Source organism: Aythya marila (assembly GCF_965140915.1).
Source record: "Aythya marila genome assembly, chromosome: 26".
Taxonomy (NCBI): domain Eukaryota; kingdom Metazoa; phylum Chordata; class Aves; order Anseriformes; family Anatidae; genus Aythya; species Aythya marila.
Genome location: NC_139067.1, coordinates 1,862,519 through 2,126,523, shown reverse-complemented (window position 1 = coordinate 2,126,523; position 264,005 = coordinate 1,862,519). Strand labels below are relative to the sequence as shown.

Sequence of the window (264,005 nt, the reverse complement as noted above, 5' to 3'; positions counted from 1 at the left end):
CGCGCCCCATCGCCGCATGACTCAGGGTCGGCCTCTCATGGGGAGGGGGCTGCGTAACCCCACGTTAAAAACCATCACAAAATCAAAGAGGAAGGAGCCTGTTTCTAAGCAACTGTCTCCAGTAGGGATGGAGCCCATCGGAAGAGGAAAAAGCAACGGGTAGGAAGCGTTGGGGAAAACTTCTGGGGTCCCAAAGACACCCGGTGGGACTGCAGAAGGTGGTGGCACCTAACCCTAACCCTACTCCTACCCCTAACCCTATTCTTAAACCTAATCCTAACCTTAACCCTAAACCCAACCTCAACCCCAAATCCGACCCTAAACTGAAACCTAACCCTAACCTTACCCCTAAACCTAACCCTAACCTTGACCCCAACCCTAACCTTGACCCCAACCCAAACCCACCCCCATGGCGCAAACCACCCCCGCTCCCCGCAGCCCTCTCCAACCCTTTTACATCCTCCCCAAGAAAAAAAAAAAAAACCCTCGGCCTGGCCAAACCCCGTTGCTGCTACGGGATCAGGCCCTGGCAAAAGCTTAGGGAAGGCAGGACGGACGGACAGAGGGACGGACAGACGCACGGACGGCGGTTACCTGCGGGCGGGCGGGCGCTGGTGGCTGTGCCCCGGCTCTCCCTGGCTGCTAGCTGGCCCGGTGCAGGTAGGGACCATTTTTATACTCTCGCCCATGTGATCCGAACAAATGCCCTAGGGATGAGTTTTTGCACTGACACAACTGCGAGGGGCCGGGACTAAGAAACCTGTTGAGCCACAATCCCGCTCCGCCGGCAGGAATTTTCCACTCTGGGGCCGCCGCTCCGGGCGCGCCCGGCGCACGGCACACGCCGGGACCTGTGCTCACCCCGCTGCCTGAGAGCGAACCAGAGAGAAAAGTGCAACGTTTCCCGTTTTCCCCCACATTTTCCAGAGAGAAAAAGTGCAATTTTTCACATTTTCCCCAACATTTTTCCATAATCTTTCAGGTTCCTTCCTATATTTCCACATCGGAGCTGGAGCACGCAGGTGGAGAGGCGCACGGAGGGACGTTAAGACCAATTAATTAGACCTAAATTCTGCAAACCACATGCTATTTCCCCAAAGAAAACCCACCCAGGGGGAGAAAGGTGGGGAAATCCCCCTAAAATCTCCCCGCAGCCTTAGGAATGGCACACGCATGCAAGTGGATATTTGGGATCATTGAGGGCTGCAGCGGGATGCTCTCCGAGCACATCAGCGGTGCTGGTGGCACGGTGCTGGCCAGAAGGAAGGTGGATACCGGGCTGGGATGAGGCCGAGGGACTGGGATGGGAATGGAAAGGAGAGGATGAGCTTTGGAGAAGCGCCCGTGAGTCAATGGGAACCCAGGGGCCAGGGAAACGGCCACGGGCCACGGAAAGGAGAGGCGGCGGAGAGGTGAGTCAGTGCGCCCAGGCGGTGAGTCAATGGGAAAGCAGGGAGCTGCTGGGCAGCAGGAGGGCTCCAAAAAGGGGCAGGAGGCACCGGGGGGGGCTTGGGAGAGACCCAGAAGCACTCAGCTTGATCCCCTTCATGGGATCAGAGCTCCTTGCGTGGAGACTGCTGCGTGCAGGCGTCGATTTAGGGGCAGCGTGGGGAGCGCGCTGCTGCTCCTGGTGCGCACGGTGGTTTTTTCTTTTTTTGGCTCTGCAGGTGTTGCCTCACCTCCTGCTCGAGATGCTGCTGTGCCCCAGGCGCCTCTGCTGCTGTCACCCGGGGCTGGCTCATGCCAGCGCTATGTTCTCACGGGAGGCTCGCTCTAGAAAGGGAAGCAGCGGGGGTTTCGTGCCCGATTTCGTGCCCAAAACTCCGTGACATTGCCGGGTCACTGAGCCCAGAGCACTGCTGCTGCCCCTGTGCGGCTCAGGTGCTCTGCAGGCTGTGGGATTAACTCGTACCCCAGCTGGGAGGCTCGTCCCGGGGGGGGTGTAAAGCTTTGCAGGGTTTTGGGGTCAGCCCTGCCAAGGGGCTGGGCAGCGGGGCTGGGGCTCTGCCAGGCTCTGGCCGCTCTGGGAACGGGGACACGGTGGCGTGAGGAGGGGTAGGTGGGGACAAAAAGGGGGGTTTGAAGGGTGCTGGGGGTGCTGGGCTACTTTTCCTCTTGCCTAGCAGCCTGTGGGGGGGTAGCTGTAGGGGCTCTGTTGCCCCTATTAGCATGGGGGGAGCAGGAAATTGGGGTCACCTGGAGGTACCCTGCAAAATAAGGGGGCTGAGTGCCTGGGGGGAGCTGGGAATGGCCTGGGGGGTTCCCATCATGTCCCCAAACTGGGTTTGGGGACATCCTGGAGCTGTGACGGGGGCTCGGGGCTCCCCAAGAAAGCTCTGTTTGATTAAATCTGCCCGAGCCCCCCGGGGTAGAGCAGCTAAACCCATCTGGGGAAGGGTTAAGCCAGTTCAGTGTCACTCGATCGCCTGTTGATGCCCAGGTTAATCTGCTCTCAGTGCGTCCATGCCGGGGATTTGGGCCCGTTTAAGCAGTTCGTGTCCCCCTGCGTCTGCACAACCTTAAAATTTAAAGTCTGGGCTGCGCTCCCCTTCGTTTTGGGCTGCAGAGATTGGAGAAAAAGGAGGAAAAAAAAAGCAAAAGGGAGAGCCACGTGTGGCTGAATCTGACACGGGGATATTTATAGATGCCCTGCCCAGCTGGCCTCAATCCCACGCAGGTCTCTGGGCACGGGGGGGGCGGCTGGGTCCCCCCCCAAGCCCTGGCTCGCTTGTGGGGTTGGGATCAACCTGCCCTGAGTCAGAGCAGAGCCTGCACCTCCCCGCAGCCCCAGCTCCTCATTAAGCTGCTGCCCCAGGGCTTTCCCACGAGCATCACCCGGCTCAGGAGCTCAGGGCAGGGTTTGTTTTGTGGCCGGCATCCCTAAAGGGCTGTAATCACAATTAGGGTGTCCTGTGAGGCGTGGGGCATCCACGCGCCTTCCTGCCAGGCTGTGCGGTGCCCAGGGGAAGGAGGACAGCAAGGGGAGGACACCCGGCTGCTGGTGACACCTCCGTGGCCCTGGTTCCCACGCAAAGTCCCCGGGGAGCGTGGGTGGCAGCTCCAGGAGAGGCCACACCTGAGGGTTTCTCAACGCTTTTGCTGCTGCCGGCGTTTAAAAAGTGATGCTCAGCAGCATCCCCCAGCTCCGGGAGATGGGAAGGGTCCCCAACCTGGGGAGCTGAGCCTGAAATTTAAGGATTTGTCCTTAAAATGGAGCCTGGAATTAGAGGAATGAGCAGCCCCCAGCTGGACCGCAGCACCCCGTGGATGTGGGTGCAGGGGGCTGGGGCTCCGCTGGGTTTTTGTCGGCACCCCAGGGCCCCGCGGAGCTGCTGGAGCTGCTGCACGGCTCCGCGCCTGCCTTGTGACTGCTCAATGTAGGTCAAATGCAAAACTCGGCTCCCAAAATAGCCGAGCTGCTCCGGGGAGGGCTGCGGCTCGGGTGCAGTCACAAGGTGCCCGCCGTGGCCGGCGGGGCTGTGCCAGGTGGGTGCGCGGTGCTGCGAGCACGCACGGGGCCGCACGGCTCCAAGGTCACCCCCCCCCCGAGAGCTGGGTGTGCCACAGCCACCCCGCCACCCTCCCCAAAAACCAGGTTTTGGAAATTTCATTTTATTTTGTTTTATTTTATTTTGGTGAGGTGGGTGCCCAGGTGCTGGGGATGGGGTGCAGAGGGGGGTGGCCCTGTCCCCAAGCTTTGCAAAACCCATGGTGAGGGTGCTGCTGGCTCACGTTCCGGGGGAAAAAAATCAATTTTGGGGGTTGGTGCAGGGATGGGGATGTGGTTGTGCTCCCTGCAAGGGGCCACGGGTTGGCCACGCATGGGGAAAGCGAGTGGGCAGCACCTACGAGGGGAGATAAGAGGCACAGCAAGGGGAGATAAGAGGCACGATGTGGTTAGGGCACGGCAGGAGGCTGCAAACGGGGAGAGGATGTGGGTTGGTTTCCTTTTATTTTGCGTGCCATGGAGGGAAATATCTGGAAAACGGGCTTCCTGCACCACCGGCCTGAGGGAATTCCCCTGGCCACCGGGTCTGCCAAGCCCTCTGTGTCCTACTGCACCAAACATCGGGTTTTGGTCAGGATTTGACTGCAGAAATGCTTTTTTTTAATGCAAATCTCAGGTGCTCGGGGGGTCTTGGTGGGTGTGCAACGAGCCCCTTACTGCACAGAAAAGCCTTTGCCTGTGCAGCGCAAAAATCTGTGCGTGAGCATTAGGGCAAAGCTCTCGGGAACACTTCTCTGGTGAGAGACGTGGTTAATTAATGAGAAATAAACGTGGTTAATTAATGAAAAATGCTACAGGTAAAGCGAGGCTGAGAGATCCCCCAGCTCTGCGTGGGGCTGGGCGAAGCGGGCAGGCCGTGGGTGGCACGGGTTAATGTTAAACCAGCACCTCCAGGAAGCCCACAGCCCGCACGGGGAACTCCGGAGCTCGCAAACAATTCCTGGTCCTAGCAGAATTCATCCTGAGCGGGGGCACTTGGGGGGGAAATCCTGGTTTGGAGATGCTTTTTGTGCTAAAAACGCAAAGTTAGGGGAGCCCTGCTGGGCTGGGGACTCAGCACCATCCGTGCTGGGGGCAGAAAATTGCTTTATTTTCTCCAAAACCCTTCGTTTTGTGGCCCTGTGGGGCACCCCATGTGTCACTTGGCTCCCAACACAGGGGCTTTGGCTTTCCAAGTGCTTCCCTGCAGTTTTTGCAGCCTTCCTTCTCGCCCTAAGCCATTTTCCTTTCAATAAAAGCCTTTTTATCATTAATATTAAATAGCAGAGGATGATTTCCTACCTGCGTCTTAGCTTTGTCAAGCACGAAAGGCTTTGGGGAGACAAATGGACTGGGTCTGCTGGAAATATTTGTATTATTTGTCATCTCCCCCCCCTGCGTAACCAAAGTGGCTGCAGCAAGTTCAGGCAGCACTCGGCCTCCTTGGGCTTCCCAGGGCAAAAAAATAAATAATAAAAGTCACTGGTTGGACCTGCTGCCTGCCTTAAATGTTGTTTTTTGGCTTTTTTTTTTTTTTTTTTAACATGATTTCCTGCTGGAAGTTGTTGTGCACGAGGCAGTTCTGCAAAACGAAAGCAGCCGGCGCTGCTGCGAGCCTCTTCTGAGCAGCCACCGAAGAGGAAACCTCTGCTGCTGCTGGAGGGGGGAGGTCGTGGCCGCTCAGAGGACCGGGCGAAGGTTCTGCTGTGGTCCTTTTTAATGAGGGCTTTGCAAGAAAAAAAAAAAGTGAAAAGCCTCTTAAAGAGGAAGGAATGTCTCGTGGGTGCCAGCCCTGGGCAGAAAGGCTTGCTGCAGCAGCTGGAAGGACGGGATTCCTGCAGCCCTGCTCTGCTTGGGCAGGAAAGAGGACGTGCAAAGCCCTTCGAGGGGATGTCCAAGCCCTTCTAGGGGATGTAAAAGCTCTTCGAGGGGATGTACAAGCTCTTTGAGGGGACGTGCAAGCCCTTCAGGCTGCAGGGACCGAGCCCTGCTGGGTGCCTGACCTGGCACTGCTGCGTTTTCCCAGGCAGGCTCTGAGAAAATCGGTGCCGGTGGATGCCAACCCATCCCCGGTGTGGGTTTAGGGGTGCTGTGCCCCCAACCTGGCAGTGGAACGAGTGGGATCAGCCTCTCCTGTGCATGTCCATAGAAAATCCAGCAGCCCAGGGGTTGTTTCCCCTTGCAGGAGCAGCAGGTGGGAGCTGTGGGCTCTGCGCCTCCGATTTTCCCCCGTGGGTTTTATTCCCCCGTGGGTTTTATTCCCCCGGTGCTGGGGTTTGTTCCACGGGGCTGGGCACGGGATCTCTGCTCTGCAAACAGCTTTTAGAGAGAAAGCCGTGCTCGTTTGATGTGGGATGCTACCCGAGGCTGCTGCTCCCCTGGGGTTTTCTCCCCGGGGAGCTCTCCGCTCCTCGTCTATCAGCGAACCCTCCCGTGCCGATCCCGTTTGGTGACGATCCTCTCTCGGGAGATCTCCAGCTGCAAGAGGCTGATATTGCCTCTGTGAAAGGCTTCTCCCTGCCCCCAGGCTAAAAAAAAATAATGTATGATACCCTTGTTTGGCCTCTGCAAGGCTCATCCCATTGCTGCCCTTTTCTATTATTGGGGTTTCCCAAAGAAACGCCACCAAAGTGACCAAATTTAGTGGACGGCTGCAAAGCTCTGCTGCTCCCCGTGCCCTGAGAGCTGGGTGCGAGCCTCCTGCCAGCTCCGTGCTTAAATAAAAAGGTGAAAAATCTGATGGGGGAGTCTCCTGTACATCCCCTTCCCGTGTCTGCAGCTCTCCAGGTGACCCCCTGTGCCCGTCCACATCAGAATTGCACAGGACAAAAATTTTCTGCTTCCTTCCTGACAACTTGCAGCCGAGCTGGTGGCTTTCTAGGGAAGCCCTGCTTTCCTAAGAAATTAATTTGTGGCAGATTTTTTTTGGTAATGATTAACAGGCCCCGTGCACGCATCGCCAGGCTGCCCCTGGGTGAGCCCGGGGTCCTCAGCACCGCTGGAGACGTGCACCTTTGGGTGCTGCCCACCCATTTTTTTTTGGGTAGGGAACAAGGACAGCTTTATGAACCAAGATCAGAGCTGGCCGAGCTGGGATCGGGACTCTGGTGACCCTCCCGGGGGTTTTGGGAGCGTGTGTGAGGATGTAAACCCCACTTCTGGCACCCTGACTCATGCAAAGCAGCGCTGCTGGGAGAGGAGCGGCTCACGTGAGCCTGTTTGCAGGCTGCGGGCTGTAATTATGGGGTTTGCCCATCTTGTAGCGTGGGAACGGGGAGCCGCTCGCCCCTAAACCTCCAGACCATTCCCAATATGTTAATGCTCCTAATTAGTTAAGCCCAGTGCTTTTTTCCTCTCCGTAATGACAGCGGTGCTGGCGCTTCCCCGTGTTTGCTCTGCGTGCTGGTGCTTCATTATATAATGACACGGCGCGGTGTTAATACCTATTCCCAGCTGACAGGGGATTTTTTTTTTTTTGGTGTGTGCCTCATCCAGAAGCGATTAGGCAATGGAGAAAATCGGCTGCTGCAAGTGCTTGGGTCGCATCCCCTCTGGTCAGCCGGGGAGCCACCAGGGTGCGGGGTCTGGGCCAGGCGAGGACCCAAACCCATGGGGGACCTGGAAATGGTTATGGGATCAGTGGGGTGAAACCCCACTGCCTGCTTCTGTGCTCCTCGGGGGAGTGGGATCCCCATTTCTGGGCTGTTTCACCCCGATTCCAGTCCCTGCTTCCCCTCCTCCCATCTCCGTGGCAACCCCAGCCCTGGCTCCGGGGAGGCGCATCCAGCACCCAGGGGTGGGCACCTGCCTGCAGCACCCATTGGGAAGGGGTGCGGGTGTATGAACCTCATCTCCCCGACCCCAGGGCTTGGTTTGACCGTGGCCAAGCCTTTTTCTGGCTTTTCCTCTTTTCCATCGTGTTACAGCACCCGAGGGAGAGCAGCAGGGCTGGCGCTGGGGGCTTGGTGCGGTGCCATAAGCGCTGTGGGGGTGGCTTCTGTGCGTGGGGTCCCTCTGAGTTGGGGTCTTGCTGGGGGCTCCGTGCTCCCTGGCACAAAAGCAGGAAACTGCGTCAGATATAATTGGGATTAACGACATGGAACTGGTAGAACTGGGAAAAATAACCTGTAAACTGGGCGTGCTTCACCTGGAGAGGGAGGGACGAACCGGAGCGTGGCGGTGGGGACCCTGCGGTGGTGCTGGGTGCCCGTGGGACTGATCCTGTCCCTCCCTCGGTCCCCACAGGGCAGGATGGAGCTGCTGGGTGCTGTGCTGCTGGCTGCCAGCCTGCTGGGCACCACTGCCTGGGGGGCACAGGCACCGTGGCCGGATGAGCCCTCGCACACTTGCTTCTTCCAGACCCTCAGCAGCCCGGACAGCGAGTTCTGCAGGTGAGCGCTTGTGCCCAAAGTGTCCCCAGCCCTGTGCAGCCGGTCACACGTCAGCCCCCGGGACAGGGGACAGTTAATTCCAGTATCCCCCTCGCCAGGGCTATAAATACTGGCTGAGCTCTTCCTTTTGCTGGGAAACTGGGCCAGAGCAGAGCGGTGCCTGATGTTTGATGCAAGCTGAGATCTCAGTGCCCCCGGTCACCCTTCTGCCTGCAGTGCCTTACACAACTGGGATGAAAAACGGCTTCTGCAGGGAGCTTCGGAGGAACGGGGCTGCTTTTGGGGAGGGAAAGAGCTGGAACGGGACACCCCACGGACCTCAAACCCGGCCTGCAGGGTGTAAAGGGTCGCAGAGGCTGGGTGAGGGAAAAGGAGGTTCTCGCTCCTGGGGTCGGTGGTGCTGCTCCAGCTGGGCTGGTGTGAGCTGAAAACGCACCTCGTGTGCCCCTTTTTGGGTGTTTTGGTACCAAATGTCCCTCGGAGGTGCCTGTGGGCTGCAGGAGGTGGTGGCTTACCGGGACCTCCTGCCTTACACACACCCCTCCTGCTGCTTCCCAGGTACCCTAAATGCTCCCAAAATGTCATGCAGTTTAGGTAAACTTCTAGATTAACACAGGTGGAATAAAAGAACCTTAATTTGAACCATCAACCTCTTGGGCCAGCCCTGTGCAGGTGCTTGGCAGCCTCTGGGTGTGCAGGATTTAATGCCCCCTCCTGCCTGTACCGTGTCAAGGCACCTCGTTATTGTGATATCTGTGCCCAAAACCCACTGGAGGCTCTTCCCTGCTCATGATGTAAGTGGGAGAAGGTTTTTGGAGTCCAAATGGCTCGTGCCAGCTGATGGGGAGCCCAGGCTTCAGGGATCTTTGTTCTCCTGCTCTGCCTTCAAGCCTTGGGTTGAGATAAACGGGCCATGACTTTAAACACTGGGAACCTGCTGAGCTGTGCTGAGCCCTCACAGGCGTTTTGAGTTGTTTTATTGCTGCTGGGGGGAGTTGGGAGAAGAGGCAGCCCCCCGGTCAGAGCAGGTTTTGTGCACCCATGGCAGCAGCAGGTTGGATCCAGCACCTCCTGCCCCTCGCTGCACCCCCAGCCCGGCTGGGGAGCGGCACTAATCCTGATCCCCTCTCCTTTTCTCTCCCCAGGGGTGATTTAGAAGTCGCCTACCCACAGCTGGGTGACGTGGGCTGCTCCTACGTCCCCCAGTGCCACCAGTACCGCTGGCGCATCAGCAGGGAGTGGGGCAGCCCCCGGGTGCGCTACCCACGGGCTGACAAGGTGAGTGCTGGGCTGGGGGTCCTGGTGCTGCTCTCAGGGCTTGCATTTTGCTCTCCAAATCCCTTCCCAAAATTAGAGGAGACTTCAAGCTTTTTTCCTATGCTTCCCCATTGCTTCAGGGTTTGGGGCTGGGGCTGAGGTGTGGGTGAAATTTAACTCTATTTTACTGTTTTTGCATAGTTTTTGCTACTATATAGTGCTTTGTGAGCTTTTTAAACACAAACTGGCGTGCTGTGGATCGGTGTTTCCGCTCCCAGCTGCTCTCCGCATGTCCTTGTGCGTTCCTGGAGGAGCTCAGCCAGGTTAATTAATTATTATTTATTAATTAACTATCCGGCCGGTGCAGGATTTACCCCGTGTCCGGGCAGGGTTAATGCGATGGTGCTGAGCGCTTCTGGTGCGCTGCCGTGCGCGCACGGGGCCACGAGATGGCACCATTGAACTTCCCGAGCTCGGCACGGCCGGGACTGGGAGCACTGGGAGCACTGGGGAGGGGGATGCCGGGCACCCTTGGGTGCTGTACCCCGAGATCCTCCCTGGGTAAGGGCACAGGACCCTCCGGATGAATGTACGCAGGGCTCCATGCGTCGCGGTGCTACCTGCATCCCTTGGGGACCACGGGCTCGTGGGGGCACACGGTGGCATCGTGCCATGGTTTGGGGCTGGGGGCATCGTCCTGCAGGGACCTGTGCCCAAATCCATCCCTGCTGGGGTCCCCCCTAGCACCCTGATCCCTGCTACAGCTCCAGCAGCCGCAGCGAGACGGGAGGAACTCGGCTCTCACGCGGCTTGGATTTCCTCGAAGTGTTCAGGATCCGTTTCTCTGGCTGCTTCAGCGCGGGCTGGAAAGCCTCTTCCCCCTGTCGATCACATGGCTCGAAGCAGAACTTTCCCTTAAAGATGTCTGATTATTCAAAATATGGGGAGAAAAAAAAAAAAAAAAAGCCTGGCAGAGGATGCCGCACAGAAACCATCCGTCACTCGGGCGCCGCTTCCCAGCAGTTGGGAGCTTCGCAGGGATGGAGCCAGTCCTCCTTTTAGTTTTTATTTATTTATTTTTACTTTCCCCCCCCCCCGGGAGAGCAAACGAGCAATGGGGACCGGCCGTGGGGCTCGGGCTCCTCGTGGGTGCTTATTTTGGGCTGGCCCCAGGTGGTGGGTGGGTGCCCGCTGCAGGGGCTGGCGGCTTGGCTCAGCGGCGCCTTTGGCACGGGTTCCTTCCGAGACAGCTCGGTGCATCGCGCGTTCAGGTGGCATCTGAGGACACGGGCCCTGCTGCTTCCTTCGGTTTTACGTTTATTTTCCCCTCCCCTGGCCCTAACCCAGTCCCAGCTCCGCATGCTTGGGCTGTGCCTGGTTTCTGCAACGTGCACGCCGGGGGGGTGAGCAGCGTTTTCTGTGAGCTGCGCTGGATTGCTTTGGGTTTTCTCTAGGAATATGCATATATCGAATACACGCATCTCTGCCTTTCTCCTGAATCTGTGAGGATGATTTTTATAGCTCGAGGTGCTTTGGGGGTAATTCCCACTGCCCCCCAAATCGCCCTGAAGTGGGCAGGACCGAGATGTGTCTCCCAGCAGGGCATGCACGGGTGATGGGGTTGTGATAGGGATCCCGAGGTCAGGAAGCTCTTCCCATTCCTGGGTGCGAACGGGAAACCTTTGTTCAAGTGACTGAGGATCCCCTGGGGGAGCTGGTGAGGACTGGGCAAGCACCAAGGGCTGCCTGAGCTCCTTCCCTCAAAACCGGTGGCGGAAAACTCGGGTTCAGGGTATGAAAACTCGTGTAGGAAGTGTCTGCTTTCTTTAGAACACTTTGTCTCTTCGAGGAAAAAAACAACCACAAAAAAAAGCCGAATGCGGAGTGTTTTTCCTCTCTGGAAATACTTGTGTTTCCCAAACTGGTGGGGGGGAGAACGGGACATTTCCTATCCTTGTCCTGGGTCTGGTGGGACCACGTCTCGCTGCGCCTGCGCTCAAAGCCTCCGCTCGCAGCCAGGGTACCCAGCTGTGCCTTGGAGCTCCCTGGTGGAGGGTGGAAACCTCGAAAATGGGGTGGAACGGGGCATCTGTCCTGCCACCATGTGCTTGTGCTGGGGCACAGCGACCTGTTGGTCCTTCCCCATGCTGCAGGGGTCTGGATGCGTGCGAGATGCTGCCTGGCGGTGCCAGGGATGCTCCTGGGGAACTCCCTGAGCATCAGTTGTGGTGTTAACCCCACGCAGCTTTTATCTGCCACTGCAGGGAGACGATGGGGAGCAAATGCTGACCGTGGTGACAAAAGCATCTGGTGGCTGGGGGTGGCATCTTCCCAAAAACCCAGTGGAGGAGCTGCTGTCAGCCCCTTCCCCGGGAGCGCGCAACATCTGGAGAGACGGGAAATGCGCCCTCCTTGTCCTGCCTCAATATTGCTTCGCTCAACCAAAAATAAATTGGAAAAGAAAATTGGACATTGCATCAATTTGGGGGCAGGTTTATAAATTCTGCAGCTAAGCAATCCCAATAGAAAATGATAGATCGCCGGCGAGCACGCAGCCCCTGCCGTGATGTATGGTCGCATTAGCCGAAATGCCGTATTACATGATTCTGTTTTATTACCACTGTTGGTGGCAGACAGAAAAACAGATTATGCTTGAGATCAAATCGATAGGAACTTTATTTACTGGCCTTTTAAAAACATATTTCTGCACTTTATAAAAACATACGGTAGATGCTATTGATAGAAGTTGTCTGCTTGTTAAAAAGCAATTTGCCCGCAGCAGTGTTCCCAAGCCGCGGTGTGCGGCGCTACCTTTTACCTGCTCGTCACAGCATTTGACAACTTCCTCAGGTTTCTTTTGGGGCTAGGTGTGAGGAATTGCAGGGCTTCCTCTCTGGATTAAGGGGAATGAGGGCTTGGCTTGCTCTGGAGGTGGGTGAGCAGTGATGGAGGTGAAGCTTGCACAGAGCTGGGCAAAGTTTTGGAGCTTTGAAGCTCTCGGTTTGGTTAACTCTTTGCCTTACCCAGCAGTCTGAGGTCAAACAAATCCTTGTTGTGGATTCAGGATGGGCTGTGAAGCTGGTTCAGCAAGCATCTCCTGGACAGCTCGGAAATAAAGCGCTTTTCTCACCGTTCCTACTCAAACCAGAACTTTTTAAGCTGGAGCTGTTTTTGCAAGAGCCCTCTCCTGCCCATGCCTACCTGGTGACATCTGCCAGCCAATTTTCTGCAGCCAAATGATCACCACCTCTTCCTTTTCTCTCTAAAGAACTGTACACTTCGTAGTATTTTATTTCTTTAAAACTATTTCCACGGCAGAAGGAGTTGAAAAAGAAGCAGGAGAAGCTGCGTGAGCCGTGGGGTGATGTGCTGTGCAGCAGCACCTCCTGCTCTTTGCCCAAACCTACAAGCAGCACCCATGGGGTGCTCTGGGACCGGGACCGTGGTGATGTCCTGCACCCTGGTGGCACTGGGGATGGTGGTGGCGGTGTTTAGGGTGAGGGGCAAGAAGCACAGAGCCTCCCCCAAGAGCCTGGGGCCCGTGGCAAAGTCCTCGTTCTGCTTCTGAGACTCTCCCTCTTTTGTGAACATCTGGTGGCCTGTTGGGGGCCGGTCCTGATTTATAAAGGTTTCTGCGCTCTAGGGTCCGGGGCCCATTATTTGGAGAATTAGTGGTACGAGTAAATTCATTAGCCTTTAACAAAAGGAGGAGAACGTCTGCTTAATCTCCTAATTGGGATGTGCTCTAGTTGTGTCAAGCCGTGATTTGCAGCTGGCTGCAAGAGGGGGCTTTTGAGCGGTGCTCAGGTTAAATTCAAGTCTCATTAAAGGAGACGGTTTTAAGCAGAATATTCTTGACAGTTTGTGCATCCTCGCTGGCTCGTGGAACCAGCTGGGGTTAAGGAGCCACCAGCGTTTTGTTTCTTTTTTCTTTTTTTCCTTTTTTTTTTCTTTTTTTTCCTCTCGATCCTGTCCGGGCTACTTAAACAATGGGCTAACATTCCTTCCCCATGCTGTCAGCCAGATATTCTGGGGATTAGCCCAAGCCCCCGGTGGCGAACCCCTCCCTGCTGTGGCTGCTTTGGGTTCCCAGGCCCTGGGATGGCGCCTGGCCCCTACCAGCACCCGACTTCAGAGCTCCGCAGCGGTGGGGCGAAGCCCCCCCAAGCTACCCGGGTGCCCTTTGAGGGCTGGAGTGCGAGGGGAGCAAAACCAGAGATGTTTTTCCACCCTGCGTGAGCCCCATCCCCTGCCCACCCAAGGAGCAGGGGGCTGGCACGCTGCGGAGGCTTCTGCCTCCGTGGGATTTGGTGGAGAAGAGCTGGGTGAGGGTGCAGCCCCCGCCGTGCACCTCTGAGCGAGCCGCTGCTCCGTTTCTTTGCGTTTTAAGGAGCAGGAGCCGCTCCAGCAGAGCATCCCCCGTGGGATGTGTGGGGTGTTAGCGCTGCCCCACCGCAGGGGGACCGCTGGGACAGCCGGTGCCACGCGGGATGAGAGCATCGGCGCGTGAGCGAGCCTGGCAGAGCTGTCGCTTCGCATCTGGTTCCTTACCTCCACCTCTGCTGGACGTTTAAGCACCCCGGACAAATAGCGCTGCCCTTCAGGCAGAGGGATGGCTGGAGAGATGGCTCGAACCCACAGGTCACCAAGTCTGCTCTCCTCCTTGCTTATGTATTGGCATCCGAGCGCGTCTAGGACAGACACTCGTGCCTGTTTCCGCTGCAAAATGTTTGAAGCAGCTGATGGTTTTACTTTGATCCCCGTAAACACTATACAGTAATCAAAGTTTAAGCCGCTTTGGATGAAATAATTGCTTAACAATCATATAAGACAAAGTGATTCAACAAATGACAATTAGGACTTGTGATATACAGAACAGATGCATTCAGTGTACCATATTATAATGTGCTAATACGAGATTGACAGCACAATAATAGGAGAGAACAGCCACTCAGCCTATAATTCGAAACCAAATGTGAGGCTGTCCACAGAGCTCAAATCCTAGCAGGCTGTAAAATTAGAGGTAAGAAGGCACAAGGTTCACAAAGACTCATTAGCAGGTTGGCTGCGAATTTCCGAGGTGGGGGGGTGGGGGGTGGGAAGGGGGAAATATTCCTGCTGGAGCTCACTTTGCGGGCTGAAAGGTGGAAAGGGAAAAAAGGGGGATGCAAAGTGATGGTGCCAAGGGGTTGGGGAGCTCCGGGCTGCGTCCCCGTGTCCCCAAGGGGGTCGCATCCTGGTGGCAGGGGACCAGGCGATGTTAGGGCACGGTGCCGGCACGTTAACGAGACAACGGTGTTGGGGCCGGGATGAAATGAAGGCTGATATGAGCACGGAGGCCTGCCTGGCGTTCCCCATGGGAGTTGGGCGCATCCCAAGCCCTAAATGATGCTGATGGGTGACAGGGGCACCCTTTGGCCCTGTCCGTGGCAATTAAGGCAGCCGGCTTGCGCTCGCTTTCGGGGTAAATCGAGAGAAGGGGACGTGTGTGGAAAGAGGGGGGGGCTGTCAATCTGCAAGGGGAAGAAATGCCACCCTGCCCAAAGCCCCCAGCTCCTCGCAGAGATCACAGGAGCTCGCATCTTCAGCGCCGGTGACAAACCAGACTTCATCTCATCTCGTGCTTTTACACACACCGAGCTCTTATTCCACTAACATATAATTTGATCATATTTTATTATTATTAAATAAACATGCCAGAAAATATACTTTTTTTTTTTTTTTTTTTTTTTTTTTTGGCGTGCGTGGGGGAGGATGAAAAGGTTTGGTAATTAAAACTTCTATCCGTCAACGCTTAACTCCGGGAGATAATTGTGTTGCTCCTGCAGATGTATACTTGGTGTTGAATCACCCGGGTCTGTCTTAGGATCGGAGCCCGTGCACGGAGCCGGGACATGCCGGGGGCTGTGTGGGATCGTCCCAAGCAGCGTCGGATCGTGCACTGGCCAAGGAGTCAGGAATTTGCCTTTTTGTCTCCGTGATGCACGGGCAAGTCCCTGCTGTTGCAGGGCACCGCGGGTTTTTTAACCCGGTAATCCGAAATTTGCAGTGATGCACCCGGCGGGTGGGTTTGTCATAAAGTGGAGAGGTTTTGGGGTTTGCAAAGCTGGGCTGCATCATGGAAGCGGATGAATTTAGCTAAAATAACATTTATTTTTTTTTCTCCCCACACGGTGATTGGGCTTTTCCCAGCGTGCGCCGTCCTGCAGCGCGTGGGCAGCGGGGTGACAGGAGCAAAAGGGGCAGCCAAGCCCTTCCCTCCCCTCCTTTCGACCTCCCACCCATTTAATTTTTTTTGAGGAGCCCCCTGGGAAGCGCTGCCCCCACAAAACGGGTGCCAAAGCTCATCTGGGGCTCCTCCGAGTCCGCGCCACCAGCACGGTCGATGGCAGATCAATGAGCCCCGAGGAGCCGTGTCACTTTTATTGAGCCTCTTGCTCCCCCAAGGACCTGGCTTGACTTTTTCAGAAGACATTAGCGGTGCTTTGGGTGGGCAGGAGGGTTTATCGCATGAGGCAGGCTCCTGCGGACACTCGTGGGTTGAAAAAGGAGTTTTTTTGGGGGGAGGGAGTCTCGGATAATAATTAATCGGGGGCTGATCTCTGCTCTGACCGTGCTGGGGTAGCTGTGGGCGCAGCTGTGCGCACCAGTCCACGTGCTGCGCCTGCTCTTGGTGAGATTTAGGGCACCAGGGGTTCTTGGTGCCTTTATGAGGGCTAAGAAACGGCCACCAGCGTGCCCAATTTCGCAGGAAAACCTGCTCCTTGCTGCTCTCCAGCTCCGGCTGCGCCTCCCCAGCATCATCTTGGGCACGGGACGGCATCCTGGGGAGCTTTCCGTGGAGCTCCGAGTGTGAGCATCTTCCCCGGAGCATCCTCCCCCTTCCCCGGAGCATCCTCCCCTGCAGCATCTTCCCCGGTGCCTCCCCACCAGCACAGGAGCCTTCCGCACACGGATGAGTAATTTTTCCCAATTTGGGGGCTCTTCCTGCGCTCCCCCGCCCCGCAGCAGCCCCGAGCCCGCCTGCCTCTTTCCAGCTGCCAATCTGCGGCAGAAAAGTCCCCACCATCTCGTTCCCCCCACGGAGGGAGGGGACGGGGGATCTGGGTTATACAAGCCGGGGCTGGGGAGCCTATTTTGGATCGCTCCTTCCTGCCTCCAAAATTGCAGCTTCGAATGTGACAAGTTACAAAACACTTGAGTCATTTCTCTTCTCTCTCTCTTTCTCTCTCTCTCTCGCGTTGCCGTTCCCCCACAAGGAGAAGCTGTTCGGTTTGGAGGAGAAGGGAGGGGGGGAAGAAAAAAAAAAAAAAAAGGGGGAAAAAAATAAAAAATAAAAAGGAGGGAGGGGGATGCCGGCTCCCTGCTCCCCCCTCGGTGAGCAGCCCACACGCAGGGTAACTCTGAAGCGCTGTTTATGTAAGCTGCTCATGTTCTGCTGAGCTGCAGCGAGAGCTGTTGTCGATTCAGAGGAAAGCCCACGTCTGCCCACGTAGGATCTCCCGAGCAGGGTTGTGTAACAGCAGCCAGCGCCGTGCCGGGGGCTTGCCGGTGATGCCGGGGGGCTCGGGACCCTCCTCGTCCTGGGGGAGGTGGAGGGGGAAAGATTTGGAGTGTGGTGGGAAGTTGGGGTGGTTTCACGTGGAGAGGGGACGCGGCTTGGACCTGCTGCTGGTCCCCTTTCCGGGGGCTTGCTGGTGATGCCGGGGGGCTCGGGACCCTCATCCTGGGGGAGAGGGAAGGGGAAAGGTTTGTGGTGTGATGGGAAGTTGGGATGGTTTCATGTGGAGAGGGGTCGCAGCTTGGACTTGCTGCTAACCCCGTGCCCACTGCGCCATGCGCAGGGACCGCAGGATGGGTGCCCAAGTGCACCCCGCTCGCATAAACGGCACATTTTGGGTAATTTTGGGTGGCTTCACACATCCCTGCTTCACTTTGAGGGCACTTTGCTGGGAGGAGAGGCTCGTGCTGGGCTCGAGGCGGCGAGATCTGCGCAGGTCAGGGAGGGAAGGCATCGGCACCATCCTGAGCTCCATCCTGCAGCGATGCCAGCGTGCGCAAATCCCTTTTCGCAAGGGCTCCCTTGTCCCAGCTATGATCTTCGTGCTCTTCTTGCCTAATTTCACGCTCTTCTTGCCCCAAAATGATCACACTCACACCACCAAGCCAAAACCCTCCCAGGGCGCAACGTTTTCTCCAGCACACGTCCCCACGTGCACCCTGCTGCCGTCCCCCGGTGCCACCAAAGCCGGGGCTGCACCGGCGGCGCCGAAACCCAAATTCCTTGCAGCCCCCGCTGCAAAAAGGCCCCGAACACTCCTGCACCACGCCGCATTATCATCTCAATGCTTCTTTACATAAATACTGAAGAATAAGAAAAGCCGGTGGCTGGTGTTGCTCCCAGCCTCTGAGGAACGCTATCGCAGTTATCGGATTTTAGTCCTTTTGCAGCGTTACATTTTTATACATATTTATTCATGCAGAACAGAGACGCCGAGCGAGTCGCCCTGCCACGGGGCTGATGGATGCACTGCTATACATAAGAATGCACCTTCATTTCCATCCTCCCCACTTCCCCACAATTGAACTGTGTGCAACCGGGTTATTTTTATGCCTCGTGTGTATTTTTTTTTTTAAAGGTGGGGGAAGAAGAGAGGAAAAAACCCTCTAAATTCAGATTTTTTTTAAAAAAAAACTTCTATTAAAATTTCCCTCCTGAATTTTTATAAGCCGTAGAAATGAGGCACATCAGCGAGCTCCACTGGAGGGGAGAGAGGATGAGGGGGAGGAATGCGTTTTGGGGCAAAGAGTAAGTTTATAACTATTTTTCTCTTAACCTGAGCAGTTAGCTGTACTGCAAGCCATTCATCTTCTGATTTAATAACTCATTCTCCCGGCGCAGAGATGGGGTATTATATTCCTGGATATTGCTTTTCTTGGTATCAAGTATCAAAGATGAATCCGCGTTTTCTAATAAAATACATTTTCATTGTAATTGAAATAATAATTTTCCGCTCCTTTTCCCTTTTATTTTGGGTTCTAGAGCTCTCCTTCCCCCTGTTCCTGCCCTGACATTTATTTATTTCCCTTCCCAAGCGAAGGATTTGGTGCTGGCAATACAAACTCACGGATTTTCTGCCATCCCAGGGGGCCTTTTTTGGGAAGTGATGCCGTTTCCCTGGGCTGCCTCTTTAAACAAATTCTGTATCGGCTGTTCCGTAGACCGTACTTCGCCGGGGTTAATATTATTAAACAAAATTTCTCCCTTTCATGTTCTCCCGCACCTGCCTGTCTCTTAACTAACCATTTGATCTCGGCAGCTCCGCGCGAGGGTTCAGAGCCCGACGGGGAATTAATGGGAAGGAGAAATCGGCAGCGGATCAAAGTGGCCGCGCTGCAGGCGGCGATGCTCGCGCCTCGTGCTGGCGCAGGGGGGGACGTGGGGACACCTGGGGACAGCCCCGGTGCCAACCCCACCGTCAGGCCTGGCTCCCAGCCGTCTCCAGGGGCTTCCCCACGCTTGTGGGTGCCACCAGGAGCAGTGGGAATCCCCTCATTGAACAAATATTTGGCGAGCAGCGGGGAGGGCAGAGCGCAATGAACCCGGCGCCGAGGTTGGTGCAAGCAGCAGGTTTGCAAAAAGCAGGTTTTTCTCGGTGAAAATTTGCATTTTCCACCATCCCCTCCATGCACCCGGCTGCTTTTTTGGCCCCCCTATGGGTGGTGGGCACCCAGGGCAGCGTCAGCACTGTGGATCAGGTTTTTGGGTGCTGTTCATGGCTCTGCTGGGCTCTGTCTCGATGCTCTCTGCACAGGACTGAGTCACACGGAACGGATGGATTTGCAGGGTTTCTCCCAGCTGGAGGGAAAAAACGGGGAATTTGGGTGTAAATCTGGCTGTGGGAAGACACAGGTGACTTTTGTCACCTTTTTGTCCTCTCTTGTTGCAACGAGGCCACTTGCTGCTTGCAGGGCAGTGGCAGGGACCTGCGGGGCTGAGGACCAGAAGCTGCTGGAGCGCATCAGGAGGCATCTTGCGCAGCCCATCCGCCCGCCAAAAACCTCTGCATGGCTTTAATTTTCCCAGCAAAGGTCCAGTTTGGGGGCAGAGTGGTGCTGGGCGAGCTGCTGGTGCTGAGCCTTCGTGGGATGCGCCCAGCTTGAGTGCACCGGGAGGGATCCGTGCAATTAAAACCCCACCGCACGCGCGAAAAGTGGCAGCCTCCAAACGGCGAGCGAAATCGGGATGAAAGGCAAACGCCAGCCCTGGCAGAACCCTAGGAAAGGATCCATCAACAATCCGCATCGTCCTGGGATTTCAAGGCACGCCAATGAAATTTGGCCGCCTCATTTCATTCACTGTCAATCAGCCGCGCTGCTGCTGATGCTTCCTCCTCGTTTTTAGATCCCTCGTTTCTTTTGGCGATGCCCAGAGCTCGCTTGTATCCCAGCCAGGCAGCCCTCATCACCGCGCGATTAAATCATCGTAAAAAAAAAAAAAAAAGAAAAAAAAAAAGGAGAGACGGCGCTTCTCAGACATAATAAAAAAAAAAAAAAAAAAAAAAAAAGAAAAGGGGGTGGTGGTGGGGGACGGCTCTGGGTCTGCTTCTGCTCTGAGCTCTGCCAGCTCCAGCCGTGCGCATTCCTGAGCCGTTCCCAGCTTCTCCTGCTGGTGCCACCGGGCTTTGTCCCAGTGGAGATGTTGGGGTTTGGGTCCCTTGCAACCACTGCCCCCAAGCATCCCTGCTGGTAAAATGTAGTGTTTTAATTATGGAGCTGGCTGCAGAGAGATGGGGGGGGTCAACATGCACCCTGCTTGCAGCCCCGGATTTGGCCCTTCCCGGATTAAAAGTGTCCCAGCAGCGGTGCCCAGCTCTGCCCCGAGGAGCCCTGGTGGCCAAATCGGGCTCAGATCCCGGCTTTTCTGGCACGGAAGCGATTCAGGGTGTGGATGCAAACCCTACCATCCCCAAGCGGGGCTGGGGACGGGGTTTGTTTGCCTGGGAAAACGGCATTATAAAGAAGTCGTGGAGCTCTGGCGCGGCGGCCAAGTGGGGCAGCAAAGGGCTGGGCGAGCGAATGCTTTTTAATTTCAGAAATGTCACTGAGTCACGAATGAGTCATAATTATAATGGGAGACATTTCCAACCCGGTGCATGACTCGGAGACGTCTTCCAGGGATATTAGAGCTGTTTGTAAAAGCCAGGCCTTGCCCCAGCGACGTGCGTCCCCCCTCCCCGGGGTGACAGCCCCATCGTGCGCCCGTGTCCGGCGGGAGCAGGGGGACGCATTAACGTCCCCATCAGGTGGCAGGTGTCTATTAACGTGACTCCTGTCCCCGCTGTGCCTGGCCTGCCCTTGTCTCGGGGCCACAATAGGGCCGTTTGGGGCAGCGTTTCCATCGCTGAGCGTCGTTGGGGCTGGCAGGATCCGTCCCTTCAACCTTTGTCCTCTGCGGGAGCCCCGAGCATCGCCGGGCTCCTCCTTCTCCAAGCGCATTTCTGCAGCTTGGGTTAACAGGCAGCCCATCTCTGTGCCTCCAGCCCCAATTAATTAAGCAGGATTGGCATCAGCTAAATTAAAGAGTGGCTTTTGAGCCAGCCCGACCAGTTTGGGGCTTCTATCTATGGGTTCGTGCCAGCCGGGTCCCCGGCACAGCGCTGCAGGCACCGGGGAGCCGGGCTCCCTCCTCGCGAGAAATCCACCCTCACCAAACAGCATTAAATATTCCTGAGCTACGAACGTCTTGGACTGATTTTATTTTCCATAAATAAACTTGTTGGGAGATATTTGGAGATGGGCCTAAGCTGCGGATCTTGGACCGGTTCCCAAAAACTCGCTGCTGTTTGGGCTCGAGGGGCTGCTTTGGGATTGCTTCTCGCTCGATTTCGGATCGAAGGGTTCGAGCCCAGAGATCTGCCCTCCGAAAAACCCCTCCGGTGCTCCCCGAAACCCCCAGCCCTCCTGTATAAATATAGGGTCAGGCACAGCCTCCCCGCTGGGGCACAGGCTATAGGGTCGTATAGGGGATGATACAGGGGTGCTTTCAGAAGCAGCCACAGCTGTTGGGTATTTTTAATGGTCTCCAAAAGGCCCTGAGCACCTCTCACTGGGGCTGGCACCGTGGGTGCTCGGTGTTTTAGGCAGCTGCTGCGTGTTTGCAAACACCGAGTGAGCAGAAGTGGAGCGGATCCTTACAGCTGTGGCACGTGCACGGTGCCCCCTCGCCGAATTGTTCCAAGCTGGAGACGTCTCTGCTCTGCCCCAAAGCATTTTGCTTTCCAGTTCGGGCAAAGGAAGGGGAAAATCAATTAAAATAAAAGCTTTTTTCCTTTCTAAATGAGGACGTGAAGCCGGAGAGCTGCTAGGCTCTGTTTGAGACCCGCTGCCTGCTCGGCTCCGTGGCGAGGTGAGGCTTTCCTTCCCCTCTCCCACCGGAGGGACCGAGGGCGCCGCGCTCGTCCGCCGAGCTCCTGATGGGTTGTGACAAGTACAGGATTGCTCTTTTGGTGAGCGCACACGCTCCCGAAAACCCTCGCGGTCCCTCGCCCCGCGCTTCCCCTTCTTCTCTGTCAATTTTCAGCCTCGCGCCGAGCGGAGCCATGGGAGAGGAGTCTAATCTGACCCGTAAACTCTGTCACATCCTCATTAATTTGGCCATGTCTCCCGCTGTAGCCTAAGGGGACCGTCACATTTGTAACACGGCTCCCGGGCGGCCGTCAGGGCGACGGCTTCATTTTGACAGCTGCGGGAAAGGTGCAGCGTCAGGCCGGGCGGAACAAAGGGCTGCACCGATCCTGTATTGATCCTGCATTGATCCTGAATTGATCCTGAACCAATCCGGCACCGATCCGGCACCTCCACAGCCCCCTGACCCATTGGCTTCAGGCTTGGTGACCTTGGGGACACCGGGGATCTGAATGCCCTGGGGAGAGCATCGTGTTTTGGCACTGCTGGTGGGCAGTGGTGGATAATTCTGCTCTTTTTTTTTTTTTTTTTCCTTTTTTTTTGCTGAATTTGCGTGTTTTGTAGCTCCAACTCCCAGGGTGGATCTCGCTCCATCCCAGGAGCTCTGCTGTCCTATTCTAATGCAAATGCGCGTGAGCTGATAATCTAATGTTGAGTGGATTATTTCACCCCCAGATGAGCTGCTGGAAGGCAAAATTTTGCTTTCAGTATATTGAACTAAAAGGGAAAAAAAAAAAAATAGAAAAGCACCACAAAGAAACCCACCTTGGAACGAGGTTTTATCACCAGAAATCTGCGCAGGAAACGCTCTTCTCTCTTTCCCTCACGTGCCCTAAAAGAAATGAAGAAATTAGACCTAATGACACCCTCCACCAGCTTCAATTCATGTGCACGATGGTTGCATGAGCGAATATTTGTGTTGTAATTAAAGCAAGGGGGGCAATAAAGCAAGGGAAATTAATTAAAGGAGGGTCCTGGCTGTGGGGGGAGCGCTCTCCATCCCACCCAACACCGGTGACCCCCCAAAATTGATGGCTTTAATGTTTTGGGTGCTCATTGATCCCATCCTGGTGCACCTCATCCTTTGTGTTTCGCTCTCACCTGCAGCACCCAAACCTCCCCTTCCCATCTACCCAGCCAAAAAGCAATAAAAACCCCAAACTGCTTCATCCTAACCCCATTTTTCCTACAAATTTCCCCACTGGCTTGCATCATCGCTGCCAGCTTCCCGGCCATGTCACCCCTGCCCTGTGTCGAAACCCGCATCCTCTGCTGGCCGGGCATCGCCCTGGGTGCTACCAGGAAAGGGAGCAGCACCGGCACGATGCCAGAATTTGGGGTTGTTTTGGGGCTTTGGGCTGGGCCACGTTGGCCATCAGCGGTTGCTCAAAGGCAGCAGGGCATGGATGGATCCACGCAGGAAACGTGCATTGTTACTGGCAGCAGGATTTGGCCCCGGGGAGCAAGGGGATGGCCACAAGGTGCCCGCACCCATCTCCAAACCCTGCCCGGGCGCTTGGGGATGAATCCTCACCCTTGTGCCACACGTTTTTTTTTTTTTTAAACTAATGCAACCCCACCAAAACAAACCTTTCCTCTGCACGTGCAGCTTCTTTCCCCTGGGAGAGCCTGGAAGAGAGAAGGAGGCGCACGTGACAGGCGTTAATCGCTTCGTTTAATGCGCTCCTGCAAGGCGCTGCCGTGCGGGGCTGGGCACGCACCCGCGTGGAGCAGAGCAGGCTTTTGTCTCCGGCTGCCGACCCCATGGGGCAGCCTGGGGTTTGGGTGGGTGTGTAAAGCCCTGCTCCTAAACCGGGGGTGCACAGGGGTGGCTATGCCCCCCCCAAATCTTAAAAATGCGTTTTATTTGAAAAAAAAATAGGAAAGGAGAACAGGGAGAAGCCCCCATTCCTCCTGGAATAGGAATGGGGTGAAAAAATCCCCCTCCCTGAAGCGTTTCCATGCAGGACAAGGTGGGATAAGGGCGAACTGTGCTGGGGGGATTGCGCCCTGTTCCGGCACGAGCATCGCCGCGCCCTCCTCAGAAATGATGCAAAACCACCAGATATTCGTTCAGGCTTCAGAAAAGTGCTATTTGCCACGCGGGGCCGCAGGTGAGAGGGGATTATTGGCGAGCATCCCGGCCCGCTGATTGCATGCCCCTCGGTGACCTGGGCACGCAGCAGCGGGGATCAGGCTCCCCATCCGTCCCCCCACCCGGGCAGAGCCGAGGCGAGCCGGCTGCGGCCCCCGAAAAGTAGCAAACTTATTGCCTAATAGATTTCTCAGTCATGAAGTCCCCGCGCTCCATATGTAGCGAAATCAAAGCAATTACGGATTTAAATGAAGCTGGAATCTGCGGTGCAGAAAATGCTTGTTTTAGCGTAAGATTGGACAGAGGTGAACGACCTGCAGAACCCCTGGTAATGAAAGCTCTTCACAGCTTGCAGTGTTTCACCGGCCGGTAATTGCTGCAGTCTGTGATACGGATCTGGCTGCGTTAATGATGCACTGTTCCTTTTCATAGGATTCATTTAAGCTCCCCATTTTTCAGGGGTTTCAAAGAAACAAGGCAGCGTGGAAATTAACACGTTAACGTGGACGCTTTCCTCGCTCGGCGGATTTAAAATGTTATTTAAAGTATTTTTTTTTTTTGAGGGGGGATTGATTAGGAAGAGTGATCGGGGCTGGGAGAGCGGCTTGGGTCCGTGTGCTGGAGAGAAATGCCTTCCAACACGGGTGTGCATCACTCCCAGTTGGGCTGTGGCTGTAGGATTTGTGTTTTATTTAGCATGACAAGATGGATATATTAGAACAAAACATACATTAGCGAGAGAAAAAAAAAAAAAAAAAAAAAAAAGGGATTTGGATGGGAATAAAAATCCTATTAACTTCCAAATGAAAACCACATCCAAGGGAGACAGTTGGCTTCTCTTCTGAGTTTATTATTAAATATTTTACTAGGGAGGGAAGTTCTGAGCTGAGCATCTTCTCCCTCCTGTTCCTGGCAAGAGCGGTGTGCGTAGTGGGGAGGGTTATTATTTCGCCAAAGCGGTGTCTTGGTTTTGCTCAACAGGTGGTGATGGTGCACCGGGGTGGGAGGAAGGCCCTGGCTGGGTTTTCGGATCCTTGCAGTCCATTAAAAATGCCCAGGGTGGATTCCCAAAGGCGAAGGGGCACGCTGGAGGCTCTGCACCCGCAGCTCCCGACGTGCTTTCATCCTTCGGCGTTCGGCGAGCGAGCATGCAATCTGCCGCCGCTCCCAAGGGGCTCCAGGATTAATTTCCTTCCTTGACCCCGGGGCCGGCGGGGAGGCGAGGTCAGGCAGCAGGGAGCAGAGGGGACGGCAGCAAATGATAAGGAGCTGCGGGCATCCTCGGAGCCGGGGACGAGTCGGAAATGGCATTTCCAGTTCGCTTAATGGCGAGGCAGGCTCCGGCCGCGTGGAAGCGCTGAGATTCAATTATCGGCCCCCGCAGCCCCCCGGGACCCCCCGGCCTCCCTACACAGCCCCGGGGGCGGCGGGGGTCCCCACGGGCACGCCGGTGGTGGCAGCGAGCGGGGTCAGGATGAGCTGCGAGGGGTCGAGGTGCGTCGGGGAATAATAAGAGAGGAGCCGGCGGAGCGCGGGGCGCTCTATTTTTATAGCAAAAAAAAAAAAAAAAATCAATCCGGAAAATAACGCGGCGCTCATTATTTAATTTCCCCCAGTATTTTGTGCACTCGTGGGATTTTACTATTAATTATTGTTGAATTTGTGCTTTTTTTTTTGCCTTTTTTCCCCATTCCTTCGCAGTTGTGGTGTTATTTTATTGGGAACGACAGCGGCGCTCAGCCCGCTTTGCATCCTGATCCACCCCATTAACCTCCATCCTCTCCACGGGTACCCCATCGACCTCCCCAGCCCATCCTCCTCCTCCTCCATCCCTTCTTCGATATTTTTTTCCTTCAAAAGCTCCGAGCCCTGCTCCGTTGCATGTGTTTGTGTCCAGGGGAAGAGGCGAGCAAAGGGCTGTGCGCCTCGTCGCCTCCGAGCCACCGATCCACGCCGCGGGGATGCTCGCGCCCGTGCCAGCGCCCGCGCATCCCCCAGCCCTGCTTCGGCAGATAATGAGAGCGAGTTTAAAAAACTTAAAGCCTCTTCCTTGCACGCCGGTGACTGACACAAATGGAGTTCATATTTAATCATCTGTTAACTCGTTGTCTATTATAGCTCTTTAATAGCACCATAGATATTCTTAATGAAGCATGATTTAAGGTATTTACAGCTCTAGGACCGACAGACATCACTCACAGTGTGCAGGTAATGAGGCGTAAAACAGCTCTGGAAACCGTAAAAATGGGAGAGAGAGAGGGAGCGATCGAGAGAAAGCAGGCAGGAGTTAGGAGCTGAATTGTTCCAGGGTTTGTTTTAAAATGTTTAGGCATTTAAAGTCATTTCAGCTTTCCCAGGTGTCTGGTGGCACCAGGTTCAGCAGTTCCCAGCGCCGTAACCCCTGCCTCGCCGGGCAGCCCCGTGGTGCTCAGGCTGGGACTGGTGATGCTGTGGCTCCATCCTGGCCTTGAACCCTTTCAAAAATGCAGGGAAAAGGGGAAAAATGCTCTTATGGGGTCTCCTGGGATGGGGATAGGGCTGGTTGCTTTGGCCAACTGTTGGCATGAGCTCTTTGCTCGTGCACGGAGGTGATGGAGCTCATCTGCAAGAGTCACCCCATGCCATCCTGCTTTTCTTTCACCTCCTCAGCAAAATAAACCACACACAAAAAAAAAGATAAAAAAACAAACCGCCACCAACAAAAAAAATAACAAGCCACAACCCAAAACCAACCAAACAAACAAAAAAAAAATCACACCGAAGCCCAAGCCAAGATTGGGAAAATAATTTGTGACGGAGGTGCCATTTTGCATCAAAATATTTTGCAGCAAATGTCAAACGCCACCAGCCCATGTGTCCCCGTGCGTGACGGTAATTGGGCTGGACGGCTGCGCTCCGCCGCCTCCTCCTCGCACTGGCCACGCTTCCCAGTTAAACCCAGCGTGGTCCCGGTGTGATGGCCGATGTCCCGGCTCCGGCCTGGGGCCGGCAGCGTGATGCTCGTTAGCACGGTGCTCATTAGCTCGCCTCCAGAGCTGTCCCCATCTCCAAGAGGAATAAATAGCTATGGGAAAGGCGGGGACGGAGCACAAGCTCTAGGGCGCACGGAGGGAATGCGTGGCACAGCCTGCTTTGGTTCTTGGGGGGGGGTCTTTGCTTTTTTAATTCTCTTTTTGCAGGGAATTAAAATTTCCCTTTTTTTTTTGTTTATTGTATCCATTCCTGGATGGAGAATGGGCAGCAGTGGGCTTGCCATGCCCCCTTCCCTGGGTGTCAGCAAGGGGTCCCCGCTTTGGGGTCATCCCCCTGATCCCATGTGGGTGGTGGCAGTGATTTGGGAGGACCTCGGTTTTGGGAAACCCCTGCAATGGGGTCTCGGAGCGAGGAGGGACAGCCTGCTGCTCCCATCCCACCCCAAAACGTGCCAGGGATGCAGCCTCCACCATGGGCGCATCCTGCCCGCCTATATTTACCCCTTGGGAGGTCACCCTGCTTTTTGCTTCCTTACACCAAGAGCCTAAAACCCCTTTTGTGGGTCTATTCCACCACGTGGGAAAACAAAATGTTCTCCTTTCGTAGCAAATAACGCCGTTTCTTACACCATCCCAAGGCCTCAGTTTGGGAATAAACCTAACAGATCGACCGGGCTCGCCGTAACGATCCCGGATTAATCCATTATTATTCGGACATCAGGCTGCATAAATATTTGGCTGGCTTAGCCCCCGGGGAGCTGGGGGAGAGCAGCCTGGCTGCACGGCTCGTTGCAGGGGGGGGCAGCCTGTTAGAAAGTCAATGAAGTTCCCTTGGGCAGTGCAGGGGGGGGACGAGATGCTTGGGTCAAGTGTTCAGATTGTGCCGCTTGTCCCCTTGGGCAAGTCCTGCTGAGCAGGGTTAATATTGCTGACCTATTTTGTAGGAGGAGATGAGGGGAAGGGGGGGGGTGAAAGCTTCGAGGCTCTGGTTTAAAATAGGAAGGTGAAAACCACCTCGAAAATTGCGGCTCCGTTTCCCGAAGTCACAACAACCGACTTGGTTGCAAACAATTTTATTTTATTTTATTTTATTTTTTGCCTGCCTCACCCCTCCCGGTGCCGTTAGCCACAGAAGAAGGAGCTAGAATTTCTCTTTGGCGAAGCCTCAGCAGCAGAATTGCTAACTACGTGCCCGTTATAGAAACTTTTTAGTACTGGGGACGAGCCAAGAAAAAAGCCCAGATTGACTCTGAGATCTCAGCTGGTGCTTGCAGCACTTCCACCTAGCAGGAGGAGCGGCAGCGCCCCGGCTCTTGCGCTCAGCACAGGCGGTCTCCATCCCGTGCAGGAGAGCCAGGACGATGTTTTTGGGGACGCCGGGCACCCCGTCCCGCTCCCTGCCCACCCGTGAGCCTCTCTCCTTGGGTATATTTGCATTTGGTGTCCTGTAGTTGTGTAAAATGAGCTCACACCGAGCTCTCCCCTGCTCATCGTGCCATGGGGTGAGGTCTCAGCCAGGCGCTGCGTGCTCAGGACCGCGTCCCGTGCGCTGGGGGCTGCTCAAAGGCAGCCCCAAATCCTTCCTAGGAGGGTGGCAGCAAGAAAAAACGGGGTTAATGCAGTGCAGGGGAGGTTTTAAGGTGTCGGTGCTGGGGTTTGTGTCTGCAGTGGCAGCTCCGTGCCCCCATGGGTTGGTTGCAGAGGTGAGGGCGCAGCGAAATGTCCCCTACAGCCTGGTGTGGCTGGGTGCTGGAAGCCTGCCCTGGGGTGGATGTGGCCCAGGAGGGATGGAGGAGCTGGGAAGGATGCAGGGGGTGGTTTCCAAGCCAAGGAGGGGGGTTTCCGATTCAAGAGGGGTTTCCAAACCCTTTCCTTGTGCCGAAAAACGTGCGCCGGGCGAGGAGCAGGGCTGGGGCTTTGCCCATCCTTGCCTCCTTCCTTTTGGGACTGAATTTCGAAGACGATCTGGGCCAGCCGAGCTGGGCACCTCCAGCTTCCCCATCACAGTGGGGACAAAGCCCACCTTGTGCCCTCGTCCCACGGCCCCGTACCCCAAATCCCCGCGGCCCCGCTTCGGCTGCCGGGGAGAGGCTGCCGCCCGCCCGGGTCTGCATGTGTGCCGCTTCCATGTGCGCTCGTTTCCAAGGAAACTGCTCGCTCTACATGTGTGTCGCTTTAACACCCTGTTTGCTCTCGTTTGGATAAGTCTTTAATTCCCGTGCAGCCCCGGCTCCCCGCGATCTCGGCGCACAAATCCCCTCTGGCCCACCTGCTTCCCTCTCCCTGCCTCTTGCAGCAGCCCTGCCCGCTCCGAGCAAGTTTCCCAACCTGTGGATAAGCAGAACTGCAGCAATAACCGTGTGCGTCGCTGCTTTTCCCCTCTAGAAGTGGTTAGCAGGGGGAAGGTGATGCGTGGAGACGCGATTTGGGCTCCTTTTGGGGTTTGGGGGTGGCCCCGTGCAGCTGGGGTGCACCCAAGGGTGCGAGAGGCAGCCTGGGCTGGGAGGGGAAGGGCGAGCAGGGGGGTGAGGGCACTTTGGGGGAGCTCTGTGCAGGTGTGAGGACCCCCAAATGGCTTTTTCTTTCATTAGAAAAATAAGAAAAATGCGTTTTTCCTGCTGCTGGATGAGCGAGGGATTTTCGGACGAGGACCCACTTCCCTCCTCCCCAAAAGTCCTTGGAGCGGGGACGCCAAGCAGCTCCGGTGTCACCTTGGGCCAGCTCCTGCCCGGAGCCCTGGCAGCAGCTAATGCTGTTAGCCCGTGTCGGGGAGGGATTGAGGAATTAAAGCTCAACCCTCCGGCACCCTGCGAGCACAGCCGAGAAGCAGAGCAAGCAACAGCCCCGCACAAACCCCTCCAATTTTTCGGTGGCACAGCACCACGCACGGCGCGTCACGGGGGAGCTTCGCTGCCTCCATCCCGCAGGTGATCCAAAAAAAGAAAATCCCCCAAATCCTCGGGGTCTCGGCTCACCCGGAGGGAGCCGGGCTCGGGACCGACCCGGTGCCCGTCCCCACGGGGGTCTGCCCCACGCCGCGTGCGCTGCCACCTTTCTAGGCCACAATCTGTACCAAATTGCGAGCCTGCTGTTAACTTCGCTTGCACTCTATTCTCGTGTTTGCTGTTATTTTTTAACACTTTTTTTTTTCTCCTTTTTTTTTTTTTTTTTTTTTTTGCATAAAAGCACTATCCTCTCCCAAGAGCCTGCCTGTAGCGAAGGCATGGTCTGTACAACTGCAATTATTTCGAAGAACAGATGGAGTGAGGAGCAGAAAGTCTGTTAATAGTAATAGAAATGCTACATGTTAACCTGGACAGCACACGATGACAGTCCCATGACTACACGTTCTGTTCCCACCAGCTGGGCTCCGAAGGAGAAACGAGAGATTCATAAGCGCCATGCTCGGCGCTGTACCCTCCCTAAAGTTAGAGCTCAAATTCCTTCACACTTGCGGCGCGGGGTTTTTGGGTTGTCGGGCTTCTTCCCCCCCCCTCCTTCTCCCTCCCCGTTCCCTCCTCCTTCCCATTTTCGGCACCGGCGCTGAAAGATTTCCGCTTCTCCGCGATGCTCTGGGCGGTGCAGCTGCAAGAGCACATGCAGGGAGGTGGCAGCCCTGCCATTATGTCCCCAGCCCCGTCCCCCTTAGGGTGGCCCCTTTTTTTGGGTGCACATCTGCATGCTCGATGCAAACCCACTGGGAATGAAATGGTTTGAGCCGGGCTGGGAGCAAGGCACGGCGCCGTCGGCACCTCGCTCTCGGGCAGGGTGCTTGCATCAGCCTGGGATTTTCTCTGCAACTGTTGCAAGCTCTTTGCTAAATGGGTTGAAATCCACGGATTTCTGGTAAAACAGCTCTTGGTGCACAAGTGTTGCTTGGTGTTTGTAGCAGGGGCTGAGCCATGCAGGGCTCCGGGGGCTGCAAAGAGGCTTTGGGGGCTCTGCGGGCATGGGGAGACCCATGGCACCAAGAGCAGGGCTCATGAAATGGAGTAAGAGCACTTGTCTCTGGCCCAGCAATCCCGCTGTGAAAATCCCTGCCCGGTTTCACAAGCGACACGGGGATTTAGCCACAGAGCTCCGGTTAATTTGGATGGGAACCGCATGGCTCAATCCCCCGGTGGCTCCTGAAATCGCAGCCCCGGGGCACTCTGGAGCCGAGCATGGCACCGCTGGCGAGCTGACAGATGCACCTGGAGGTCTCATTAGGATAGAGATCCCTTAATCTGGGTGCTTGCAGGATAATCTGGTGCCTGAGGTCCTGCCAAATCCCCGGGGATCAGCAGGTTTTCCACCCACAGCCTCCAGAGGTCACTTCAAACCCAGCTCCATCCTGCAGGGACCCAAATCCCATCCCTGTGTCCTCGTGCTGCTGGCACCCTTGGGTGCTGGGCACCCTCGGGGCGGCCAGGGCGTCCATGAGTGGAGCTGGGAATTCATTTCAGGAAATATCCTGGCATCTCCTCCTGGTGCACAGGGGGGATCTTCCTTGGTGCCCTTTTGGTGGGACACCATAAAGCTGTTCTTCCTCCACAAGCACCTTGGAGAGATTTAGGTCACGGGGAGGAAGATGTCCCGAGAATGTCTGCATGCCTTGCATTCCCCCTATGATGCACAATGCTTATTTCTTGTATTATCCAAGATTTTGCATGAATACAAGCATGTATGCATGGGAAAGAGTGAAAACCTAGATGATTTTGGGGTTGTTCCATGCTTTATGCGCCACGGGTGCCCCGTGGTCCCAGGCGCCGTGCCCAAAAGCTCTCCCTTCTCTTGCAGAGCAAGAAGTACGTGCTGGTGCTGGTGGACCCCGATGTGCCCAGCAGAGCCAACCCCAAGAACCGCTTCTGGAGGCACTGGCTGCTCGCCGACATCCGCGTGAGTGTCCCCGGCCGCGTCCCCAAGCGGGAGGTGGCGTTTGGTGGCGCTGTCCCAGCGGGCGCGATTCCCGGCGGGGCGCGCGCGCCTGCGGGTGAAATCCCAAAGGAGGAGCGTTTGCAAGGGAAATGTAAATCGTGCTCGGCGTGTAGGTAGGGGAGCGCTTCCTGAGACTATATAGAGCGAAGCTGGGCCAAAAATATTGCTGCTGCTTATTTTTTTATTTTTTTTTTTACCCTTTTCTAAGGAAATGCTGGGAAAAAAAAAAAATCGCCTCGCAAACTCCCCACTGACAGTTCTATCTGCATAGACAGCGAGCTGCTTCAGAGAGCTTGCTGTCATTCTTTTAGGGGAGTAAAACAACCATTTTGGTGAAAATGTCATGGGTTTATCCCTTGGGTTTCACAAACATGTGTTGGGAGGAAAGTGCGATGGGTCGGGGACGGGCAGGTCGTGACCGTGAGCTCCCCGTGTGCCGCTGCTGCGCCTCCGGAGAGGTTTTGGAAAATCAGTTTGTTCCTCTCCTGCTTGCTTTTGTCTTTTAAAAGATGAGGTGTTTCAGCTCTGAATCAATCTAACTAATAATCTTAGTACTAAAGTCTAATTAAGATATCAATTAATTTGCAGCATGCATTTAACAAGAAATATCTAGTCATTCTCTGCTATTATTCTCTGAAATTACTGCTAAGGGCTTTTTGTACAGATACCTTAATTAGACTTTTTATTGTTAATGGGAATATTGAGCAAATTAAAATTAGATATTAATACTTTCCATGAATTTCATAATTGGCTGAAAAATATAAAGCATTCAGAATAATTGCAGAGATTTGTGTAGAGGGTTTTTTTTTTTTTTTTAATCCTTCACAGAAGCCCTTCTGCATTTCTAACAACAGGGTCCTGAAAGTCTCTCATTAATTTTAATATTTACTAAACGCAAAAAAAGCCCAAGCTCTTGTTTTCCCTTCTGTACACAGATCCTTCCGAGGCGTTCGCTATTGCTAATTATTGTGGTTTTCTTTTCTTTTTTTTTTTTTCTTTTTTTTTTTCTTTTTGGAGCATAAGATCTTTTAAGCAAAGATGCGGGATTAAGACCAACACAAATGGAAGGAAGGTGGCTTTTTCCCCAGCGCTTGGGTAGCGAGGACAGAAAGCTCCTTGCCAGGCCACAAGGAGGGAGCCCTTCCTGCAGAAGGGTGGATTTTGGGGGAGAAAAGAGATTTTGGGGAATGGGAACGGCTCTCCCATCACCAGGTGTCACATCTTTGTTGGCCCCAAGCCCCAGTGTTCAATCATTTTCCTCCTCGTGCCCTGGGTACCGAAGCATCCCTCCGCATCCCCTGCGTATCTGCCCCCCTTGCGCCATGCGGTGCCACCAGGGACCTCGCCACCCACACCGTGTCCCCATAAAGCCACCCCTGAGCGTCCCCACAAAGCCACCAGCTCCTTTGGTGTTTGGCCACGTGGCTCCTCGTGGCGAACTGCGGTGCCTTTAGTGCTTCAAAGCGCTTCAAAGAGCCTTCCTCGTGGGCAGGGCGCAGGGCACCGAGCCAAAATTGACCCTTGAGAAAACCCCAATTTAATATCATGAGCAAAGGCGAGCGGGAACACCACGTGCCGTGCACGCTGCCCTACCCGGCCGTGCCACCAAGGGTGGGGACCAGCTTGGGATTTGTGTCCCTAAAGTGGATTTAGGGCCGGAGCTTCCCATCCCCGCCGGGTACCGCTCGCCGCTCCTTATCGGCGACCGCGGCGCTGCTCTGCCGATTGTCAGCCGCCAGAGATGCCTTCACTCCCATTCAAAATAATTTAAATAAAAATGTTGCTACAAAGTGGAATAATATCTTTTGATGAATGTTTTTAAAGCCCTTTAGGTTTTCATGGTAATTTGCAGTGTAAAATTATTTAGAGATAAGAGCCAAATTAGCTCTTATAGGCGGAGGTCGATATGTCCCGTTATCCATGCAAGCAGTGTTTAAATATAATCAGCCTTTACTCTAATGCAGCATAATTGTTCATTTGAAATAGCTTTTTTTTTTTTTTTTTTTTTTTTTTTACTCCATTCAATGAGTCATTAAAATATTCAAAGGATAATGCAGTGAATTGGAAATGAATTTATCACATTATCCTGTATATACTGTAGAGCATCAGGTAGCTAGGCAGAGTGGGAGCCGGCGCACAGAGAAATCCAGTAAACAAGGCTTTCCATTTTGTCTTCGGTGGCGAAAACGAGGGAAGGGAAGAAAACCCTGCCCTTGGGAAAGGAAAGCTTCCCGGCCTTATTCCCCCTCCGTGGGGAGCGGGGAGGGGGAGAGCGAGCAGCAAATTTGTACTCCGGCACAGCCTCGCCGCTTTAACTTTATTTTTATCAAAATATGTTTGTAGCAGAAAGTCGTTATGGAAACCAGCTCTGCCAGCCGGGAGGGATCCTGCGCCAGGCTGGAGCCGAGCGGGACCTGTGGGGAGCCTCTGCCACCCCTTGCGCCCGCGTCCTCCTGGGGATGTTTTGGGGAAACTGAGGCAGGGAGCAGTTTGGAGAGGGCTGTAGGGTCAGAGGGAAGAGACGTGTGCCAATGGTTTGAGAGCAAACCGCTCGCAGCCCAACATTTTGCATCGCTTTTCCTCCCTGCCACGTGGCACTGTGATGGGCAGGATCCAGCCCTACGGCTGCATGTGCTTGGGTTGGCTTTGCATGGAGGGGAAAATGATGCTGGGTGTGGATCACGGGGTCAGTTGTGGGGTCACCGCTGCGCCCTTGGTCCTGGATGTCCCATCATTGTCACCAGCCCTGTGCGGGGCTCGATGCCTGCTCCTGCGCCTGCGTTTGTCACCGTTCCTCCTTGCTGGCTGATAAACAGGTTCTGGGTTGCAAGTGTCACCATAGAAACAGGTGCTATCTTAAGCAAACAAGGGCTTTATTAACCTTAAAAGTTGAGGGATTTGTGCATGACGAGAGGCTGGGAAGGAGTGGGGGGACGGGCAGGCTGGGTGCCCGCGTCCTGGCGAGGTTCCCATCCCTGTCCCCAGCCCTGTCCCCAACCCAAAGGGACGGCGATGCAAGAGCTCAGATGCAAACTTTTCTCACCAAGCCGTGTTCATACAGCGCCTGGCATGCAGGGCCGAGCTCATTTACCCCAAATATTTGGGGTTTGCCATGCCACGGAGAGCTTTCCCCGGACGGGCCCACCAGGGGACACTTCTGCAGCCATCAGGGCGCACTGAGCGGCACAGAGAGAGGAGGCAAATTTAGTAAGGGAAGGTGAAGCTTTCTGCTTGGGTTGTAGCGGGGGAAAAAAATAAAAAAAAATAAAAAAAAATCAGCTTTTGGGTATGCGAGTCCTGCCTGCAGGCAGTGGTGGGTGTGGGAAACCTGCCCCAGGGAGCTGCCAGCGGGAGGGATGCTCATTTCGGGAGAAGCCAGAGCACCGGCGTGCCTGGGAGCTGCGGGAACGGGGAGAATTAAATCTCCACCTCGACACGAGGAGGGCCTGATCCCGGCTCCTCCGCCGGCCCTGAGCATCCCGGTGCCCATCCCGGAGGCTTGGCAGGAGCCGTTTGCTCGCCGGTCCCCGCTGCGCCGGTGGGAACCGCTGCCGCTTTGTAGCAGCGCCGCAGATGTAATAGTTAGTGACTCGGCATTGTTCCCTCTTGCTGGGGCTCTTTATAGTCTACTTTTTGGTGATTAAACCGAGCGTTTGAAAGGGAAAAGAACAGAGAGAAATGTTGTTTTAATTGATGACTTGGCTCCTTGGAATATTCGGTTCCCCCCGGTGTGAGTTTCTGTCGCTGCCTTTTAATGAAAGCTTTATTAATAAAAAAAAAAAAAAGAGAGAGAGAGAGGAAAAAAAAAAGGAGAAAAAAAAAAAAAAAAAAGAAGGGAAAAGAAAACAAGCAAAGGAGCTGGCTGTTAGGGTGTCATTTTTCTCCGCACTTCAGGCTTCTGGGGGCTCTATGGGCATGCAGCAAGGGCAAACCCCAGCCAAAATCATCACAGAGGGCGGCGATCCCTTGAGCCCCCCCCGTGCAAACACAGAGGGCAGGATCCGTCCCGACCCTGCCCCGTGTCTCGGTGACGAGGTCGGGTGTTTACCAGGCTTCCCGTGTGCGGTACCCGAAGTTGAGTGTCAACTGCTATTATTCATGCTCTGCAAACAGATGGGGTTTAATTGCCGCTACTGTCAGGCTCTCGGCAAATATCACACGAAAAGGGCTTTTTGGCTAATTGTTGTAAAATAAAAGTTCGGGAACTATGTCTGGAAATTATAGATCAAACGTATTTTGCGGATCAAACTGTTTGCATTACCTTTAAACACAGGCTGTAGGCAATGGCATTAGGATCAGTGAGTGGCTGGAAGGCACAATGCCGCCCTAGGGCCCGCCACGCCGGAACAATATGACAGCAGTAACTTAGTGCTGATGGAAAAACACCCCCAAAACGTGATTGGCCTGAAACGCCGAAGAATGGAGCTGCTAATCTTGGTAATTTCTCGGGCACCATTAGGGCAAAGTGCTGCCTTCCCGTCGCGCCGGGGAAAATCGCGGCACAGGGCGCGGGCCAGAGCCCTGCAGGGCTGCCCGCGGGGGCAATGCGTGTTTGCACAAGTGCTTGTGTTTGCACAGATGTGTGTGTTTGCACAAGTGTGAATCTCTGCATAAACGTGCTTACACGAGCATTATTTTTTGCACAAGCATGAATATTTGCACAAGAGCACGCGTTTGCACAAGCGTGCATCGTTGCACAAATGTGCTCGCACGAATGCCTGTTTGCACAAGTGTGACTATTTGCACAAGAGCTCACCTTTGCCCAAGCATGGCTTTGCAGAAATGTGTTTGCACAAGTGTGTCTTTGCACAAGCACGTGTGTCTGCACAAGCATTTCTCTTTGCACAGATGTGTTTGCACGAGTGTGCATTTTTGGTGTGCATCTTCGCAGCCTCCAGGTTTCTCCCCTGAGCAAGTGGCCAGACTCTCCCATTGCTGCTGCTGGGGCTAATTCTCTCCTTCCTTGTAATTAGTGCCCCCAAATAATTACACGCCCAGCCCCCCTAAAAACCTGCCACCAAGCTGGGAAGCAGCAGGAGGGGAAGAACAAAGGGGGACATGAAGCCTCTGCGGCACCTCGGGGAGCTCCAACCCCATCACCCCGCTGCTGCGCCAGGATGGGACATTTTTAGGGAAACATCTTAATTTGTGGCAATCATTTGGGGCTGGGGGGGAAGGCGAAAGCAGGGGTACCCCAGAACTTCTAGTTCCCGGCCTGTCCTTGCCCTCACCCCATCCCCAAGCCCCCGCTGCAATAAAGCACGGCGGTGACGGGCTCTGTGCAGACGTGCGCTAGGTGATTATTCTCATTATATTGCCAAGGATCCACGAGGGGAGAGGTGGCTGTGACGGCGACAGCGAGGTTCTTGTCACCGCCGCTGCAGGCAGCCAGCTGCTTGCAGGGATTCTGATTTTGGCACTTGGGAAGGCTCCTGCCTTCCATGGGCGAAGCAAAAATGGGATGGCGAATAGAGAAAACTTCATGCGCGCCCGCCGGGGCGCTGAGCCTGATGTGCTTTGGTCTCCGTGCCTTTTTTGCTGCTGCAAAAATGTCCCAAAACGGGGTTTTGGGGGTTATTGGTGGGATATGTATATGCCAGGTGCTCCCGATAGAGGTGCCCTGCCCAGGAGCTGCTCATCAGCCTCCGTTTTCACAGCAGGTATCATCTCCTTGCAGGCGGGATTTAAGGATTTCCTGGATGCTTCTATTTCATTTAACATGCAAAGGCTAATAATTTGTCACAACTCAATAAAGCCGAGGTTACAAACACTCGTGCTGCTGTTTATTTAAACGATGGTTTGTTAATTAGCTCCTCTTAACGAGGAGAGAATAAATCAGATAAAACGTACCAAAACGGCACGGAGATAGTTTGCGGATTGATCTCATTTCCCAACCAAGATGCTCCCTGCATCCTGGTGCTCACAAAAGGGACAAAATCGTGTCCTTTTGGGACATTTGTGCTTTGCACCGTGATGATTTTCCTCCCAGAGCAGCACCAGTCAAGCTCAAAGTGCAGATACCTGCGCCGCCAGGCATCCGCGCTCTGCCGTGTTGCAACTCGCTTGCCAAAAAGCACCAAAAAAGGACTTTTCCGCCTCTTTTCCGTTGCTGCTTGTTTTGTCTAAGGCAGTGGGAGGGGGAAGAAAAAAAAAAAAAAAAAAATCAGGTCAAAAATAAAGCTGTGCCAAGGCTGTCGCAAAGGAAAAGTTCAAGGCACTCGGAGCCAGCCGGGGCCAAGCTCCAGCTTCACCCGCGTGGGAATTCCCGCGGGGCACCGCGCGTCCTGCCGCCCGCCCGGGGCACGGCGAGCACAGGGTGGGAAGGGGCACGGGGACACCGCGTGTGGGCTGTGCACGGGGTGTGGGGACACCCTATATAGGCTGTGAACGGGGTGTGGAGGCGCTGGGTAGAGGCTGTGGTGGATGGATGGATGGAGGCTTCCCATATAGCCCCTGAGATGCACGTGGAGGCACTTCCCATATGGCTTATTAGATGTATATGGAAATTTCCTATATAGCCCATGATGTATAAGGTGGCACTTCCTCTGCCTCCTATGAGATGCATGTGGAGAAGCTTCCCATATAGCTCATTAGGTGTATGTGGAGACATTTCCTATGTATCTCATGAGATGTATAGGGAGGCACTTCCCATATATCCCATGAGATTCACAAGGAGACACTTCCCATATAGTTGATCAGATGTATATGGAGGCCCTTCCCATACATCCCATGAGGTGCATATGGATGCACTTCCCATATAGCTCATTAAACGTATATGGAGGCCCTTCCCATCCATCCCATTAGACACATATGGAGGCCCTTCCCATACATCCCATGAGATGTATATGGAGGTGCTTCCCATATATCCCACTAGACATATACGGAGGCACTTCCCATATAGCTCATTAGACGTATATAGAGGCACATCATATACATCCCATGAGATGTATATGGTGGCACTTATTATGTCCCATGAGATGCACATGGGCGCACTTCCCCTATATCCCATGAGACACACATGGAGGCACTTCCCATATAGCTCATCAGACGTATATGGAGGCTTCCTATATATCCTGTGAGACACACGTGGAGGCACTTCCTATATAATACATGAGATGCACATGGAGAAACTTCCCATATATCCCATCAGACGTATATGGAGGCACTTCCCATGCATCCCACGAGACGCACATGGATGCACTTCCCATATATCCCATCAGACGTATATGGAGGCACTTCCCATGCATCCCACGAGACGCACATGGATGCACTTCCCATATATCCCATTAGACGTATACGGAGGCGCTTCCCATATATCCCACAAGATGCACATGGATCTTCCCATCCATCCCATGAGCTGCATGTGGAGGCCCTTCCCCTCCACCCCACGGGATGTCCCCAGATTTGGGGACCCTCGCAGACTTCTCATCCGCATCCCCCGAGCAGCCGGGGCGGAGGGGAGGGTCGCATCCTGCCTCTCGCCGGGCGTACCTGGCGGAAGGGGCTGTGATCAGTGATTAATCGGGCATGTGTGGCTGTGTGGGAGCGCGTTGTGTTGGAGGAGGGAACTCCTACAGCACCCCGGTCATGAATCATTTGAAAGGCAAATTTGCGCAGTTACCAAGGGAACGGAAGAAAGGAAGGGACTTCCCTTGCCGAAATGACTCGCGCTCTGATGCGGCTGAGAAAATCGCTCCAAAAGAGAAAAAAAAAAAGAAAAAAAAAAAAGAAAAAAAAAAAAAAGAGCCGAAGCTGTGACTAAGCAGCAGAAGTTATGTAAAGAGCTCGCTGGGAAGTGCAGGGGAGGGACAGCGCATCCTGCCGCTGCCCACGGCCGGGCCCCCTCCCCACCTCCCCGGGGAGCGGGGGCGAAGCCGCTGATCCGCGCCTCCCGCCCGCTGCCCCAGTGTTTGGGGGGCTCGGGAAGGTCGGATCCGTGCCTGGGGGCTTGTAAAGGAGAGGGGGGCATCGTCCCCTGGGTGGCACATCAGGCATCCTTCCGTGGTGCTCTCGGCCGTGGCACCCTTGGGAGAAGGCACAGGCGGTGGTGGCAGCACGGGGGAGATGTCCTCGTTGGGGTGCGGGGCCATTTTTGGGGAGCTCCGTGGGAATCAAGAGGAGAAAAAACTCTGTGGGGCTCCCAGTGGGGCCAGATCCAGCTCTCCATCGTGTTTGGGACCAGGCAGAGGGCCGAGCACGAGATGCTTCCCATGGGAGCTCTGGCACACTGCAGGGGAGCAGATTTTGGGAGAGGGGCTTGGCGCCCACGTTCAGTGACACCAGTCCAGATTCAGGGATGCTCGGCCAAGTTTAGGGATGCCCATCCAAGTTTAGGGATGCCTGGCCAAGTTTAGGGACACTTGGCCAAATTTAGGGATGTCTGGCCAAGTTTAGGGATGCCCGGCCAAGTTTAGGGATGCTCAGCCAACTTTAGGGACTCTTGGCCAAGTTTAGGGATGCCCGGCCAAGTTTAGGGATGCTCGGCAAAATGTAGGGACGCTCGGCCAAGTTTAAGGGATGCTCACCCAAATTTAAGAACGCTCACCCAGATTTAAGGATGCTCACCCAAACTGAAGGATGCTCACCCAAATTTAAGGATGCTCACCCAAAGGGTGTAAAGGCAAGTCCAGGGTGGAGACACCAAACACTGCTCCGTGGCAAGGGGAGCCCGGCGCCACCCGAGGCACCCCGGTGCAAACAAGCATCCCCAAACCTCCTAAATCCAATTTCTCCCTGAAAAAAAAATAAAAAAAAGAAGCAACCGGTCGCGGGAAGAGCTCGCTGCAGCCCCAGCCGCGCCGGGGAGATGCTTGGGCTGGTTCCAGCTTCCGCCTGGAAGCCCCGCAGCCCGGCGGGGAGCCGCACATCTCCCGAAAAGGGAATGCAGAGGCAGCTGCACGGTGGAGGAAAACCCTCTCCCTGCCCTCCCCTGGTGCCACAGACGAGCGGTGTCTGAGCGATTAGTCACCGCGCGAGCGCCGAGGCTTCCCTCCTCCACAGCAAAGCCTGTCCCCCCACACAGGCAAGCCAGCTGAATGCTTAATTGGAGTTCCTCACACCTACAGGGGTATAGCCTTAAACGAAGTGACAGCGCGATCACAGCGCTGGAGTCAGACCCTGGGAGCCGCGGGTTGCTATGGAGTTTCTGGCTTCGGATTTTAAAGGAAAGAAAGGGAGGAAAAAAAAGAAAAAAAGACAACAATATGTGTATGTAAAATCGATCCCGAACCCGCAGGTGCTGCCAGGGGAACATCGGGAGTGGGGCTGCATCGGCATCTTTGGGTCCGAACGTGGAGATGGGGATGCTCGAGCCCCAAAGAGGTGGTTTCTGCCCCCCAGAGCTTGCAGGGCATCAGTAAAACCAGGGGAAATTTGCTACCTGAAAGCATCCCGAAAAGCAGAAGGGGTCACCCTGTGCGCCCCAGCGGAGAGGGGGTGGTGGGCAGGGAGCGTCCCCTCGGGACCGGGGGCTGAGGCTCTGCTCACGGATTTGTTTTGGGGCTGACACATCAGCAAAGTCCCCGGCCGTCCCTGGAGGTGGCACGGCAGGAGTTGGCAGAAAGGATTAAATTTTTCACCTGGAATTTACAGGGAGGATTTGGAGCTGATTAAAGGCGGTTTCTTGCCAGTGCCCAGCCTCCGACCCTGCTCCGAGTGGTGCCCATCACCCGGGGCAGCCAGAGGCTGCTTTCGTTGGGGAGAGTTTTTTATTCCCATTACGGCTTTATTCCCATTACGAACAACTTTACTTCCACAAAATACAGGCACTGCGCATGAGGGAAACAGGATATCATTTGCGGTTTCGTGAAAAAGTCAGGTTTTTTTTTTAAATTATGGTTGCTTCAGGTTCTATTTAAAATTTGGAAAAAAAAAACCCGGAAAGTTATTTCACAACGGCAGAAACGCACCGAGCTCCAAAACCAGTGACGAAACCCGTGGCTCCTCCTGTGCTGGCTTTGTATTTTTGGTTGGAAACATCCCCAAAACCACCCCAGAGGGGTGTTTTGACCAGAAAAGTGCGTGCACCCGGAGGGGTTTAGCCCAGGGCGCTTCGCTGCTGTGCCAAGGGAAAGGGGGTGGTGGGGGCACCCAGCCCGTCCCCAAATCACCCCCCGGAGATCCTTTAAGCCCCATTGATCCGCTCCCTGAATGCCAAAAGGGCCTTTAATCAATAAAGCTTGAACTTTTTGCCGGCCGGCTTCAAAAGATCATCAGCTTTGGGTGGCAGCCGATTAATTAGCGCGCGGCGAGCGGCTGGGGAAGGAGGTGGCCGGTAAATGCGAGCGCAATTAAATCTGTCAGCCTGGCTGCCCCCTGACCCCTCTTCCCGTGCATCGATCGCTGCTTGGGAGCCACGGGGCCAGGATTGCGCTCCCAGGAATGGTTTTTTTCTCCCCGTTTTGGCCTCTTCTCCTGCTTGTTTGGCTGGAAAAAGGCAACCCAAAGGGCTCCCCGTGGCCGCTCGCTCTCCCCGCTGCGCCTGAGCGAGAGCCGGAACAAGGTAGGAGAGCGAGGAAAACCCTCCGCTGGCTTCCCTTGATGAACTGAGCTAATTTCTCTCTTAATGGTTAGCTACGGAGCTGAACGCAAGGCTTTCCTCCTGCACAGCAAACCCTCTCCCACACACAGACAAATAGGCTGAATATTTAATTGGAATTCCTCACACCTACAGGGTAAAGCCTTGTCAGTAGAAATAGAGCCCATCGCCAGCTGGCATCCCCGCACGCCACCCACCTTAGCTCTTAAAAAGAAATCCCTCCCCGGCCTTCCCCCCCCTCCCCGGCCCCTCTCTCCGCACCCACGGGCCCCCCCGTGCCTTCCCCACGCCCATGGGTGCTGCTGCCCCCGCTCCGTGGGCACCCATGGGTGCCGCCGAGGAGCCTGCCTGTGCCCGGCGCGTGCCAAGGGGAGGTTCCCTTGGGGGTTTGCACGGCTCCAGGGGTGTTTGCCTGTGATGCTTGGGGTTTTGCAAGCTCGGGGCTTGATGTTGTCACCCTCGCCACCCCCTCGGTGACCCCTCGGAGATGCCGGTGGCACGGCCAGGGTTGGCAGCAGGGACAACAACCTTTGCCAAATCCCAAGGGAGCCATAGGGTGGCTCGGATCAGAGCCACCTGTAAAGGCCACGGAGCTGTAGGATGATCCCTGAGGACCCTGAGGTGTCCCCTGGGGTGTCCCCAGGCCAGTGGCAGGGGACAGGAGCAGCAGAGGGCACTGCTGGTACGCCCCGGTGATGAAACGGGCACCACGCGTTGCCCAACGCCCTGCTGGCTGCGCAGAAAGGATCTCGGGGTGGGGGTGAGCCTGGAAACCACTCTCCCACCCTCCCCGTGACATCCTGGGTGCTGTGGCACCCATCCCTGTGGCACAAGGTGGGGGGTGAGACCCCCAAATTCCCCAGTGCTGCCCCTGCCGGACCCTCTCCTGGTGCCAGGATGGACACAGGGGACGTGGCCGTGCGCTCCTGGGGGCACCACGAGGTGCCAAACGCTGCTTGGGGTCTTGGGCAGCTTGGATGGGATTGAAATGTGATGGCAGGGCAGGAACACCTGCAGGAAAGGGGTGAGGGGTCCTGTTTTGGGGCCCCAGCTCAGCCCCAGTGAAATGCCACCAAGGCAGGAGCAGGGAGCACCAATCCCAGCACCGTCTCACCCAGCTCCAGCCCCTCAAACCCCCTGATCCCTTTTTATTTCCTGGCACAAGCCCATCTTGTCTCATTCCTCCCTTCCTCTCTCTGCCTTTCCCTTTTTTTGCTCCCTTTCCAGCCCTGCGTGACAGTTCCCCTCTCATCGCAGGGTTCAAAGCCCCTCTCCATCCCCTGCAGGGCCCTGCAGCTACCTGGGGTTTTCTTCCACTTTCTTGGTTGTTGTTTTTTTTTTTTTATTATTATTATTATTTTTTAAAGTTTCCCCATGTCTTTGTCTTAACGAGCCAGGTTAAATATTCTGTAATCAGTGTAATAATACACCTGGACTTGTTCGCGAGATATCTGCCTTTTGTACTGCGACAGGACATTAATAGTAATTATTCTGCTTTGTAATTGGAGCTTTAAATACTAATTCAAACAGCCAGAGGAAAACCAATTAGTGCTAATTTATCTCTATGTGTTTTGGAGAGCCTGTGTCTGTCATACTGTGAAGAAATAGGTTGGTAATTAGTACAGTTGGGTGGTAGATAGAAGTAATTATCAGATTCTTTCATGTTCTTTAAAGGGAGAAAAAAAAATCTAAAGGCTGCCTGACTCTTCCTTTCCAAGGAAGTTTGCACCTCGAAGGAGGCAGCGCGGGGTCCCAGCTCTCCGCCGTGCGCCTGCCCTGCGCGGGGTGCTCAGCCCGGGGGCTGTAGGGGATGCTGAGCGCTGTGGGGTCGGGGTGCTGAGCATGCAGAGGGTTGGGGTCTTCATTGCGTGGTGTGGGTCTGGGAGTTGTGGTGTGGGTCTGAGCCATGCGTCGTGGGTCTGAGCCTCACTCCATGCCCTCAAATCCCACTCTACTTGCTTCATCCATACCCGAAGGGTTTGATCCCAAACCTATGCACTCTACGTATTTAAGCCCTCCTCTATACCTCTGTGTTTGAGCCCAAACCTGCAAACTCTGTGCGTTGGAGCCATACCCCATGCACCCTGAGCCATACCTGCTGTGCTTGGTCCAAAACCCACAGTTTTAAGTCATATCCCCTGTGTTTGAGCCCAAACCTATAGGTTTAAGCCATACCCTTATGTTTGAGCCAAAACCTACAGTTTTAAGTCATACTCCTTGTGTTTGAGCCCAAACCTATAGGTTTAAGCCATACCCCTGTGTTTGAACCCTTCTTATGCATTTGAGCTATAGGCCCTGCATTTGAGATGCAGCCTAGATATTCTGGGCTTGAGGCATACCCTATAAATCTGAGAGGGACCCTATAAGTCTGAGCGGGACCCTACGCATCTGAACTGGACCCTATAAATCCAAGCTGGACCCTACGCATCTGAATGGGACCCTATAAATCTGAACTGGACCTTATGCATCTGAGCTGGACCCTACAAATCTGAGCTGGACCCTATTAATCTGAGCTGGACCCTATTAATCTGAACTGGGCCCTATGCATTGAAGCCATTCTCCATGCTCAAGCATCCTACCCTATCCTATGCATCTGAGCCAGACCCTATATATTTGAGCCATATTTTGCACGTATGATCCACACCAGTGTGTAAATCCCATGCTGTGCCCTGAGGATGGCAGACCTGTCCCCATCCCTGTCCCCATAACCCCTACCATCCCCTCCTGGTGCTCTGGCTGTGCTGTTCCCATGCGGGGCCCTGCCTCTCGCTGCTCTTTTTTGCTCTTATAGGATGAGGTCTCGGGGTTTTCTGTGCAGAGGGGGCTTGGGTTGTGACCCCCACACCCCTCGCTGTGCTATTAGGACATTAATAATGCATGGAGCCTGGTTGTTCACCCCGTAAGGACCAGCCGGACCAGGAGTGCAGCAGGATCTGCAGGAATTCATTAATGGCCCATTCTGTGTTTCCTTCTCCCTTTAAAAACCCAGCGGAGTTACCTTGGTAATAATAAAGTGCACGATTCCAGGAGGGAGGGAACAGATTCCTATTTTGATTAAACGGATTTCTCCTCCTCCCCTCCTTGCCCCTTTTATTCCTGCCAATTTAAAATTTTTGTTTGGGGGAAAAAAAAAAAAAAAAAAAAAAAAAGAAATATTATAAGCAAATGCTAATGATGGAAAAAAGCACATTTTTTTCGAGGGAGGGGAGAAAATGCCATTGGAAGCCTTCTATGCGAAGAGATGCCGGGGGGCACAATATATCAAAGAAAATATAATACACCCAGGTTAAAACTAATGATTGCTGTATAATTAGATGTGAACCATTGTGCTATAAATGTGTATTCTTCAGCGTGCTGTGATTTTACAGTAAAAGAGAGAGAGAGAGAGAGTGAGCGCGAGAGAGAGCGCACAAGAGAAAGAAAGACAGAAAAACACAGAACCCAGCAACATACTATAAAAAGCACTCTGTTGACTTTTCTGCTGTTTAGTATTCCTTGCCCGTACTCCCCCGGGAGTATGTAATTAGTGCTTTATGAAGAGTGCATTTAAAGCAGTTTAATATTCACCTCATTCAGTCTGAAACAATGTGATCAGTGCTTAGACAAATCACTGCTCCTTACTGACATCCTCTGTCAGTACATTACCTCTGAAAAGACCTTTCAAGAGGCTTGGATGTTAATTAGTTGTCTATCATGTATAAACAGAGCAGTGAGCAGAAGGGCTGCACCAGGCCAAAGACACAGAGGGAAATACTGGAAATACTTTTCCTTTTTTTTTTTTTTTAATTTTTTTTAAAATTTTTCTCTCCCCTCCCCTTTTAATGAAAATTCCTGGCTTTGTCGGGCCCCCGCTCCCCGGTTTGCTGGCTCCCTCGCGGAGTTTTGCGTGGCCTGGAGGGGAGCCCGGGTGTCCCCACCGCTGGGTGCCCTCCTGGGGATCTCACCCAGCCTGGCCCCAAGCCCTTTGGGCACTGCCCAAATTCGGCTGGTCCGTGGGGGCTGGCACTTGCTGGGCTTGTCCTCTGCTCCGCCAGGGTGAGCATCCCACCCTGCATCCCATCCTGCATCCCTGTGCTGCATCCCAGCCAACATCCCATCCTACATCCCTGTGATGCATCCCATCCAACATCCCAATCCCCCATCCCAGCCAGCATCCCATCCCGCATCCCAGCCCTACATCCCATCCAGCATCCCATCCCGCATCCCAATCCCGCATCCCAACCCCACACCCCATCCATGCATCCCAGCCCTGCACCCTGACCTTACATCCTCACCCTACTCCTTAATCCTCCTGCACCCCAGCCCTACATATCAGTGCTCCATTCCAACCCTAAATCCTGTCCCTACATCCCCATGCTACATCCTAACCTCACATCCTGCCCTCGCCTCCCATCCTGCACCCCAGTGCTCCATCCCATCCCCATGTCCTGGCCCTGCATCCCACAGGTGCCATCCCAAGCAGAATTCCCCTTTTCTGCCAAGCCCTCTGGTGTTGATCCCTTTGTAAGCCCCCCTATTTCATCAAATGCCCCAAAACAGCAGCAGAAAGTGCCCCTGGCTAAGCACAGCCCCCTGATCCATCACAGCAGCCACCTCACTACATTTAGGGACGGTGACACCGGGACGTGGGCACGGCGATGGGGTTGGGACCGGGCACCCAGCGGCACGGGGAGGTGCTTCGGTGGCAGCCCTGACACCAGTTTAGTGACTGAGCACGCTGAGCGAGCGCTTCTGCACCTATAAAATGTGGTTACTGACACCCACCCACTTCTCTAGCATGCTTCGGGATGAATGGATGGAAAATACTATAGGAGAACCAAGGGCTGCTATTTACGACGGAGTTTCGCTTGGCACAGCGGCTTCGCCCGGTGCAAATACATCTGGGTGGAAGGGATGCTCAGGCCAACACAGCCATCCTCTGTAGGATTGAGCTCCAGGCTCCCCATCGTGCCCCGTTTAGGGTGCCAAGGGTGCCCCCATCAAAGGGATGTGCCAAGGGTCCCCCACAAAGGGTCGTGCCGAGGGTCCCCCCAGGACACCTCCCCAAACCTCCCCAGCCGCCTCGCCGCCGAGTCCACGCCCTCCGGCTCGGGGTTTTTCCCCCTTTCTCTCCCTTTTCCAACAGCTTCCCCGGCTCTCTTAGTCACGAAGGTGAGGCGCTGACGGAGACACAGACATCAAAAACAAGAGGTGATGAAACGCCGGGAATAATTAAGTTGCACTAAATCACCGGGCCCAGGTGGCACGCTGCCAGCGCGCTGGGGAAACTGGAGCACGAACAGCAGAGTTATTATTAATAATCACCAGCCCCGTCGTGAACAACAACCTATTTTGTACCTCCCGGTACCAAAGGAGTGGGAAGCACGCAGCCAGGACGGGGGAGGACAGTCACCAGCTGGGGGCAGAGCAGGGGACAGGACCCCCTGATCTCGTTCCTGCTCGGTTCCAGTGGCACCGGGCTTCCTAAAGCTTTGCACGGGGGGAAAGGGGCTTGGTTTGGGGCTGGAAGCAGCATTGGGGCTCCTTGAGGATGCTCCATCCCGCAGCAGCATCCTTCTACTGTAATGAGGTCCCCAGGATCAGATTTGGGGAGGGGATGAGCTCGGACATGCTCCCAACACCTTATCCAGGTGCTTTCTGATTGCTGGGACCCGGCTGCTGCCCTGGGTGGGTGCTGACCCATTGGGTCCCAACTCCTCACTGCTTCAGTTGGGTTGGCATCACCTCGGGGTGGCCACATTTTGGGGGAGAAGTCGTCGTTTTCCTCATTTTGCGCACCGGGCGCGGGCATGAATTCAGCAGAGATCGAGACCACGGGAACCCCGCTGCGGGTAGACACAGAGGGGCCGGCACCCGGCTCCATCCTCTATCCATCGTGAGCATCCCCCACGGAGCTTTTGGGTCCATCCCTGGGCCTCCATCCATCCCCGTGCCGCCGGCAGCCCCGAGCCCGAGCAAGTCCGCTCCCGCCGCGCATCCCCACGCCTTGCGCAAGGGCGGCTTTATCCATCCTGCCATCGGGGCCCGTCCTCGCTGCAAGAGGAGCTGCCTGTTCCCGTTGCGTGGGTGGGTGAGCCCGCTCGCCCCGGGCCGGGCGTTGCACAGCCCCTGCTCCTCCGCCTGGCCCTGCTCGCTGCCTGTTTGCAGGCTGCAATTCCTCGCCGTGCGCCGTCCCGATCCGAGCTGATAGCGGGGCAGAGCGCAGCCCTGGCTTTGCAGGGGGTTGGGGTGGGTTTGTCCTGCATCCTGCTGGGATTTCACCCTTCAAATCCCTTGGGGAAGCATGCTTTGGTGCTCTGCAACCTCTGCTCCCCTCTGGGTCTGCCCTGGTTTTGTGAGACCCCCGGCACCATCAGTGCAAGGGATGCTGAATCTCCCGGTACCACCACGGAGAGAAAAGGGACCTGAGCGCAAAACCCCTGCTGAGTGTTACGAGGCAGGGAAAACTCGATTTAGGGTCGGCTTGTGCTCCTTTTGAGCCCTGGCAGGCTCCTCGTAGGGTTGAGATTTGGTTGGAAACACGGTGGGACCCAGCTCTCGCCGCCGTTCCCACCTGCCCGTGTTTCGTCAGGGCGCCCAGCCCCTGGCCAAAATCCTCCCTGCCGGGGGGAAACCGACCCGTGTCGAAATTTCTCTGAGCTGTAAATCTCCGGCGGTTGTAAAACCTCTAAGCCTCCGTCTGCAAGGCGGCAGGTAAACCTTTAATTCCCTGACAATGCCGAGCTAACTCCCAGTTAAATCCTTAATTCCTGCACACCGGAGCCCCGCGAATTCGGCGCTCGGCGGCCCGGGAGCGAGCAGCTTGTGCCGTGACCGTGCACGTGGGGTGCAGCATCCCTGCATTTTGTGGGGCACGGCCACGTGCCGTGGTCCTGAGCTCCCTGAGACACCCGTGGGTGAAGCAGAACGAGGCCAAGGTCCCCGCAAACCTGGGTCAGATTCGGGTGCTTTTATTCAGCCGCCGAGGGGCAGAGAGCGGCCGCGGGGCCGCCGGGTTTCGGGGCTCAGCAGCACGATGATGACAGAGCTGGAGATTGCTCCACGCGTTGTACAACGCGGGTCCCAGCCGCTGGGAGAACGCTTTCCCAACCCGGCGAAACCTGTACGGAAAGACCACCCTTTCTTGGGCAACTTTCCTGACTCAAGATCCCACCCTGAGCCTCCTGGAGACGGAGCCCTGCTGCCTCTTACAACACATCCCCATCCAAACTGGTTTCCCCACAAATCCCTCTTCCAGGGATTTATTTATTTTATTTATTTTTTTTTTCTCGGGTGCTCAGGATGGGGTGCACCACCCTGTTTTTTCCTTGGCATCACGCAGAGATTAACCAAAATCGTGTGTTTTGTAGGAAAGACTTTCCTTGAGCAGCTTCTCAGGGCTGGGGAATGGGGACAAAGCCCTGCTGAGATGCCACAACACCAAGGGATGCCCAACTTTCCCCTACACCAACAACCCAAATCCTTCCCAACGGGACCAGCACCACATCCAGGCTGGTGGAAGGGGCCAGCCAGAGCTTTCCCCGTGCCGGCAGCTGTAGGGTTACGGGCGCCTTCCCCGCGGGCTGCAGCCCCATCTGCACGGCTGCCGTTTCACAACGCGGGGCTGGGGTTTTACTACGAGTTTCAGACAATGAAGGTGTGTCTGCGCTCGGTGCCTGGCTTGCCCATGGTGTAGGCGTCGGGTTCAGCGCCGTCTTGTCAACACTTGAATATGTTGAGCATCACTCACGGGGCATTCTGTAAGAAAGCTATTAAGTTAATTACCCAGGCTCGCTCGGTGTGTGTGCGTGCGCACCTCGGCTGTAAAAAAAAAAATTTGGCTTTCTTCGTTGCAAGACGCTTCTGATGCAAGGCACGGGGTGATGACATCTCGTCTGTGCTGTAACTGATACAGCTGCGAGCGCGGGGGCTCGCAGCCAGCGGCGGGGATCCGACCCAGGCTGCTCACCCCAAACACCCGGCCCCAATTCAACGCCCCTCGTATGGCCCGGGGGCCAGCCCCCCACCCTCTCCTCTCCCTCGGTCCCTCTCGACAAACAGCCACGGGGAAACTCGCCCCCGATTTCCCCCAGCTCGCCGCTGTGGGTTTTGGGGAGGAGCAGGGGGTTTTGCCCAAACGGTCCCCGGCGCTCGCACGTGCCCCAGGTGGGGCGGCCGGGCCCCCTCCTTCCGCGCCCTGCGTGCGCCCCGAGCGCCCCGTGGGATCCAGGATCCGGGATCCGGTGGACTTTTATGGAAAAAAGGGAAGTCCGTGGCACCGGAGCAGCTTGGCAGCCTTGCTGCAGCCGGATAACCGCAGCACGTTTAACCCCTCATCCTCGGGATGGGGCAGCCCTAATGATGCCAGCGGGGGTCCCACAGCCCCAGATCCCAAAATCCCGACCCCATAGACCATGGGATGCTTGGCAACAGAAATCACTGGAAAAAAAAATAAATAAATAAGTGTGCCTGGCTTTTTCTCATCACCTAAATCAACCCGGAGAGCTCACGGCCACCCCAAAGCTCTCCTCCTTCAAGGATCCCCCCCTCCCTGCAAAAAAATATAAAAAAGCAGGGGGGGAAACGCTCCAATTGGAGACGTTTCCTGTCCAAATTCACCACGTCCCTGGGGGGGGGACCGTGCCGGACTCTCCTCCTGCAGGCTGCCAAGTCTCTGCTGTCAGGAAGCGGCTGCGAGGCCGAGCCCGAGGCACCCGGATGCGCCGCCAGGGGCCAAAGCCGCTCGCTCCTGGCTTTTCGTCACCAGCTGCGAAGGGGGAGACTTTTTGACCAGCGGAAGGGGAAGGGAAAAAAAAGAAAAAAAAAAAAAAAGAAAGAAAGAAAAAGTAAAACCCCAGCCCCACGCTCCTTCCCCCGCGCTCCCATCAGATTAGGGATGCCGAAATAGCCAAGTTGGCCCAGAGCGGTTGCAGGGCTGGCACGCGCGGGCTTTGATCCACCCCCGCGCACGGGGAAGGTGCCGGGCTGGGGATCAGACGGCCGGGGCAGGAGGAATTTGCAGGGGAGGTTTTTTGGGGCACGCGGGGCCACGTTCGTGCCCCCTGCCCCGGGGGCAGCACCCCCTGGAGCGTCGCGCCTCCAAAGGCAGCGCCAAGCGTTGCGGTCGTGCCAGCGTCACCCCCAAAATTCGGGCCCCCTTGTGCCAAAAAGGAAATTTTGTGCCTCCCGAGTGCCTGTGCAGGTGGAGGAGCGTGACACGTGCCCGTAGAGGTGCTCAGTGCTGTTTGGTGCTCGTTGGGTGGCTGGGAACGTGCTGGCGCTTTGCAAACCCCGATGCAAAAACCTCCCCGGCCCCACAGGCTGCGGTGACCCCGCGGGCGCATCCTCCATCCCTCCCGCCCCAGGGCAGGGTGTCGGTGCAGGCTCAGCTCTGCTCCGCTCAGAACCAGGCTCCCGGTCCTTTAAATGCCTGAATTAGGCAAAATTTGGTGTTTCTCCAAGAATCCTCCGGAAATCTGCTGCTGGAAAAGCAAGCTAATCTTAAAGCTACACGCACGCAAGGAGCACCAAGTTTTCCACTCTTGAGAACAGCACAGGCTTGGGATGGAAAGGACCTTTCCAGCTCTTCCCAGCCCTTTTTTTTTCTTTTCTGGCCGGTTTGAGGTTTTTCCCTGCTTTGAAATCTTGGGGGCTTTGCTTTTGGCTCTTGCATCTCTCCGTCCTCCCCGCAGCGCACCTTCCCCTGGAGTTTGGCAGCGCTTTGATGATGCCCCAGCCCTCCCAAGAGCCCTGGGGAGCGTCGCAGGTGTGCAGCCCCCAGAAAATGGGTGTTGCAGGCGGAGTGGGGGCAAAACCCACCCAAATCCGCCCCCCCTTGGTCACCCTGCACCCTAAGGGGCAGCCGGGTCGGTGTGTCAGGGTGCCAGCTCCACCGGGAGCTCGCTGGTAATTGCAACACCCCGAGACAAAGCCCGGGCAGATGCGAGCTGGGGTTGCTACCAACATGTTCTTGTTATTGGTGATCGCTTCCATCATTTCTTATCCTGCTTTACACCCGGCTCGGGGGGGTTGCGACAGCGCTCGGGGTCCTTTGGGTGCCAGGTCCCGGCGTGCGCAGCCGCTGCCCGTGGGGAAAAGCCGGAGCAGGCTGCAATCGGAGCATCGGAGAGCCTTCCTTAAGCTGATTTAAATCATCCTTTTTATTCAACTGGGGCAATTTTCTTGCTTAAGCCAACCCTGACACTTATCCGCCGGGGTCCCAGGGGTGAAGGCGCAGCGGGGAGGCTCTCGTGGCAGCCTCCAGTCCCCAGCCCATCATCGCTCGCGGCACCCACCCCACCTCTGCAGCAGCCCGGTGCTCTCCCCCCCTTTTCCTTTTTCGCCAGAAATGTTTTGGCTGAAGTTTCAAAACCACCCGGGTGTCATCATTGCCTCCGCCCCGCTGGCGTGGACCCCTAACCTAGATAGCTAACGAAAGAGGCAGATAGGCAAATCGCGGGTGCCAGCAACGCCTAAGCCAGGCAGGTGTCGTCGCCGGCTGGAAATCCACCCAGCAGAGCCTCCCTCAATTGGAACGGTGCTGGGAATCCTGTCCTGGCGCTGGGAATCCTGTCCCGGTACTGGGATTTTGGTCCCCATGCTGGGATTTTTGTCCCTTGTCCTCCAGGAGGGAGGCCTCCAGGCGGGTTGTTCGGCGCAGCGCTTCGTCTCGGCTGCTTTCCTGCTCCTAGATTAAAAAAAAAAAATGTTGCAAAGGGCCAAACGCCGAGGTGATTTATGTTTATTTTGCTTACTTAATAACCCTATAGCATGTCCTTCCCTGGGGCATTAGGGTGTAGCAGGCGAGCATTAATTTAAATTACAGCCGTGCCTGATATTTATTTTTCAATATATTTTTATGGTGGCCTTCCCCATTTATAGCGATCGAGAAGAAAATAAAGCAGGGCCACACCGAGCAGGAATCACTGCCTAATCATCCCCAAAGCTATTGGGGTAAATTCTTGGGGGTGCTGACCCCACAAAGCTGTGGGGATGCTGCCTGGTGATGTGTCCCCTCGAGCTGTCCCTCTAAGAAAATGGTGTCATGGCACGGTGTTGGGGTAAAAATGGATGGTTTTGGGGCTTGTACAGCATCAAGGAGGTGCTCATGGTGGTTGTGGAGCACCAAACTGCGCAGATTTGGGATTTCCTCACCGTTCTTGTCTTTGTGCAGTGAGGAGAAGCAGATCCATCTCCTGCCCTCTGTATGTGCGTAAAGAGAAACAGAAGGTGGTTAGGAGAGGGGGTTATGGTGGGATTCATGTGAAAACAACCCAAAACGTGGACGGGAGCTGGGCTGGGGAACGCTGAGGTCTGGGGGTGCTGGGGGCTCGCTGGGCTCTGCCCTTCTCCCTCTTGGGCATCCTGATGGATGAGGGTTTCTCTTCCATGCCCTCCGTCATAAAGCTCGGAGCAGGATGAGCCCGAGCATTTCTGGTTGGGATGAGAGCGATCCCACCCTGCTGGTGTCGGGGTCAGCAGGGATCGTGCACCGGGAAAAAACCCAAAAGGGGCAGGTTTCTGTGCAGGGACGTGGTGAGCTCCATCCACACCAAGTTTTGGTTATCGTGCATTTTCCACCGCTGCTCCCAAGCCTCTGGTCCGCTCGCAGGAGGCTGGATTCACCACCCGGGTGGCTCTGCCCTCCCCTCGCTGCTCCCCCCGTGATGCTGAGAGCCGATTCATCAATCCCGACCTCATTACAAAGATCACAGGAAGGCAGAAGAACAAATCTGGGCTCCTGGCTGTGCCGGCTTTGAAGCCGCCGTGGCCCCCGCAAGTGAGCAGCACAGGAGGCGCCCTGCTCGTTTGGGGATTAACTTCCCCACTTGGCTAATTAGCGGTTAATGAGAGCAGCGCAGCCGGCACCCCCGTGGGACGTGGCCCCCCTGGCACCCAGCCGAGCCCCTCACCCTCACCCCGGTGTCCCCAAGGTCCCCAAAGTCCCCCGGGGTGCGCTCCGGGGCAGCCGGGAGCGCCCCAACCCTGCTCTGCTGCTCAGCCCTGGGTCCCATCCGTCCCATCCCAGCCCCGCTCTGCTGCTCAGCCCCGGGTCCCATCCGTCATCTGTTTGTGCTGGTTCCCTGCCAGCGATTGTGCCGATTCCCACACCCACTTTCCATAACCCTCCGTCCTCGCCCGGGCGAATCGCTTGGCGCGCTCGCCACCCAGCCCTTTCCCCTCCTCTCCGATGGGATCAGACACGTTCGGGAGAGGGGGAAGAAAGGGAATTAAGAAAAAAAAAAAAAAAAAAAAAAAAGATCAAGAGGAAAACAAAATGTGACTCACTGCCTCCTTAATTTGTATTTATTTATCCCCTCCGCCCTGCGCTTCGGCGTGCAGCAGGCAGCACCGAGGGCCGGCCCGGGGAGGCTCAGTGCCTCGCCTCCAAGGGTGCTGGGAATGGGGGGAAGCGTTTTCGCCACCCTATTGAGCAAGGAAAAAAGGGGCCAGAGGGGAATTTCTGGCACAGAAAATTCCGTGGCACCGATTTTTGAGGCTGTTTGCGCGGGGCAGGCTGCCCAGAGCAGCTCGGCACCGCGCGGACGGGAGAGTTGGAAATCTCTCTGTCCTCGGCGGGGGGAAAAGAGGGAAAGAAAAAAGCTCAAATGGTGTCATTAGGGACTGCTAATGCTCTCATAAAAGGGCATTAATAAAGCCGGCAGCTCAGCAGCATCCATTAGCTCGGCTCGTGGCGGGGATCTTCGGCGGGGAGGCTTCGCGCCGACCCCACCAGCCTCTCCCGCGGCTCAGGGCAGCCCCTTGCCAACGCGCCCCTTTTGCCTTTAAAAGAGCTGTTTACTGTACATAAATATATATATATTAAAATAAAATAAAAAAAAAAATAGGCAGGGTTTACAGTGCTTGTCCCTACTTTCTCCCGCCCGCCCTCTTCCTGTTCTCTCCTCTTAAAAGGAGCTTTATCCTTTGACTCTCCCACCCCCGGGGCTAGCGCGAACCCACTGCGGCTCGGGGCGAGCAGGAACCCACATTAGCAGGCAGGGAAACAGGGAGGAGGCCCGGCCTCTCCCGATAAGCCCTGGGCAAAGCCAGGAATAGCAGCGAGGTCCCCGCACGGGAGCAGCCCTACCCGGCACAGAACAACCCTCAGCCCCTGCCTTTGAAGGAGAGGAGGGAGCTGGCGACGTGCCCAGCTCGCTTTTGGGGCGAGCTGCTTGGGTTTTGGGTCTCTTTGCGCATCTGGGAAGGGAGAGTGTCCGGAGAAGCCCCCGGGTGCTTCTCTCCCGGCACCCAAGGGACCCAACACTGCCCAAAAATGTGGTCGGCATCGCTGCCGTGGGGATATTTTCGGCTCTGGCTGCCGAGGGCTGGGGACCCGGCGGGTTTGGCTTCCAGGTGAACCCTTTGCCGTGCCACACGCAGCCGTGACTCAGTGAAAAGCAGCCGTGGAGAAGGGCAGAGCTTTGATCCCCAAAACGCCGGGGAGCCAGCCATGTTCCCCACGTGCACTTGGGCTCGCAGTTATCTGATGCATCTTTAAATTTTTTTTATATATATATATTATTATTATTTATTTTTATTTTTATTTTTTTCTTCTGGGTAATAACTCCCAGGGCAGGTTGGGACGGAGGAGCCCTGGCAGCGGCGTGTGTGTGGGCAGGACTGGAATAACGGGTGCAGTCAGACGAGGATTTACGAGCGCTGGAAGCAGCGCTGGGAGGTGGGGGCCAGCTGGGAAGAGCAGTGGGTGCAGCAGGTCAGGGGTGAGGCGGCTCAGCAGGGGCAGGATGCGGCCGACGGGGCCCCCTTCCCATTTATCCAGACCCCTCGGCCACGTCGCATCACCCCCTCCCCAAAAACCTTCCCCTCGCGCCCCCGTTGGGGATGCTCGGCAGGAGATGTTGGCTTGCTGGTGGGTTTTGTGAGCAAAAGGCTTGAAATTTCCCCAAATAAAGCCCTGGGATGAGGCGGGTGCTGCTGGGGGGGGTGCAGGAGGGCTTCGTGCCCCCACATCCTCATCCTCCTTGGGGGTCGGCAGCACCTCACCTCCCTCCTCCTGTCGTTCCAGGGCACGGACCTGAGGACGGGGGACCTCAAAGGGCGCGTGCTGACGGGTGAGTGGGATGGGGGCTGCGCTCACCTGGGGTGGGCACAGCCAGGGGGACACGCCAGTGCCATCCCCGCTCTCCTGGGGATGTTTTTGGATAAGCCGAGGAGCTGCAGGGGCTGGGTACCACACGCCATGGGACTTGGGGCAGTGATGGAGAGACCCAGAGGTTGGAGAACGTCTCGTGGTGGTGATGGGGGAGAGCTTCACCTCCTCACCAAGCCACAGGAGGTGGTGGCATTGTCCCCAGCGGGGACAGAGCTGGACACGAGGCACGGGCACCAGGGTCCTGCAGAGCGCAGCCGAGCTGTGGTTAGCTGGGGGCTGGCTGAAACAGGAGCCACCTCTTCAGGCTTTGGGGTTTTTTTTTAGAGGCAAAAGTGGTTAAAAAACTCCCCAGCTGCTGGAAGAGCTCCAAACCAGAGCAAAAAATAAAAAAAAATAATAATAATAATTTAAAAAAAAGGGGGTGGAGGGACAATCAAAAAGAAAAACCCCAGATAAAAGCAGGTGAATCCCAACAACGCCTGTGATGTTGCACGAACAAAGATTTTGGGTTCAACACGGGCCAGATGAGGCGATGCAGCTCACACCCCGACAGGCTGTATCCCTTTTGGGGTGTGGGGAGAGAGGACATCACGTCCTCTGTGCCCGCAGCCTCCGATCCAACGGAGAGGACAGTGGCTGGTGACAACACGCCGACGTGCCCCCTCCACATCTGGCTCCCTTTTGGGATGTGTTAGGGGTTGTGAAGGGGACCTGCCCCTCTGCAAAGCGAGCCCATAACCCCAAACTCCCTCACCCCAACCCCAAAAGAATCCACCTGCAGCCAAAACTTGCTGCAAGAGGACTTCAAGAGCTGGCTGTGCCCCGTTGAGCCGACATGGGGCTGGCCACCACCTGGGTCCCCCAGCCTTATGGGGCAAAACTGAGCTCTGCCCCCAGGATGGGACACCTGGGATGGGTTTGGGGGGCTCCCAGCCTTGAGGGGGGTGGTGATCCAGCTCAGCACCAAGCTCATCCATTTGCTTTTGCATCCCCAGACTACGTGCGCCCCACGCCTCCGCCTCGCAGCGGGTACCACCGCTACCAGCTCCGCCTGTACGAGCAGCCGGCCGGCCAGCACATCGCCCTGGGCCCCGAGGAGATGCTCTCGCTGGGTAAGGAGCAAACCGTGCCCCCGGGAGCCCTGCTTCGGGTGCTGCCTTTGGGATTTGCAGCCCTAAAACCGTGCGCCCGGGGTGCTGGGGATGCTCGTGTTGTCGGTGCGCTCTTAGAGGGATGAGGCTGGGGTGGGATGTCCTGGTGGGGTGGCAGGAATGCTTGGCAAGGCAGCTGGAAATCACCTGGCTAGCGGGATCGGAAGCAGGGGGAGGTCTTGGCAGCTGTGAAATCGGGGCGCGTCCTCCCCGGCACATCCCCGAGCTGCTGGAGTTTCGTCAGCGCCGGAGCGCAGAGATAGGGATCAGAACCGGAGAGGTTTAGCAAGGGATTGCTCAAAGGGCCCTGACACAACGCCTGCCAACTCCCAGCTGTTGCGGAGCAAGGACACGTCCCGAAATGGTGCACGGATGGGGACAAGGGGGCAAAAGAGGCCATTCCTGGGTCCTGGGACACCCTACAGCTTGGGGTGCCCAACACGGGCACAGAGCCGTGCTGCAAACCACAAACCAGCAGCTCCTTCCCCAAAATGCACGAGCAGAGCCATCGCTCGAGCACGGGGCACTGCGGCTCACAAGGGTCCCACAAGGGAAATGTCAAAACTTTCCCACCCGGGACCCCTCCGGCAGCTCCATAGGCAGGGCAGGCTGGTGCGCACCCCTGCGCTGCCTTAAGCAGCTCCTGGAGGAGACCCCAAAAAAAATACCTGGTGTGGGGGCTGCATCTAGTGCAGGCTGCTGCTTCCTAGGGTTATTTCTGCCCCTCGGTTCATTTTCCTGACTCATTAATTGCTCCTTAATGACACGCGCTGAAGGCACCCCCTTGCCAGCGGAGCGGTCGGAGGAGCCCCATTCACCGGGGCCACGCAGCCACATCCCCACCACAGGGTGCTGGGGCTGGGACACCCATGAATGCACCAGAGGAGATTTGAGCTGCAGCTCCTGATGCGTGAGCGTCGCAGTTTGTCAGCCAGCTGTGGCTCTCTGCAGCCTGTTAGCTCGGCAGCTGGATGAAGGTTATCCTCATCCTCGTCACTGCTGTGCCACCAGCTTGGCCAGTCCAGACCCCAACACCCTCTGGCAGCCCATCCTAGAGCCCCGGCACCCAAAGAGCAGGGCTGGAGTCCTAAAAGAGCCAGCACAGGACTGGGTTTTGGTGTCTCGAGGGTTTTAACCACATCCATCCCCAGGGATGCGGAGGAATGAACACTGATTTAGCCACCCGCACATTGGATCTTGTGTGGTGGCGTGGAGGCAGCACCTCGAGGAGAAGTGAGAGCACCTTTGGGTGCACGTAAAAATAAGGAAGGAGGGCCTGATCCTGTGGCCAAGATGCTCAGCAAGCTCCTGTGCTGCTCTGCTGTGGTCCTCTCCTTTGGTACCCGTGGTGTGGGATGCCCGGGTTCTCCTGGTGGGTGACACTGCTGGCACAACTCGCAGCCCGGCTCTGGGCTTTCCATCTCGCTCAGCCTTAGGGCAGCCCCTTTTTGTCACTTCATTTGGGTGCAGAATCCCCTTTTTGTTGCTTTATTTGGGTCCTGAGTCAGGTGGCAGTGCCACCTCCAGCATAGACGGTGGCACCCAGGGTCACTGCGGCACCACCCCAGGGACAGAGAGGTGTCCAAAACCCTGCAGAGGACTGGGTGCCCTTTGCTGGAGGCAGCAGCCAGGAGGGTGCTGGAGGCGCTCAGCGGAGGCACGGAGAGGCCACAGCCTCCAGAAGAGGGCACTAAACCCTGACCTCCACGTGCAGCCTCCTGCTCCAGCCCAGCTCCGCGCTCTCCCGAGCCGTGGGAAATGAAGAAGCCAAGGGGGGGGGGGGGGGGGAATAGGGAGCACTAAAAATAACCCCCTGCTCCTCCAGCCCTCCGGATGGCTTCCAAGCCGAGCGAGGAGAAGCGGGTGAGGCTCCACAGCCCAAGGGCGCAAAGGGTGTGAGCACGCGTGGCTGTGCAGACGCCGGGATGGTCGGACAGACGGACGGGATAAAGCAGCTTGTTTCATCGGGAGGAGCACCCGGACCCTTCCCAAGCCTTCCCGATCGATCCTTTTTGCTCTGCAACCCCAGGCAAAGGGCTGAACCCTCCTGGAGCCTCATTTTCCCCCTTCCAGAGCCTGATCCCTTCCCGGGGAAGCCACTTTCCAGCCGTGCAACCACCGGGCACCAGCTCTGCTCCTGCTTGGGGGCACCAAAAGCGGCCCCGGTGCCGTGCCAGCAGCACGAAGGTTTTTCCTCCCCGCGCAGCGAGGAGCTCGCTCCACTTCCCCCCCCCTCTGTCTTCCTCCCCCCTCCAAGCCCAAAGGTTTGCAGCCGCCTTTGTATTTTCACGCGATGGGAGATAATAGCTTGTGGTCTGCAAAATGTCAGAGCCACTCATCAGATCCCGAGGCGGCGGCGCTCGCTTCGAGCTCTCGATCCGGCAGCTCAGCCCCGGCTGCCCGCTGCACCCCGCCAGGGGAAACTCCCTCCTGCGGGGGGGAATTCAGCGTCCAGCGAGACCGAGCAAAGAAACACAGCTGCAGAAAGAGGTTCCAGAGCTGGTTTTTGGCCTTTTTCCTGATTTTCCTGCTCCCTCCATCCTCGGCCACCAGCAGAGCACGCGCTGAGCCGTGGGGCACATTTTAGGGATTGTTTTTGCCCATGCGCATCCCGCAGGAGGATGGAGACCCCTTCGTTTTCCACCCCTTTTCCTTCCCTTCTGGGACACGCTTAATTAGAGCGAGATCTCGAGGTTTAATTGCACCTGCTGGCCGGTGCTGTGGCTCCCTCTGCTTCCACCACCCTCTGCCGAGAGGTGCGCAGGCGGCCGGCCCCTTGCGGCTTCCCGCTTCCCTGCCGGGCCGCTGCAGCGTGCCAGCTTTTATTTGGGGTTTCTTGGCATTTCCAGGCCCTGCAGCAGTTCTCAGGCCCTCATTAGCAACCCGGTGCTGTCATCAGAGAAACACCTGAAGCACCAGAGCCGGCTTTGCCTGGGGCACAAACTCCCTTTGCCGTTCCGTGCCACGGTGCCAGCTGCCCACCGGTCCCAAAGCGCACGGGGCGAAGCTCCCCAGCACCCCAAAACCTCCTCCTGCCCCAGAAGGGCCTTTGGCAAGGCAGGTGCACCAAAGACGGGTGTTTGAAGGGTGATTTGTCACCTCCACTGTGTCCCTGCTGAGTTATTTGGGGACAGGGAGCAGGGGGGAGCCCATCTGGCCACCCCCCCGTGCTTCATTTCGGGGCCACGGCTTCGTTTTGGGGCCACGGCACTGACTCATGAGCCGACCTCGTGCACCTCCGATCCACCCGGCTGGAAAATCGGGTCGGGCCGGGCGCTGGCGGGGAGAAGGAGCCGTCGGGCACGTCCCCGGTGAGGAAAGCAAGAGGCCGCGCCGTGCGCCGGGATGCCGGCACCACGGGGAGCTCGGAAATCAGCGGGGTTTGGGGCTGGGGCTGGAAAACGAGGAGGGAGCAACCTGAGGAGGAGGAGGAGGAGGATGAAGATGAGTGTCTGGCCCTGGCTGAAGTCGCCGGGTGTTGGTTAATGGTGAAGAAGCAGCCGGCAGCCTCCCGCCCACCTCCGCTGGGCCATCATTAATCTCGGCAGCGTTAATCTCCCGGGGAGAGCGGCCCCGCTGACGAGGCTGAGAAATTACGGCCCCAAAGTGCCCGAGGCTGAGCACCCAGCACTTTTTGGGGTGCAGGGGAGCAGGGATGCCACAGAAATGCCCCAAGCATCCATCACCCATGGGGCCGGAGGGTCGCCGTGCCTCAGTTTCCCCACTCCAAGCACGGGGGTGTCAGCCGGGCGCTCCGCACTCCTCCTCCGGCGAGCGCTGCGATAAGGGCAAAGCCCGATGAGATAATCCTCCAGGAAATGAGCTTGAAAGTGGACCAAGCCGCAGATGAAATGTCTTATTGTTTGGGCGGGGAGGGGACGGTGGCCCCGCGACCTCGGCCCCGCGCTCGCCCCGCTGACTCACGGCTCCCAGTGCCGCCCGGACACTGGGACCAGTTGGAGAAGCGGTGCCCTTTTGGGACGGGGACATCGCTCCCCGTCAGGGTGGGACGGGGTGCCTGGTTTGGGGATGCTGGCTTTGGGGAGGGGGATGCGGGGCCGGGAGCCACCTGGGGAAGCCCCCAACACCTCTGCCCCTGGCTGGGCGGCTGCGTTTTGGGGATTTCCTTCAGGACACCCCGGGAGGGATGGGCACCACCGGTGCGAGCGCAGGTAGGAAAGTAGGTCAGGAAAAACCCTTGTCCCGCGCGCCTCCCCGCCTGCAGCCCCACAGTAACTCTGCCTGGTCCCAGCTGCTTTCATCCACACCCCTCGGGGGGCTCGTAAGCATTAATTAAAGCCGCCAGCCCCCCTGGGAAGGGGGGAGCAGCCGTGCCTCGCTCTCGCCCCCGTCCCACGGGGCACCGACCGCGCTCCCGCTTGGGCTTTCCGAGGGCTTTGAAATCCCGCGGATGAAAGGCACCCGCTGGAGGTGGGGGCAGTGGGATCACCGCAGGGACCCCCCCAGAGACCCCATCCCCTCGCCCCGTGCTCACCGGGACCCCAGAGGTGGTTTAGGGGGGGGATTCAGGCAGCGAAGTGAGAGTTTTCCCTCCTCTGAAGGGTGCTGTTTGGGCACCCAGGCCTGGTGGCCGTGCCGGAGGGCATCTGGGACCCCCACCCCGATGTGTCCCCAGCATCTCCTCCTCAGCAACCTGCCAGGGTGCAAGATCGGGCCCGAGCACCCCGTGACTCCATCCTGGGTGCTGGCCCAGGAGGCTGCAGCACGCAGGGTGGAGTAAAACAGAAAGGCAGAGCCCGGCGGGGGCTTTTTTGGCCGGAGGCTGACTCACGGTGTGGTGGGGGGCACGCAGGGGGGGGAGCCGGGCTCTCCGGCAGCACCCCGTGGCCCTGAGCCATCGCCACGGATGATGAAGCAGCCGGGGTTTTGCTCAGCACTTTTTTTTTGTTTTGGCAAGAGCAAAAGAAAGGGGTGAGGGGGGGCCGGTGAGCTCCCGCCGAGGGCGGAGAAGCGCGACCAGGCTGCGCCGTGACATTCAAGAGAGGTGCCAGGAAGGGAGGGCGGGTTTCGGATAAACAACGGGGCTCTTCTCCTGCTGCAGCACCCCGGCCGGGGCCCTTTGGATGTCCCCAAATCGGGGGGTCCCCAAGGGAGGGGGTCCCCAAGGGAGGGGGCATCGCGAGGTGCCCCGGTGCCGCTGTCCACGAGGGTTGCGCACCCCCGGGAGCAGGATTTGAGGACGGAGGGGCTGTGGATCGCCCCCCCAGGCAGCAAAATTTGGGGTCGGGGTGGGGGAAAATGATTTTCTCCGCTCCCAAGCCTTCAGGAGCAGCAGCAGCAGCCGGCGAGGGGCCGGGGGATGTCCTGGCCTCTCCCCCACAAGGGCGGCCGGGGATTTCCAAGCACCCCGGGGTGGGCTTGGAGGAAGCGGTGGGAAGCTCTGCTCCAAAGGTCGGCAGGAAGCCAGCGGGGGCGGACGAGGGGCGAGGACAAGAAGAGTTTTGCAGCCTGGGGATGCTCGGGGTTGGGCTCCCCAGCAGCTGCAGCACCCAAGGGTGCCCGGCGGGCGGTGGGGAGCAGCAGCCGCAGCTCGCAGGATGTGGTCGGGGGCCGAGCAGCAGCCGGCGCAGGGCAGGCAGCGCACGGCCCCGTCACCACAGCAGCAGCCAGGAGCAGGATCCGGCCCCGCTCACCCCTTTATCCTCTCTCCCCCAGGTGCCTGGGCGATGGAGAGCTTCGTGGAGAGGTTTCGCCTGGGCTCCCCCGTGGCCTCGACGCAGTTCCTCACCAAGCACCACGAGGATTAGCCGGGGCCACATCGCCACGGATGAGACCCTGGGAGCCCTGGGGTTGCTCCCAGCTGCTGCCCAAATTTCCACCAGCCTGGATTCACGAGCAGAAAGCCCAGCTCCCTCCTCCCCCAGAACCTCAGGGGGTCTCTTTCGCTCTGCTCCCCACCGGCGTGGGGTTTCTGGTGCACCCCGAGTGCGTCCCGGCTCACCCAGCTCTCAGCTTTGCTGCCTGTGGCTCAAAAAATAAAAAAATAGGCATGGAGTGTGCTGGGATGCTCCTTGCTGCTGGGGGGGACACGGCACGGCCTCGGGGGGCCAGGAGCTGGGCAAAACACGTGGCCAAATCCACCCCATGGGGCGCTTCCCACCCCTTTCCTGGCTGCGACATCTCCGTGCCCATCAGAGTTTTTGTCCAGCATCCCCCGTGCCTGCTGCCTGGCACAACCCCAGCACCCCGCAGATTTTGGGGGCTGCCAGGACGGCCACGTGTGCTCGGTGGCACCGTGGTGGCCCTGGGGGGGACACCAAGGGAGCCCCGGGTGGCTCCATCCCTGCCCTGCCCGCGCTCCCCGCGCTGCCTCAGCCAGCTCGTCTTGGAAAGCAAAACCGAAATGAAAGCCGTAAATCAGAGGAGCTCTGCCGGCTGGCCACTTAGCCGGACCTCCCCTTTAATTAGCTCTTTAATTAGGCTCTCAGCTAAGACTCGGGGGTTTCTCCAAGGCTGGGATCACGTCCTCCTCGCAGTGACGAGGCTGGGTTTGCGCTGCCGGTGCCGGGGCACCGAGGACACCCCGGGGCTGGCCGCAGGAGCACTTTGAGCCCTGCACATCCCTGGGGGGGCGACAATTTGCAGGTGGGGAAACTGAGGCAGGGAAACGACTCGCTCATGGCCGGGCAGATGGGAGGAAGCCCCCCTGAGGGCTGGAAGTGCTCGGAGAGGTTGGTGATGGATCCCATGCCGGATCCAGCTCGGTCCCGGAGCAAATTGCGCCCATCCCATGCTCTCCGGAGGCCACGATGCTGCGAGAGCAGCTTTCACCTTTATTTTTTCAGGAGGGTTCAAACGTGGCCGGGACTTTCCCTGCAGCAGGAGGAGGCTGAATCACATCTGCGAGGTGCCTGCAGGCACCGAGCGTCTCCCGTTTGCCCCGGTGCCACCCCACAGCAGGACCCGGGGCCGGCGGCACCGGCTCTGCCCCGGGCACACGCCGCTGGGGGAAGCTGCAGGGCAGGAGAGCAACAAAAAAAGGAAGCCGGGTAACACACCACAGCCCAGGAAAAAAAAAAAAATACAAAAAAAAAATACAAAACACGCTGCCCTGCTTGCCATCAGCCAGCTAAAATTAGCAGCGGAGGAAATGACACTTCGAGATGTCATGGAAGTCTGCTAAAGTTGGATTTCTCCTTCTCTTTTTTACATTTCCCCGCCGCTGAGGGTGTAATTGGGCCGTTAGGTTAATGCAGAGGGACCGGTGTAAATGAAAGGTCACGCTTTGTTGACATCCTGCAGTCAAACTATAGGCGTCCTTCCCTCCCTGCCTTTAATTCCTTGTGGCTGGAGTGTTTATTTTTGGTGGAGCGGGAGAGAAAAGCCATCGGATGTTTATCCTTCGAGGAAATTATCGCCATCATTCTTGGGTTTAATTTGAGCTGGAGATGAGAGCTGGGAGCACGCCTGGGGCGAGCGCCGGGCAGGTGCTCCAAGTCCCCAACGTGTGCCACCAAGCTGGGCCTCGGAGGGGATGGGATGGGGATGGGATGGGGGTGGGATGGGGATGGGATGGGGATGGGATGGGTTAAAGGATGGGGATGGAGATGGGTGGGGATGGGGATGGGATGGGGACAGGATGGGGACAGGGATAGGGATGGGATGGGGATGGGGACAGGGATGGGGATGGGATGGGAATGGGGATGGGATGGGGACAGGGATGGGGACAGGGATAGGGATGGGATGGGGATGGAAACAGGGATGGGGATGGGGATGGGATGGGGACAGGGACATGAATGGAATGGGGATGGGATTGGGATGGAAACAGGAATGGGGATGGGATGGGAACAGGGATGGGGATGGAGATGGGGACAGGGATGGGGAAAGGGCTGGAGATGGAGACAATGGGGATGGGGATCGAAACGGGGATAGGAACGGGATGGGGACAGGGAATGGGGCATGTTGAAGGGCACAGGGATGGGCACAGAGATGTGGAAGGGGACAGGGATGGGGACAGTCCTTGGAGAGCAGGACCGAGAGGTGGAGGCCGCGTTGCTCAAAGCCACGCGCGCGGCACCGGGCGCACCACGGGGCAGCAGCGTCGGCCAGCCCCTAACCACAAACTCTCACTGGGATGTGTGCGAGGCCCTCACGGCGTGGAAAATATTAATTGTGGTTTTTTTGTTCGCTTTTTGATAATTTACAAAGAAAGAAAGAAAGAAAAAAAAAAAAAAAAGAAAGAAAGGAAGCCGCACGCAGTCACTTTGCGCCGGTCCCACCCCCTTTATCTCTCCTTCCATTCGCTCACCATTGGTGCAAGAGAGAAAAGAGAAGCTGAGTCTCTCGCTGCCTAAATGTAGAAAGTTTTGCTTCTAAATCAGTTTGTGATGGAAAGGAAATACGTCACGTCCCTGGGGAAGTGGCTGGTTTTCGGCAGCCACAACCCCAGCGCTGAGCGCTGCAATGGAACAGGCGGCACTGAAATAGCTCCGCGCCGTGTTATTGTCACCGATATCATTTTTTTTTTCTCTGTCTACGTGTGTCATTTTTAGCATCCAGAGGAAGTTTTATTTGTATTTGTTAGCCCGACTTTCCACTGCCGGGGCTTGTTGTTTCTTTTTTTCGCTCTTCTGTGGGTCCAAGGCAGGGGGGGGATGAGAAAACAACACCGGGGCTCGGCACAACCTGGAGCCCGCGGCACCGCCGGCCTCTCTTGGTGCTGCACCTTGGGGGACAAAAAAAACACTATCCCTAAGAGAACACAATCCTTGGGAGGGTTTTGGGGTCACAGCAGTGATCCGAGAGCCACAGATTTAACAGTTTCCCCGTGGAGGCCTCCTTGGTGTGGTGGAGGCTCCTGTGGGGTCTCCAACCTCTTCCCGGAGCGAAGCCATAAAGCAGGCGAGGGAGAGGAGGGTTTGGGGTTTGGGATGTGTAAGGTGAAGCTCGGGAGCGCTGCCTGCTCCTCCTGCAAGCGACGGCAGCTCGCGGCAGCGCACGTGGGGGTGTTTCTTTCCCAAACTGGGCTGGAGGCCAGAGGAAGCCTGCGCCGAGCGCAAGCCCCAAGTCAACAGGGTAATAATTACCTATTCCCAACGATTATCGGCATAATTACTGTAATGAGCAGGATCTCAGCCCCTGGCTCGAGGGGAGGCAGCCCTCGGTCCCATCCCCTGAAGCAGAGAGGGAAAAGAGCCCCCTCTCCAGCCAGCACCCAGCGGGATCACGCTGATAAAAGGCAGATTTGGGGGCAGGGGACAGGGAGGAGCAGGGACGGGGACACCTCTGTCACCCCCCGGCCTCGGTGTTTTGTGGGGACGGGGTGGGACCACGGCAGATTTTGGGGAGCAGAGCGCTGCCAGCTTCCCCTCGCACAGGCACTTGCACAAGAAGGGATTAGCAGGATCAGGTGCTGATGATCTAAGTGCATAACTATATCAACCTGCGGATTAATTAACGATAGCTGGCGCTGCCTAATGGCCCTATCTGCCGCGCTCACGCGCCCGCCGAATTAAAGCCCTGCTGCACCCCCTTTCCCCCCCCACCCCCGGGGATATAGGTCAAGATGATTTGCTGGTGGGGAGGCCACGGCATGGGGACAAACAACGCTGCCCGTTTTGGGTGCCCCAGCGGGAGGTTGTCCGGGGGTGCGAGCGCTCCGGATCGGTGCCGTGGGGTGATGGGGGCACCCAGGGGTGGGATGCTGCTCCCGTGCCAGTAGAAACCAGTCTCCAGCACTGCTGAGGGGGTGGGGAAATGAAGTTTTTTGTCCCCGTTCAAAGGGGCACATTCCCAAATCCCCCCCCCCCTTTTTTTTAATAGGTTTTTAAAATGCGTAAAATAAAAACTTAATTGTTTTGGATGGACATGATTCCCGGTGAGAAATGGGGAAAAGAGCACGGTGAAGGCTCCCTGGTAAAGCAGGGAGAGCTTCACAACACCACTGCTGTCTGGGGGTAGGTGGGGGCACACGGGGACACCGCAGCCCCCCTACAACTCCTCCCCGTTCCCTTTTTCAAGCATCAGCGGCAAACCTGGAGGGATTTGGGGCAGGAGGCATCCAGAGCAGCCTCTGCCTTGGGAAAAGCTTTGCTGGCCGTGCTCTGGAGATCCCTATTTCATCTTCTCCCCCTTGCTTTCTCGGAGCATTTGAAGGATGAGCAGCAGGAAGGGGACAAACCCCAGCGCCCCGCATCGTGCCATGGGCGCACGAAGCCCCCCCAAGCCCCCTGCACCCCCTCGGTGCCCGTTTGGGTGCTCGGCTTCGCCCGTGGCCCCGAGGTGCCGGATGCAGTGACCTGCAGCCGGGGCGGGCCCTGGGAACGGCAAGCCAGGGCTGTGCAGGAATTTAGGGCTCCTGAAGTAATAGGGGAAGGCGGGCGAGGCGCGGATGGGGCCATGTCCCTACCCCTGCGTGCCGCGCCAGCAGCCGGAGGTGCCAGCAGGGGCACGCAGGCCGGTCGTGGCACGATGCTTTTATTAATTAGTGATAATGACTAATATTTATTAGGCCTCCGACCTGCAGCGTGGCAGCGGGGGAGCTTTGTGGGGCTGCCTGCAGAGAAAACCCAGTCCCCTTTGGGTCCCCTTTGGGTCCCCACTCGCTGGCTCTGCCCTTCCCTCCTGCTCAGGAGAGGGAGAACGGCCCCAAAATTACAGAGCCAGGCCCTTGCCCTGCCCGGGGAGCTTATGGGGCACCCCACAGCTTTCTGGCCACGAGCAGGAGCTGACCCCAGACTGGAGCTGCTGATTTCACCCCCTGCACCTACACCAAAACCGGTGCTGCCGGCACAGCCAGGAGAGGGGAGGGCTGCAGCTCCGTGCCCATCTCCACAACCTCATCGAGAGCCGAGCAAAACCCTCACCAGATAAGCACAGCCTGCCCCACGGGGGAGGAAAACGGGGAAAATGGAGCAGCACCGGGAAAACTCCACGCGGGGCACCCCCGGGCGTGTGTCCGGAGCTGGGGAGCTCCGAGCGGCTTCAGACCTCACCGGGCGGGTCGGATCCTTCCCAGCACCTCCTCCTGCCCCTCTGGGGCCACGCCGGGTGCCCGGCGCTGCCCTGTTTACGCCCGGCTGTCTGCGGGGTGAGGCAGATGCCTCTCGGGGTTTGCATCCCGCGGGAGGCGTGGTGGGAGCCGCGGGCTCGCCCGCTCCGGCAGCGCAGGGCGCGGGGCAGTTTCAGCCCGCAGCCCCCGGCCTGCCCTCACTTGTCGGCACCGACTCGCTTCTCATCCCCTCCTCGCGAGCCCGCAGGTCCTCGGCTAACCCGATATTTCCTCATTGCTAGGAAATGGCTAATTCCCCCCGGGGTTGGTTTCAATGGCTGTGGAGATACCTCGCCTTTGGCCTCCTACCAGTTTCTCCTCCAGTGGCTAGACCAAAGGCAGCGCGGCTCTCGGGAGCAGCACTTTCCCAGGCTTGGCTTTCGCTGCCCAGGAGGATGTCCACCCCCTTGCACGGCATCCTGAGCCGGCCAGATGTCAGGTTCTGGGTTCCCTCCTGTGAATTCACACCGGGGCCAGCGTTTCACCCAGCGCCGCGATCGGATGCGGCGGGTGCGTGGCCACCGCCGTGCTTCGGCGCTGCCCCCGATTCGGGAACCATCCTCATCTCCCAGGTTTCGTGTCACGGCCTGGTTCTCAGAGCCGAGACGCAGCACCCATTTCCTCTTCTGCTTCTTAGTTTCGTGTTAAAAGGGGAAAAAAAAACCATCCTGGCAGCTCCCCACGAACCCCTCGCCGGTGCCACGGTGCCTTTTGGGGCACTCCGGGATCCCCGGCCATGGGCACAAATTTGGGGCCCATGCTCACCTGATAATATCAAGATGAAAACCCCTGGCCCTGCAGCCCCATCCCACTATCCCTGCGTGTTCCTACCACCCCAGGCCCTCTCCCCACCTCTCAAACCCCTCGTTCCCAGCGGTGCAGCTCCCTCGGGGCCGCTTTGCGCTCTGGACCTACTGCCCCGTTTTCCTGCCGATCGCCCCGGCCCCTTATCTCCGGGTCGCACTGCGCCGGCCGCCACCGCTATTGTTCCCCCACTGCGCTCTGGATAATAACAGGAAAGCCCTCCGGGCTCGTACTTGGCTGACCCACACAGCTTGGGGCTGCCCGGGGCAGCGTGCGGCCACGTTCGGGGTGCCCTGCACCTGCCCCTCGCCACCGGGGCCCCCCGAGCGCATCTTTGCCCCGGGTGTCCTTTTGGGGTGATGCCAGGGGGCAGTTTGGGATGGGGGTGGTGGCGGTGAGGAGGTTTGGGGTGCAGGCAGAGCTGTTGCTGGTAGCACCCCGTGGTGCTGCCGCGGGTGCCGGAGCTTCCCTGGCTTCCAGCGGCTCCCAGTGCTGCCACCTTCAGGGACCGGTCCCGGCCACCCAGCACCCATCTCCCCGCACGGGGTGCCCAGGGATGTGTTGGGTACCCGGGGCTGCACCAGGCTGGGTTCCTCCGGCTGCCCCAGGCTCATCGGGGTGGGTTTCCATCTCTCTTCCACCTCGGGGACCTTCCCCTCCCCTGAATTTTTTAATGCTGCTGCTGCGCGGGGTGAGGCAGGGCTGATTTTCCCCCCTTGCCACAGGGAAACTGAGGCAGGAGAGGGCTCCTACAGAACTCCCCCTCCTCCTGGAGCACCCCAAATACCTCTCCACCTATTTTCCCCCAAACCAGAGCTCAAGCTGAGCCAGCTGGACCCCTCGGGAGCAGCACAGCACTCAGCAGCAGCACATCCCAGGGTGCCAAATCCTGCCCTCGGGGTCCCCACACCCCCACCCCCCAAAAGGAGGTGGGATGAGGCAGACGTGTGCCTCATTTGCCATGCATAGTTCAGTGCAAGTGTTTCTGAATATTTCCGGAGGAGGAGGGTGTGTAGTTTTCACAGGCAAATCAGGAAAACCGAGGCGAGCTGGGAGCCCGCCGCCTGGAAGGACGCGGACGGTGCCGGGGAGGGTGTTGGTGCTGGGTCAGGAAAGCTGCCCGGCAGTTTTCTCCTGGCTGGAGCTCCCCAAGCCAGCCTTTGGCCTGAAACGAGGATTTCCCACGCCCAACAGCAGCCGAGGAGAAAGTCTCTCCTCCTCCTCCTCCAGAAATGACGGCAGGGCTGAAATTACCCTGCCTCCCATCCCTGCAGGTGCTCGGCATCTCTCACCTCCAGGTCCCGGGGCCGCCCGGAGAGCGAATTTGCTGCCGAAGCAGCTCCAGCCCCGGGAGCCACGTCGGGGGCAGCTCGTGTTTGACGCCCCCGGCTCACCACAGCCCGCCCGTGAGACCTCACCGACTGCAAACAAAACGCTCGCAGCCCTGCGAGACGGCCGTGGCTTCATCAGATACCTCCCCGACACCCACCTCGCGGTTCGGGCGGCCGATTTGATTTGTTCCCCTGCTCCAAAGCTGCTGGAGGAGGGCTGGCGGTGTCGGCCATCCCTGCAGCCGCCTCCGCACATGGCCCCGGTACAGTCATGCCTGGGGGTAGGAGCGCGGTGGGGTGACCTTTTGAGGTCCCCACCAGCCTCAGTGTTTACATCTTGGTGACCTTCGCAGCCCCAGATCTGCATCTGCAGCAAATCCAAGGGGCCGGGGAGCGAAGCCTCTGTTTTCTCTTAAAAGCCTCCAGATCCTGCCCCGAGCTCAGCTTCTGAGCATCCTTGGTCACCCAGGGCTGGAGGCACCGATGCTGCAGGTCCCCAGCCACGTGCTAAGCCCCGTGCGGAGCCTCCTTGAGCTCCTGAGAACCCCAAAAAGGCGGTGGGCAGGCGCTGGGCACCTCTCCGTGGTCCTCAGCCTCTGCTGCTCGGCTCTTCCCGGGCTCAGCTCCCAGCACCGAGGTCTGGGCGCGATTTCGGTGGGAAGCAGCAGCCCGCTCGCCTCACCACGAGACGCACGAGCCGCGCTATCTCCCCTCTAACCACCTTTATGCTGCCGTTAATTAGGTGAAAAAAATCTGCCCGGTTCCCCTTTTGAAAGCCCCGGCGGTCCCCGGAGAGAGCCAGCGAGCAGCGGGGCTCCTCGGCCCGGCCGCGGCACCTGCGGGCTCCCGGCACATGAATCACCGGGGTCACAAGACCGAGAGGAGCGGGGAGAAATCACCCATCAGGTGATTTCTCCGTGGTGGGCACCAGCCCGGCCCCACTGGGGCACCGTGGGGTTTCGGCACGCCGCGTGGTGAGAGCCCCACGGGCTGCCCCCAGCCCCACGGGGGTCCCCGGGGTGCGCGGCACCGCGGCGTTGTTCCTGCCGTTAGTGCAGGGGCTGAGCGAGCCCGAGGCTGGGCCAGCTCTGCCTCCTTGGTTTTATTAAGGCGAGGAGCCTCCGATGGGCAGCGGTGATAGCGGTGTGGGGCGCGATCTGCATCAGCTCCAGGGATGGGACCGCAGCGTTCGGTGCGCCTGGATCCACAGCGATGATTGTTCCTATTACCGGGACACCCCAATCGGGATGGGCTCACCTGGCCTGGGAGGCAGGAGTGTGGGACGATCAAAATAAGTGAAAGCTTTCTGCTGCAAGCTCCCTCCAAGCCCAAGCTGTAATTTAAAAACCCTCCGGAGCATCCGAGGTGAGGCGTTTGCGCTCCCTTTGGGTAAAGTGCCCCGCTCGGGACACTCCAACCCATGACGTCGAGCTGTAACCCAGCCAGCCCAACCCCCACGCGGCCGTTTTCATGCCAGTCGAAGGCTGCCCGAGTTTATTTTGGCTGCCGGCCCTTCCCCATCCATTGGCATCGAAGTGCCACGAGGAGCTGCGAGAGCGGCGGCGCGGGATGGGGCCGTTCTCACGGGGGTGCCTTCCTTTCACCCCTGCGAACCAGGCCCTGATGACTCAGGAGCTTTGAACCCAGCCTCAACCCCGCTGCGAGGCTTTGGGGTGGCGGCGATGCCCCCCGGGATGCTTTCAGGGGGGGGTCCCCACACGCTGCCCATCGGATGCAGGCACCGTCTCCGGTGATCCGCCCGGGGTTGGTGCCTTTTGGGCGCCCCTCCAAGAGTGGGGCTGGGCTTCCTGGCACCTTTTTGGGGTGCTGAGCAGCTCCGTGGCGGGGCGAGGAGCTGGGCCAGTGCGTGCTTGCCCCGGCTCAGCAATTACGAGCCCGAGGCTCGCCGGTGCCTGCCGGCACGGCGCACCAAACGCGCGCTCCCCCCCCCCTCCGCTAGGAAGCCTGGAGTAAGCCGAGGTGTTTCGTGTTGATGTTGTTGTTGTGTTGTTTCCCTTTTTTTCGCCGCACACGCTCGGGGGCTGAGCTTCATTTTAAGAGGGGGGGGCAGCTCCGCTGTGCCCCCACCCCCGCGCAGCAGCGGGGGCGCACCGGGGACCCCTGCGCGCCCCCAGCGAGCGTGGGAACGCGCCGCGGGGATGCTGGAGAAGGGGGGGGGGGGGGGATGCTCGGCTTGGGGACCCCCTTTAAACCCTCAAGGGGGGCGAGAGGGGGTGCAGCGAGGTGCAGGGCCCCCCCAAAAACCCGTTGCTGCCGTGGGGCCGGGGTTGCTCCGTATCCAACCCCCCCAGCACCGCTCCGCGCCGGGGGCACCGGAACCGGCGGCCAAAGAAGGCAGCAGAGGCGGGGCCGGATCCAGACCTTGTATGGCGCTTCCCCTCGGCCGCCCGCCCGCCACCGCCCCGTTTTTTCCCCCCCCCCTCCCCTTCTTTTCCCTCCTTGTCCCCCCCCCTTTCCAACCCCGCAGCCGCCGCCGCGCTCCCCCGGGCCGCGCCGGGCCAACGGGCGGGGTGGCGAGGGGAGGGGAGGGGAAGGGAGAGGGGGGAGGGCTGCGGGAGGGGGGGGAGGGGGAAGGGCAGGGGGGGGATTTAAAGATGGGGGGGGGTAGAGGGGGTGCCCTGTAAAGGATTGGGGGGGGGCAGGGCGTGGGAAGCGGGGTGCAAAAGGGTGGGGGGCGCTGTAAAAGGGGGGGGGGTGGCAAAGGGTTGGGGGGGTTAAAAAGGGGTGGGGGGGTTGAAAAGGGGTGGGGGGGTTAAAAAGAAAAGGGGGGGTCTGTAAAGGGTGGGGGGGGGCTGTGTAAAGGGGTAGGGGGGTTCTGAAAGGGATGGGGGGGCTCTCCAAGGGGCTGGGGGGCTCTGCAAGGGGGAGGGGGGTTCTTCAAAGGGGTGGGGGGCTCTCCGCAGTTGTGGGGGGGCTCTGCAAAAGGTGAGGGGGCTCTGAAAGGGGTAGGGGGCTCTGCAGAGGGTAGGGGGCTTTGCAAGGGGTCCGGGGGGGGCTTGGAAAAGGGTGAGGGGCTCTGTAAAGGGTGGGGGGCTTTACAAAGGGCAGGGGGGCTCTCCAAAAGGATAGGGGGCTTTCCATAAGAGTGGGGGGGCCTGAAAAGGGGTGGGGGGGTCTCCAAAGTGTGTGGGGGGGGCTCTGCAGGTGATGGGGTCGCTCCTAATGCAAGCAGGGTCCTGCACGAAACGGGTGTCACTGTGTTATATGGGGGGGGGCTTCAACGGATGGGGGGGGGGCTCGATGGATTTGGGGCCCTTCCAGTGCCCCTGACCGCAGGGCCCTGTACAAAACAAAGCACCCGTGACCCCCCCAAAACCCCCAAACCCCCCAAAACCCCCCAAAACCCCCCCAGATATCAAATCCCACCGCAGAGCCTCACACTAGGGGCATCCTCCTGCACCCCCCCCGTGCCCCCCCCGGGGGGCTGGGTCCCCCCTGGAGCTGCAGCTCAGCCCCGCAGCTCCCATGGCCCAGCCGGCCCTGCAGGAATTGGGTAAGCGGAGCTCTTGCAACACAGCATTTTTCCATACATTTCGCTGTATAACTCGGAGGGATTTTTTTTTTTTTTTTCCCAGATAGCATCAGTTGGCACACTTCGCACGAAACCACCTAATTACCGACGCCTTGGAAGTGCCAAACTTTTCAAAAGGGGGGGGGGGAAGGAAAGAGAAGGAGAAGGCGAGGTTAAAAATCGCAGGCGACCAACAAGTGTTACCTGTTTGCCAGCAGCCAGGGCGCTGCTCCCTCCCCAGGGAGAATAAATGGGGAGGGGGCAGCCCGCTGCTGCCCCTCGCTCCCCATCACCCGGGGGGGGCATCTCCAAGGACCCCCCCCGACCTCCCCATTTTCCCCTTCCCACCCTCTGGGGTTCCCCTGCGCGCCCCCCGACCCGGTTCCTTTTGGGATGGGTCTGGGGGCGCTTCCCCCCCCCTCCCCATCCGAGCATCATCGGAGGGGATTTGGGCACCCGGTAGCCGGTAGGAAGGTGCGCGGTGCAGGGCGCAGGGTGGCCGGTAGCTGGGTGCCGGTGCTCGGTAGGTGCAGGGAGCGAGATGCCCGGTACCCGGTGCCCGGTTCCTGGTGCACGATGCCCGGTGAGAGATGCACGGTTGCCGGTAGAGGATGCCCGGTTCCCGGTGCATGGTTCCCGGTAGCCGGTGCAGGACTCCCGGTTCCTGATGCCCGGTGCCCGGTGCAGGACGCCCGGTGCCCGGTTCCCGGTGCCCGGTGCAGGACGCCCGGTACCCGGTGCATGATTCCCGGTGCATGGTTTCCGGTGCCCGGTGCCCGGTGCAGGACGCCTGGTGCATTATACCGGTGCCTGGTGCAGGACATCGGGTCCCCGGTGCCCGGTGCGGGACACCCGGTTCCCAGTGCATGATGCCCGGTGCCCGGTGCATTATACCCGATGCCTAGTGCAGGACACCCGGTGCCCGGTTCCTGGTTCCCGGTACCCGGTTCCCGGTGCATGATGCCCGGTGCCTGGTACAAAACACTCGGTGCCCGGTGCGTGATGCCCGGTGCAAAACATCCGGTGCTCGGTTCCCGGTTCCCGGTACCCGGTTCCCGGTGCAAAACACCCGGTTCCCGGTGCCCGGTCCATGATGCCCGGTGCCCGGTTCCCGGTTCCCGGTGCAAAACACCCGGTTCCCGGTTCCTTGTGCCCGGTTCCCGGTGCCTGATGCCCGGTGCCCGGTGCAGGACCCCCGGTGCCCGGTACCCGGTGCCCGCTTCCCGCTGCCTGCTGCCCGTTCCCCGTGGCGCGCCGGCCCCGCTTCCTGCTTTCTAATGTTCCATTGTGCGGAGCTTCCATTGTGACGTCTCGGCCTCGGCGCGGCTTTGTCTGTCCATATATGGGCAGCTACGTCACGGAGCGCTCCCTCCGCCCGGATAAAACGGGCTGCGGGAGTCCCCGGCGGAGCAGTCGGGCAGCAGCGAGGATCCTGCGAGCGGGGCCGGCGGCGGAGCAAAGCCAGGAGCGAGCGGAGGGGGTTAAAAAGCCGCCCACGGCCGCAGCTGCCCCACCGGATCGCCCCCCTCCCCACGAGGAAACCCCGCCGGGACCCCCCCCCAACCCCCCACCTCACAGGACCACCCCCCTCCGGCCCACGCCCCCCCACCCCCCCCCACCCCCTCCCCGCGATTTCGCAGCCCCCCCAAATTTCGCAGCCTCCTTCCATCCTCCCCTCCACCACCACCACCACCACCCCCCCCCCCCGCCCCAACTTTCCTCCCGTTGCATGCTCGCCCTCGCCCGGATTTGCCACTCGGATGTTGTCGCCTCCGGAGCGGAGCTCGGAGCCGCGGTGAGCCTGCCTTTTCCTCCAGTGCTATGACAGGCAAACTACTGGAGAAGCTGCCGGGGACCATGAACACTTTGCTGAACCAATTGCCTGACAATCTGTACCCGGAGGAGATCCCCAACTCTTTGAACATCTTCTCCGGCAGCAGCGACTCGGTGGCTCACTACAACCAGATGGCTGCAGGTAAAGGGGGAAGGCAGGCGGGGGAGGCGGTGGGGCGAGGAGGAGGAGGAGGAGGAGGAGGAGGAGGAGGAGGACGCCGTGTGCGGGCTGGCATGGAGCCTCGGAGGGAAGGGGAAGCGCCGGGGTTGGGGAGCGGCCCCCCCAAACCCCCCCCTCCGCGCCCACCCACCCCTTTCCTCGCCCCGGCTCCGCGCGATCGCTGCCTCCCCTGCCGCAGGGCTCCGCGCAGCGCTGCCGCCGAGCCGCCGCCGCAGGTACGGGGACAGCGGCCGGGGCTCCGGCTCCGGGGGGAGGATGGAAAAGAGGAGGGGGGGGGGGACACGCGGCCGGCAGGACCCCCCCCCCCCCCCATACACCCCTCTCCCGGCAGCTGGAGCCCACCCCTTGGCCCCGCTGGCGGAGCGGGACCCCCCCGCGGACACGCGTGGCCGTGCCGTGGGGTCCCCCCGGAGCGCTTTGGGGGCGAGATGGGGGAGCCTGAGGGGGGGGGGGGAGCCCGAAAGCTGAGAGGCGGCGGCGGCGGCGGTGGGGAAGGGGAGCCCCCCCCCCCCCGGTTCACCCCGCTGCCTCCGGGGGCCGGGGCCGTGCCGAGGCGAGGCGAGCCGGGCTAAAAGTCGCTCGCGTTCCTCCTTGCGCGGGGCCAAGTTGGGAACGGCGTCGGTGCCCCCCCCTCCATCGCGGCGGGGGTGCTCCGCGGAGTGCCCGGCGCTGCCGGCGGGGAGGATGCCCGGGGTTACCGGGCTGGGAGCCTACCTGTAGCCGCAGGTACCTCCCCTCTTTCCCCCCCCCACCCGGCTCCCCCCCCAGAGCCCGGGGGGGCGGCCCCGGCAGCCCGGAGCCGCGGAGAGGGGAGGGGGGGGCGGCGGGGGCGGCCGCCCGGCTCCGTTCCCCGGGACCCTCCGCAGCGAGCGCCGCAGCGCACGGAGAGCCGAGCCGGCACCGCGCCGGTTGCCCGGGAGAGGGGGGGAAAAAGCGAGGAAGAAGAGGGTGGGGGGCGACCTTAGAGCTGGGGGGGGGTTGTGGGGGGGCTCGTCTCGCCGTATCCCCGCTCCCCCAGCCCCTCTGCGGCCCGCCCGGCTCACCGTGCCCCGCTTCTCTTCCCCCTCGCTCTGCAGATAATGTTATGGACATTGGCTTAGCGAACGAAAAAGCCAGCCAGGAATTGTCCTATTCGGGGACTTTTCAGCCCGCCCCGGGCAACAAGACTGTGACCTACCTGGGGAAATTCGCCTTCGACTCGCCCTCCAACTGGTGCCAGGACAACATCATCAGCCTGATGAGCGCCGGCATCCTGGGGGTGCCGCCGTCCTCGGGCGCGCTCACCAGCACGCAGAGCTCGGCGGGCAGCATGGGGCCGCCGCAGGGCGACGTGGACCAGATGTACCCCGCGCTGCCGCCCTACTCCTCCTGCAGTGACCTCTACCCGGAGCCCGTCTCCTTCCACGACCCCCAGAGCAACCCCGGCCTCACCTACTCCCCCCAGGATTACCAGGCGGCCAAACCCGCCTTGGACAGCAACCTCTTCCCCATGATCCCAGACTATAACCTCTACCACCACCCCAACGACATGGGCACCATCACGGAGCACAAACCCTTCCAGAGCTTGGACCCCATCCGCGTCAACCCGCCCCCCATCACCCCGCTGGAGACCATCAAGGCCTTCAAGGACAAGCAGATCCACCCGGGCTTCGGGGGGCTGCCGCAGCCTCCCCTCACCCTCAAACCCATCCGGCCCCGCAAGTATCCCAACCGGCCCAGCAAGACGCCGCTCCACGAGCGGCCCCACGCCTGCCCCGCCGAGGGCTGCGACCGCCGCTTCTCCCGCTCCGACGAGCTCACCCGCCACCTCCGCATCCACACGGGCCACAAGCCCTTCCAGTGCCGCATCTGCATGCGGAGCTTCAGCCGCAGCGACCACCTCACCACCCACATCCGCACCCACACCGGCGAGAAGCCCTTCGCCTGCGAGTTCTGCGGCCGCAAGTTCGCCCGCTCCGACGAGCGCAAGCGGCACGCCAAGATCCACCTCAAGCAGAAGGAGAAGAAGGCTGAAAAAGGCTCGGCCGGGCCCCCGCCCGCCGCGCCCCCCACCGCCGCCGCCGCCGCCACCACCTCGCCCCCCGTCGCCCTCGCCCCCGCCGTCACCACGTGCGCCTGAGGCATGGCACGGCGCGGTGACACCCTTTTTGCACTGGTGCCGGATGGATCGGGGCTTCGCCGGCGTCCCGCTCGCCCCCCGTGGCCCCGTCCTCGCCAGCGGGATGCTTGCCGGGACCCCCCGTGGGCCGGATCCGGTGGATCCTACACCCAACCTGCCCGGGATCCCGCTCCGGATCCGACCCCAGCACCCGGTTCCCAGCCTCTCGGGAGCACGGTGGCCGCGCTCCCGGTGCCCGCACCCGCTCAGCCCCAAGCCCTGCGGCCAGGCTGCCCCCGGGGGTCGGCACCGCACACACGGATCCCACCCGCTGGGAGCCAGCCCTGCGGGGGCCGGCGAGCGGCACCATGGCACCCTTGGGTGCCCGGGCAGCCAGCCCCGGCGGGGTCGTGCCCCACGCGTGCTTTTCCCACCCGAGCCCCCCGGCTCGGCGGCGGAGGTAAGCGGGCTGCAGCGGCGGGGGGCGAGCTCCCGGGTGCTGGGCGGCTGCTGCTGGGCTGGCGAGAAGGTGCTGGGGGCGGCACGGAGCTGTCCCGGCAGCAGCTTGTTCCTTTTTCTTTTCCTTATTTTTTTTTTATTTTTTTTTTTCCTCTCCAACAGAAGGGAAATTCTTTACAGAAATGCAGAAAAAAACAAACAAACAAAACAAACCAGTATTTTGCTGAATACTTTTTATAATGTGAGATATTTTTATTTTATTTTATTTGGTCACTTTAAAACAAACCAACTACGGAGGAGAAGAATCAATTAGTCCTCTATTTTATTTTATTTTTTTTTTTCCTTTCTCCTTCTGGTATGTGCATGTCATTGCATGACTGCTCTGATTTTTTTCTTCTTTTGTTTTAATAAAACTGTGCTCAGACATTTAAGCTAAACTAAGCAAAAATAATAATGACTTTAAAAAAAAATCTTTGTTGCCAAAAGGTCGTGCTATCCAGGTTTGATGTCTGCATGTGAAAAAAAAAAAAATTTAAAAACCTACAAAAAATAAAGAGAAGAGAAAGAATGCAGTCTAATTTATGTGAACTGAAAGGAACAAAAAACACAATCAGGTTTAACCACACAAACCTAAGGGAATGATATTTTTTGAAAGACTTTTGTATAAAGTTGAGTACTTAGAGAAAAAAAAAAAAAATCATACCAGATGTAATATATTTTGTGGATGTTTTTATTTCTTGGATTTATAGTACCTTATACTAAGGTTAAAAAAAAAAAATTATGCTTGATATTGTGAAAAGGTGATAATTTTCACACACATTTCATTTGCTCATTTGTCATGTTGTAATGCAAATATGATAGTTAATGCATACAGCATTTTTAAGGGAAAAATCAGAAATATTGAACTGATGTATTGTTGTACCATTTGCACTGTGAGCAAATGCTAATGCAGTAAATATATTGTGTTTGCTGACAATCAAATTCTGTAGTAAATATCTTTATTTTACCTTGCTTAAAAATATCTATATTGGTTTGGAGGAGAAAAAAAAAAAAAAAAGAAGTCTCTAATATGTAAGGAGAATGTTAAAATGGCTTGCTTGGAATGTGTAGGATGGTAGGCGTTGTGCCTCTTTACAGATGACTTTGAAATCTGTTTGTACATTTTCTAGTGTTGTATTTGATTATTTTATTTATTTTTTTTAATCTTTTTTTTTTTTTTGGTATGTTTTTTTTTTTAAAATAACCCGACCTTTTCTCAGTCCCCTCTCCTTCAGTTCTGTTCGCAGGACAGCCCGGTGGCAGCAGCGACAGCGCTTCGGACCCCGACGGCGACCGGCTCCGTCCCCGTGCCCCCATCCCCGGCTTTTTGGGGACCTCCGAGCCCCCCCAGACCCACGCCACGGCCGCCTCCTCTTCCTCCTCTTCCTCCTCGCCCCATCTCCTCCGGCTCCGTCCCCGCGTGGTTTTTCCACCCCTCGGCCCCCTCAGCGGGCTCTCGCCGTCGGCTTTGACCCCGGCACCATTTTGCAGCCGGATTTAGGGGATCGCTCGCGGCCGCTGGGGAAAAGAGGATCTAAAAAAGGGGGATTTGGGGGGGGGGTTCAGCCCTTAATGCCCCCCCCCCGCCACCGCCTCTCGCTGGTCAAATTGCTGCAGACACGGAGCGGAGAGGGATTTTTCTTCGTGCTGCGAGCTGGCTGGGTCGCCCCCATTAAAAATAACCCGATTTGGGTTTTTTTTTGCCCATAGGGGCTGGAGGGAAAAGTGGGAGATGCAGCAGGATGAGGCGAGGTGTTGGGTGCCCCCCCGGGGTGCTGGTGGCACCGTGGTCATCCTCGGCGGTCCCCACGTGCGGTGGGACACGGGGAGATGGAAAACGTCGCCCGATTTCCCTTCTTTGGCCTTAATTTGCATCCGCAGACGGGCCCCGGAGGAGCTGCCCGCACCAGGCCGGGGCGGCTCTTCCAGTCGCTGCCGTTTGGGCTCGGAGAGCCTTTAATTTCGGGGAGACACCCGGGGCTGGGCCTTGGGGTGGCTCCGGGTGACTCAGGGGAGGCTCGGCCCGGCCTTCCCGATGGGGAAAGGACCTCGGGGCCAGCGGGGAACCGGCTTTGGGGCACCCCGGGTGCTTTGTAGGGCCGGATCCCGCGTCCCCAGGGAGTCCTTTCCAGCGTGGTTCCTCTTGGGGTGACCACAGAGAGGTGTCAGGCTGAGGCCAAGAGCGGGCACCCTTGGGTGCCAGCACCCTGCTGGCCCCCAACCTTCACGGTGTTGCTTTTGGTGCTTTTTGGGGCCAAAAATAATAATAATAATAATAAAATAAAAAGGGTCGGGCCTTCTCTTCCAGCCCTGACCCCAACGGGACGTGGCGGCGTTGGGGAGCGCGGCCCCATTGTGTCCTCCCTTAAGGGGGTGTGTGGGGGGGGGGACCCGTCAAGGTGAGGAGCACCCTTGGGTGGCGAAACGTGCGGCGTGCGTGCAGCACCTTGCACGAAAATGTTGGTTGCTACGGAAACACGGCACTTGCCATCCCCGTTCTGGGCTAGCTGCGTTCTGGGGAGGAGGGAAGGGCTTGCCAGGCACGGCGACACAACTTGCTGCCTTCTCCCCCCTGCTCCGCCGCGGCCCCGGCCTCCCCAGGAGGCTGCCGACACCTCGCCGAGGGGTTTTTTGGGGCATCACGGGACGGGAATTGGTTTTTGAGGAGGAGAAGTGGGAGATGAGGTCCCCGTCCCTGAGGCTGGGGGATGTGTGTCGAGGAGTTTTCGGAGCTCTGGTGGTTTTGGGATCCCTCCTAGGGGCTTCTCGGCCTCCGCCTCGGCCTCTCCTGTTGCCTCGATGGGAGAAATCTTGAGGTGAATCTTCTCAAAAAGGGTGCTCGGGGTGTTTCTGGATCTCCTGGTGCCGTGTGGTGCCGTCCTCCCTTCTCTTCCCGGCCCTTTTCCAGCCTCCACCTTGAGAAAAATAAAAATAAATGGATGGGGAAGGTTGTCGCCGCCCCGAAACGTGCCCAGAGCGGCCACGCCAAGAGCAGGGAGTTCATCGAAGGTGGCTCAACCCCAAAAAAATAAATAAAAAAACAACCAGGGCACCCCGCTCCCCGACACGTGCGGGGAGCCCTGGGGCGCTCGCCCCAACCTCTGCCCTTCGTGTCGCCTCCCTGCCAGCACCCCGAACCTAATTGCGCCCACGCCACGCCGCGCACGCCTCTCCCGGGGGCTCTTCTTAACCATTTTCCCCCAAATCTTCCCCAAATCCCCCTCATTTTCCTCCATCACCCCCTCAAGGGGATGATCCCGGGCTCGGGGTGCCCACCTCGGCGGGCGCAATCCCTGCCCGGGTGTCACCTCCCTCGCTCCCCGTGCGCTAATCCCGTGTCCTCACCGGTGTTGCTAACACCTTCCCAGTTTAGCAGCATCAGCTGGGGCTGTAATTACCCTGCTGTGGGGTTTTTTTGGGGGGTAATTACCTGCTGCTAATCAATCAAAGCCACCCTTGGCACCCGGCCCTGCCCGGTGGCCCCGTGCCGGGGCATGTGCCGGCACCAACCCGGTGCCACCGACACCTTTTTGGGGTTTCGCTTCCCTCCCTGGCTGGCCGTGGGGACAGAGGGGTTGGGGACATCGTGGTTGGTGGCACCGAGGGTTTTGCCGTACCCTACAAAAACCCCATTGCTCCCCCGTCGCCCCCATCCCCGCCTCCAGCCCCACTTTTGTGGCTTTTCACCCCAAAACCTGCTTCACCCATCCTCATTTTCCCCCTTTCCGCCTGCTCCCAGCCTCTCCAGCAGCCTTCCTCCCCTCCTCCTCCTCCTCTTCCTCGCCCAGGGAGTGTCTTTTTTATTTTTATTTTTATTTTTATTTTTATTTTTATTTTTATTTTTATTTTTATTTTTATTTTTATTTTTATTTTTATTTTATTCTTATTTTTATTCTTATTTTTATTCTTCTTATTCTTGTTTTTTTATTTTTATGTTATTTTTATTTTTATTTTATTATTTATTCCAACACCGGGTGTGGGGGAAATAATTTCCCCATCCCGCTTCCCCCCACCCCACCCCAGAACCTGTTGCAAGTTATTTTCCCGAATTTCCCGTGTTTTGTATTGAAACCGAGGATATATTTTTTTTAATTTTTTTATATATTTTTTTTCAGTTTCCTTTCTGAAAATAACTCCCAAACTATAATTTCCTCCCACTTGCTTTTTCCCCTCCTTATTTTGCTGCGCGGAGTCGCCGGTTTGGCAGAGCGGTGCCTTTCCTTTTGGGGTGGGGAGGGGGAAATTATGGGCTGGTTGGGGTGGTGGCACCGGGACGGGGCCGTCCCCTGCCCCCAAGGGGATGGGGACCCCCAGGGGATGTTTTTTGGGGGTCTGTGGGCAGCTGGGGGGCTTCATGGGATTTTTCTTTGGATGCTTTTCGCTCCCCCTTTTGGGATTCCATTGGGATGGGGTTTTGGATCCCAATGGGAAAGGATTTGGGAGGTCATCGATATGGGATTTGGGAGCCCAACGGGATGGGATTTGGGATCTCATCAGGACATGATTTAGGAGCCCACCAGGACAGGATTTGGGACCCTATTGGGGCAGGATTTGGGAGGTTATTGGTACAGGATTTAGGAGCCCAGCAGAAGGGTTTGGGGAGCCCACCAGGACATCTTTTAGGAGCCCGTTGGGATTTAGGAACCATCAGGATGGGATTTGAGAGCCCTACAGGAGAGGATTTGGGATCCCTACAGGACAGGATTTGGGAGCCTATTAGGACAGGATTTAGGAACCCATTAGGATGGGATTTGGGTGCCCATTGGTATGGGATTTTGGAACCCATTAGGATGGGATTTAGGAACCCTTTATGATGGGATTTGGGAGCCTGCTAGGACAGGATTTAGGGACCCATTAGGGTGGGATTTAGGAGCCCATCATGATGGGGTTTGGGAGCCCACCAGGATGACACTGGGGAGCCCACTGGGATGGGATTCAGGAGCCTAACGGGACAGGTTTTGGGAGCCCATTGGGATGGGATTTGGGATCCTACCAGGACATCATTTAGGGTCCCACCATGAGGGAATTTGGGATCTCACCAGGCCAGGATTTGGGATCCCAATGGGGCAGGATTCGGGGTCCCACCAGGACACGATTTGGGATCCCACCAGGACGTCATTTAGGATCCCACAAGGATGGGTTTTGGGATCCTGTTTGGGATGGGTTTTGGGATCTCACCAGGACAGGATTTAGGGCCCTATTGCGATGGGATTTGGGATCCCACAAGGATAAGATTTGGGAACCCACTGGGCCAGGATTTGGGGTCCCATCAGGATGGGATTTGGGATCCCACCATGAGGGGTTTTGGGATCCCATTTGGGATGGAATTTGGGAATTCATTGGGACAGGATTTGGGGTCTCTCCAGGAGATCATTTAGGATCCCACAAAGATAGGATTTGGGATCCTGTTTGGGATGGGATTTGGGGTCCCATTGGGATGAGATTCGGGCCCCCACCAGCCCACCACAGCAGCCCCTCTCCACCCCCCCTCCCCCACCCCCCCCAGCACCCCCATGACGTCACCCTCCCCACGCCATCCCCCCATGACGTCACACCTCGACATCCCCCCCCCACACACCACCACCACCACCCAGCCCGGCACGGCAAGAGTTAACCCCCCCACCCCGGAGCCGTGACGTCACGGCGGGGCCGGAAGGGGCGGGTCCCCGGGCGGCTGCGACTTCCGGGAGCGGCGGGGACCATGAGCTGGTGAGCGGGGGGGGGTCGGGGGGGCCCGGGGGGGTCCTGAGGGGGTCGAGGGGGTCCCGGGGGGGTCCTGGGGGGTCCCTTTTGGGTTCTAGGGGCTGAGGTGGGGGCGTGGAGAGGGTTTGGGGGCGGGTTGGGGGGGTTATTGGGGGGTGTGGTAGTGAGGGGGGGGCGTGGGGGGGGTCTGAGGGGCCTAAGGGGGGCCTGGGGGGGGCGTTTGAGGCCTGAGGGGGGCCCTGAGGGGCTCTGAGGGGCCTGGGGGGGGCATTGGGGGCCTGAGGGGGGCCCTGAGGGGGCATTGGGGGCATGGGGGGGGTCTGGGGGAGGCCCTGAGGGGCCTGGGGGGGCGTTGGGGGCGTGGGGGGGGCATTTGGGGTATGGGGGGCCTGGGGGGGGGCCTGAGAGGGGTATTGGGGGACGTGGGGGGGGCAATGGGGGGGGTCACAGGGTTTGGGGGGCGTTGGGGGGGGGCTGACCCCTAATAATGTATGGCTGGGGGGGTGATAGGGCTTGGGGGGGCAGGTCTGTGATAATGGGGGGGGTCACAGGGTGTGGGGGGGCTGGGGGGGGGGTCAGGGTATAGAAGGGGGGGCGCTGACCCCTAATAATGGATGGCTGGGGGGGGGTGATAGGGGTTGGGGGGGGCAGGTCTGTGATAATTTGGGGGGGGGGGATGATTTATGGACTGGGGGGGCCTGGTTTATAATGAGATATGGGGGGGGCTGCCCCGTAACGGTGTATGGATATAGGGGGCCGGAGGGGGGGCTGGTCTGTAATAATGGGGGGGGGGCAGGTCCGTGTATGGAGCAGGCAGGGGGGGGCGCAGCCGGTGTGGGGGGGGTGCAGGTTGGGTAACCAACTTACGGGGTGAGTTATGGGGTGGCTGACTTGTGGGGTGAGTTACAGGGGAACTGGCTTAAAGGGTGAGTTATAGGGTTACTGACCCGTGGGGTAACTTGCTTATAGGGTAACTGACTTGTGGGGTGAGTTATGGGGTAAGTTATAGGGTAACTGACTTATGGGGCAACTTGTGGGGTAACTTATAGGGTAACTAACTTGTGGGGTAACTTATAGGGTAACTAACTTGTGGGGTAACTTATAGGGTAACTAATTTGTGCGATAACTTACACAGTAACTAACTTGTGCGGTAACTTATAGGGTAACTAACTTATAGGGTAACTTGAGGCGTAACTGACTTACAAGGTAACTAACTTGTAGGGTAAATGACAGGGTAACTTATGGGATAACTAATTTATGGGGTAACTTATAGGGTAACTAACTTACAGGGTAACTTATAGGATTACTGACTTGTGCGGTAATGGACTTGTGGGGTAACGTGTAGGGTAACTAATTTGTGGGGTAACTTATAGGGTAACTAACTTACAGGGTAACTTGGGGGATAACTTATAGGGTAACTGACTTGTGGGGTAACTTATAGGGTAACGGTAGCTTACGGGGTGACTTACAGGGTAACTCTCAGGCTGTGTGAGTGCAGCCTCGGGGCCGTGCCACCACGTGGGCACCCCATAAGGACCGGAGGCCTCCTGCTGCCTGGGCCAGGCTGTGAAACCCCAAACAAAGACCCCAAACCCCCCAAATTCCCCCCAGCATTTGTCCGTCCGGACACCACCGCCCTATTCCCGCTGCCTCCTGTCTTCCCATTGCCTTTTTTTTACCGATTCTCTTAGAAACGACCCCAGACCGCAGCCCGGCCCCGAGAGGAAAAACCTCCGGGGTCGGGGGCCGGGATGGGGAAAAAGGCGAGATTTTTGGGGGCTGCGAGCAGGGAAAGTCATGGATTTAGAGGCCGGGGGGGGGGCTCACGGATTAATGGGGTTTCAGCACACGCCGCACGTGCCTTTTGCCGCAAGATCGGGCTTTTTTGGGTCCTTTTCCTTTTCATCTTTCGCCCGGGGAGGAAGAAAAAGGTCACAGCGAGGAACGGGGGTTGGCCACAACGCGCCCGCCATCAGGCTCCTCTTTCTTCTCCCCCCACGTCACTCCTCGAGCGGGGCCGGGACCCCGCGGGGGACACAATCGGCCTCAGTGCGTCCTAAATACCCCTGCCTGCCCCTAAATCCTGCTGCCCCCCCCCCCGATGAATCGAGCTATTCACGGGGGGGAGCGCGGCGTGACGCGGGGCGGCGTCAGAGCGAGAAGGAACCCGAGGTGGGTGCGCCCTGCCACGAGGCTGAGCATTATTTCTCCTCCTATTTTCTGCCAAAAAAACGGGGATTTTGGTACAACGAGGCCGTTTGCGAGCCTTATAAATCGGGGCCTTATAAATTCCGCCTTTTCATCCCGTTTTTTCTCCTCTCCGAGCGTTCAGCGGGTCGGGGTCCGAAAATTCGCCCCTGTGCCGATTTTCTGCGCTTTCTGTGGGTTTTCCGAGCAGTTTGTGGTGACCCAAATGTTTTTTTTTTAAGGTTTTTGGGAACCTGTGAACCCAAAAAGCTGCTGCAGGTCGCGGACAGCCTGCTAGAGCTGCTATTTATGGGGTCAAAACCCCAAAAAACACGTTAAGGGAATGTTTGGTAGCGTGGCACCGCTCGGCACGAGGAATTTTGGGGTGGGTTTTGGGGTCGTGGGGCTGAGCCGAGCTCACGCTGAGAGCACCGGGTGTTATAGGGTCGGGGCGGTGTGGGCTGGCGGTGCTTTGCTCCCGAAATATTTGGGGGTGTGCTAGAGGGTGAGGGGGCTGGGGGAGCGGCCCCAAAAGGGAAATTTCATGGAGAGGTGTTGGGGGGACGGGGATCGGGCACAGCGGGGCTGTGGCAGGTGTGTGGGTCATTTTTTTAGCCGTGTTTTAAATATTTTGGGGTTTGGGCTGGGTTTTTAAGCGTGTTTTAGACCTCCTGGAGCTGTGCCGTGCCTCGGGGTCGATGGCAACACTCCCCCTTCTCCCAACTTTCAGCAGAAATTAGGATCCGGAGGTAAAAACGGGCTAAAATCAGACAGAATCAGGCTCCCGGGCACCCCGCGCCGGGGGGAGCACCCATGGGTGCCCTTCAGGAGCCTCCCCCCCGGCGGGCTTCACGCGCGGTTATCCCTTAATTATTATTTTTTCCCGTCTCCTTTGTGCAGGTAGCTGAAAAAAAAAAAAAACAATGTTCTAGTTGAGCCACAACCGTGTTTCACAACCGTGCTTAAAATGGATATTTTTGTAGCGCAGGCAGGGCCTAAAACAGCCTTGCAAAATTTCTGCTCGCCCACGCGCCTGGCGTGAGTAATTTTCTTTTGATGGGTGAGTAAAATATCATTAGTTTTTGTTGTTTTTTTTTTATATATCTATGTTTTTCTTTTTTTTTAACGGGCTCATCTCGGATCGGGTGGGAGAGTTCTGACATTATTTTGGATTTCGCTGAGCGCCGGCGCCCCGCGCGCTGCCGGGCACGGGCTAAAAGCAGGGCTCTGACCCCAAACCCACCCCAAACCCACCCCAAACCCACCCCGAACGGGTCTTTATGGCCTCATCCCGTGCCACAAGACCTCACCCCGCCACCTTTCAGTATCTTTTTGCCTCCGTGCTTGCAGCCACGGGGCTTTTTTTTTTTTTTTATAGGGTCGCGCTTCCTCGCGCCCTTTCGCTCCCTCCCCGGTGCCTTTTTCCCCACCCCGTGACCTCCTGCGGGGCTCCAGCGGGGAGAAGCGAGGCCGGTTTTTGGCGCAGCGTCTCGCCCGGCACACAAGCTGTTTGTGAGCCCTCGGAATCATTTTTTCCTTGCGCATCAGGGCTCTGTTTGGAGCGGTTGCCAGGAGTTCCTCCGAGGCAGGGGGAGCGGGGTGGGACGGTGCATGCGGTTTCCATGGACACCCCGGAGTACAGCGAGGCAGCCAGAGCCATGCGAGAGGTTTTCCTTCCAACCACCGCTGCCTTCCTCACCTGTGCCGGGCTGGAATTCCCCTGCTCTGAGGGCACAAAGCTCTTTTTAGGGGATTTTCGAGGATTTGGAAAGGATTCAGGCGGCCCCGAGGCTGGAGACCCCTGGGGCAGGAGGCTGGGGGCGGGTTTCACACCAGCTCTCCCCATGTTTTCTCTCTTTGGGTCTTGTTTTAGACCCGATAATAAACTTAGGGCTCCTCCTCGAGCATTATTAGGGCTGCCTTCACACCTCCAGGCCTTTGGGGTGCTCTGGTTTTCCCCGTAGCATCCCAAAACGCCGCTTTGGCTGGCGGGAGAGGTGATGCGGCGGCAGGACCCGGCACCGGTGGCACTGCTCCCGTTCCTCTTCCCCTTGGCCAAACCCTGCCGGTGGCACGGGGACACCCAGCACCGATGGCACCTTGGGACCGTGCAGGAGCAGAGCTTTTGGGGCGATTTCTGCCTTTTTCTGGAGTTTCTGCCTCTCCTTTCTGATGCTTTCCTGAGCGCAGGAGGCACCGCTGCAGGGGACAGAGCTCCCTCCGGACGCAGAGGTGGTGCCTGAGGTCTGCTGGTGAGGAATTAGAAGCCGTTCCTTCTCCATTCTCCTATTTTTTATGATGTCCCCGACCTGCTGGCGCGTGCGGGAGCGCTTTGATCTCTCCCAGGTAGCCTCCACCCTACTCACACGCCGCTGTCCCTGCACCTTGCACCGAACCCTCTCCAAAATTTGGGCACCAGCAGGGAGAAGGGGAGCTCTTGGCACAGCTCCGACCCCCACAAAGGGAGTCCTGGGGTGGCTCAGGGCCGGTTTTCATCCCAAAATGGTTTTTTTTGGGGGGATTAGGGGTGAGCATCCTATTTTTAGGAGCTCTCAGCACGCCACAGGTCAAGGTTTGGGGTCCTCACCAGGGTCCTCAGCGCCGGGGGCCTGGCTGCGCTCAGGGAGCTTTCAATGCGGTGCGAAAAATCGATGTTTTTGGTGGAAATTTTGGTGGAAATTCAAGCAGTGAATAGTTCTGGCCGAAGTCCAGGCTACGTTGTTTTGCTGGCGCTTGGTTTTTTGTTGTTTTTTTTTTTTTCCTTGATGGGGGAAAAGAAAAAACAACAGAAACCCAACCAAAAAACGCAACGTGCCCGGCCGTGCTCGGCGAGGGTCCCGCAGGATGGTGGCTCGCCGGACGCAGCCTTAAGGTCTTTTTTTCCCCTAATTAAAGCAGTTTTGGGCTGGCAGTCCCTGCCCGGCCTCGTTTCAGGGGACCGTGGTGGAGTGGGAGCTCCGTCTTTTTATCCCCAGGTCCCCACGGAGCTCGTCGAGCCGCGCTCCCCCCAGCCTGCGAGGTTTGTTTCGTGCATCCCGGGGAGGATTCGCCTCTTTTTTTTCTTTTTTTTTTCCTTTTTTTTGCACGGGTTTGTGCATGGAAAAGCCAAGTAAATATGTGACATTGCTGGGAAAACTTCAGAGCAAATTAGCCACAGCTTCTCCCACCTTCCCCTCCCTGGGGTTCCTGCACATCCCCGAGTAGAAGCTCGCAGGATTCTCTCCACCCACACTTTTTTTCCTACTTTCAGCCGTTCCCACCCCCTCCCCTCGGTGCTTCGCCCTCCTCCCTCCCGTCCCAGCCCTGTCAGCCTCGCAGAAGTCACCGCCGTGTCCCTGGCCAGCCCCTTTTGGGGGGGGGGGACACGGACGAGGGGCTTGGCTGCCACCGGAGGGGGGAACGCTGCCGTGAGTCAGCCCGCGCGCTCTTCAGGAACACGATTTCAAGGGATTTCACACCCCAAACACAGCCCCGGCTTCCTCTCGCTCAGCAGAAACCAAAAACGCGCCCGTTCGGCTTTCCCCTGGGGGCGTGCAGCCCCACGGCCGGATTTTGGGGTGATTTTTGGCCCCCCTGGGAGCACGCAAAGCCCCCGTCACCCCAGGGGGCTCGCGGCACCGAGCCACCTCCCTGGGATTTGTCACAAAACGCCCTTCGTAAGGTCTCCAACCAGAATAAAACCCCTCTTAAGTTTTATTCTTTATTTTTTTGCCTTGAATGCTTGCAGCGTTGTATCTTTGGGTGCCTGCTGTCCCCTCAATTCTTCAGGTGGGGGGGACACGGAGCCCCAGGGGGACACCGAGGGGACACCACGTCCCCGCTGCCAGCAGCGCCCTGCCACCACGGTCCTGAGCGCCCAGCCCATCGTTTGCTTTAAAATCTGGGCTAAAATCGTTTCCTCTTTCCTCTCCCTCGCTGCTTTTGTTCCTGCTCGTGCGTTTTTCCTCATCCTTGCAGATCCGTGTGACAAGGTAAAGGTTTGGGGACCGGGAAATCCCGCGGCGCGGAGGAGAGGGGCAGGCACCGCGGGGGAGATGCTGCGCCCCTCTTCCTCCTCCTCCTCCTCCTCTTCCTCCCTCCAGCCCGGCTTCAGGTGGGCTCGTGGCATCGCTCTGCCTCTCGCCCTTCTTTTTTTTTTGCTTTTTTTCCTCGATTTGAGGCACCCAGGGGAGTGGCAGCGCGCTCACCACGCTTTAATTACCATCTTAATTAAGCTGCGCCGCCCGGCCGCAGCTCCGGGACCTCCAGCCTTCCATCCTCGGCTTCTCGCCCTGAAGACCCCGTCTTTTTTTTCTTTTCTTTTTCCCCAAATCGTGCCTTTTTCCCCCCACAATCGCTGCTCGGCCCTGCCTGGCTGCAGCCCACAGCTCCCTCGTCCTGGCTTCTTTCCCAGCCTGAGCCAGTGCGGATTTCTCCTCCTGCCACCGAGCTGGGTTTATGCAGTCACTTCCAAAAACATCTAGTGACGGCACCTGGCTTCCAGGACAGCCTGTGCCTGGGAGAAGAAGGGAGCTACCTCATTTGGGTTTAAATTTGACCCGTGCAGGAAAACAGAAAGCAAAAATCCTTCATTTACATTGTTTTTTTTTTTCACTCTTTCTTCCTGTAAGGCACCGCACGCCCGGTTAGCGACGGGGTAATTATACGGCAGGCGAGTGTTTGTTTAGAAAAGAAGTGTGATTCACGGCTGCCCGGCATGCCCCGGGAGCTGGAAAGGGTTAAAAACCCCTAAAATTATCTCGCACTCGAACCGGAGGACAATAAACAGGAAGCTCTGCAGAAATTTTTAAATTTAAGCCCGGTGACTCAGGCTGGGCACTACGGGTTCGGGGCCGGCTTCGTTACCGGCGGCTAATTACACCGTTGGTTGGCAAACGCTGCCAAAGCTCGTCGAAAAGAGGCAGGGAGGGATCAGGAGGGGTCGGATAACCTCGTTTTTAACCTCGTTTTGGCTTTTCCTGGAGCCGGTGGGGCTTCGTGGCGAGCGCTTTCCCTCCGGTGCGCGGCGTTAGCGGAGCGCGGGGATGCTTTTAGAAAACAGCCGGCTAATAAAGGGATTTCCAGGGGTTTGGGTTGCGGGGAGGAAGGCTTCCAGCTGTCTGGTGGAGCAAGGTGGCAGCGTTGGTGTGTGGGAACTCGGAAGGGAAGCTGATGAGGGGCACGTGGAAAGCCCAGAGCTCGTTGGCCACGTCCAGCAGCGAGTGGAACGAGCTCAGGAGCCAGGAGCCAGCCCGGCCAGTGGCCAAACCCTGGTCTTGCCGTGCCCTTCAGCAGCCCATCTTTGGGTAAAGGGGTCCGAGGGGGCTCTGACGCCGTCCAGGAAGAGCCCCCCAAAAAATTGGGGCTGGGATGTGCCTGTAGAGGAGCCACAGGAGGGCTCCCGTTGAGGCACCTCCGGGAAGAGAGGTTGGCGTTGTGTTTGGGACCATTTTTTTGGTTAATTAAAGCAGAATAATGCCCAAATGGCACACATTGGGAGATTTTGGGCATGACGTTTCAACCTCTTTGACTGAATTAAAGACCGCACTTGCATTCCTGGCTTTTTATGATGCTGATAAGGGGAAGAAACCCCATTATCCCCGGGGTGGCCGCCTGCCCGCGGCGCCCTGCCGTGCGATTTCCTTCGAGTACTCTTCACCTCCGAGCTAGCTCGCATGGGGAAACCAATTTAGGTAACCCAGATTTGACTAGCAACCCTATTAGGGATTTTAAGAATGAAGGCTGGCAGGTGAGCCGCTCCTACAGCTGTTGTACCGGAGAAATCCTTTGAAGCGGCTTGCAGCTCCAGACACTCAGGCTGTTACTTTTTTTAATATCCTCTTGCTAAATATTTACAGGGTTTGTTGTGTTTTGTGTGTGTGTGTGTGTGTGTGTGTGTGTAGTTTTTTTTTTTTCCCTCCCCTTCAGATTTGTTGGGAAGCGTGGCGCGTTCTCCAGCCGCTCGCCGTGCCAAGGACTGCCTGCAGCATCCCTCCTCGCTTCCTATCGCCGGGGCAGGGAAAAGGGGACGGCGGCGGCTGGAGAGCAGCGAGCAGGAGGGAAAAAAGGGGTTTTAGGAGGGGAAGCGTGCTTTGTACAAGGCTTCTTGCCCCTAAAATCCATCCCTTGCTGAGGATGGGGCCGGCGGAGCTGGGCTTTTGCTGCTGCACCGCGCTCGAGGCCGGCTCCGCTCACCCCTTCTCCTCCCCTCTCTTCCCTTCTCTCTTTTCCAGGATACCGTTCAAGATCGGGCAGCCCAAGAAACAGATTGTACCCAAGACAGTGAGTAAACCGATTCCCCCTTTTTTAGCTCCAGCCTTTGATCATGTGGCTGATGAGTCAAGCCAGCACTTTGACTCGTCCCATTTTGCCAGCGCGCGCGTGTGTGTGTGTGTGCGCGCGCGTGGGAGGGAGATGGGAGCGAGCAAGAAACCTGTTGCAAGCTCTGACCAGCGCCCGGCTCCTCGTGCGAGGAGTGAGGGGGAGTCCCGAGCTGGGAGAGGATTTCGGTTGGGATCCGCTCCCTTTTCGGGGCCGGGGAGGGGGGACGAGGGGCTGGAGAGCTCGGAGGGGCTGGCACGGTTTTCCTCGGAGATGGCTGAGCGGGCTTCCTTCCTTCCTTCCTTCTCTCAGCAATGGCTTGTTTGTTCAGCCTTGCTGAGCAGATGGAGGAGGAGGAGTGGTTCAGCTCGCTGAATATAACTGTTTCCAAAGAAAGGCTTATAAGCCGAGATGCTTAGTGCTCGGGCGTGAATTAATTTGTGCTGCGCAGCATTTGCTTTAAAAGCAAATTAAAAAAGCATTTTGTATTCTCGGGCATTTCGAGGCTCCTATCCCGAGCGCTGCTCCTCGCAGCTGCCTGCGGTGTTTTCCCTCCTCGAGCAGATGGTCCTTGCCTTTGTCCCGTGCAGCAAAGCTCTGGCACCTCTCGGGAGCTGCCCCTGGCAGCTGTCCCGTGTACCTGCCCTAAAATCAGAGCGAGCACGGGGGAGACCTCGTCCTTATAACGCTAATTCCTGGGGGCGAGTGGGCACGCCTGGTTCTGGGGCAGTTTCTCCTTGGGACATGACATTTCCCCCCACCCCGGGGGCTAATTCTGCCACTCCCTTTACGTCTCAATTCTCATTTTTTATTGATTTACTCAATATCTACTTACATACTCAATTTATTTACCCAATCCTGCTCGTTTCGGGACCCCCACGTTGCCCTGCTCTGAGATTTTGCCTCTCACCCCCAATTTCCAACCCCGGCAGCCTTTCCTGCTGTCTCAATAACCACCTCCTCTGCAGCTCGGCGTGACCTGGACATCTTCCTCGGACATCTCCATCCCACCCTGGTTGACTTTGGCTTTTTCTCTGTTTTTTTTTTTTTCTGTTTTTTCCCTGCCACGCGAGCCCCTCGGGGAGCTTGCTTTCCCCCGAGCCGCTGCCGTGCGCTGTTGGGAGGCAGTTGGCAGGCGTTGCTTATAGATATAGATATAGATATAGATACATGTGTGTGTATTAAATAGAACAGCCCAGAATATCCGGCAGGCAGGGGTTCATTCGGCAGCACCAGCTTTTCCAGGCCTTTTCCTTCCCTTCCCCAAAGCAGCAATTTTCGTGCCAGCCGGGCGCCGGTTTTGATGTGCCCCCCGTTTATGGATCACGCCGATCCTCGACAGGCAGCAGATCCTCGGAGAGCTGAAAATAGGAAGCCCAGAGCCTGGTAACCTCACAGTAAGTGCAAAGTGCAGCCCTTCCAAGGAGAACAAACGGCAGGAAACCGCCCATCGCCCCGGGAAGGAGGCGCTCAGCACCAGCTCCGTGGCGTGGAAGCGTCGGGGCTGCTCCACAGCTTTCAGCCACCTCGAGGCCCCCGGGTTTTAGCTCCCGGCTGCAGGCTGAGAGGTTTCTCCATCTGCCTTGGGGGCCTGGGGGAGCGGCGGTGTGGCAGGCGAGCTCTGGTTTCGTGGCCTGTGATGTTCCAGATGTCAGCCTCCGGAGCCCGCTGCAGGAAGTGGGAAGGTGCGGCACCGCCAGCGCCGCGTCCCGAGCCGGTCCGAGGGGAAGTGGTTGCGGGGAGAAAATCTCCCACTCACGGAGATCGGGCCACAAAAGAAGAGGATGAAGAAAAGAAGAAGAAGAAAAAGAAAAAACAACAGCATTTATTAGCATCTAACTTATTTGGCTCTCCATAGCTCGAGCGCAGGAGAGGGGAGGATCGCTCTGCGAGAGAGGCTGAGCTCACCAGCAAGCATTTTTATTTTTTTTTCTCTTTTTTTCTGTTTCTTTTTTTTTTTTCTGATGAAACGCTGCCGGGGTTGGTGTCAGATCTAGGCCGGTAGTAGTACTGAAAGGCAATTTGTCTGGGCTGCCGAGGGGATTAGTCATGACTCCCTGTGCCCACTCGCTTCTGATCCTCCGGAGAAGGGCACGGTGTCAGCCGCGGCTCAGCTCTTCAGGTGGAAGGAAACCCCTGGTGGAAAGCGGGCGGCTGGTGAACTGAAGTGCTCTCCCAGCCCCCCCCCCCAGCCCTGCCCCTGCCTCCTTTCCACCTTAACCTGGGCAAATCCACGGGCAGACAGCGTAATCTCTCCCCTCCTCTCCCCTGCAAAGAGCAGCTGTCACCGGGGCGCGGGGGCTCTTAATGCGCAGGGGCGCAGGGGACGTGGTGCCACGGCCCGGTTCAACCCGTGCCCAGCGAGAGGACTTGAACCTGTTAGAGCTGGATCTTTGTGCATAACATCCCTCGCTCCAACCCAACGTAAAGCTGAAGCCTCTTAGGGCAGAGCTGGTCTCCCTGCCCTCCCCCAGGCCGCTTTCCATCCGCGCCGAGGTTACGCCGGAGCCACGGCTGTCGCCCGAGCTCCGCTGCGGCTCCGGCTGGCTGAAGTTCACCGCTGTCACCCCCAGGTTGTCCCCTGCTCCTCACCGGGGCCTGGGTGATGCGAGCAGGCAGCTGGATGGGAGAAGGAGCCGGCCTCGTGTCCCTGTGGGGCACGGAGACGGCTCCACCGCATCCCACCCACGGCCGGGGATGAGCCGGGGGCTTCGTCCCCGCTCGGGATGGGGGAGGTCAGAGCAGGGACGAAGCCCCCTCCGTCTCACCCGGTTTTTACCCCGGCCTGACTCAGCTGGAGAGCTAACCTGGGGTGAGTCAGCTTGGCAGGGAGCGGAGCTGAGCCCTCCAGCCTGCCAAGCCTCCCCGCCTTGACTCATCCCGGCAGCGCTGGGCTCCCCAGGGGTGGCGGAGCAGGAGCAGGAGCAGGAGGATTCCGCTGCCTGCAGCTGCCTGCCGGCTGCCTCTTTCCATCGGGGCCCCACCAGAGAGCTGGAAATCTCCAAAAAAACAAAAGGGAATGGTGGTGGGGTGAAACCCAGGGACACGAGTTCAAGCGTTTTGCTCCTTTTTGCTCTTTTCATTCAATCTTTGGTAGGATGTGACCCACCTCTGCAGGTGGAGCTGCTGCTTTTTTCCCCTTTTAGTGTTCCCAGCGTTTCCTGGGAGCTCTGTGCACTCCTCCAGCTCGCTGGATGGAGGATTTGGAGAGCCCTTGGAGTCCCAGGTACGCCCAGACCCTGCCTAGGGCATCGCTTTGGCTCAGGGCTCTGCAGAGAACATCCCCCCGTGGTGCTCGCACGGATCTTGCCCTGGTTCTCCCCTTGTTTGATGACACGACAAAAGCTCAGCAGAAGTTCCAGGTCATGGCAGAATTCGTGCCCTAATTCCGTGGCTTTCTTCTTTCGGAGAGGAGGGAGGAGGAAGCTTTTGCTTCCTGCTTTCTCCCAAGGCCCGTGAAAAGGCTGAGACCACTGGAACATGTAGAAATCAGCTAGTCCTCCTCCTCCGGGAAGAGAAATTAACCTCAGGGGAGCGAGGAGGTTCCTCACAGTCCCTTATTTCCATCTCTTTGTAGTGTTGGCTTTGGGCTCGCTTCGTCGCCTCGTAACCGTGGTGTGGATTCGGAAAGTGCCCTGGGAGCGGAGGGAGGTTATCGCAGGTGTCTGCAAACCAAAAATAAGTGGGTGAGAAAGCCGAGCCCCGTTTCCCTTCAGTGCTTTTAAGAACCCGTCGTTCCTTTAAAAGAAAATTAAAAAGATTTAAAAGGAAAAGCCAGAGAAAGCAATTCTGCATCAAGGAGCCCGCGGTGCCTGGAAGAAACAGCGTCGGGTCCAGAAACGCGTTTCGATTTGGAGGTTTCAGAAAGAGGCGGCAGAGAAGTGGGATTATTTTAACACCACAGCAACTTCCCTTCGGGATATTGCGATTTTCATGCCTGTGCTGCTGCTTCTTCTCGTTACCCTTCACGTGCTGATCCTATCCGTAGCCCTTTGCCGGGAGTGTCGGGGCTGCGCGGCCACGGCTGATGGCTCGGCTCGCTCCTCCTCGCTCTCTCCACGTGCCTCTCCCCCATCACTTGTTGCCTTCCACGAATCTGTGTGATAAAAGCAGCTTTTACCCAAGCAGCACCTTGGGGACCTTGCTCCTCGCTGCCCCTGGAGCATCCCCTGGGCTCCTGATGGCTCGGGGGGGGCCGCGGCAGCGCGCAGACGGGCAGCCAGTTGCTCCTGTGGGCGTGAAAAATAAAGAGCAGTCCTCGGGCAGCTGTCTCCGCAGAGATGGAGCTGGAGACGGGAGGCAGGCCGGGCAGCTGAGGAGCTGCCAGGGACGTTCACCTCGGTCCTGTGTGGAAGGGAGGCAGGCAAAGTGGGTTGGGTGTTTTGGGGGAATTTTTGGGGTCCTGGATTCGGCAGGGTGCGGATATCGAGGTCTCCTTCCCATCCTTTCGGTGCCTTCACTTTCCTTCCTCTCCACAGCAAGAAGGGAAGGGAGCAGCAAAAGGGACAGGGCAGAGGCTGTGTTTTTTTTCCATTTCATCTCATTTCACGGCCCAAAACTCGGCTTTTTTGAGGGGCTGGCACGAGGAGGCCCCTCGGCTCGGGGGCTGGAGCTCCGTGCCGGGGAAAGGACACGGGCAGCCTTCAGAGGACATCTCTCTGAGTCACGCCTGACCCCTCGCTGCTTCGCAACCCCAACAATTCACACCTAGGACGTATAAATAGAGCTCGATACTCGGCGGGTATTTTCGCAGCCGGAACAGCCGTAGAAAACCGAGGGTGATTGATTTTTTTTTTAATTTTGGAAGCCGGGTACCTGACCTCCAGGCACCAGCTGCTGCCGAACCGCCGAGCCGTGGTGGGAGCTGCCCCCACAGCGCCCTGTGCCCGCTCTCCAGCGAGGGTTTTGAGCAGGACCGAGGGGATTTGGGGCTCGGTGCAGCTCTTTTGGCAGCGGGGAGAGCCAGCCTGCGTCCCTGGGATGGTGGGAGAGGATGGCGAGGACAGCTGGCTGCTGGGCACGGGGATAAACACTTCACCCCGTGGTTTTGAAAACCCTGAGGGTTTGAAAAGAGCAAAAAAAGATGCTGCAGAAAGGAGGTTTTAAGACAAAGATCGCTGGGCTCCCTCTTAAAATATCGGTCTTAGTGCAGTTCTGATCCGAAAGCAAATAAATATCCGTGCTAAGTGGTCTGCTCTCACACCCCTCTGTTAGCCTGGGTTTGAAACCCTCAGGGCAGGGCGAGGGCTGGGAGCAAATTTTTAGGTCCTGCCTGTGTCCTACTGCTTGGATTTCCTTGATTTCCTTCCTAGCAGGGCAGCTTGAGAAGGCAAACGACCCCGCTGCCCGTCCCACAGCGACCCCAGCGCACACGCTCCCCCTCGGCTGGCCCATCCAAAGCTTGTGAGGTGTGGGGAGCGCACGTTTCAGCGTGTGTTCAAGCAGAGAGCATGGCAGGAAAGCTCCTTAAAATATCTCGTGTCGCTGGAGAGCCGCTGCCAGCTAGCAAGGAGGAGGAAGCCGCCGGCGACGCAGCGCGGGGAGAAGGCTGAGCGGCGCTGCGGGGAGCCCTGCTGCAGCTGGAGGAGCTCGTGGCAGGGAATTGCTGCGGGAGCACGGAGGAAAACGTCCTAGGAGCATACCTAGGGGCACCTCGGAGGATGCAGTCCGGGGGATTGGAGGGCTCGGGAGCGGATTGAGGGTTTTTTTGGGGGAGAAAGTTGTCCTGGAGTGGAGGGGGAATGAGCGAGCGGCTACTGGGGTCTGGCTGCTGGGTGCCGTGGTTCTTAGCACGATGCTGGCAGAGGGGAGGAGGTCCTCGCTGCTTTGGGGAGATGTGGAATTGAGATTTGGATTTCTGGAAGAGGGAATCAGGCTCAGCCCATGAGCACAGAGCAGCTCAGGGGGTGCAGGAGCCGAGCTCCCGTGTGAGCGCCAGCGCCGTCGCCACCTCCCTGCTTTCAAGGCATTCCTGCTGCCGCCGCCAGCTCCCAGCTCGTGTGCTGGAGCACGTCCTTGGACTGGGCTGATGCAGCCGGTGGCGGTGTCTTCTGCTCTGAGATAGTCTGGGGAAAAAGGAAAAAAAAAGACTTGATTTATTTCGGACTCGTAGCTCCCCTTACAGCCGATGCCTCTCCGGGACCTCATGGGCATTTCCCGAGGCACGGGCACGGAGCAGGCAGGTCGCTGCCCCCCCCCCCGCGGTATTTCTGAGCTGATTTCCTTCTGTTCTTCTTCCCCCAGGTGGAGAGAGACTTTGAAAGGGAATATGGGAAGCTGCAGCAGTAAGTATGAAGCGTACCGGTACGACAAGACGAGCAGCATACCTCCCTCTCTGCCCTCTCCTTGCATCTGCCCAGGAAATGTTAGCCGCTTACGCTCTTCCCAGCCACTTGTTCCCTGCCCTGTAATTTCTAATTGTTCGGGGTTTCTCTCCTGGCTGGGTGGCCAAAGGTGTCCTAAGCCGTCTTTGCAGTGGGGTTGAGGTTTGCAGATTAGGGCGGCTGTGAAGCAGAGGGTGTAAAATTCCCGGGATGCTGGAGGCTTACCAAAGAGCCCGACACCTCCGAGGACAGGGATTGTTTTTACCACGCCGACCGTGGCACGTAAGCTCGCAGCTATCATCTGGAAGCATTTGGCTTTGCTGCTCTGTAAGGAAACGTAAGGACTTAGGAAAATACGTGGCTTTGAACCAGAGATCACCAAACGAAAAAGGGTGAAAACCATCTGACAGTAACCAGAAAAGGTTGGGCAGCGCTGAACTTCGCAGAGCCCTGCCTGGATATTTTTAACTCCCGACAGAAGCCAGCACATTCAGCACGTAAATGATTTGTTGCATGCATGATACGCTCCGGTTTGTTTCTTTCCAAGTTTTCAGACTTTGCCTTCTTCTTCCATCTTTCAGATTGGAAGATCAGACCAAAAAACTTCAGAAGGATATGAAGAAAAGCACAGATGCAGACTTGGGTATGTGACTGGAGGATACATAGACTGTGAACTTGGCCACAAAGAGATGAAGTGACTTTCTCGAGATCACATGAGTAATCTGTGACAAGCCTGGAAAACAAATCTAGATCTCAGTCCCACTCAGTTTTCTTAGTTACAAGGCCATCTGCACGAGGGCTGCCGAGCAGCGACTCAACCAAGGGAGCTGGCAGCGTGTTAGGGGCTGGGGCCGTGCCTCTGGGGCTGTGCCTTGCTGTGTGGCCTTGGACGAGTCGCTTTCTTTCCTTTGCCTCAGTTTCTAGGACTGAAAACCAGGAGAAATGATTCCAGTTCTCGTGTCGGGCAGGCAGGAGGAGCCTGTAGAGTTGAGCAGTGCCCATTTAGGTGCTCCAGCTGAAGGCATCTCGTGCCAGCTGAAGCCAAAAAAAAAGCCACGGCAGCTGGAGGAGTGGATCCAGAGGGTATTGGGCATCAAAACGAGCAGGGCAGCCTGCTGAGACGCAGCAAGGAGCTGTTTTAAACACAGCTGGCTTTTCTCAGCGGGTCTTTGGGGCCGTCCCTGTTTGTCCTGTGCTCCCATAGCCCCAGGAGCTGGGGCAGATGCAGCAGCATCCAGGTGTGGGCTGGTCTGGTCCAGCACATCTCCGGGGAGCTGGGCTCACAGAGGGCTGGAGGAGCGGGCAGGAGCCCCAGAGGGCACCGTGCCAGCAGGAGGGATGGCAAATTTGGGGTTTTCCCATAGCAGAGGCTCTCCCCTTTGTGTATGCGCTCAGCCAGAGATGAGCACAAATCCCTGCTCTTGCCCGTGCTCTCCCACCCTTCCCAGCACAGCACTGGGAGAGGCACCAGTAACCAGGACGAGTCCTTTCCAGGGTGAAAAGTGCCCTTTTTGGGGGACTCTGGTCATTGTCAGGGCTCCATGGTAAGTTTTTCCTTGTGAAGGATTCCCCTCCCCTCCCTTGCAGTGGGCGTTGTTTATATGGAGCATTTCAAGTCCCGGAGGAGCTGTGGGAGGACTTTCTTTTTCCGTTCTGCTACATGGCAGAGGCACAAAACGAGCCTTGGCCAGCTCCAGTAAGATCTGATTTCTCATTTAAAGGCATGAAATCATGAGCGTAAGAGAAGGTTTTGAAGGCAGCCCGAGGAAGGACGGCCACAGGAACAGGAGACAAATCTGATGGAGCGCTGCGGGCTGCCCAGAGGGGATGCCCTGCTTGCTCAGCTAACATTTAGCCCCCGTGCCCGAGCAAAGCAGCAGTGCATCAGCTTTGTGTGCTCCCCCGAGTGTCTTATTTCTTCCATTCTACCTCTGCGCCGAGGGGGCTGATTATTCACTGCCTGCAAACCCTCCCCAGCAGGCTGGACCTGGTGGCCGGAGTCTCCTCCTTGTGCCAAAAGAGCTCCCAGCGAGGCCGATTCCTCCTCCTGTGCCAAATTTTTCCTGCTCAGCGTGCCCGGGGAAAGGGTACGGGTTGTTAGCAGCACTCGGTGCTGTGGCTATTGATCAATAACCCCCTTTTTGCAAAAAAAAATTAAATAAATAGGGTCTTAATAATGGGAGGAGGATCTTAAATTGGACACCAAAGCGCTCCTTGGGAAATGGAGTCCCCAGCAGATGGGTGAAATAAATAAGCAGGGGCATCGCCACCCCCTGGCTGCCTTTTTGGGGCCGTGCAGGTGAGGTCAGGGATGTTTTACCCCAAATACTGCTGCAGCACACGGTCGGGGAAGGGAAACTCATTTTTCTTCCAGCCGAGGGAGTTCGTCCACGCTCAGCTCCGGCCCGTCCTGGCACAAATCCTTCCTCAGATGTGGTCGCACACACGGATTAGAGCCCCTCTGCTTCAAGGCTGAAATGCCTAAAGCCTTCATGTTGGGGTGATGGACGGGAGCTTTGTTACTCCGCAGCGAGCTGCCCGGCCGTTCAGCTTCTGAGCTGCGGATAATTGTGTGTAACCTTTAAATCAGAACGCTTAACCCCCTGATTTATGATCTTAAGCCCCATTATTCAGCCGACTTTAACTTTCTCTATCTCAGCCCGTACAGTAGGAGCCCTTCCAGAGCTCGGCTCAAGCATCTGGCTTTCTGATCTTCAACTGAATAACTTCCAGCAGCGGTGCTGACGAAAGAGACCGATTTTTACTTTTTTTTTTAGTAGCATTGACTTTTTTTTCTTCTTCATTTCACGTCGACGCTTGCCTTTTTGCTCATCTTTTCCCCTTCCGTACCTCGGTTGTTTCGCCGGTAGCCCCATCATGGGGGGGGTTTAATTTTCTTTAATTAAAGGAGGACGGATTTGTCTGATGGAAAACAAGCAAAAAAGGGCTCGGCAGGGCAGGAACCGAAGCCCCTCAGACTGCGCCCTGGATTTCCTGGTGGCCGTCTCGGGGTCTTTGCATTTTCCTCTCGCTTTTGGAGTCCGTTTCCACGGGCAGAAAAATGAGGCTCATCAAGGGAAAGTGCTTAGCAAGCTTGTGTCTCTGCCGCTTGGTGTAGTGCCTATTTTGAGAGGAAAAGAGAGAAACCTCGTCTTCCAGTCCTGTCAGTCTGGTCCTTTTCCACCGGCACTAAATCCACTTCAGATATATATTTTTGTAAAGCTGTTTGAAAGACTTAATGGACTGTGATTTTTCTCATTGTGGAAGAGCTGTAGTGAGCCTGAGAGTGACACTTAATAGTCTGTCAAGAAAAGACATTAAAAAAAAAACATCTACATTTTGTTTTTTTTAAAAAAAGAGCAGCGGTTTTGTTAGTCTGGTATTATTTCTGGCAGCATCACAAGCCGTACATCAAAGTGGTGCAGGCTTAACTTATATAAAAACAGTTCTCGGGGTGTTTACATGAATGAAGGGCTTTTTTTTTCCCTTTTCATCCCTCACCCGGTGCTGAGTGCCCCCAGGAGGGTTGTGCTGATGTGCAGAGGTCCCCAAATCCGTCCCCGTGCAGGGTTTGGGCTGGGTTCCCCGGGGGTGTGCAGCTCCAGCCGCTCAGACCTGTCCCTCTCCGCTTCCCTCCGCACGCCCCCGGCCCCGGCCACGCTCAGCCATGTCCAAATCGGCCGTGAAAATCTCTTCGGACCTGCTCTCCAACCCCCTGTGCGAGCAGGAGCCCGGCTTCCTGGAGATGGTCACGGCCTTCGACACGGCGATGAAGAGGATGGACTCCTTCAACCAGGAGAAGGTGAGGGTGGCTTTGGGGAGGAGGCACCGGGGGTGCTTGGGGGTGGCTCTGCCCCTTCCAGCCCCATCCTTCCCTTTTTATCTTCACCTCCGAGGTGTTTTTTCCCCACCAAAATCTCCACAAATGCTTTTTCTGACTCTGTGCCGGGGGTTTTAGGACACGGGAGGCAAATTGCTTGATTTTGGGTAAAGGGCACAGCGGGCACTGCGCAAACCCTTTTTCCAACCAGCCTGGCGTCTAATCCTCCCTCTTCCTTCCCACAGGTGAATCAGATCCAGAAAACAGTCATAGAGCCTTTGAAAAAGTAAGTACCAGCCTCTCCTCGGGGGTTCGTCACACCCGTGCCCCTTTTTAAGGCTGCCCCGTGCACACCCCCGGGACAAACCGGCGGCCCCCTTGGTGGCACAGGCGCAGAGCCCGTGCCCTAGCGCCAAATTTATTTATCCGTGCTTTCAAGGACACCTGGGAGGAGTGGTAACGAGTGCGTTGGGTCATCCAGAGGTGTGTTGGTGACTTCCAACTTTTTTTTTTTTCCGGTTAAAAAAGCAAAATGGGCAGTGGGCAGGGGTGGGGTGGCCCAGCCCAGCGCTGCGGGCACCGAGTGTTTGAGCGAGCTCCGTTCCTGTGCAGGTTTTCTATTAAAAAAAAAAAGCATAGAAAGGGTTTTATTAAAGCACAGAAATGTTTTTAATTTGCTTTAAGGGAAACCTACTCCATGTTTTTGTAGCATATCCAAGGGAAGAGTCATCGTAGTGCCAGCGTAGCTAGGCAAAGGGCAGGTGGGGAATAGGGACAGAAAACCAGGTGGCGTTCCCAGTCCCCGGCTGATAACTGGTGAAGGGTTGGGATATCCGAGACCCTGGAAAGCATTTCACAGCCCCCTGCACGATGCTTTAAATGCTTCTGAAACTGCAGGCACGCAGGGAGCCCCCTGCCAGGAGGAGTGTGCTCCCTGTGCTCTGGGGCTGGGGGCTTCAGGGCTTTGGGGCTGGGGGCTGCAAGGCTTTGAGGTTGCAAGGTTTTGGGGTTGGGAGCTGCAGGGCTTTGGGACTGGGTCAGCAGAGGCTCAGGGCTTCAGGGCTTTGGGGCTGGGGGCTTCAGGGCTTTGGGGCTGCAGAGATTTAGGGCTTTGGGGCTGGGGGCTTTGGGGTTTCCCCAGGCAATACATCTCCAGCCAGGCTCGGTGCCGGATCCCTCTCCAAACCATGCCCATCCCCAGTTTTGGAACTAAAACCTTAGCGGGGCGTGCGAGCTGAAGCTGCTGACCCCATTGCTCCGGGAGCAGCTTTCCCCCTTTTCCCCTTTCCCCCTTTCCCCCTTTCCCTCCCTGCCATCAGGAGCTCACTTCAGCCGCGCGGTGCGTCACGGCTCGCTCGTGCCTCAGCGCCGCAGCAGTTTTGCCACCCAGTTGACAAAAAATCAGGTTGTTGACAAAAAATTCACCTCCGCCTGCCCGATTTCCAGCAGTGCTGGCAGCCCTGAGCGGTGTCGGTGTCGCAGGCTGTCCCCCCCAAACATTTTAGGGTCGCCGCTGCGCCAAACAGCTCCTGAAACCCGGAGCTCTGCTGCTTTTGTTAGGGGGAACGGAGCAGGCGAGCGAAAATAAAATAAAATGACTTTAATATGACAGTAAGTGTTGCAAATTGCTGAATAACAATTTTAGTTTAGCTTTGACACAGGCTGGGGTTTTTTTATGCGTGTTTTGTTGTTTTTTTTTTTTTCTTAAAGTTGTTGTTTCTGCCCAAATCTGAAAGTAAAAATCCCTGCGTTAGCGCTCCGCGCGTGAGGTTACGCCGCGCCGCCGGTCGGGGGATGTTTGGTGACTCAAGCATCGCCCTGGTCGCCCATCGACGGCCAGAAATTCTCGGTTATTTAGGGAAAAAAAAACACACATGAAGATAAAAGGAAAAAAAAAACAACACAGGCTTGTGCTGTGGAATTGTGTTGCTTATTATCTAGATTGTCCTCATGAAAGATACATTAACTTCTTCTTCCAGCATTCTGTTAAAATTGGAAGAAGGGCTCGTGCGTCTGAAATCTTCCCTTTTTTTTTTTCATTTTTTTTCCCCCAACTGAACAAGAATACCTTTTATTTTTTTTCCCTGCAAACCTCGCCTTGTGTTTTAAACCCCAGCCAAGCTTCAGCTCGAGGTGCCGAAGCCGCTCCTGCGTCGCCGCTGTCGTTCGGCTCGGGGCGGAGGCGCAGGAGGGGCAAAACCCCTTTGGGGGCATCCCTGTAGGGTCACGCCGTGTTGTTCCTGCCCTAGGGAAACACCAGGGGAATGTCAGGGCCTTGCAGGACACGGGGCTGGTTGGCCTGAGCGTGGCACGGAGCTTCGCTGGGAGGTTTTCTTGCACTCAGGTCGCCTTTTATCAGCCCCATCCTCGGTTAAATGGACACGAGGGTGTTTACTTCAGCTCCCTGGCTCCTTTCCAGCCCTGGCAATCCTCTCCAACTTCCTAAATTTCCATTGGACTCCACTGTGGTGGTTTTTTTTTTTTCCCTTTTCCTGCCCTTTGGCACCTGCGAGCGGTTGCTGCATGCTCTTAAACAGCTCTCGCCCCCCGCCTGCAGAGGCTGCGCCTCGGTGCCGAACAGAAAACGAACCCAAAATTGTTCCCTTTTCCCTCCTTTCTGAACCTCCAGCAGCATAGGTACGTGCGTGGACGAGCCAGGAACATTTCTGAGGAGCCCAAGGGTCCTTTCGGAGGCTGATGAGAAGCAGGAGAGAAACGCAAAGCTTGCGCCTCCCCTTGTCCCGCTGCCGGAGAAAACCCGGCGACGTTTCGGGGATAAAAGTTTGGGATTAATGCAAGCTGCCTCGGGGAGCTCTGATTTCCAGCTAGGTAGGGCTTACCCCGCTCCGAGACGGCTCTCCCCAGCCTCTCCCAAACTGGCTTTGACCTAGAAACGGGCTCTGCTCCGCCAGCTGCGCTTTATTAGGGCTTCACTGGTGGTCTTCTGTGGTTTATTAGCCAAAGACACAGATAAGTAGAAGCCAAGCAATTAGCTGGGCTGTAATCAGAGGCACATGTGCAGCGCAGGCTCCACTCTGCTGGTAGGTTTGGGGGAAATATAGTAGGTTAAACCACGCAGAAGGAAGCAGCAGCGGATTTAAAGGGGGCTCAGGGTGGGAAAGGGGGAGCTGGGGGAGGTCAGGGGGGATCCGCACCCCTCCTGCAGCCCAAATTCACGCCGAATTGGCGTCTTTTGGGGCACGGTGGGTGGAAAGCAGCTGGGTTTATGCTTCCCTCTCCCTGTTCCCAGTGAGGTGCCTTCGGGGCCGGGGGCAGACCGCGCGCCGTCACCTCGGTGTCCCTTCTGAGGAAGGAAGCGGCTTAGGGGGGCCAGGTGGTTTGGAGATCCCCAGCCTTTAATGCCTTTGGCGCTGGGACCTGCTTTTATTCCCCCAGCCTCTCGCTTTAACCAGCTCCATCCGTCTGAGCAGCGGCCACGGTGTCACCACGGTGCCACCATCCCCCTGTCCCCATCCCCCTGCTGCAGCAATTCCCTTAAAGCCAGACACACCGGTCCTAAAACCCAGCATTTCGCCCCCAAATCCCATCCGGGGAGGCAAAAACCACCCCGAGGGGAGCAGCCAAGCCCCCGTGGCCGTGCACACACGAGGGTCTGGGGGCTCCTCACCCCTCCAGCCCCCCTGAGCCCTCGCCCTGCACGTCCCCCCCTGGCAGCAGCGGCGCTCGCCGGCCTCGAGGAGCCCCAGGGGTGCCGGGGACCGGAAAAGGAAAAGCAGCTTTCGTGTCCTTACGAGCCCCTAATGAGGATTTCACGCACAAAGCTAGCCACACGGCTGCCCAGCACCCCCCCCCAACGACCCGTGGCTCTTAGCCTAAATCCCCAGCCCGCTTGGGGTATTTTTATTTTCATTTTATTTTATTTTATATATATATATTTTTTTTCTGGCTCGGAAGGGCTGCTTTTCATTTCCCCTTCCTGGTGGGCGGACGGGCCCACGACGGACGGCGTGGGCACGGGCTGAGGCATGGCAGGCATCCCCCAGCATAGCCCGCATGCTTCGGCCTCGCTGAGCCTTCCTCGTGCCTCTCCGGCCCTCCTCCTCCTCCTCCTCCAGCCCTTCTCCATCTCCGTTGCTCTTTCTCCCCCCGTACCCGGTGCTACCCCTGCACAATTGCTTTTGATTTTATTTCCCAAGCCCCAAGGATGAGCGCCCGTGCGTGCCAGCCTGGTCGTGCTCGGGGCACCTGCAAAACGGGGAGGAAAAGGAAATTTTAGCATCCTTTTTCCCTGCACCTCGAGCCCTTTTCTCAATTTTAATTACGGGAGGCTGGAGCGGAGCCGAGGTGGCAAGGGTATTTATAATCCAGAGAACGGGGTGATTTCTTATTTTATTACTAAAAAAAATAAAAAATACATTATTTTTTCAGGGTTAAACCGCCACCCGAAGAGGAGCTCACCCTGGCGGGCAGCGGGGAGGCAGGAATTCGGATTTCCTTTTGGTTATCCCCTCCTATCTCCCCTCACCTGCTCCTCCTAAGCTGCCTGCGCCGTAATCCGCTGCCTAAAAAGTGACAAGGAGCGGCGGCAGCTTATTCTGCAAGCTGCTTTCGTGGCCGGGGCCCTAATGCCCCGTGCTGCTGCTGTTTCACCTCCCCTCCCCTGTGTTTTCAGCGCCGTACCCGTTAAATTTTCTCGGAGCCAGCCCCAATTTTGGCTGCTTTGTGTTCAAAGCGGGGCACGGAGCAAGAGGCTGGGGTCTGGGGGCATTTTTGGCTCTCCGAAGCACTTGGGAAAAGATTTGGGATGCTCACGGGGTTGTTGGGGCAGGGATTGGGAGGCAGGGGGACGTGCTGGGGGCTTTTGGGGGCTTTTTTGGCTGCCAGGCTTTCCACCAGGAGGGTTTGTGATTAACACATGGGATGTTTGTGCGGCCACTCACCCTTTGGTTACGTCCTGGGAATAATTTGGCAGGCGCAGGGATCCTCCCCTCGCCCTCTGCTTGTGTTTCCCACCCCTGGCGTTCTCTTGAGATCATTTCTGTACACGGCTCCCTCCTGAAAAAGGAGGAAAAAACCCGGGCAGGGCTCCAAGGTGGCAAAGAAACCCAATTCTCCCCGACCTTCGGGTGAATCTCAGCGCTCACGGGTTTTGGGGCATTCATTTGGAGGAATTCCTTCGAGGGGCAGCCTCGACTCGCTGCGGATCAGGCTCCTCTGCCTGAGCTGATCTGATCCAAGGAGAAAACGAAGCCAGGAGGCTCAGCCACCCTCTGTGAGCATCTCCGGCACGGGATGAGCTCGCCGAGGTGTCCGGGGGGCACCAGGGGGACCCAGCTCCTCCTGCTCCTGCCAGGGAGAAGAAAAACCTCGCTGAAACACAGCCGGAGGTGCCACCAGCCACGCTGGCACCCGGCAGGGTTTTGGTGGCTTTTATTCAGCCCCACGACCCTGTGGTTAGGGGTTGAGGAGCTGGCACAGAGCGTCACAGGTGCAAAACCTCCCTCTCCATGAAACGCAGAAATAATCCGTGCATTAAAAGGCCCTGGGAGACGGTGGCTGCTGTGCCTACATGGCGACAGCCTCGAGCTTCAGCTTCAGCAGCTCCGTTTTATTTTTTTTAAAGCACCACCGGAGTACGGTGGCCGCCCGTTACGGGCTGCAAAACCTCACCGAGTCGATGCTAGGGACAAAAAAAAGGGGAAAAAAAACGATTGAGTTGATGTAGGGACAAAAAAAAAAGGGGAAAAAAATGATCGAGTGGATGCTAGGGACCAGAAAACGATCCAGCCTTTTTCGCTTTCAAACCAGATTTAACTTCAAAGCGCGTGGAAACTATGTCGCCGATGGTCTCCTGCCTTCTCCCTCGCTGCGTTTCGGAGCCAAAGGCTTTGCTCTCGCCCTGCGGGACGGGGCTTGTCGGATGTAAAAGGGCTGCACGCTAATTCTCCGCTCCTCTCGGTGCCTCTTTTCATGTGTGAGCAGCGGGGAAGTGCCGAAAAAGCTTGGGAAAGCTCTCAAAAAAGGGGAAAATCGCTGTTTAAAACCCTGTGCGTGGTGGTGACGCGATGCTTGGCAGCCCCGGAGGTGGCTTTTGGTGCTCTGCCACCCCACAAGCTGGTGACGGGACCATTCCCAACCCCATTCCTGGCTTCTCCTGCCCCATACATCGCGGGGAAGCAGCTGGGTTTGTAGGGTTGAGGCCACCCCGTCGGCACCGGGGAGGCACCCGGTGGTTCAAGGTTCTGCGCCCCCCGTTGGGGAATTACCCCAAAAATCAAGACGTGGCCCCGTGGCCTGATGGCAGTGCTCGTCCCCATTACCAGCTAATTAATAATTAGGATTATTTCTCCCAAAACTGCAGCCAGGAGCTGCTGACAAGGTCGTGCTGCCGGCACCGAGCGCGTGCGCCTTTGCGCCGTGTCCACCTCGAAACCTGGGCACCCCGACCCCTCTTTCCATGCAGCCCCTTGTTCCCGTGCCACATCCTTCACTTCCCAGCCCTTTTTGGGCACGTTTTGGGGCACCGTGCGGAAAAAGGAGGAGGAATTATCCCCGCAGCCCATGGGACGGTGAGGCTGAGCTCGGAGCCCTGCGCAGCCGGGAGCCCCCGCAGGCTGCTGGTGGCATCCCGATGTGAGGTTTACCATAAAAAGCCATCTCGGGGCAGCAGCATCTGACACTCGGGGGGCCAGCTGGATGGCAGGGTGACGCCCGGCCGGCCTCCTGCTCCCTGATGACTTTTGCAGGTTGCACGGGGCCGTAAATTCAGCTCCCAGCTGCGCCTCCTGCCACGGACACGCAGCGGGTGGCACCCCCGTTCCCGCTGCCAGGACGAGGGGGGCTGCCCCCACGGGTGGTTTTGGGGACCGCTGCCCCCGTGGGATGTCCTCAAGGGGGTGCCCGGGGAGGTCGGGGTGTTTGGGAGCAGCTCTCGGGGGTTTTTGGGAGCAGCTTGGGGGCATTTTGTGGCTTTGCAGGGAGCGGGGACGCCAGCGGGGTGAGCGCACGGCAGCGTGGGCGTCCTCAGCCGTCGGGGCCCCGTCCTTGCTGTCAGATGTTCCCATTCCCTCGATTTGTGACACCTTTTAATAACAGGAGGCTTCCCCTAGCCTGGCACATCGCAGTCCTCCCATTTGGGGTGGGGAGCCCCGAACAGAAGGACTCCAGCCCTGCCATATAGGAGACGGGAGGTGCAGCAGGGAATCTTTCTCCTGCTCCCTTCACCTTCACCACGCAGGGACGTTCCTAAACACTTCGTGCCTGCTTTTTGCTTTTCGAAGCAAAATATTGGGGGAGAAAACAAAAAAACACGTTAGCTAGCTGCGCACGCACGAGGAAACGGGGAAAAAGTGCAATTTTTTTTTTTCCTCTTTGCTTTGCTCGCCCGAATTAACAGCATTGTTCTCCGGGGCAGCTTCCGTCCCTGTCCCAGATAAGGCAGCTTTGGGAGAGAGGGGGAAAGCTGTTAAAAATAAGGAATTAATGGTAAAACCAGAAGGGCTGGCAGGCAAGCCCAGAAGCAGGTTGGGACCTTCCGAGCGCTTTTACCAGGCTTCCCAAATCGGGCGAGATTTTTTTCTAATAGTTGTTGAAAAACACACCCCGAAACACGAGGATGGACCCTAACAAAACCCCAAAACCTTGGCAAGGACTCACAAATTGTGTCTGTGCCTTTCTTCCAGCCTCTTGGAGGAACCTAAGGAAAGCTTTTGGGTTGGGGCCGGGCTGTGCTGACCCCCCTGGGTGTTTTTATTCAGCGTTTTCTCAATCCTGACCCTGCGCGGGGCTGAATTTTGGACAGGAACGGGGCCGGCGGTGCGAGGGCAGAGCAGGGATTGCAGCTCCCGGCCGTGCTTCTCCTCCATCCCCTGCATTTTGCCGTGCCGGGGCCGTATCCTGAGCCCTCTCAGCACCTCCCAGGGCTTCGTTGGCTTCTCCTGGCCCGTCGTGGTGCAGCTGTTGGAAGGAGCTGCGGGAGATCTGAAGGGCTTTGTAGCGCAACGACGGCGCGTGACCGAGTGGGGATTTAGGGGCACTTTTTCCCCAGCTCCCACCGGCCTGTAGGGACAGCAGCGGGGCCGCCGAGCGACCCCTTTGCAATCTGGGGGGCTTTGGGGTGGCAGATTCCCCCGGAGGGCTTTGGGGTGGCACATTTCCCCGGGGGTTTTTGGGGTGGCACATTCCCCGGGGAGGCTTTGGGGTGGCAGGTTGTCCTGGGTGCCTCGTCCCCGCTCAACCCCATCCCGTGCTCTTCTCCCCGGCAGGTTCAGCAGCGTTTTCCCCAGCCTGAACATGGCAGTGAAGCGCCGCGAGCAAGCCCTGCAGGACTACAAGCGCCTGCAGTCCAAGGTGGAGAAGTACGAGGAGAAGGAGAGAACCGGCCCCGTCCTCGCCAAGCTGCACCAGGTACGGCCCCGAAGCCTTGGGGCAACCTTGGCCACGAGTTTCGTGGCCGCTTGGGAGCCCCGATGGGTTCGGGTGGATCTCTTCCAAAGCCACGCTGAGCTTTCTGGTTTTAAAATGAAGGGAAATCAAAAATAAAAAAAGGAAAAACGCTGGGATGAGCAGGAGGAATTCCCCTCGCCCTCTGCGCCTGCCCGAGCAGCTGGAGGCAGGGAGCAGAGCCTCCCGAGCCGTGGTGCTTGCCACCTGTTGCACAAAAAAAAAGAAAAAATTCGTCCTGGAAAATCGCAGTAATCGGTCACCAGGCAGCTTCGCCAGATTCCCCTTTTTCTCTCCCAAATCTGAGCAGGATCGCCCCGATTTTCTCCGGGAATTCTCGCCCCAACCCCTGCTCCCGCAGAAGGTTTGCGGGATCTTGAGAGGAGCCGGGTGGCTTTCCCGGGAGCCCAAAGAGCGTGGATTTTTCTGATGGCAAAAAAATGAAGTTTTGTGTTAAAGAACAGCCCCGGCGGCGCTGACAAAAGAGACCTCAGCTTTAGCCGTAAGCCGCTTACTTTGCTTAGCCCCGGTGCCTAAAGCTGCGGCTGGAAAACTGCGAGTGCTTTTGTCCTGGTGATTAAGCAGGTTTTAGTTATTTCGTGTTTTTTTTTTTTTTTTTTCCCCCTAATGAACTTCCCTGTGATATAATTCCCCCCCCTCTGCAAAGACAGCTCACCGCGGCGTGAGCTCAGGCGCCCGCTGCTCTCCAGAAACCCCAAATTCGTGTCCCCGAGTTTGGTGGCAAATCGGGGAATCTCAGCAAGGGCTCGCCTTTGAGTTTTGTGCCTTTTTGAGCCCAAAATGTGATGCTGCTCGACGCTGGACGAGTTCAAACCCTCCTCCCCACTGAATTAAAACACTCCCCATCCCAGCCTAGCTGCCTTTCTGCCCCGTTCCTCCCCAACCCCAAATTTTCTCCTTTCCACCCAGCGTCGTGCACGGGGTTTTTTGGCACCCCGGTGCCCCCCCGCCCGTCGGAATTGCGGCAGGATTAAGCGGCAGACTTGGCCGGGTCTAAGATTTCACTGCCCACCCCCTCCTGCCCTTTTCCACACCATCCCGGAGACATTTCCCTTTCTCCCCACGCTTCTGTTTAAAGAAGCCGGGTGGGCTCGCTCAGCTGAAGGTCACGGGCGAAAGAGGAGAGTTGGGGGGGGGAGAAGCTGGCGATGCTCTTGGGGGTGACAGGGGGTGAGGATGGGGGGACACAGCCCTGGGGGACACAGCCCTGGGTTTTCCCGATGGCCTGGGGCAGAGCTGAGGCCCAAAATTTGTTTTTTTTGGTCACCATCCTCGCGGCTCTGCCCAGTCAGGGCTTTCCCCAGCTTTTTGACTCCCCTCCCGTCTCGTTTTTCAGGCCCGGGAGGAGCTGCGGCCGGTGAAGGAGGACTTTGAGGCCAAAAACAAGCAGCTCCTGGAGGAGATGCCCAAATTTTACAGCAGCCGCATCGATTACTTCAAGCCCAGCTTCGAGTCCCTGGTCCGGGCGCAGGTGAGATGAGCTCCAGGGACCCCCCCTGGGCCCAAATTGCCCTTAAAAAAGCCACTTTGTCGAGCTGAGCACCACGTAGCCGTCCTCTGGCACCCAGAGCTGGCACATTCTGGCAGGGACAGAACCCCTTCTCCCCCGCTGCAGGAGCTTTGGGAAGGGCTGACCCTCGGCCACGAGCGTGTGCCGAGCACCAGGAGGCGGCGAAATCCCCGAAATCCCGGCTGCTGCTCCTGGGGATGGCTCCCGTTCGCCCTGCCGCCGCCTGGCTGGGTGCTGGGGATGCTTTTTTCACCGTTCCCTTCACAATCGGGAGCAGGGGGCCCCGTGTTCCAGCCGTGGCAGCTGAAACGAGCAGACTCCCTGGAGCCACGGCCAAATTTCGCCGGCCTTTCCCCCCTGCCAAGCTACGCCAACCCTCCCCGGCCGCTCGTTTGTGGGTGGCTCGTTTGGCCCAGACCTTGAAACCCAAACGGCCTCCTGCCCTGTCTGGGCAGCGAGGGAGCTGCTGGCGCTTTCCCCGGAGAGCAGCCTTGCCCAAAATGTCCCAAATGTCCCTGCCTCTTTGTTTTTTTTTCTGCCTCCTGCTCGTCGGGAGCCCAGTGTGGATGCTGGGGTGCCCCAAGCAGGGTGCCCAGAGCAAGGTGTAGGGTACCCCGGCACCCAAAACGGGGCTGCCCCCACCCTGCTGCTCCCACAACCCTCATTTGTCCCCCCCACCCCGTTCCTCACCCCCCCAGGGGCTGCGCAGCGTTTCCCCTGCTGCAGATGGCTGAAAAAAAAAGGCAAAAAAGGCAAAAAAAAAATAAAAGGGAAGTGGCTTGCCCAAGGTAACTTAATGAGTCAGTGGCGAGCCAGGAATAGCACCCACGAGCCCTGAGTCACTGCTCACCTGCAGGGGCCTGGCCAGGGGGATGGTGGCAGGGGTGCTGGGACCGTGGCCCCATCCCTAAACCCATCCCTGAACCCATCCCTGAACCCATCCCATCCCATCCCATCCCAATCCCATCCCATCCCATCCCATCCCATCCCATTCCGGGGCTGAGCTCTGCCTCCACGCCTCACTGAGCAGCTTTTTGGGGCTTTTTCATTGCTCGGTGCAATTTCTATTTTCATCCCCACCCCTGCCCCTACCTCTAGCAGCGATCGCTCGAGGAGCACAGCCCACGGGGGCTGCCCTGTGGGGCCAAAGCTCTCAAGGAACCGGGGTGTGCCGGGCCCCGTGCTGCTCGGAGACCTCATCCCCGGGACAAAACTGCCACGTGGAGGCAGATCTGGTGTGAAACTGCCGAGTTTTCCCTTTTTTTTTTGGCCCTGGAAAAAGTACGGGGCTGAAATTAGGCGGTGATGGGCTGGGAATGGGGATGAGGAACAGGGACTGGGATCAGGGACTGGGATCAGGGACTGGGAACAGGGATTAGGAACAGGGACTGGGAACAAGGACTGGCTGCTAAGCTTCTCCCCTACAAGAAAGGGAAAAAAAAAACAGCCCCGGAGCAGCAGCTGTAGGGTTTTGACCCTCAGCAGCCCCTCCGGGGCCGTCGTGCCAAGCGCTTGGGTTCCCATGGCACAGCTCGGAGCCGGGTGTGCCCTGACGGCGTGCCGCGAGGGCGCAGAGCCTCCAACACCCCCCACCAAATGCTTCTGTCCACCCACGTGCCCGGGCTGAGCCGACGGAGACAAATATTTCCCCGCCTGGGGGCTTTGAAGTGGCCCCGTGGAGATGAAAGGGGGAGCGCCAGTGCCCCGGCGGCGGCTGGAGGAACACTTCCTCCCCTCGCCGTGCTTTGTTTTCCAGCTAGATGCGATCCTGCTCCGGCTTCGTGGCGGAGCTGGGAATTAAACGGGGATTTGGAGCCTGGCTGTATGGCCACGGTGGGCTTGGGGCATTTGGCAGCAGCCCCGGGGCTTTGTTTTGTGCAGGACCTACAGTAACGCGCGCCCTGCCGCCGCGTTGTAAATAGGATCTATAGAAAATGGGGAGAACACGGTGTCCCGAAACAGAATTAGTTCAAGACAGGTGTGCTCGGGGCCTTTGGCTCCGTCTCAAACGCGAGCTGGGGATGGGATTCGAGGGGATGTGGCCGGAGCTTCGGGCAGCCAGGGCTGGAAAAGTACTGAGCCGCCAGCAGGCAGCAGGTACGGGGCCACCAGAGGGTTCTGGTGATGCTCCGGGGGCTCGTGTCCCCCCCAGAGCCCCCCCAGATGGCCAGGACCCCGCTCGAGGCAGCCACCCCACAAATCCCTACTGGGAAGGCTCTGGGTCCTACTGGGAGAGGCGTTTCCCCGAGGGGACCTGGAGAAACGGTGCCTCCTGCGTGGAGAGCCTCATTTGGGGTGGGGGAACAGCACCCAAAATATTTGCCCGAGCTTTATTTGACCCCGTGGCATCGTGCGCCCTGCTGGCGGAGATGTGGGGTCCCCCAGAGGTTTTGGGGACAGTGCCACCAGTGCCAGGGAGGGGACATCTCAGCTGGATGCAGGGGGACCCCATTAACACGGGAGGGACCCCATTAACACAGGGGGGACCCCCAGCTTTGCTCACTTGACCCCTTTTTTTTTTTTTTTCTCCCCCAGGTCGTCTACTACACGGAGATGCACAAAATTTTCGGGGACCTCTCGGCGCAGATCGACCAGCCCGGGCTGAGCGACGAGCAGAGGGAGCGGGAGAACGAAGCCAAGCTGAGCGAGCTGCGGGCTCTCTCCATCGTGGCCGACGACTGAGGGATGGGGAGGGCGGGGGGGGACCCGTAACGGGGCTGGGGACGGAGCCCCCCAGCTCCTGAGCCCCCTCCCTGCCTTGTCCCGGGGTGCAGGGATGGATGGTGGAGGGTTTAAAGCTCTGCCACGGGGGCTCCTGCAGAGCACGGCCCCCCCCCAGCCGCTACGAGGCTGCAGGATGGGGTGGTCGTGGGCATCCTGATCCCATTTCTGCCCTCCTAATTTTGGGGAGCCCGGTTTCTCGTTAAATAGGTGGTTGTGGGGCAGCTCAGATGGAAAAAGGAGCAGGCTGCGCCCTCCTGCCCTGACCCAGCACCCTGCTGGTTCCCCGTGCCAGGATCCAGCCCAGGCTCCTTGCCTGTAGGGTGTTGGTTTGGTGCCTTAAGAGGAGCCCGGTGCCCCCAAGGGGAGGGCAGAAGCATTCAGATTCCCGTGGGATGCATTTTTGGGGAGCTGAGCACTCGAGGATTGCAGCTCCTGCCCGGAGGGTGAGGGGTTCCCTGCTGAATGCAGCCCGTTCCCTGCAGGAGCCGTGCAAAGTGCCTCGGTGGAGCCCTCACCCGACCAAACACTGTTAAGGGAAAGAGATTATGGACGGGAGAGATTAAATCCATGAGAGATTAAATCCAGTCACCGTGCTGGGGCTGCTGATTTCCATGGGGCCACCCTACAGCTGGAGGATCGCTCGCCCTGGAGCTGGGGGGGCCCCGTGCCAAGCTGGGAGCGCAAAACCCCGGGGCTGAAAACGTGCAAAAAAATGAAAAGAGGGCGAAAAACAGCAAATCCAGGGAAAAATGGGCAGGGAGCAGGGGGCACAGAGGGTCCCGGAGCAGCAGAGGGGGGTGTTGGAGCAGAGGGAGGCTTCCCAAAAGTTTTTTTGCAGGGCAGGCACCGGGGCGCACGGTGCCGCTGCGCCGGGCTGCTGCCGCCCTCTGCTGCCAGCAGGCAGCACTGCGGGGCCGGGAGGGGGACACGGAGCTGTCACTGCCCCAAAATTGACCAAATTTATCGAGGGGTTGTGGTTTTAAGGGGTAGAGAGGGGCTGCGCTGAGCTGGAGAGGGGTTGGAGAGGGAAAAGGGGATGGAACAGCCACGGGGTGGAACCTGAAGGGAGTCCAGGAACCATCCCCGGTTAAACACAAGGTGCTGCTGCCACTTTTACAGCCTGAAACTGAATTAAATCCGGAGTTGAGGGCTTTCTCTTTGCCCTAACACCCCTCTTCCCCAACACCCCAGCTTGCCAGGGGGCAGCTGGCTTTGGGATAGCTGTTGGAGGGCTCCCTCCCTGCTCCATCTGGGGGCTCCAACACCCTGGCACCAGGAGGATCCTCTCCAGGTCCCGGCGGTGGAGGCAGCCCCAAAAATTCCAGTCGAGGTAGACGAAAGCTGGGAGGGCGCCCAGGGGCAGGGTGGTGCTGGGGTGCAGCTCCTGGGGCTGCCGAAATGGTGAGGGGGGGTGGCAGGGGCTGAGCTCACCGTGCTGCATGGGACGGAGGCAGTGAGTCCTGCTCCTCCCCAGCTCCCCCCGCACGCACGGAGCTTCCCCTCCCTGCTCTGAGCCCTCGGTGGGGCTTTAGGGGGCCGGGGGGGGCTCACCAAATCCTGGAGGGGGGAAAAAACTCCAGCTTTGGGTGGTTGGAGGCGTCAGAGCGCAGCTCGGCCTCTTTTACCCAGCTTGGCACCTGGGGAAGGGCAGGAGGGAGCACCCCCGGACCTGCAGCCCCCCAGGGAAGGGCTGAGCCCCTGCTCGGTGCGGACCCAACTCCTCCTCTACCTCCTCCGGGAGCAGCAGCAGGTTGTGTGCTGCTTAGGGGTCTCCATCTGCTAAAAAAAAGGCCCTGGTTAGGTGGAAATGAAGAGGCTGCCAGCCGGGCAGGCCTCTTGCCTTCTCCAAAATGCCAAAACGTGGCCACCCACAGGAAAAGCCACCTCTGGGGACACCCAAGCTGCAACCTTAGCAGCTCAACCCATGGCACAGCCTCACCATCGCGGCTTTGTCCTCCGGTGACGGAGGCAGCGAGCTCCCTGTCTCCTCCCTGAGCTGGCTGGAGGCTTCCCACTGCTCCAGGGACACCACGCAGCCCCAGGAGAGATCCTACAGACCCTGACCAGCCTCACGAAGGCCACCTGATGTCCTCATTTTGGGGGACACAGAGCCCAACCTCGTGGCGCTCGCAGCCCAGCCTGCGCCACGGCTCCAAGCCAGAGCGCGGCTGGGACCGCGCCAAGCCTCCCCCCGGCACCGAGCTCTCCCTCTCCCCCCCTCAGCTGTTCCTTCCCCACCGCATCACATGCCGGGCCAGGTTTAAGCAAAATAAAATCAGTTGCCACGGTTACCCGGAGCAGGACTGCTATATATATAGAGAGAGAGAAAAATATAGAAAATATATCCGCGGTGCGGCGAGCCGAGCCGACGCAGCCAGGCGAGGGCCACGCTTTTTTTTTTTTTTTGCACGGGCACTGGGACAGCCCAGGAGAGAGCCGAGTGCTGCCCCTCGCCCTCCACACAGCAGTCGGGTCCCAGGAGGCATCGTAAGCCCCCTGCTCCTGGGGATGATCCCAAAAAAACACCACCAAAGTGCCAGCAGCTGCTCGCCACGCGGCGTTTGCGCACCCGCAGGGATGCGCCCGGCACGGGGCTGGGCAGGAGGGCCCCGTTTCCCACAGCAGCAGCGGGTTCCTGCTGGTTTCTTGCACCACCCTCCAGATCCCAAAGCTGAAAGAACTCCCAGGACGGGGAGATTTAACCCCACACTGCGCTCCTTGATCGCTGCTGCCACTCACCACTTGGTGAACCCGCTCAGCGCACGGGGTCGGCCTCGATGAGCACAGCTTCGTCCTCCTTCCTCCCCAGCAGGAACAAGGAAAAGGCAGGCGCTGAGCCTGGGCTGCATTGTGACCTCCCCCCTTCCTCCCCAAAGCCCCCATCCCCAGATTTTTTGCAGAACCCCCAGATTTTTTGCAAGCCTGGGGAGGACAGCAGCAGCACCTGGGGGCACAGCAGACACCCCGGGGACATCGGGGCCGTCACCACCTCGAGGGCCGAGCTGGGCACCGAGCCCCGCAGCATCTCTGTGTTTTTTTTTTTTGGGGTACCATCCCACAGCGACCTCACCTTGGCACTGAAGGCAGTCGCTCCTGCGCCCTTTGCTCCTCGCCCCGGCTGCCTCCCCAGGTGGCTCAGGGGAATGGAGGGGGCAACGGGAAGAAGTTCACTGCTGGGGGGGAAAAAACAGGAATAGGAAGAGGTGGCGGAGAGGTTCTGTCCCTGGAAAACCTAAAGGTCTGCAGCAGCCCCTTGTCGGGGGGGGGATTTGAGAGGAGGTAGGGGCACCAGGGCAATCTGTGATGCTCGGGGACACCCAGAGCATCACCAGGACAACCTGAGGTGCCCAAAACACCCGTGACACCTGGAGCATCACCAGGACAAGGTGGGACACGGGGTCGGGGACAAGCAGGGGGGTGATGGAGCAGCCCCCGGGGGGGTCTCACCGCGGGTACCTGCTTGGAGAGCGTCTGCACCTTGAGCGCCTTCCATGGCACCGCCCGCCCGGGGCTGTAGACCTCTTCATCCACCACCCCGAAGCACTCGTGCAGGCTGCTGGCGACCCCGATGAAGACCCCGCTGCTTCTCGCCCACCTGAGGAGACCCTCGTGCCCGGTGGGGGGCTCATTTTGGGGAGGGGGAAGCTCATTTTTGGGGAGGGTCCCCCCCACCTCTCCAAAAATCCACGCACCCACCTGCAGGTGCCGTGCGCCCTGCAGCAGCTCGGCAGGCACCGGGGGGGTCAGCGGTGGCCCCAGCAAGGAGGATGAGTGGGGGGGCCCTATAGGAGGGGGGGGGGTCAGCCAAAATTTTGGGGGGTCCCCAAAACCTCTCCAAAAATCACCGCTGCACACCTGGGATGGGGCCCCCTGGGGGGTGGCTGCCACTTTAACTGGGCCATTTTTGGGGTGGGGGGGGTAAAGGGAGTGGAGTCAGGGGATGGGAGGGGGGTGTGAGTGGATTTTGGGGCGGGGGGGGGCACAGACAAATGGGGCGGAAACGGCGCAGCCCGAGCCGCCCGCCGGAGCGCACCGCCGGATGTGACGCCAGGGGGCGAGAGCTCCGGCGTGACGTCATGGGAGGGGAGGGGGGGGGAAAGGGGGAGGTGTGACGTCATCAAGCGACAACACAGCGGAGAAATCGTGGAAAAAGCTTTTTATTAGGAAAAAAAAATAGGGAGAAGGGGAGGGGGGGGGTGCGCCTGGACGGGGACCAGCCCCGGTGCGGCGTGACGTGATTTGGAGGGGTGTGAAGTCATCTGGCAGGGTGTGACGTCATCCAGTGGGGCATGACGTCATCCGGCGGGGCGTGACGTCATCCAGGGGTCGAGTGGGGGGTGTGTGTGGGGGGGGGTCGTCCCCGACCCTACCGGCAGCGGCCACCCCGCAGGGAGCGCCGGGCCAGGCGGGTGAGCAGCACCTTGACGCGCCCCCAGTGCGAGCGCCCGTCCTGTGGGGGGATTTGGAGGTCACTGGGGGGGTGGATGGATTGGGGGGGGGCTCAGGGGACCCCAAATCCGCTCCCAAAGCCCTTACCTTGTCTGGGGAGGGGGTGCCCGACCCGCTCTCGGAGGGCTCCAGCAGGCTGGGGGAGCTGGCGGAGTGCACCCATCTCCTGCGGCACGGCGCGGGGTCGGGGGCTGCGGGGGGATGGAGGTGGGGTTGGGGACAGAGCCCGTGTATTGGGGACAGAACCCACATGTTGGGGACATTGATGGGGTCAGGGGCAGAGCCCCCAGTGGGGACAGAATCCGTATATCGGGGACAGAACCCACACACTGGGGACATTGATGGGGTCCCCAACATGGGTTGTCCCCAACAGAGACGGTGTCAGGGACAGAACTGAAAACAGGGACAGAAATGGGGTCAGGGACAGAACCCACACATTGGGGACAGAGAGAGGGTCAGGGACAGAGCCCCCAAAATGGGGACAGAACCCGGTGTCACCCCCACACCTGCCCCCCTCACCTGGCGCATGGCTGTCGGAGCACGAGCGTGCCCGGAACCTCTCACCCCTCCACGGGGCCGGATCCTGCTCCCTGTGGGGCTGTGTGCGAGGAGAGGCAGAGAGCATGAGCAGGGACCCCGTCCTCACACCCCACAAACCCCACAAGCCCCCATCCTTCAGCCCCAACCCTCACCACGCTGCCGGCGCGCCGGGCGCCCGCCGCTTGCTGCCGGAGCAGCCGGTTGTCCTGCTGCAGCCTCGCCACGCGCTCCAGCATCTGGCAGATGTGCTCCAGGTACCGCAGCCCCTGCCCCGGCACCGCTGCGTCCACCTGGGGGTGAGAAAAAAGCTCCAGGGATGCGTGGGGGCCGAGGCACCCCCTTGTTTTTCCCCCCCCTCCGTTGCTCCCCGGCACGCACCCCGGCTGCTTCGGGCTCCTCGGCGCTGAGCTCCCGGGGGTCTCCGGCGCTGGTGCTGCGCCGGCTGAGCTGCCGCTGCCTCCTGCTGCGCTGCTGCCCCAGCTTCCTGCTGGCCGAGCGGCTGCGGAAGGGCCGGGGGGGCTCAGCACCATGCTCCCCTCCTGGGGGGCTCTTCGGAGGGTCCCCGTGGGCTGGCTGCTGGAAGCCGTCGAGGGAGAAGCTGCTCTCGGAGCCCAGCGGGGTGGAGGGCGAGTTCTCGTTGCTCGCCATCTCCACCCCGGAGTCCTCTGACTCCGATTTGAGGAGCCGCCCGCTCGCCTGGGGGCTGCCCGGGGCTGGCAGGGGCTGGGGGGGGTCCCAAGAGCCCGATTCCTCGCCGCTCATCCCTGCTGGGGGGCTCCGGGGGCTCTCGTGCAGCCGACGGTAGACGCTGGCGGACGTGCGCACCACGCAGCTCTCCGCCGTCTCCCAGGGACCATCTGCGGGGGCGAGGGCGTCGGATGGGGGTCCCCGGGGGGCACCACACGCAGGGCACGGCGCCAGCTGACCCCACAGAAGGGGTGCACGCAGCTGGGTGTGGGCTAGCACCGCTCCCATCCTGGCCACCGGCCCCGTGCCCTGCCCTGAGGCTGCTGGAGACGTCGCCACCTGGGGACCCCTCTCCGGAGGGAGCCCCTGGGTGGCACCGGGGGGGGGTTCAGCCAACTTCAGCACCCTGCTGGACTGCAGGGCTGGCTTCCCCCGCTGCAGGACGGCTCCAGGCACCTCCAGCTCCTCGCCCTACATGCTCAGCCCCAGCTGGGCCGCATCCTGCAGCCACCACCCTGCACCCCAGGACACGACGGCAGCCTCGGCCCTCGCCTCCCTTCCCACCGGGACACGGCGCAGGGCTCGGGGAGGTGGGGAGCGAAGCCTCTGCTCTTTCCCCCCCCCTCTCCATGCACCCAAATTGGGGTGTGGAGCTGCCCACCCCCCCAGCCAGCCCCCCCACGCACTCACAGCAGCTGCACCTCCTCTTCCAGACGGCGCGGGAGCCACCCCACATCGCCGAGAGCCGAGTGCCGGGCGCGCGTCCCCGGCGCTGCCTTTTATACCCGCCCCAGCCGGAGCAGGAGCCCTGTATCCAGAGGCACCTCATTACCGGACTGGTTCCCAACTGGTTCCCTTTTGGGATCTGGGCTGGGTGATACTGGCTGGGCCGGTGGTTAGGGCTCCCTCCCCATCCCAGACGGGGAGGCGAGAGGCTGATTTGGGCACTTCAAGGCTGCAGGCAGACAGCCGGGTGCCGGGGGAACCTCGCCACCTCCCTGCCCTCTCCGCCCGGTCCCGGGGCTCTCTCCAGCCCCACGTCCACTCACCGCGGGTCCCTCGGGGCTCGGCAGGGCGCTGGGGACACGGCGGTGGCCTTGGGGACAATCCTGCCTTTCAGCAGCCCCCGAGGCCCACGCGCATCCCAGCAATGCCGCTCCCACGCGCCCGACTTCCACGGGCTCCCGGCGCGCTGCGTGGGCACCTGCCCAGCCCCTGAGCAGCCCCCCCCGCCGGGAAGCTTTAAAAAGGGATCGTGCCCCCGCCACCGGCTCTGTGGGAGGGGTCCTTTGGGATGCAGAGATGGGCTGGGGGTGCGAGACCTCGCCCAGCGTGGGGGAGGCGTTGACCTTGACCCCAGCACTGCGGGCTTGAAGGCAAACTCCCAGCTCAGCCAACACCCTGGGGCCCCCCCCCGCCTGCACAGACACCCTAAATTAGGGCTGCCGGGGGCCCCCAGGACACCCACCCAGCACAAATTAGTGCTGTCGGATCCCCTAGAACACCCACCCAGCACAGACACCGTAATTTGGAGCTGCTGGGAACCCTCAGGGTCCCTCCCCAGCGCTGATAACTCAGCGAGGGCCCCCTCCGGCAGGACCTCGGCACATCGAGGACCCCCCCCCAGAAGCTCACCGCGCCCCCGGAGCGGCTCCACGCTGAAAGCTCCGCGGCGCCGAAGCATCCCCGGCACCGGGGGAGGGCGCACCGGGGGTGGGCGCACCGGGGGTGGGCGCACGGGGTAGGGCGCACGGGGGGAGGGCAGAGGGGCCAGCCCCACCGCTCCTCGGCCTCTTTATGGGGCCGGGCTGTGGGGCGGCACGGCCCCGGGGCGGGGCGGGGGCGGCCAGGAGGGGTGTTGGGGGGGTTTGGCCGCCCCCTGCCCGTGCCGCATCCCAGCTATGGGAGCGCTTTGGGGTTTTGGTACGGGGCGGGGAGAGCAAAGCCCCCTCCGTGCAAACAGGCACGCGGGGCAGAGATAAGAGCTCCGGGATCCTCGGCGGGACAAAGGCCTCTGATAACAGCAATAAAACGCCGATAAACCCCCGGGGGGGGCCTGGAGAGAGGCGTGTGTCCCCCCCACTGCCCCACACAGACCGGACAGGGGCGTGGAGCAGGTATATATTATATTTATATAGAGATCTGCTTTAATTCCTCGGAGCAGCCCTTCGAAGGCAGGGTGCGAAGCGGTGCCAGCCCCCTCTCCGGTGCCTGCGTGCTCAAGCGTCCCCGTGTCCCCCGTGTCCCCCACGTCCCCGTGGGTGCCAGCGGTGCCAGCGAGGGACCCCACGGCCCAGCCAGGCTGAGACCCGACCCCGCTCATCGCACACCCAACCTGGCCATGCCCCCCCCAGGCGCCCCCTCCCCACCAAAGCAGCGGGGCCACCGGGGTGCCGCGGGTGCCCTCTGCTCCCCGCGGATGCAGGGGACGCGGGTGGCGGGTGGGGGGGCTCAGGATGGGGTGGGGGCAGCGGGGGCTCCCTGGTAGCGCAGGCGGGCGTGCTTCTCGCAGTACAGCTCGTCGCCCACCCAGAAGTGTCCCCGCATCTTCAGGTTGAGGCCGCAGTCGGAGCAGGCGTAGCAGGCCGGGTGCCGGTAGCGACCTTCCTGGATCCTCACCGCTTGCGTCCTGGGGGAAAGGTGGGGGGCAGGCGGTGGCTTGGGGTCACCCCATGTCCCCTCCCCGAGCTTGTTCCATCCGTCTGTCCGTCCCTGCCTCCTTCCAACCCCCTCTTAGTGCCCCCCAACTCACGCGATGCTGCTGCCGCACTTCTCGCACGTGTGCAGCTTCTGGACGCCGGCCACCGGCTTGCGGGCGCTGGGCGAGAGCCGGCTGGGGAAGGGGGCTGCAGGGCCGGCTGCGGGGACACGAAACCATCAGGGTGCTGCTGCCAACCCCTTTTTCCAGCTCCCCCCACACCTCCCAAGCTCCCCGTTTTCTCCCCGCGCCCCTCACCTCCGCCCTCATCCTCCAGAGCCTCCTGCAGCAGGCGGAAGGTGCTGGATTGCCGCGGGGCCGCCCGCAGCTCCCGGTTCTCCTGCAGCATCTTGTACACCTCCGAGTCCTCCTCCAAGCGCCTCATGGCCGGTTCGGGGCCCGGGCTGGGGGGAACAACACCGTGGGGAAGGGACCTGGGGGGCGCTCCGGGCACCCGAATCGGCCGCGCTGCACCCGCTGCCCGCGCCTGCCCCAGCCTGCCCAAAAATCCTCCCACACCCCGACCTGCCTCGCAGGTGCGTTAACTCTTTGCAGGGCTCCCTCGGAGAGGTTTGAACCCGCTCCGGGTGGGCTGGGGGCTTTCCTGCCTCCATCCTGGCCCCAAAAAACCCCCCCTGCTCTGTACCTGCTGCGGGGGCCAGGGGAGGGCGAAGGCGGGCGCTGCTCCCTGCCCGTCTCCCAGGGGTGCGGTGGCGACGGTGGCCGGGGGGAAGGAGGCAGGAGAGGCCCCGGGGAGCTGTTGTGGTGGCTTCTTGGCTCCTGGCACGGGGAGAGAGGGGTTGTGAGAGCACCGAGGGGGCACGGGGGGTGCTGCAGGAGCCCTGCTCCAGCCCGTGCGCCCCCCCCGGCCACATGGCTGGGTGCGGGGCTGCTCCCCATGCCGTAACCCTATGCCTGTGCCCGTTCCCCTCCCCGGCATCTGCTCCTGCTTAGCGGCGAGGCAGGAAAGGCACAGCCCCGATAAGTGGAAGCCGATGTTCCCGACGTTCCCGGGAGCAGCCGCCACGCAGCAGCTGCAAAACCCCCAGCAGGAACCCGCGGGGACGGGGACGAGGAAAACCCCGCACGGCCCCGCTCGCTGCCCCCTGCCCGGACCCCGTGGGGATGGAGAGAGGCGACACCGAGGCTCCTCAGGGCCACGGGAGGGTGAAGAAGGAGCTAAAATTAGGCCCGGGTGGAGCTGGGCGCCTTGGCCTCAGCCGAGGAACCCAGCGCCAAGGGTGCGAGGCGAGGCAGGATTCGAGGGAGGCTTCGCCCCTCGCCGCAGCTTTGGGGTCCCGGCGCTTCCAGGGGCACCCCAGCTGCGGGATGCTCTGCCCCAGCCACCTCGGGGTGGTTTTGGGGCAGGGAGGGACCCAGCGGGGTCCCTCCAAAGCAAATAAAGAGCAAGGGGGGGGGAAGGAGGGAGCGGGAGGGCTGCGGGAGCCAAGGGGCGGCCGGGGCCGCGGCCAAAGGCAGCTGGAACGGGCGGCGCTCGGGGCCACCGCGCTTCCCGATTTGGGCTTGGAAAACATCCCCGGGACAGAGGGGAAGGGAAGGCGGGGAGGCAAAACCTCCCGAAACCACATCGGGGAGGAGGGCTGGGGGGCCGTGGGCACCCTAAGACCGGTCGGGGAGGCGGGGGAGAGACACCCACAGCCCCCACCCCAGGCACCCAGGCGGCACCCGGCACGCAGCCGGGGGCGCACCGGGTCCCTCCCCTGCCAACCAACGCCCCGGCACCCCCCCCACAAGCCCTCCCCAAACTGGTTTGGCCTCCCCAGCCTCGGTGCTGCTGCCAAAAATGCCGGGTAGGAGCGAGGAAAACATCCCAGGGCGGCGCGCCGGTGCCCAAGGGGCTGGGGGTGCCGGCGGCACCGGCGGCGGGGCCCTGGGGGAGAGAGGGGCTGGGCAATAAGGTGGGCACGGGGCTGTGTGGGGGCACGGCGGGTGCAGAGGGCAAAGATTTGGGGTGTAAATGGGCACGGGGTGGGATGCAAAGGGCAGATTTGGGGTGTAAATGGGCATGGGTGGGGCTGCAAAGGGCAAAGATTTGGGGAGGTGAAGGGGCAGGGGGTGGGGCTGTAAGATGGCAACGGTTTAGGGATATAAAGGGCTAAGATTTGGGGCTGCCAGGAGCGATGGTTTGGAGCTGGAAAGGGGCACGGGGTGGGGATGCAGAGGGCAACGGTTTGGGGCTGCAAAGAGGTGAGATTTGGGGGTGCAAAGAGCTAAGATTTGGGGTTGGGAAGAGCTAAGATTTGGGGCTGCAAAGGGGCGTGGTGAGGGGCTGCAAGGGATGATGGTGTGGGGCTGCAGAGGGCCAAGATTTGGGGCTGCAAAGAGCTAAGATTTGGGGCTGCAAAGCCTGCCAGCACCCAGATTCACCCCAAGCAACCTCCCAAGCACCTTTCCCCTGCCCCCCGAAGCCTCCCCAGCTCCCCGCTCACCTGGGGCAGGCTGGGCCGTGGTGGCAGCTCCTCAGGTGCACTGGGCAGGGACTGGGAGCTGTGGGGACAGCACGGGGCCATCAGGGGGGGGCCGATCCTGGCCAGATCCCGCCCGTGACCCCCAGCCTTACCCGTGGCCACCGAGCCCCAGCTCGCCCCGGCCATCAGCGAGCCTTGGGATGGGGGAGATGGGGCTGGAGGGCTGGGGGGCGAAGGGTGGGGGTCTCCAGGAGCCTTCCTCCCGCATCCTCACGGTGTCCTGGGGAGGGAAGGGGAGATGCTGGCAGCTGGAAACAGCCCCCGGGGGGGGGGGGACACAATATTTGGGGACTCCTTGGGTCTCACCTGGAAGCGCACAGCCAGCCTGTCCGGAGAGCTGTCCCCGTTGGTGTGGCTGGGAGAGGGCGGCGGGAGCCTGGGGAGGGGGCAGAGTGGGGAGGGGTCCTGCACCTTCCCAAGGACCCCCCCCCCACGCCCTGAAAGAGTCACTCAGGGGCTGGCGAGCGCCCCGGGGGGAGCGGTATGAGAGGAATGCCGCCGGGGTTGTGGCGTTTGGGTGGTGGCCAAAGCCCTCGGCGCTTCCCCACCCTGCTGGAGAGGGGCGAGAGAAGGGGGGCACGGGGATGGGGAGCCCCCAAATGTGCCCGTACCCCTCCCAAATCCCCCCCCCATCTCCCCGGGGAGAGGCAGCACCGGTCGGCCAGGTAACGGCTGCCAGGGCTGCCCGGCTTCGTTAGCGCCTGACGATTTAATTAGAGAGCTGCAACGGGCTCCCCGCAGGGATGGCGCAGCCCCGGGGGATGCCAGAGGGGAAAAACAACCCCAAAACCCCCCCAAGGGGACACCGAGGCATGGGGTGGGGACGCTGCTGTGCCGTGCCTTGGGGACCCGTCCCCTCCCCGTCCCCTCGCCCACCTCTCCACCTGCAGCCGGAGCTCCCCGGGGCTCTGCTTGATCTTGTTCTGCGCCTCCACGTTGAGCATCTCAGCCGCGCTCTCCCCGTTGATGGAGACGATGATATCCCCCGGGCGGAGGTCGCCGGCGGCCGCCTTCCCCTGCTCCATCACCTCCGAGGAGAAGGGGACACGGGGACAAAGCCACCGGGATCAGAGCCACCGAGCAGCCGGGCAGCGGCTCCACGCCCCTCGTGCGCCTCCGCGGCCAAGGTGCGCACTCCAGGGCCGGCCCCGTCCCCAAATCCACCCCAAATCCACCCAAATCCGGCCCCAAATCCCTTTTACCCACAGCCTCCCTTCACCCCTAGCCCTCCCAAAACAGCACCAGCCCCACTGTGGGGTACAAAGGACGAGGACAGACGGGCCCCCCCCCGGCACCAACCCAACCCGTGTGGGGCCGGCGGCCGTTCCCACAGAGCGCAAACCCTCGAGGAGGGCAAACAGGATCCTGCTCCAGTCGGGCAGCCCCGCTCAGCACCCGCCCAGCACCCCGGCCCGGAGGGGAGCTCCTACCTTGGAGACGGTGATGGGTTTCCCAAAATCTCTTCCCCCCGTGATGCGGAAGCCCCACGGGGCCGGGCCGGCCAAGGTCACGCTCAGCGGCATGGCAGCAGGCGGCTCTGCGCGGAGAGGGGACGGCGGCGTGGGGAAATTTGGGGTGCCAAAGGGATAGGGGAGAGGGGAACCCCCGGCCCCACGCCGCAGGGGTCCCGGTAGCGGGGTGCTGGGCCCCAAAAGCGCCTTCCTTCCGGGGAGGGGACCCGCGCCTTCGCGCCGTCGCTTCCTCTCACCGCCCCCCCAGCCCCGGATGAAGCCGGTGGCTTCCTCCCCACCGCGGCCCCGTGGGGATGAGGGGGACCCCAAGCTGTGTGCTCGTGGAGCTGTGGGGTCAGGGGATCAGTTTGGGGAGGAATCACGGGGCTTAAAACCCATGGGATGGGTTGGGTTGGAAGGGACCCATTCCCAATCTCCAACCCCAATCTCCCTGCTCTTGGTTTAAAGCCTTTACCCCGCGTCCCAGCACCCCAATCCCTGGTAAAGGTCACCCCGGGGGCCTCGTGCGAGGCAGAAAATCGGGATCTTGGCACTGGGGCTGATGCAGCAGGGCCAAGCCAACAGGGTTTGGAGGGGAAATTACGGCCAGCTGGGGAAGGAGGCACGAACCCAAACCCCGGGGGACCCGAACCCGGCCCCCTGCAGCCCAACGGGTGCTGGAGGATGCTGAGGGGTGCGCAGGGAGCATGGAAACCCTCAGGTTTGGTGGCTTCAGTGGGATGGGGCGGCCCCTGCCCTAAAGGTTGGGTCTGGCAGCCCCGTTCCCTGCCCCGTCCCCGTCGTCCCCTCGTCCCAAAGCAGCCCCGGGAGCCGGGCACCGCGTCCGCAACCGCCGGGGAAGGCATTTTAAAAATCCCAGGCTCACAAAGAGGGGCTTGAGAGGCTGCCCGGAAGAATTTCCTGGGCTGGGCTTTAGCAGCGGCGGCGGGAGGAAACCCCAAACCCCCCTCCCCAAGCCCAGCCTGGGGGGCAGCATCCCCGAGGCCGTGCCCATCACCCGTCCGCGCGCAGCCCCCGAGCCCCCCTCCGTCCCCTCCACCCCAAATCCGTCCTTTTCACCCCAAATCCATCCCCTTCATCCCAAATCCATCCCCTTCACCCCAAATCCGATCCCGTTACCCCCTCCCACCCCCCGCACCCCGCTGGCACAGCGCTGCCTTTGTAGCCGCAGCGCCTGGCGGTGCCACCCGGGGGGGGGGACAGCGGGTGACAGGAGACGCCAGGGGGTGACAGGAGATAAAAGAGGGACATGGGGGGCAACGGGACACACCTGCGGGACCCCCTGCCCGCAGCCCACTTGGGGGGGCGACGCCAAAACCCCCGGGGTCCCCCCGGCACCAGCACCCCCCGACGGGGCCGGTGCCAACGGGACCCCGACGGCTGCCCCGCAGCACCCCGGCACCGGCTCCCCGCACCCCCCCGCGCCCTGCGCCCCCCGCCCCCACAACCCCCGACCCCTCAACCCCCCGACCCCACTACCCCCGACCCCTCAGCCCCCCGACCCCTCAGCCCCCGACCCCTCTGCCCCTCTCCACGCCGTCCCCAGCCTCTCCGTGCGCTCCCCCCCCGTGCGCCCCCCGTTCCGGGCGCACTCACCGGCGGTGGCCGAGCCCGGGGGGGCCCCGTGGGGCTGAGGAACCGAGCGGGGCCCCGGTGGCGGCGCCGCCCCCTCGGAAGGGGCCGGCGGAGCCCGGCGGGGCCGGGCCGGGCCGGGAGGGGGCGGCTCCGCAGCGCCGTCTGTGGGGCACGGCAGCCCCGACGGGGCGCACGGTGTGGGGGGGCGGTGGAGAGGGGGGTGCCCGAGGACCCTGCCCCCTTTTTTCCCCTTTTTTTTTTTTTTTTTTTTTTTGGGGGGGGGGGGTGGGGGAGGCACTGCGACCCCACAAGTCGCTGCCCCGTGGGGCTGTCACCCCCCCCCCCTCCGCAGCATCGGGGATGTGCCCTGAGAATAAATGCAGCCCCCGCCCTACAGCCCCATTGCACCACTGCGACCCCCCCGTGCACCTTTACAGCCCCCCCATGCACCTTTACAGGCCCCCCATGCACCTTTACAGCCCCCCATGCACCACTGCAACCCCCCCCATGCACCTTTACAACCCCCCCATGCACCCCTGCAACCCCCTCATGCATCTTTATGCACCCCCATGCATCACTGCAACCCCCCCTGCACCACTGCAACCCCCCCATGCACCATTGCAAGGCCTCGTGAGCACTGCTTCAAGTCCCAAAAGCACCACTAAAAACCCCACAAGCACCCCTGCAGCCCCACAAGCACCACGGCGCGCCCCCTGCACCGCTGCAAGTCCCACAAACACCATTTAACCCCCCCCCCAGCACCACCGCAGCCCCACACACCCCACTGCAACCCCACGCAGCATCGCCCCTGACCCCATAGGGCCACTCGCCGTCCCCGCCACGCAGCCCCCAGGGTGTCTACCCCCACAAATCCCATATGGGCACCTCCCCACCGGCTCCGTCCCCGTCCCCACATCACCAGGCAGGGCCTCAGGTGGGGCTGAGCTGAGTTTTAATGCTGGACAAGAAGCAAAGGCACGCGTGGCACGGCCCCGGGGCCGGCGTCTCGGGTCGCAGCCGTCACGGCCGGGCCGGGGAACCCCCGGGGACCCCCCCCCGGCACCACCCGGAGAGGGAAGGAGAGGCACGGCCACCGGGTTGTGGGGGATAAGGCACCGGGCAGAGCGAAAAAAGGGTCGGGTTAAGGCACCGGGTGGAGGATTGGTCCCTGTTAGAGGCACCCCATAGGGGCGGCAGGAGCTGGGGGGGCTTCGTGCCCCCGTGGGTGGCCGCAGGGGGGGGGGTTGTGGGGTCGTGGCTCCTCCGCTCACACGGGCGCCACGTAATTGCCGGGGAAAGTGCCGAATTTCTGCGTCCTCCGGGACACCCCTGGGGAGAAAGGCGAGGCGGTGAGGCCGGCGGTGACCCCCCCGTGGTGTCCCCATCCCGTCCCCGTCGGCCACGCACCCACGAACCAGCCGTCGTCGCACTGCTGCATCACGTCCACGCGGTCCCCTTCCTGCAGCTCCAGCTCGTCGGCGTTTTGGGGTCGGTACTGGTAGAGAGCCCGGTACCTGTGGGGTGCCGTGGTGAGGGGGCTGCTGGCCCTACACGGGGACACCGGGACCTTCCCGGCCCTACTTACGGGGTCCATTGGATTTCGGAGCCGTTGTAGGATGGGGAAGGGGTAGGGGGGGTGCTGGCGGGTGCCCCCACGGCTGGGCGCTGCGGGGGGGAGAAACGGAGAGGTGTTATGGGGCAGCACCCGCGGCCCTAATAGGGTTACGGGATGGGGATGGGGGCAACTCACCTGCTCGGGGGGCCAGGCGAGGGCTGGTGAGGGGCTGGGGGCCGGGGCTCCAGCACGGGGCAGCTTTGGGGAGGGGGGAAAGGCGAACCCGAGGGGGTGAGGGGAGGACGGGCACCCACCGGGGTCACCGGGACCCCGCTCCGGCACCCGCCGAGGGGTCCCGGGGGAGCCGGCGGGGAGCTGGGGGCCACGGGGGCCGGGGGAGTGCTGCGGGGAGGGGGCCACGGCGGGGAGCCGGGGGCTGGCGGGGGTGGGCGAGGGTGGGAAGTCGTCGGGCGAGGCTTTGACCCTCGGCTCCTTCAGCACCTGCACGTAGCTGGCGGGGAAGATGCCCTGGCGGCTGGTGCCCGAGATGCGCCCCTCGTACCAGTGCTCGTCCACCCTGCGCACCAGGCAGACCCGCTCGCCCTGTTGGGGGGGGGAACGTGGGTTAGCACGGCTTGGTATGGCTCGGCACGGTTTGGCACGGCTTGGCATAGCTCAGCATGGCTCAGCATGGCTCAGCATGGCTCGGCACAGCTCAGCTCAGCACGGCTCAGCTCAGCTCAGCACAGCTCGGCATATTTTGGCACGGCTCGGCACAGCTCAGCATGGTTCAGCATAGCTCGGCACAGCTCGGTGCAGCTTGGCACAGCTCAGCGCAGTTTGGCACAGCTCGGCACCACTCAACATAGCTCAGCACGACTCAGCATGGCTCAGCATAGCTCAGCACAGCTCGGCAGAGTTTGGCACAGCTCAGCACGGCTCAGCATGGCTCAGAATGGCTCGGCATGGCTCAGCACAGCTCAGCTTGGCTTGGCATAGCCTGGCACGGCTAGGCAAAGCTCGGCACGGCTTGGCATAGCTCGGCACAGCTCAGCACGACTCAGCATGGCTCAGCACTGCTCAGCACAGCTCAGCATGGCTCGGCATAGTTTGGCACAGCTCGGCATGGCTCAGCATGGCTCAGCATAGCTTGGCACAGCCTGGCACAACTCAGCACAGCTTGGTACAGCTCGGCACAGCCCGGCACAGCTCGGCACATCAATACCTTACGAAAGGAGAGCTCGACGGGCAGCTCCCCGCGGAAGTTGTAGAGCGCCAGGGCCTCGCCGTACTCCAGCACCTGGATGCTGGGCGCCTTGATGGGCTTGGGCACCTCGGTGGGGGGCAGCACCTGTGGGATGGGGACACGGGGGGGGGGGCGCAATCATCTCCAGGCTCCCCAAAATCCCCCCCAAAACCCCCCGGCACCCCCAGGCTCACCTCCACGTAGTTGGAGGGGAAGATGCCCACGCGGCCGTGGTGCTCGCCCTCCAGCCAGTTCCTGTCCACCTCCTTGTGGATGTAGACGATGTCCCCCTTCTGCAGCGTCAGCTCCCTGCCAGCAGCAGCCCTCAGGGACGCCAGCCCCGGGGGGGGGACACCGGCGTGTGTCCCCCCCCTTAGATCTGGTGTCCCCCCCCCGAGGACCCTTGGGGACACGGGGACATCGTCACTTACTTGGGGGACTCGGCTCGGAAGTCGAATTTGAGGCGGGCAGCTTTCATCTGGGGGGAGAGTGGGTTAAGGGGGGGCCCCTCCCTGGCCATCCCTGACCCCCCCATCCCAGGAAGGGGCCTCACCTTCTTCTCCTCCCTCTTGACAGCCTCTGCGGGGTCCCCAAAATCCGACAGGCTGGGGAGGGTGCCGGGCCTGAGATCTGCAAGGAGGGGGGTGTCACTTTGGGGGGGGTGTCACCGCGTGGGGGGGTCACCAGGAGGCAGGGTGCCCCAAATCTGGGCTTAAATTATGGGGGGGGTCTCACCTCTGCTGGGGGCCGCACGGCTCCGCTCCCCGGCCAGCCCCAGCCCCCCCCTCTCCATGCTGGGGCTGGCGGGCGGGTGGGGGGCACCGGGGGGGCTCTGCAGCCGGTGAGGGGACAGCAGCGGGCTCCTGCGGGTGACAGCGGGTGACGTGCCACCAAAAATGTTCCATCCTGGGGCGCAGCTCGGGGACAGACCCCCCGGTATTGAACCCCAGGGTCCTGGTGCATGGGGGGGGGGGTCCTGGAGGTGTGGGTGGTCGCCCCGACCCCCAGGGGCTGTTGTCACCGGTGTCCCCTCCCCGCGGCGTGGGAAGCCAGCACCCGGCACCTCCCCTGGGGTTGAGCCAAGCGCCGGGACACGGTGTCCCCGCGCGGGCCGGACAGGGGAAAGGGTCAGCCTTGTCCCAGCCCCGTCCCACCCAGCGGGCAGCCAGCCCAGCCCCGGAGCTGCTCCGGGCTCTGAGCTCCCCACCCGTGTCCGGCCGTGGGGAGGGCGCAGCCAGCGGAGCCACGGGGGGCTCGGGGTGGTGGTGGGGGGGGACGTGGGGATGAGCAGGGCGTCAGGGTGGGCACCCCAAAGTAGCCAAATCTCCGCGGGGAATGAGCCAGCCACAAGTGGGGTCCCGTCCTGCGGTGATCCCATGGCTGGAGAGGGGCTGGGGGCTGTGGGATTTGGGGCTGGGGGATTTGGGGCTGTGGGATTTGGGGCTGTGGGATATGGGGCTGGGGGTTTTGGGGAGCGAGCGGCCGTACTCACCGAGCCGCCGGAGAGGCCGGAGCAGGGGAGCGAGCGGTGGGAGCAGCCGCCGAGCTCTGCCGGAGAGAGGAGCGGGAAGGGGGTGGGAGAGAGAAAAATTAATCATCCGAGAGGCCGAGTCTCCGCGGGAAGCGAGGGAGTCCAGCTCCGGCTGCGCACAGCCAGCGGCAGCCAGCCGGACGGCGCCGCCGGGCTGGGTCCTAGCTTCCACGGCGCCACGGCCACGGCACCACGGCCACGGGCACGTCCTGGTGGCCAGCTGTGTGCGCCCGTCCAGATGTGCAGGGCTCCAGCTGTGTGCGCCCATCCTGCTGGGTTGCGCATCAGGGCTGGGTGTGCGCCCCCCTTGGTGCGCCGCCGGGGTCCGCTGGGCGCACGCCCAGCCGGGTGGGCGCACGTCTGGCTGGGCGCACAGCTGGATTGGGTGCACGTCTGGGTTTGGTGCACCTCTGGGTGGGCGCACGCATCCGGATGGGTGCACATCGGGGTGCTCAGACAGCTTCCGTCAGCCCCAAAGGGGGGTGGCAGGGGTGTGGGGTACCTTGCGGGGCTGCTGGCGCGTCTCCATGGCCCTCATGTCCTTGTCCAGCTCCTCGCTCAGCTGCTCCAGCTCCTGCTGCAGCAGCACCTGCGTGGGCAGGATGGGGCTGTGGGGAGCGACCTGGGCACCGCCCTGTGCCAGCGGGACCCCCGCTGCCACCCCCAGTCCCCCCCCAGCCACCCGCAGCCACCAGGGTTTTGGGTTCAGCAGCTTACCTCGATGGGCTGAGCTCGTGCTGGGGGCACCGCAGCTGGGGGCTGTAAAAGGGCACGGGGCTGTTATTTCTGGGCACCCCGCAGTGCCCGTGGGCACCCCCCGAGGGGCTTTGTGCTGTTTCAGGAGGAATTTCCCCCATTTTACCTGCCCGGGTTGCTCCAGCACCGAGGATTTCCCCGGTTCGTAGTCAAAAATGCTGCCAGGCTCTGCGTCGGCACCGGGGTCACCCCACTGGGCCCTGCAGGGAGCCGGGGGGAGCTGAGCCCCCCCGTGCCATGCGGGCACCTTGCTGGGGACAGCGTCCCCGTGCCCCCATGGCGATGCCACCCGGTGCCACCACACTCACCAGTCCGTCCCGTTGGGCACACCGGGACGCTCGGTTTTTGGCAGCCCTTTCCTCCGCGGCTCTGAGGGGGGGGGACATGGAGACACCACATTGAGCTGGGGCTCCTGGGGGGGGGTCCTGGGGGTCCCCAGCCCTGCGGTGCCGTCCCCAGGCAGCGCCTACCTGTGGGGCAGTGCTGGGCATCCCAGTCTGGCTCTGTGGGGAAGGAGAAGGAGGTTGAGCGGGCACCGTGCCGCACCACGGCACCGGCGGCACCGGTGGCACCGGGACTCACCGGGCAGCTTGCGGTGGATCTGCTGGAACATGCTGCGGTACCAGTCCCGGGGACGGTCAACGCTCTGCAGGGACACGGTGGGGATGGTGAGGAAGGGTCCCAAAGGGGTGGCAGAGCCCGGCCCCACGCCCCCGACTCACCGAGCGCGAGGCGATGGGCATCCCCGTCTCGTCCACCGGCCCGATGCCGTCGTACTTCACCCAGCGCCGCTCGCGCCGCTTGCTGTCTTTGGTCCATGTGGCCGACCAGCCCGGTGGGCGCGGGCAACTGGGGGTGGGATTTGGGGGTGCGGCAGCCCCCGGGCCCTGCATGGGGTCCTGAGAGGGTGTTGGGGTGCTGGGAGCCTTCGCCTCCTTGGCCGGCCAGGTCTGGTACCAGTCGTTGGCTGGGGACGAGGTGATGGGGAGGGTGGTGACGCCCCTGGGTGTCGCTGAGCAGCGCGTGGGGGCAGCTGCTGGAGCCCAAGGGTGCAGGGCAGGGGTCCAGGGGGGCTGGGGGCAGGTACCTGGGGTTCTGGGGGCGGCTCGGGCGTGCTCAGCTGGGGAGGGGTCGTGGAAGTCGAAATTCAGCGTGTTGGAGCCACGGTGGCGGATGACGGGCACCTGCTGCACGAGGACGGGGCGAACGGGGGGGGTTGAGGAGCGGCTCCCCAAATCCCCCCTCAACAGGCACAGGGGTCCCGCAGCCCCCAGCCCCACTCAGTCACATCACCACGTGCTGGGGGGGGTCCCCATAACCCTGCTGGGGGGCACAGGGGCACGGCCTCCGGGCTCAGAGCCAGGATAGGGCTCCCCATGGGTCCCTATAGGACCCCTCACGGTGGGTCTGTGCCCCCCCAGCCCCCTCGGGGCTCCCCCACTTGTTCTCCACGTGGCCACAGACGGATCCAGCCCCCCCAGGCTTGGCACCACCTTTGGGAACCCCCCACCCAAACCCACATCCCCCCCCCACAGGCGGCCCCGTGCCCCCCGGCTCCACCAGCTCCACCGGGGGGCTCTGCCTGGGGGCCCCCAAAATCCCCGTGAGCCTTTTAAGGGAAAAAAAAAGACACCCAGGGGAGGGCTGGAGTGGTGGCCAAGTGGTGGCACATCGTCCCGGCATCCTGGTGCCAGCCACGTCCTCGCCGTGCCGTGCCGGCAGCCGCCAGGCGAAGCGCGCCCGGGCATGTGGGGGCAGAGGGGGGGGAGAGCGGGCGCAGCCTCCCCCCCGGGGCCGAGCAACGAAACAGAAAGTCCAAAAAGTATTTTTCCCCACCCTGCCGAGCAAACAGGGAGGGGAGGAGGAGAAGCAGGAGGAGAGGAGAGGAGAGGAGAGCAGCAGCGGGAGGAGTGGGAACGGCGGCAGAGGCGCAGCTCATGAGTCACCGCCGCAGCGCGCTGCCAGGGCTGCAGCTCGGGGCGGGGGCGCACCAGGATGGGGATGGGACCCCCTCCCCGTCCCCTTAACCCCCTTGTTCCCCCACTTTGGGGTGGCTCCTGCACGATGGGAGCCCTTTGGGGTGCTGTCAGCACCCGTGTCCTGCTCGCCCCCTGCCCAGGAGCCCCCCGAGCATCACCGTGCGCACCGGGCACGGCGGCGCCGCGTTGCGCCCCTCACCCGTGGGACCCCTCGGCGTGGGGTCTTGGGCGCCTCGGGGGATCCTGGCAGGGCCCCAAGCACCTCGCAGACCCCTCCTCAAAAAGCCAGCTGGCTGAGGAGCCCCTCCCGGCTGCGTTTTCACCCCTGGCACCCCACATGTCACCTACGTGGGACCCCCGGCCCCCCAGTCCCACCACCGCCAGCTCCGCACGGAGCCCGCCAGTAATTAACGGGATTAACACCCCAAGAAACATTCACCCTAAGGCGAGCAAAGCCGGGTGCAGGCACCCACACCCCCTGCACCCCATCCGACCCCTGCAGCCCCCCTGCACCCCCTTGGAGCCCCCTCTTACCTCCCGGGCTGGGGGCCCGCGGGCAGCGGGGCCGCGCATGGGGCCCGTGGAGCCCCGCGGGGCGCGGGACGGAGGCGGTGGGCGGCGGGGGGAGCGGGGAGCAGCAGGCAGGGGCGAGGAACAAGCGGCCCGAGATGTTTCTCCGCGAGCTCAGCACGCAGCGGGTGGGTGGCGGGGAGAGGCCCCCCAAGCCCAAACCCCCTGCAGCATCCCCGAGCCCCCCCCTCTCTCCAGCAGCAGCCCCAAGCCCCGCGGATGATCCCGAGCTCTCCGGCGGGTGCCCGCGTGCCCTGGTCCCCCCCCCCACTGGGGCACGTTTGTGTCCCCCCCCCCACCCCCAGTGCGCCCCGCTCTGGAGCAGGGCCGGCCCATTCAGAGTTTCCAGTGACATTTCCAGGAACGGGATCCAGGGAGCAGAGCCAAGAGGCTGAACTCATCCCACGCCCCGCGCACGCCTTCCCGCTGACGACACGGGGCCAAGCCCGGCGCCGACAGCTCCCCGCTGCAGGCACCCCCCGTGGGGTCCTCCCTGCTGGCCCGAGGGGGGCTTCTGGAAGGGGGTTTCGGGGAGAAAATGGCTCGGTTGGGGTTTGGGGTGCGGAGAGGGGCTCCGTGCTGCCCTACAACCCCTCAACCGGGGCGCACGGACAACGCAATCCCCGTCCCCACTGCTGCCTGGTTTCCTACAGTGACCTCCTATCCCTTTTTTTTGGGGGGGGCAGGATTTGGGGACCCCCCCGTTGGACACCCCAACTCCCCGATGCCCCAGGGTGGGTGCGTGCCCCCCGAGCCCACCTCGTAACCCTCCGGGTGCTCCCCGCCACCACGCTCACTTCCCGGTTTCGCCGCTCCCCAAAACTGCTGACGGCCCCGAAACCGGGCAGCCCCGGCCCTTCCCTGCCCCGTGCTCCTCACGTGAGGCCCGGCCTCCCCCCCGCCAGGAGCGGAGGCTGAGCGGGAGGGAGGCTTCGGTGCCGGCCTCCCCCACCGAGAAGCCGCAGCTGGGGACGAAGGTGCAGGGCGTGGGGGCACCCAAGGGACAAAGGTGATGGGAGAGGGCACCCTCCTCGCTCCTGGAGGACGTGGAACCCCAAAGGGAACGGAGTCCGGCCCCGGGGAGGCAGCAGAGGAGCAATTTGGGGGGCAACAATTAGGGGGGTAGCAATTAGGGGGCAGCAATTTATAGGGCTGCAATTAGGGGTGCAGGCGGCGCACCCCGCGGTGCTGGTGACCCCATCCCGTCCTCGCCCCGCTCACCCCGCCACGTCCCCAGTGCCACCCAGAGGTCCCCCAAAGGTCACAGCCTCCCCCTGCACAGCCCTCCAAGCGCAGAAAACCCCCCCCCGTGACCCCTCACCATCACCAAAAACCCCCTTTTCGGACCCATTTCCGTGCGCTGTCGGTGCCGCGCTCACCTCGGCAGCCTCCGGGCTGCGTCCCCGTGCCACCGGCCTCTGTCCCAGCCTCCCCCCGCCCCGCTCCCAGCACCAGCCTCCGCGGGCAGATAAATATTTAACGCGCAGCCCGGGCCAGGATTAACAAAGGGCGAGTGTTTCCTGTTTGCTCAGCGCGGCGATGCCAGCCGGGAGCGCGCCGCGAGGCCGGGGGACGGCCACGGGACGGCGAGGCCAAAGGGGAGACCCCCGAAGGGGAGCGAGGCCGGAGGCTGACCCCAAACAGGGGGAAGGTTGGGGAGGAGGTGGTGGTGGGAGGAGGTTCTGGAAAGGGGTGAAAGGGAAAAAAAAGGGGTGAAGGGGAAAAAAAAAGGGCGATTGGGGTGATGAGGGGGTCGGAGAGGTGGGAGAGCGCATGGAGAGGTGGCCTCGACAGCGGGAGGCAGCGCCTCCGCTCCTCCAACAAGCCTTGGAGAGAAAGGAGAAGGATGTCGAGGGTAAAAGAAGGAGCCAGCATCCCCCCCCCGGCCCCAAAAAGAGCGTTATTTCGTTATTTACCCATTTTAAGGGCGAGGAGAGGAGGCTGAGGGCTCTCCAAGGAGGTGAGGCCAAACGCCGAGGCGCAGCAGCAGCACCGGAGGCACCAGCACAGCGCCTCGTCCCTTTTTGGGGACCAAAAAAGGGGTCCCCAAACCCCAAAATCCCCCATCCCCTCCCTCCCCAAGCCCCCGGGGCTGCCCCCAAGGAACCACAGCGGAGCCGAGCGACTGCGTCAATTTTTTAAACTTTTTTTTTCTTTTTTTTTTCTTTTTTTTTTTCTCCTTAAAGATGACTTCCGATTTACATTAAGACAGTTCTAACAAATTCATTCCTTGTTCACAAAAAAAAAAAAAAAAAGAAATTATATTAAATAATTTCTGCCAATAAATAACATTTTCACCAGTAATTTTTTTTTTTCCTTTAAACGTAACTAAAAAAAAAAAAAAAAAAGCGAGAAACAAAATAAAATAAAATAAAATAAAATAAAAATAAAATAAAATAAAATAAAATAAAGGAGGCAGTCTCCAGGCAACGGGCGTTGAAAGATCCTTCAAGCATCGAGAACCCTAAAATAATAAATCACCATCCCAGCACGCAGCCCCTTTTTGGGGGGGTTTTGGGGCCTCCCCTGGGGGGGCTGGCACGGGGGGGGCGAGGGCTTCTCCCACCAAACCCCGTGCCCGACGCGGCGCTGCCTCCCCTCCTTGTTTCATGCACCTTTGCTCTAAACATGCAAAAAAAAAAAAAAAAAACAACCCAGGCTGCGAGGTCAGCCTGCAAAGGAGCGAGCCCCGGGCTGGGCTTCCCCTCGTGCTCACTGGTTTTTTATTTTTTGGGGGGGCTGGCCGGGGAGGAGATCTGAGATGAGGGCTTTTGGGATGCGCACAGCTCCCAGGCGCCGGCCAGAGGTGGAAATTTGGTGGAAATTGGGTGGAAATTGGGTGGAAATTGGATTTTTTTGCGTTTTTTTCGCCCCACCTCGCCGGCTGCGTCCCCAAAATGCGGCCAGGAGGAGAGGCTGCGCCCCAGCTGGGTGCAAAGGGGGGGCGCAAAAACGCTGCCCACCCCTCTCCAGCTGCTCCTCCGGGCTTAATGAGTGATAATCGAGGGGGTAATTAGCACCCACGCCCCGTCATGGTGGCGAGGGGATGGGGACCATCCATGCGTGCCACCCGATCCTGCCACCCCCAAACTGCTGCAGGCCCCGGGAGGAGCACGAGGGGATCCCCTCCCCTAAGGGGCCGTGTCCCCGTCCCCAAAAACCCCAAAACTGCTGCTGGGGCGAGATCCCAGCCTGGGTGAGAACAACATGCCCTAAAAACATGCACGGGCAGCACCTTTGCCACGGTTTTTTTGCGCTCTCGGAGGAAGATACCACACATGGGCTCACTGCGATTCGGAAAGGATGCCATCAAAATTCAAAAAAAAAGGAAAAAGAAAGAAAAAAAATAATCGAGAGATACTCACAGACAAAGGCAATTGGCCCCACGCCTCGTATGGGGTTTAGAGAAGCTTGCTCAAAACATCTCGCACTTTTTGCAAAGCAGTGGGCGTGTAGAAAAGAAAAAAAAAAAAAAAGAGAAGAAGTGGAGGCACGGAGACTCGAAGTCTCTCGTGAAAAAACCCGGGGGTCTGCTCACGGGTGCTGCTTCCTAAAGAGCTGGCGTGAAGTTAAACGTGGTGCACGGGGCGGGATGAAAGCTCCCTGCAAAATTGCTGCTCTCCTCCGTGGTTTTTGGCTCCTGGGGGGCCAAAAGGTGCCCGGCAAAGAGCCCCCGGAGAGGCAAAACCCTCTGGCCGTGCTCGGGGAAAGCCACAAGAGGCAGAAAGTTGGAGGAGGAGAAGTGAAAGCTGGCCCCGAAAGCTGCTGCAGCTCGAGTGGCACGCGGGGAAGGGAGGGACCCGCCGGCGCCTGGCTAAAGCCTTTCCCAACACTTGCTGCGGGTCAAAGTTTAAGCGAAAGAACGAGGCTCTGAGCACACAGCCAAGCCTCAAAACCCTCCGAGAGGGTTTGCAAACCCTTCTGGTTCCCTCACAGCCCTCTTTTCACCTTGGGGGGGGCTCTCCAGCACAAACAGCCCCCCAAAAAACCTCTCTGGATCCCCTGGGTTCCTCTACCTGCTGCCAAACCCTCCCTGCGCCGCAGCCGAGGGAGGGATTTCAAAGCTTCCTGCAAAGCCTCTCCAAGTCAAAATCCCTGCACAGAAACCAGCAGCACCACGGCTCAGCCCTTCCCCGAGCCCCCATCGAGTGAAAGACCCCCAAAAAATTCACCTGGGGTGGCCGGGAGGGATTCTGGCTCTGGGGGGGGGGAGCGCGCCGCCGGCCCCACGGTACGTGCTGGTGGCAGCAGAGGGGTTTTTCTATCCACGAGTCAAAAATCACCCTCTTTTCCCTTAAAAATTTGGGCCACGCATGTTTCCCGGAGATAATTCCTCTGCTGTGAATCAGAGGAGTCCCAAAGGGACCGCAGCCACGTGGGGTCGGAGAGCCAGGGCTGGAAGGATGCGCCTGCCCCCCCCCCTGATCCTAACCAGAAGCTGCTTTTTGCTTTGGGATCTGCTGGCCTAAAAACGGAATTACCGAAGGAAAAGGTGCCACGAGACACCCGAGGCTTTGGGAACACGCTCTGGGAAATCACCTCTGAAGCACGGGGCCGGACCCGAGCCGCTCGCAGCGTGGGGAAGAAGCCGAAGAAAACAGCAAACTCTGGGAAGAAGACAGCCGTGAACAAAAAAAAAGAAGAAAAAAAAGAAAAAAGAACCAACCAAACCAACCCTATTTTAAAAGGAGCTGCTTGGGAAAGCACAGCCTGACCGAGATTTGTACCGGAGTGGACGACCCAAGTTGCCTGGGACTGGGTTTGTTTCGGGGTGACCCCCCCCTCTCTGCCGAGGTTTGCCTCCCCCGGAGGTGAGCTGTGCAGCACAACACACTCGGGACAATGCTCTAGCAGTTAGATTGGTTTCTAAATTAAAAAAAAAAAAAAAAAGATGGAGTTTTTTTTATATATATATACCGAACATAAATAAAAAAATTACAAAATGGTCACCTCTCTTACAGAACGGATGCAAACTGGATTATGAACGTGCCTCCAGGTGAAGTTGGTTTTCTCCCCCGCCCCCGCCCCCAACCCCCCAATAATAAATAAATAAAATTCATTAAGTTTTGGATCCTTTAGTGGTGCAGACCGGGCGCTCGGCCCCGTTACTGGGCTTTCTTCCCCGTGCCGTTCTTGTCCGCAGAGTTTGTTGAGGTTACCAAGTTCACCGGCCCGTCCGAGTGCATCGAATCTTTGCGCGGCGGCATGCGCTCGTTGATGCGGTCGAGCCCTCGGGCTTCCTCGAAGCTGCGGATCTTGTGCTGGGGCGAAAACCCACGGATGGCTGCGGGGGAAAAAAGGGGAGAGAAAAAGGGTTAAAAGGGATGAGGAATGGGGTCCCCCCTCCGGGAGCCCCGCGGCGCGCGGCAAGGCGCACAGAGCGCCGCCGGGGCGGCCGAAAGCACGTGTCTGGGGCTCTGTGTTGGGTATCGCCCAGTTTCTCCCAGTTTGGGAGGCAAACTGGGCCACCAGCAGCGCCAGTTGGGGCGGCAGGGCCTGGCTCTGCTCCCCGGTGGCATCTGATTTAGGAGAAGGAGCTCGGAGACCAGACAAGTGCTCAACGGCCCCGGACGGCGAAACGTCAGGGGACTTTCAAAAGCTGAAAAAAAACAAAAAAACCCCACGCTGCTAAAAAATAACTAAAATAAAAACAACACCACACACCACACCAACGAGGACACCACCGCAAGGCTTCAAACTCCAGCACAAACCACAGAAAAAGGCCTCGGATGACGAGCGCAGTGCTTCTTGCATGACCAGGAGACACCCGGGGGATGAAAATCATCCCCGGGGACGGGCGCACACCTGGGTCACCGCCACCAAGCAGAGCCCGGGACCCTCACGGCGATGACACAGGCCAAATGTTCAACTTATAAAGTTGAAAAAAAAAAAAAAAAAAGGGGGTTTGGAGCCAAATTGTTCCGCAAGGATTTGGCTGGTTTGCAAATAAACTTCCGCTGGCAAGCCGGCCGCAGATGTGTGGCCCCATTCATCGGAGCTACGGAGGGGAGAAGCTCCCCGGGCAGAAAGCTGACCGAGCCTTTCTTTCTGCAAGAACAGCAGGGAAAAATTGCTCTTCCACCCCAGGAGCATCTTGGCCCACCTGGGGGAAGGCAAAAATGATATCAGCAACCGGCTGAACCCTAAGGATTTGGGTCAAGCTGTTGTGGGATTGAGTTTTCCAGGGGGTGAGCTCAGCCATGAGGTCGCAGGACCCCGGCACCGGGGTCTCAAAGACTCCAGGGGACAGGGTGGGCTCGGGGACTGTATGAACGAAGGCTAAAATCGCCCTGCCCCAGCCCTCTGTGTGCTTTTTGCCTCCCAGCAGGGTCTCCTCCCTCCCTTCTGGTGATGCAAGAGTGAAAAAAAAGCGTCCACGAGGCCGACAAAGCTGGTTAAAATCAGCGCGCACACACACACGGAGATGATTCGAGTCTCTCGCCGGGTTCTAGCCATACCTTCCCGTGCCTCTACCGCTTCTACTGTGGCTGTAATACAGAAGAAGAGTGGCATGCAAAAATGGAGACAGAAAAAAAAAAAAAGAAAAAAAGAGTGAGAGTGAGTGATCCGACATCAGCGCCGTGGGTGCAGAGCCCGCAGCCACCCAACCCCGGTGGAGGCAGCGGAAACCGAGCGGTGGAGAAGGAAGGGGACAGGAGCTGGGGGCAGAGAGGGGGCTCCCTGGGTGCCAGCACGGGGATAAACCCCAGGGGAAGGAAAGCAGAAGCAAGGAGCTGGCCTAAATTCCACCACCAAAACCTGGCTGATGCTTCAAATCCTGCTCCGAGCCCCAAAGTGCCCCCAGGCAACCACGGCACCACAGAGCTGAGCAATATCCCCCCCTCTATCCGCCCTCGCCGGGGCTGCTGCAGGCTGAGAAGTTTGGATCGAGTCCCTGCCTCGACATCTGGGAGCAGGCATTTCTTTTCCTTGACCAGATCCCCCGCTTTCAGCCCCAAAACGTTGCCGGTTTGGCGCTGGCCGCAACGCGAAGGCCACGCGGTCCTCGAGAGGCTAAAAAAGGAGGAGGAGGAGGAGGAGGAGGAGGAGGAGGAAGGAAGCGGCACAGTTCTGCCACGCCGTGCTGCAGGAGGGAGGGAGGAGGAGACCCTGCTGCAGCTAAAGCAGAGGGATGGAGCTGCCACGTTCCTCCCTTGCAAACTATTTCACGGAGGCCATCCCGGAGCAAAAGCTCCTCCGAGCCCTTAGGAAACCACCTGGTGCTGGTCAGAAGGGGGAAAGCGGGCTGCTTCCATGCCAGCACTCAAAAGGCTGGCGGCAGGAAAGGATTAAAACCCTCAAAATTACAGGATTCCCCCCCCCGGGGACACGAGTTGGTGCGAGAACTCCCTCCCTGACTCTGGGCACAGAGCGCTGGCGAGGGTGGGAGCAACGAAAGCCAGAGCGCAGAGAAAAAAATCCCAAAGCAGCCCAAACCACGGGGCCTAAAGGAGTCTTAATAGGAAACATCAGAGGCCCGGAGGGTCTGGATGCTTGGGCTAAACCTCAGCTTCCTCTGCCGGGCTGCACGATTTCCTCGGGTCCCGCCCAGGAGGGGTTGGGTAGCCAAGGACAAACGAGCAGGCGTGGGGTTTGTCGCTGCCCTCAGATGGAAGCAGCCAGGGAGAGCTGAAGCAGAGGATGCTGAGGAGGCAGGGTTAGGAGGGAAATGCCTGATTGTTGCAGAAATATCTTAAAAAAAATAAAGGAACAGGCGTGCTCTGGGCTGGGTGCTGTTTGCTGGCTGTTCTTCCTCGTATTCCCTTCCTCCGGGGTGCACGGAAGGCTCTGCGCACCCCCACCTCCGCTGCTGCTTGCTGCCTGGGAATCCTTCCTCCCCGGGGGCCTGAAGCATCCCTCAGGTCCCCCGGGCCCCCGAGGCATGCCTAAGGAAAGCGATGGAGCAGTTTCCAGGACAGCTGGGGGCCAGATGCAGAGCTAGGGGCCGGGGGTGGTGCGGCACGGAGCGTGCCGGGCTCGTACTCACCCGTCTGCAGGGTCTGCCTCCCCCCTGAGAGCACTCCCAGGGGCAGGGTACCTGTGGGAGTCAGGCCTTTGAGGGTCAGCACGCTCTCGCTTTCCTCTCTGCGAAGAAAAAAAAATACAGAAGGGGTTACTGAGAGATGAACACAGGGTTGGGACGGGTCCGTGCAACGAGCGGGGAGCTGACGTTTGGCAACGAGCACGACCCTGCCTCCTGAGCGCAGCACCTCTGCCTCCGCCGCCACAGCAAACACATCCCAGCACCACGAGGGCCACGCACAGCTCAGCCAAGGTTTTTTTTTTTTTTTAGAAGCCTGAGAGCACCCACAGCCTCTGCCACCTGCCCTAAAGCAGCAGCCTGGACCGCGCGTGCACCGCCAGACCCGGAGCGAGACAGGAGTCGCCGCCACGCACCGTGCTGCGCCCTTACCGAAGCACCGAGAAGACCCGTGCCATCTTCCCAATGGCTCTAATCTTATTCCTGATGATCTCTTTACGGACTGTTGTCCCACCTTGGGGAGAAAAACAAACAAACAAAAACAAAACACCACCGGCATGGTTAAGGTTTCCCCCTCGGAGGCGCAACGGCAGCGCCAAGCCCCTGCCTGAACTCCGGGGAAAGAAAAAAAAAAAAAAATAAAAATAAAATAAAAGAAAATCAAATAAAATCACGGTTTGCAGATTTCACAGCTAGGCTCTCGAGAGAACAGCGCCCAGGATGGCAGTGAGGAGGGCAACACCGACAGGATGACACACGGACTCGAGAGGTCTGAGAGTAAAGAACCACCAAAGGGAAGGGGCTCGGACAGGCGCCGTCGGAAGCTCACCGGGTCGGCTCACACTACACGGGATGGGACACAAATGGCTCAGCCACGGGGTGTGCAAGGCAGAACGTGGATGGGGCTGAGTGCTGATGGACACTGCAGGACGCCGGGGCTGTGCTCGCCGCGGGGAGAGGTGTCAAGGCAAGCACCAGCTCGGGCATCCCAGGCACGCAGCGAAGGGCTGGCCGGAGCCCCGCGCGCACACAGAGTGAGAGAGGTGAGCTCCCCTCGCCCCTACACAGACCAAACGTGGGAGAAAAAGCACGGAGGGTAACTGGAAACAAACAGAAACCAAGGTAAACGAGGTAACAAGACACATCTCCTCTCGGCTGAGATTCTTCACATGGCCCAAGTACACATCAGGACAGGACAAGCCAAACCGGAGGTCTAGCATGCACCGATGGCCCAGCCATGCACTAGGTGGCTGCATTCAGAAGTCAGATAGAAACGTGAACCCCGTTCCTCGAGCTCCTGGAGGAACGCAGAAGGGTTAAAAAACACACGGCGCTTATGTTAAAACTGAAAAGGGGATGAAGAGACTGCCCAACTAGTCAGCTATTCAAATCCACTCCAAGGAATCTGGTGGCACAGGCAGTGAAAAATTAAGCCGGTAGCAAATTCTAGCTGGGTACCTTTCTGATAGCTTGAAATGTAGTGATCTTCAGGGAGAGGAGACACCAAGAAACAAGTAGATGAAGACAGAGATAGAAGAAACAAATTTAATTTTTCATGGGAGGGAGAAAGAAAAACAAAACCAAAAAAACAAAACCAAAACCAAAACGAAATGCAAATGGGAGAAGCGGGTTAAAGTCAACCTGTCGGCCGAAGCGGCGCCTTTTTTTAGAGCCCCGTGGTGTTCTGCTTCCCTGCGGGACTGATTTTACTGATTTTACTCCACCCTGTGCAGATCTGTGCCAGCAGCACCCCCCCGAGACCCCCACGATGTCCCTGCCACCCCCCGACACAAGCTGCCACCGAGGCTCTGCCTTTTTTCCCTTTTGACGCACAGCTTAAAAGCAGGGCCGAAAGCTGTGAGCTACATTTCTGGGCTGCCACGAGGAGCCACTTGAGAGGAGTTTGGTGCAACAGATGAGCAGACTGGGTGGATGTTCTGCTGTAGCAAATTTAGATTCGGGGGGGAAAAAAAAAATAAAATACCAGCTCGGGAAGCAGTCTCTGCAAGGAGCAGGAAACCGTTCTCCAGAGGAGCTGGCAAGAAGCGTCTGTCACAGGGAATATAACTCAATTCCGCTGTCATTGAGCAGCAAAGGGAAAAAAAGAAAAAAATTTCCCACCCCTGGCTGCACAAGGGCTGGCCAAAAAGGATCTGGAGCCCCTGGCAGGGCAGGCAGCCATAAATCAGGTGCTGAGCACTCTGCAGCTAGCGTCCCAGACCTGTCCCCACCGTCACCCCCTCCCCTCCCCGTTACCAGCTCAGTCCCAGCAGTTTTTTTTTTTACCTTCCAATGTCTCATCGCCGTCTGAAATCAACTCATCATCGGAGCATATGTTGAGGATGTTAACGAGCATTTCTGTGACTGCAAGAAGCAGAGACAGGAAGGTTAGAGAGGCCTGGTGAGCGCGCGTTTGGCAGGAGGAGGGATCGGGAGGACGAGCCGGACACAGGAGCGATTTCAAGGTCGTTTTTCCCTCTGGAAGTGGGAGCCCAAAGCCACTTTTTTAGCTGCTCGCTGCTGGTGCCTCGCAGCAGTACCCAGAGCAGACGACATCCTCTGCACCTTCTGCCAAGGAGGTGGCTGTGGTCCAAGCACAGCACAGATGAAGCAGCCGTGGGGAGCGGGGTGCCAGCATCGCTGCCTCCCCACCCCAAACCTGCACAGCTCCGAGCCACCTGGCTCCGAGAGCCTCAGGTCTGCGGGGAATTCAACCCTGGGCTCCCTCAAAGTCAAAAATCCTTTGGCTGGGGCCTTTAAAGTCGTCCTCGAAACCCATGGCTCCGCTGGGGAATTTAAAAGCCGCCAGGAGGTGTAAAAGATTCCTTCGCCCAGAAAGCGAGGCGAAGCCTTGGATGTATTTTAAGCAGCCTCACCTCCTTCAAAATGAACTAAGCCTTTACATCCAAGTGAATGCTTCCTTTCTGGCCACCAGCCAGCAGGAGATTTTCATTCCTCTGCTGCACACGAGGAGCGAGGGAAAACGTCTCCAAATCCCCAGGCAGGGCTATACCGACCGAGACCGGCTCCACTGGCCAGGCAGAATTAGGAAAAAGGGGTTGTTTTGTTGGAAAAAGCTTTCTAAAGCAGGTATCGATGATTATTTTAAAGCTTCAGCCAGTAACACATGGCTCTCCTTGAACCTGAGCACTTCTCCCTGTGGTATCTGCTACAAGTTGTGGCACTGTCCCAACACACTTAGCTCGTGGCACGGGTTCTGCACACTCAGGGGTTCAAACCATGACCAGTCCCTGTGCAACCCCAAAAAATCAATCCCAACAGCTCTTACCCTTCTCTCCCACAAAAGGCAGAGACCATGTGAAGACATCCATGAAGTTTGGAAGCCAGTAGGGATGAGGGGAGCAGTTGAACTGCCTGATGTTCATGACGTTGTTTTCGTATTTCAGTACAGCAGCTGGGAAGAGAGCAAGGAGACACAAGACGAGCCCAAAGGAGCCGTCAGCCTCAGGGAGTTGCACCTCTGCTAATTAAAACTTCATTACCAACAGCAACAAGAGGCTGAACTCATGCAGAATCAAACCACCAGCTACCCAAAACCAGAGCTTAAGCAGTGTTTTTCAGATGATCTATCAAAAACTCGTAATAATAACGAAGGTGAATTTAACCACGCTGTTAAAATCGACGCAGAGGTGCTGTGCACAGAGCCAAGATCCAAAGGGAGGGGTAAAAAAATACATTTTAGGGAAGTTCCCCATAGTACGTACACGGTACCAGGGGAACGGGGAAGTTACAGCTTGCCTGTACAAGCAGCTTCTCTTTTATGGCAGCGTTCATCAGGAGCGCTCGGCTGTCATGTGGCTGGGAACGAGAGCATTATTCCAGGCTCTCACTTGACAGTTAATTGCCACAGTAACGGCTGAGATCTTTGAGTCAGAGAAGCCAGCCACTTCCAGCTCCCCAGCTGCCATCGGGTTAGCACAGAAAGCTCTTTTTTTTTTTTCGTTTCAGGCACGCAAACGCAAGCAGAGGAGAGGGCAGAAGATGGAGAGGGATTTCCTGGGAGCGTGACGCCAGCACCGACAGCCCAAGAGCAGCCCAGCCCTGGCCCTGCCAGCCTTACCCTTGTTGTTATAGACATCTAGGTAATTTGGTGCAGAGAAGATTGTGATTAACGACGGAAAGCCTGTTGTCTGGCTCTTCCTGTACATTCGGTACCTGGAAAGCAGGTCAAGCGTTAAACGCGCCGCTCCTGCTCCGCGCGGCTGGCGGGGAGGTGATGGGGAGGCTGCTCGGGCACTTACCCAGCGTCCTGGGCTTCGTGAGCTCGGATTACAGATAACAAACTATTGTTCTGCAAAAAATCACAAACTGCAGGGTAACTGCAAAACAAAAACACGCGTTAGCACGGAGCAAGAGAGAAGAGGTAGCGCCCGAGGTCTTGGTGGCCACTTTCAGCATCTGCTCAGTTTGTGCCCAGCATCCCCAAACGAGGCCAGCATCTATTGCATCACCCAAAAATTAATTGCGAAGCACTCTGTTGAACAGCCCCCTGGTGCCAAATCCTCCCTATCAGCCAGGCTACAAGTGGTCTGTCAGCACAAACGCTCCTCTTTTAGCCAGGAAAGGATTATTTCCTAGAGCTCCTGGTACTGTCCAGTGCCTGAAAACCACTCAAAGGGGCAGGCTGCCAACAAGCAGAAGCATCTCTGCTGTCCGGTATCACAATTTCACAGAGCAACGGATCCAAAAAGAGCTGAATATTGCAGGAGGGAACAAGATTTTGCCCATTAGAGCCAACAGAAGACTGCTGCAGAGCCAGGTGCGCTGTGGAGTCCCACAGAGAGATCTGAATGGCAATTCATCTCCCTTTACACCTCAGCACGAGGAGATGAAACCCTCAGGTCTATCAGCCTCCTAAAACGCTGCTTACCTGTAGAAATAGGAGCAGCCTCGGACGGTGTTGTGGGCGAAATGCTCCACTGTCTTCTCGTTGCCGTAATCCTCCGACGGATCGGACCAGAGCAGGTCGCACATCGGGCCGAAGGCTGGAGGCTCCTTGAACCTGTCTAACTGAAAAACGTGCACCACGTCAGGACAGCACACGCTGAGGTTTGGAGACAGCCTCCAGCTTAGCCCTGTGGTTATTTTTCCCGAGGTTTAAGCCTCCTCTCAGCACACCAGAAGCGGCACACGGCGTGGATACGCAGAGCACAGGAGCCTCAACCTGGAAGCCCGGGTGTGAATCGAGCTTGCCATGAACCACACCATTAATCCTAAATGGTGCTCCCCTCCTAACCACCCCAAAAAGCCAAAGTTTTACCACGTGTGCCAACCAGGAGCAGCAAACGGGCTGCGAGGAGCTGAACCCCAGCTGGGATGCCCAACACACCCCAAAAAAACGTGAAAAGGTCGTGGAGGTTACTTACTTTCCTAATGTCATCTAGACACGTGATTTCTGGAGACAGTCCTCCGTGAACGCACAGGAATTGCTGGTTTAAGAGGGCAGCAAGAGGAAGACAGTCAAAGGTATCCATGCACGCATCGTACACTCGCTCCGAATACTTGATTCGACCTGTTGGGGTGGGGGCACGGGGAGGAAGAGAGGGGAAAAGTGAATTAATTTGCACAACAAAGGCTGCTCAGGTTGAAAGCAGAGCTTTCTTTAATTTTTTTCTTCTTCTTTTTCAGGGAGTCATTCATGCATCCCAACCCACACGATGTGAGAAGCATTAAGGAAAGCTCTGATCAGCTGAAGCGCTGATAAATAAGTTTGGGGAGCTTAATACCCGAGGTGATGGGGGAATTTTGAGGCTGTGCCCCTGCGAGGCAAACTTTGCACCCGTGCATTGGTGAAAATGCTTTGGAAAAAAGCTTATTGGGCACGAAAATAAAAAGGTTCCAAACCTGGACGTGGTCAGGAATATTGATTTCCTTTCGAGATATTTTCTAGAAGGCTTGCACTAAGATTAAGCCAGAAAAGGAGCTCGCTGGGTGCCGCTGTGATAGGAAATTTGGGATGCCAAAGTCATCCCAGGGTTTCCTACACACACTGCACCTCCCGAATCCTGTGTTCCTGTACAGCGAGGAGCCAACGTGGCCTCTCCAAAATCCAAAAGCAGCTCAGCTTTCACAGCAAGCCTCCAAACATCTCTCCGTGCCTCCCTTAGAGCACAGGACAGGATCACTGCTCATCAGGTGTGTCCTCGTGCAAGGCAGCAGTGTGTTAACACAGGCAGATCTTGGAGAAAACCCCATTAATGATATCAAACACATTTTTATCTGAGCTCATCTCCCACCACCTGATGGCTACGGCATCCAGCAGAGCTGGCAGATGCTTTCCAGCTCATTTTTGGGCAACCAGACCTCGTTATCTCAGTACCTACATCGGCCTCACCCTGTCCAGCAGCATCCCGAGCTGCAGGGCTGAAGCTTGGGCTTGTGCCGTGCCCGTAGCTACTCCTCGAGGCTGGGTCAGACCTTGATGATTATTGCTTCGTTAGTATAATGACCATCAGCCTCGGGGGAGAGGGGTCATCCCCCAGCCTCTCATCAGTTGTAGTTTCAAAATACGTAAACGCAGCCCCCAAACTCTCTTTAACTCCAGTAAAATCGTCTGAAAGGTGATGATTCTGCCCGGTGCAAACACCGAGGAGCAAATCCTTTATTTGCTTCCCGTTGTAATCACCGATCCCAGCTGCACAAGCTGGAGCTGAAAGTCATTTGGCAGTAATTACACGGTGCTGGGGCTGAAAAAGTCAGGGAGGGGGATGCGTGCAGCCTCATGGAGGCAGGGGAGATGTGCTCGTGGTCCCTCCAGCCAGGGAGCTTTGCAGCCAGAAGGCACCCAGAACTTTGTGGGACTTCAAAATGGGTTTGGTTTTTATCAAGAGCTGAAACAGGAGAAATGCAGCCTACACAGGATACAAAGATGTGGTTTTTTTACAGCTCCAGACCTACCTGGTATCACTCGTGGTCGCCTCCCACCCCAAAATAAGCCCCCAAAAGGGGGCAAGATGTGCATAGATTTAAATCCTTACCCAGGTGATACTTACACTCCTGTTTGAAGGTGAAATACTCTGTGAGGTGCCTGCACTCGTGGTTCCCTCGAAGGAGGAACAACGTTTTGGGATGATTTATCTTTAAGCTCCATAAATACAGCACGCACTGCAAGAGAGGGAAGGAGGAGACGGCGTGTAATGACAACCTTTTATAGGGCACCCATCAACCACGGGCTTCCCGAAGTGTTTCTGGGAAGACACCCAAAAAGCTGCGTGAGGAACCCTGATAGAAACCCAGCTCCATAATCGGCAGCAGATCTTATCTTGGCCAACCTTGGCAGCTGGGGGGGGGGAAAGCCACCCCGAGCATTTCTCTATATTAGGGCCGAGCTGGAGAAGTGACAAATGAGGTCGCAATTCGGTGCTGGGATGGGTGGGGGCAGCTTCTCCTCCCTGCACAGCACCCGGTTTGCTGCTTACGCTACGGTCACGTGAAGTTCGAGTTCAAAACAGGAAAACCCTGGCCAAAAAAATAAGTTGGTGAAACCTGGCTGGCTTTGAAGAGGGCTTCCCACATCCCCTCGCCCTGACACCTGTAAAGAGGTCGTGCCAAGAGATGCTGCACCGAAAGGAGCCCGAAATATTGCACGGCGGAGGCTCCGTGGAAAAGGGGAGTGCTGGATCCTGAAAACATCACTGATGTGGTGTGCAGATCTCCAGGAGCATGGGAACAGCCCCCAGGAGCGAAATGAATTCATTTTGGGTTGGTTTCCACCACCGATAACCTTGGGGGCTCGGTGTTTTAATGCCACGATACCCGTGGTAAGCTCTAAATCAGTCCTTCCAACGACACGCGGGGATCCCAAGGAGCTGCACAGCACCCGGCTGCACCCAACACAGCTCAACCCCACAGAAAAAAACCTGATAACACCTCCTGAATTTTAAATCTGAGCAGAAATGGGGCCAGAGACGGTGGCAGGTAATGCAAGCTGCACTTAGGGCTAGCAAAAATAACGTTTCGTTACATCCACTAACAGGAGGAGTGCCCCCGACAAAAATATTCCTAATTATTTTGTGATTTAAAGCTTTAGTCCCCCACGTTTGCAGCCTTAGTGTCACGTTCCTGAGCCAGCAGGAGAAATGGGAAGGGAAAGCCCCCAGAAATGAAACCAACGACTGGCAAAGCATCAGGGAAAGCAGCCGGCCCCTTTATTTAAGACAGTTAAGAGTTATTTAAGACAGGATTCAAAGTGTTTTAAAGTTAAACTCAGCACCACGGCTCCTTCTGGGCACGTGGTGACCAAACCACAGCAGTGCAGAGCCAAGGGAAGCGGCGCAGGCAGCTCCCTTTTAATTTCTAAGCTCTCTTTTGAATTTATATTTAATTATTCTGGATAAAAATCACGTTTGAGCCTGGAAAACTATGGCGTGTGCAATTCCTAATTAGACAGCGATCACCCTGTCCTTAACAAGCTCTTTCCACAGATCATACTCCTGGTGTAACGTGCCCCCTCGGAGACCAAGGAGGGAACCCTTCCTCGAGCTGCTGGCTCACCAGCATCCCAAAACGGAGGTATTTAGCCCCATTTCCTCACTGCCTGTCAGCCCCCTCGTTTGAGCCCGTGGATTAACTCCAAACGAAGCTGGCAGCTGCCTCGCCAGGCTCTTACCTGCTTCTGAAAAACAGCAGCGGAACAGGAGAGGGACCCCAAAAAAATAAAACCCCGCACTCTTCATGGCCTCATTACGCTCACTGGGAATGAATATTTCTAAATGAGAACTTCCCCAAGCCAGAAGCCCAGAAATAATTTGTTGAAGGCGTCCAGCTGAGCTGATGAACGGAGGCTTTCAGGGTTTTTTTCATTTTTTTTTATTTTTTTTTAGGGTTTATCTGAGCTAGAAACTGCTCCTTTTACCCTGACAACCCAACGGAGCAACGGGGAGGGCTCCCAAGGGTGACCTGGGCTGCTCACACGGGGCACGTTTTGCCTGAACGCCTCCTCAGCTCCCCCAGTTTTGTTAGGGAGCAAAAATCTTCCCCAAAAAATGAATCAAAAGTCTCACATCTGGGGCTGCCGGCTCCTTGCTCGGAGAAATCCTCCGAGCCAGCTGCTGCACGCCCAGGTGGGAACCTCTTGGAGCACACAGGCAGCAGGAGGTGGGAAGAAAAGGCACACGTCGAGAGGAACAAGGGGGTGAAACCTTCCAGATGCTGCTTTATCGGTGACATTTGGATCAGCCCCCGCGTGTGCTCATCAAAGCCCACCCCGAATCGTGAGACATCGATGCGATCGCGGGCTCGGAGAGCGCTCGGGGGTTTTCCTCTCCGCAGGCACAAGGGGAAAAAAGGGGAAGGAGGAGGGTTGAGAGCAGCAGAAAATGAGATTTGTATGCTCACAGCCTCCTGACATGGGATAACCAAAGGCTCTCAGCCCAAAAACCGTCCTCAGCCCACGGTGCTCTGCTGCAGGGCTCAGTGCAGACCGGTGAGGGCTCGCTGGAGTCCTCCTCGGGAGGGAAAAGCCACAAAAGAAACTCCTCTGCCCACCAAATCTGCTCTCCAGACTCGTCCATGTCCCTGGAGTCTAGCAGGGAACGGAGAGACGAGGGCTCTGGTCCCAAACTCGGTGCTCCCTTCTGAGTGGGATCAGCATCCATCACCTGGGATCTGTAAATTTGCACCTAGACGGAAGGTACAACCCACCTCACCTGAAGGTTTAACACCAAAAAAGTCCACTTCTCACCTTGAAACAACTCGCCATGTGGTTGTGTCATTTCTATGAGCCTCTTTTCCAGGTAAATGCACCCAAACTGCACCCCCAGCAGCCGTGCAGCCGAAGGCTCCGCTCGTCCCCTTCCTCCCCAGGGGCTGCCGGGCTCCTCCTGCCAGCACCACCCCAAATCCAGCAGCCCCAAAACCAGCTCCTTGTCAGCCCTGGGCTCGCAGGCAGTGTTTAGGAACACACCAAAGCACAGGGCTGGGCACGAGCCGGAGAGGTGCCGAAGCACAAGCTGGTGGCAGGAGCCTCCCAAATGCTTTGCAGGAGCCTTCAGAGAAGCCTCTGCCTCTGTTCTTGGCCTTGAGAGCTCCTCCCCAAAATTTAACGAGTCCTGAACAGAAAATTTCCCCTGGTTTAGCCCCGCTGTGGTAGCACCCTTCCTCCTCAAACAGAAACCGAAATGATTTCGCAGCTCCTCCTGCCTTAACTCCATCACCCAGCTTGATGGCTTTCGTGCCGCCGTGTCCCCAGATGTCACCTCCAGCTGGGACAAGTGCTCCTTTTCCAGCAGGTTTGGGGCTTTGCAGCATTTCCTAACCACTCTCCCTCGCTGCCTGTGTCACCCGTGGCTTTTTGGTGATCCCTTTACCCTTTAAGACCAGCAGCTCCCAGTGCCCCCCAGCTCCTGGCACCCCACTGAGCTGCAAAACCCTAATGGGGTGCGTGATGTTCCACCACATGTCCCTGCCAGGGGACAAGGCAGGCACTCAGACAGGCACAGCACAGCGAAATGCATCATTAAATGCCTCTGCTCCAACCTTTTGGGCCCCAAAATTCATTTTCCCTTCCCTCCTGACCCCATCTCTGGCACTACATGGTGGATATGTTCAGGGGAGCGATGGCTCGGTTGCAAAGTGCTGCTTTTTTTTTTTTCCCTGCTAAGCTGAATCCTGCGAGTTTGTAAGCTTTTAGGTCCGCTGGCTTAGCATTAACACCCCCCAGGTTCAGCTTTTGTTTGTCACCTCTATACTGAAGTAGCCTCTGTCCACGTAGTCTCCCAGGAAGAGGTAGCGGGTGTTGTTGGGTGAGCCTCCCACTTCAAAGAGCTTCATCAGGTCAAAGAACTGCCCGTGAATGTCACCGCACACTGCAGGGGGGGGAAAAAGAGCACAGAAGAGAGGCAGAGTTACGTGCTAAGAAAAGAAAGGTCGCGACAGCACCGAGGAGCACGGCTGTGCTCTGCCCCCAGCCACCCCCGCTTCACACCCAGCCTGTGCCAAACCCTCTTTTCCGAGAGCTAAAACAACTCCAAAACCTCCCTGTTGGAAAAAAAAAAAGGGCTGAAAATCTGCTACAGGGTGAAACAAAGGGGGCAGGAGGCTCTCTGACCTGTGATGGGAGCCTCCACCTCGATCATGGTCTTCTCGTGCCGCAGGATGGCGGCCCCATCGTTGATGATTTTCAGCGCCGCATCCTCCTCCAGGCGCCCTTCCTTCACCAAGTGGCTCTTCAGGACGTCGAGGCGAGGTTTGCCGTCCTCAAACACCTCCTTCAGGGTGAGCCTCTGCGTGGGAGGGAAGGGGACGGCTGGAAAAGGAAGGGGAGGCGTTAGGAAAACGGCACAAATTATGGGGAAGGAGCCGCGGGATTCGAGGCAGGAGGCTCCGAGCTTGCTCCGGGGGAAATTTTGCTCTGGGATCCTGAAAGGTGGGAAGCTGAGCTGCCAGAGAGAGTGAAAAAAAAACTTAAAGTGCTTAAAAAGATGCCCCGTGAAGGCAAGATGCCACCCGCAGCCGGAGAAACCGTGGGCACCGAGGCTGCCCCCGAGCTCAGCAAGGAGAGTCGTGGCCAGGAGGCTGCCCAAAAGCAGGACTGCACGCGAAAATGGGGGAAAAGAGGGCAAAAAGCACAACCTGATTGTGTTCAGGTTGGCCAATTTGTGCTGCTTGCAGGGGGAGATAACCCCCAGCAGAAAAGAAGCGCGCGGAGCAGAAATAAGCACCAGGTCCATCTGCCTTCCTCAGCTACCTCGTCCCGGGACTGCCTAAACAGCCAGAAAAAAAAAAGGAGAAAACATGAGATTTGTGTAATAGCTACGGGCTGCAGCGTGGCATCAATTCCTGGAAGGTCTGGGTGCTGGGAAAGGAGAGGAGAGGAGCTGGAGAAAGAGCCCAGCACGGGGATGGGGATGGAGATCAGCTCGGGGCATCCCCCCGGAGAGGGAAAGGGAATGGAGGAGGAATTTTGGAGCAATTTTGGAGCAATTTTGGAGCAATTTTGCAAAGATTTTTAAGCTGTCGCATCCTCTGCACCTCCCGTTGTCTGATCGGATTTTAGCCCCGTGGATTTGTGTCTCTCTGAAATGCAAACGGGGCAGGGAGAGAAAAAACCCAGAGCCACCAGAGCTCCTCTGCTCCCAACCTCAGGTCTGAAGCACGGCGAATGTAGGACAGCAGCGGAGGCGATGAAAGGGCCCCCACGCTGAGCAGCCCCCAATTAACGCCGAGCAGCCCCTAATTAACGAGGTTTTGGCAGGACCCCTGCCTGCACCGACAGGGGCTGGACGCAGCTCCGAGCGCCCCTATTACGCACCTCTGCAGCTTAAGGGGGGGGGAAAAATGGGGTGACCTCTTCGGTTTCCCCCCAAAAAAACCCTCTGCATTTAAGGGAATTTAGGGAATTTCATGCCACGCTCTCCGGATTTGCACAGCAAAGGGAAGGGGGCACGTGGAGGAGCTGGGGGCACGCGCTTCCAGGGGGCTCCGGGGGTTTTGGGGACTCGGAGGGTTTTGGGGCTGCAGCGCCAGGGGAAGGGCTCGTAAATCCTTCTGGGGAGCGGGCAGTTGTCCGAGCGCCTGGCAGCTGACTCCCAAGGAAGCCAGGGAGCATCTGAAGGTCAAACGGTTCAGAAGGAAGAGGAGAGAGAGAGAAACGGGAACCGCGCGGCTCCGTTTCCAGACCCTAAAACGCGGCCACCGGGCGCAGAGAGACCCCCACGGCCAGGAGCTGGGACTGAGCCTGAAAAAAAAAAAAGGTGTGGGACCCCAGCAGTGCTGCCCGTCACAATTCAGAGCAGAGCCACGAGAAAAGTGCTGGCACTGCTCTGAAAACTGCTCTGCCTTGCCTTTTTTTTTTTCCTTGGTAGCCCGTGCGAGCGGAGTTATGCAAGATAAAACCCGGGGCCGCGCCGATGCGAGCAGCCCGGAGGTTTTATGTAAGTTCCCTCGCTGGCTTCGCGTGGCTCCGATCCCACGAGGAGCAGGGGAAGGAAGCAGCGTGGAGCCAGGAGTGGCAGGAGAAGGATTTGGGGAGAAATCCCTGCTCTGGAGCAACCAGAGACACCGGCACCGTGCCGGGGACGCACGCACCCCACACGGACACCGCCTTACACATGGGAGGTGTGGAGTAATCCCGTTTTCTACACCTCCTGCTGACCCATCCCAAAAAAAAAAGGGCTTTTTGGCTCTCCAATCTGGCTTCAAAAGCCTCGTGGGGGCTGCAGGAGAAATCCTCCCTGCCCCAGAAGCCACTCGAACCCCCCGCAGCCGGGGACGAGGACACAGACTTAAGTCATTAGTGTTGTCCCAGCCAGTAATCCTGTTAGCCAGCAGAACTTGTGTAAGGGCTTTAGGCGAGCGGCTGCAAGCAGCTGACATAAATATCCGCTCTTTTTTTTCTTTAAGGTCTCAATTTTATCCTCAGTGCAGCCGGGGGGGGGCAAGAAGTGGAGCCGAAGCCTTGCGCCCTTGGGCACCCTTCCCTGTGCGAAAATTTGGGTAAATCGCAGAGAAAACGCTCCCAACATCCAGCTCCTCGTGGGCTGCGACCTCCGTGCCACCTTCCTTTTGCACGCAGAGCATCCAGGCTGGGTTAAAATGGGTCAAAAAGTGGAAATTTGAGGTCTGGGGCGTTGTTTCATGAGGGTATCCGACACGGAAAAAAGCGCCGCGCTTCTCGCCCTGCCGACAGGACGCACGGCGCGTGCCAGAGGGCACCCGTGGAAGTGAACTTTTGAGGAGTAAAACGGATTAAAAGGTCGGCTGCGCTCGAAGGAGCTCAGGAAAAGGCAGAGGAGGGCCACAGCTCTGCTCGCTGCGGGGCACGGATGCAAAAGGAGGAGCGGGGAGGTGCTGGGAGCTCTCCGAGAGGGGATGGAGAGGGGAGGACGGGGGTCCTGCCACCCCTGCACCTCCACGGAGAGCCTCGGGATGTCATTTATAGGCTGAGCAAGGAGAGATCCTTGGTGAAAAAGGAGCCAGCGCTGCGTGGTCAAAGCACTCCCTTTCCAGCCGGGCTTTTTGGGTGCATCTACAGGGATTTGAGTCCAGAAAATGCCCCCAAAAATAAAGATTTTCAACACAAAGTGCCCTGAAGCTCCCAAAAGGGATGGGAGCGCATCCAAGGGGCACTCCACGCACAAACCTTCTCCGCTCACTCTCTGTCAAACGAGTCTTACAGTGGAACAGATGGTTGCAGATGTATTTTTGGGGAGGAAAAAGTCCGTTTTGGGGTATTCTGCAGCAGGCAGCACAGCTCAGGAAAAAGCTGAGCGCAAGCAGAAGCCGTCTCGCAGCCGCGGCACCCGGAGGGTGGGATCCTGCTGCCAGAGGGGGAGAAATTGGAGGTGAAAGCTCTGCACGGGGGCTGAGTGAGAGGAAAAATCAGAACCCAGCCACGGCACCAGGTCCTGCAGAAGCCACCGGGTTTTAAAAGGGCCTCAAGTGCCCAAAAGCAAGGACAGGTTGAGGCTCAGAAGCTGAAATAAGTCAGTTTTGAACTTTTTCTGAGTCCTAGTAGCTATTAAAAACTGATTTCCTAGGGAATAATCCCCATTTTTGGGGATCCAGACACGTTCCTGGGGAGAACACGCCACGCCGTCTCCGCCGCACGAATCCCCGAGCCGGCCTGCAGGAAATTCTCCCTCCCCTAGGGCGCCTCCGGGCACGTTTACACGAGAGCCTGCAGAAACAGATGTGTGCTCCACGCCGAGTTTTCAGAGCCTGGCCCAAGCCCTGACGAATTATCTGTGCCATTTCTCAGGAGGCAGCAGCAGCAGCGCTGGCACGGCCGTCCCGAGCCGGCTGCAGGAGCAGCGTGGCAACGCAGCCACCACCAAGCAGAGCCAATAAATCGCTCCTCCAGCCTCTGAAAAATTGAAAAAATACTTAATTTGTCCCCTCGACACCGGTTTGTGCCATCAGAAGTAGCGTTAGTAGCTCAGAAGTCACCAAGTCAAGAGAACGCCTTCCTTGCGTAAACGCAGCGAGAGCCAGGAGCGATTATTCGCACCATTTTTGTGTTTTTCCTCCAAATTTTTGCATGTTCTTTCTGCTCTTCCAATGGCAGCGATCTTCCTTTTTCGTTCTGAGTAAGAGACGCGGCTTTCCGAGGCTCTGAGCACTCAAAAACGGAGCAAGAAATGAGTTTTGCTTCTCAAAAGACCAAAAGACGGAGCCGTGGCCGTGCACCCACGGTGCGCAGCCCTGCCTGGCACACGGGGCTTTGGGTCCCCTCCTCCTCAATATTAGGGTCTCGTATTCGAGGAAATATCAGTCTTTGCACACAAAGGATTAATCACAAGAGTCTGTAGGATTAATTGCAGGGCTTTGGAGCTCCAAAGTTTTCCCCAAAATTAGCCAGAGCGCGCTGCTGGAGCTGACGCCAGCCTCCTGGCTCAGAAAATGCGCTCAGCTCCCTACCTTGAACCATTTTTTTTTTATAGGACAGCGACGTGCCCTAAAAATACCTGCATTGTATGGCAAATCCTACCAAATAGAATGATTTCTTCGAAGGGGGAGAGAGGAGGAGCAGTCAGCATGGTATCAGAGTCGAGAGAAATGGAGACAGCGATCGGCCGCGGCGAATTTGTCTCTGCCCTTCAGCAATTCCAGGAGTGACACCCAAATTTTGAGGCCGTGCTCACTCTCAGATACTAAAACCTGGCACGTTTGGGCTGTGCAGAAGCCAGGTGCATTAAAATCCAAATAAAAAACCCTCCAAGTGCCAGCCCTGGGCAAGGAAATACAACCCAGAGAGCTACCGGGTGCCAAGAGGGGCACAACCCAGCCCCGTCCAAAGCTGAGCGCAGCGCCAGGAGGCTAGAAAATAATCAAATCTACCCAAAACCAACTCCATGTGTGTGTTGTGGAGGCCACAAAGCTTGGGAAGCCGTACAGCTGCCCTTCGGAGCCATGCTCAGCACCTCCTAATTAATCAGGTAGGGCGTAATTATCCTTCGGCTATTCCGCTGGTAAAACAAGGAATCTAAATAGTGTTATCGGGCTGGAAAAGGGGAAAAAAAAGGTGGTTTTTGGCCAAAGTAAACTGCGGGGACTCAAGGAGGTTTCCGACACACCTCCGAGGAGCTGGCGGGGATTAAAGCCAGGGGTGTTTAAGTGGAGCAGAGGCGACTTAAAGCCGGCCCTGCTCATCCCGGGGGATTTCCCCGTCGGGGGAGCCGGGTGCCTGTCCTCCAGGAGCCCCCGTGCTCGACCTATTTCGGCGGCCTCTTTGGGATCAAGGAGGGTGTTTGAGCCGTGCCAGGTTCCCCAGCTCCGTGCCTCGGCGTGGATTTGCCTGGGGTTGTCATTGAGACAACCTGCCCCCCGAGACGAGGGCTCCGGCCAGCACCCGCCTCGTGGCAAAGAGAGCGCCCAAAAGTGGCCTGAAAAGAGGGAAAAAAAGGAAAAAAAAGGGTCCTTTGGAGGCCCTCAAGCCCTACAGACCTTCCAGTCGCACCGCAGAGCTGGCACTTTCCTCTCACTGGCTCCGAAGGGGTTGTGGAGTAAAAAAAAAAAAAAATTAAAAATTAATGGAAAGAGGAGGAGAAAAAAAGCCCGAGGTCTCCAGCAAACAGCTGCAGCGACTTATAAAAAAAAATATAAAAATAAATAAATAAAAAGGGAGCTCACCCAAGGAGACAAGAGGGGGATTCCTAGATGTCAGCAGGCAGGGAAGCTCGCCACCTGTTTGCAGGAGGTTAGCGAGCTGACAGCGGCTCCACTAATAGCTCATTAATGGGGGAACAGCGGGGGCTCTGTGGCCGAGGCGAATTCCCCACCTGCTGGGAGCTGTAAAACCAGCTCCCCCCCCTTCCAGCCACCCCGAGGGGTCACCCTAATATTTACCGGCTCCCTTTGGGCACGGAGCAGCTCTTTTCGAGGGGGAAAACCCCAAAAAATGTAGTCCTAAAGCTACGGGGAATAAAATTGGAAGGGGTTGAGCGCAGCGTTGGGTGTTGGCAGTGATGGGACCTTCCCGATGGGCACGCGATGCCCAGGGGAGCAGCCCCGTGGATGGGCTTCTCCAAGCTCCAAAAAGACCTCGAGCCGGGTGTAAAGTCATCCTGGATGTTAAAATGGGGCTGAAAATATAAATTCAAGCCTTATTGCAGAGCTTGGTGCATCGCCGGTTGTGTTATCGCAGCGGCGCCCGTCCTCCGTGCTCGGGGTCCTCGTCCAGGAGCTGGGGATGGGGATCCTCAGCGTCCTCCTGCTGCTCCAAAAAAACCCTTTTCTTCAGCAATTCGTAGGAGGGAGCGTTTTCTAGGGCAAGGCGAGGGAACTGGAGGCTCCTCCCGGAGCCAGGCTGCTGGGAGAGAGCTCAGCTGGCAGGAAACCGAGCCCGAATCCCCCATTTAAGAGGAATTTCATCCCCGTGCTTCCACCAGAATCAGGTCAGGGTGGGGAAAACGCTTCGGATTTGTGTCCCAGGATGAATTTTTGCCAGGTTTTGCTCCACCAGCTTCGAGTCCAAGCACAGCCCAGACGAGCAGCTCCCCTCTGGAGCCACCGTCCTGCATGGCACCGCCAGCCCGGCCCCGATCCCTGCCTTATAGGATAATGCTGATGCCTCCAGGTCGTTTGTTCCCTCGTTAACGAGCCCTAATTCCATCCTAACGCCGCACGGCCACTGTGGGACTCATTGGGAAAGCCACACCTGGAAAAGCAGCCCGGACCAATATAGGTCTGGGGGGAATATTTTGAGCTTTTAGGGTGGCTCTGCCCCCAGAGAGACCCCAAAATTTACCTAAATAGCTCTTATGGACGGGGCAATGCTCAATTATGGGGGTTCGTTTGCTCTAATTGCTGCAGAAGGGGGTCTCCGAGCAGCAGGCACGGCCTCGAAGGCAGGGAATGGGGTTGACCTTCCCCGGGTTCATATCTGGGAGAAAAAAAAAACAATTTGCACAAAACCCAGCGACCCTTCCCGGCTCCGACCCAAAGCACCTGCTGCTATTCTCAGGGGAAACACCAAAAAAATAAAAAATAAAACCCAAAGGACACGACGTGGCCAAACCAGCGCCCGCTCTGCAGCCCCGACGCAGGGCAGGACCCCCAAAAACACCCCATTTCCAGCTCAGAAATGATTCTTTTTCTCAATAACCCCAATTTCCCGGTATTTAGGGGTTGTTTCAGCTGGAGGCAGCCCAGGAATGCCCCAAACCATGACGCCAGGAATGGGGATGGGATAGCATCAGGGTCTTTATTTCTTCCCCAATTAAAGATGCTCCATGGAAGCATCATTTTTGGGGAAAAAACAAGCAAAAAAAGCCAAGTTGGATGTGCAGAAATGAGCCTGAAAAAGCCAAGGGGCTCACGGAAAGACGACGCCCAAATAACACCCAAATAACACCCAAATAACACCCAAATAACACCCAAATAACACCCAAATAACACCCAAATAACACCCAAATAACACCCAGGGAGGGGAGCCCAGCCCCAGTTTTGGGGCATCATGCTAAAAATACGCAAATCCCTCAAAAATTCGAGCTTTTTGGGCAACACGGATAACAAAAACCACCCCCCACCTCCTTCATTTTTAACCAAAATGAAGGATTTTGGTTAAAACCAGGCACCGGGGGATTGAGAACAACCCCTCAGCGCACCCCAAAAACGAGCATTTTCAGGATCAGGAGTTACCCAAATCCACTTTTACGCAGAAAAATGATAAAAATCGATAAACATCAAACCGCTGCAAACAGGAAAAAAAAAAAAAAAATCATTTTTTCCCCTTAATTAGAGTTCCCATTCCCGCAGGGCCCCGGAGATGTAAATATATAGGGTAAAGGCGGTCCTACCTAATTGCAGGCGCCCTCCGTTGAGGGAAAATTGCCTTTTCTCTCCCAATTTCGGTTTTTAATAACCGTGTCAGCACCCTCCGGCCCTAATCACAGCCCCCGAGGTTTCCCGGGGAGGTTTCTAGGGGATCTCGAGCAAATCCCAAAAGGGATTGGGGGGCAAACCGAGCACCCCCAGCGTCGTTCAAAGGGATTTGGGGCCAAATCTGCCATCCTGATGCCGGGGAGGGTCGGGGGGGGGGAGCCGGGTGGATCCTAAAGGCTGCGGGGATGTTACGAGGCCGGGATTTAGGGGATTTGCAGGGCTGCCGGCGAGCCCTAAATGACAAAACCCTGCTGTGGGAGACCCCGATTCCCCAAACCCTGCAGCTTTTTTTTAGGGATCTGGGCTCGGTTTGGAGGGATCAAACCCCAAAACCCCTGAGCAGCACAAAGGGATCCCAAAAAGCCCCAAAAAGCCACCCTCCGGTCCCCTTTTCCCCTTCGTTTGGGGCCCCCGGTCATTAACGCGCCGCATGTGACCGGCCGCATGACGGGCTAAAAAAATCCCTCGCAGGGAGCACGGGCTGGGGACGACCCCAAAAGGGGGGGGGGGGTTCCCCTCCCAGCACGGCCACGACACCCCCAAAAAAAAAAAAACCAAAAACCCCAAAAATATGGGGTCATTCCCTTCCAGCTGTCCCCCTTGTCCCTATTACCTCCCCCCCTGCTCTCGTTATAGGGCTGGGGGCTCCCTATATGATCCTGCCCCCCCCCCAGCTCACACCACAAGGAGCAAATCCTATAAAAAAAAATTAGGGGGACGCTGCTCAGACCCCAAAAAATGGAGCCCCCCCCCCCAAATCTAGCCCCCCCCCCAGGTCCTCCACAACGGATTCTGTCCCACAAATGCTGTCCCCAACCCCCATAGTGAGGGTTTCTGGGGGGGAATCTCCCTAATGTGAAATCCCCCAAAATCAGGGGTGCCCCCCCAAAACCAGGTGCCCCCCCCCCCAAAACGAGCAGCCCCCCCAGTTTGGCCATAGGGGGGGGAAATCTCCCCAAAAACCCCTTAAGGGGGGCTCCCCACACACCAAGAGCCCCCCCCGTGGCTCCCCTAAAACTGGGGTCGTCCCCCCAAAAATAAGGTTCCCCCAAAGCAATCAGGTTGCCCTAAAACGATACAATTCACCCCAAAATAATGAGGTTGCCCAAAAAGCATGAGGGGCTCGCCCCCCAAAAACAAGAAGGTTTCCCCCAAAATCAAGAGGGTCACCCCCAAAAAGAGAGGATTCCCCCCCAAAAAGAGGGGATCCCACTGAAAATGAGGATTCTCCCCCCAAAAAAAGAGGGTAGACCCCAAAAATCGAGGATTTCCTCCCAAAAAAGAGGGGCACCATCAAGAGAGTCCCAAAAAAACGATAAGGTGCCCCTAAAATACGAGGATTCCCCCCAAAACACGAGGGTCCCCATCGAGAGGCCCCCCGAAAAAAAAAATAAATAGGATTCCCATCAACCCGTCGCCCCCAAAACCACGCGGATTTCCCCCAAAACAAAACCCCCCAGAAAAACCATCAAGACCCCCCCCCAAAAAAAAAAACAAAAAAACCCCGAGGCTTCCCCAAACCCCCTCCTTCTCCCCTCCACCCCCCCCAAAAAAAAAAACACCCAAAAACCCCAAAAATCGCCCCAAAACGCACTCCCCCCCCCCCCCCTCCTCACCCTTAACGATGCGCTCGGTGGTCGGCAGCTTGGCGTGGCCGCGCCCGGACATGGTGCCGGGGGGGGGGGCGGGGGGGGCTCACGGAGGATGAAGAGGACCCCGGGGGGGCAGGGAGGGGGGGTCCCGGTGCCGGCCTCCCCCCTCCCGACGCCGCCAAACGATCGCGTCCCGGTCCCGGCCTCGCTCCCGGCTCCGGCCCCGGGCGGCGGCTCCGCGGCGCTTCCCCCCCCCCCGGCCGCCACCGCCGCCGCCGCCGCCGCCGCCCCTACTGCGCTTGCGCGGAGGGCGGGGTCACGTGGGCGCGCGGCTCGCCCTCCCTTCCTGCCGCCATCTTGGAGGGGAAGGGGGCGTTGCTAAGGAGACGCGGCCCGCCATTATGGACGGGGGGGGGGGGGGTTGGAGGGGAAAGGGGGTGGAAGGATAAAGTGGGAATAAAATGGAAATAGAAATAAAATGGAAATAAAATGGAAATTGAAATAAAGTGGGTGCTGCTTCCTTTTTTTTTTTTTTTTGAGGGGAAGGGGATGGAAATCTGTGAAAATGGAATAAAAATGGACCAGGTGCTGCTTCCTGACTTAGAGGGGAAGGGGGTGGAAGGATGGGAGAATAAAGTGGAAATAAAATGGAAATAAAGAATGAAAAGGGTGCTGCTTCCTTTTTTTTTTTTTTTCCTTTTTTTTTTTTTTTTCTTGAGGGGAAGGGGATGGAAATCTGTGTGGAAATAAAAAGGAAATAAAAATGGACTGGGTGCTGCTTCCTGGGTTGGAGGGGAAGGGGGTGGAAGGATGGGAGAATAAAGTGGAAATGGAAATAAAATGGAAATATGAATAATCCAAGGGCTGCTTCCTGCTTTTTAGGGGAAGGGGATGGAAATCTGTGTGTGAAAATGGAATAAAAGTGAACCGTGTGCTGCTTCCTGGGTTGGATGGGAAAGGGGTGAAAGGCTGTGTGAAAATAAAATAGAAAGGGAAAAAAAAAAATGGAAATTGAAATAAAGTGGGTGATGCTTCCTTTTTTTTTTTTTTTTTTTTTTTGAGGGGAAGGGGATGGAAATCTGTGAAAACGGAATAAAAATGGACCAGGTGCTGCTTCCTAGGTTGGAGGGGAAGGGGGTGGAAGGCTGGGAAAATAAAATGGAAATGGAAATAAAATGGAAATAAAGTGGAAATAAAAAATGAACTGGGTGTTGGTTCCTTTTTTTTGAGGGGAAGGGGGTGGAAATCTGTGTGAAAATGGAATAAGAATGAACCGGGTGCTGCTTCCTGGGTTGGAGGGGAAAGGGGTGGAAGGCTGTGTGAAAATAAAATGGAAATAAAAATGAACCTTTAAAAATAAAATGAATCGGGTGCTGCTTCCTGGCTTTGAGGGGAAAGGGGTCAAAATCTCTGTAAAAAAATGAACTGGAAAGGGGTAATGATCTCTATAAATATAAAATAAAAATAAATGAAAGGGATAAAAATATATGTAAAAATAAATTAAAATAAAAATAAACTGGGTGCTCCTTCCTGGCTTTGAGAGGGGAAGGGGTTAAAAATCTCTATTAAAAAAAATGAGAAGGGTGAAAAATCTCAGTAAATTAAAATGAAAATAAAACAAAGTGGATAAAAAACTCTATAAAAATAAAAATAATTTGGAAGGGGGGTAAAAATCTCTGTAAAAATAAAATGAAAATAAACTGAAAGGGGGCAAAAACCTCTATAAAATGCAAATAATTCAGAAAGGGGTAAAAATCTCTATAAAATATAAACCAGAAGGGGGTAAAAATCTCTATAAAAAATACAAATATTCTGGAAAGGGGTAAAAATCTCTACAAAATACAAACCAGAAGGGGGTAAAAATAAAATAAAATAAAAATAAACCTCCACCACGCCCTCCCGGCGGCACAGCTTGGGAAATGGGGCGCGGGGAGAAGTCGGCGCAGCCCAGCAGCTCGCGGCGGCCCCAGCAGATGGGTGCCTAAATAAAATTGCTGGCGCTCAGAATAAATAGCACAAAACGCTCGAGCTGGGCTCAGGGACGAGGGTGACCCCGGGTAGCACCGCTTTTGCTTCACCCCTTGGCTTCGGTTGGGCCCCAAGGTGGCACGGGAGCATCAAAACGAGGATTTTGCGGCAAAAAATTAAATGTGGGGTATTCCTGCAGCAGATGGGAGGAGAGGGAAACCTAAGCCTCGTGTAGGGCCGCTGCCTGACAGCCCTGCTAACAGCGCTCAATCATCAGCAGCGGCGCTGAGGAGGATAAATAGCAAGGCAGGGTTTACGCGGCGACCTTTCTTTGCTGGGGGAGCGTTTTTATTTTTAAAGACGACCGCAGAATTTCAGGGTTTGTTTGCCGGAGCCAGGACGGGCTTTCTAAAAATTGTGCCTGCCACTCAGAGCTGGCAGCTCGAGGCCAGCAGTAGAAAAAAGGCCTGGGAAGTGGAGGAGAAAAGCAAAGTATGGTTTTTAATTTCCTCCAGGCGGGGGAAGCAAGGACACAAACGCTGCAGCTCTGAGTCAGGCTCCCTCATGCGAGCCGGAGAGGAACACCACATCCTGCAAACCTCCAAAGCATTAAGCCTCCCTCCTGCAAAATGCTGGTGTTTGAGGGAATAAAAAATAGAGCAAGGAGGCTTTTTGTCCCAAAAACAAGCCCAGGAGCCACGCAGGTGGGAGCGTGGGGACAGCCAGGGGTGTCAGTGCCACCTCCTGCCTGGCACGGGGACATCGCCGCTGGAAGGGCCCGATGGCATCGCCCCGTAGCCCGTGCCCGTGTTGGCTTTAACCCATCCCCTTAAAAAAAAACATGAATTAGCAAAGCTTCCACCCCTTCCCCAGGGAGTCTGGTCCCGAAATAGCTCGTGCTGTGGGGAGGTTTCCAGGGCTGCTCGACGTCGGCCGGGGATACCGCACGGGGCACGCCTGCCGTCCTCCGTCATTACAGAATATATTTTATTTATGGCATTTTACAAATAAGTTTACAATCCACGTGACATAAGTTACGCTCGTTGTTTCGACAAGTATTTCTTACAACACCTGAGTTATTAAAAAATACTGAGATGGAACGTGAGCTTCTAAACGGACACGGAAAGGGAAAGACGGATTAAAAAAAACAAAAACACATAAAAGCTCGATTTCGGTCACTTTCCCTCCTCGATCTCCCATCCCTGACCTGGTGCCAACCTGCCTGAAGCTGGAGCCCTCTCCCACCTTTGGTGAGAGGAGGTCTCCTGCCCTATAAACCCCACAGCAACCCTTTTTGAGGACCCTTTTTGCGGGCTTCCCCCCAACTCTCTGCATTGCACATTTCTTGTGGTCGATTCAGCCGGCAAAAAAAACAGGGTTAAGTTGAAACAAGAACACGGATTCACCATCCTCACAGCGTGTCAAGGGGCCTGGACCAGCCCTGGAAGCCCAGTGCTGGTTTTTACCCCATTTTCCACTCTCTAGGATGCAGAGGACCTCCTAGCCACAGCCTGCGAGCGCATCGTGGTCCCCAAGGGACAGCCAAAGGATATTCCCCCCTCGCCCCCAGCCCAAAGGCTTTTCCATCCGTGCACATTGCTGAAACCCTCCTGCCAAAAAGAACTTAGCCCTGGCAGTGCTCGCGCTGCCCTGTACCCCATGGAAAGCCGCCAGCCCCACACACGGCCTTCCCCAAATGGGACACCGTCCCCAAAATCCAATTCTTCCACATTGTCTGTCAGATGAGGCTGCAGCTCTCTAAGCACGAAAAGGCAGAAGCCTTCCCTTCCAATATCAATATCGGAGCTTTATTTCTGAATCACAGCCCAGAATTCGTCCTGGGAAGCTGCCACACGGGACAACAATCGGTGATCCCGGTGTCTCACAGCACCCACACCACCTCGAGGATGCCAAAAGGGCTCCCTGCTCCTCCATGTGCAGATATTTCACCTTTGGGATTCGGGATGAAGCCCACAGTCAAGGACCGGCCTAGCCAAAGCCCCCGAGAGCAGAGGTGCTGATCCACGAGGGTACCAGCAGAGACCTTGGGACTCGCTGACAACGATTAGGAGCAGAGCAGGAACATCACCCAGCTTTTACCTGAGGCAATTAGGAACTAATTAGCCAGTGACCAAACCAGGTCACGGTGCTGCCGGGTGCTGCTGGCTCTGCCTATGCTCACAGGGGCCGAGGTGGCAGCCCAAATACTTGGCACCCCACATTTTATCTGCCACCTGGGGTGGAAGGGAAGGTGAGGATGTGTGCCCCAAAGCACCGCTCAGAGCCACCAGCACCACTTTGGCCCCCCCATCCGATGCCATACCCACGAGGGTAAGCCGCCCGCCTCGGCTCCCCGGTGCCAGCGTGGCCACAAACTCAAGGCTGCCGGGTGAGGAACGAGGTTTGGGGGAATCAGAGGGGAAAAAGGGGTGCGGGGAACCTCAAGGGACACAGGCGGGGTGGGCAACGTTATCAATATGATAATAAGTCAATTCACCTAGTGAATCTGGGGAAAGCCAGCCCAGAAGCAGAGCTGGGAAGTGCCTGCGACACCCTTCTCTGGCTACTCCCAAAGGCTGCAAACACACAACCTAAAGAGGTTCACAGTCTCTTTTTTCTTATTTTTCTTTTTTTTTTTTTAAAAAAAAAAAAAAAAAAAAAACAACAAACACCACCCTCCCCTCCCCACCCTGAACCTCTGCACCTCGGCAGCAGCAGCGTTTAAAAACGGGTGTCCATGCCCAGGGGTCTGCGTGAGCTTGGTCACAGTGCAAGGATTTCTTCTTCCCTGGCTGGGCAGCTTGTGGCCGGGCTAAGGGCTGGCCGTCCCTGCTCTTGTGCCCTTCTTGCCAGCACTGCCGCCCTCAAAATGGATTTTTGTTTTTCCTTACAGCAGCAGGGAGCCTCGAAGAGGCAACGGCGTCCTGCCAGCCTTCCCCCGACGCAGCCCGTGCCTCGGGGTGAGCTTTGGTGTCCTCTGCTCCGAGCGCTGACACCCGCAGTGTGCTTAAAACCTCTCCATCCTCCTCATCCGTCGCACGAGGAGCAGGAACGGCCGTGGCCCCAGAGATGTGCTTCTGAAGAGGTTGAGGACGCTGCTCAAACTGTGAGCTCCATCAGCTCCCCGAGAAGCAGCCAGCTTTGTCGTGGTCTCTTTGTGCTCCCCAAGAAGCAGAAGCTCCCCGGGTGTTCCCCTTCCACGCACGGTGGGGTTTGTTGCCCCCACGCATCCATCCCTTGTAGGTGAGCAGGAGGCAGCTGGCGTCCAGCGCTAGCCCCGTCCCCGCAGCCCCATCACACCCCCTTGCCAAAAAGGCTCGGGGAGCATTTTGTCCCATCCCGCCTGTCCGAAAACAAGGAGGGGAGCAGCACAGCTGGAGGAGCTCCTGTCCCCAAATCCGTCCTTCCCGGGAGATGTGAGGAGAGGAGGGAAGGAGATCCTCTGGTCAAGTTCGGTCCTACGGCGAGGGGGGACGTCGCCCCGCTCCGCCTCGAGTCGAAATAAGATGAAGTTTGTGGAATAGCTTTGGAAGCAATGCCTCTGCTGTAGTGCTTCGTGCCCGCACTGGTAGTCGTATGCTTGCAGCAGGAAAAAAAAAAAACAAAAACTTCCCACCCCCCCCAAAAAAAAAAAAAAAAAAATAGAAGGGGGAAAACTGGCACAGGGCTCCGGATGGGCTGGTCCTACCCGATCTGGATCTGGCCGGAGTACATGGTGAGCAGCACCATGATGGTGAAGCCCGTCAGCAGCCCCGCGTTCTGGATGGCGAAGGCGATCAGGGTGCTGCCGTTCTGCTCGTCCTCCCGGCTCACCTCGTTCATTTCGGGGAACTGGGGGGGGGAAAGAGCGAGGGTCAGGGGGATGGCATCACCCCACCAGTGCTCCCCACCCATCCCGGGGTCCTCAGCACCCCCAGCCCAGGAGGAGAAGCGGAGCTGAGCCGAACACCCTAGGGTCCTAGGCGATCAAGCACCCCCCCCATGCCTTTTTTGAGGCCAAACTGAAGCTCCCACATCAAAAAAACAAACACAACCCCCCCCTTGGGGTCCTGACCCGCACGCACCATGTCAGCCAGCGCGATGTAGAGGAACATCCCCCCGGCCAGAGCGAAGATCCAGTTGGCAGAGAAGTGGCTGCCGGCCACGATGCCGAAGGCCAAGCCCACGTAGCAGCAGCAGGCCGAGATGAAGTTGAAGAAGAGGGCCTGGCGGATGGTCATCCCCGCGTTCAGCAGGATGACAAAATCCCCTGCACGACACCAGGACAGGGAGCGCCGTCACCACGCGGCACGGCACCGAGGAGCTTTTTTTGCTCCAAATTCCCCCCGAGCTTCCCCGGAGACCCGGCTTGGCACTCGAGCAAGGATTTGGCACCCCTGCTCGTGCTCCAGAGCCGCTACAGCCCAGGGGATGACGAGGATCCCTCAAAATCCTGCCCTGCTCAGCACCGCGGGCGGCCACCGAGCACCGATGCCAAGCTCTGCCCACGGCCGAGCCAGCTCCCGGCGCAAACCCCAGCACCCAAACCCCAAATCTGCCCTCCCCAGCCCTCCCCAGCGGTGTTGTTGTTTTCCTTCAGATGCCTCCCTCTAAAATTAAAGCTCAGACATCATATTACCTCGGTATTTTTAGCCCCGTGATTACTCACCGCCTCGCCTCCCCCCCCCCCCCGTCAGCGCCGTTCATTCCACCCCACCACAAACCCTCCTCGAAAAATCAACGGGAAATTTTCCGGACCACGTAAAAAAAATCAGGGAGAGCCTTAAAAAAGGGGCAGGAGAGCCCTGAGAGCACCTTGGGGCCTCTCCCCCGAGGACCCACGTACCCAGCTCATGCGGGAACTCCTCGCAGAGGATGGCCACGGAGGTGCTGATCCCTTGGAAGACGGAGACGGTGAAGGAGGCGCCGATGGCCAGCCCGTCGATGAAGTTGTGGAGGCCGTCGCTCAGGGTGATCATCCACGCCAGCGTGCCAATGTCGGAGTACCTCACCTCCTTCAGCCAGTAGCACGCGCTCTGGGACGCCTGCAGGTCCTGCCACGGGCACCCACACCACGGGGCTCAGCACCCTGCTCTCCATCCCACGCCCCCCTCTCCTCGCCGGCTTAAATCCCGCTGGATTTCCACCAATTTTTTGTTTTACAAGCAATTTTTCCACCCGCTCAGCCAGGGGTGGCCGCGGAGACCTCTCCCCAAACCCTCTCCCCATTAAATAATCCTCACGGGTCCCTTTCCAGCTCGGGATATTCCCCAAATGAGGCACCCACCTGGACGGACAGGGAGCCCACGACGACTTTTTCATCCCCGGGGGGGCTCTTGCAGTCCAGCTCGCTGCCGATGTGGGGGATCATATGGTCCAGGTCCCCGTTCTGCAGCTTCTCCGTCACCCCCTCCTCCTGGTCCTTTTTGGAGGGCAGCGCCTCGGGGCTGTAGTGGCTGTGCCCGTGGTGGTGCTGCGGGGTGGGGGGCATCCGCAGGGGTCAGCCACCCCGGCTGGCCCCGCTCTTTCCCACCCAAAATGTGTAAATCGTGCCGATTTAACTAATTTTGCCGAAAGGGGGAAACCCAAATTGCTGGGATGGGAGAGAGCGCTGTCAAAAAAATCGCACGAGCATCCCATTTCTCCATCTAACTAAGTTGGTTTTGGCAAGCAAAGGTTTTATTTTGCGTGCCCAGCGGAGAGCTGGGGGCACAAGGGGGGGGATTTGGGGATTTCAGCCCCGTGCTCAGGGTGGGGACATCGCTCCGAGCAGCCCCAGCCCGGCCTCACCTGGTCCTTCTGCTTCAGGAGCATCTTCAGGATCTTCTCGGTGAAGAAGAAGAGGTAGAAGCCCCCGAACACCACGGCAGATTTGGAAACGTAGTAATCTTCTTGGGGGTTGAAGCCAAAGGCCTGCGGGTAACGGAGGCGAGTGAGGGGCCGGCAGCATCCCCCCCTCTGCCTCTGCCTTGCCTCCGGGGCCATCCTGCTGCTTTCTGACCTCTCCCTACCTGGCTTCGGGGGCTCCAAAATCAGCATCCTGCACCTCTGCCCCCCTCTTAACCCTCCAGCCAAGCCGGCTGCACCCCAAGACCTCGGCTCTGGGGCAGGGCTGCTAAAAGCAGGCTCAAAAAACCTCGAGGCAGAGCCGAGGGAGCGATTCCCTGCCGAAGGAGGGCTCACGGCTACGAAATCCCAGCTCTGGCCGCCATCCCCAGGGGCTTCCAGCCTCCGTACCTCGCTCTCCACGCTCTTGGCTCCCCTCCGACTCCGCCGGCTCCCCCTCCAGCGAGCGCCCAGAGAGAGGAAAAAGCCCCAAAAAAAAAAGAGAAAGAAAGAGAAAGAGAGAGAGAGAGAGAAGAGGAGAGACCCGACGGTCCTCACCGTACCTCGGGAATGAGCTGGAAGAGGGCGTTGGAGTAGAGAGTTCCAATCGCCAGAGCTATGAAGTAGAGGAGCAGCCGCTTGTAAAAGGTCTTCTTCATGAAGGGCACCACGCTGGCTCCCACCAGCGAGCAGAGGGAGATGACGGTGACGCAGAGGAAACCGTAACCCCAGACTGAGGCGGCCGGGCCAAAAAAAAAAAAAAACCCACCCCGGGGGAAATGGGGAGAAGGGGAAGGAGATCAACGCGGGGAAGGGGCGGAGGGGAGAAAGGGATCCCCGCCGAAAGGAAAAGAGAGAGGAAGGGGGGGGGGAGAGAAGAGGACATTCATTAGTGATTGCTTGTTCATCCGGAATTGGTTCAAGAGCGGCGAACCCGGCGCTGAGTGGCTCTGGAAATGATTTGTTGGCTTTTTGGGAAGGGTCCGGAGCGAAACCCAAAAACCCCAAATTGAATCTCTGCCCCCACCCAGAGCAAACAGCTCGCCCTTCTCCGGGCCAGAAACCCGTCCCCAATCCTTGAACCCCCCCCCAATGGGACATGGGGGGGGTCCCTCCAGTGCCACAGAGCCCCGGGGTCCCCGAGCATCTCGCGCGCTCCAGCCTCGGCACCGCGGCACTCGGCACCCCCGGCAGCCCGGCTCCTGGCCCGGCAGCGCTCGGCTTTGAGGCTCAGCAAACAAAAGCGGCGGTTCTGGAGTCGAAAAGGAGCCTCGAAAAGCAGCTCCTGGTCCGGCAGGCAGGCGGCCAGCACGGGCGAAGCAAACCCGAGAACAAACCCGCGGCAGAGCAAAGGGCGCTCTGCTCGGGGAGCAGCTCAAGCGCAGAGCTCTGGGGGTGGATCTCCAGGAGTTTGGGTGGGCTCTGCTCTGGGAACGTGGAGCACGAGGCTTTTGGGGGTACCCAGCGTGAGAGCCGCCTGCCTGCTTCAACTCCGGGACCGTGCAATTAATTACGCCACAATTAACCCGCAATGTGTCTGTCGGGCCCGTCGGAGCACCAGGAAACCTCGTGTAAGCACAAATCCTCCTGGAAACGTTGCTCTCGTAAACCGACGTTGGGGAAAAAAAAAAAAAAAAGGAGAACAAAAGGAGGCAATTAGGTTTTTTTTTTAAAACGCCCTCGGGTTGAGGGTGAAGGTGGCGTTTCTCCGGGCTGTTCCGTGTGCTCTCACGCCCCGATGTGCGCGCTCGGAGCGTTTCCTGGTGCTCGGAGGGGCGAGGAAAACCCTGCGGAGCCCTGTGCAGGGACAGAGGCAAGCCCTCAGCCTCGGGGGACGGAGGGGTCGATTGGATTCGGCGGGGTGGAGGCAGAGAGAGCCGCCCTCGGAGAGAGGAGGGAGGCAGGGACTTTCTACCGCACCTCTGGGATGAGCTGGAAGAGCGCGTTAGAGAGCAGCGTGCCGATGGAGAGGGCGATGAAAAACGTGAGGACCCGGCGGAAAAACGCCTTCTGGGTGCACGGGACGATGAAGAGTCCGAGCAGGGAGGCCACGTTAATCATTGACACACTGAGAAAACCAAAGCCCCAAACTGCGGAACGAGAAGAAACGAGGGCCAGACATTACCGAGGCTCTCGGCGAGGGGAGACGGGGAGGGTCCGGAGCCCCCCGAGCCGGGCGGGTGGGGAGGGCTCGCGCCGGCCTCACGGCACCCGAGCATCTCTCCCTTTTGCTCCGGATGCTTCCACTGCGACACAAACCCTGGGTTTTGGTGCGGGGCTGGGGGAAAAAGAAGCCACCACCAACCTGCCCTGCCTCCGAGCTGCTTGGATAAGGTTTTCCCAGCCTTGCGGGGGGGGGAAAATGAGCGTGGGGCAGCACCAGGAGGTGGCTGGAGGGCAGCAGGTCCCAAAATTGCCAAGCAGCCCCCGGGGGCTCACGGTGATGCCCCCTTCCTCGAGCTACCCCGGGGAACTGCGTTACAAGCACGGCTCCGACCCGCACCGCGTGCGACCGGGGACGACGCCGAGCCCCAGAGCTCGCAGCTCGAGCATGCAACAGGACCAAAACCACGTGGAGACTCCCAGCTGCGGTCAAGAGCCCCAAAAAGGGAAGCTCGGGCACCTCGTGTCCTCGGGCTCCTTGCTCACCTTCGGCCGAGCTGGGCCTGCTCTCCTCCGTCTGCTCGTTCTCCTCGTTCTCCAGGTTCTCCGCCGCGCACGCCCCCGACTCCAGCTGCTGCAGGACGCTGGGGCAGAACTCCTGCAGCTCGCTGCGCCCCACGGCCGAGCCCTCGCTCAGGTTGTGGATGGCAAAAAGCTCCGAGGAGCTGAAACACTGCCGAGGAAGGAGACACAGAGGTTGCCTCGAGCCCCCTCGGGGGTGGCCACCTCGGAAAGGGGGGGTCCCCGAAGCTTTTTCCTTACCCTGGAGAGGTTGGCGCGCTGCTGGGGGGGCTGGGAGGCGTTGGCGTGCCCCACTCCCACGTCCAGGCGGTTGAGGAGGGCTTTGAGCTGCTTCAGGCTCAGGGTTTCGCCCTCGCCGTAGCGCCGCAGGAGGTCCTGAAGGAAGGAGGAGGCCGAAAGGGCCGGGGGGGCCGCGGCATCGCTGCCAGCGAGCGCCCGAGGGGCCGGGAGGAGGCAGAGCAGCGCCAGCAGGCAGCAGCCCCGCAGGGTTGAGGGGCAGCTCATGGTGCTGGGGGGGGCTGGAAGGGAAGGAGAGGGCTGGTGTTAGCTTTAGCAGCCCCAAATTGTGTTGGGAGCCCTGAAAATGGGGTTCTCCTGCTGGCTGGGTTCCCCCAAAAAGAGGGGCGCGCACGCAGCCTCCTGCCCCGCGGCTCCAGCAGGAGGTGGCAGCAGAGGACAGCAGATTTCTGCCCAAAAACCAGGGCTGAAGGGGGGAAAATTCTGCACAAACAGCACCCAAAGGCTCCGAGGAGGGACCGGGTGCTGGGTGTTCGCTGCTGCTGCTGCTTCCCACCCCTCCGAGCCCACCTCCCCAGCACCCTGCGCCCCCCACTCACCGCAGCCGCGTGCCGAGGGCTGGGACACGGCTCCCGGGGGCTCCCCAGCTCCGCAGCACTTTGGGGGCCCTACAGGGAGAGAAGGAAAAGGGTCAGAAAGGGCCCGATCCTACACAGAGTGGCTCAGCAAGCAGCAAATCCCCCGGTGCCAAACGCCCTCCGCCAGCTCCCCCCGGCTCCCACAGCCCCAGGCTGGGCGAGGAGACCGGCGGCCAACCCAAAAAGGGTCCAGGAATGGGGTCAGGGGTGGCGAACCCATTAAGGTTGTACTTTAACCCCGCTAATTACCCCGAACCCTGCTCCTTCCGAGCCCAAACTGCAGGAGCCCTTTCGGATATCTGCGGGGACCCAGCCCGTGCCCTCGCTGCTCCCTTTCATCCGCGCCGAGGGTCAATAAAAGGAGCCCGGGGTTCGCCCTCTGGCACCCGCCGGGTGCACGGGGGCCAGGCACGGCCCCCTTCTTGGAAAAACTCTTCTGGAAGCTGGACGGCGGATTTGGGATTCATGAAAGTGCCCCAAAATTAAAAAAAAAACAGCTCTGCCCTCCCCGCGCCGAGCCTGGGATTCAGCATCCGCCGCCCCCGTGCGCCCACCGGGGTCCCGGATCCTTTTTGGGGTTTTTTGCAAGCAGCAGCAGGGTGATAAACACCACAGGGCTGTAGGGTGAGGGTTTTCCCTCCCCACAACTTAAAACTTTGACCCCATTCCAGCAGGGGACAGGGAAAGGGACCCACCCCGGGGGGGTTTCTGCACCGAGTGCCCCGAGCGCAGCTCCAGCCACGCCGCCGGGGGCTCGGTGTCCTCCAAAAAAACCCAGGCCCGAGGCGTTGCCGCAGCCTGGCCCCACAATTGTTTCCGAAAATAGTAGGATCGGGACGGGGCTGCCGGGCACGGGGCTGCCACGGGGCCGAGGACGAGCCCGGGGGGAGCCTCGGAGCCACGCGGGGTCCCCGTCCCCACCGGGGGCTGGCGCCTCCACCCCGGCACCCACATTCCTGGGGGTTTTATGGGGTTTTATGGGGTTTTGGGGCTTTGTTCTCCCCTACAAGCTCTGCCCGGGAGCTTTTGGTCTCCTCCTGCCAAGGCTTAGCCTGGATGCCTTCGCTTAACCCCTTCTCCACCCGAAAACAGGGAGGGGGGGCGAATTCCCCAGCCTGGCGGTGCCTCCGCGGAGGTACCCAAAAAAAAATCCCAAACTCTAAACCCTCAACAAGAACCAAACGCCCTCGTTTCTGACCCAAACCCTGCTTTGGGGTGGGTGCTTCCCCCCCCCAAAAGGTATGGGGCCACCCGGTGCCACCCCCAGGGCTCAAAGAGACCCCTTAGGGGGTCTCTGCCATCACCCCAAACCCTCCCGACCCCAAATTTTCCCCCAGCTGCCCTACAAAAGGTGGGGGGGGGGGGGTGGCAAACCGGGACCCCCCCCAGCATCACCGCCAGGTCACGGGGACCCCCCCCCGGTGCCCCCACCTCTGGTGACCTTCATGGGCGCCCTCAGGGGTGCGGGGTTTGGGGTTTTTTGCTCGGGGTCCCGGCCCCCCCAACCCATGGGGACAGCCTCTGGGGGGGCTGGCACGGAGCCCCCCCAAGCCCCACGGGTGGATAACGGGATGGGGGGGGGGCAAATCCCCTCTCCCCTCTCATTTCCCCTAAATTCACGCCCCAAATTCATCGACCCCGATTGCAACCCCCCCCCCTCCCCAAGGCCTCGCTTCCCGGCACCCTGCGCGGGGATGACCCCAAACCCCCAAAAACCCAACAAAGACCCAAAAAAAAACCCCAAAACCCACAAAATCCCACAGGGGGGGTGAGCCCCAAAATCCTACATTTGGGCATCGCGAAAACGGGCAGCGGCTTTTTTTTTTGGGGGGGGGGCGCACGGCTGTGCGCAGCCTGATGGGGTGCCGGTCCCTGTACCCCCATCCTAATCCCATCCCAATCCCATTTTAACCCCATCCCCATCCCAGCCCCATCCTAATCCCAATCCCAACCCCCCTTCCCATCCCGATTTCCCCCTTCCCAGCCCAGTTCCCCCCCAATCCCCCCCCAATCCCACCCCATCCCCGTGCCCCCATCCCTACCTCTCCTCCTCCTCCTCCTCCTCCTCCTCCTCCCCCCCCCTCCCCAGCACGGCGCAGGCTCCACTGACGTCACCGCAAGCCCCGCCCCTTGCCCCGCCCCCTGCCCCCCCCCCGGTCCCATTTTCCCCCCCCCCGATCCCATTTCCCCCCCCCCAACACGTGGCACCGGAGGGGGGGGGGGCGCGGAGCATCCCCCGGCCCCATAACCCTGGGGGGCGCGTACCCCCTCCCGACCCCCCCCACCAGGGGGTGGGGACCCCCCCGGAACCCCCCCCCAAAAAAAAAAGGGGGCAGGGCACCCCCATTGACCCCCACCCCAAAAAAAAAAGGGGGCAGGGCGCAACCCCCCCTAAGCATCCCTTGGGGATATGGGGGACCCCATTGAGCACCCCCAAAAGGGGTTGGGCACCCCCAGACCCCCCCCCCCCAAAAAAAGGGGCAGGGTACCCCGTTGACCCCCCCTGAAGGGACAAAACACTCCTAAACCCCCCCAAAAATGGGCTGGGCACCCCCCAGACCTCCCCAAAACGGGCAGGGCGCCCCCCAGAACCCCCCCCCAAGCAGCCCCTAAGGCATGGGGTACCCCACTGACCCCCCCCAAAAGGGGCAGGACACCCCCAGACCCCAATAAACAGCCCCTAAGGGTATGGGGCACCCCAATGACCCCCCCAAAAAAGGGGCAGGACACCCCCAGATCCTAAAAAACATCCCCTAAGGGTATGGGACACCCCAATGACCCCCCCAAAAAGAAGCAGGGCACCCCCCAGACCCTAAAAAACATCCCCTGGGGATATGGGGCACCCCAATAAGCCCCCCCAAAAAAGGGCAGGACACCCCCAAATCCCAATAACCCCCCCAAAAAAAGGGGCAGGACACCCCCAGACCCCAAAAAACATCCCCTGGGGACACGGGGCACCCCATTGACCCCCCCCAAAAAAGGGGCAGGGCCCCCTCACCCCCCCTCTTCCCCCCCCCTAGCCAGGACAAGCGAGCCTTTCAGCTCCCAGCACTAATTAACGCCGCTTCATTAAAGCCAGCGGGTTATAATTTAAGGCCGGGAGGCTCCGGGGGGGATGGGGGGCAGCCCCCCTATTACAGCTGGGGGACAAAGGGGGGGTCCCACGCACCCATTCACCCCCCCCCCAAAAAAAAAAGATAAATAATAAAACCCTGCCACGCACCAGCTGCCGCCTGCCCGGGCTGCCAAAGTCCGGGAATGAGGATAAATCATTAACGAAGCGGAAAAAAAAACATGGGGCAGGACTGGGGGGGGCACCTACCCCGAGCCCCCACCCCAAAAAAAAAAAAAAGGTTGGCGCCCCCAGGCACCGCCAGCACTCACCCAGAACCTAAATATTTGCTCAAAGGGTTTTGGAAAGGGATGGAGAAGGGCAGAGCACAGGGGGTGCTGGCACGGTCCCCAAAGTGTCCCCAAAGCGGGGGGTTTGTCCCCAAATCGGTGGTTTTGTCCCCAAAATCCCCTGGCCAGGAGGAAGGCGGGGACCCCCCTTTGGAGAGGTGACGGCGCTGCGCCCCTCCGCGCCCCCCCCCAGCCCCGACACCGAGGTGCTGCCAGGAACAGCTTTATTGAAGCGAAGGGAAACCTGCGATTACAGCCAAAAAAAGGAAAAATAAATAGCTTTTTTTTTTTCTTCTTCTTCTTTTTTTTCCTTTTCCAAACTCTGAACGAAGGGCGGAGGGAGGGGGAGGGGGGCTGGTGCCTGCTCTCATCCTGCCCCTGTTTGCTCAAGGGGGGGGGCGGTCAGGCAGGCTCAGGGTGAAATTGGGAGGGGTTTTTTGGGAGGGTCCCCAACAGATTCAGGCTCAAAGGGCTCCCGCTTTGCTCCTGCCACGGGGAGGGAGGGGCTGGAAGAGCTGAAATGCTCAAATTTGGGGTTTTGGGGATATTTCTGGGGCTCTCCTAGCAACCCGGCGGCCGAAATTTTGGGTACAGACTAAAATAAATATGATAAACAAAATAAATAAATTAAATTAATTAATTAAATAAGGGGCGCGTTAAGCAGCCGAACTGGAACGGGATTTGTTAAAGAGGAGCAAAAAGAAGGAAAAAAAAATAAAGAAATGGGGCAAAAAAAATAAAAAGCAGCAGCTGCTTCGGGGGGCACAGGCAGGAGCTGAGGGAAATAAATGGAGGTTGGGGGTTGGTGCCCAGCACCAAACTGGGCACGGGGTGCTTCGTCCCAGTGCTCACCAGTAAGGCCGGAAGCAGAGCAGAGGCTGGAGCCTCTCCGTGGCCGAAAACCCCCCTTTTTCTCCCCAAAACCAGAAGCTTCCCCAAGACGAGCGCCGTGAGCGCAACGACGGAAAGGAACGGACGAAACCAGCAGCGTGTGGAAAAAAAAAAAAAAAAAACACAAAAAACCACCCCAAAAAGCCCCAAAACCAAACCCTGAAGCCCTTTTGGGGTCGGAGGGGGGGGCTCAGAGGAAGAAGAGCCTGTCGCAGAGCTGGGGGGCCGGCTCGTGGTGCAGCACCTGCCCCGCCAGGAACGCCAGCTTGTGCGCGTACTTGCAGGGCGCCGGCACGCGGATGGTGCCCGGCCAGTTCCAGTAGAGGTGACACAGCTTGAAGGTCAGCCTGGGGAGGGCAAGGAGGACGCGTCGGTGCTCGTTTAGCTTTTTTTCCCCCTTTTTTTCCCTTTTTTTTTCCCAAAACCAGCCCTGCATCAAGAGGCAAGGAGGGGTGCCGCCAGCCGTGCCGGGTGGCCGCTCCGCGCCGTTTCGCCCGAGCGCACGGGTGCAAGGTCGGGCTCTGCCTGAGCTCTGCCAGCTCCTGATCGCGTTAATTACACGCCTGCTGCTTGGGCCACTTCTGAAACCACGGCAGCTCCCTCCCAACGCCACCCCAGGCAGGTTTTTACCCCCATTTATAACCCATTTCTTGCCTGGAGGTGAAGCAAAACGGCTCCAATCCTCCTCGCCCCCTCGCTGCCCATCACACCAAATGGCATTGGTGTCCCAGCCAAGTGACAATGACAATTGAGCCCCAGCCAGGCCCTCGCTGCCTTCCCACGGGATTTTTTCCCCAAAATCCTTGGTTTTGGCTGCGGGAGGGCTGTCCTTACCTCTGCAGGTGCTCGGCGCTGAGGTTGGCCGTGTTGAGCACGCAGACGTAGCGCGTGGGGACGCCGCAGCCCTGGCGGGCATGGTGAGCCAGCAGGTAGAAATCCTGCCTGCAAGGGGAAGAAAATTAAAAAAAAAAAAAGAGGTCTGCGAGAGGCAAAACCATCCCAAAACGCCCAGCACGGCCCTCCCAGTACTCACCAGTCTGTACTGGTGATGGTGTGGTCGATGACCGTCCCCGCCGGGGGGCACGCCAGCCTCTCCGAGGTGTCGGTGTAGAAGTTGGTGCTGATTTGCTTCTGCACCACCACCACCACCATGCTGGGCTGGTAATTCTCGAAGGTGTCGAAGCATTTCTGCAGCTGGGGGATCTCGTATTTGACCACCGTGTCCAGCTGCCCGTCCGAGACGCCGTCCCGGTACACCACGATCTTCTTGGGCAGGCAGTGGTTCATCTGAGGGGGGGGGGGGGGCGCAGGGGTCACCCCATCGCCCCCGGCACAAGGTGGGGCAGGGGCAGGCGTAAATCCAGCCAAAAATTGGGTGCTCGACGCCCAACCGGCCCCCAGGAGGATGAATTTCTGCCACCCTGCCAGTTCTACCCATCGCCCTCGACCTGGGTGTGGAGCACCAGCGGTATTCGGCCTCGGCAACCCCATTTCTGAGCAGATTTCCCCGTTTCTTCCCCTATTTCCTAGCATATTTCCCCATTCCTTCCCCATTTCCTAGCACATTTCCCCATTTCCTTCCCCATTTCCAAGCAGATTTCCCCCATTTCCTAGCAGATTTCCCAATTTCTTCCCCCATTTCCAAGCAGATTTCGGAGAGGTTTGCGGGGCAGAAAGACGCACCGCCTGCACCAGCACTGCCCACGGGCAGCAACCTCAGCCTTGGGGTTTTTCTCCAGCACTTGCAGAGGGGCAGAAAACACCAAGAGCTGGCAGAGCCCTGCTGCCAAACCCCCCCTGCCCACCACGCAGCCCCGGGAGCCGCTCTGATTCCCCCGTTTGCCCCCGCTGGGGACCAGGACGGGGCTCGGTGGCACCAAAAGCACCAACGTGGCACTCGCCCCGGTGCAAAGCGATCCCGTGGGCAGGTCCGCACGGCCCCGAGATAAGGCGAGCCTCCTGCAGAGGTCACCTCCAGTCCAAAGGCTGCCCCGAGGCTGTTTGCTCGCTCAAAAATTAATTCAGGTTGGACAATTTCAGGCGTTTTGGCACCGAAATCCTCGGGACTTTTTGGGGAGCCGGCCCCCGGTTTCGCCCTCACCTCGTGGAAGCGCTGCAGGGCATCGGCCAGGCAGAGCCGCAGGCTGTCGGCGATCTCCTGCTGGGGCATCTGGAAAACCACCCTCGAGTACCACTTGGTCAGGACCCTGCGGGCAGCAAGCCAAAATCCGGGGCGGTTGTGCCACCACCCAGCCTGGCATGGGGGCACGGAGCCTTTTTTCCCCAGCCCGAGCTGGTGCCAAGGGATTTGGCACCGCCGGTGCCACGCTATTTATTTTTTTTCCTCCCCCCCAGGGAAGGAAAAGAGGTGATGGGGGTGAGGGCACCACGTACTGGTTGATGCTGGCGACGAAGCCGATGACGGAGCGCGTCCCCCTGCCGTGGCTGACGTCCATCCCGATGACCATCAGCTGCTTCTGGGGGGGAAAAAACAAAAAAAAAAAAGGTCAGGCACGAGCACTGCGCCTCGCTTTTGGTGTCTGCCTGAGCCCCCAGCCCCAAGCTGAATGCACAAAATGCGCCAGCCCTGCTTTGTGGATGGTTTATCCGCGTTCCCCAAGGGAATCCCATCCCCTCGCCCTACACAAAGGCATCGGGGAGGGACTGAATGCCCCTTTCACTCCAGGGAACAAGGGAGCTGCTGTGCACGCACGTGCCAGGCAGGCGAAACACAGCCCAGGCGCACGCCCCCGCTGCCTGCACGCCTCCTGCACGCTCCCCACGCACACCGAGGGTCCCCCCCCGGCACCGCCGTGCGCCTCACCAGGGGGACGTCGATCCCCCAGAGCTCGCCCCCCAGCTTGCAGTTGATCTGCAGCAAAACCTTCTGGACGATGCTCCTCAGCCTGCTGGGCTGGCCCGTCAGGGACTGCACGTTGATGACCTGCAAGAAGAGGAGGAAAGGGGGGGAAAAAAGGCAAAAAAAAAAAAAAAGAAAAAAAAAAGAGGTTGGAGGAGCCGCCCCGGGGGCTGGGGTTGCTCCGTCCTGCACCCACCTGCGAGGGCACCGGGGACTGCACGCAGCACAGCTTCTTGATGGCGCTGTACAAATCCTCCTTGCTCTTGGTGGTGATGCAGAGCAGCAGCTGCACCTTGTCCTGCAGCGGGGCACAGCGCGGGGAGCGCCCTGAGCACCCCCCGGGGACCCCCCCCTCCTTCTTCGAGGGGCTCCCCAACCCTTGGCGGACCCCATCCCCGGGTCCCACCTCGCTGCCCAAAAGGCCTCGGATGGTCCTGATGTAGGTCTCGATGCGGTCGTCCTTCAGCTCCACCAGGGCTGGGGCGTTGACGTGCATGCCGATGGGGCCGCAGCCGCTCTTCATGGCAGCCACCAGCTCCTTCATCAGGTCCTGCAGGCGCCGCGGGTAGACGAGCAGCCAGTAGTTCATGGCAACCTACAGGAGAGGCAGGGACAGAGGCACGGATCCCCAAACACGGCCCTGCCTCTCCCACGGGGAATTTGGGGATGGGGAGAGCGTCCCCTGGGCGCTCCTGCAGCCGACGAGGAGGAGGAGGAGGAGGAGGGAGAGCAGCAGCTCCATCCAACCTCCTCCAAAAAAAAAATAAATAAATAAAAAAGAGGCCAGGAGGCAAAGCCAAGGAAAACAAGCCGAGGTTTTCAGCTGGAACGCGGTGCCGTGTCCAGACAGGCAGGGAGCAGCGGGGTGCCAGCGCCACGAGGACCCATCCCAGCTCCCAAAACAAAAGGCAGGCTGTTCCGCGGGGCGCGTGCGCTCACCGTGGAGATGGAGGCCTCCCGGGACACCTCCTTGCTCCAGCTCAGGTCCTCGGCGGGGAAGAAGGAGCTGTGCCTCAGGTTGATCCTCTCGGTGGGCAGGACGCGTCCCTGGGTCTGGGGGGGAGCAGAAGACAACGGGGGAAGCTCCAGGGGGTGCTCCAGGGGGTGCCCGGCGCCGTGCCGCTCGCCGTGGCGAAGCCCTTACCCTGTGGATGTCCTGGCCCAGCACCAGACCCCAGCACATGAGCTCGTGCGAGGCCTCCTGGCTCTCCTGGATGCGGCGCAGGAGGCTGCAGAGGCACTCGTAGTGCTGCTGGGGGCTCTGCAGCATCTCACGCATCACGTCCTGCGGGCACGGGGTGGTAAAGCCGGGGGTCACGGCGCTGCGCCCACCGCCCCGTGTGAGATCGGGGTCCGATTCCCCTTCCCCGAGGCTGACCTTCAGCATCCGGGTGTCCTTCTTGATCTCCGTGACGCCGGTCAGGAAGGTGAGCTCTGGCACCAGCAGGATCATCTCCACCTGGGGCTGTGGGAGAAGCCAGGCTGTGCCACGGGGCAGGAACACGTCACCAGCTCCCTGCCCAAATCCCCGTGTGCCTGGCTCACCTTCCTCCCCGGCATCCTCTTCTCCTTGGGCCTGTGGATGAGCAGCGGCTGGTCCAGCTCCCTCACCGTGATCCCGTACGTCTTGCTGAAGGAAAAAACAGCAAAAAAAATAAAATTAATCATAAAAAAAAGCTTCCTTGCTGCTCACCAAACCCAGGAAAACCACCTCGCCACCCCAAGGCGGCGCGTCCCGAGGCTCCCCACCTGTAGTAGTCCACGAAGGTGATCTCCTCGCCGCTGGCCAGCGTGAAGCTGTCCCTGGGGGTCCTGTCCCAGTCGATGTCGTCGATGCGGTAGGTGCGGTTGTTGTAGCGGGTGATGACCACGCTGCCCACCAGCTGCTTGGTGCACTCGTCCTGGAAGCCGGCGGCGCTCTGCTTGTAGATGGCGTGCCTGCGGCGGGGAGGAGCAGGAGCCCCGGGGCCGTGCGCTCAGAAACGAGCCACGGGGAGCCAGATGGGGGCTCGTGGCTCCTGGAAAGGTGTTTTTTCCCCCCCATCTGTTTGTTTTTTTTTTTAAATCTTACATGGAAGCCAGGACGGAGTCGCTGCGGATCACCTTGTGCACCGTGTCCACCTGCAGGAAGAGCCCGCCGTCCCTCCGGCGGATGCTGACGGAGTACCCCGGCCAAACCTGCAGCCTGAGCCGAAGGGAAGCAGCACAGCAGCACCCGGGTTACACCCAGAGCAGAGCCAGAGGCCGTGCTGCTGGCCAGAGAGTGCTCAAACACACACACACACAAATAATTTCCCAGCTGGCTGCCAGCTCTCAGCTAATAACCCCTGAAAGCGGCGCTCTGAGGTCACGCTCGCCAGAGCTGGCCAAGAGCAGGGTCAGAGCTGCCCTGCAAAGGCTCCCGGCTTCCCAGCCACGTGCTGCCGCAGCAGAGCTGTCTGCAGGGCTGTATGGACGGGTGTGGGACCCCAAAGAAAAATTCCCACAGCCCCGATCCAAGGATGCTCCTCAGGAGCCCTCAGTGCAATGTCCAGGGTGGTGTTTCTCTCTAGGGACAGGGACGGCCCCAAATCAGCATGAAATCCCCCAAAAAAACGTGTCCAGCACCCACCTGTAATGCTGTAACATGCTGGCCTGGGAAGGGTCAAAGAAGTTTCTCCCCACCAGCTTCATGTCCAAGATCCTCATCACCCTAAAAAGGGAGAAATGAGGCAATTTGGGGCCACGGGGGCTGGCTGGGGCTCGAGGAGCGCGGCCGCCCAGCCTCACCTGCGGAACACCACGTTGTAGAAGGGGATGCAGAGGTCGGAGCTGGGCTCCAGGACCTTGGTGAGCTGGATGGTGATGCTGACCTCCTCCCCGTCCGCCCTCCTCCGAGCCTTCAGGCTGACCGGCTGCGGGGTGAGAGGATGCTTAGAGTTGGGCAGGAGGGATGCTCGGCGCCCCAACACAAGGGTTGGAGGTTGGGGACATCCCCGAGCCTACAGTTTGGGGGAAAACAACCTCCTGGGGGGTGTGACAGCTCCAGAATGGTACCTGAGGCAGCAGGATGGGCAGGTAGAGGATGGAGCCGTCGAAGGCAGTCACGTCTCCGGTCACCGAGCGCTGCTCCTTCAGCATGGCGAAGCGCGTGCTCCTGCACTCCACCTCGGGGCTGCGGACACGGGGAGGCAGCACTGCACCACCCAGCCTCTGCTCGCCTTCCCCGGCCTCTTCCCTCACCCCCTGCCCCCTGCCAGGGCTTTGGGAACCCGGCGAGGGGAGAAAAACCGGAGCCAACCCTCTGCGGCGCTCCCTGCCCGCGCGCCGTGGCCGCGCCGGCCGCTCCATCTAGCGGTGGGGATAGCCGGGTGTCCCGGGGGGGGGAGCGCTGCTAATTAACCGTGGCGTTTAATTAATTATCCCCACCCTGAGTGCTGCTGCTACCTGAAGGTGACGTGGTACTGGTAGACGGCCTCGTTCTGGCAGTGGATCCGCACCGAGTTCAGCCCCACGGGCACCGCCGTGCCCCTCGCCGCCGCCTTCGCTCCGGGTGCCCTAGGAGAGAGGAGGGCGCAGAGGCAGGAGGGCGAGCGAGGTCCTGGGGAGGGGTGGGGGGAGGTTGCCCCCCGAGGGGGGGGCTCCACGCCAGTCACTTACTGTCTGCTGGTGGCCGGGGGGGGCTCCGGAGAGGACAAGGGGCCGGGTGGGCGCAGGGTGGGCTTGGTGAGGGGCAGCACGGTGGCTCTGCCGGGGGGGGCGGCGGGTGGCGCGTCCCCTCTGCCTCGGTAAAGGATCCTGTGCCACCCCCCCAAAAAATGTGGGGAGAGGCTGAGGGGCGCTGCCACAGCCCCCCCAGTTTGCCGTACACCCCCCGCAATGAATTTGGAGGCCGGGCACCCAGTCCTCCCGACTCACCGGCCCCGCGTGGGCAGCACCAGCTCCCCATCGCCGGCACCCACCGCCGGACTGGGCTGTACTGGGGAACCCTCCGCAGCCTTCACCGCGCTGGCAGCACCACGGCCTGCGGGGAAGGAGCGAGGCTGGAAAGGGGGAGGCTCAGGGAGGCCGGGCAGACCTCCGCCACCCCCCAAAACCCTCGAGGCACGGTGACCTACCGAGGGGTGAACCCCCGGGTTCCTGCGAGGGGCTGGGCTGCGTGCCGAAACCCAGGCTCCAAAAAAGCGAGGAGAGAGACGCGGGAGGCACGGCGGAGGCTGGGGGCACCGCGGAGGCTGGGGGCACCGCAGGCTCTCCGGGGAGGCTCGGGGGGCTCCGGGGTCTCCCGGGGCTTCGTGGGCTGCCGAGCCCCGGCTGTCCCCGAGCCCAGGACGGGCTGAGGGCCGGGGTCCCCCTCATGCGGCCGGGGGAGCGGCTGAAAGGCGGCGGGGGCTCCATGGCGAGGCCGCCCCCGGGCGAGGCGAGGCCGCCCCGCACGCGGTTCAGCTCTCGGGGCGCGCCGGCGCGCCCCGCGCTCGCTTCTCATTGGCCGCGCACCCGCCGAGCCGCCACGCGATTGGTCCGCGGTCGGCGCGCCGGCGCGGAAAGACCACGCGGGGAGCTACGGGAAAGGGGGCGGGGGTTCGGGGCTGGGGGGTAACTGGGGGGGAGGTACGGGGGCAGTTATAGGGGGCTGGGGGCAATTGGAGGGGCAAGTAAAGGAGGCTAGGGGCAAATACATGGGGCAGGGGGCAAGTACAGGGGGCAACTGCAAGGGGCTGGGGGCAATTGGAGGGGCAAGAACAGGGGGCAGGGGGCAAGTGCAGGGGGCTGGGGGGCAATTGGAGGGGCAATTACGTGGGGCAGGGGGTAATTGGAAAGGGCAGGGGGCAATTGCATGGGGGCAATTGAGGGGGGCAAGTACAAGGGGCCAGGGGCAATTCCAGGGGGTAATTGCAAGGGGCTGGAGGCAGTTACATGGGGCAATTCCAGGGGGCAACTATAAAGGGCAGGGGGCAGATACACTGGGTGATGCCAGGGGGCAATTGCGCAGGGCAGGGGGCAACTGGAGGGGGCTGGGGGCAATTGCAAGGGGTAAGTACATGGGGCAGGGGGCAACTACACATGGCAGGGGGCAGTTGCAGGGGGCTCCCCAGCTCCACCCCACGGTGCTGCCCCCGGCTGTGCCCCCCCAGCGCACCCCCTGGGGCCAGATGGGGTAAGCTGGGGGCTGGGGTCAGGGGGGACCACACCGAGGACCCCCCCGCAGGAGGAAAGCCATTTTTATTGCATTTCTCCCCAAAAACAAGCATCCCGCCGCCCCCAGGGCGCACACAGAGCCCGGGGAGGGGGGACCCCAAATCCCCCACCCCACAAACCCTCTTCTTTTTGGAGGGGGGGGGGCGCAGAGCTGCACCCCCCATCCCCACCGCTGCTCCCCCGCGGGGCGCACAGCATCGAGGTCGGATCCGGCTGCCGAAGACCCCTCTCCACAGCCCTCGGGGGGGGCACTGCAGGCAGGGGGGGGGCACCTTTGGCTCGTCGCCCCCCCCCTGCCATGGGGCTACCGGTGGCGGTGCTCCAGCAGGGCCTCGAAGTCCGGGGAGCAAACCAGCTTGTGCTTGATGTGGCCCAGGACGATCATCTCGCCCGTGCGGCTGTCCCCGATGCCGACCGACACCAGCTCCTTGCCGGGAGGGAGAAGCACCCATGGGTGGCTCAGCGGGGCGGCCAAAACCCTTCTTCAGGTTTAGGGTGGAAAAAGGGGCCGGGGGAAGGCTCCTTTGCCCCGTTGTAGGGTGTGGGAATGCTCCAGCAGGGTCACCGAGGTGCCCCTTTAGGTGCAGCCCCACAAATCCCATCCCCGCGCCCCCCAGTACCTGCAGGAAGGAGCAGGGGGTCCCCATGGTCACGTCCAAGGTCACCTTGCCCAGCACCAGCTGCACCTTCCCCGACTTGCGGACCAGCAGCTTCCCCACCTGCCCCTCGGGGAGGTCGGCCAGGGTGCACGTGTTCTCCGCCTGCCTCGCCTCCTGCCACCGAGAAACACCATCACCATGCTGCCACCCCCAAAACCACCCCAAAACCACCCCAAAACCCACAAAATCACCCCCAAACCACCCCAAAAACCCACAAAATCACCGCAAAACCCCCCAAACCACCCCCAAAAACCCCAAAACCACCCCCATCACCTGGCTCTTCTCCTGCTTCACCACCACCACCTGCCCTTCCTCGGTCTGCAGCTCCGTCTTGATGGGTTTGGTGTCCTGGGTGGGCGGCTGGCCGGGCAGCGTGTCGGGCAGCTGTAGGAACAGCAGCTCGTCCTCGGCCGCCAGGCTCAGCCGCTGCAGCAGCTCGGCCACCGGGATGTCCCGCGGGAAGCCGGGGGGGCCCCGTGCGGGTTTGGTGGCACCCGGGGGGTCCTCGTCGCACGGCTCTTCCTTCACTGCCACGGGGTGAGAGGAGCGGGGTGGGCGCGAGGAGAGGGGCAGCGGCCCCGTCTCGGCACGCCTGCGCCCATGGGACCCCCCCGGTGCGCCCACGGGACCCCCAGGCACCTTTGAGGGGGGGATCCGGCTCCGTCTTGTCCTCCTTGGGCAGCCAGGGCTGCGCGTCCTCCTGCTCCTCCGCTGCATCCTCCTTGAAGAGCCATCCCGAGTGGGCGAGGGGCAGCTGCACCGGCTTGTTGCGGATGTCGTTCTTCAGCCCCGGGTCGTCCAGGAACTGCGGGGTGGGGAGAGGGGACGGGGACGGAGCTCAGCGCCAGCCCCAGCACCTCGGGGATGCCCCGTCCCCCTAAAAAAAAAAAAAACCCCGCTCACGTCGTCCTTCTGCAGCCTGCGCAGGATCTGCTTCGTCTCCTCGTCCGTCTCCCTCTTCTCCTTCTTGATGTTGATGATGTGCGAGGGGCCGAAGTCCGACACGTCCACCGCCTTGTCCCAGGAGCCCGCTGGGGAGCAGGGAACCCCTTTGGGCTCACCCCACACCACCTGGGATCCCCTAAAACCCCTCCCTGGGGAAAACCTCATCTCCCGCTACCTTTCTTCTTCATCATTTCGGCCGGGCCCTGCTCGAAAATGGAGTGGGACTGGATGACCTCGGGCCGGCCCCGGCCCCGGCCGTGCCCATCGCGCTGCCGGTCCCGCTCCCGCTCCTTCTTCTCCTTCTTGACGGTGACATCCTCTCTGGGTCTGGGCACGGGAGGGGGCCAGATTTACCCTACAGCCCCCCCTCGGCACCGTGGCTCCCTTTCCGGGCACATTCGGCACGCCAAACGGGGCCGGGGAAGGCAGGGAAGTGCTTACGATGCCACTTACTCTTCCTTGATCTTCCTGCTGATTATGTTGGGGGTGAAGGTTTTCTGCGGGCGAGAGCGGACAAGTCGCGGCACGAGGCAGGAGCCGAGAGAAAGCCGCAGAAACCGTGCGGGTGGCGGGGCTGCAGGGCGAGCCCGGGGCTCTCGGCACGTCCCCAAAAGGTTCCCAAAGCGCCCTGCGCCTCCAGGGGTCTCCTGTCCGTGTCACATCCCCAAAAAGTCCCCGAAACGCTGTGCGCCCCCAAGGGTGCCCTGTCTCCAAAAGGTTCCTAAAGTGCTGTGCGCCCCCAGGTGTGTCCTGTCCCCAAAAAGTCCCCAAACTCCTCTGCACCCCCCAGGTGTGCCCTGTCCCCAAAAGGTCCCCAAAAAGTCCCCAAACTCCTCTGCACCCCCCAGGTGTGCCCTGTCCCCAAAAGGTCCCCAAAAAGTCCCCAAACTCCTCTGCACCCCCCAGGTGTGCCCTGTCCTTGCCACATCCCCAAAAGGTCCCCAAACTCCTGTGCACGTCCAGGGGTGCCCCACCCCCAAAAGGTCCCCAAAAGGTTCCCAAAAAGGACCCCAAACTGCCATGCACCCTTGGGGGGTGCCCTGTCCCTAAAACGTCCCCAAAAGGTCCCCAAACTCCTGTGCACCCCCAGGGGTGCCCCATCTTTGTCATGTCCCCAAAAGATTCCCAAAAAGGTCCCCAAACCTCCATGAGCACCCAGGGTGCCCCGTCCCCAAAAGGTCCCCAAAAAATTGCCATGCCCCCCAGGGGTGTCCTGTCCCCAAACCACTGTACACCCCTGGGGGAGCCTCGTCCCGAAAAGGTCCCCAAACAGTCCCCAAACTCCTGTGCACCCCTGGGGGTTCCCCATCCTTTCCACATCCCCAAAAGTTCCCCAAACCTGTGCACCCCACCCCTAAAAGCTCCCCAAACCGCCGTGCGCCCCCGAGGGTGCGCCATCCCCAAAAAGTCCCCTAACTACCAAGCTCCCCGGGGGTGCCCTGTCCCTAAAAAGCCCCCAAAACCACCGTGGACCCCCGGGAATGCCCCGTCCCCGTCCCCATCCCTGTGTCCCCGTGCCCGGGAGCGGGACGCCGGGGCGGGACCGGTCGGGTCGCATTGCCAGCTCCACCAGAGCCACCCACGTTTTGGGGTGCCCACACCCCTAAAATGCCCACGCTGCTGCCCCCGGGGGGGTGCGCGCGCCTCCCCCTCCCCCTAAAAATAAAAAATAAAAAAGAGAGGTTTTGGGAAACCTGGCACTTGCCTTTTTTACGCCTCCCAAGGTGAGGTCCCGGGAGCGGATGGAGGGCAGGCGGCCGGGGCTGAGGGGGGGGGCCGGGCGCCTCCCCAGCAGCCCCCGTGCCCCCGGGAGCCCCGGCCGCAGGCTGCCCGGTGCGCCCGCGTCCCCCGAGCTGCCCTCCGCCATCCTGCGAGAGGGGACGGATGGGGTGAGCGCACGGAGACCCTGCTGGGGACCCCATAAATGAGCCCCCAAAAGGGATATCCTGCGCCCCAGGGTGCTCAGCACCCCCCCACGCATCCCCTGCACCCCATAAATGCGCCCCAAACAGGGACACCCGGCACCCCCAGACCAGGGGGCTCAGCCCCCCATGCACCCCAAACACCCCATGCACCCCCAAAAGGGATCCCCTGCACCCCATAAATGTGCCCCCAATAGGGACACCCAGCACCCCAAGGTGCTCAGCCCCCCCCATGCACCCCCAATCAGTGACCCCCTGCACCCCCCACCCCAGGGTGCTCAGCCCACCCCCATGCACCCAAAACAGGGACCCCCTGCACCCCATAAATGCGCCCCAAACAGGGTCCTCCTGCACCCCAAGGTGCTCAGCCCCCCATGCACCCCAAAACAGGGACCCCCTCCACCCCATAAATGCGCCCCCAATCAGTGACCCCCTGCACCCCCACCCCAGGGTGCTCAGCCCCCCCCATACACCCCCAATCAGTGACCCCCTGTACCCCCACCCCAGGTGCCCCCCAAAACCCCCCCCAAAAGTTCCTCCAGCACCCCAAGGTGCTCAGCCCCTCCCATGCACCCCCACCCCAAGGTGCCCCCCCCATGTCCCCCACCCCAGGGTGCTCAGCCCCACACCCTAAGCCCCCCACCCCCCCACCCCAAACCAGGTCCCCCCATCCACTCCCACACCCCCCCCCTGCCCCCCCCACCCCAAAAATCCCCCCAAAACCCCCCCAAACCCCCCCCCACCCACCCCAGGGTGCCCCGAGACCCCCCCAAAACGCACCCATTCCCCTCCCCCAGCCCCCCCCACGCCCCAAAAAGCCCCATCCTGACCCCAAATCGGGTGCTGAGCCCCCAAAAGGCCCCATCCAGCCCCCACCCCCCCCCCGCGTACCCCAAAATCCGCCCCCCCCCCTCCACGCCGGCCCTTACCCAGCCCGGGCACCGCCGGCGCTGCCCCCCCCTTCCCTACTGCGCCTGCGCGTCGCGCCGCCTGGCGTCCCCGGCAGGAAGCCGCCGCCGCCATCTTTGTTATGGTCACAACCGGCCGCTATGGGGGCCGCCATCTTTGTGCCTGGCACTGCCCGGCTGTGCGCTGAAGGCGGCGGCGCCATCTTGGGGGCGGGCAGTGCCCGGCCTTTGGGCTCATAGGGGGCAGTGATGGGGAAAACGGGGGGGGGGGGAATTTGGGGACGGGGTCGCTGCCCCCCCCCCTCGTTTTACCCTCGCCTCCCAGTGCCCCCCAGTGCCCCCCAGTAGCACCAGGGAGCCAGGGAGCCAGGGGTGCCCCCCCACCCCGGGGTCCCCACATATGGGGGGTGCTGGGGGGCTATGGGGGGCTATGGGGGGGGGCTGCAGACCCCCCCCTAAAAATCCTCACCCCCCCAAAAAATAAAAAAAGCCAATTCACCCCACAAATCACCCCCCACACCCCTTTCGGGGACCACCGGGGGACCACACATATCTCGGGGTGGGCGCAGCCCCCCCAAAAAAAAACCACCCCCGGGGGTGCCCCCAGCCCTATAATGCCCGGGGGGGGGCCGTGCACACCCCCCCACGGCCCTGCACACGCGTGTGCCCGCGCACGCCCCCCCCTTTTACGTGGGCACACGCGGGGGGCTCGGCGCCTGACGCTTCGCGGCCCCATTGGTTTCCCCCCCCCCCTCATTTTCTCCTCCACGCCGCTTTGATTTATTTTATTATTTTTTTTTTAATTTTTTTTTTTTTTACCCATTTCTCTCCTTTTTTTTTTTTTTTTTTTTTTTTTTTCTCCCTCCCCTCCGTAGGGGTGTTTGCTATTTCCGAGCCGCCTGGGAGGATCGGAGGCGCAGAGCAGCCCCGGCTCAGCTCCCGCTCCCCTCCCAGCCCTTTTTGGGGGCATCCTGCGGACCCCCCCCCCCCTTCCCCTTTCCATTTGGACCCCCTCCCCTTGGCACCTCGCAGCCCCCCCCCCCAGGCACGGCCAGGTAAGGGCCTCTCCCCCCATCCCCAGCATTTTGGGGTCACGGCGATGCGCGGGCACCCACCGTGCCCCCCCCCCTCACCGGGCGGTGGGCATTTATCCCTTTGCCCCCCCCCCCAATTAATGATTTTTGGAGGGCTTTGGGGGTCCCATGGGGCTGGGGGGGGTCCCATGGAGGTGGTGGGGGGGGTGGCAGGGTGGGATCGCCGTGGGGATGTGGGGGCAAGCGGAGCGCAAAGAGAAAGGGGGTGGGGAGGGGGGGGGGGGGCGTGGACGTGGGTGCCCCCCCACGTGGGTGCCGAGCTGGGGAGGGGGCGTTTTGGGGGGGTTTCGGGGCTGTTTGTGGGCGAGGTGCTGCGGGGTGCGGGTGGGGGCTGGCGGCACGTGCCCCCACCCCGTGGCACACAGCGGGGTCCCCTTGTCCTCCCCAAAAATGCGCCCAGCACCGTGCCCATATGGGGGGGGAATTTGAGGTGGCACGGGGGCTGCGTCCACCCCAAACCACCTTGGCGCACCCCTAAAGCTACCCTAAAGGCGGCGAGCGGCGGGTCTACATTTTGGGCATTTTGGGGGCGAATCAACATTTTTTTGGGGGGGGAAACTGAGGCACGGCGCCGCCGCGGGCGAGGGCAAAGGCGGATCCAGCTTTTCCGGTGCCAGCTTCTTGCGTGCAATTATCCCAACCCTCCCCTCCCTCCTCTCCCCCCTTGTTTTTCTTCTCCCCACCCGGTGTTGAGCAAACCCCGGACCCACCCGCTGGCGTTCGGCCGGGGCCCCCGCGGCGTCCCGGGGAGCGGCCGGGTTTTTTTTTTTCCCCCCCCCACTCCAATTTGCTCCCCGCTGCCTATTCCTGGCTTTTTGGGGCTTTTTTTTTTTTTTTTTCCCCTCCCCGCTGCCATCTGTGCCACCGTCTCCCCCCGTGCTCAAACGTGCCCCCCCCCCTCTCCCCGGTGCTGCGCCCCTTAGGAGCTCGGCCCCCTCCCCAAACCTCCGCCGGCCATGGAGCTGCTTTCCACCCCAAAAAACATCGAGATCAACAACATCACCTGCGACTCCTTCCGCATCTCCTGGGCCATGGACAAGGGGGACCTGGAGAGGGTCACCCACTACTTCATCGACCTCAATAAGAAGGAGAACAAGAACTCCAACAAGTTCAAGCACCGGGTGAGACGGGGTTTGGGGAGGGGGGCTACGGGGCGCCGGGACCCCGCTCTCCTTCCACCCACGGTTTTTTTGGGGGGGAGAACCGCGATAAATCCCGCTCCCGTGATGGTTTGGGGTCAAAAATGAATTGTTTGGGACACGACCCGGCTCCTGCCAGCTGGGATGTGCAGAGGACTGGGATTGGGACTGGGATTGGGACCGGGATTGGGACCGGGGTCCCCCCGAGCCCCCGCGGAGGAGCCGAGGCGCAAGCCGCCCGCGCTCCTCCTCCCTCGGGCTCCGAGTCACTAATTCAGGACGCTTTTAGCAGCACGGTTGCCACGGCGACGCTATTTAATGTTTAACATTTTTTTTTTTTTTCTCTCCTCCCTGATAATAAGCTATTTTTTTTTTTAATATCTATATTTTTTATTTTTTTTTTCCTTTCCTCCCCCCCCTCTCGTGTCTCCCGACTTCAGCATCTGCCGTTGCCACAGAAACGGCTCTGCACTGCGGTGCCGCTCGCTGGCCTCTTGGCACAGCCGGCATCCTCCGGGAACGGGGGTCCCCGACACCCCCGGGGGGGCTTTCGTTGCGAATACGAGGAGGGGGACGCGGGGGGGTCACCGGGAAGCGCGGTGGAATTGGGGTTGGGAAGCCAGCAGCCGGATGGCGAGCGCGGTGCCGCGTCCCCGGCAGCCGCATCGGGGACATTTTGCGGGGACACCGAGGAGGGAGGGAAATAGGGACGAGGGGGGGGCACCCAGGTGACGCTGTGCCCTGTCCCCTCGGCGCAGGACGTCCCCACCAAGCTGGTGGCCAAGGCGGTGCCGCTGCCCATGACGGTGCGGGGGCACTGGTTCCTGAGCCCCCGCACCGAGTACAGCGTGGCGGTGCAGACGGCCGTCAAGCAGAGCGACGGCGAGTACCTGGTGTCCGGCTGGAGCGAGACGGTGGAGTTCTGCACCGGGGGTGAGCACGGACACCCGGGGGGGGCTCAGAAAGATTTGGGGAGGACGAGGAGGACGGGGGCGAAGCCGCGAGCTCGCACAAGCTGGGCCGGTTGGAGCGGCAGCTGGCGAGTGGGAGGTTGGCGGCGTGGGAAGCGCGAGCTGCGAGCAGGGACGGGCGCAGAGAGAGAGAGAGAGAGGAGAAAGGAGAAAGGAGGGGGGGAACATGGGTTGGGGGGGTCGTTCCTTGATGTCTTTTGTCCCCCCCTGCGGTGCGTCCCCGCTGCCAGATTACGCCAAGGAGCACCTGGCCCAGCTGCAGGAGAAAGCCGAGCTGATCGCCGGGCGCATGCTGCGCTTCTCCGTCTTCTACCGCAACCAGCACAAGGAGTACTTCCAGCACGTCAGGTACCCCAAAAAAAAAGTCCCCAAAACACCTCGGAACCCCCCCACAAAGGCCGTTATCCCATTATCCCCTTGACCTTGCTTGTATGCGTGTGCGTGCGTGCGTGTGTGTGCGCCCCCCGCCGCCCCCAACCCCGTGCCCCCTGCAGGATGCACTGCGGGAACGTGATGAAGCCGTCGCTGAAGGACAACAGCGGCAGCCACGGCTCGCCCACCAGCGGCATGCTGCACGGCATCTTCTTCAGCTGCAACACCGAGTTCAACACCGGGCAGCCCCCCCAGGACTCCCCCTACGGCCGCTACCGCTTCCAGATCCCGGCCCAGCGCCTCTTCAACCCCAACACCAACCTCTACTTCGCGGACTTCTACTGCATGTACACCGCCTACCACTACGTCGTCCTGGTCCTGGCACCCAAGGGCTCCTCGGGGGACCTCTTCTGCCGGGAGCGCCTGCCCCAGCTGGACATTTCCTCCAACAAGTTCCTGACGTGCTGCGTGGAGGAGGGCGAGCTGGTGTACCGCCATGCCCAGGACAGCATCCTGGAGGTGATTTACACCGAGCCCGTGGACCTCAGCCTCGGCGTGCTGGGGGAGATCAGCGGCCACCAGCTCATGAGCCTCTCCACCGCCAACGCCAAAAAGGACCCCAGCTGCAAGACGTGCAACATCAGCGTGGGGCGTTAAGCTGGGGGTGGGGTGGGGGGGCCGGCTACGGGCAGGGCTGGAGCATGGGGGGCGCATGGGGGGCGCATGGGGGGCGCACGGGGAGCGCGGCGCCCACCCCCACCCCGGGGTGCTTCTGCGAAGGACGCTGCTCATGGGGGAGGACGGGGCCGGATGGAGCTGCGGGGGACCCGGCGGCACCCGCTTCTTTTTGGGGAGGGCCCCCCCCAGCCGAGCCCCGAGGGAGGGAGCCTTCGTCTCCCGGACTGGCCGACCATCCTCGTCCTCGTTGGCACGAGCTCTGCCCTCATTTTGGGGAGCCCCCCCCCCCCCACACACACACCGGCTCCGGGGCTCCCCAGCCCACGCCGCAGCTCCTGGGGAGCCCCAGCCCTGCCTCCCGCCCGCGGGGGGGGCCCTGCCCAGCCCAGCCCAGCCCCACGCTGTCACCCCGCCGGGGAGGGCGGCAGCTCCGGCACGAAGGCTCCAAGCGCGCCCCGGATTCGAACTGCTCCTTGCTCCCGACAAAAAGCACAAGGGGACCCCGGCCCCTCGCCCGGACCCCCGGACCCGGCTGAGCTCCCCCGTGGGGGTGCTGAGCGCCTCGGGGACTCTCCAGCCGCCTTCACCCTGCAGCCAGAGAAGTGGAACCCTCGCTAAATCAGCCGGGGGGATAAGGGGGCTTTGCCGGGGGGTGGGGGGGGGGCGCAGCCGTGATCCGCCTGTCCGCAGTGGTGTCGTGCAGCGCTGTGCCGTGTTCGCTCTGTGCCCCAGCCCTCGCTCTGCCGCCCCAAACCCCGGCCCCACAGCCCGGGAGGCAGCCGGAGGAGCCGGGGGGCCGGTGCTCGGGGTGCGTGGGGGGGAAATCCGTGCGCCCCCGTCCCCTCCACACCCCCTATTTGCCGCCCCCAGCAAGCATGAGCCGTCGGCAGCATGGCGCTCGCGTGCCGGCCCGCTCCCCGGTCTCTGTGTACCCGATGCACGCTGTAACGGTAGAAGAGAACAACCCCCAGACCCCGAGCAACCCTGTGCTGTGCTGGCGGTGTATCAATAAACTGTGTGCGCTCGCCACGGGGCCGTGTCTCGCCTCTCTGTGCCCGCGGGCAGGGCAGGAGGAAGGGTTGCGGAGAGCCCCGTGCGGCCCCGGGGTGGCACGCGGGGACGGCACCCCGCTGCCCTTGGGGCTCGGCGCTTCGGGGCGTCCCCCTCTCCAAAACCTTCCGGGAGCTGACGTCCTCGTGCCCATCACAAGCTGAAATTCGCAGCCCCTGCTGCCACCACCACCACCCCCCCCCCTCTTGCAGCAAGCACATGACGCCGGGGCGCGCTTTCAGGTTGCCTTCCCGGAGCCGCAGCGCCGAGGCACGAGGGAGCGCGAGGCGGGCGCGGGGGCCGTGCCGCCCCCACCAGCCATCTGGTTTGGGTACGGGGGGGGGGGGGGCTCCACACGGCCCCGGCCTCCCCGCAGAAGGAGCCAGGGCTTGGTGGGGCCGTGGGTGTGCTGCCGGGTGCGCCCAGGCTGGGCGGTGGAGCTGCCGGCACCGGTGGCACCCGCCGGTGCCGGATCCGGCAGATGGCCCCACGGATGGCCACGCAGCGCAAGGGTCCGGCCACGGCGCTCGGGTCGGCTTCTTCCAGCAGCCGGCACCCCGTGAAAATCCAACTGGGAGAACTGGGAGGGCTGGGGATGCAAAGAGGCTGGGGCCGGCCCCGTGTCCACGTACAAGAGTATTTATTTCATCGTTACAAGAGAGAGACAGCACCTTCTGCGTGGCGGGCTCTTCCCGGTTACTGGTTTGTACATTCAGAGAGCTGCGGCCGGCCCGAGGGAGGGGAACGGCCCCCGGGGGACGGCCACCGGCACAGGGGACCCCCCCTTTGCCCTTGTGCCCGCGGGCGCCCGAGCCCCGGCGCCCCGTGCGCGCGTGTCTGAGTGCTGAGGTTGCCTGTGTGCTCCTCCGTGCAGTCTGTGCGTGGCGGCGCTGCCCCTGCCTTCCTCCCTGCCCTCCTCCTCCTCCTCCTCCTCCTCCTCCTGCCCTGCCCGCGCGGGGGCCGGGGCCGCCGGCTCTCATTTCCTCGTGTGCAGCGTGTCCTGGAACTTGGTGCTGGTGTAGCGAAGGTGGAAACCCTTCTTGTTGATGGTGTCGTCCGAGTGGAAGCGGATCATCACCGAGTCTCCGGCCGAGTAGATCTCCTCCGGGGGCTGCCAGGAGGGGGGAGAGGAGCGCTCAGCACCACCAGCATCCCGGGGAGGTGCCGAAATTTGTGGCCAGGAGGTGCAAAAGCATTGCAGTGCCTCCTTCCCACCACGCACAGGGGGATTGAAACTCGTTTAAAACCCCAAAAAACCCCCCTGGGGAGCTGAGCTGGCTGCGTGCGCCCTCACCTCTCCCATACCCCGTCTCCCCGAGCTCACCCCGGACCCGCAGAAGCGGCCGAGGCGCGGGGCCGTCCCGTCGTAGCCGTCGAAGAGCTCCATGTAGTCGTAGCCGCAGTCGGCCTCCTCCTCGATCTCAAAGGTCTGGAAGATGAGCTCCACGCCGTAGCCCTCCTCGGCCATGATCACCCACTCGCAGTCGGAGCCGCCCGGGTAGTTGTTGTCCCCGAACTGCGCGTGCGAATACAAGTCCTTGGTCTTCACCTCGGCACGCATCTGGCCCCCGCACACTTGGGGAGAAGCCAACAGTGGGGGGGTTAGGAGGGCCCCCGGCCCCGCACGGCACCCCCCAAACCTCTCCAAAACCAAAACCAAAACCAAAACCAAAACCAAGGAGGCTTCCCCAAGCCCGCGGCCGGTACCGGTGGAGTGCGTGGCCTCGAAGCCCTTCTTCTGGACCGAGTTGTCGGAGACGAACTTGAGGAACATCTTATTGCCCGAGGAGACGATGGGCTCGGGCTCTTTGGCCCCGCAGAACCTGCCCAGCACCGGGGCTTTGGCGTCCTTGCCATTGTAGACCTCCAGGTGGTCGTAGGTGCACTCCTGCTGCGCCTCGATGTCCAGCTCGGTGAAGGTCTGCGGCACGGGGTGGGGGGCTCAGCGGGGCGGCGCACGGCACGGCCCCGGTGCCGCCCCCATCCCGCGGCCCCTACCAGCTTGACCCGGTGGCCGGCCGTGGTGCTGATGGCCCACGTGCACTCCTTCTTGCTGGGGTATTTATCGGGCCAGTTGGGGCTGGTGATGGTCCCCGAGGTGGACGTCACCTTGTGGTTGCAGCCGGCTGCGGGGGAGAGCGGGGAGGTTCAGGGTGGGCGCACGGATTTGTTTTTTTTGTTGTTTTTTTTTGTTTTTTTTTTTTTGGGGGGGGGCGCAAACCCACCTTCCTTGCAGTCGTGCTTGTTGTCGTGCAGCACAAAGCCGCTGCGGCACTGGCACTCGTAGCTGCCGAAGGAGTTGAGGCACTCGTGCTGGCAGCCGCCGTTGTTCTTGGAGCACTCGTCCTTGTCTGCGGAGAGAGCAGAGGGTGCCGCGGGCTGAGCGGGGCGCACAACGTGGGGGCAGCCCGGTAAAAACAGGGGGGGGGGCTGCAGAGAGCAAGGGGGGGGGTCCCTGTGCCGCGTGGCCGTGCCCGAAGCACCGGTGAGCCCCGAAATGTTGCTGCCCATCCAGGAAACCCGGCCAAGGATGGGTTGGGGGGGCTGCGGGCAGCCAAGCAAGGCAGCAGCAAGCGGGTTGGGGGCGTCCTTTCCAGGGGGTGTTAAAGGGAGGGGGGGGGTCCTCCTCTCCCGGGCTCGCGCACGGGCACCACCGTTACCTGCTGCTGGCACAGACGGGGGAGGCAGAAAAACACACAGTGACAACCAAAGATGCACAAGAAAAGACCAGGACGCGGGAGTCCCTCTTTACTCATCGACAGGAAATGTCACAGACACGATAAAAACGGGGAAAAGGGGGGGGGGAGAAAAAAAAAAAAAAACAAAAAACAAAAAACACAACCCCAGGTCAGCCGCTCAGCCACGAACCGGAGGAGGCGAAAAAACGACGGGACCGGGGCGGCGCGGTGGGGTAGGGTAGGGGCTTAAACCACCCCCCCCCAAAAAAAAAAAAAAATAATAAAAATAAGGCCAACGACCAGTTCTGTCAAGCAAGGGGCTGCCGGGGCCGGCCCGAGGGTGGGGGGCTCTGCTCGGCCCCCGCAGGGTGCCCGGGGGCCGCGGCGTTCCTGAGAAAGGTGGCGAGGACGGCGCGGCTCAGGAGGGGCCCCGCGGCCGCTTCTGGAGGCGAAACTTCAGGCCGGGCAGGCGAGATTTCGGGGGCTGCAGCTGCTGCTTCTTCTCTGCAATGAGACGTGGGGAAAGGGGATGCGACGGGGGGGCACGGCGGGCACCGGGGCGGGGGGGGGTGGGCATGCAGAGCGGCCAGCCGGGCAAGCAGGCGGGGAACGGGGGGGGCACCCGAAGGGGACCCGCGAGCCCCTCGTGCGCCCAAGGGCTGCGGGGAGGAGGAGGAGGAGGAGATGAGGGAGGCTTGGGGAGGATGAGGATGGGTTTTGGTCGGCTTCCTCGCTGCCTGGGGGCTCGGGGGGGGGGCGTGGGGTTGCCGGGGAGGGTTTTGGGCAGCTCCCCGGGCTGGCCGTACTTACCTCCCGGTGGCCACCACCCGCCCGAGGGCTCGGTCACCGTCCCACAGCTTGCCCAGCACCACGGTAGCCGGATTTGGGGTCCGGCCAAGGGGGGGGTCGGGTGTCACAGCCCCCTCCTCGCCCACGGTGCCGGCCACCTGAGCCCCGTGCCGAGCTCGTGCCGAGCTCCCCGAGGGTGTTGGCAATGCCGTGGGGGGGGGCGCATCCCTCCCAGAGCCGGTGGATGAGGTGGGGGGGGGGGGGTCCTGCCCCAAGCTGGCCCCCCACCCATCGGGAGCCGTGCGCGCGCCCCTGAGCCCTGCGGTGACGCCTGGAACCCGCCGTCTCCCAGCTTCTGGGCGAGGAAGCGAGGCGGAATAGCCCCGTTTTTTGTGTGTTTTTTTGTGTTTTTGTTTTTTTTTTGGGGGGTGGGAGGGGGGGCTTCTGGTGGGCCGGGCGGGACGAGAGCAGCTCCAGCAAAAGGGGGGAGCGCGCGCAGCACTGCCCTGCAGGAAGGACGGAGGGAGCCTGGGCGGGCGAGACAAGAGCGAGAGAGGGAAGAAGCCCGCTGGCTCCGAGTCCTCAGCAGTCCTTTATCCCAGCCTGCCCCCCCCCCAGCACCAAAAAAACACCCACCTGGGCATGCACCAAGGACCAGGGACCTACCTGGTGCCGGCACCGTGGCGGACCCCCCCGGCGACCGCTTCCGTAACGCGCCAGCCGAGCGCTGCCCCCGAGGGTGGCCCCGAGGGGCTCGGGGTGGCCGGAGGGCAGGGACCCCCCCACACACACACACCTCCGTGGTTAAAAAGGAGCCGCAGCGGGGATGCTGCGCCCCGGAGCTGCGAGAGACCCTTTTTTTTTTTGGGGGGGGGGGGGTCCTGCAGCACGGTCCTGCCGCCGGGAAAGCCCGAGACCTGGATGGAGAAGGAGGTTTTGGTGGCACGGAGGTGGCAGGGGAAGCCCCCAGGGGGTGGGACAAGCCCTGGGGAAGCGCCATGAGCCCCAAAGGAGGTTGGAAAAGGTGGAGGGACCCCCCCCAAGAGAGGGAAGGAGCCCGAAATGCGGAGGGGGGGGGACTCACCCGGCTGCCCCGCGGTCCCGCTCGGCTGCTGGGCGTCCCCGAGGTGTCTCTTTGCCGGAGGGCGGCGGCGGCGGCTCCCGAAGGCTGGGCTAACCTCGTTTGCCTTGGTTTTAATCACAAAATAAAGCAAAGATAACCGTACCCCAGCCCCGCGGGGGGGGGGCCACCGTCCATGCCGCCCCTCCGAACGGCCTCGCCGGGGGCCAAAAAGCAGCAGGAGGTCCTGGGCTCCCGTCTCGAGCGCACGGCTCGGTCCCCGAGGTGCCCTCGGTGGTGCCGTGCCGCGGGGGGGGGACCCTCTCTTGCCCGAGGGTCCCACAGAAGCCCCCAGCCCCGGGGCGGGCGGTGAGGCTTTGGCGACGCCGTTTGCTCCGCGTCCCCATCCCTCCCTCCCCAAAACCCGGCTCTGGGGACACAAATTCCTGGCGGGGTGGCGCTGGGAGAGGAGAGAGGAGGACAGAACGGAGAGGAGGGAGCAGGGAATGGTTTCCAGGAGGGCACCCGAGGCGTCGTGGTGGCAGCGGGACGAGGGCCACAAGGGTGCTGGCGGCGCAAGGGCAGAAGCGGAGCAAGCCTGCGGCCGTGCAGCGTAGCGGGGGGGTGCAGCAACGGAGCCCCCGGGGTGCAGTGCCCGTCCCGGGGTGCTGGTGCTCCCCAAAAAAAAGCTGAGCTTGTCCCCGGCCTCTGCTGCTGCAGCCGGAGCCCGGCACCCTCCGGATTTTGGGCACGGCGAGGGTACCCAAGAAATAGAATAAGCTCGGGGGGGCAGCAAAAGGTGTTGTGAGGCCGGGTGTGGGCTCGGGGCGAGCCAGCTGGGGGCTGCGGGGACCCCCCCGGGGAATTGCACCCCGCGGGGCACAGCCTCAGCACCTCCCCGGGCTGGGTGGAGCGGGGACTGCACCCCGCGGGCGGGCGTCAGCGGCGATGCGGGGGCGCAAAGGGGGAGGCGGGCGGGCGGGGGGAGCGCAGGGGGGGCTCTACCTGAGAAGAAATGGGCTTTGAAGCCCTTCTTGGAGACGGTGTTGTCGGACTTGAACTCGATCCTCATGTTGTTGTACTGGGAGGTGATGACGTCCGGCTTCTCGGCGCCGCAGAACTTGCCGTGGAGCTTGGAGTCGGCCGTCAGCCCGCTGCGCACCTCCACGAAGTCGTACTTGCAGACCTACCAGGGAAGAATTTGGGGGGGGAAAAGAGGGAAAAACGGGGGGGGGGGGGGGGGGCACGGGGCTGGTGGCGTGCCCGTGCCACCCAGCCACCCTCCTCGGCCAGCCGGGGGGGGGGGGGGGCGCAGCAACAGGCGTGGGGACCCCCCCAGGGCTCGCTCACGTCGTTGCCCTCGGTCTCGAAGAAGTCGAACTGCAGGGAGATGCGGTACTGGGTGGGGGCCACCAGCTGCCAGATGCAGTTCTTGTTGGGGGGGTACTCCTTGGGCCAGCCGGGGCTGGTGATGGAGCCGTTGAGCTTGGTGAGGAACCCCCCGCAGGCGGCTGCAGGGCGGGAGGCACGGGTCACGCTCCCGGCACGCGTACTGGGAGGCACTGGGAGGCACTGGGAGGCACTGGGAGGCACTGGGAGGGTTGGACACTCACCCTCACAGCGGCGTTTGTCAGAGGCCAGCTCGTAGCCGGGGTCGCAGGCGCACTTGTAGCTCCCCAAGGTGTTGACGCAGCGCTGCTCGCACCCGCCGTTGTTCGGCCGCGAGCACTCGTCCACCTCTGGGCACGGGGACGGGGGCTGAGCGGGTGGGCAAGGCTGACACCCCCCCCCCCGACTTTTTGGGCTCTCCCCCGCCTCGTTTGGATGCCTACCTTTGAAGAAATTGACGGCGAAGCCGGCTTTGTTGATGGAGCCGTCGGAGACGAACTTCATCCAGAGCTTGTTGGAGGTGCTCTTGATGTCGTCCGGCTTGTCGTAGCCGCAGTAGCGGCCGATCAGGCTGCTGGCCTCGCTGCTGCCGTCCCGGATCTCCAGGTAGTCGTAGGCGCAGCTGTCGTGGCGCTCGATCTTGGCGGGAGAGGGGACCCCGGGGTGTCGGTTTTTGGGTACGTTGCGTCCCCAAAACGCCCTGCCTCCCCCCGATGTCCTGCGAGTTTCTCCCACCCCGTTCCCGCACCCGGGCGCTGCCAGGAAAGATTCTTCCACTTGGGGAAACTGAGGCACGGCGAGGCCAGGAGAGGATTTGGGCACCCAGAGGGAGCACAGAAGGATTTGGGTACCAGGAGGGACCACGAAAGGATTTGGGCACCCAGAGGGATCCTGAAAGGATTTGGGCACCCAGGGGAACCACAAAAGGATTTGGGCACCAGGAGAGACCACAAAAGGATTTGGGCACCTGGAGGAACCTCGCAGGGATTTGGGCACCCAGAGGGACCACAAAAGGATTTGGGCACCCAAGGGGACCACAGAAGGATTTGGGCACCAGGAGGGACCCCGAAAGGATTTGGGCACCCGGAGGGACCCCAAAAGAATTTGGGCACCCAGGGGGACCACGAAAGGATTTGGGCACCCAGGGGTACCACAAAATGATTTGGGCACCTGGAGGGACCCCAAAAGGATTTGGGCACCCGGGGGGACCACAAAATGATTTGGGCACCCAAAAGGGGCACGGACACCCCCGTGGCAGCTCGGAGGCTGCCCCACGCGCCGCATCGAGGCGCTTCCAGGGGGGGGATTTGGCCCTTCCCGGGGGCTTTTGGCTCACCCACCTCGAAGGACTGGAAGGTGAGGCCCACGTGGAAGCCCTCGGAGACGGTGATCTTCCAGACGCACACCTTGCTGGGCCGGTAGTCGTCGGGGTAGTTGGGGGACTGGATGTGCCCGTTGTCCTTCTTCACGTCCCCCCCGCAGATGGCTGCAAGGGCGGGCGAACCCTCACTGAGCACCCCGCGGCACCCCCGGGGGACCCCCAAAAACCCTTTCCTTTACCTTCGTAGACGGCGAAAAAGCCTTTGCCCACCCAGTTGCTGCTGCTGCGGAACTCGACCCAGAGGCGGCTGTCGGTGGAGACGATGGGCTCGGGCAGCTTGTTGCCGCAGAACCTGCCTGGGGATGAAGGGGTGCTGGGCTGCCGCGGCCGCGCGCCCTCCGCCAACACACCCGGGGGGCCCAGGGCTGCTTCCCCCCACCCCCAAAAAAAAAAAGGGAAAGAGCTGCTTCTCCCCACCCTCTCCGATGCTTTTTTTAGTTTTTTTTGGGGGGGAAAAATCGGTGGAGATCGCTTGGGAGGAGGGGTGCTGGGGAACATCCGGCGCGTGATGGGGTGCGCCGGCCAGCCGGATCGTCCACGCTGGTTTAATTAGCGCAGGCTAACGAGCTGGGAGCCCAAACGCCCCAAATTTGCTGCAATAAACCCCCCCCGGGGGGCCGGCTTTTCCCCACCACCCCCTCCCTGGGGGGCAATGGCACGTGGCGGCCGGGCAGGGGGTACGGGCAGGGGGAGCCCCTCGCCCCGGTTACCTCGCAGCGTGGCCTTTCTCCAGAACCCGTCTCTCACCTCCACGTAGTCGTACCAGCACAGCCGGCTTCGGTAGAGGTCCAGGGTGGTGAAATTCAGGATGATCTGAGGTCGAGAGAGGGGGGGGAGAGGAAAGCGTGGCGTGAGCCCCCCCCCCACAAACCCCCGTGCCACGCGGGGGCTCCGTGCGGCGGTGCCGGCGGTGGCACCGGGACCTCGCCGCGAGCATCCTGCTGCTGCGGGGCACGGCGAGGTAGGGGGACCCCAAATTTGGGAGCTGGGGGGGGTGGTGGAGGAGGGGGGGGGGCGCAGGGGGAAGCGGGGTGCTACCTTCTCTCCGGGGGTGACGGAGATCCTCCAGACGCAGTGCATGTGGGCAGAGTACCCGTTGGGGAACTGGGGCGAGGAGAAGTTGCCCTGGCTGTCCTGGAGCGTCTCCCCGCAGGCTGCGAGAAGGGGGGGGGAGGCAGGGATGGGATCAGCCCCCCGAGCAAACCAGGGGGAGCCCCCCCCACAGCATCAGGACGAGCCCCCACGGGACACAACCCCCCCCATCCTTTCCCCCACCCCACAAAACCCCCACGCTGTGCGCGCAGGAGGTGCCGGCGGTGGCTGGCGACGCTCCGGGTACCCCGGCACGAGCCACGTCCCCCCTCCCGGGAACCATCTCGGGGCCCCCCCCCCCACACCCTGCCACGATGCAGGGGGGGGGCCCGGCTCGCAGCCCGGGCTCGGAGCAGGTCTGTAGGGCTGGCTCCAGCCCAGCGCTGCCATCTGGAAGCCACATGGTGCCGCGGCCGCCGTGCGCTGTCGCGGGGCCAAAGCGGGACCCCCCCCCTCTCCTCCCCATCACATCGGGGCTCGGGGGGGGGGGCACTGGGGGCGCGAGATTAGAGGTGAAACGGAGAGGAAAAGAGGCTCGAAAGCTGGGCTCGCTGCCTTTTTTCCCCTCCGAGCTTCGCAGTGGAAACAAAGGGAAGGGAAAGCTGCGGAGGTGCTTTTATAGCTTTTTTTTTTTTTTCCCCAAAAAAATAAGAACTAATCACTTTTCCTGCTCGGCTGGAGCGAGGAGCTCGCAGCCCCCGAGCAGGAGCTCCCGCGGCAGGGCTGGCTGCCGGGGCCTCTCACCAAGGCGTCCCTCTTCCAGGCTGCTAATTAGTCGCTGGAATTAAGCGGGGCGCCAAACTCCTGGCAGATGTTGCAGCCCCCGGAGCTGGGGGACCCATGGGGACCCTGAAGCAAGAGATGCGGGGAGCAGGGGGCTCTGATTTGGGGGATGCTCTGCTCTTTTGGGATGCTCTGCTCTTGGGGGATGCTCTGATTTTGGGGATACTCTGATTTTGGGGGAATGCTCTGTTCTTTAGGGGATGCTCTGATTCTGGGCATGCTCTGTTCTTGGGGGGTGCTCTGATTTTGGGGGATGCTCTGATTCTGAGGATGCTCTCCTCTCAGGGATGCTCTGATTTTGGGGATGCTCTGCTCTCAGGGAATGCCCTGCTCTTTTGGGATGCTCTTTCCTTGGAGGATGCTCTCAGAGGAGCGGGCAGGAAGAGGAGCGATCCCACATTTTCCTCCTGCTTACACCCCCCCCCCCCAAAAAAAAAAATCCACTGCATTCAGAGAACAATTTTTGCACTCTCTAGATGGGGAAAACGACCCCGGAGAGCATCTCCCCACCAGCACCCCTTCCTTCATCGAGGCTCGGGGTGAAAGCAGAGCCACCCCCACCCCACACAGCCCCGTGCACGCTCACCCCCCGCGCCCCCCACCCCGGTGAAGCCCCCCTGAGACCCCGTGGGGTGCTCACAAGGGCAGCGGTACAGCTTGCGGGCCTGGGCGATGTCTCCTTTGCTCAGCCTCGTGCGCTGGCCGATGGCTGGCCGGACCCCGTTCACATCATATTTGGGCAGGATGGTGTCGAGGAAAATGCCCCTGGGGAGAGAGAGCAGGGAGAGGCTGAGCTGGAAAGCACCGGGCTGCTAAAAACAGCCTGGGGGGGTGATTAAAAGGCTGCAAGAAGTAAGGGGTGAGTCAGCGGGGCCGTGCGCCGCAGGGCGCAGGATGTGGCCCCGGCCCTGTCCCGAGGGATCCGGAGCTGCCCAAGGGATGGGACGGAGCAGGGGGCGAAATGAGGGGGTGCAGGGGGGCAGCGAGGGGTTGGCACGGGTGGGAGGGAGCCTGAATTTTTTAGGGCAGGGTCCCGGTGTCGCCATGCCTTGTTTAGAGGGGGGGAAGAACCCCGGGCACGCACCTGGAGAAGGTGTTCCTGGCGTAGTGCATGATGCTGTCGAAATCGTACGTCTCGCCCAGCGACTCCACCTCCTCCGGCTCCATCTTCAAGAAGTTGTACTCCTGCCCTGCAAGGGGGGGGGGCAGGCGGGATGGTGAGGGCCCCCCCACTTCATCCGTGTGCCCCCTTGGAGAAGAAAAAGAGGAGGAGGAGGGAGGAGGAGGAAGGCTGCTCCCTACCTGGCTGGATGTTCTCGCGCACGATGGAGACGTGGTCGTCGCGGTCGGGGCGCGTGTGCTCGTGCCAGAAGCCGATGACGTGGCCCAGCTCGTGCACCACGATGCCGAATTTGTCGCAGTTTTTGCCGATGGAGATGGCCTGCGGCCCCCCGCCCCTGCGGCCCACGTAGGAGCAGCACCTGGGGAGGGAGAGGGGGAAAAAAAAAAAAAAAGTGGGGACCCTGGGTGAGCCCCACGCAGCCCGGGGCCCCTCTGGGTAAGGACGTGGGTGCGTCAGCTTCCCCCGTGCTGGGCACGGAGCATCTGGAAATAATCCCCGCAGCCTCCACGGGAGCTTCTGCCTGCTCCTGCCTCCTCCTGCCCACGTTGGAGCTCCAGAGCTGCCTCGAAACCTCAGCTCTGCCTGGAGACCGGCACGGCACGGCACGGCACGGCACGGCACGGCACCCTGGCTGCCCCCCGGTGGGCTCCAGCCCAAGCATCTCGGCACTTCCAACCCCATCTACCACACCAAGCTCAGGATTTGTGCCCTGGGAGGGGGGAAAACCACCACCCCCGAGCCGAAACCTGCAGCCTGCCGCACGGGGAAGCCTCCTCGGCACCAGCTGCTTGGCCGCGTGAGGACGGCGCTCTCTTCCAAACCCCTGTTTCCTTTGGCGTGTGCCGGGGCTGGGGCAGTGCCACAGACCTCAGCCCCATCCCGGCAGCCTCCGAGGGGTTGTGACCACCCAGGCGAAGGGCTGCGTGGGCAGCTGGGTGACAAATCTCATTAACCAGCCCCTTTAATTAGCCCTGCACGAGCCCCCTTTTGTGTGCGCACCGGCTGCTCGCCCCGGTGCCACCCAAGGGACCCCCGCCGCGGGGATGGGCTTGGGTTGGGGACCCCAGGGGGGTGCAGGACTGGGTGCTGGGACCCCTGACGCTCACCCGCAGGGTCTGTAGGTGAAGACGATGTAACTGTCCTCATCGTTGCGCTCCAGGAAGGTGACACACGTGTGCTTCTCCCAGTGCCGCATGGCCTGCCGGAAGATGGCTCGCTGGCTGCCTGCGGGGGGGGAGCCGTCAGCAAGGTGTTTTGGGGGGGGAAACTGAGGCACGCCGAGCCCCCCCCAGGTGCCCTGGTGCCAGCACTCACCGCTGAAGTTGCCGCTGATCACGTAGGGGATGACCCCGTCCGGCCACACTCGCTCGGGGCGCGAGGTGGCGGCGCGGCGGCTCCGTGCCCGCTGCCGGCCCCGGCTCCGCGCCTGGGGGCTCCCTGCGGGGATGGGGAGGGGGTGAGGATGGGTTTTTCCCCCCCCAAACATGAGGAACGGGGCCGTGAGGGGCTGCGGGGGGTACCTGAGGAGTTGGTGGGCAGGCGGGTGATGGTGCGGTGCGCCAGGTCCACCACCCGCTCCACCTGGAAGAGCCGCAGGTCCTCCTCGTCCAGGGCGATGTCTCCCAGGAAGGCGGCTGGGGGGGGGGACACAAGGGGTTAGGGGGCACGAGGGGGGAGCATCTTCCTCCTCCTCCTCCTCCTCCTCCTCCTCCTCCTCCTCCTTCTCCTTTAACTGCAAAGCGAGCGTGGTGCCGGCCGGGCTCCCCTGCTCCCCACGGTGCCGACGCTCCCAGCAGCTGGAGCCAGCCCCACGCCGACATCTGCTTCCCATAAAGCCCAGGCCCGGACTTTTTAGGCTTTCTACGATTATTTTTTTTAATTTTTTTTCGCTTCGCGGAACGACTCCAACCCCAGGCTGCTCCTGGGAGCCCCGGCGAGCTGCCACAGCCCCGGGACGCCGGCACAACCTCCGGGGCATCTGCCAGGGCCCGGTGAAACCATCTGGCCCCGCTTGCGCCCTGGCACGGGGCGAGCCCCAGCGCCGGCAGGAGCGGACCTGCCCGAGAGGCGTCCGTCTGTCCGGCCATCTGCTGGGGCCGTGTGTCCTTCCAGCGCCTCCCCGGCACCCGCGGGCGCAGAGCTCTGCCCGCACCGGCAATTCGGGGAGCACCGCTTGGAGGACGCAGCCCTTCCTCCCCCTCCTCCTCCTCCTCCTCCTCCTCCTCCTCAGAGCCCTCCTGCTCGCCGCGGCCTCGCCGTGAGTCAACGCTGCAGGATGCGGCCCCCGGCATCAGCATTTGGCCGGCGCTGCCCCCCCCCTCCCAAGGGACCCGGCTTTTTCGGAAACGCCACGGCCCGGGCGCGAGGGCTGGCTGAGGTCACGGCGTGCGCCCTGCCAGGCTCTGGATGAGGGTGGAGAGGTGGAAACGGGATCCTGGTCGGGGCCGTGCCGCAGCGGGGGCACGCAGGGGGCTCCGGGCACCCCCTGCCCTCCGTAGTATCCCCCCAAAGGGAAGGGGTTGAGGGTAGGGGAATGGGAGATAAAGGGGGGGAGAAATCGGGTGCTGGAGCGGCTCGCTGGCCGGGGGGGAGCGGTGCCAAGTTCGCGCTCCGAGCAATTAACAAGTGGATCCCAAAAGAGCCACTAATTACAAAAGCCAGGCGGGACAATTAGGAGAGCGCGGAGAGGTCAGAAGTGATGGCCACCGGCACGGGGAGGCGAGGGGATGAGCCCCGACACCCCAACCCTGCCCACACCCCTCCCTGGAGACGGCACGGAGCGCTTTGGGGTGAAAGAGCCACATTTTGGGTCTATTTCCACCCCTGGCCAGCCGGTAGGAGCATCCCAACAGAAGGAACCCCTCGCCCAGGGGCAGATCTCCCGATTTCCCGGAGAGCCCCGGCGAGGATCCGGGGCCGGGGGGGGGACCCGTGTCCGAGGGGGCTGCACGGGGAGGCCCCGGGGCGCGCGAGGGACGAGCAGCCCGTGCCAAGAGGCGCATGGAAAGACAAGGGAAAGTAAGCTCGCTTACGGCGGAGCAAGCGCCGGCGGAGCCAAGTGATATAGAAACCATATGTGAGGGATTTGGGATACGTGAGAGAGCCGGGCAGGCGAGCGCAGGGGCCATGGGGCTGCTCTCCGAGCCGGCGCGAGGCAGCCCGGATGCTTGCTGGACCTGGACAGAGCTCGAAAAAAAAGCCACAGCCACTGAAATTCCCCAAATTTTCCCCCCTCCAAATTCCCTTCCCGGCCGGGGGAAAAAGCGGCTTCCCACTCGGGGCCGTCTCCGCCCCGGGGCTGGAGGAGCGAGCGGAGGTGGCCCGGCCGCGATCCCTTTAAGGCCACGTTAGGGCCAGCCCAAAGCGTTGCTTTTAGAAACGTCCACGTTGGTTTGAGGGTTTGGGCGCTTCCTCCCCGCCGGGGCCGAGCCCAGCTCTCCCCAGGGCCCATCCCAAAAGGCAACCCCATCCCTCCCCCCCCCCTGTCCCCAGTGGCCCCTTCGCCGAGGGGGCTCGCCGCGGTGCCAAAACTCCCCGTTAACCCCTCCGAGGGGCCGCCGCTGAGACTTGTTCCTTGTTCCTTTCCCCCCCCCCCCAAAAAAAAAATAAATAAAATAAATAAATGCGGGGGCGAAGGCGCCGTGCCGGGGCTGACGGGGCAGGAGAGGTCCCTGAGTCAGCCCGGCCCCAGCCCAGCGCCGCGGGCGGCGAGGAGCTGCCAAGGTTCGGCGCGGCTCACGTAGGAGCCGGGGGAACGGGGAGCTGCAGCACGGCGCCCTCGCCCTCGCCCCCTCGCCCCGCTGTGGCCCCCGAGGGTTTGGGGACCTCTCGGGGTGTCCCCGGTGCCGTCCCCAGCCCGGGAGGTTGTGGTTGTGCCGCGGGGGCCGCCCCGGGTTGCAGAATTCGGGGCAAGGTCCTGAGCCGCGGCGGTGCCAGAGGGAGCGTTGGCTCCAAGGCCGTGCACCGGCCACGGGGACGCTCGGGGTGTCATGTCCCCAGCCTCGTCCCCGGGGGTGGGAGCAGGGAAAGGGCCGGCCCTGCACGTCCCTGCTGCTCCCAAACCCTTTGGGACCTGCCAGAGAGGGTCTCACCCAGCTCCCCGGCACCCCTGCAAGGTGTCGCCGTGTCCCCAGCATCGTGTCCCCAGCCCTGAGCCTCGGTGTCCCCATCAGGCACCCCCCACGCACCCCACACCCGTCATATTATTGCTGGGGAGACCAAGAAGGTGGCGTTCCCCCCCGTGCCACAGCAAGCACCCCAAAAAAAATCCCCCAATCTGCTTATCCCAGCCTCCCGCACACCCTGGCGGGGCCGGATCCTCGCGGGGAGCTAACTCAGCCCCTGTTGTTTGACTTTTTTTTTGCTCTGTGTTTTTGGTTTTGGGTTCCTGCGAGGGTGACGTAAGCCCGGGGACGAGCGAGACAAACAAAGTTTGACGCTGGGACGCGGGCCAGCCCCCTCTGCCCCCCATCCTGACGCCGCGGGCACGATCCCCTCCCCGTGCGCACGGCTCCGTGGTCGTCCCCGAGGGTCCCCCGTCCCCTCACCACCCCTCTCTAGGGATGCAGGCGCTCAGCATCCTTCGTATTCGAGGCCGGGAGAAGGAAGGGGTCCCCCTGGCCTTCCAACAAAGGGCTGGCATCACCAAGGTTTCGGGACGAGCCCCAGGTTTTTGCAGGCACAACCCAACCTGCGGAGGAGCCCCGCGAGCCCGGGGCGCGAACGCGATGTTCTGGCGAGCGCGCAAAAGCAAACAGATCGACGGGGAGAAACCTTGGCAGGGGAGGGTGTGCAGATAAACAGGACGGGATCATGTTTCAGGGCAGTCTGGGGCAAACCAGGCTCCGTGCGCTGCGCCCCGGCTCCGAAAAGCCCCCAGAAGAGTCCGGCGAGGCCGGGCTCCCCTCGGTGCACGGAGAGCCACGGATCCGGCGTGTTGGGCATCAATCAGCCCGTGCTCAGGAGCAAGGAGCAGGCTCAGCCCGGCCATCCCAATGCCTCCAAGTCCTTGTGGACCACGAGCATCGCTCCGGAGCCATTCGGGGACCAAATTGGGAGCGGGCTCGGAGGCAGGGAGCGAGCCGCGCTGCCCCGGCCACGCACGGAGGCGTCACCGGGGCACGGCCGGAGGAGTGAGGTTTCAAAAGGTGCATCCCCGGCCTGGGCCAAGCCTCCGGGGTCGTAAAGCCTCGGAGTCACCGGGGCAGCATCCCACTGGCTCGGCGGAGCCGTTAAATATGTGAGGAATGCTCCTCGCGCCTCCCCCTCGCTGCCTCGCGCCAGCCCAGCTGCACCCGCAGCGAGCAGCAAAACACGCCGGGGCCGCGGCAGGAGGAGCGGGAGCCGCGCTCGGACCCCCCCCCAAGGACCCCCTCGGGACCCTCCCGGGACCCCCTCGCCTCGGGGTCTCATCCTGCTGGGGTAGCCGGGGGGAAGGGGAGAGGTGCTGAGCATCCCCGGGAGCACAGCACCACGGTGAGGGGGGGTCGAGGCCTCATCCTGCACCCCTCACTGCCACCCCCTGACCCCGCAGGGACCCCAGGGGGACGGATCCTGAGCCTTGAGTCCCCTCTGGGCATGGTGCTCAGCCCCTCTCCCGGTGCCCCCCGGCCAAGCAGGCGGCGGGGGGAGGATTATTTGCTTTCCCAGAGCACCTTCCTAGAGCGCAGCGGGCACAATACGGGAATTCAGCCTCGCAGCCACACCGGGAGCCCGGCCAGAGCATGGCCCCGCAGTGGCCAGGGGGGAAACTGAGGCACGGGGAGGGGGACATTCTCCTCCTGCAGCCCCCCGGGGTGGTGGGGATGCTGTAGGGCCAGCAGGACACCAAGCCACGGAGCCATCCCCGGGCTCAGCACCCATAGGAAGGGGAGAAGCAGGGCGAAGCGCATCCTGCCCGGGCACAGCACCCCTCTCCAAGGGGCTGGGCGCTGATGGGGCCGGCACAGCCCGGAGCAAGGGGTCCTGAGGAGCTCCGGGGGGAGCCTGGCCCCTTCTAAACACAGCTCGTGAAGGTTTGGGGGCAGGTTGGGAGCGGGAGGCACGGTCGGATCGCTGCAGGGGAAGATTTTCCTCCCGCTCCTCTTCCGTGACAGCGAGCCGAGGAGAAAGCCTCCTCCGGGGCTCGGCGAATCCTAAAACCTCCAGCGTGTCAGAGCCTCCGGGACGGAGCCCAGCCTCCCCTGAACCCCTTCCCGAGCTGAACCCGAGCTCGCCGCCTCCTGCGCTTCTCCCCTCGCCATCCCCACGTGGGATTCGCCCACCCTACAGCCCTGTGCTCCCCAGCCCCGAATCCGGACCCGTTTGGGAAGCTCCCGCCACGTGAACCAGCAGCGGGAGGTTTTCCCAAGGGGGGCTGCAGCCCCCTAAACCCCCCCCTCCAGCACACCCCCGGCCCCCCGCCGCCTCTCCGAACGGGTGACTGCACAAGGATAAAGCCGAGCCCGGCACCGGGCTGAGATTTACAAGGTCTCCGCGCCGCCCCCGGCCCCAAAGCCCAGGCCTCCCGCCGGCCCCGGCTCTGCGGGTGGATTTTAGCCGGCCTGAATAAGTGACATATAACGGCTGGAAAATATTCTCGGGCACCCTGACAAGTGTGACTGCAACCAGTAGCCTCCGCTGACTACGCCTGGAAAGTGTAATCTAGGTGAAATCCCAGGCGGACGCAGCCAGAGCGCTCCAGGCACGGCTGGGAAGCTCGAGACCCCCGTCCCGGTGCTGTGGCCCCCCCCAAAATCACCCCAATGCCCCCGTCCCGAGGATCTGCTGTCACCCCGCGGGCTGGCAGTGCCGTGCCCGTGCCCCTCTGAGCCCCCACCCCAATGAGAGGGGGCAGGAGGTCGCGGTTAGCCGGGTCCCCCCCACGCTGCCCCCGCTCTGTGGGTGCTGGGGGGGGTCCCTGGGGGGTAGCCGAGCGCGGCCATCAGGGCTGGGTGGGTTTGGTTGGTGCTCCTGGGGGGTCAGCAAAAACAACTGGAGCAGCTCCTCCAGGGGCAGCGGCACCGGTGCCATCCCCGGGCATCCCGCTGGGACCAGGGGCAGGATGCGACCCCGGTGTTGGACCCCCCCACACCGCAGATATCCCGCTGGCTTTGGAAGCAGGGCCACGGCTAAATCCCTTTCCCCAAGGGCCGTGGCTCCCCGCGGTCCCATTTGGGCACCCGAGGAGCTGGCACCGAGCTGGTGGCATCGCCCCGGGGGCGGCCACGGGCACGAGCGGCCTCAGGATCCCCCTTGGTGTAAAAACGTGCAGAAAAACCCCAAATCCCTCTCCCGGTGCTGCTTCCCCTGACACGGGACGAGGCCTCGGTGCTCAGCTGTTTCCGGCGCTGCCCAAATCCCCGAGGGAAAAACATCCCGGGGATGCCGGGAGGGGGGGTGGACGCGGCGCCCACCCCAATTCTCCCCAAATTCTCCCCCTGCCGTGCCCGATCCCCCCTAGACCCCCCCGGGGAAAGGCTCCGTGGTTGAATTAGGCACATAAGGAGCTCGTAAAGGCAGGAGGGGAAGGCGGGGAGGGAAGGGTCGGGGGGCTCGGGGCGCGCGGGAGAGGGGCGAGGAGCGGGGACCCCCCTGGGGGGCCGGGTTGGGCGGTGGGTGAAGCCCCCCCCCTGGGTGCCGGGTGGGAGAGGAGCGGAGGCTCCAGCCGGCTGTGCCCGGACGGTTTTGCAAGCTGAGCTGTTTCAGCCCGGGAGGGCAGGAAGGGAAGGATTTTTGGCCCGAAAAAAAGCCCTCATGGAGACGGGGAGTTGGAGCAACAGCCGCCTTCCAGCGCAGACAATGCCATTAAAGAGAAACGTGATCCTGCAGCCCCGAGCCGCCAGGCACAAACCCTCGCCTCCGCGCTCAGCGCTGGGTGGGGGGGGTTCCCCTCCCGTGCCTCAGTTTCCCCCCCCCCCCTCTCCTGTCCTGTCCTTTCGCCCCCTTTATCTCGCTCTGGCGGCCGGGGACCGTCTCCCCATGGCGCCCAGCCTGGGGCCTCCGGCCGCTTCCAAGCCATGAATAACAGCTCAGCAATGCCCTGAGCCAGCACCGAGGTAACAAACTCCCCACGGGGGGGGCACCGACAGCGGCCGGCCCCGGGGACAAACCCCCCCGGGGGCCAAAACCAAAACCGAGCGTCCCGGGACGGCGGCGGCGCGGCCGGGACCGAAACCTCCCCGTGGCTGCTCCAGCCCCGAGCCTGGATCCGGCCCTCGCCCCGCTGGCACTTTGGGGGGGGGGGAAGCTCGAGTGGGCTGGGGGCTTCCAGGGGCCGGTGACAGCCGGCGGCACGGCGGGGGCCAGGCGGAGAAAACGGGGTGCCAAGCGGGTCCCCCCCCCCCACCCCGTGCGCTCCCCGCTCGGAGCGCAACCCCCCGGCTCCGCGTTTCCCCTCGCCAAGCCGCGGGGTGCGCGCTCGCCCACGGCCACCCACGGCCACCGATGGCCACCGACGGCCACCCAGGCTCCCCCCCACGGCCACCCCACGCTCGCCCCGTGCCACCCACGCTCCCGCGGCACCCACGCGCGCTCCCCTTTGTCTGCGCCCTCCGGCCGCCCCGGCGCGCATCCCCCTGCCCCACCGGCTTTGCAGGGGTCCTTGTAGTCCAGGGGCTCGGGGTCCTCCTCCTCCTCCTCCAGCACGTAGGAATAGTCGGGGACGTGCATGGCCCGGGCCAGGAGCAGGCAGAGGAGCAGCCCGCAGCTCCGCAGCCCGGCCATGGCTCTGCGGGCAGCGGGCGGGCAGGGGAGAGAGGCGGGCGGCTTTTGGCTTCGGGCTTTTTTTTTTTTTCGCTTTTTAAAAAAAAAAAATTCCCTTCTCTTCCCCTTCTTTCCTTCCCTTCTTCGCTCCCTCTCTCTCTTTTTTTTTTTTTCTTCTTCTTCTTCTTCTTCTTTTTTTTTTTTTTTTCGCTTTTTTTTTTTTTTTTTTTAGGGAAATGAGATCTGGCGGGGGCGGGTTCAAGAGCGGAGCTCGGCCCCTGCAGCCCCGCCGGGCGCAGGGCTGGGAGCGGGGCCAGCGGCGAGGGGGGGGGACGGCGGGGCCGAGCCGGCTACAAGGGGACCCGGCCCGCAGCCCCCCTCTCCTGCCCCCCGCAGCCCCCGGCCCCAGGTCCCCGGAGCCGTTTTGCGCCCCCCAGCCCCGGTTCTGCGCCCCCCAGCCCCGGTCCTGCACCCCCCAGCCCCAGTTCTGTGCCCCCCAGCCCCAGTTCTGCGCCCCCCAGCCCCCATCCCTCTCCCCCCCGTCCCCATCCCGCACCCTCCGTCCCCAGCCCTGCGCCCCCCAGCCCTGCTCCTGCACCCCCAACACCCGCTCCTGCTCCCCCTCCTGCACCCTGCACCCCCCTGGTCCTGGTTTTGCACCCCCCACATCCCAGCTCTGCCCCCCAGCCCTGTCCTGCACCCCATATCCCCCATATCCTGCCCCCCATTTCCCCCCCAAGCTGAGCTTGGAGGAGGAGGAGGGCAGCTCCTGCAGCCCGGGCACCCTTCCCGGGTGCCTGTGAGCACCCAAAATGTGGACGAGCACCCTAAGGATGATGGATGAGCACCCAAAGATTGGGGTGAGCACCCCAGGGATGACAGACGAGCACCCAAAGAACAGGGTGAGCACCCCAGAGGTGACAGATGAGCACTCCAAGAGTGGGCGAGCACCACAGGGATGATGGATGGGCACCCAAAGATCAAGGTGAGCACCCCAGTGATGATGGATGAGCACCTAAAGAGCGGGGTGAACACCCCAGGGATGATATGAGCACCCAAAGAGCAGGGTGAGCACCCCAAAAATGATGGATGGGCACCCAAAGAGCAGGGTGAGCACCCCAAAAATGATGGATGGGCACCCAAAGAGCAGGGTGAGCACCCCAAAAATGATGGATGAGCACCCTACAAATGGGGTGAGCACCCTGGAGATGACAAATGAGCACCCAAAGAGCAGGGCGAGCACCCCAGGGTGCCCGGGTGGGGAAGCAAGGGAGAGGCAGCTGTGGCTGGGCCATGGGGCCGCGTGTGCAAGCGTGTGTGCACGCGTGTGCACGCGTGTGCGCCGAGGTCTGTGAGTGACACCTGCTGTCAGAGCCCTGCCATTTCACGCCGGGCCCATCCCCGCCAGGTCCCCACGGGCCACCAAACCCAGCCAGAGCCACCGCGGGCCGAGCCCAAGCTCCACGGGCACCCAGGGGTGCGCCGGGGGCTGTGCGGGGCCAAGCAGCCCGAGCCCTGCGTGGTGAAACCAGGGGGTGCTCGGGGAGGTTTGGGGGGACCCCCTTGGTGCTGTCCCATCGCTGTGCCGTGGTTTGGGGTCACGGTCCCCAGCTGAGCATCCACGGTGGGTGATGGGCACAGCGGTGTCCCCGTGGTGCCATCCTGCTCTCCGTGCCCCATGGAGCTGGGGGGGGACAGGGCTGTGTGCCCCCAGCTGGGTTTGGGTCCCCCCACCCCGGTGTGGGACATGGGGTGCAGATGCCTGCTCAGCACCAGGTATCCCCTTCCCATCCCCAACCCCAAACCCTCCCCAAACCTTCTCCTCTTTCCCTTTCTAGGACTTCCCCATGCTCAGGGCTCAACATTCCCACTCTGTAGGGGAAAAATCTCCTCCATGCCTCGCCTCCAGGCATCTTTTTGCCCCCCCCCAGGCAGCAGCCCATCAGGGATGTGCTCCCCCTCTCAGCCCTACATTGCAAAACCTCCTCCGCACGGCCGCGACAGCCAGTAAACTTTTCCCCTTCCAGCGAATAAATAAACCTCAGAAAACCAGAAAACCGGTCTCGCTCTGCTTCCCCACGCCGCCCCCCGGCCCCCACATCGCGGGGCTGGGAACTGGCGGAGGAGCCGCCGAGCTCAGCCCCAACCTCTCCCCGGGCTCCCGAGCAAACAAACTGAATCCCCCGTGCAAAACAAGCCGGGCTTTTGAAACGCTTCCCCTTCCCATCCCGCTCTGCTGCTTACGCCGGGGAGGATGTGTGAGGGCTGAGGCCCCGGGTGATGTCAAGCCATTATGTCAGGGGCTGGCCGGGCTTTTCGGCCCCGATTTTGCCCCTTTTTTCATGGAGACCTCCAGGGATCTGCCTCTTGTTTTTCCCCTCCCTCCACGCAACCCCGTGGCTCCCACCCCAACATTGTCTCCCTTTTGGAGGGGGTCTCCCAAGCCCCGCAGCCCCCCAACGGGTGCTCAGCCACGAGCTCCTCGCCCCTTCCCCAGGGTGGGCAGCGGTGGGGGCTCCGCCGCCCCATGGCGCGCAGCTCGCCCGCCCCACGGAGCCCCGGAGGCTCTGGTCTGGCTGCGAGGCTGCTCCCCCTGACGTCTCGGCCATCTGATGTTTGCTTGAGCCCTGGGATAAATAAACCTCGGATCTCACAGCCTCCCACGCAGCCGGCCAGCTCCCGCAGCCCGTGCTCCGCCGTGCCGCGCCGTGCCGTGCCGTGCCGTGCCCCTCGGTCCCCCGCTGCGGCCCCAGGTAAGAGGTTGGCCGACCCCTGCTGCGGGTTTGGGGTGATGTTGGGGTGATGCTGCGGGTTCGGCTCCCTCCTGGGCTCCCACTGTGGGTTTTTGGTTCGTCGCTTTGCCAATCCCAAAGGTGTTCGGGCTCCGGGTGCCTTCTGCCCACCTGCTCCGGCAAGGGCGCGTTGTGTCCAGCGGGCAGGGCGCAGGGTGGGACAGGCAGGACGTGCTCCTGGCCCCATCCTCAGCTCCTCGTCACCCCATTCCTCCATTCCCCACCTGCACGAAGGCTGCCAAGCCCCAAAAGGCCTCCCCGAGCCCTGGGGATCACTGAATTTCTGCAGCGTGCCCCGCGCTGCCCGGGGTGCTGAGCTGGCAGGGCAGGGCGCTGCGTGGCATCCTTTCCGCACCCGCGGCGAACCCAAAACCATATCCCAAAGGCCAGCCGGGGGTTGTCGAGCCCCATGACAAGCGAGGGTGCTCCGTGCACCTCACCCTCATCACCCCGAGCCCTCCTCAGCCCCTCTGCAGCTTGCGTTGAGCGCCGCGGCGAGCCCCGGGGGGAGCAAAACTCACCCCAGCACCGCCCGTGAGCGGCCAAACAGCCGGGCAGGATGAGGCCAGCGCTGGCTCGGCTCAGCATCCGTGGCCCCCGGCTGGGCTGAGCTCCACGCCGGAGCTGTCAGCGGTGATGGATGGGGAGCTGCGGCAGCTCTGGGCCCGCCGGCTCCCCGAGGCAGGTGCCGCGCTCTCGCCGCCGCTCAGCCCTGCCTTGGGAGGACGAGCTGCTTGCGCAGGACCAGCCGGCTCCCCGAGCCACGCCGGGGCCATGGGGCCGTGCCGGGGCCGGTTCCTCGCCGTTCTGCTCATCCTGGTAGCCACGGGGGCTTGGAGCCAGGAGGAGGGTGAGTTTGGGCATCCCCGTGCCCAAAACTTTTGGTGCCGTGGTGCCGCGGGGGGGGGTGTTTGTGCACCCCGCGGAGGTGCAGGCTGTGTGTCTCCCCCCTCGCAGCGCCGTGCGCCCTGCACGTGCTGGTGGCCCTGGATGTCACCGATTTCCAGCAGTCCAACCTGCAGCCCTACCTGGAGCGCATCCTGCGGGACCTGGCCGCCTTGGAGAGCCTCACCTGCCGCCCGCTCAGCCTCCGCCTCAGCCTGCAAAGCGTCGGGCAGGGGGGGGACACCATCTTCCAGGGGGGGCTGAGGCAGCCCTGGGTGGACGTGCTGCAGCGCCTGGCACGGGCGCATGCCTTCCAGCGCTCCTACTTCAACCAGCTCGCCCTGCAGAGCTTCCTGGGCACCCTGGCACGCCAGGAGGAGGACACCAAGGTAAGGGGGCCAGCAGCTCGCCGGGAGGACCCTCTCCTCGCCCAGTTTGCTGCTGGTGCAGCCGGTTTTCCCCTCGGCCAGGCGCTGCTGGTGCTGACGGACGGGCTGGATGACGAGGTGCAGCGGATGAAGGAGGTGGCCACAGCAGCCTGGCTGCAAGGTTGGGGCAGAAAGGGGTTGGAGGGGACCGGGGGACGCCCCCCAGCACGGCGTGCCACCCCTGGGCACCTTGTCCCACTCCAGGCCAGGCCGACCTGCTGCTGACCGTGGCCGTGAACAACGCCACGAGGCTGGGGGAGCTGCAGCAGCTGGAATTCGGGCGGAGGATGGGGAACGGGCAGCAGCTCGCCGTCGACATGCCCGAGGCTGGCGGGCACGTGGCACAGGAGCTGGTGAGAATGGGTGGTGACGGCGGGGTCCCCGTGGGGGCTGGGGTCCTCCTGGGGGGCTGGGGTCCTCCTGGAGGGGCTGGGGTCCCCCGTGGGGGGCTGCGTGGGGATGTCACCACCTCTCCACAGCTGGCACTGGCGGAGAGGACGTGCTGTGGGACGTGTCCCTGCACCTGCGTGGGGCTGCCCGGCCTGCGGGGTCCCAGCGGCCCCTTGGGGAGCAAGGTAAAACACTGGGGGTGCCCAGCCCTGCGGGATGCTTTCGGCCCCGACCTTTTTCCCTTCGTGGGGGGGCCCCGAAGCCCAGCCCCGATCCCTTTCCCAGGGCCACCAGGCGCCCTGGGAGCTGGGATTAACTCCGGCCCTTGCCCCATCCGGTCCCAAGCCGCTGCTCCTCACTCCTCTCCCCTTCCTCCCCCAGCTGGGAACGGAGCCCAGGAGCTCTGGCTCCCAGCCCGGGGTCCCTCCTGGAGCCGAGGGGGTTGTGGGGGTCGTGGCTGCTGCCCCCGGGGTCTCTCTGTCCTAGGGGGTGGCCGGCAGCAAGGGACGTGCTGGAGACGAAGGCGAGCACGGGCACAGCGTGAGTCGGCCGTGGGACCCCCGGGGAGGGGGACGGGGTGGTCCTGGGGGCTCGGGGGTGCTGTGAGCACATTTTATGGCCGGGCACGTTGTCTTTTTGATGCTTTTTTCCCCTCCTGAGAGCAGGGGGAGCAGGGACCAGCAGGTCTGCGGGGTAGCCGAGGGATGCAGGGATGCCCGGGGCAGTGTGGAGCGAAGGTGAGTGTTTGGCACAGCCTGGCACGGCTTGGCACGGCTTGGCACAGCCTGGCACAGCCTGGCACGGCACGGCACGGCTCCAGCCCGTGGTGCAGGCGCCTGCTGCTGCCCCTCCTGCTCACCCTCCTCTCCTTTAGGGCGCCGTGGGTCACCCCGGGGAGCAGGTACGTCCCCGCCTCGCTGCTTACCCTCCGGCACCACGGGCACGGACGGGGAGCTGGCAGCGGCAGGGAGACCTCCAGGAGGACGGAGAGGGAAGGGATGGGGCTGGGGGTGGAAAGGGGGGTGGTCCCGGCAGGTGGAGGAGCGGGGTGGTCTGTGGTGCTGCGGGAAATAGGGCAAAGCCTGGGTGCTCCATGCCGTGCCCTGCACCCCGTGCCATTTTGCAGGGACCTCCTGGAGAAGCCGGCTACGACGGGGTGGACGGGGAGCAGGTGAGCTGAGCAGCGGGGATTTGTGCCCCCCTCCTCTCCCAGGCAGATCCAGGCAGGGGTTCAGCCTCCTTTCTCCTTCCCAGGGCGAAGCGGGGACCCCCGGGCACCCCGGAGAGAAGGGGACCCGCGGGAGGCAGGTGCGGGGCTGCTCCGCTGAGCCTCGGCTGCTGCTGCCTCCTTCGCCCTCCACCCGCACCCTAAATCCTTTCCTCTCACCTCCACCCAGGGACAGAAAGGCTCCCGGGGTGCCCGGGGGGAGAAGGGACCCCCAGGACCCCGTGGAGAGGTGGTGAGTGCGGGTTGGGGTCCCTGGGGGCGCGGGGGGTGCCCTGGGTGCTCGCTGACCCCCCCCTCTGTTCCCCAGGGAGCACCCGGGAGGAGCAGCCTCGAGCCCGGCACCCCGGGGTGGAGAGGAGAGGGGGGACCCCAGGTAAAGGCTGGAGGGGGCCGGGATTTTGGGGGGGGGGGTGCTGGGAAGCAGTTTGGGGGGAAAACCAGTCCTTTAGGATCATTTTGGGGACTGGAAGGTTTCCCTTTGCAGGGTGACCCCGGTCCAGACGGTCCCCAGGGGTCCCCAGGGCCACCGGGCCCCCCGGCTCACCCGGTAGGTGCTGGTGACAACAGGGGGGGGGACACGGGGGGGCTGTGACAACACCACGAGCTGGGGACATGGCCGGTGACCCTGCTTCCCCCCGCAGACCTCGTGCCACAAAGGGCAGCCGGGAGCGCAGGTAGGGGGTCCGGGGGGGGTCCCATTTGGGGTCTGTCCCCCCCCCCAAGGGCTGGGGACACCCAGAGCCACCCCATCTCCTCGCAGGGCAAGAAGGGGAACCGCGGCAGCGCCGGGCAGGGGGGCGAGAAGGGGCACGGAGGAGCTCAGGTAAGGCTGGGGTGACCCCCCCCTGCCCCGTGTGGGTGCCCCTATTGCCCCCCATTCTCTTTCCGCAGGGGGTGCCGGGGCCACGGGGGACAAAAGGTGTCAGCGGCCGCCCGGGGAGCAGAGGAATTCAGGTGCTGCCCCCCTCCCCGTGCTGGGGGTCCCGCTGGGGGTCCCGCTTTTGGGGTTCCCCCTTGAGCCGCTTTTGCCTCTCGCCCAGGGTGCGCCCGGAGCCGAGGGTCCTGTGGGAGCAGCGGGGCCAGCCGGCCCCAAAGGGGAAAAGGTGAGCTGTAGGGTGGTGAGGGACATTGCAGCCCCCCCAGTGCCCCCAGCTTGCTGCCCCGTTGTCTCTTCCAGGGCCAGGAAGGAGCCGAGGGCAGGAAGGGGAGCGCGGGACCTCGGGGACCCAAAGGTGCCCTGGTAAGGCTGGGCAGGGTGCCCCTTGGGGACAGGGCTGCCCGGTGGGGACAAGGCACTTGCATCCCCTTGGGGACACTCTGAGGCTTTGGGAACACAGATATTTATGTAGATCCTGCAAAAAAAACCACAGTTTTGGGGTTTTTCTCCCCTCCTAGGGCGAGATCGGGTGCGACCGGCGAGGCGCCCCGGGGAGACAGGGACCGAAGGTACCTGGGGGGGGGGGGACAGAGCTGGAACCGAGCCCCTTGGGGCTGCCAGGAGGGTGCTGTGCTCACTGGTGCTGCTCCCCCCAAGGGTGCTCGGGGGCTGCCGGGGTTCCCGGGGGTGCAGGTGAGCGCACGGGGCCGGGGAAGGGGGCTGGGGACCCGGCCAGCCCCCCCTGAGCCTCCCCTCCAGGGCCAACGGGGCGAGCAAGGAGCCCGCGGGGACAAGGGCAGGCGAGGGCTGCCTGGGCGCAGGGTGAGTACGGGGCACAGCCCCCCCGGGACCCCCCCCCATGGCCGTGCTGTGGGCTCAGGGGGCCGAATTTTCCAGGGAGAGCCCGGGAGCAGAGGAGAAGCCGGCAGCCACGGCAGCCTGGGACCGCCGGGGGTGATGGTGACGCTCTGCAAATTCCCTTTTTCTCCCTTTTTTTTAGCCTTTTTACCTCCGATGGGGACACCCCCGATGGGGACACCCCTGATGGGGACACCCCCGATGGGGACACCCCCAGTGGGGCTTGTTGCTCCCATCCCATCCCTCAATGCCTTTTTTCTCCTTATTTTTCCCCTCTCCTCCTCCTCCAGGGCCCCAAGGGCTCTCCGGGCGTCCCCCCTTCCACGGTAAGGGCCGGATGGGGACGGGACCCCAGCCCCAAAGTCTGTAGGACCAGGAGCTAGCAGGGGGGGAGTTCAGCACCCCCCTGGCTGCAGAAAGCTTTGGGGCTGACCTCGCTCCCTGCTCCCCTCCAGCCCTGCGAGCTGAAGGCTTTCATCCGCCAGCGCTGCGGTGAGCGGGGACGGGCTCGGGGGGTGGTGGCAGAGGGGACAGGGGACAGAGAACGGGGGAAAAAACGATGGAAAACGCTCAGGGGGTGGCCGTGCAGGCGCGGGACACCACAGCAGGGCTTGTCCCGGAGCTGCCCAAACCCCCTCGCAGCCTCCAGCTCGCCCTCCTGCCCTCTTTTCCCCACGGAGCTGGTGCTGGTGCTGGAGACCTCGTCCACGGTGCCGCCGCCTCTCTTCTCCCGCATGAAGGAGCTGCTGGCCCTGCTGCTGAGCGACCTCCACGTCTCCCCGGCCGGCTGCCCGGCGGGGGCTCGCGTGGCCGTGCTGTCCTACGCGGCCTCCCCCAGCTACCTGCTGCGTTTCGGGGAGGCGCAGAGCGGGGCCGCGCTGCTGGGGCGCCTCCGCCGCCTCTCCCCCAGCCGCTCGTCCCAGCGGGGCCGCCTGGCCTCTGCCATGCGTTTCGTGGGGCTGCACACCCTCAAAAGGGTGCGGCGGGCCGTGCTGGGCAGGAAGGTGGCCCTTTTTGTCACCAGCGGCCGCAACCAGGCCCTGGAGGGCGTCGGGGAGGTGGCCCTGCAGTACGAAGCGCTGGGCATCGTGCCGGTGGTGCTCACCTTCAGCCCGCTGCCCGAGGTGGTGCGAGCTTTCCAGGTGAGGATCCGCTCCCGGAGCCGCGTGGCTACCAGCCCCGTGGCCACCCCGAGCTTATCTCTGCCCCCCCCCTGCAGGTGAACAGCCTCTTCCAGGTGCTCCAGCTCTCCACGACAGATCCCGACAGGGACGCGGCGCTGCTGCAGCAAACCCTGCTGCCCTGCGTGCTCTGCTTCGGTAAGGCAGCGGGGCTGCCACGGGGCTCAGCACCCCCAGCACCCCCCTTTTGGCTCATCCTGTGCCCCCCCTTTGCTCCCCCCAGACCTCTGCCACCCCGAAAGCTGCCCCGCAGCCGTGCCACCCCGCAACCCTCTGCGCCTGGACGCCGACCTGGCCCTGGTGGTGGACAACGCGGCGCTGCCGGCGAGGAGCCTGGAGGCTGTTGGCGAGCTTTTTGGCAACCTCTTAGGGCGCCTGCAGCCAGCGCAGCGGGGTGCCCGCGTCGCCCTGGTGCTCACCGGCCCCACCGCCCCCCAGAAGGGTTTGGGGGAGGTCGATTTGGGGCTGCAGAGCCCCGGGGAGCAGCTCCGGGAGCGCCTCCGCCTCGCGCTGGTGCCCAGGGTGGCCGCGGCGGCACCCGGCGGCGCGGTGGCGTGGGCGCTCCGGCACGTCTTCCCGGGGGGCACCCGCGGCCGTCTCCGCGTCCTCTTCGTGGTGGGGACAGGGGACGGGGCGCTGTGGGATGGGGAGGCGAGGCAGGCGCTGGTGCCCTTCTCCCGCTGCAGGGATTTTGGGGTCTTGGTGCTGTCCCTGGGTCGGAACGGGACGGAGAGGCCTGAGGTGGCGGTGCCGGAGGTGCTGGCGGGGTGGCGGCACCACGAGCTGCGCCTGGGCTCGGTGCAGGGCCCTGAGCTGGGGTATGCCGAGAGGATGGCGCTGGGCTTCCTCCGGAGCCTTTGGGGTGAGCCGTGCTGGGGCTTGGAGCACCACCGGGTCCTGCCCCCGGCTGCTCCGGGTGGGGACGGGTTCCCAGGAGGCAGCTTGGAGCCCCAAACCTTTTTTTTTTTTCCTGCCCCTCCATCGTTTTTCTCTCCTGCGTTGCAGCGGAGAGCAGCCGGCACCCCAGCACCCCAGGGTGCCCCCAGGGGCCGTCTCCCTCCGGTGCCAACACCACCGAGCCGTCCCCGGGGACCCCCGCGCAGTGAGTGAGCAGCACCGGGGCCACCCCCCGGCGGGTGGGGGCTGCGCCTCCTCTCCCCCGGGCGCATACCGAGGGGTCTGGCACCCATCTCCCCTCCCAGGACCCCCGAGAGCCTCTCCGTGCCCCTCAGGGGGCTGCCCACGGCATCCCCCAGCCCCGGGAAGGGCCGGAGGGCGGTGGCCGTGCCCGGGCTGTGCGCCCTGGATAAGGACCCCGGCACCGCCTGCGCCGACTTCTCGCTGCGTTGGTACCACCGGAGGGACACGGGGACCTGCGAGCGCTTCTGGTACGGGGGCTGCGGGGGCAACGCCAACCGTTTCGGCACCCAGAAGGACTGCGTCCACACCTGCGTGGGCACCGGTAGGCGTGGGGAGGGCGTGGGGGGGCGTGGGGAGGCGCCCCCCTCCCCAGCAGGGCACCCCCAGCCGGCTGCGCTGACGCCGCGCCCACCTTGGACAGGTCCCCGTGGAGCCGGCGAGGGGAACGCGACGCGGGGTGAGGAGAATTTGAGGGGGGCAGGAAGGGGATGAAACCCTCCCCAACCCCACCTCCGACCCCCCCGGGGGTCCCCTCGTGCCTTGCAGCCGCCTGCCTGGAGGCTCGGGACGCGGGGCCGTGCCGCTCCTACTCGCCCAAGTGGTTCTTCGAGGAGCCCGGGCGCTGCTCCCTCTTCTGGTACGGGGGCTGCGGGGGCAGCCGCAACCGCTTCGAGAGCCGGGAGCAGTGCGAGGCCCTCTGCGTGGCCCCGGGAGCCGGGGGGAGCCGGGACCCCCTCCCCAAAAACTCCTCCTCCTGCGCTCCCGGCTGCTGACGCGCGCCTTGGGGGTACCCCCCCAAAAAAATAATAAATCATCCCCTGGAGACGCTGCCGCCTCTCCCGGCCTCCGTGGGGTGGAGGGAGGAGGATCTGGGAGGATTTGGGAGGATTTTGGAGGGTTTTGGAGGGTTTGGGAGGGTTTGGGAGGGTTTGGGACAGCTCCGGCACGGCGAGGGGGCGCAGAGCCCTGGCACCGCTCCGCGCGCCCCTCTGCCTGCGAGGCTGAGGAAGGGGTTTTGGGGGGGGGTTAAAATAAAACCTCGCGGCCCTTTTCACGCCTGCTGGTGCTGTGGGGCCGGGGGGAGGCGAGGGGATGAGGGTGGGCGCCCCGGAGCTGCGGGGAACCCCGGCCAGGCGCGCCGCGTCCCGGCCAGATGCAGCTGCAGCGTCCCGGGGGGGAGCTGCGGGGGCCGGAGCCAGGCGAGGGGGGAGGCAGCTGCGCTGCTGGCCGGCTCCCAGCCCCTGGGGGGGGGCCACAGCTCCCTGCTCCCACCCCCCCGTCCCCTCCCCGGGCTCCTTTCCCTGCTCCAGCCACGATTCTGCGGTGCTCGGGAGCGCAAAGCTCCTCCGGGGTGTGGGGAGGGGATGGGGGCGTAAATGGGGGCGCCCTGCTCTCCGTGGGGGTGGCAGGGACCCCCCCCCACAGTGGCTCCGTCACGGGGGTGTCCCCAGGAACAGCTCCGGGACCTGGTTTATTCCCCTCGTCCTTTATTAGGCTCCGAGGGGACGCTTTTGGCACATTTGGGGACATTTTCAGCCGGGCACCCTCAGCCCCCAGCCGGGGACTGCAGCGGAATCGCCCCCCAGGCCGGTGCTCCAAGCCCCAACCTGGGTCCCTGGGCAAGCAGAGAAGCAGAATGGAGAATTTTGGGGGTTTTAAACGTTGTTTTTGGGGTTTTTCAAGCTCATTTTGGCACTTGGGCTCGGCGAAGCTGAGAAGACAAAGTGACAAACCAGCAGACACCCCCCGGCCCCCCGCCACCAGCCCCCTCCCCAAATTTTGCAGCCCCCTGGGAGGTGGGGGCTGGCAGGGGGGGGGGTCTGCTGGCGATGTTCCCGTCCCGGTGCTGTGCAGGAGGAGGGCTGGAGGTGACACCGTGGCCGTCGGGGCCGCTGCAAGGCAAAGCTGATGCTGTGAGGGTGCCGCCGCGTGGGTGGGGGACCCCTAAACCCCCCCCCCCGTACCCCAAAACTCACCCAGCCTGCCCTAAATCCAGTAAACGGGGACGATGCTGCACAGGATGCTCGCCGTGGTGCCCAGCAGGGAGCGGTCGTCCAGGGGCATGGCCAGCCTCTGCTCAGCCTGGGGGAGAAACGCAGGGCACCGGAGCACCCCCGTCTCCATCCCTCACCCTTGGGGGGCTCCTGCGCCCCCATAGAGGCTCCTGTGCCCCCCCAAAACCTGATCCTGCCCCTCCAGAGCTCACCTGCCGGCGCTGGAAAGCCTGGGTGGCCGCATCCAGCCCCGGGATGTTGTCCTTGTCCATGCGGGTGACGTAGCAGGCGTGGTGCAGCCGCGACCTGTAGCTCACCAGCAGCTGTGCGCACGCAGAGCCGGGTCGGTTTGACCCCAAATCCCACCCTACGGACCCCCACCCCCTTCCCTTCCCCCCCCACTCACGTTTTTGTAGTCGTAGACCACCGTGGCCGGGTTTCCAGCTCCGCCGTCCACGTAGAAAGTGGCCGCGTCCTCTTCCCACGCCCGCCCCGCGCCCAACCGCAGGACCTGGGGACGGGGGGGAGCTCAGCCCCTGCCCCCCGCCCGTCCCCGGGGAGCCCTGGGGACCCTACTCACGGCGTCGGGGTGGCCCCGCTCCACCTGCAGCCACATCAGCAGGGCGCCGGCGACGATGACCACCAGCAGGACCACCACCACCACCACGATCAGGAGGCACTTGAGGTGGTGGCAGCTGCTGAGCAGCTTGCGGGGCAGGTAGCAGAGCAGGCGAGGCACGAAGCACAGGCAGCCCTTGAGGCTGCAGCAGCCGGGGCGGCAGCAGCGAGAGCATTTGGGGCAGCAAAGGGCGCAGGGCAGGCAGCAGGAGCCGCAGCAGCCCTTGTCGGCGTCCTGCGGGCGTGAAAAAAGGTGGAGAGACGTGGATATAGGGGCAAGGAGTTGGGGCCAAGGGGTGAAAGAGGGATGGGAAGGGCTCGCTGGGGTTCAGCTCCCACCCCGCTCGCCCTGGGGGGTGCGTGTGGGGGGTGCTGGGTCTCCACGAGGCACGCAGAGGGTGGGCGCAACCGTGGCACCGCTCCGTGGGGCGCGGGGACTCACCAGCGGCTCCTCGACTGCCACCTGCTTCATGCTGCTCTCCATCTCTGCCTCCTCCTCCTCCTCTTCTTCCTCTTCCTCCTCCCAGCCCGGGCAGCCCGCAGCAGCTGGGGCAGCGGCTTTATTTGGGGGGTTTTGGGGTGGGGAAGGGGGCGGCCCCCACGAGCAGCCTCGTGGTGCCACTCGGGTGTGCCGCCCGCTCCCAGCGGTGTTTGCCCAGCGCCCTGCCCGCAGCTGCTTTCCCCTGGGAACCCGCAGCTCAAGAGGGCCTGAGGACACTTGTCCCCAGGGCACGGGGACCTCTCTGCTGCCCCGGAGCGGGATTTGGGGCCAAAGCAAACCCTCCTCAAGGGGTTCAAGCTGTCCTCCGGGGTGGAGCATCCGGGGACGGAGGCAGCTGAAGGGGAACCTGGCCCCGTGCCCGTGACCCTTTGTCACCTCGGGCACCTGGAGGTGCTCAGGAAGGGGAAAACAAAGAGGGGACATCAAAAGGGTCCCCGCGAGCCACAGCGCTGGGGCAGGAGCGGGGTCACCATGGCAGGGGGCCACGGAGCACGGATTGGGGCCGGGTGCTCCAGGGCCTTGGTCCCGAGGGTGCTGGGCCCGCGTCGGTGACCTCTTGGCCACCCTGGGTCCCCACCACGGTCCCCAAGCAGCCGTGGCCGTGGGTCTGCCCCACATCTTGCCCCCTGCCTCCTCCCCCGGGGTGCTGAGCAGGATGGGGACCCCCTGGGGGGCTCCTGTTGTGTGCAGGGGGGGCGCAGAGCCCCTGCCCCGCTGCGTGAGTGAGCAGCACCAGGGGGGCACGGGGCAGGGATGGAGAGGTGACGGTGACACATGGGGAGGTCCAACGCCCCTGGGGGGCTGGCACGGGGCCCCCCAGCCTCTTTTTTGTCCCTTTGGATCCCCGGGTCCCCAGCAGGGCACAGGGGGGTGAGCCTTTAGGGTGCCCCTGGCTGCTGTGGGGTTGAAGCAGGGGGACGTGGGGCGCACGGAGGGTGCAGGGGGCAAGCTGGGGTGGCACCCATGGGTGCCCTGCTGGCCCCGGGGGTGTGACCTGTGGTCCCTCTGTCCCTGTGTGTGTGAGGAAGGGAGAGGGACGGGGACTTTTTCTGCACTGGGGTGGCCCAGGACCCTGCAGGGTGCTGGGTGCCCCAAAGGGCTGGGGGCGCCGAGCCTTCCCGTGCCCCTCGGCTGGGGCTGGACCCATCTCCACCCTGATTAAACCAACACCGGGGGTGCTCCCCCCACGCCGGACCCCTCGGGGACCACCCCAGGCGCAGGACAAGGAGGAGAGCAGCGCTGGAGGCAGGGCCCAGCTTTACTTTGCCGACAGCAGCACACATCCCGCAGCGAAACCCCAATCATTTATTGCAAGCACCACGCGGTGCCGAGGCCGGTGATGAAGCTGACGACGATGATGATGATGATGAGGAGGAGGAGGAGGAAGAAGGAGCCCGGGGGAGGGCACCACAGGGGACACGGGGACGGCGGGGACACCCCCTCCTCATCCCCAGCCCCTGCTAGGTCCAGTAAATGGGGACGGAGCTGCAGAGGACGTTGGCGGTGGTGCCCAGGATGGAGCGGTCAGCCAGGGGCTCAGCACCAGCTTTCCCCTCACCCTGCGGAGACACAGCGGGAGCTCTGCTACCCGTGGCCACCGTGGCCTCGAGGGAAAGCTTGCCACAAGCCCAGCGGCGCCCTTCCCAGGTGCCCAGGCCGCGGGCACGAGGCTGGGCTCACCTGGCGCCGCTGGAAAACCTCGGTGACGGCGTCCAGCCCGGGGAGGTTGTCCTCGTCCACGCGGGTGATGAAGCACACGCGGTGCAGCCAGGACCTGTAGCTGACCAGCAGCTGCGTGCAGGCAGCCCCCCCGTCAGCCCAACCCCGTGCTGCCCCCCCAAAAAGCCCCCCCCAGCTCCCCTCCCCCCGTGGCACCCAAACCTTGCCGTAGTCGTACACCAGCAGCGCGGAGGAATTGCGCCCCTCGGCCACGGCGAAGGTCCCGATCCTTTCCTTCCTGCTCATGGAGAGGTGCTGGGGGAGCCCTTGGGCGCCCAGCCCCTCAATGCTCATCCTCAAAACCTGCAGGGAGGAAGGGGACGGAGTCACCGTGGGTGGGGGGGACACCCCTGGAAGCCCCCCGCTGGGCGCAATGCGTGCGCCCCCCCCCTTTTTGCGCACCGTCTCGGCGTGCGTCTCGGTGAGGTGCAGCCCCAGCAGGAGGAAGGCTGCCACCAGCACCACCAGGAAGACCACGGCCACCACCACCATCAGGAGGCTCTTCAGCTGCTGGGGGACGCAGGGCAGGCGCGGGGAGGCCGTGTACTCCTGGGGAAAGGGGATGGGGGAAACAGTGGGGTGAGCCCAGGCTCAGCCCCGTGCCGGCGAGGCCGGGTGCTGGGTGCTCCTTACCGGGGGGGCCTCCTCTATCAGCGCCTCCTTGGAGCTGCCGTCCATCTCTGCCCTCAGCACGCAGCTCCTGCCCCTCTGCCAGCAGGAACGGGGGATTTATAGGGTCCTCGGGGAGCGCTGGGGCTGCCAAGGTGCCACTTGAGGTCTGTTTGCCCAGCCCGGATAAGAGCCGGGGAAGTGTGTGTTTAGGGGGGGGGTGTGAAAGCCTCCGAGGGCCCTTTCCCAGCATTTGCAGGCGGTTTGGGAGGGGGCCAAGGCAAACAGGGGGGTGCCCGCCCTCCTCCTGCCCCCCCTGCGCCCACCCCGAGCACCCTTGGGGGCTGCCCCCCGCTGCCACCCAGCCCGCGGGCAGCTGCGCAGGGCTCGGAGCTGGCTGGGCTCATTGTTGGCCGCGAGCGCCGTGCCTGGGACGGGCAGCCCAGCGCCCCCCCCCACCACCCCTAACCCCCCCCCAGGCCTTGGCAGCACCCAGGGTGGCCGGGGTGAAGCGCCGGGGGTGGGCAGAACCCCCCCAAAAAATCAAAGCAGAGCCTGGGGGCACGTGTCCCCGAGGCCACCCGCCGGTGCCGTGCCGTGCCGTGCCGTGCCGTCACGCTGCTGCATCCATCCCTCCATCCCTCTGTCCCTCCCTCCCTCCTCCCGCAGCTCGCAGGAGCATGGAGAGCTGCAGAGCAGCAGCCCCGCTGCCGCCAGCCCCCTCCAGCACCGCCGCTTCCCCCCGGCGCTGAGGGGTCCTCGGGGAAGGAAGGAGAGGGGGCAAAATAAAAAAAATAAAATTAAATTAAAAAAAAAAAAGGGCTCGGCTGCGGCTCCCTGCAGCAGGGCAGCAGCACCAGGGGAAAAAAAGGAGCAGGAGAAGGAGAAGGAGAAGCAGCAGGAGCAGGCCAGGGCGATGGAGCTGCAGCACGGCAGGAGGATGCCCGGGGGCCAGCTCTCGGCTCTCCTGCTCCTCCTGGCCTCCGCTTTGCTCTGGGGGGCTGCGGGGGGCCGGCGGCCTCCCCGGCCTCCCCCGTGCCCCCCGAGCTGCTCGTGCACGCGGGACACGGCTTTCTGCGTGGACTCCAAGGCCGTGCCCAAGAATTTGCCCCCCGAGGTCATCTCGCTGTGAGTAGCCGGGGAGGGGGACGGGGACGGGGACGGGGATGGGGACGGGGAGGGGGGGGACGCATGGTCGGCTGCCCGTGGCGCAGGGCTGGCAGCGGGTGCTGGGGCAGGGCCAGCCTCGGTCTTTGTGCTGCAGTGGGGTTGTGCGGGGTGAGGGCAGCTTGGGGAGGGTCTCAGGGGGGGTGAGGGGAGCTCTGGGTGGGCTGGGGACCCCCCCAACCCTGGGTTCGTCCCCGTGTGGGGGTGCCCTGCGGTGCCAGCAGGTCCCCCGTGCGCACGCGGCGCTGGATGGAGCAGGGCTGCAGCCCGGCCCCGCCGCACCGCCCGGCTGCTGTGACCTTGGGGACAAGAGTCCCGGGGGGACACGGCTTGGGGGGGGGTCCCTGGGGGCACAGCAGGGCGCAGGAGCCTCGCAGGGGTGCGTGCGCATCCGTCCGTGTGCGCACACTCGGGCTGTGGATGTGCCGCAGGGCACGCGTGGGGTGGGTGCCAGCCCTTGGGGCTGAGCCCCTTGTCCCCTACGTGTCCCCCCCGTGTCCCCCCCGTGTCCCATCACGACCCCGGGGTCTCCTCCTCCCCGCAGGACCATGGTGAACGCGGCCTTCACGGAGATCCGAGAGGCGGCTTTCGCCCACATCCCCTCGCTGCAGTTCCTGTAGGTCAAATCCCACACCGGTGACCCCCCCCCTCTCCCAAATCCTCACCCCCCGGGTGCCCCCCCGACCCAAATTCTGACCCTTTATCCCCTTTTTTTTTGCAGCTTGCTGAACTCCAACAAGTTCACGTTGATCGGCGACAACGCCTTCGCCGGCCTCCCGCACCTGCAGTACCTGTGCGTGGGGGGGGGGACGGGGACGGCCCCGAGGGGGGGTCCCGGGGTGGGGGCTGCTCCCCATGCCCTCGGCGCAGCCCTGCAGCCTCTCCTCCTGCCCTAGGTTCATCGAGAACAACGACATCCAGGCGCTCTCCAAGGCCACCTTCCGCGGGCTCAAGTCGCTGACCCACCTGTGAGTAGCGGGCACCCCGTGCGCCCCCCCCTCCCCGTCCCCAAGGGGGGGACATTGGGGACAGCTCCGTGTCCCTCTGTCCCGCCGGGCACAGCGCCTCTCGTCCCCAGGTCTCTGGCCAACAACAACCTGCAGACGCTGCCCCGGGACCTCTTCAAGCCTCTGGATATCCTGAGTGATTTGTAAGGCTGCCGCGGCACCGGGGACACCGGGGTGGGGACGGGGACACCGGGATGGGGATGGGGACACCAGGGTGGGGACAGGGACACCAGGATGGGGACAGGGTTATGGGGCACGACCCCGCGGGCACCTCTCTGCCCACCAAATTGGGGGATAAGGGGGTCCCTGCTGGGGCTCGGGCAGGGCAGGGGGAGGACTCGGTGCCCTCCTCTCCCCAGGGACCTGCGGGGCAACGCGCTGGCCTGCGACTGCAAGATCAAGTGGCTGGTGGAGTGGATGGAGAGCACCAACACCACCGTCCCCGCCGTCTTCTGCAGCAGCCCCGGGCAGTTCGAGGGCCAACGCATCCGGGACTTGGCGCTGGGCGACTTCCAGTGCATCACCACGGGTACAGGGACCCCCCAGTAAGGGGGTAAGGGGGACCCCCAGCCCCGCCTCGGCTCCCCGCGCCCTCACCTCCGCCTCTCTCCCCGCAGACTTCGTGGTGCACCAGGTGCTGCCCTTCCAGGCGGTGTCGGCCGAGCCCTACACCTACGCCAGCGACCTCTACGTGGCCCTGGCACAGCCCGGTGCCAGCAGCTGCGCCGTGCTCAAGTGGGACTACGTGGAGCGCAAGCTGCGCGACTTCGACCGCATCCCCGGTAAGGTCGGCACCCGAAAACCCCCCCCTTTTTGTCCCCTGGTGTCCCCCCCAAATTGACGTGTCCGTGCCCCGCAGCCCACTCGGCCGTGCACTGCAAGCCCATCGTGGCCCAGGGCCAGCTCTACGTGGTGGTGGCGCAGCTCTTCGGCGGCTCCTACATCTACCGCTGGGACACGGCCGTGGACAAATTCATCAAGATCCAGGACATCGACAGCCAGAAGACCCGCAAGCCCAACGACATCGAGGCCTTCCAGATCGAGGGCGAGTGGTACTTCGTCATCGCCGACAGCTCCAAGGCGGGCTCCACCAGCCTCTACCGCCTCGACCAGAACGGTTTCTACTCCCACCAAGCCCTCCACGCCTGGCACCGCGACACCGACGTGGAGTACGTGGAGAACGACGGCAAACCCCGGCTCATCATCGCCAGCAGCTCCCAGGCGCCCGTCATTTACCAGTGGAACCGGGCGCAGAAGCAGTTTGCGCCCCAGGGGGAGGTGGGCGAGCTGCTGGACGTGCAGATGGTGAAGTATTTCAAGGCGAAGCGGGAGCACTACCTCTGCCTCAGCCGCTACATCGGCGACTCCAAGGTGGTGCGCTGGGAAGGGCAGCGCTTCGTGGAGCTGCAGACGCTGCCGTCCCGCGGCTCCATGGTGATGCAGCCCTTCGCCGTGGGGCAGCGGCGCTACATGGCCCTGGGCAGCGACTTCTCCTTCACCCACGTCTACCTGTGGGAAGAGGAGAAGCAGAAATTCGTCAAGTTCCAGGAGCTGGCGGTGCAGGCGCCCCGGGCTTTCCGCTACGTGCCCGCCGCCGACGTGCAGCTCCTGCTGGCGCCCAGCTTCAAGGCCAACACGCTGGTCTACCGGCACGTGGTGGTGGACCTCAGCCTCTAGCCGGGGGGAGGCAGAGCCCCCAAAAAGTGGCTCTCACCTCCCCCGGGGGCTGCTCGGGCACGGGGACACGCATGCGCCCGCCAGCCCCGTCCTCTGCCCCGCGGTCACAGCCCGGTGCCTGCGCCCCTCCCGCACCCACACCCTTTTTTTTGGGGAAGCCACTGCCCTCGTTTTTCCCCCGTTGCACCCACAGATCCCCTTCTCTGCCCTCCCATATGCAGCACCCACGGCCACCCCGTCCTGGCCGCGTGCTGGGACACCCCTCACCCCTGCAAAGCGACGCCCTTGGGTGCTGGCAGGGGGGGGAGCACGGGCACGGGGTATGGGGGCACTGCTGTGGGGCTGCAGGCAGGGCCAGGGCTGTATGGCATGGTCCCAGGGCATGGGGCTGCTTCCAGGTGGGTGGGATGCTCGGGGGCAGAGGGATGTTGGCAGGCGGATGGGATGCTTTGATGCCGAGGTGTGTAATGGGGTGCTCTGGGGTCAATGGGATGCCCCGGGGTGGATTGAGATGCGCCAAGGTGGATGAAATGCCCCAAGGTGGAGGGGATGCCCTAAGGTGGAGGGGATGCCCTAAATTGGGTGGGATGCCCTAAATTGGATGGGATGCCCTAAATTGGGTGGGATGCCCTAAAATGGATGGGATGCCCTAAAATGGATGGGATGCCCTGAGTTGGATGGGATGCTCAAGAACAGCGGGATCCTCCGATGCCAAGATGTAATGGGATGCCCCAAGGTGGTTGGGATGTTCCAAGGTGGATGGGATGCTCTGAGCTGGATGGGATTCCCCAGGATGGTTGGGATGCCCCAAGGTTAATGGGATGCCCCGAGGTTAATGGGATGCTTGAGGCCAGCAGGATGCAGCCCCAATTCCTGTCCCCCCTGTGCACACCCCGCAGCCCCTCTGCCCCATCCCCGCAGCGTGCCAACCTCACCGGGGTGCACGCACCCACCGAAAACACCCCCAAATAAACAAACTGTGACCCCCCAGCCGTGCCTCCACCTCCTCCCAGCGGCCCTACGAGGCTGAGGACAGCCGAGAGCCCTGCTCGGGGCTCTCCCGGGCGTTTTGGGGGAGCAGCAGAAACCCTGGCCCGAGGCGGGGAAGCGGGAGGTGTTTCCCCAGGGTGTGGGGTTTGCTCCTGCACCCCGCCCGCATGGCTGGTTTTCCAGGGGAGCCTTTCCAGGTCCCACGGGCGCCTGCATATGCATGGGGAAAAACCACCAATTAAGCTCACGAATAACGAGCCTCTTTTCGGGAACAGGCAGCCCGGGGAGAGGGTTTTTTCCCAGGCGGCTGCAGATCCTAAACGCGGGGCTCCGCCACCCCGCTCTGCCTCGGTTTCCCCAGCAGGAGAGGGAAGATTTTAGTGGGGAGGGAGGCGGGGGGGTGCCGGGACCCCAAAAGCAGCTGTGGTAGGGGTCTGGGGAGCCCCATGGCCACCGCTGGGGACGTGTGGCTGGGGGAAACGTGGCCTGGGGCAGGTGCCAAGTGCACCCATGGGGGCTGGAGAAGCTCTCCAGGTGAGCCCTGTCCCCAGGCACCACGTCCAACCTCTCCTTGAGCACCCCCGGGGACGGTGACCCCACCACCTCCCTGGGCATCCCGTCCCAACGCCCGGCTGCTCTTTTTGGGAAGAAAAGTCTCCGAACTGCAACCTGAACCTCCCCTGGCACACCTCGAGGCCGTTCCCTCTGCTCCTATCACAGTTAGGCCATCCCCGAAACCAAAATAAAACCCGGAGATCACACGAAGGCGCCTGCTTCGCCTTTTTCCGTGTTCTAAAGGCTTAAAATAAAAACAAAAACAAATAAAAAATGGGTGGGAGAGGGAGGGGCTCACCCTTGGCACTACTGGGCGTTACCCTTTTAAGACGCGGCGTTACCCTTTTAAGACTCCGCGTTGCCCTTTTAAGAAACGGCATTGCCCTTTTAAGAAAACGAATTGCCCTTTTAAGAGAAAGGAATCGCCCTTTTAAGGCGCGCCGTTGCCCTTTTAAGGCGCGCCGTTGCCCCTTTAAGCCGCGCCGTTGCCCTTTTAAGAGTAGCCCCGGCCCCTTTTTTAAGAATGGCGGGGCGGGGCGGCGGGGGCCGTTGGGCTGGCGGCGCATGCGCAGAGCCCGCGGCCGCCCCATTCAAGCCGTAGGGGCCGCTGCGGGCCCCCCCGGGCCCCCCCCAGCCATGGTGGGCTGGGTGCTGAGCCGGGCCGTGCTGTGAGTGGGGGGGGGCTCTTGTGGGCCCCCCCCGGACCCCTGTGGGCCCCCCCGGTGCTGGGGGGGGGTGGCAGTTTAATTGGGATCGGGGCGGGGGGGGCGTGGAGGGGTTTTGGGGGGGTTTTGAGGGGTTTTGGGGGGGGTTGGGGTTTTTTGGGGGGGGTTTTGGGGTGTGGGGGGGTTGGATTTGGGGTGGGGGGGAGGTGGTGCCCCCCCCCCGGGGTGTGGGGGCTGTTAGGGGGTTGTGGTGGGGTTGGTATGGGGGGGAGGGGGGGTCCGGGGGGGGTATTTTGGGGAGGGGGGGATCTGGGGGGGGCAGCTGCGGGGTGGGGGGGGGCTTGGGGGGGTGTTTTGGGTATGGGGAGGATTTGGGGGGGGCACCCAAAAGGGGAGGGGGAGATTTGGGGGAGGGGGGGTATCTAAAAGGGGAGGGGGAGAGCCTGGGGGGGGGCTCCTCGGGGAGGGGGAGACGTTGGGGGGGTGCCTAAAAGGGGAGGGGGGATTGGGGGGGGCACATTGGGGAGGGGGAGAATTTGGGGGGGGCTCCTTGGGCAGGGGGAGACTTTGGGGGGGGCCCTAAAAGGGGATGGGGAGACCCTGGGGGGGAGGGGAGCACCTAAAAGGGGAGGGGGAGACCCCGGGGGGGGCACCTAAATGGGGAGGGGGACACCTGGGGGGGGGGGGTGACGCCGCCTGCCCCCCCCAGGCTGGTGTTCGGGATGCTGTACCCCGCCTACGCCTCCTACAAGGCCGTGAAGAGCAAAAACATCCGCGAATACGTGAGTAGGGCCCCCCCCGGCTGCCCCCAACCCCCCCCCGAGACCCCAAATCTTGGGGGGGGGGTTGCTGACAGCCGCCCCCCCCCCCCAGGTGCGCTGGATGATGTACTGGATCGTCTTCGCCCTCTTCATGGCCACCGAGACCCTCACCGACATCTTCCTCTCCTGGTGAGGGCGGGGGGCTGGGGTCCCCCCCCCTTTTATTTTTGGGGGCTGGGGTCCCCCCCCTTTTATTTTTTCTAGGGTTTTCCCCCCCTTTTATTTTTTTCTGGCCTTCTTTCCCCCCCCTTTCTTTCTTTTTGGGTTCTCCCCCTCCTTTTATTTTTTTGGGGGTTTCTCCCCCCACCTTTTCTTTTTTTCTGGGGTTCTCTCCCCCCCCGTTTTTCTTTTTGGGGTTCTCCCCTTTGTTTTCTTTTCTTCTTGGGTTCTCTCCCCCCCTCCTTTTTATTTTTTCTGGGGTTCTTCCCCCCCCCCTTTCCTTTTTTTCTGGGTTTCTCACATCTTTTTTTCTTTTTTTTTTTTTTTCCTGGGGTTCCCCCCCCATTTTCTTTTTTTTGGGGATTTTCACCCCCAGTTGTTTTTTTCCTGGTGTTCTTCCCCCCCCTTTTCTTTTTTCTGGGATTCTCACCCCCAGTCTTCTTCTTTTTGGGGTCCCCCCCTTTCTTCTTTTTGGGGTCCCTCTTTTTCCTCTTTCTGGGGTTCCCCCTTTCTTCCTGGGCTCCCCCCCTTTCTCTGGGTACCCCCCCCTTTCAGCGTACCCCCACTTTTAGGGTCTCCCACCTTCTTGGGGGGGGGGCAACATCTTGTAGGAAGGCAGATTTCGGGTGCCAGCTGGGCTCCCCATCCCAACACCTTTCCCTGTAGGGAATCAGGACATACCCGGGGCCCCTCCCCAATATTTTTTTACCCCCTCCCTAATATTTTTTACCCCCTCCCGATATTTTTTACCCCCCCCCAGGCTCCCCTTCTACTACGAGGTGAAGATGGCCTTCGTCCTCTGGCTCCTGTCCCCCTACACCCGCGGCTCCAGCCTCCTCTACCGCAAATTCGTGCACCCCACGCTGGCCCGCAGGGAGCAGGTGGGCCCCCCCCCGACCCCGCTCCTTGTGGACCCCCCTCCCCAGCCTTGTGGGCCCCACCTTCGGCCGCTCCACTCACCCGGTGGGCCCCACCCCGTAGGAGATCGACGCCTACATCATCCAGGCGCGGGAGCGGGGCTGCGAGGCCGTGCTGAGGTTTGGCAAGCGGGGGCTCAACATCGCCGCCACCGCCGCCGTGCAGGCGGCCGCCAAGGTAATGGGGCGGGGGGGGGGGGACACACGGTTATGGGGTGGGGGGGTTGGGGGGGGGACACGCCGTGGGGTAATCAAGGGGTTGTAGGGCCGGGCTCGGCCCCGCTGGGTCTGTTCTCCCCGCTGCCTCGCCTGGTTTCGGGGGCAAGGGGGGCAGTGGGGTGTCCCCCCCCCAGTTGGGTTGGGTTGGGGTCCCCCCCCCTCTATGGGGTTGGGGTCTTCAAAATGGGGCCGGGGTCCCCCATGAGGTTGGGGGTCCCCAATGGGGCCAGGGTCCCACCCCAATGGGGTTGGCATCCATTGTGGGACTGGGGTCCCCCCCCAATGGGGCTGGGGTCCCCCATTTGGGTTGGTTCCCCCAGTGGTGCCAGGGTCCCCCATGGGGTTGGGGTCTTCCCAATGGGGCCGGGGTCCCCTATTTGGATTGGTTTTCCCAATGGGGTCGGGGTCCCCTGTGGGGTTAGGGCTCCCCAATGGGACCAGGGTCCCCCATGGGGTTGGGATCCTTCCCAATGGGGCTGGCATCCCTTGTGGGACTGGGATCCCCCCCAGTGGGGCTGGGGTCCCCCATTTGGGTTGGTTCTCCCAGTGGGGTTGGGGCTTCCCAATGGGGCTGGGGTCCCCCTTGTGGGGCCGAGGACTCCCCAACGGGACCAGGCTCCCCCTCGTGGGGCTCCCCAATGGGATTAGGCTCCCCCATAGGTCCAGGCTCCCCCATAATGGGGCCGGGCTCCCCGTAGACCACCATTACCCCATTGCTTTGCGTTCTACCCCATACAACCTCACCTCAACCCCATCCTTTTTCCCCCCCCCCCACCCCACAGAGCCAGGGCGCTCTGGCCGGGCGCCTGCGCAGCTTCAGCATCCCCGACCTGCGCTCCCTCCCCGACGACGCCCCCCTCCACTACCGGGACCCCCTTTACCTGGAGGCCGATCCGGGACCGGGGGGGCCCCTGCGCACCCCATGGCCGGGAGGTTTAGGGGATTCGGGGGGGGGCTGCGCCAGATCCATCGGCTGGCCCCCACCCCGTGGGGCACCACCGCGTTGTGACAGCGAGGAAGAGGAGGAGGAGGAGGAGGAGGAAGAGCGCTGGTCCGATTCGCAGCTCCCCCCCGCGCCCCCCCCTCAACCCCGCGACCCCAAACCCATCTCCCGGAGCCAGAGCTTGCGCACGCTGAAGAAGAAACCCCAAAACAAAGAGGTATTGTGGCCCCCCCCCCACCAGCACCCCCCTCACCAGCACCCGGCTGTGCCCAGCAGGAGCTCACCCCCCTTTTTTTTTTTTTTTTTTTTTTTTTCCCCCCCCCCTCACCCCAAAATTTTCCCCCCCCCCCAGGGCTCTTCCCGGCTGGTGCGCGGTCGGATTCGGAAGAAGCCCCCTGCGACGGGGCAGGAGGATTAATTTAACGCCCCCCCCCCGGGGGGAAAAAAAGCATCGCCAGGAGTCTTAACCTGTTGAGTTTGCTGCTGCAGCGCCTGGGGGGGGGGCAGGATTTGTGCTGTGCCCCCCCCCCAAAAACACCCCAGGGTGAGGGCTCCCCGCTGCCTCGCACCGCCTGTGCCTTAGGTTTTGGGTCCGGGGGGGGGATCTGGGGGGCTCCATCCTGCTCCCAGCCGTGCCCCCCCCCCCCATTTTTTCCATTGCTGCTGCGGGGGGGGCGCCGGCGCCTCTCCCGTGGGGGCTCAGCTCCCCCCTCCCCAAACACTACGGGAGCCCCCTCCTCGGCACGGGGTGCCCGGGGGGGGTCCCTGCTGTCCCCTTGCCATTTTGCCTTATTCCCGTGTCCCCCCCCCGCCAGGAGCCCCCGTGGGGACATCCAGGTCTCCATCCATCCCCGTGAAGCCAAAGACACCTCCCGTGCCCCCCCCCCTTGCCACGGGACCCCACCCCTTTTATTTTTTTCCCTCTCTACTTGAAACCGGAGCCCCGGTGCCGACCATGCCCCACGCGGCTTTTAACGCCCCCCCCTCCTCGTGGGGGGGGGGGGGGGGGCATTTTTTGTACACAGACAAATAAATCTGATTCCAGACTTTCCGAAATCGCTGTCCCCATCCCCGGGGGGGGGAAAATTCCTTTGGGGGGGGGGGGTCATTGATCCATCCCTCGGGGGGCTTCTCCCCCTGCCCGGGGTGGCACGAGGTGACGGGCTCCTCGCCTTGATGGGGGGGGGGGGCTTCCCGGGGGGGGGCATGGAGCAGCTTAGGTGGAGGTGGCCGGATTAGCCGGGTAAAACTGTCTCAGAGACGATTACTTCGAGCAGCGGGGAAAAAGGGGGGGGTCCCGAGGGGGGGGGGCACAGGGCGAGGGCCAGGGGGCTGCCCGTAATCCCCCCCAAAGCCGCTTAGGGCGCACGGTTCCTCCAAGGATACGGCCCTGGGGGGGGGGGTGTGGGGTGGGGGTGGACCCTAAAGTGGATTTTGGGGAGGGTGGGGGGGTGCTGGGAGCCCCCCCGGGGGGGGCACGGTGGGGGGGTGGGAGCGTGCTGGGTTGGAAATTGGGGAAACTGAGGGAGGGGGCGCGGAGAGGGGGTGCCCGCTGCGGGCTCCTCGTTTTGGCACCGTCCCCGTGTTTCCCCCCCCTCCCCCGAGGGATAAAAACCCAAAAGAGGGGCACGAGCAGCCCCCATCCTGCCCCCCCCCACACCCCCCCACCCCAAGGGGGGGCTCCCAGCTGTGTCAGCTCGCGGGGCCGCTGCCAGGCTGCAGTCAGCAAAGCCGTAATCTGCCCCGGCTGGCAGCGCCCCAGCGCAGCAATTACGGGGCTGACCTGAGCTCGCCCGCCTCGCCTCCAACCTCCCGGCTTTGGGGGGGGGGAAAATGCCCCCCCCCGACACCCCCCAAGCTTTTTGTGGGGTCCCCGAAGCTCTCCATGGGGCAGGGGTCGACCCCGCAGCGCTGCGCCCTCTCCGTGCCGGGGTTGTGAGGGGCTGTGGGAGCTGCAGCCCCCCCCCTTTAATCACTTTCCCCATGGGGCTGGTGTTAATGGGGGCGAGGGGTGGGGCTGTGCCCCCCCCCGGCACCTTTTGGGGTTTTCTTGCACCCGTCCCCAAGAGCTGGGGGGGGACACAACGGTGTCACCTCGCCCCGCTGGATGCGCCCCCTGCCCCAGGAGGGGTGACCCCAAATATTTGGGGTAGCTACAGGCCGAACCCCACAACTGACGGCACCACCCCCCCACCTCGACCCCCCCATTCCCCTCCCGACCCCCCCAAACCACAACCAAACCCAACAACCCCTCCTTTACTTTTTTAGGGCTGGGGGATGCCGACACCCCCCTAAACCCCCTGAAACCCCCCAACCCCCTTTTTTGGGGACACCCCCTTTTTTGGGGACACCCCTCTTCCCACGTCCCCCTTCCACCAGCCCCCCCCCAACCCCTGCAGCCCCCCCCGGGTGCCGTGTCCCCCCCCCCGTGTCCCCGCTGCCTGACTCAGCCTCTGCAGCCCGGAGCCATGTGAGGCCGCGCACACATGGCTCCCCGCGCGGCGCGGGGCTGTATTTTTAGCAGACGGTATCAAAAGCATAATTATGGCTGTTGTTTAAACGCAGCCTCTTTTTTTTTCTTTTTTTTTTCCCCTTTTTCCCTTTTTTTTTCTTTTTTTTTTTTCCGGGCAGTTTTTCAGCTCCTTCCACCCCCCCCCCCAACCTCTCCAACCTCTCCAACCCTTTGCGCCCCGGGGTGCGCACGGCGTGGGATGGGGCTGAGAGCCCCCCAGGTCTCCCCGGGGGGGCAGGTAAGGCTCTTTCATCCCCCCCCCCCCCATTTATTTTATTTTTTTTTTTTGCAGCCCCCTCCCCGTGACGTCTTCATCCCCGCGGCGAGGAAGAGGAGGGTGGGTGGGGAGCGTGGGAGCGCCGTGGGGAAGGGGCGCGCGAGGTGACGGGGCGCACGAGGACACGGCGGCTGCTGCCGGAGGAATGAGCCCCCCCCCTCCCCACTCAGTGCTCCCCCCACGGCCCCCCCCAGCAGATTTCCTCCCCCCTGGCCCCTTGGGGACCCGGCTGTCCCCACGCAGCCCGGCCCTGCCCTGCCCTGGCACTCGGATCCCTTTCAGCTCCCCCCTCCCCGGCCAGGGCACGTGCGCCGGGGCTGGAGCGCAAACGGGGTCACCGAGCCCCCCCCCTCCCCATCGTCATCATTTTGGGGACAAACCCAATGGGATCGTGCCCAGCGGAGCCCCCCCACGTCGCTCCCTGCTCGGGGCCATCACCACCCAAGGGACCAAGGGACGCCGTGTCCCCATTTGTGACTCTCCTCTCCCCACGCCAGGAGCCGTGACGCCCCCTCGCCCCCCCCACCCCGGGGCCACCTCTGCTCGTCCCCCGTCCCCTGCCAGCCATGGGGGGGCCCCGGCTGCGGGGTGGGGGCTGGAGACCCCGATTGCTCCCAGGTAGGTGCTGTGGGGCCAGCGGGTGCCACCTCTGCCCCCCCTTTTTCCCTGGCTGCCATCCTAAACTTTTGGCCCTGGGGGGGCCAAATTTAATTACACCGAGGTGTTCGGGGCTAGCCAGGAATCCTGGGGGGGGGCAGAGGATGCGTTGTGCCCCTGTGCAGCTGGTTTCCCCCCCCGGGATGAGGAGGAGGAGGAGGAGGAAGGGCAGGGGGTGTCCGTGCCGGGGCTGGCGGCGATGCCCAAATATCCCGGGGGGCTGTGGGCACGGGGCCGGGGTGGGGGCTGGCTGCGAGGTGCCCCCATTTTGGGGACAGGGCTGAGCTTTTGGGGCCGTTCCCACACCCTAAAGCCTCCCCCAGGGGTGGGCAGCGAGCGAGAGCTGCCCGGAGAGAGGGCTCGATCCTTTTGGAGAGGTGACAGAGTGGGGGCGGGGGGGGGTCCTTCGGTTTTGGGGCCGGCTCCCCTCCCGTCCCCGCAGTGGAGACCCCAGCGTGGCACAACGGGGTCCGGCTGCCCTTCCCCGGGGGGGGAAAACGCCTCTCCTCCCGGGGGGGCAGCGGGATTAGCGCCGCTTTACTCACCTCCCCGGGGACGCAGCGGATTAGGGCCGGCCGGGGCTGCGGGGAACCGCTCAGGGGGGCCAGCTCCTGAGGGGCGTTTGTGCCCCCCAGGGCCGGCTTCGGGGGGCTTTTAGGGGACCGGGCGGCTGGCAGAGCAGTTGGGCCGTGGCCCTAATTCCCAGAAAGCTGCTCGTGTGGGAGTGAGTGTCCTCCCGTGCCCTCCGCTCCGCCGCAGCCTCCAGACTCCTGAAGGTTTTGACGTGGTTTTGGGTTTTTTTATTTTTTTTTTTTAATTTTTTTTTTTTTTAAGCACCGGGCGCAGATTAGCCAAAGCTCGCCGCGCTCGCTCGCGCTCGGCCAGCTGAAGAAAAGGGGGGGGGGGGGTTTGGTTGGAAATTAGGGGGGGGGGGGGGGAAACGGGCAGCCTTCCTCTGCCTTGCGCCCTCGTCTTCCTCACCTGAGCCGCGGCGGAGGCAGGTAGGTGCGTGCCGGGAGGAGGAGGAGGAGGAGGGAGGAGGAGGAAGAGGAGGAGGAGGAAGGGCTTGGGCTGCGAGGACAGAGCTGGAGGGGGACCCTGGGCGAGTGGTTTTTTTGGGGAGGGGGGATTTTGAGTGTGTTTTGCGTGAGGAAAAGGCTGGATTTCAGCTGGATTTGGGGGGTTTTGGGGCTGGTGGGGCTGCGGAGCCTTTCCCTGGGGGGGGCTGGGGGGTCCTGGGGTGCTCGGCTGCAGCCAGGGCAGGGCAGGGGACGTGGGCACCCCCCTGGGGACGTGGGCACCCCCCCAGCTCCTCTGCTCATCCCCACACAGAGGGGGCTGAGGGGTCCCCCCTATCTCCAAGACCCCCATCCCGCAGCGCCCCCCGCGCTGGAGACCCCCCCAGCCCCCCTGGTCTCCCCCTTCCCGCGCCCCCCCCGGTGCCAGGGGGTGTTTTGGGGACGGGGTCCCCCCTCCCGGCATCCTCCCAGCGTCTCCCCGTGCATCCTGCAGGGATGCCAGGGTTTCTAATTCGGGAGTTTCCGGCCTCCTGCTGCCTGCTTTTGGCCAGCGCTCGGCTCGGGGGTGTTCGCAGGCCCTCAGATTTAAGGCAAAAAACAGTGGGATCGGGGCCATGCCGCGCCAGGGGGTGCGATTTGGGGTCTCTCCACCCCAGCTTGGTGCGCCCACCCTACTCCGTGCCCGACCCCTTTTCCATCCATCCCTTGGCACCGTCTCAATGCCCCCTCTCCCCTCAGTCACCCCGTGCCCCGCGCACCCAACCCGGGGCCACGCTGCCCCCTTTTTGGGGTCCGTCCCGGTGCTGCCCCGACCCCGCAGCCCCCCCAGCCGCCTCTGCCCGCACCCCGTGGGCTCTCCCCACCGCTGTGGGACCGCCCTGGCCCTGCTGCTGCCTGCCCCGGGGAGGGAAGGGAGGGCAGGGAGAGCTTCTCTTTCAGCACCTTCTCATCCCGCCGAGGCGCTGGCTCGCCCACACCCCGCTCCCCGGCTCATCCCCTCCCTGTTCCTGGCACCCACCGGGAGCCGCCAGCCCAGCCGGGGGCTCCCACGGGGACAAAACGCTATCCCAAACGCTATCCATCCCGGGGAGGGACGGGGGCTGCTGGGAGACCCCCCAGCATCAGGAAACCCCCCCCCCCCGCTGCCTCCCCATTTTTCCCCCATTTGAACGCGCGGCTCCGGAGCCGGGGCGCGCGCGGCAGCTGCTGAGCCGGCACGAAGCCGCGCTCCGGTGGCGAGCACGCTGCTCGTGGCCTGCCTTCACCCCGGCATCCCCCCCCCCCGGCCCCGGCAGCCCCCCGGGGAGGCCGTGTGTGCCGTGCCGAGCCGTGCCGAGCCGGGGGAGGCCGTGTGGTTTATGTAACGCGCCGAGCGAGCTGCGCGCAGGGTGTCCCTGGGACAAGGCAAGTTACATAAAACCCCTCCGGCACTGCCAGCGCCGTGGGTTCCTCGTTCAGAGCCTACAAATGGGGTCCTCACCTCGGGGACCCCCCGTGGCGTGCTTCTTCCCCCCCCTCCAAGGCTGGAAAATCCCCCCCCGGGATGTGGCCGGCGGGGCGCACGGACACCCGGTGGGCACGGGGGGGGGACCTGGTTCCTGGCGCCCCTCCAGCCTCGGTGTTGGGTGCCCGTGGCTCTGTGCAGGCACCCTTGGGTCCCTTTTGAGCCTTGCAGGGTGGAGGGGAGGAAGAGGAGCGCTGCCTTCATCCATGCCGGGTGGAGGAAGGGTGGTGGCAGGGTGACGAGGCCGCGCGGCAGGACGGGGCGAGCCCGCGGTGTTGCAAGGCCGAGCGGTGCCGGGTTCGGGGCCATTTCCCCCCCCCAGCACCGTGTCCTTTGGGGTCGCCAGCCCCCCCGTGGGGCGGCCGTGCCATCCTCACCGGGACACAACTCCCCAAAAACACCGGGGCTGGGGCTCTTGGCGCGTTTCTCCCAGCCCGGTTTCGCCCGGAGCGCGTGGCCGGCGTCTTTCATCGGCGGCGGGGCGGCTCGTTTTCTTCCCCCCCCCGCTGGAACAAAGGGCGCTTTCTTCGCGCGGGGCACAGCACACCTGCCCTCCTTGGCACGGCCACGCACCGTGCCGCCGCCGGTGCCCGCGGGGCTGGGCGTCCCGCCGGCATTCCCGGGCGTCTCCAGCAACCCCAGCGCCTCGCCTCGCCCTCCCCAGTCGCTGCGGGAGCCCGCCGAGGCTGCACGCTCGCCCGGCACCTCCGTCGCCTCGCCGCTCACCCCAAAAATGCCCCAGGCTGCTTAGAGCCGGGGCGCCCTCCCTCTTGCCCTCGCCACCGTCGCCGTCGCCGTCGTCGTTGCTGCTTCCCGGGTGCCCCCCGTGCGCCGCCGCCCGCCCGTCCCCGCTCGAAGGCCGTTGGGAAGGAGGAGCACGGAGCCCCCCAGGCCAATGGATCGCAAAATCCAGCTCCAGCCTTCGGAGAAGAACGTCCCCAGGGCAGCCCGGGCGGCTTTCTGCCTCCTTCAGATCCCGGAGCCAGACCCCTTCAGTCTGTGGGTTTAGGCTCGACGCCTCGCCGCCACCCGCTGCCGGTGCCGTGCCGCTCGCCGCGTGTGTCCGTCCCCCCCCTCTCCCCGGTGCCGGGGGGGGTGGCGTGTCCCCCCCCAAATGGACCGAGCCTGTGCTGTGCCAGGTAGCTCGCCGGGTGCCTCGGGGATGCTGCCCTGGGGACAAAGGGAAAAAAAGGGGGGAGCCCCGAGGAGCTTGGGGACGCCGTGCGGTGGTTTTGGGGTGCTGGGAGGGAGCCGTGCTGGGGTCACGGTGCGGGGTTGGGGAAGGGAGGGGAGGTGGCTGTGGGTTCCCCGTGCCCCGTTCCGGCTCCGTGCCCCCAGCGGGGGCTTGGGCAGCAGCAGGGGACGGGGACTTTGCTCGGCTCTGTGTGCATGGGACGTGACGGGAACGCTGGGGGCCGCGCGGCGCTCACGTCCTGCCCCCGGCACGGCCCCGGGTTGCCCGTTGAGGTGGCTCCGTCCCACCCCGGAGCCGGCTGAGCTTTTTTGGAGAGCCGGCTGGGACCCGAAGCGCCCCGGAGCCGGGTTGTGGAGGGCAGGGGATGGCTTTGAGCCCCTGGGGAAGGGCTGGCACCGCGGCGAGGGACGGCTCCGGCTCCGAAGCGTGCGTGTGTGGCCCGGCTCCCAGGGAAGTGTTAATCCAGCAAATCCCCGCCGGCATTTCTCCCAGGAGGGGCCTCTGGGAGCCGGGAGCTCCCCGGCTGGCTGCAAACCCTCCTGGGAAGCTGTGCCCGGCCCTGGCTCCAGGCGAATACCTGCGCGGGGCAAGGCCTCCCCACGCCGGGTGCCAGCGGGCGGGCGCGCGGCCAGGCTGGGGGGGGGGCGCAGGGTGCGTCCCGGAGGGGTGCAGGGCAAGGGGAGGGGGGGGGGACGCCCCCTCTCCAGCTGCGTGCCCCCCACTTGGGTTGCTCGGCACCCTTGGGACCCCCCCAGGATGTGAGGATGGAGCTTAGGGAGGGGGCACGGAAACCGTGCCTCAGTTTCCCTCACTGAAGGGAAGGGTGGGGGGTGCCCTCACTGCCACCCCCCCACTCTGAAGCCCCTTTTTCTCCCCCCCCCGCAGGATTTGGCCGGCCGGGCACGGCGCTGAGCACCACATGAGCCCATGGCCAGCGAGGCGAGGATGGGGGAGGCCGTGCCACGCTGGAGGAGAGCCCCCGAAACAGCGCAGGACCCCCGGGGGCTGGAGAGCAGCGGGGTGCCGGGGGTCCTGCCCCAAAACGCGGCCACCGCCACGGCCCTGGGGGGCTACCAGGAGCCCCCCAAGCTGAGCTACAGCCCCGGGCTGCCCACGGACAAGGGGTGCCCCTGGAGGGGCTCCGAGGGCTGCGCGGAGCCGGCCGGCTTCCCGCTGGGCTGCCCCTACCCGCCGGCCCCGCAGCGCTTACGGGACGCCCTGTGCCACCCCAAAGACTCCTCCGAGCTGCCCCTGCTGCTGGCGCCCAGGAACGGGCAGCCCAAGGAGCCCCCCCCCGGGTGGGCTGAAGCCGTGCTGGCCCCCCTGGCTCTCTACAGCCACGCGTACCACCGCTACCCCCTGCCCTTCCCGGCCGCGGACACCCAGCGCCCCGGCAAGCCCCGCGGGGACGGGGACCCCCCGGCTTTCCGCAGCTGCCCCTTCCTCCTCTCCTCGCTGCTCCCCCCCCCCGGCCCCCAAACAGAGCCCGGATTTGGTGGCGGGGGGCCAGAGGGGCCCGTGGGCGACGGGCGCTTTGCCGGCACCGAGTGGCGCCTGGGTCCCTACGTGCCGGCTTGGGGGGCGCAGCCCCTCTACTTGGGGGTCCCGCCGAGGTGCAAGGCGGCTCCGGGAGCCTTCGAGGGGAGCTGCGGATCGGGGAGCAAGGTAAGGGGGCGCCCGTGTGGGTTTGGGCCCTGCTCCCCCTCCCCTGGCCTCGGGGGTCCCTTGGGTGAACCCAGCCGGGAGCGGCTTCGGCACCGGGGTGGGGGCACCCAGCACCCGCAGCCCCCGAGCGGGGTGCGCCCCCGTGCTCGCTCCTATAACTCGCCCAAAGGTGCAGGGAGGAGCCCCAGGGACCCCAAAATCCCCCCAAACGGGGTGATGCCCCCTCTAAGGGGGGTAAGGGGGGGGCTGCTCTCCTCGCCCGGGGGGCCCCTGGCGGTGCCGGGGCTGAGTCACGGCGGCACGGAGGCGGCGGGAGGCAGAGCGGCCCCTGGGTGCGCCCCATTCCTTTCCCACGCGGATATGGGGCGGGGGGGGGACACACACGGGGACACCCCAGGGATGGGATCAGCTGGGAAAAGCACCGGGGGGGCTGCCCGGCTCGGTGGGGAAACTGAGGCAGGGCCGTGGGGCGCCCCCCAGCTCCGCGCGATGGGGGTCAGGGCGCAGGGGCAGGGATGGGGACCCCCCCCCAGGTGGATTCCAGCCTTGAGAGCCCCCCCTTTGCTCCCCTCCCCCAGGATTTTTGCCCGAAAAAGGAGCCCGGCTTCCACCTCCAGGCCGAGGACCGCCAGGGGCAGCCAGGGCACGGCGGAGACGGGGAGGGGACCACGGGGGTGCCGGAGCCCCCGGGCGCCCCGTGGAGGGATGGCAGAGCGGGGGGGCCCCCTCCTCATCCTCACACCCCCCCGCTCAGCACCGCAGCCCCCCTGCTCCTCCCGCAGCCCAGCGTGGCCCCGGGGGGGCCCTGGGTGGGCGCACGGCCCCGCGCCCCCCCGTGCAAACCCAAAGACGAGCGCCCGGCACACCAAAGCCTCAACCCCGGCTCGCCGCCGGCACCGGGGGGCGCGGACCCCCGGGTGGACCCCCGGGTGGACAGGGACAGGCACTACCCCACGGGCCCCCCCTGCCCTCTGGAGAGCACCCCGGGGGGCAGCGGGGGCCGTTTTCCCTGCCCGCCCAGCATCCACACCAAGCTGAAGAAGACGTGGCTGACGCGGCACTCGGAGCAGACGGTGCCAAGGTGCAAAGGGGGCCGGAGGGAGGGCCCCGAGGGGGCTGCAGAGCCCAAACGCTCGGCCAAACGCCCCCACGGCACCGAGAACGGGCACCGCGGAGCCGCCGAAGGGGCCTGCGCGGCCAAACGGGGAGCCAAAGCCACCGAGAGCCCGGCTGGCACCGAGCACCGGGGTGGCACCGGGTGCCGAGGGGGCCCAGCGGAGAGGATGGAGCTGGGAGAGGGAGGTAAGGGGGCTGCGGGGGGGCTGTCCCCATCCGTGGTGTCCCCAAAGCGCACGGGGGGCTCCCCAACCATGCTGGCTCTGCTCCCAGCCCAAATTTCCAGCCCTACTTTTTGGCCCAGTTTCCATCCCCTCAATGTGCGCAGTGCCGTGGCCGTTCCAGCCCCAAATCCCCCTCCCCCCCCATTTTTCCCCCCCCCCCAGGACCCCCGGTGTGTGCCGGCAGGGCCGGCCCGGAGCCGTGGTGCCTGCAGAGCGTGCCCTGCACCGCCCTACCCAAAAACATCCCCCGCTGCTGCGCCTGCGCTGCCCGGGCTGTGGGGAGCCCTGGGGATGAAGATGAGGATGAGGAGCTCCCGGAGAGCACCTGCAGGCTGCTGCACTTCCGCAGGTGAGATGGGGAGGGCTCCCGGAGCCTTTTTTTTGGGGTCCCCATGGAGCATCCTCCCCGATAACCTTACTTTGGTCCCTCAGGCTCGCTTTCGGGGACGGCGGGGAGCTGAGCGTCGCCGGCTTCTGCACCGTGGACGAGGCAGAGGGGGAAATTTTGGGGCTGGGGGCGGCCGGGGGCTGGGGCAGGAGCGGCAGCAGCAGCCTGTGCCTGGCCAAGTACCTGCTCTCCGTGCTGGGGGGCCCCTTCTGCGCCGCCGTCCGCAGGGACAGGGACGCCTGGCTGGGGGCTCGCGGCCAGCCCGGGGGTAAGCGGGCAGCCGGGGGGGGGTCCCCAAAAGCTCGGGGGGGGAGGCTGAGGGTGGCGTTGTTGCAGGGCTGACGGCTTGGAGGCGCGGGGAGGGAGCCCCCCAGCTCTGTGACGTTTGCCAGCGCCGCTTCTTCAATTCCCACTGGAGCTGCGCCGCCTGCGGCTTCCAGCAGTGCCCCCAGTGCCACCGCCGCCAGCAGCAGGAGGACGGGCACGGTACGGGGACCCCCGGGGGGGGTGAAACGGGACCAGATCTAGGATGTCATCCCCCCCGCAGACCCCGCAGGGTGGCTGGGGGTGTCACTTTGGGGGTGTCACTTTGGGGGTGTCCCCTCTCTCGCAGGGGACCCGGCACGGCCGCGGCGCTGCGCCCCGGGGCAGGAGCACGCCCCAGCAGCCCTCATCCCCACGCAGTTCGTCCCCACTCGCGGTGAGCAACCTTAGGACCCCCCCCGGGACCCCCAAAAACCCTTCCCCTGGGTGCTGACCCCCCTTATTTCCCCCCCCCTCCAAGTCCTGGCCCGGCTCTGGCAGCTGCTGCACGAGGTGTGCGCCAAATTCGACGTCAAGTGGCACTGCCCCTGCGGGGACGGGGACACCGAGCAGGGGCCGACGGAGCCCCCCGGGGGCAGGCAGGTAGGGGGGGACACAGGGGACACGGAAATCTCGGGGGGGGGAGCACCCCGACCCCCTGCCACCCGCTGCAGGGGGGCGGGGGGGGGATGGTGCACGGTCCCAGCCCCCAGGAGCAGCGGGGGCGCTGGGGATGTGCCCCCCTCCCCGCATGGTTTGGTGGCACGGGGGTGTTTTAGGAGAAGCTGGGGAGCGTGGGCCCCCCCCTCGTGCCCAGCACCAACGGCGAAACCACGGCCAGAGCCATCAAGGAAGGTACGGGCGGCACCGGGGGGGGGGGGGGCGGGCTGCACTTTTGGGGGTTGGAGAGGGGGGCGCGAGGAAGAGGAGGCAGCCCCGTCTCTCTGCCCCCCGTTTCTTGGAGCAGAGAGCCCCAAGGGGGGGTCGCCGTCGCCGCCGGGGCCGCCGCCGCCCCCCCGGGGGGCCGTGCAGACCGCCACCCTCTGCGACCTCCTGGCCTCCACCGCCGTCAAGCTGTGCCTGGGGCGCAACGGGGTGCGCATGGCCTTCGCCCCCGTCGCGCCCCCGTTGCCCAGCGTGAGTACCAGCACGGGGAGGCTGGGGGGGGGGAGGGTTAAAAAGGGAGGTGGGCAAGGCGGGGTGATGACCTGTGCCCCCCCCACGCCGTCCCAAATTCCCCAGGACAATCGGCTGACCAGCATCCTGGACAGCATCATCGCCCGCGTGGTGGAGAGGAAGATCCAGGAGAGGCACGCGGGCTGTGAGCTCAGCTGCCCCGGCCCCCCCAGCCCCCCAGGGACCCCCGGGACCCCCTCTTCCCACTGCATCCTGACCTTGGGGGGGCTGCTGTGGCTGCAGGACCCCGGCCACGCCACCAACTACCGCCTCTTCCAGGAGCACTGGCGGCAGGGCCAGGTGAATCCCATGGGGATGGGGACGCACGGACACCCCCTCCCCGGCTTCTCCCCCCTATACTGACCCCCAGATCCTCCCCCCCCCGCAGCCCGTCCTGGTTTCAGGGCTGGAGAAGAGGCTGGACGGGAGGCTGTGGGGGCCCGAATCCTTCCGCCCCCCCGGAGGGGAGCAGGAGGTGGAGGCGCTGAACCTGCGGGCGCAGCCGCGGCGCGTCAGGATGGGCAGCGGGCGCTTTTGGGACGGCTTCGCCGCCAGCCCGAGTAAGCAGCCGGGAGCCACCGGAGGGTTAGCATCGAGGGGACGGGGACAGAGGGGACAAAAGGGGAACCCGGACCCCCAAGTGGGATGATCCAACCCCCCCTCAGTGTAACCTGAGGGGCAGCAAACCGCCCCCGCGCATCGGTGGCCGGGGATGCGCCGCGCGTTGGCACCACGGGGGGGTCCCGGTGCGTGACGCCGTGCCCCCATCCTGCAGCCTGCCCGGCGCTGGAGCAGGGCGCTGGGGACATGCTGAAGCTGGAAAGTGGCTTTGGGGACATGCAGCTGTGCCGGTAAGTTGGTGGCAGTGCCCTCACCACGGGGGCTGCACCCGTGCGTCCTTGGCACCACCGGGGCGCCCTCGCCAACCCCACCGGGGCGCCCTCGCCAACCTCTCCGGTGCAGGGTGCCGGGGTTTGGGGACACGGTGCTGTCCCCACACGAGGTCCCCGAGCTCGGAGCGTCCCCTCTGTGCCGCAGGGCCACCAACCTGAGCTCCAGCCTGCCTCTGCCCGAGTACTGCGGCCCCCACGGCCGCCTCAACCTGGCCTCCTACCTGCGGGGCGAGCGGGGCCGCCGCTGGCTGCGCCCCCGCGTGTGCGCGGCGTACGGTGAGCGGGGGAGCTGAGGGGTTTGGGGGGGACACCGAGCCCCTCCTGGCCACGCCGTGCCACCCCCCTGCTCCCCAAATTGCAGGCGTGAGGCCCCGGGGTGGCAGCATCGGCACCAAGAACCTGACGGTGGAGGCAGCCGACACCATCAGTGTCCTGGTGCACGCCGCGGCGCGGCACGGTAGGGCTGGGGTGTGTGTGGGGGTCCCGTCGCAGCCCCCCTGGACCCCCCCTGACCTTCCCCTGCACCCGCAGAGCTGGAAGCCGAGGAGGATGGCATGGACGAGCTGCTGCAGGAGAGGCTGCGGGGTGCTGGCAGCCGGCCCGGCGCCCTGTGGCACATCTTCCGCGCCGAGGACGCCGGCCGCATCCAGGATTTCCTGCACAAGGTGGACCAAGAGCAGGGGGGGCCCGCAGAGGACACCCCCGGGGGGCTCTACCTGGACTCGGAGCTGCGGCGGCGGCTGCGGGAGGAGTGCGGGGTGAGCGCCTGGACCCTGCTGCAGTGCCTGGGGGACGCGGTGCTGGTCCCCGCCGGGGCTCCGCACCAGGTAAGGCGCTGCCCCGGCTCCTCCTGGGGAAACTGAGGCAGGCAGCAGGTCCCCGACGCCACCACCGCCACCACGGCGTGCCCGCAGGTGCAGAACCTCAGCAGCACCATCAGCGTGGAGCAGCGGTTCCTGTCCCCGGAGAGCGCTGCCCGCCTCGGGGACATCGGCACCGGTCCCCCGGGGGCCACGCGCTGGCTCCAAGCTCAGGTGGGTGACATCTGGGGACCTGGCACGGGGGTCCCCGGGGTGGCTACATGGTGCTGAGCCCCCCCGTGCGTCCTTGCAGCTGGATGGCATGATCCTGGCCGCCGTGAGGGAGGCCGTGGGCGTCCTGCAGGGCTGCAAGTGAGGCGGCGACGAGGCACCGGGACGCCCAAGGCAGCGCCGTGCCCGTCCCCTGCTGCGCCGCCCGGTGCTGCTTGCTTGGTGCTGCTTTGCTCTGCCAGGAATAAAGAAAGGGTCGGCTGCGCCGCCAGCTCCTGCCTCCGCGTCTCCCTTGGGTCTTCGGGGCAAAGGGGGGCCCTGGGGTGCATGGTGGGACCCAACAAACGGAGCTGAGCCGCCACTAGGGAGAGAAGCCAGCCCCGAGGACTGAGAGCAGCCCTGTCCCTGCCCGCAGCGGTGTCTGCAACTCCTCCAGCTGCCTGCCTCTGGGATTTTTCTCCCCTTTTTGGCGCTGCTGCAGCTCCTGGGCAGCGCGGAGCCGCGTGCTGCGGGCATCTGGGTGCAGGGGAACGGCCCTGCTGTGCACCGGGACACCCAGGAGCATGGCCTGGACGTTAATGGGGGATAAAAGGGGGGCTGGAACATGTGCAGCACCCCACAGAGTGTGCACCGCGTGCCACAGCGTGCAATGTGTGCTGTTTGCTGCACCGTGCAGTGTACACAGCCATGCACCATGCACCATGCAGTGTAGGCCACAATGCACTGCATCAGAGCGAGCAGCACTGTGCAGTGCACGCAATGCAGCGGGCAATTAGAAGCGTGCAGCAAGCACCGTGCAATGGGCACCCTGCATTTACAGCCCTGCAACGGGCACCGTGCAAGGGGCAACATGCAAGAGGCACCAGATAATTGAAAGCGTGCAGTGGGCACAGTGCAATTAGCGCCATGCAATTAGCACGGTGCAATGGGCACCATGCAATGGGCACCGTGCAATTAGCACCATGCGATTAGCAACATGCAATGGGCACCGTGCAATGGTCATCGTGCCATTAGCACCGTGCAATGAGCACTGTGCAATGGTCGCTGCAATGGGCACGGTGCAACAAGCACCGTGCAACGGTCACCATGCAATGAGCACCGTGCAATGAGCACTGCACTGGTCAGTGTGCAAGGGACAGAATGCAATTAGCACCGTGCAATTAGCACCACCTGGTTAGCACCGTGCAATGAGCACTGTGCAATGGTCACTGTGCAATGAGCACCATGCAATGAGCAGTGCAATGCTCAGCGTGCAATGCTCAGCGTGCAATGGTCAGCGTGCAATTAGCACCATGTAATTAGCACAGTGCAATGGGCACCATGCAACGGTCACTGTGCAATTAGCACTATGTGATTAGCAACATGCAATGAGCACCGTGCAATGGTCACCCCCAATGGCCACCGTGCAATTAGCACCGTGCAACGGTCACCGTGCAATTAGCGCCATGCAATTAGCACCGTGCAAATGAGCACTGCAATGGTCAGCGTGCAATTAACACCGTGCAATTAGCACCCTGCAACGGTCACCGTGCAATTAGCACCACCTGGTCAGCACCGTGCAATTAACACCATGCAACGGTCACCGCACAATTAGCACCGCGCAATTAGCACCGCGCAATTAGCACCGCGCACCCCCTGCCCCCCTCTCCCCTCGCCCTTTAAGGCCAAGCCCCGCCCCCATACCTTTCTCAGAGTGACAAGGGGCTCAGCCAATGCGAGGCGGCCCTGCGGGGCACCCCAACCAATAGGCGGCGAGCGGAGGGGGGCGGGGGGCCGCGGAGGAGCGGCGGGACGCGGTGAGTCGGGCGCATGCGCGGGGGGGGGGCCGGGGGGCTGCGGGTGCCCCGCACCCTGCACCCAGCACCCGCACCCCGAGCCCCGCACCCCGCACCCTGCCCCTGCTGCACCCCGGCCCCTCCCGTGCTGCCCCCTGCAAAACCCCGGCTGCTGCCCCCCCCCCCCCGCCCTTGCACCCCGCCGTGTCCCCGTTGCAGCCTGCAGACCCCATAACCCCTCCCAATTGCACCCTGCAGACCCCATAGCTCAGCCCTAATTGCACCCTGCAATCCCTTGGACCCCTCCCTATTGCACCCCAAAACCCCCTCAAACCATCCCTAATTGCACCCTGCAATTCCCCTGACGCTTTCCTATTGCACCCTGCAAACCCCATAACCCCTCCCCATTGCACCCTGCCGACCCCATAACCCAGCCCTGATTGCACCCTGCAGTCCCTGGACCCCTCCCCATTGCACCCTGGGGTCCCCCCAAACCAACCTTAATTGCACCCTGCAATCCCCATAACCCTTCCCCATTGCACCCTGCAATCCCTTGACCCTTCCCCATTGCACCCTGCAGACCCCATAACCCCTCCCCATTGCACCTGGGGTCCCTCAAACAACCCTAATTGCACCCTGCCAATCCCCATAACCCTTCCCCATTGCACCCTGGGGTCCCCATAGCCCACCCCTCATTGCACCCTACAATCCCTTAGACCCCCCCATTGCACCCTTTCCCCATACCCCCCCTAACCACCCCCTGGGGTCCCTCCCCCCCCTTCCCCATTGCACCCCCGATCCCTCTCCCCTTCCCCTTTGCACCCTGCCGACCCCATAACCCCCCCCAGCCCCCCACCCCTGCACCTGCAGCCAGCAGCCCCCCGTGCGCCCTGCACCCACCTCGCCCCCCTACAGCCCCCCGCCGTCCCCGGACCCCTTTCCCTATGCTCCCCGCACCCCCGCACCCCTTCCCCTATAGCCCCCTGCAGTCCAGCACCCCCTGGCCCCCTCTCCCGCCGACCTTCCCCCCCCTACAGCCCCCCCGGCTCCCCCTTTTCAGCCTCCCCCAGTCCAGCAGACCCCTTTCCCCCAGTAGCTCCCAGTCCGGCGCCCCCCTTCCCCCCAGCGTCCCCCAGTCCAGCAGCCCCTTTGCCCCCTACCCCCTACAATCCAGCAAGCCCCTCGCCCTCCTCCGCTTGCCCCGCGTCCCCCAATCCAGCACCCCCTTCCCCTACAGGCCCCCCCCCCGCATCCCCAAATCCAGCCAGCTCTTCCCCTGCAGCCCCCCCCTCCTGCGCCCCGCAATCCGGACGACCCTTCCCCTCCTGCGCCCCCCCTGCCTCCCCCAATCCAGCCAGCCTTACCCTTACCGCCCCTCCCCGGTCCCCCCCAAGCCCCCCGACCCCTTCCCTTTTTATCTCCCCCCCCCCCCGGCCCTACAATCCAGCCAGCCCTTCCCCTACAGCACCCCGCTGGGCGTCCCGCAATCCAGCAGCCCCTTCCCTTACCGCACCCCGCCGGGACCCCCCAAAACCCCCGAACCCTCCCCTATTACCCCCCCCGCCCCCCCTGCAGCCCGGCAAGCCCTTCCCCTATTACACCCCGCTGCACGCCCCCCAATCCAGCAAACCCTTCCCCTACAGCCCCCTTTCTCCCCGTGCGCCCCGCAGCCCGCCGAGACGCGGCACCGGGGGTGCCCGTCCCCATCGGGGGCTCGGCTGCACGCCCGCCGGGGTGCCCCGCCACCCCAAAACCCCGCAGCCCCCTGAGCGGGGACACCATGGGGGACGCCACGGAGGAGCTGGACGCGGTGCTCAGCGGTCGGGGTTGGGATTTGGGGGGCACCTACGACGGCACCCCGCACCCCGGAGACCCCGTGCGCTTGGGGAGCAACGCCTGCTACGTGGTCCTGGCCGTGCTGTTCAACGACGAGGTGAGGCAGCGCCCTAAAAACGAGCGCCCCCCGATCCTATACGCCCCACAAACCCTATATTTTGTCCCCCAAAAAGGACGGGGTGCTGCTGGTGCAGGAGGCCAAGGCGGAGTGCCGCGGGACCTGGTACCTGCCCGCGGGGCGCATGGAGCCCGGCGAGAGCGTGGTGGGCGCGCTGCGCCGCGAGGTGAAGGAGGAATCGGGGTTGGAGTGCGAGCCCCTCACCCTACTGGCCCTAGAGGAGAGGGGGCCCGCCTGGCTCCGCTTCGTTTTCCTCGCCCGCCCCACCGGTGGGTGACTCGGGGGAAAAAAAATTAAGGGGGTGTGGGGTGGGGGCGGCTCGTGGGGTGCAGCCTCTGCTGGATCCGTGGTTGGTGGCTGGGTTTTGGGGTCCCCTGTTAAGGTTATCGGGTTCTGGGAGCCACAAGAAGGCTTGGGATGGGGGATTGGGGTCCCAAGAAGCACCAGGACAAGGTATTAGGGTCCCCAAGAAGCCCCAGGATGGGATATTAGGGTCCCCAAGAAGTCCCAGGATGGGGTATTGGGGTCCCCAAGAAATCCTGTTGTAGGGTATTAGGGTCCCCAAGAAGCCCCGTGATGGGGTATTAGGATCCTCTGTCAGCCCTGGGATGGGTTATTGGGGTCCCCAAGAAGCCCTGGGATGGGGTATCAGGGTCCCCAAGAAGCCCAGTGATGGGGTATGAGGATCCTCTTATCAGCCCCATGATGGGGTATTGGGGTCCCCAAGAAGCCCTGTTGTGGGGTATCAGGGTCCCCAATAAATCCTATGATGGGGTATTAGGGTCCCCGACCAGCCCTGTTACGGGGCATTAGGGTCCCCAAGAAGCCCCATTATGGTGTATGAGGATCCTCTATCAGCTCCATGATGGGGTATTGGGGTCCCCAAGGATCCCCATGATGGGATATTAGGATCCCCAGGAAGCCCCATGCCGGGCTATTAGGGTCCCCAGCCAGTCCTGTGCCAGCAGCACCACCAGCTCCTGGCATCCCCTAAAAACCCCATAAGGGTGCATCATCCCCGTGGCTCGGTGCTGGTGCCCCCATGCACCCCAAAAAAGCAGGGACTGGCATCCCGTGCTGGGACACCAGTGCCCCTGGGGGGCTCCACGCACGGGGGGGGGCCCCCAACCTCTCCATACGGGGTCACCGGGGCCCCCCACTGTCCCCATACCGAGTCACTGGGGTCCCCCATTGTCCCCATACCGGGGTCACCTCTGTCTCCCCCCCCACAGGAGGGACCCTGAAGACCCTGGAGGACGCAGACGCCGAGTCCCTGCAGGCCAGGTGGTGGGGGGGGCCCCTGGACCCCCTCCCCCTGCGCGCCCCCGACATCCTCCCCCTCCTCGACCTGGCCGCCCGCTACCGCCGCAGCCCCCCGCACCCCCCCACGCTGCCCCAGGAGCTTCCCTGCGCCCACCTCTGCTTGAGGCTCTTGGTGGCTTTCACCCCCTGCCCCGGGCACCTTTGGGTGCTGCTGAACGTCACCGGCCCCCCCCGGCTGCCCGTGGTGGCGTGCGGCACCCACCCTCCCCAAATCCGCCGGGGGCTTCGCCTGCCCGTGTTGGGGTTGCTGGGGGGCTGCCTGCCCCCGGACCCCCATATCGGGCCCATGGGGTTGTTGGGGTTGCAGCACCGAGCCGGGGGGCCCGGGGGGGCTGACGGCGTTTGCTTGAATGTTTTGGTGAGCCTCCAACCCCGCGGCGCCGGGGAGGGCCCCCCCCCCGAATTGTGCCACCCCGCTTTCCGCTGGTGGCGCGTGGAGGAGGAGGGTTTGAGGGGCCGCATCCTGCAGCGGCTGCGGGAGGGGGGCACGGTGCCCATCCGCAGCTAGCAGCCCCCCCACCCATCACCCTAGCACCCAAGGGTGCTGTTTGGAGCGATTATTTTTTTTTTTGGAGGGGGGGGGTGCAGGAGCTGCTCCCCGATGTTCCCGCAGATTCGCTTTACGCGGTGGTGGAGAGGGGCTGGGGGTGGAGCGCGTTTTGCCCCCCAGGTGCCAGCCCCAAAATGAGGATGGGGCTTGGGGAGGGGGGAGCAGAGCTGGAGGTGCAGGGGGGTGAAAGTGAGAGCCCCCCCCACGATGTATGGGGCCGGGGGGGTGCTTTGGGGCAGGATCTGTCCCCGTGTCCCCCCTTCTTTGTGGGGCGGAGAGCCAGCCCCGGTGGAAATAAATCAGCTGCTGCTTCCTTGCACCCACCTGGCTCCTTGCTGGAACTGGGGGGGTCCTGGGGGGGTCCTGGGGGGGTTGGGGGTGCCCCCCAGGGGGGATAGAGACAGGACCAGAGCTCCCAGCTCAGGGCTTTATTGCGTCCCACGGTGGCGGCTCGGTGCGCACCAACCCTGCGCCCCCACGCGCACCCTGCCCCGATACAAACGAGGGGCTGTAATTAGCCCTGGGGCCAGCACCCACCTCGTTAGCCGGCCGCCCCTCGGGGTCCCGTGCTGGTGCCTCCAGTTCTTGCCAAAAATCCCCCCCCTCGAGGGCTGGGGGGGCTCTGGGACAGCTCCGACGCGGGGAGCAGGAACCCGATGAGGCCGAGGCCGAGCAGCGGGGTGCACGCCGTGCCCCGAGGGGCCGCATCCTGCCCAGGGCTCAGCGCCCCACACTTCCACGGGCCCCCCCAAATCCTCTCCCACCCCATAGGGCCGGGGGCCGGGGTGCTGTCCCTGTGCCCGTTTTGGGGTCGTGCCACTCGGAGCGGGGTCGGGGAGCGCTCTCCATCTGCCCCCAGCAGCCCCCTCGCAGCCCGGCCGAGGGAAGGGGGCTCCCGGTGGGGTTTTGGGGTGCAGCGGCTCAGGGGGGGCCCTCGGGGGGGCCCTTGACCAAGGCGATGGCAGCCAGCTCCTTGCAGAACTCCTCCAGCACCACCACCCCCTTGAAGAGCGTCGCATGCTCCATCCTGCGGGGAGCACCGGGAGCCCCGTGGGGTGCGCGCACCCCCCTAGGGTCCATTTCTTCGTGCCCCCACCCCAAAAAAAAATTAAAATCCCGACCCCCCCAGCACTTACTGCTCGCCGGGGACCAGCCCCAGCAGCTGCTGGCGCACCAGGAGCAGCTTGGCCCTGAAGTGGGGCACGCGTTGGATCCTCTGCATCAGCTCCCCGATCACCTGGGCGCAGGGAAGGAGAGATTCAGGCCCCCGTTTCCTCGGTGTCCTCCCCCAAAAAATAATTAAAATTTAAAAAAAAAAAAAAACACCCAGGGGGGGTGGCGTTACCCTGACGAGGACAGAGAAGAGCGAGCGGCAGCCGGGCGCCAGGCTGAGGTAGGGGTCCAGGAGGTACTCGTGGAGGTGGGGATGGGGGAAAGCGGCCAGGAGGGACAGCACCGAGGTCACCTGCAGGTTCAGGCTGTAGGGCTGGGGTGCACATGGGATGCTCAGGGGGGTGCCAGGAGGTGGCCGGGCCCCCCCCCAACTTTGTAGCAAGCTCCCAGCCCTATAAAAAGGAGATGTGAAGGGGGGAGATGCTCTCTGGACGTGGGGTTTTGGGGTGCGGGGCTGGCACCGCGCTCCGCTGTGGGGTGGGGAGAGCACGGAGAGGTGCCCTGGGGGGGATTTATGGGGTCGGGGGGGCTCAAAGGGATATTAATGGGGGAGCTGGTGTGGCACCAGGGGGGGCAGCACCGTGGGGTGCTGCTGCCCCCCCTGGGGAGCCCCCCAAAGATCCCCTACCTGGTCCAGGATCCGCGCCAGGCGGTCAAACAGCACCTTGAGGAAGCGCCCCTCGTAAAACTGCCCCTCGGGGGGGCAACCGTCGAGGGGCTGGGGGGCCGGGGGCCACCCCCACGAGGCCGCCCTGCTGCGGCTCGCCTGGACCTGGGGGGACGTGGAACAGAGCGGGGTGAGGGCAGGAAAGGGGGACAAGGGGGGTGAGCCCCCTCCCCAAAAAAAAATACCACCCTCACCATGCCCAAAGCGTCGTGCACGTAGGTGTCGTAGCCGCCTTCCTCCAGGCACGAGGAGGTTTTGGCCTCCTCGGGGA

At 61.2% G+C, this 264,005-nt stretch overlaps 21 protein-coding genes across 35 annotated transcripts in view; 9 read left to right on the top strand and 12 right to left on the bottom strand.

Moving 5' to 3' along the window:
* The window catches only part of RHOBTB2 (Rho related BTB domain containing 2), a 13,355-nt gene extending 12,732 nt beyond the window's left edge, over positions 1-623 (bottom strand). The window contains exon 1 of the mRNA XM_082779495.1: positions 595-623. The gene's annotated coding sequence lies outside the window, so the exon portion shown is untranslated. The remainder of the gene's footprint in view (positions 1-594) is intronic.
* Positions 614-63,380, top strand: PEBP4 (phosphatidylethanolamine binding protein 4). Of its 4 annotated transcripts, none has more exons than XM_082779502.1 (7): positions 614-660; positions 7,733-7,878; positions 9,024-9,156; positions 31,450-31,548; positions 56,133-56,178; positions 57,215-57,331; positions 63,047-63,380. In XM_082779502.1, exons 2-7 carry the CDS (start codon positions 7,739-7,741, stop codon positions 63,136-63,138), a joined length of 627 nt encoding a protein of 208 aa, XP_082635628.1. In that variant the 5' UTR covers positions 614-660; positions 7,733-7,738; the 3' UTR covers positions 63,139-63,380. The 4 variants fall into 4 exon arrangements, with proteins under 4 accessions (XP_082635628.1, XP_082635629.1, XP_082635627.1 ...); XM_082779503.1 differs by lacking the exon at positions 614-660 and adding an exon at positions 1,375-1,412; XM_082779501.1 differs by lacking the exon at positions 614-660 and adding an exon at positions 1,948-2,055.
* A 12,277-nt stretch (positions 63,381-75,657) lies between these two features.
* EGR3 (early growth response 3) lies at positions 75,658-80,044 on the top strand. The gene is made up of 2 exons (XM_082779723.1): positions 75,658-76,023; positions 77,139-80,044. Exons 1-2 carry the CDS (start codon positions 75,870-75,872, stop codon positions 78,179-78,181), a joined length of 1,197 nt encoding a protein of 398 aa, XP_082635849.1. The 5' UTR covers positions 75,658-75,869; the 3' UTR covers positions 78,182-80,044.
* A 4,296-nt stretch (positions 80,045-84,340) lies between these two features.
* Positions 84,341-116,910, top strand: BIN3 (bridging integrator 3). 2 transcript variants are annotated; one of them, XM_082779565.1, is made up of 9 exons: positions 84,341-84,367; positions 92,761-92,809; positions 99,092-99,132; positions 99,753-99,814; positions 102,837-102,973; positions 103,237-103,277; positions 111,217-111,358; positions 112,752-112,886; positions 115,461-116,908. In XM_082779565.1, the coding sequence occupies exons 1-9, from the start codon at positions 84,360-84,362 to the stop codon at positions 115,605-115,607; spliced, it is 762 nt and encodes a 253-aa protein (XP_082635691.1). In that variant the 5' UTR covers positions 84,341-84,359; the 3' UTR covers positions 115,608-116,908. The 2 variants fall into 2 exon arrangements, with proteins under 2 accessions (XP_082635691.1, XP_082635692.1); XM_082779566.1 differs by lacking the exons at positions 84,341-84,367; positions 92,761-92,809 and adding an exon at positions 96,511-96,534 and having other exon boundaries at positions 115,461-116,910.
* Positions 116,911-120,015: 3,105 nt separating this feature from the next.
* On the bottom strand, positions 120,016-122,061 carry LOC309887672 (uncharacterized protein C8orf58 homolog; the record flags this gene model as incomplete). The annotated part of the gene is made up of 6 exons (XM_082779580.1): positions 120,016-120,099; positions 120,186-120,289; positions 120,618-120,696; positions 120,791-120,928; positions 121,017-121,495; positions 122,016-122,061. The coding sequence occupies 6 exons, from the start codon at positions 122,059-122,061 to the stop codon at positions 120,016-120,018; spliced, it is 930 nt and encodes a 309-aa protein (XP_082635706.1).
* A 1,404-nt stretch (positions 122,062-123,465) lies between these two features.
* On the bottom strand, positions 123,466-129,659 carry PDLIM2 (PDZ and LIM domain 2). Its single transcript, XM_082779722.1, has 10 exons — positions 129,581-129,659; positions 127,943-128,049; positions 127,389-127,540; positions 126,819-126,888; positions 126,605-126,732; positions 126,474-126,531; positions 124,670-124,803; positions 124,282-124,427; positions 124,078-124,183; positions 123,466-123,954 (listed from the first exon to the last, which is right to left on the bottom strand). Exons 2-10 carry the CDS (start codon positions 128,033-128,035, stop codon positions 123,777-123,779), a joined length of 1,065 nt encoding a protein of 354 aa, XP_082635848.1. The 5' UTR covers positions 128,036-128,049; positions 129,581-129,659; the 3' UTR covers positions 123,466-123,776.
* An 835-nt stretch (positions 129,660-130,494) lies between these two features.
* SORBS3 (sorbin and SH3 domain containing 3) lies at positions 130,495-137,320 on the bottom strand. Its single transcript, XM_082779461.1, has 19 exons — positions 137,161-137,320; positions 135,735-135,834; positions 135,370-135,614; positions 135,230-135,293; positions 135,118-135,150; positions 134,956-135,016; positions 134,754-134,847; positions 134,609-134,650; positions 134,394-134,480; positions 133,853-133,908; positions 133,096-133,223; positions 132,914-132,990; positions 132,792-132,838; positions 132,555-132,669; positions 132,340-132,465; positions 131,310-131,717; positions 131,145-131,224; positions 130,967-131,073; positions 130,495-130,888 (listed from the first exon to the last, which is right to left on the bottom strand). The coding sequence occupies exons 1-19, from the start codon at positions 137,197-137,199 to the stop codon at positions 130,827-130,829; spliced, it is 1,971 nt and encodes a 656-aa protein (XP_082635587.1). The 5' UTR covers positions 137,200-137,320; the 3' UTR covers positions 130,495-130,826.
* A 2,002-nt stretch (positions 137,321-139,322) lies between these two features.
* Positions 139,323-165,890, bottom strand: PPP3CC (protein phosphatase 3 catalytic subunit gamma). Of its 4 annotated transcripts, XM_082779462.1 has the most exons (15): positions 165,637-165,890; positions 156,246-156,443; positions 155,879-156,003; positions 152,191-152,302; positions 150,565-150,710; positions 150,069-150,208; positions 149,440-149,517; positions 149,259-149,353; positions 148,467-148,592; positions 147,464-147,541; positions 146,636-146,662; positions 145,610-145,691; positions 145,184-145,281; positions 143,655-143,684; positions 139,323-142,480 (listed from the first exon to the last, which is right to left on the bottom strand). In XM_082779462.1, exons 1-15 carry the CDS (start codon positions 165,686-165,688, stop codon positions 142,302-142,304), a joined length of 1,566 nt encoding a protein of 521 aa, XP_082635588.1. In that variant the 5' UTR covers positions 165,689-165,890; the 3' UTR covers positions 139,323-142,301. The 4 variants fall into 4 exon arrangements, with proteins under 4 accessions (XP_082635588.1, XP_082635590.1, XP_082635589.1 ...); XM_082779464.1 differs by lacking the exon at positions 143,655-143,684; XM_082779463.1 differs by lacking the exon at positions 146,636-146,662.
* Positions 165,891-168,541: 2,651 nt separating this feature from the next.
* On the bottom strand, positions 168,542-180,178 carry SLC39A14 (solute carrier family 39 member 14). 5 transcript variants are annotated; one of them, XM_082779685.1, is made up of 10 exons: positions 180,169-180,178; positions 176,907-176,975; positions 176,311-176,588; positions 176,035-176,221; positions 173,949-174,118; positions 173,350-173,472; positions 172,847-173,032; positions 172,406-172,613; positions 171,645-171,829; positions 168,542-171,411 (listed from the first exon to the last, which is right to left on the bottom strand). In XM_082779685.1, exons 3-10 carry the CDS (start codon positions 176,572-176,574, stop codon positions 171,265-171,267), a joined length of 1,470 nt encoding a protein of 489 aa, XP_082635811.1. In that variant the 5' UTR covers positions 176,575-176,588; positions 176,907-176,975; positions 180,169-180,178; the 3' UTR covers positions 168,542-171,264. The 5 variants fall into 5 exon arrangements, with proteins under 5 accessions (XP_082635811.1, XP_082635812.1, XP_082635814.1 ...); XM_082779686.1 differs by lacking the exon at positions 180,169-180,178 and adding an exon at positions 178,988-179,018; XM_082779688.1 differs by lacking the exon at positions 180,169-180,178 and adding an exon at positions 177,641-177,650.
* Positions 180,179-181,278: 1,100 nt separating this feature from the next.
* On the bottom strand, positions 181,279-188,540 carry PIWIL2 (piwi like RNA-mediated gene silencing 2). Its single transcript, XM_082779684.1, has 21 exons — positions 188,196-188,540; positions 187,996-188,101; positions 187,738-187,875; positions 187,525-187,635; positions 187,135-187,252; positions 186,868-186,992; positions 186,710-186,790; positions 186,170-186,283; positions 185,848-186,036; positions 185,644-185,728; positions 185,477-185,563; positions 185,243-185,383; positions 185,038-185,151; positions 184,505-184,693; positions 184,295-184,396; positions 184,063-184,182; positions 183,633-183,715; positions 183,340-183,445; positions 182,272-182,525; positions 182,073-182,180; positions 181,279-181,585 (listed from the first exon to the last, which is right to left on the bottom strand). The coding sequence occupies exons 1-21, from the start codon at positions 188,473-188,475 to the stop codon at positions 181,429-181,431; spliced, it is 2,808 nt and encodes a 935-aa protein (XP_082635810.1). The 5' UTR covers positions 188,476-188,540; the 3' UTR covers positions 181,279-181,428.
* Positions 188,541-189,283: 743 nt separating this feature from the next.
* Positions 189,284-193,768, bottom strand: POLR3D (RNA polymerase III subunit D). 2 transcript variants are annotated; one of them, XM_082779417.1, is made up of 9 exons: positions 193,732-193,768; positions 192,586-192,748; positions 191,334-191,377; positions 191,056-191,207; positions 190,839-190,966; positions 190,575-190,740; positions 190,209-190,462; positions 189,897-190,049; positions 189,284-189,703 (listed from the first exon to the last, which is right to left on the bottom strand). In XM_082779417.1, the coding sequence occupies exons 2-9, from the start codon at positions 192,745-192,747 to the stop codon at positions 189,581-189,583; spliced, it is 1,182 nt and encodes a 393-aa protein (XP_082635543.1). In that variant the 5' UTR covers position 192,748; positions 193,732-193,768; the 3' UTR covers positions 189,284-189,580. The 2 variants fall into 2 exon arrangements, with proteins under 2 accessions (XP_082635543.1, XP_082635544.1); XM_082779418.1 differs by lacking the exon at positions 193,732-193,768 and having other exon boundaries at positions 189,284-189,541; positions 189,581-189,703; positions 192,586-192,789.
* Positions 193,769-195,634: 1,866 nt separating this feature from the next.
* Positions 195,635-197,943, top strand: PHYHIP (phytanoyl-CoA 2-hydroxylase interacting protein; the record flags this gene model as incomplete). Its single annotated transcript, XM_082779413.1, has 4 exons — positions 195,635-195,925; positions 196,702-196,876; positions 197,145-197,262; positions 197,409-197,943. Exons 1-4 carry the CDS (start codon positions 195,761-195,763, stop codon positions 197,941-197,943), a joined length of 993 nt encoding a protein of 330 aa, XP_082635539.1. The 5' UTR covers positions 195,635-195,760.
* A 1,700-nt stretch (positions 197,944-199,643) lies between these two features.
* On the bottom strand, positions 199,644-218,123 carry BMP1 (bone morphogenetic protein 1). Of its 3 annotated transcripts, none has more exons than XM_082779528.1 (20): positions 217,874-218,123; positions 210,830-210,943; positions 210,624-210,746; positions 210,416-210,533; positions 209,489-209,667; positions 209,271-209,376; positions 208,827-208,951; positions 207,350-207,465; positions 207,022-207,124; positions 206,491-206,607; positions 206,271-206,416; positions 205,374-205,569; positions 205,155-205,280; positions 204,892-205,052; positions 204,547-204,727; positions 201,240-201,365; positions 201,013-201,140; positions 200,722-200,935; positions 200,309-200,589; positions 199,644-200,125 (listed from the first exon to the last, which is right to left on the bottom strand). In XM_082779528.1, the coding sequence occupies exons 1-20, from the start codon at positions 218,010-218,012 to the stop codon at positions 199,991-199,993; spliced, it is 2,934 nt and encodes a 977-aa protein (XP_082635654.1). In that variant the 5' UTR covers positions 218,013-218,123; the 3' UTR covers positions 199,644-199,990. The 3 variants fall into 3 exon arrangements, with proteins under 3 accessions (XP_082635654.1, XP_082635655.1, XP_082635656.1); XM_082779529.1 differs by having other exon boundaries at positions 200,339-200,589; positions 217,874-218,121; XM_082779530.1 differs by lacking the exons at positions 199,644-200,125; positions 200,309-200,589; positions 200,722-200,935; positions 201,013-201,140; positions 201,240-201,365 and adding an exon at positions 201,440-202,196.
* Positions 218,124-220,699: 2,576 nt separating this feature from the next.
* LOC309887671 (uncharacterized protein) lies at positions 220,700-228,543 on the top strand (the record flags this gene model as incomplete). Its single annotated transcript, XM_082779579.1, has 31 exons — positions 220,700-220,744; positions 221,469-221,633; positions 221,741-222,057; positions 222,139-222,217; positions 222,301-222,449; positions 222,576-222,671; positions 222,973-223,026; positions 223,152-223,223; positions 223,361-223,387; positions 223,613-223,657; positions 223,741-223,794; positions 223,884-223,946; positions 224,022-224,087; positions 224,356-224,388; positions 224,475-224,537; positions 224,606-224,668; positions 224,755-224,817; positions 224,892-224,954; positions 225,110-225,160; positions 225,249-225,284; positions 225,351-225,413; positions 225,489-225,551; positions 225,740-225,775; positions 225,905-225,941; positions 226,092-226,591; positions 226,669-226,768; positions 226,854-227,492; positions 227,636-227,732; positions 227,833-228,092; positions 228,192-228,227; positions 228,317-228,543. Exons 2-31 carry the CDS (start codon positions 221,558-221,560, stop codon positions 228,541-228,543), a joined length of 3,528 nt encoding a protein of 1,175 aa, XP_082635705.1. The 5' UTR covers positions 220,700-220,744; positions 221,469-221,557.
* A 697-nt stretch (positions 228,544-229,240) lies between these two features.
* Positions 229,241-230,910, bottom strand: LOC309887748 (surfactant protein C-like). The gene is made up of 6 exons (XM_082779681.1): positions 230,825-230,910; positions 230,345-230,617; positions 230,171-230,275; positions 229,977-230,087; positions 229,747-229,852; positions 229,241-229,662 (listed from the first exon to the last, which is right to left on the bottom strand). Exons 1-5 carry the CDS (start codon positions 230,864-230,866, stop codon positions 229,757-229,759), a joined length of 627 nt encoding a protein of 208 aa, XP_082635807.1. The 5' UTR covers positions 230,867-230,910; the 3' UTR covers positions 229,241-229,662; positions 229,747-229,756.
* A 1,214-nt stretch (positions 230,911-232,124) lies between these two features.
* SFTPC (surfactant protein C) lies at positions 232,125-233,311 on the bottom strand. The gene is made up of 5 exons (XM_082779673.1): positions 233,237-233,311; positions 233,006-233,152; positions 232,766-232,906; positions 232,565-232,675; positions 232,125-232,443 (listed from the first exon to the last, which is right to left on the bottom strand). Exons 1-5 carry the CDS (start codon positions 233,279-233,281, stop codon positions 232,345-232,347), a joined length of 543 nt encoding a protein of 180 aa, XP_082635799.1. The 5' UTR covers positions 233,282-233,311; the 3' UTR covers positions 232,125-232,344.
* Positions 233,312-233,780: 469 nt separating this feature from the next.
* LGI3 (leucine rich repeat LGI family member 3) lies at positions 233,781-238,242 on the top strand. Its single transcript, XM_082779672.1, has 8 exons — positions 233,781-234,340; positions 234,924-234,995; positions 235,101-235,172; positions 235,276-235,347; positions 235,458-235,529; positions 235,746-235,915; positions 236,004-236,168; positions 236,246-238,242. The coding sequence occupies exons 1-8, from the start codon at positions 234,129-234,131 to the stop codon at positions 237,061-237,063; spliced, it is 1,653 nt and encodes a 550-aa protein (XP_082635798.1). The 5' UTR covers positions 233,781-234,128; the 3' UTR covers positions 237,064-238,242.
* A 925-nt stretch (positions 238,243-239,167) lies between these two features.
* On the top strand, positions 239,168-243,327 carry REEP4 (receptor accessory protein 4). Its single transcript, XM_082779632.1, has 7 exons — positions 239,168-239,276; positions 239,983-240,055; positions 240,147-240,223; positions 241,014-241,134; positions 241,235-241,348; positions 242,172-242,549; positions 242,685-243,327. Exons 1-7 carry the CDS (start codon positions 239,173-239,175, stop codon positions 242,748-242,750), a joined length of 933 nt encoding a protein of 310 aa, XP_082635758.1. The 5' UTR covers positions 239,168-239,172; the 3' UTR covers positions 242,751-243,327.
* Positions 243,328-248,915: 5,588 nt separating this feature from the next.
* HR (HR lysine demethylase and nuclear receptor corepressor) lies at positions 248,916-256,536 on the top strand. Its single transcript, XM_082779412.1, has 18 exons — positions 248,916-249,440; positions 250,382-251,161; positions 251,740-252,463; positions 252,664-252,850; positions 252,934-253,157; positions 253,226-253,375; positions 253,503-253,589; positions 253,674-253,795; positions 253,972-254,047; positions 254,160-254,329; positions 254,435-254,668; positions 254,757-254,928; positions 255,144-255,219; positions 255,407-255,537; positions 255,623-255,718; positions 255,793-256,088; positions 256,176-256,295; positions 256,375-256,536. Exons 2-18 carry the CDS (start codon positions 250,424-250,426, stop codon positions 256,435-256,437), a joined length of 3,666 nt encoding a protein of 1,221 aa, XP_082635538.1. The 5' UTR covers positions 248,916-249,440; positions 250,382-250,423; the 3' UTR covers positions 256,438-256,536.
* Positions 256,537-259,628: 3,092 nt separating this feature from the next.
* On the top strand, positions 259,629-262,177 carry NUDT18 (nudix hydrolase 18). The gene is made up of 3 exons (XM_082779382.1): positions 259,629-260,000; positions 260,077-260,290; positions 261,254-262,177. The coding sequence occupies exons 1-3, from the start codon at positions 259,848-259,850 to the stop codon at positions 261,850-261,852; spliced, it is 966 nt and encodes a 321-aa protein (XP_082635508.1). The 5' UTR covers positions 259,629-259,847; the 3' UTR covers positions 261,853-262,177.
* Positions 262,178-262,313: 136 nt separating this feature from the next.
* The window catches only part of FHIP2B (FHF complex subunit HOOK interacting protein 2B), a 5,528-nt gene continuing 3,836 nt past the window's right edge, over positions 262,314-264,005 (bottom strand). Inside the window, exons 12-16 of the mRNA XM_082779357.1 lie at positions 263,929-264,005; positions 263,696-263,839; positions 263,240-263,380; positions 263,031-263,131; positions 262,314-262,921 (exon numbers count right to left, since the gene is read on the bottom strand). The exon at positions 263,929-264,005 is cut by the window's right edge and continues 14 nt beyond it. Of these exons, the coding sequence (XP_082635483.1) occupies positions 262,816-262,921; positions 263,031-263,131; positions 263,240-263,380; positions 263,696-263,839; positions 263,929-264,005 (569 nt within the window). The 3' untranslated portion in view covers positions 262,314-262,815. The remainder of the gene's footprint in view (positions 262,922-263,030; positions 263,132-263,239; positions 263,381-263,695; positions 263,840-263,928) is intronic.

Bases quoted from the DNA above. Each gene is read 5' to 3' on its own strand.
- PEBP4 (XM_082779502.1), top strand. From the start codon at position 7,739: ATGGAGCTGCTGGGTGCTGTGCTGCTGGCTGCCAGCCTGCTGGGCACC. The intron at 9,157-31,449 runs GTGAGTGCTGGG...CTTCTCTTGCAG, and splicing joins GCTACCCACGGGCTGACAAG to AGCAAGAAGTACGTGCTGGT. The intron at 57,332-63,046 runs GTAAGGAGCAAA...TCTCTCCCCCAG, and splicing joins CGAGGAGATGCTCTCGCTGG to GTGCCTGGGCGATGGAGAGC.
- EGR3 (XM_082779723.1), top strand. From the start codon at position 75,870: ATGACAGGCAAACTACTGGAGAAGCTGCCGGGGACCATGAACACTTTG. The intron at 76,024-77,138 runs GTAAAGGGGGAA...CTCGCTCTGCAG, and splicing joins CTACAACCAGATGGCTGCAG to ATAATGTTATGGACATTGGC.
- BIN3 (XM_082779565.1), top strand. The intron at 99,133-99,752 runs GTAAGTATGAAG...TCCATCTTTCAG, and splicing joins GAATATGGGAAGCTGCAGCA to ATTGGAAGATCAGACCAAAA. The intron at 112,887-115,460 runs GTGAGATGAGCT...TTTCTCCCCCAG, and splicing joins AGTCCCTGGTCCGGGCGCAG to GTCGTCTACTACACGGAGAT.
- PDLIM2 (XM_082779722.1), bottom strand. From the start codon at position 128,035: ATGCCGCTGAGCGTGACCTTGGCCGGCCCGGCCCCGTGGGGCTTCCGC. The intron at 126,733-126,818 runs GTGAGACCCAAG...TTCCCTCCCCAG, and splicing joins GGCTGGCTGTGCGCTTCCAG to GACACCGTGAGGATGCGGGA. The intron at 124,184-124,281 runs GTGAGGGGCGCG...GTGTCCCCGCAG, and splicing joins TCTGGAGGATGAGGGCGGAG to CCGGCCCTGCAGCCCCCTTC.
- SORBS3 (XM_082779461.1), bottom strand. From the start codon at position 137,199: ATGCGCGGCCCCGCTGCCCGCGGGCCCCCAGCCCGGGAG. The intron at 134,481-134,608 runs GTAAGCTGCTGA...CTGCCCACGCAG, and splicing joins CACGAGCTCAGCCCATCGAG to GTGCTGCTGCAGCAGGAGCT. The intron at 130,889-130,966 runs GTGCGTGGCCGA...CTTTCTCCCCAG, and splicing joins CGACGACGGCTGGTTCGTGG to GGGTGTCCCGGAGGACGCAG.
- PPP3CC (XM_082779462.1), bottom strand. From the start codon at position 165,688: ATGTCCGGGCGCGGCCACGCCAAGCTGCCGACCACCGAGCGCATCGTT. The intron at 150,711-152,190 runs GTAAGTATCACC...CCACCCCAACAG, and splicing joins TTTCACCTTCAAACAGGAGT to GTCGAATCAAGTATTCGGAG. The intron at 149,354-149,439 runs GTAAGTGCCCGA...CCTGCTTTCCAG, and splicing joins CACGAAGCCCAGGACGCTGG to GTACCGAATGTACAGGAAGA.
- SLC39A14 (XM_082779685.1), bottom strand. From the start codon at position 176,574: ATGAGCTGCCCCTCAACCCTGCGGGGCTGCTGCCTGCTGGCGCTGCTC. The intron at 174,119-176,034 runs GTGAGCAAGGAG...CGGCCGCCTCAG, and splicing joins CAGGCCCAGCTCGGCCGAAG to TCTGGGGTTACGGTTTCCTC. The intron at 173,033-173,349 runs GTGAGGCCGGGC...CCCACCCCGCAG, and splicing joins TCCTGAAGCAGAAGGACCAG to CACCACCACGGGCACAGCCA.
- PIWIL2 (XM_082779684.1), bottom strand. From the start codon at position 188,475: ATGGAGCCCCCGCCGCCTTTCAGCCGCTCCCCCGGCCGCATGAGGGGG. The intron at 187,876-187,995 runs GTGAGTCGGGAG...GGGGTGGCACAG, and splicing joins GTGCTGCCCACGCGGGGCCG to GATCCTTTACCGAGGCAGAG. The intron at 186,791-186,867 runs GTGAGGCTGGGC...CTCCCTTTTTAG, and splicing joins TACAACGTGGTGTTCCGCAG to GGTGATGAGGATCTTGGACA.
- POLR3D (XM_082779417.1), bottom strand. From the start codon at position 192,747: ATGGCGGAGGGCAGCTCGGGGGACGCGGGCGCACCGGGCAGCCTGCGG. The intron at 191,208-191,333 runs GTAAGTGGCATC...TCCCGTGCCCAG, and splicing joins AGCAGGAAGATCAAGGAAGA to ACCCAGAGAGGATGTCACCG. The intron at 189,704-189,896 runs GTACTGGGGGGC...CCTCCCGGCAAG, and splicing joins CCCCCTGCTCCTTCCTGCAG to GAGCTGGTGTCGGTCGGCAT.
- BMP1 (XM_082779528.1), bottom strand. From the start codon at position 218,012: ATGGCCGGGCTGCGGAGCTGCGGGCTGCTCCTCTGCCTGCTCCTGGCC. The intron at 210,944-217,873 runs GTGGGGCAGGGG...CCCCCCCCCCAG, and splicing joins CAAGGACCCCTGCAAAGCCG to CCGCCTTCCTGGGAGACATC. The intron at 207,466-208,826 runs GTGAGCACCCCA...CCCTTCTCGCAG, and splicing joins CAAGCTGTACCGCTGCCCTT to CCTGCGGGGAGACGCTCCAG.
- LOC309887748 (XM_082779681.1), bottom strand. From the start codon at position 230,866: ATGGAGAGCAGCATGAAGCAGGTGGCAGTCGAGGAGCCGCTG. The intron at 230,618-230,824 runs GTGAGTCCCCGC...TCACGCCCGCAG, and splicing joins TGGCAGTCGAGGAGCCGCTG to GACGCCGACAAGGGCTGCTG. The intron at 230,276-230,344 runs GTGAGTAGGGTC...CCCCGTCCCCAG, and splicing joins AGCGGGGCCACCCCGACGCC to GTCCTGCGGTTGGGCGCGGG.
- SFTPC (XM_082779673.1), bottom strand. From the start codon at position 233,281: ATGGACGGCAGCTCCAAGGAGGCGCTGATAGAGGAGGCCCCCCCG. The intron at 233,153-233,236 runs GTAAGGAGCACC...CCCTTTCCCCAG, and splicing joins TGATAGAGGAGGCCCCCCCG to GAGTACACGGCCTCCCCGCG. The intron at 232,907-233,005 runs GTGCGCAAAAAG...TCCTCCCTGCAG, and splicing joins CCGAGACGCACGCCGAGACG to GTTTTGAGGATGAGCATTGA.
- LGI3 (XM_082779672.1), top strand. From the start codon at position 234,129: ATGGAGCTGCAGCACGGCAGGAGGATGCCCGGGGGCCAGCTCTCGGCT. The intron at 235,173-235,275 runs GTGCGTGGGGGG...CTCCTGCCCTAG, and splicing joins CTCCCGCACCTGCAGTACCT to GTTCATCGAGAACAACGACA. The intron at 235,530-235,745 runs GTAAGGCTGCCG...TCCTCTCCCCAG, and splicing joins CTGGATATCCTGAGTGATTT to GGACCTGCGGGGCAACGCGC.
- REEP4 (XM_082779632.1), top strand. From the start codon at position 239,173: ATGCGCAGAGCCCGCGGCCGCCCCATTCAAGCCGTAGGGGCCGCTGCG. The intron at 239,277-239,982 runs GTGAGTGGGGGG...TGCCCCCCCCAG, and splicing joins GTGCTGAGCCGGGCCGTGCT to GCTGGTGTTCGGGATGCTGT. The intron at 240,056-240,146 runs GTGAGTAGGGCC...CCCCCCCCCCAG, and splicing joins GCAAAAACATCCGCGAATAC to GTGCGCTGGATGATGTACTG.
- HR (XM_082779412.1), top strand. From the start codon at position 250,424: ATGGCCAGCGAGGCGAGGATGGGGGAGGCCGTGCCACGCTGGAGGAGA. The intron at 253,796-253,971 runs GTAGGGGGGGAC...GGGGTGTTTTAG, and splicing joins AGCCCCCCGGGGGCAGGCAG to GAGAAGCTGGGGAGCGTGGG. The intron at 255,719-255,792 runs GTAGGGCTGGGG...CTGCACCCGCAG, and splicing joins GCACGCCGCGGCGCGGCACG to AGCTGGAAGCCGAGGAGGAT.
- NUDT18 (XM_082779382.1), top strand. From the start codon at position 259,848: ATGGGGGACGCCACGGAGGAGCTGGACGCGGTGCTCAGCGGTCGGGGT. The intron at 260,001-260,076 runs GTGAGGCAGCGC...TCCCCCAAAAAG, and splicing joins CCGTGCTGTTCAACGACGAG to GACGGGGTGCTGCTGGTGCA. The intron at 260,291-261,253 runs GTGGGTGACTCG...CCCCCCCCACAG, and splicing joins TTTCCTCGCCCGCCCCACCG to GAGGGACCCTGAAGACCCTG.